We start from the raw sequence: 257,661 nt of genomic DNA, 5'->3' as shown, positions 1-257,661 counted from the left end.
GAAGCAAACAAAGGCCAAGTACCAGCCTTGGGGTTTATACAGGATGGATCATTCCATGGAAAAAAAAAGTGCAGATTTATGTGTATAGTAAGACCCCATTTATGTTAAAAACCAAAAAAGAAAGAAGAACGGGTGAAATAAAGTAAAAAGGAATGCTCAGAAAAGCCTGGGAGGCATGCACCTCAAAGTGATGACTGGTGATTTGTGGAGGGTATAGGAGGGGAGAGGGTTGTGGGGGAGGGGGGGTAATTTTCAGCTTACAAATTTTTATACATATTGTTTGTGTTTTTTTCAATAAGCACATATGCATGTATAATGTTTCTGTCCCAAGTATTATATATATATATAGTTTTGCTCCAGACACCCACCTCAGAATGCTGCTCAGAACCTCTGAAATAGGTTGACACAAAAATCATTCATTCAACAAACGTTTCCCATCAGATCCCCTGAGCTGGGCACTGAGCACAGGAGAGACATGGTCCCCACAGGGAAAGGCATGTGAACAGATAAGGACCTTACAGCCTGACAAAAGAGTGACGGGGCTTTCACAGACAGTGGGGCCCGAAGTAGGTGTGAGCAGTTTCCCTGGGTGAAATAAGGGGAGGCTTCCTGGAGGAAGTGGTGCTTAGTAGTCTTAGAGATGACTGGGGCGTTATCAGATGGACCGGAGGGAGGAGAGTGGGAGTCCTGTGGGACAGAAACATTCCAGGAGGGCAGACGCGGATGTCTAATGCATCTGAGAGGTCACAGTGGGAGGCGATGGCCCATGAGGCAGAGAATGGGTCGGAGGGACAAGGGCAGAGGCGGGGCTCACCTCTCTTCCCCCCTAGTTGTGTTTCCGACATGCAGGGACTCATTCAACTGCCAGCAGAGGGTGCTTGAACTTCTGACTGCAGAACCGAGCTGCTGGTATCGGTCAAAAAGATTTCTGCGACCTGGGACGGGGGAAGCTCTCCCGGCCCCTGCAGGGTGCTGAGGGCAAGTGGGGGGCACAGGTCGAAAGGGCGTGAGTGAGACCTGGGCACAGTGGGTGAAGGGTACGGAGGGGCGGGAGAGGGCAGCAGCCCCATTCCACCTACAGGCCACTGGGGCCACAGGCTGTGCCCCAGCGTGGCACAGGACTTCAGACAGTCAACACCCAGTGGTTTCATGTTTGATGCTTTTCTTTGCAAATGCGTGTATTTGAGTTAAAAAGAGAGTCGACTTCAGGCGGAATGTGAGTCAATGGTGGCTCAGGTGGCGGCGGCCGCAGGACGTGAATGGCCGCAGTGGAGGATGGTGGAGACGGGTGCTCTGAGGGCTGGACCAGCAGCAGCCGGGTGTCTGTCCTGAGCCTGTCCCTCCACCACCCCTGTCCCTTCTCTCGCTCTAAGCTCTTTTCTCCGCTCCTCCCAAGCCCACGTGCAGGTGCCTGGGCTCCAGTTCTGAGCGCTCCCAGGTCTTCCCACGGGACATCCAGCAGGTCTGCCCGCAGCACTGCTCTGTGTCCTGGAGCTACAGCCTCCGTTTCAATTAGGCTTGAATTTGAACACCTTCGAAAAATGCCTGGCGAGCACGCCAGTCCAGGAGGGGACCGAGCGTGTTTCTGCCCGTCTTTTTCCTGCCCCATGAAGTGGACGGAGCACATTTCCCCCTCAAGGAGCCTGAGCCCTCTCCCCAAATCCTGAAACTCGGTCTTGAAAAAGGGTTGTTTTAGCCTTGTCAACATGTCATCCATCAGTTGTCCCTAGTCATAACATAGATTTTCAGAGCTGAGAGGACTCCCTAGAGATCTAGCTCAGCGTCTTCACTGAAAAGTGGTGCCAAAGGAGTCCTCACTTGCTTGGAGCTGAGCCAGACAGTTCAGAGACTCTAGAATTCTAACCTGAATCCAAAGAAGCAAACCCCTCACGTGGACATTGGGGCCTCAGTGGAGCCATCCTGTCACCACAATAAATGGAGGGGCCTTGCCCGGCCAGCATGGCTCAGTGGTTGAGCATTGACATATGACCCAGGAGACTGAGGCTGGATTCCCGGTCAGGGCACATGCCTGGGGTTGCAGGCTTGGCCCCCAGTAAGGGGCTTGCAGCAGGCAGTCGATCAATGACTCCCATCATTGATGTTTCTATCTCTCTCTCCCCCTTTTTCTCTCTGAAATCAGTAAAGATATATATATATATATTTCAATGCAGGGGCCTTTGCCACTCAGTGGCACACAGGTTGGGGGACCTGGGGGCTGGTGCAAATCCATCCACTAACGGTTTCCTGGGTACCTGTCTGCAGTTCCCAGAGCCACCATTAGGTGGCCCCAGGCATTGCCAATCACAGCTTCATGGTTCAAACAACCTGGCTCTCTCCCAGCCCAACGCTGAAGCTTCACGTCTCAAATTTTCAAAGGGTGCAGGAGCACAGGGCTAGAGGGAGAGGCCTGCATGTGTCCTGAGCATGTCGCATCCCATCTCTGAACCTCCCTTACTCACCTGTGAACAGGTGTGTTAATAGCCACCTGCCTCCGAGTTACTATGATGATGATGATGATGATGATGATGATGGATGAGAAGCCTGGTGGGAATGGTGGCCCAGAAGTTCCCAAATGCCGAACTCCAAGTCAGGCTCCCTGGGAGGCTGCGGCACAGCCTGGGGCACAGTCCGGGGCCCACCTTGGAGAGTCAGGTGCAGAAGGTGTAGAGCAGGCAACTCCAGGGTGAGGCCTCTTCCCCTTCTCAGGCCAGCAAGGGGTTGTGACTGCGTCTGCCACCGTCACACAGAGTACTCACAGGGGAGAAGGTGACATCCTGACCCGTGGCCCCATCACAGCACCACAGCTGTGTTCCCACCACGACGCCTCAAACACCTGGAAAGGAGTGACCTCACGGTGGCACACGGCGCACCTGGGCTGCTGTGATCCGCTGTGAGCGCAGTGAGGCGACTGTGACCAACCACTGCCTAGAGCCTGGTGCTGGTTGGTGACTGACTTTGCAAATGAATGCAGATTTCAAGTTATTCCCATACGAACATCACTCATGCACATGGCAGGCTTTCTAGAATGTTCTGGGATAGAGTTATCGCGACCATGTAGAGAACGGGGTCCAACCCATGGGCATGTGTCCTGCTGAGACTGCCTTGGGACAGTGGAAAAGATAGATTCCTCGTGCTTTGCAGAATGACCCTTGGGGGAAGAGGCATTTGAGCTGGGTCTTCAAGGGTAAGGAAGATGAGAGGCGGCTCCAGGAAGCGAGAGTGTGTGAAAAGGGACAGAGTTCGGCACAAGCCTGATGAGAACCACAGATATCTGGGTAAGGCTGAGAGCAGGGGCGATGGGTGGGACAGCTCCGCAGAGGCTGCTTCTGGAAGGGCCTCCTGAGCCATGCTAAGCTGTCCAGATTTTACACAGACACCCACAAGGGCCTCTGAAGGCTTTTCAGCCCCACAAGTGCAGGGACTGGGTGACAAAAAGGCCACACACTGGCCGTTGCTGCCACCTGGGGAGAAGCTGGGGCCAGAGCAGAGGAAGCGGCAGTAGAGATGGGAGGTAACACAAGATGCCCGAAATACTCAGGTTGCGGGATCTATGGGACCCGTCACGGCAGGAACAAAGGGACCAAGAACCAGATAGCAGCCAGGCTGGCTGGTGGGCGGGAGGATGGGGCAGGGGGCAGGGGGCTGGCAGCCGAAGGCATCTGGGCGTGAGAGGCCCTGAGGCTTTATGCCGTGGTGCTGGGGGCTCCAGAGAGACCCCTTAGGAAGATGAATCTGGAGGAGAAAGGACCCACAGGAGGCGCTGGGCAGGAGGCAGAAACTGCCCCAGCAGAGCCGGTGGAAGAGGCGCGGACTGGAGGCGGGCGCACATCCAGGGGCACTGGCGGGCTCCGGGGGAGTGAGGCTGAGGGCTGCTTCATGGAAACTTCCAGGGCCACAGGGGAGTCTGCTGAGCAGCTGGGGCCAATCACGGTGCCGTGGGAGACAAGCCCCTCTCTCCTCTCAGCCTTAGTGTCCTTATTTACGTAGTATAGGGCTGCCCAGCAGTCTCTTCAGTGTAGACCCCCTGGGTTGTCTAATGAGGGGATGGCCCTTTTCTTGTCTTTTCTTTTTTAAAATATGTTTTTCTTGATCTTAGAGAGAGAGGAAGGGAAAGGAAGAGAGAGAAACATAAATGAGAGAGAAACATCGGCCAGCTGCCTCCCACGCCCCTCCTACCGGGGATGGAGCCTGCTACCCCAGCATGTGCCCTGACTGGGAATCAGCCGGAGACCTCGCGGGGCAGGGGAGGCTGCTCAGCTGAGCCGCCGGCCAGGGCAGAGCCCCTTTTCCTAAGGAAGATGCTAGCTAACAGTGATGGGCATCTACCCTGCATACGGGCTCTTCTGGGCATGCCCTTAACAGGAGAGTATTTCATGCACGTGCAGCCCAGTTGCACAGGCCCTGCCGTCCTTTAGACTAGAGTGTGACAGAGCCACTCAAAGTGGCCACTCTGCTGAGAGCATCCTGCTGCTCCACGGACATGCCACATACAGGGCACCCAAGGTGTCTACTCCACGGAGCCTGGAAACTGTCCCCTAAATGTGACTGGAGAGAAAAGGAAGAGCCCTGAATCAGGAAACCAAAGACCGGAGCTCCAGGCCGGCCTGTTGTATTATGTGGGAAGACCTCCACCTCTCTGGGCCTCTGTCCCTGTAGCCATAAGTAGTCGGGACAAGCCGGTCTCTGAGGCCTTCCTTGTCCAGCCTCTGTGTTCCCACTGCCAGAACCACTCGTCCCTTGGAACTTGCAGCAGCACCCACATGGCTGGTAGGGGTCATGATCACTGCCAGGGTCTTCGACAGACTCCAGCATCAAGCGGGCCACAAGGCAGCCCCTCTCTGCCAGTCCTGGGAGCCAAATTTTTCCGTGGGCCTACATGCTGCAGAGCAGAGCCTCTGCTGGGCTTGGTCCAGCCCACATGCTCCCAGGAGCCCCAAGGGCTCATTTCCTGTATCGGCTGCTTCCTCCTGGCTGTGGATGTAACCCAGGGCGTCAGGGCATCTCTGCTGCCTGGCCCGCATTAAATGTCCAAGCTGAGAGGCCGCTCACCGCAGCACCCGACAGCCAGGCAGTTCTGGTTCAAACCGTCATCATCGCCTTAAATCCCATGAGTAAAACAGTTGGATTTGCTGCTCAGGAAAGCAAGCAGGACATTCATCTTGGGGACTTTCCAAGATGGACAAGGTTGGCGAGATTCTTTGCTTTACAGGAACCCAGCCCCATTACAGAGCGCTAATTAACATAATAAGTAGTGTGTTCTCCACAGTTTACAGTCTAGGAATACCTTTCTGCACTTAAGTCATTCAGCAAACACTAAAGGATTACCCTGGGCTAGTTCTCAGAGGCCATGGACATGAACCGGCTTCAGCAATCCCTCAGAATTGCTCACAGACCCCCTAGCTCATAGCTCATTTCATTCCCACAACCACCCTGTGAAGTAGGTTCCAGTCTTACCCCCATTTTGCAGAGTAGGCAACTGAGGACAGGAAGACTAGGTGACTTATCCAAGATCCTACAGCTAAAGGCCAAGCTAAGCCCTAGATGCAGGCAACAGGATCCAACCCCCAGGTTCTTTGTTCCACCCCAGGTGCTGTGGCCTGGGGCCAGCACCTTCCCTTTCAGGGCCTCAGTTTCTTTGTCTGTGCAGAGTGAGGAGCCCCGAGTGGTGACCCAGCTCTGACGCGCACAGATCCTTTGATCCCATATCTGCGGGGGATTTGGCAAACAAGAGTTAGCTTCAAATATCAAGTTGGCAGATCCAGAGCTTTAAATCAGAAAAGACCCTGCCTGACAAGCCAACCGGGCAAGCAGGCATGTGAGCCAAGTCTGAAATACGCACGACTCACCCTTATAAGCTGTAAACACACCACGATCCAAGTTCCCACTGCCCGTCATCGGGCCTGTCGGCTGACGTCGGCTATCTCAGAGCCAAGCTTCAGCCTCGGAGCAGATGCTCATGTCTCCCCACAGAGCCCCACGCTGTAAATCAGGTGCTGGCGGGGAGGCGGAGGGGCTGTCCACGCTGGACCTGGCCACACAGCAGATAGCATGGGGTGGGGGCAGCAACAGCCCACAGCTTGTGGAGGGAAGCAAGGGACCTCAAGGTCCACGTGGTCAACTGTCACTGCCCACAGGCCTCAGTGCAGCGCTGAGGACCACAGGCAGTAGTTACAAGAAGTGCTCTGGAATGCTGGCCCTACTGTCAGCAAGCAGAGTTCCATTTGCCCCTCCTATGCCCCTGCAGAGCCCAGGAGGGTGGTCACTGGGTGCATTCAGGACTTCTCAGTCGCTGCTTCTCAGCGGTTTCCCACCATGGTGGGCATGGGCGCAGGATTGGGGGGACAGAGAGTGAATTTAGGTGTTCATTCCTTTGGCTCTTTTCCCACCAATGACGGCACCTCTGGTCAGGTTGCCCTCTCCTGCCCTCAAGGGACAAGGGTGATACATGATTTTTACAAAGACTCTAGGTCTAAACAAGTCTAAAACAGTTTTGGTTTTTTTTGATAATACAAACAAAATAAGCCAATGAAGGTATTCCCAAACCTCTTCACACCCAGAGCGCAGTCTTGCCTCGGAATCACCCGTGGGCACGTTTACCCACACAGTGTCGGCTCTGGGCCTCCATGGGCACCGGTTCTTAAAGGAGGGCTCCACTGTCGTCTCCAAGATTGTTTCCCAAGCCACTGCTCACGTTCTGCAAATTTCCATGTACATGCGAGGGCAATGGCAACTCTATTATGACTGTCACCTGTCAGCGTCAACTGTAAGAAGCACCTCCGTTTCACAGATAAAACTTGTGTGTCACAACCAATAAAATGTGAGTTTTAATGACGTCGACCTTAGACAAGTCAGTTGGCCTCTCTGGCCTTCGTGGTTTTGATAAGTACAAAATTTAAAAATTTTAAATGAAAGGGAAGTGTACTGGAAGAGCGTCAATCTTTCCACATCCAGATCAGCACTTGGTGTTCTTTTTTGTTTGAATCTTTGAACATTTTAAAGAAAAGAAACCTAGTATCTTCGTGTTTAGATTTGAATTTCTTAGGTTACTAGTGAGCCAGAGTATTTTTCCATTGTTTATTTCCTGAATCACTTCTTTAGTCAGTTCTCTAGTGCTCATTTATCTAGTGGAGGGCTGTATTCTATTTGTTTTGTTTATCCATTTATGTGAGCTCTTTATGTAATTAGAATATTAATCCATTTCTGTCATATTTGTCACACCTGAAAAACTCTTGCAGAGGCATTTCTATTATTATTATTATTATTATTATTATTATTATTATTAGTTATCCATGAAAACAAGCTAGCAGAAATTAAAGCATCAAGTGCATTCTGCCTGACTTTAAGGATGCTGTAGAAGTGGTCCTTAAATCATTTTCCATGGGCCCTGATGAAGCTGTCAGGACTCTTTCAGTTAGAAGTGAAGCTCAGCTCAAACAGGCTTAAGCAAAGTAGAAAATCTATTGGCTCCGGAAGCTGTAAAGTCCAGGGTTGCAGGTACAGTAAGACCCAGGAGTCCAAGCAAGGTCACCAGGACTTGCTTCCTTTTTCTCCGTCTCTCGAGTCTGCTGCCCTGTTTGGCTTTGTTATTGGAAAGGCTCTCTCCTGTAGACGCCCACAGGTCCTGGCTCACACTCCACCAGCCCAGCAACCCCGGCTCCGGCGCAGCCTTCTTGCTCAGTGCTTCTAGGAACAGTTCCAAGGCTCCGCTCCGGACCAGTCGGCTCACGCGTCCTTCCCAAGCCAGCCACTTTGGCCAGGGTACGGCACGGGCTGATTGGCCAGGCCTGGCGGAGAGAAGCCCTGCCTGAGGATGGGTAAGGGGGGTCCCCAGAGGAAAATCAGGTGCTGGTACCGGACAGAGGGGGCATACATATGGGCAGACAGAAAACTGACATCTCTGCAGGTGCCCAAGGGACCACATGAGGAGCCAGGGGGGCCAAAGGGAAGGGGATTGTGCTCCCCTCCCCCACTTCAGCCAGATTACCTTCCTGTTTATCTGTTTTATGTCTTGGGCCCGCTGCTAAGATCTTGCTGGGGGAAGAGTTAATTGAGTTTCTGAGAACTATTGTGCTGCTAAATGAGTTGGGACGTTCTTGATGTAAACAAAGGGAAGCATGTCCAGGTTGGTGGCTGTGGATGTGAGTGACCATCGAGGAGGAATCAGCAACGAGGAGACTCTGAAGACGCGAGCACCATGCTCCTGGAAGGGGTGTTTATTGGGCATCTGTGTGCTAGACCTGGACAGCAGCAGAACCAGACACAGACCCATCCTGGGGCGCTCACGTTCTAATCGGGCAGATGGCAACACCTAGGTAAATATTGTACCGCATTATATTATAGTGTTAAAAACAAGACAACAGGCCCCAAATGGAGTCGCTTATGCTAAACCCCACATCACTAAACCGAGACTTAACTACCATTTCGGATGTCCCAGAAGCACAATCTTTAACCAGTCGATCAGGAACCGCTTCTCTCTGAAATCAATATAGATATATTTAAAATTTACTCAACTGAATTTTTTAAAAACATATCACACACCTAGACAACAGAGTTGAGCTGGTGTGTGTGTGTTTTTTTTTAATATATCTTTCTTAATTTCAGAGAGATGAAAGGAGAGGGAGAGAGAGAGAAACATCAATGAGGAGAGAGTCATTGATCGAGCCCACAACCTGGGCATGTGCCCTGGCCGGGAATCGAACCCCGATCGCCTGGATCCTAGGTCGACGCTCAACCGCTGAGCCACGCCCGGCCGGGCGAGGTGTGTGTGTGTTTTTTTAATATGTTTTTATTGATTTCAGAGAGAGGAAGGGAGAGGAAGAGAGAGACAGAGATATCGATGGGAGAGAAACCTCTATTGGCAGGACACGCCAGAGCAAAGCCTCCCACCGGTGGGTGATTCTAGGAAATCAGCAGAGGAAAGCAGAACCAAACTTGAGAATAACGCTTAACAAAGTTGACAGTGTCAAAGGACCCACTTGAAACGTTTTAGCAGCAGCCTGCTGTGATCAGAGCACTCTCTAGAAATGATTTATTTACATATAAAAATGAGACATTTCCCAACAGCCTCCAGACAGCCCCTGGGGTGAGGCTCTCATTGGATGGAGCCGCCCGAGGCTGGGCCCCTGGCGGCTCCAGCCCCGGCGGGGGGCTGATTGCCTCTCCCCAGGGAGGAAGTGGTGCCCGCCCTGCCCGCATTCCTGAGAGTTACTTCTCCAAAATAAACCTCAAGTAAGCATTTAAATGTGCGGCTGAGCATGAAGTACAGTCTACGTTTTTATTCCAAGAATGCAAATGAGCCCCTGAGGGGCCTGGAAGAGGCAAACCGCCCTGGTTCCAGAAACAATTTTCTTAAAGGCTTGAGTTGGGCTCTGCTAGTTCCACCCCAACTCTCAGGCCCAACTTGGGGAAACTGAGGGTCGGGATCTGGTCAGACCTCAGAGTGAGGGAAAGGCTGACTGGCCCCTGACTCAGGATTTCTCCCGTTAGGGACTTATTCCTTTGCAGGGAGGTTGTTCCCGATACAGACACATAGCCCTGGAAGGATAGGTAATGGGGATCATTCTACAGAACAGAATCGCTCAGCAAACTTAGGCTGAGCTGTACTGGGCACCAGTGACCCGGGGTTAGTGCCCTCAGCTGCCCTGGCAGCGGCCTCTGCTGAGACCTCGTCTAGACGCTCCAGTCTCCAGTTGGGGCTGGGTCCTTCCTGGGGCTCAGGAATCAGGACACTGACCCAGTGGGACGGAGAGATTGGTCCCATTTTGAACTCGCCTCCAGGCTGCATCAGGGCTCCTCCTCTGGGCTCCAATCACAGTACTGGAAAGTATTGTCCCCACCAGGGCCTGGCACACAGAAGGTGCTCAAACATGTTGCTGTGACCTGAACATAGTCGCCACACACAGAGGACCCTTCTCCACTCCCCTCCCAGCAGAAAAGGGAAGAAGCAATTAGACAGGTGTGTCCTGGGCAGGGGCCTCAGAAGGCCTGGGAGCTGTCCTGGGGTCCCTGCCACTCTGGCTGGAGGTTCTGGACCAGACACAGGGAATGGAAGTTTTTAACAGTCTCCCAGAGACACTTAGAGTTTGGGGGAGATCTCAGAGGCCCCCTTCCTTGCTGACCCTCAGCAATTCATCCTGGTCTGAGTTGCTAGCAGGAAGTTCTCAGCTGGGACCTCCCATGAATGGCTTTTTCATAACAGAATCTCAGCCAGGGACAGGAAAGGAAATGGGCAATGGCCAGGGCAAGGAGGTAGCTCAGGAGGAGATCTCCCTGAGCAGAGGGCAGCCTCTGCCAACCCACACAACAGAAGAGACCTGGCATGTGCACCCCTGGAGCATCACACAGGCTCCCAGGGGCGGGGATCCCAGACCAAGCATGAGGATGAATGGGGGTCCCCTGGGAGAGTCAGTCTCCAACCTTACTCCATCATGTTTCCTGCCCAGCAACCTTTTCCAAATCACACTGTTAGGGTTTGCCTTCTTTATTGTCGACAAGGGACACCCCTTCTGACGTGTCATCTTCTGATAGCAGTGGGCAGGGAGGCCTGCTTCCTCACAGCGCCCAGAGCAGAGATTCCTGGTTTGCCCCAGGGACCTAGTGCTAGGCTAGGGCCCCCCAGGGCCCTGCCCCACCAGTATTTATTAGCCCAGGGACACAAGTAGGGCACAAGACGTAGAGGCACTCAGCTGGCCCTGCTCAGCCAGCCCATGTTTCCCATTTCCCTCTGGAGTGAAGTGCCTGGCTCTCCTTTCCCTGGAGAATTATAACTCACTTTAAATAAGATGGCTTTCGTGGCTGCTTCCCCAAGCCAAGCAGTTTAGCACCCTCTGAATTCCAATTAACATTGTCGAGTTTTCCCTGACACCCACCTCCTTCCAGTTGTGAACAGTTTGCTCCAGGTTGGGTCACACTCACACATTCACAAGGCCTTTCACTGATCATACATTTACTGCCACCTGCTATGAGCCCTGTGCTGGCAGCAATAATAGTAACCAATGCCAGTCCCTGGTACCTCTTCTGGAGTCTGTGCCTCCTGTGTTTTCCTCCTGAGCTACCTCCTTGCCCTGGCCATTGCCCATTTCCTTTCCTGTCCCTGGCTGAGATTCTGTTATGAAAAAGCCATTCATGGAGAAGCCCAGCCCAGCCCCCCACCCCACATGGAGCCCTGGCCCCACCTGCCTGGCCCCAGCACTGACCACTGCTTTCCGGGCACGGGGGGCCTGGCTTCCTCTCCCAGAGTCCCACTGCCTGCCCTCCGCCGAGGGGCTTCCTGCCCAGGCTCAGCCCCTCCTCGGCCTGTTGTCCAGACAGGACACAAGACAATGGCTATAAACTTGTTTAAGTTGTACATAAAGGATGGAGACCCAGAAGCATTTGAGAAGCAACTGGGGAAGCCCTTCGACAGCAGCCAGCTGAGTGGCCACCATCAACTAAACTTCATTGCCTTCAACATTTCTGAGCCCATAAGCCAGGCCAGGTGCTGGGGACCCATGATGAGGAAGGCAAAGTCCCACTCTCTTGAGGAACACCCAGGGTGGCGGGACTCAGTCACAGAGGCCTGAGCCTGCAGACATGGAGGTGGGATGGCTGGTCTAAATATATCCACCAAATGGGAGGAGCAGTTCTTCTGCATAATCAAGGCCCTAAGGATAATAAATTACTCATCTGGGCCACCTGCGCTTTTCAGCCACCTCACTGCTATCTGAGCCTCAGCTGAGGGATGGGGGCAATCCAGAATGGGGGTGTGGTATACACACCCCCACTCCCCCGACCCCCGGCCTCAGCCCAGGACCACCCACGGGATGTAGCGCTCAGCCTTCAGCCTCCCGGAGCCCAGCTCCTCCCGCTCCTCTCCTTACCTGCTGGGGCAGGATGAATTTATTGGTTTATTTGTCAGTTCACACTCAGGACAAATGCAGGGGGAAGACCTAACTCACCTTTATGTCTCCAACACCAAACACATAGTAGGCACTCAGTAAACATTTCATGGATGGATGGATGGATGGATGAAGCATCCCTGCCAGCTCTGTGCTAGTTGTTTGTTGGCACCAGCACTTCTGTCTAAAGCTGGGGATCTTCTTGCTAGAAGCCCCTACTGTCATGGGTTAAATTGTTTCCCTCCAAAATTCATATGTTGAAGCCCTAGCCCCCAGGACCTCAGAATGTTACTGTATTTGGGACTAGGGCCCTCGCAGGTGTAATTAGTTAAGATGAGGTTCATACTGGGGTAGGGTGGGGCCCTAGCACAATGTGACTGGTGTCGTTATAAAAAGGGACATTTGGACACAGACGTGCACACACAGAAAGAGCGCCATAACAGGATGAAGGCAGAGATGAGGGTGCTGCTTCTACAGCCCAGGAAGCCAACGATTCCAGCAGCCCCAGCAGCCCCGGCAGAGGCCAGTTCTCCCTCACAGCCTCAGAAGGAGCCAGCCCTGCCCGCACCTGAGCCGGGCCTCCAGCCTCCAGAACCGCGACGGAATGCATTTCTGTTGTTAAGCCACCCAGGCTGGGGTATTGTTACAGCAGCCCAGGAAACCAGTTACCTTCCTGTTAGATGTCACCGGTGCAAGACACTCCTGTGAGATGGGACGGTGACCCTTATTCTTGAGGGGTCCTGAGCGTTGGGGCCAATCACCTACTCACAGATAGGGCTTCTCAGCCAGCCTTGTGAGCACCCACTGCAGGGTCCCCCAGGCACCTAGATATGGGTGCCTCCCCAGCCACCCCCTGGGCTCCTTGGCCTCCCCACTGGCTCCATGGGGCTGAGGCCTGGGGCTCAGGCATGGAGACTCTTTCTCCTGTCCTCCAGGGCCCCAGCTGCTCCTATACTCAGCAAGCCTCCCTCCTCTAATGCAGCCCTCAGCCCCGTGTCACCTGCAGTGGCTCTGTGCCCTTGACCAAACTTCAGAACGCCACGGTGAAGGCACAGCTCTCTAGCTGAGCCAGAGACCTGTCAAGCGCTTCCCTCACCCTCCAAGGTCACAGTCTTCATCAAAAAGGCAGTGAACAGGCCCCCAGGAGTGGCCGGCAGGTCTCTGAGCTGTCCACTCACAGTGACAGCCACGGCGACAGGCACCCTGATGATGAATTTTCATCTCCCCGCTGTCACACTGACCTCGGCCACGTCCACCTGAGAGGGCCCTCTTGCTGGGGCAACTTCATCACTCTCCTGCAGAAGCCAGTGCTGCACTCAAGATGCCCCAGCCCGCTGCTCACAAAGCCCGAGGGGCGAAAAAGGCTTTCCTGGGGGCGGGGCACCAGCTACACCTGCCACGTGGGTCCAGGGTGGCATTTGCAACCAGCTCCCATCAGGTCCCAAGCATACTCTGCCGCTTGCCCGAACTCGTTGTCCTGGAGGAAAGTTCCGAGAAGCAGCCTTGGGCACGTCTCCTAGGAGGAAGGGCCAGTGCTCAAGTTTCCACAGATTCCGCCAAGACCTGGAAACCCAGAGGAGCCTGACGGATCCGACACAAGCCCACGAGGCAGCCTCAGGCTCTGAGAGCACCTGCACCTGCCCTTGACCTGCCTTCTGCCACCTGCAGGCACCTCCTGCCACCTGCAGGCACCTCCTGCCACCTGCAGGCACCTCCAGCACCTGGGGCCCAGCACACTATTCCCACCTGCGTCCACATCCCCGCACTCAGCTGCCTAACCACCTTGTCTGGCCAGGGGCCAAGATAATTATCCCCACTTTCTAGAGGGGAAACTGAGTCATGGAGGGGCCAGTGATGTGCCCGACATCACACAGGGGGTAGGTGGGGAAGCTGGGGACAAGCTTCTGCTTTCAACATTAGAGTGATGGTGTTTGAGCTTTATCGAGCGGAAGTGCCTGCTTAAAAGGCAGGCCATGCCCCCAGTGGCTTTGTTCCTGTGGGTCTGGTGAGACTCAGGTCCACAGCCTACCCTGGGCAAGGGGTGTGTTAAATGCTCCTCCCCATGGGGAAGTTATTTCCTCACCTGCCCATGTTCTCCAAGCAGCTGGCCAGCAGAAATCTCTCTCTCCCTCTGCACACTCCTATAGCGCACTGTGGCTGAGGCCCTTTTCTTGAAAGTGGTTCAGATCCCACATCCTTCACTTAGCAGCTCAGCGACATTGGATGAGACATTTAGGCTTGTCTTGATTTTCTCATCTGTAAAATGTGGAAAGTACTAGGACCTGACGCAGCATGGAATGAGTTGATAAACAGAAAATGCTTGAAACAATGCCTAGCACATCATAAGCTCTCAACAAATATTGGCCATATTATTACTACAGCCTTCCTTGGGGTTATCATTACCATGAGTGACTTCAAGTATATCTGTCTTGTCTACACAATAAGATTCTAAACTCCTGAGGCACAGAGCTTAGCAGAGGCTCAAATATGTAGTAGATACTCAATAAATATTCACTGAGTACATAAATTCATTATTACATGCATAAATAATCAAATCCCATAACTAACATATGAGGGCACGGAGAATGGTCATGGTAACAATACTATAAGTAATATTATTGATCACTTGTTGATCAATTAATATATACCAGGATTCAGACTAAGTTGATTATGTGAATATCTCACTTAATTGTCACAATTGCTCAGGAGATGGGCACTACTTGCAATGGGACAATTAGGCACAGAAAAGTTCAACAATTTGTCCATGTTCTGGAGCTGCTAAGTGGCGGGTTTTCACCCCAGATTTTCTAATGCAAGAGCTCATGCTCTTAACCACAACATCGTGTGCCCAATTTTTCTTGCTGGACTGGCAGGTTCCCAGGAGAGAAGCTGAATCTTGTTTATTTTTGTTTTCCTAGTACTTCACATAAAGTGGGCGTTCCAGAAAACGTTTACTGGGTGTTTTCATGGATGGATGGATGGATGGATGGATGGATAGATTGGTGGGTGGATGGAAGAATGGGTGGGTGGATGGATGGATGGATGGATGGATGGATGGATGGATGGATGGATGGATGGATAAGTTGATGGGTAAATGGATGAGTGGGGTGGGTAGCTGGGTGGTTTGGTGTGTGGATGGGTGGATAGATGGATGGATGAGAGGATAGATTGATGGGTGAATGAACGATTGGGTGGGTGTGTTTTGGGGGAGCAGGTGGGAAAACGAGTGAGATTCAAGTGGAAGGTTGGGTGAGTGGGTGGGTATGTGGGTAACAGGAGGGTGAGTAAGTGGAAGACTGGGAAGATGGGTGAGTGATGCATAGAGAAAGGATACCCTCCCCATGTAACTGCAGAGTGGCACTCGAAGACTCCTGAGAAGGGGAAATGTTGGAAACAGATGTGCATTTGGAGATAAAAGGAGCTGCAAAGTAGTTGTGGGCAGTGCTGTTCCTGGAAGGGAGATGGAGGTGGGAAGGCACCCCTGGGTTACAGGAAGAGGCGTCACCTTATTCAGCATCTTTAGTCTGAAAGGTCCCAGGGCTCCACAGTGAAGGCACTAATTGGATTTCATTAAAGTGAAATAGATTTCCTAGCACTGGAAGAGCTAGTTCATTAAGCTAATACATGCTCTACTGGCGGAGGCGTGGGGAGGGCCAGCAGCCCCAGCCCACCTGGGAATGTCCCAGTTCGATGCAACACTCAGGTTCTGAGCCTGCGTTATTCCAATGCCTGGGCTCGGAGAAAATCACTACCTCCAGTAAGTCCCAGTCTCAGGGGAAGGGGACAGGAATGCACAATGACAGGGTGCTGGACACGGGTAAGCAGCATAGACTGTCTGACCTGTGCGTTTGGGCGCAGGTGAGGAGGGGAGGGAGGTAAAGCTGGTGCAGCTGGGGTGAGGTCCATGGGCCACGGTTCGCAGGAGGAAGGTTCATCCCCAAAGTGGTAATTGCACAAAACCAAAGGAGAAGAGGCTTGAGGGGCTGGGGATCATCCGATTGTTCAGAACTATCTACTGAACATCAACTTTGTGCCAGACGTGATCTAAATGCTGGACATTCAGCGGAGAAGACTGGCCTGGTGCTGGAGCTACGGGGAGTGATCTGGGCTGGAATTCAAAACGGGGGCGTTTTGAACATATGAAAGCTGGTAAATGCCCAGGCCCAGATGAGCTCACCCAACGAGAGGGTCAGAGGAGTGGTTCGTTTTAGTTCATTCTCCCTCTCAGGGAAACACTCCGTACGTGTTGCCTCAAGTTGTGCCGCATGAATTCAGCACTATCTGTATGACTCCCCTGGGAGAGGGCAGCTGCTCTCTCCTGGACTCTACCCCACGCACCTTAACCCCTTGCTGACTTTACTCTGTAGCCTTTCACTGACATAAACTATAACCGTAAGTAAAATAGCTCTCCTAGCAAATCATCAAACCTCAGTGTGGCCTGAACGCATCAGCTGCCAGAGCATCCCTCCAATTTTATTACATGTCTACACCCCACCCTCTTGCCCCCAGAACAGGAGCCAGAATCCCCAGGTCTTCATCCCAGTCTCCCCCCACCGACACTGCTCCCGGACCGTGAGCTGCAGACAACAGCCAAGGCTCCAGCTCACCATCGATTTCTCCTAAACTGCTTCTGAGTTTTGCTTGACGACTGATGGACCCGGGTTTCTCAGGCTAACCTTGCACGCGGGAGCCAGCCCGCTCAAGCATGAAGGTCCCATCACAAACGATTGTGGGTTTCTACCCGGGACAGCAGCATCAGTTGCAGTTTTTATGGGCCACTCCTGGGTCTCCGATTCTGGATGGAAATTCACAATGAGCTGAGCTGTGCAAGCTCAGTGGAGCCTCAGGACTCCCTGCCTCCATCCCCCTTAAATACCACTCCTGTCTTCTCACTGCTGATCGAGCCGCCTCCCTTGGCCTCACAGCTCTGATTTCTAAAAAAGTGACAGGCCCCTGAGAGCTCTGAGTGACACCTCTGCTCATATCCCAGGCCATGGAGGGCCAGAAGTGACCATGGCTGTGTCAGCATGAGGGCCCCTGGGGACCCCCAAGAGGAAGATAGGAACTTCCCTTTGCAGGGTGGATGCAGAATCTTCGAAGAGCTGGTTTCCTTGGCAAGATGTAAAAAAATGGAAAAAAACAAGTCTGAGAGCAAAGGAAATTCTACTTGGTGATTTCATAGCTGGGCCTGGGCCTGGGCCTGGCCTGGCCCCACAAGGCTGGCTGGAAAGGACACTGTCCTCATGACCCATGGCTGTGATGAGGCCATCTCCTCCCACCCTCCCTCTTCTCCCTGTGTCTCTGACGGCTCAGGAGGCAGGTGGGCCTGGCCCCAAGGGTTTTGTCTGCCCCTGGTGAGTGAGTGCCTGCTGCTGTGAGAGGGGCAAATTCAGATGCTCCTTTTAAATTTAATCTTTCTCTTTAGCCAACAGGCTTAGCTTCTAGAAACAAAACTGGACTCTAAATAATATTTGTTTAGTGCTTATGGGTTTATTTATAAAAACCTCTTTCCAACCATGATCCTGGAAACTTGGCAGGGCAGGAATTATCCCTCACTCCCACCCTTGCCTCTTCCAAACAAGACACAGGACCAGAGAGGTGATGTGGGGGAGAGGACAGGGTCAGGTGCTATGGTAGATATTGTCGCCTACATGTGTTGTCTCCAGGAGGAAGGGAAATTGACAGGAAGACTGGTGACAGCCCCCTGGAGGGCGGCTCTCAGATCTGCTGCCATGTGGCATTTGCTCAAGCTGCCCCTCTGCCAGAAACCCTCTCCTTATTTATTAGTTGGTCTCCTACTCATCCCTCAGAGCCCCACCTAAATATCACCTCCTTGACAAAAAGTTTCGGAATACTGGTGGGCTGTCACAGCTGCTGGGATGACTTACCACCTGGATTATCATTCTGGGTTTGCCCCTAAGCTCCATGGGGACAGAGCTCTGTCTTTCATCCCTGCAGCCCCAGCCTATAGCGCAGGGACTGTCCCAGAGGACACATGTCTTTATAGTTTATTGGCTGAGTGAATGAGAATCAGTCAGTCAGTCAAACCAAGCTGCCGCCTCATGTATTTATTATCCACAAAGCAGATTTGCCCCCTTTTTTCTATTCTTATGCATTTACTTTTTTTACTCGGGGAGCACAGGATTATATTTTTCCTGTAAGCAACTAAAACACTACAGAGAAATGCCAATTCCCCCTTGTCGCCACCCCTTTCTTCCAGTCCTCCCCCTGGAGGGAACCCCATTGTCAGTTTGTATGTCTCCTTCCAGACCTCCTGATCTGCATTGCCTGCATATGACAACCTAGGCTCTGTGTTTTGTGTGCATCTTTTAACATAAACAATACCCCACTATACCTTTATTCTGCAACTTGCTTTTATCACAAAATGAGAGATCTTGGATTTCTCTCCTTGTCAGTCTCAGAGAGCTCCCAGGCCTTTCTAGTTGCTGACCTACTATTCATTTATCTAGACTCTTCTTGATGGGCCTGTAAGCTTCCCCCAACCCTCCCTCCGACAATGATGCTGCGGTACTGTATTCGAGTCATATCATTTCCCTTCCCAGGCCAAGCCCCTTGTAGATTCTGGCTGGAGCCCCTGGTCTCCCCCAGACAACGTGCCGAGGAGAGGCCTGGGCTCTGGCCACACCAGTGGCTGAGATGGTCAGAATCTTCGAGGACCTGAGATCCAGGTCATCTAGGCCAACCCTTGCATGAAGTTCATTCCCATTTGCACAACACCCCGCACATGCTCCTTGAGTCACTGCTCAACAGCCTCAGGAGCGAAGCCTCATCACCTCCCGAGGGAGAGTCACTTCACCGTGGGAGGAACACACACTCCTGGTTTGGGGGCGTTGGAGGTGTGGGGTCTAAGCCTCAGATTCTTCTGCTATACACAGGGGGCAGAGCCCCTGCCTCCAGGAATGCTGTGAGGGTTTCAATGAGATGAAATGTCCACTCTTCACAGGAGCTCACACCACGAGCTACCTGAGTCCACGCCGGTGTCCGAGCCTGGCCACCCTGCTCCAAGGTCAGCTCAGCTCACCCTGCCCGGGCTCTGCCACCACTTGCCCTCATTTTGCCCCTGCTGATGGCAGGTCATGGCTGAGGAACGGTGTTCTGGTATATTTGGAAATATGAACCCCGTGTTTCCTTATGTAACACAGGATTGGAAATTCACCTCCTGCCAAAGTCGCCGATGGTCAGTGTTCCAGGATCCAGAAGGATCTGTGTCAGGGCCAGCTCCCTCCCTCCGGCTCCTCCTGGCAGATGGAGCTGCCAAGGGCGGAGGAAAAGAAGACAGATCAGCAAAGGAGCCGCCAGCGCCAAGGTGCAGGCTGCTCGTGAGGAGCTGTCCTGCCCGTAGTCACACAGCAAGGACGGGAGCCAGGAGGGGGGCAAGGGCCAGGGCACGTTCCTGGGAAAAGCCTCCCCCCCAGGAGGAGTCCGTGGGCATCAAGGGGTGGTTGAAAGGTGGTCGGCCTTGGCTGAACTGAGCTCCGTTTACTTACTGTGTCATCACCCTCTTGGGTCTTGGTTCTCTCATCCGTGAAATGGGAACAGGGCTGCTCCCTCCCTGGGTTGGCGCAGCAGCTCGCGTACAGGTTCTTGGTGATGCCTGAGGTCTGGTGCATCGGAGAAATGCCAGGCCTTCCTGTGAGGACACTCTCAGGGGGCAGAAATCGGTTCGCGGCTTGCTCAAAGACCAAGGTAAAGGAAGCAAGCCTCCAGCAGGAGCCCAAGAGGGGAGCCACAGGGTCAACAAACGGAGGGAAGGACAGGCCGTGGGCAGGGGGGAAAGAGCAGCGAGCTTTCAAAGGGCCGCGTCCTCCCCTCTCCCCCTCATTTATGTTCCTGTTAGTCCTGGCGGATGGGGCCGGGCTGATCCCTGGCGGTGTCTGTGGACCTCAGCGGGGCTCAGGCACTTCCCCTGTCCTCGGCGGGCTGGCCCCGTGTCCCTCCACTGCACCTGCCACCGGGGACTTGGAAGAACACTCAGAGGCTGCGGCACTGTATCCTCTGGCTCTCGGAGGCTTTTTTTCGGGTGGAAAAGTTTCCTCCGCTCTGTCTCACTCTGACCCACATAGCTCCCCACCTCGCCTCCCAGCACCCTGGCTCCTGGGAAAGGCAAGGAACCCCAGCCACCCCAGGCCTCGGGCCAAGGCTGTCCTGAGGAGTGGGGGAAATGAGAGAGAGCGAATGCGGGAGGGGGGGAGGAAGGCAGAGGGAGAAAGGCAGAATCCCAGAGAGGGAGGAATAATGACAGAGAGACAGAGACCCCAGGAGAGGAAGGGACTGGCAGAGCCCCCTCAGTCTCCACCCAGGAAAGCTCTTGCTTGTTATGAACTGGAGAGACCAGCGAGCTCGCCCCTCCTGCAGCTGGCCCGACAGGCCTCCTCTCTCAGCAGGCAGCTCAGAAGCAGCCCAAACCCAGGACAGACTCCCTGGGGAACGACCCCTACCCTGCATGGGAGCAAATTCAGTCACCCCGCGAGGAAGGCCTGAGAGACACGTCACCTGAGGGCAGCCAGCAGCCGACCGGAGGCCACGGGGCGAGCGCCGCGCCCGGCTGTTCTCGCTTCTAGAAAACTCAGAAGGCGCAACGAGAGTTGCCACCACAGCTTGGCTTGGCTTGGCTTCCGGAGGGCAAGGCTGACATTAAGCTCCGAGAGTTAACTGAACTGTTTTTAAATGATTTGCCATTCATTTTATGGTTTTGGAAGAGCTTTCCAGACGAAAGATCTCCCGGGTGACTTCAGAGGCCGTATTTCACGGGGGTTAATGCTGACTCAACCCCGCAGGCCACCGCCGCCTTTAATCCCTCGGATCGAGCCTGTCCTGACAAAGAGCAGTCCTAGGGGACCTCTCTGGGAACACTCAAGTCCCCGCCGTGGCAGATCTATTTGTATCTCTGTCCCCTGCAGCCCCACTTGTCTCGATTTCTGCTCCAGGCAAGATGTGCCAGCGGGTTCTGAGCCCTTCATCTGCTGCCCTGGGGTGAAGGTTCACCACAGTCACACAGCAGCTCCCTTCTCTCCAGATCTTTCTAAAACACAGATACGAGTGGACTTCTCCCCTGCTCAAATGCCTTCCATGGCTCCCATTTGCCACACGGTCCACCTGGTCAACCTTTTTGAGATGCAAATGGAAGTATTTAGGAGTGAAATGACATAAAGCTTGCGACTTGCTTGACAATGTTCCAGAGAAAGACAGGGGGGCTGGGGGGGGGGGCTGAAACTAGTGCGGCAAAGATTTAATGGTTGTTGAAGCTGGGCGCTGGGCACGCAGAAGGTCGCTGTTTCTCTACTTTCGAATGATTGGAAATTTCTTAATAAAAAGTAAAAATAAATTGAAAGTAAATTTCCAAATAAGTAACAAATAGCCTCCCAGGCGAGCTGTCTTTGAGTTTCTTGGAGTTAGTCAATGGAAACGGCCTGCTAAAAATAGCCGAGAGATTTATTTGGTTTTCCCACCTGACACCTTCGATCGTTTATCATCCCTGCCCCCCTTACTCCGTTCCCCAGATGTCCTGGGTGGGGCTGGGTCTCAGGGAAGAAACAGATGCTCCGGGGCCCCACGTGAACAAGCACTCTCAGCTTCTAATCAAGGCATTGGAAGGAAGTGCCCCTCCCTGTCCCTCCACTGTGAGCCTCAGTTTCCCCACAGAGCGTTAAGTCTGGCATTACCTGCTTTGGCTCCCTAATAGGGTCCTTGCAAGGATCAGAGGAAATGCTGAGACTGAAAATGCTTTTTTATTACCCCTTATTTTCTTGTTCAAAACTGAGACATGCTCACTGAGGAATATTTAGAAACAGAGACAATCAAAACACTACCCCCACCCCCAACATATAACTAATGTTATTATTTTAGTATATTACTTTCCGGGTTGTCATGTACCATGCATATTTTTCTAATTTACAAAAACAGACTCAAATTGTGTAAAATTTCATTTTTTAACATAACCCCTTGGGAACATCTTTTCATACCATTGCAGATTCTTTTACATTTCAATCATTGCTAGGTTTCCTGTTATGTGACGATGTTATAATTCATTTCACCGGCCTCGTTGTCTTAGTTTCCTAGGGCTGCCATAATAAAGTGCCACAAACGGGGGGCTTAAAACAAAACACATGTATTTTCTCACAATTATGGAGGCCAGAAGTCTGAAATCAAGGCTTGACTCCTTGGAGATTTGGAGGGTGAATCCGTTCTGTGTGCACCTCCCAGCCTCCAGGGTTCTGGCAATCTGTGGCATTCCTTGGCTTGTGGCACCATAACTCCAGTCTCTGCTCCTGTAGGCACCCGGGTGTCTTCCCTGGGGCTCTCTGTGTCTCTCCTTTTCTTGTAAGGACACCAGTCCAATTGGATTAAGGGTCTACGCTGCTCCACTGTAACCTCGTCTTAACTTAGCTAATTAGAGCCACAGCAACTCCAGTCTTGAGAAAGGGAGGCTGGATCTTGAAAAAGAAAGCCACGTATGGATTAACTCAGCTGTTTTTTCTGAAGAAAGAACATACAAGCAATGCAGGCGATGATGATGGTTTTGAAACATGGCTGCAAATTATTCAACATTCTCCCTTTCAAGAGATGGACCCATGTCCTCAACCCTGGAATCTGGGTGGCCGTGCAACTGCTGCCACCAATAGAGGCAGAAGTGATGCCATGGGACTTGTGGACGCTGACTCCTGGAAGGCCACGTGGTCTCTGCCTCATGTTCCTGCTCTGGACCCACCATTAATTAGTAGCTGACTATCCTGACACCTCAAGCTGCAGTGGTGTGGCCACCTGGTGGGACCCCGAGATGACACAGAAAGACAGAGAGATCCAATCAGGCACCCAGCCCAGGTACAGGACGTGTGAATAAAGAAGCCTCCAGAGGATTCCAGCCCCCAACCATGTGAGTCATCCCTAGCCTTTGGGTGTTCTCACTGTGACCCTAGACAGCGTGGAGACAAGCCATCTCCTCTGAGCCCTGTTCCAATTTGCAACTCAGACTTTATGCACACAACAGAATGGTGGGTGTTTTATGTCATTAAGTTTTGGATTATTTTGTTACAAAGCAATTCACAGCCAGGAGAATGGTCTAGGAGAAATCTAGAGGGGGGGAAATGAAGCCAAAGATGAAAGATTTATCCGTGTTCCTCTAGCAGCTGGTGGAAGACCTCACCCACCCATTCAGGAGCCTCATGCATGGTGCTGGGAGAAGTTACCAGACGTTTCTGTGACCTCAGTGAAATGTTCCCCAAGAATGCATACGTGCACTTCCTCTGCTTTTGTAGCTACTGATAGCCAGGAATATTCCCGTCCCTGGAAGAGTTATATCAATGTTGTAAACCTGTAGCCCCACTTTCTGGTTTGTACATCAGTCTCTTGTGACTTTGATGTGTGTGAATCAAGCCCCAAGCTTCTGGACCTCCTTAGTACAGTAGAAAGGTCATGGGCTGAATCCCAGCCCTGGTTGGAATTCCAGCTCTGCCACTGTATGACCTTGGCAGGTATTTGGCTTCTGTGAGCCTGTAAAACTGAATCAGGAATGTCTTCTTCATCCAGTTGTTGTGGGGCTTAAATGAGACATTGCCTGTAAAGGGTCAGCACAGTGTGTGACTCATAACAAACCCACTGCTGATGCTATTTCTGAATTCTCTCCCCACCTCCAGCAAACCGAGGAGCAGATTCTGGACACGGTGATCCCCCTAACATTCCTCCCCCACTCCAGTCTTTACCCCCAGAACGCCTGACTTTGGGAGCCCAGTGTCCCTCACTGACCCCTCCACCTCCAGCTACAGCGATGCCCACACAGAGGAAGCTGCTGGCCTGGCTGTGGGCACAGGCTGGCCTCCTTGGAGGACCCCCAGATGTCTCTTGACTCTGCATCTGCCCCCACAGGCTCCAACTTAAGAGGCTGAGGGGCAGATTTAACGGAAGCAGGTGGAGGCTGCACGGCCAGGATGACAGTGTCGTTCCCATGGGTAAACAGCCCGGTCCCACCAATTCGCAGGACAGCACCGAGGACAGGCTTGGGAATTACAGCCCCGCCAGGCGGCCATCATCTCTGCAGCTCATGAAAGTGATCCACGGCCCTCCGGCTCTCATTTTAAAGATTAAATGGGAGGAAGGATGGCTCCATTGCATTTCAGCCCAAACCGCCGGCGGCCCAGAGTGCCAGAGCGTGTGATGGATTGAGTGCCTGAAACTCGGAAAGAAACCACGAATCTCCACCTGTCACAGTAAGAAGCCAGTCAGGTCCAAGGAGGCAAGTCTCCCAGCCTCAGGGCAGACCCTGGGCTCTGCTGGGATCCAGGCCCAGGCTCTGCCTCCTCAGCTCTAGGAAAACAGGAGCCCAATACATTTTGTTCAGCACAGATTAGGCACTCAGTAAATGTTAGTTGAATGAATGAATGAATCCTGTTTTGTGTTTCTAGCTATGAGATTTGGGGCAAGTCACATTGGACAAGTCAAATGGCCTGTCTCGGCCTCAGTTCCCACATCTGTAAAACGGGACCAGGAATATCTACCTTCCCAGGAATATTGTAAAGATGAAATGGCATCATATAGGAAAGCACAGTGGGTGTGCCCAGGCCAGGGAGGGGCCAGGAGGGAGGGCCAGGCCATGAGCCGAAGCCCAGGGGCAGGATGAGAGCCGGAGGCCCAGCTCTGTGGTGCACAGTCCTGAGCGCTGGGGCCAAAGACGGCTCAGCTCCGACTCACCTTTTTCACCTTCTTGCCACCTCACTTGTCTGTGTCCATCAGCGTCAGAGGAATCACAAAGGAGGCTGTGACATGGGCTTAACAAGTTCTTCTCTCTCAGTGGCACGTGAGTGGTACTCACAAAGGATTCAGAAAAGGGGGAGCACTTTGGAATGGATCCGAAGGTGTCGTGGAGGAAGGCACGTTTGTACCAGTCCGTGACAGGCAGACAGGGACGGGCTGGTGGGGCAGGAATCCAGGCAGGTTTGTGGGCTTGGCGCACCTTCTAGGAAGGCTCCCAAAGGCCAGGCTGAGCTTCACACCTTATCATTGAGGCACTGGGGAGCTTTGGGGAGTTCTGGAGCAGGAGAAGGATTACCCAAAAACACTCTGCAGTTTTGTTAAACAATTGGTGATTTGACTACACACACACACACACACACACACACACACACGCACACACACGCACACACGCACAAAAGGTGGGGGTCAGTAATTCAACATTAATGCCAAGAGCAGAAAAGGGAAAGAAAATAGCCAGACATGTAAGGGCACCAGGCCCCCAGGCAAGTCACCTCACTGTGCCAACAGGCCCCAGCTCCTCCTCTGTTTATGGGGCGGCTGGGAGAGGACCGGGTGTGGAGATTCCAGGAAGGCCCCAGCACAGGCCCCACTTGGCAGCAGGAGCGAGCAAGCCTGAGTTGGGTTTTGTGTGTTTGGGTTCAATGGAGAAAGAGCGGGAAACCTAGTGAAATAAATGGTCTTGAAAGGGGGAGACACGGGAGGCCTGCAGCACCTTGACATTCTGGAGGCCAGATGTGGCGTCACCAGTGTGCCCTCAGGGGGACATGCTCTGTGATGTGTCCTGTCAGCCGCTGGCTCTGGGTAGGAGGCTGCTATTCTTTGCCCTCCGGCTTCTCCAAAGGCCCAAGCAGCCGACTGGCTGAAAGGCTGGGGCGGGCTTCTTTCAGCTGGGGACAGGCTGGTGGTTGGAGACTCCAGCTTCCTCTGGGCAAGGGCTGCCCGAATCCCATCTGAGTGAAGGGTTCCTGGAGATGCCTACCCCTCACGACCATCTTGACATCAGGGTCACAAAGTCATTCTTTCTCCCTGAGCAGACAGGGAGGCGGGACTGAGGACGCAGCCCCGGTGCGGTGGCTGGGATCTGGGGTTGATGACGTAACACATTAGGATGGAATCCTCCGTCCAGAAGGCACACTCTGCAGCCAGCAGCCACTGTCCTCGGCAGCTCTCCAATGTCCCCAGTGTCCACAGCACCAGCTACCTTCCTGCTTAAACAGTCTGGGCCTTTGCAGATCAGAGTGAGGGCTACAAGCCCAGAGTCCACCTGTCCAACCTCAACTCGGCAGGAGGTGCGAAGTCAACAGGTCCAGGCAAGGTTTGCTTAATAAACGCAGTGAGGGAAAAAGTCTAACTCATCACTCGTGGTTTCTCACTGACCCCCTGCAGTGGTCCCTTAGCTGCCATTCCCTCCACCTCCGGACTCAATTTAACCCTATTTCCCTTTCCAGATGCAACTCTGGTCAAGTTGTCTGCTGTAACTAAAAAGCACCTGCACACTCCTCACCCTTGCATTCAAGGCCTCCCTGCCTCACGGCCAATCTCAAATGCTGCCTCCTCCAGGAAGCCTCTCCTGGTTTATTTTTTTTATTTCTTTCTTTTTTATTTTTAAATATGTTTTTATTGATTTCAGAGAGAGGAAGGGAGAGGGAGAGAGATAAAAACATCAATAATGAGAGAGTCATTGATCGGCTGCCTCCTGCAAGTCCCCTGCTGGGAATCGAGCCCGAAACCCAGGCATGTGCCCCGACCAGGAATCAAACTGCAATCTCCTGGATCCTAGGTCGATGCTCAACTGCTGAGCCATGCTGGCCAGACATGAACCATGTGTGACTGCTCCCTTCACAATCCCCATCAGTCTTTACTGATAGCAGAGCCCACCCCAAGGCCCAGGGTGCGAAACACAGAACTGAGGAAGAGAAGACTCAAGGAAGAGAAAAGGCAGTCCTTCCCAAGGGAAGGCGGATGGCTTCCCAAGGAGCCCACAGTCACGCTGCCATCTGTCACATAAAGAGCAGAATCACAGGGAGAGTTACCCACCAGACCTGAGGCCAGGGGGCCAAGTGCTGAGCAGCTGGCCTGGCTGGTGCGTTGGGGGGAGCAGCCCAGGGGCTGAGCATGTCTCAGGTTGACAAATTTAAATCAAATTATAGTGTTCGAACTAAAAGAACACTCTCGTCCAACCCTTTACACACAGGGAGGCTAGAAGAGGGAGTACGGGCTTGATTTCAGTTAGAGATCATGAGTCATTATTTCATTCATCTCATCCGACCAGTTGATCATTTGTTTTTTCAATTATTCAACAACCTCACTAAGCCCCTGTAGATTCCAGACCTTGTGCCAGACTTTGGGCACAGAGAGCTGAAGAAGGAATGACTCAGCCCCCACAAGGCCAAGAGTGTGTGGGGAGTGACAGGTACCAGGCTGGGGGTCAGCCTGAGGTGAGTAGAAGCAGGAGAGGGAGTAGAGCCCTGTTGGGACTGATGAGGTATATGGACAAGAAGTAATCCTGGAAGGCTTCCCAGAGGAAGTGATGTCTGGTGTGGTTGTATAGGAATATATAGGAGTTTTATGAAGAGTCCAAGCAGAGTTAGCAGTGGGATCTCTGCTTGTGGATTCCCTGTCCAGTGCCCTGTCCTACCCTACTCTACAGGATTTTAATATCTCAGTGCTGCCTGAAGGTAATTGGAAGAAATGGGCCCTCTGTCACCCTGGCTTGGACCAGCAACCACAGAGACATAAGCCAGAGGCCGTGTAAAGCACTGCAATGCTTATGTGATTGGAAAGGCCCAGTGTGAGTGTGACCTGGGGAAAGGCTGTTCTAGGAAGAGAGGCTTACAGCTACTCTGGGACTGACCTTGTGTTAAACGATCAGCTTCACATGGCAGTGGTGATCTTGGAGTGAAAAAGATGCTAGGGTTCACTGGGTTATTTCACAGATGAGGAAACTGAGAGCCTCCTGCTGAAATCTGCCCAACAAGTCAGTGGGAGATCTGGGACTTAAAATGGGCTTTTCAACTCCCAGGCCTGTGTGCAACCCTGGGGCTAGTCAAAGAAAACAGAGTTCATTCCCTATGGAAGCCAGAGGTTATCATAATAAGGTATAAAAACGTTTTCATAAAACACATAGAAACAAACAAAAAAGAGTGAGAGGCTGATTAAAAAAAATAATATAATTAAGAAGAAGGAGAGGTTAGAAGCTGAGCCAAGACAGTGTGTGAAGGTCTGCTCTTCAGCATGTACTGCATGGGGTTGGGTTGAACCCCCTCCTCCAGGATGCCTCCTCTGACTGCTCTCCGTTGCACTGGCTGCTTCCACCAGCAACCCTGGTACTGTGTATGGTGTAATCTCATCCATACTTGAGCTTAGTAGATCTCTTCAGGGCTATAAGCTCCTTGAAGGCAAGGGTGGCATCTCACTTATTGCTGTGTCCCAATTAGCCAGCATATAATAGATGCTCAGTAAACATTTGTTGAGTGAATGACCTCAGGCACAAAAGAGTGGTGCTTCTTCCTGGAGACCAGGCCAAAGGAAAAGAAAGCATGGCGTCCTTTGTGAACTGAACCCCCGTCTGTGCATGCATCCATCACCCTTCCACCCATCATCTCTTCATCTCTCCCTCCTCCCTCCGTCTTCCCCTCCCTTTCTCACTCACCTGTCTCTGCACCACCACAGTGGCCCCTGACTTAAACAGTGGGGGATGGAGCTTGGTCCCCAAAATGAAAATCTCTCTGTTGGCAGGAGCCTTCGCGAAAAACCATCATCGATGTTTTGGAAAAGACAGAGAGTAATTTAGAGATGTGACTTCATCAATATTTCCTGGTCCCTGAAATCCATCTCTGTTAAGTGACCAACAAAAGACTGAGGCCAGGGAAGCACCGCCGACAAGCTGGAGGGGAGAGAACTCAGTGAGCCTTGTGATGGGACTAGAGGCACCCGCTGGGGCGGCGGCCGAAGCCACCAGGAGCCTTGCTGATCTTGGTAATCGCTGCACTGGGGCTCCTGACAATGAACACAGTGTCCCCGCTCCTGAGGCTCTGCTGCAAGCAGTGACGACAGGTCTAGGATAATGGCATGACAAATGCTCCTGGCGGGAAGCCTTCGTTCCAGCCTGACTCCAGCCGGCTGCCACGTGGGCCACTCCTGCTGAAGACCCTCCGCCTCGGAGGACCTGACTGAGGGCGGCAGATACTTCCCAGCAGGACAGGCCTTCAGGGTTTCTCCTCTGAGCCCACTGAATATCCTGGGAGAGAAGTAATATCATTCTTCCCCTTTCCCAGATGAGAAGCCAGAGGCTCAGGAGGGAGAACCGACTCGGCGGGGTGATAACATTTGCAACTGTCAGCGGGAAGACAAACCCAGTCCTGAGACTGACTGATCCCCTAATGAGGCCTTTGGGGGGCGTGACTCAGTGTCAGGACATAATTAAAAGCCTAAGTGGCATCTTCCAGCTTATACGCAGAGTACAAACAGTCCAGCGCCGGCCTGGACGGTAGGAACGGTGTTAGGACTTAGAATGAAGGCCCAGCATGGGGTTTGGGGACCCCAGCTGAGGATGGAGGCGGATGTTCCCCGAGCCGGGCCTGCCTTCCACAGGCTAACAGAGGCCGTTGGTCAGGGCTCCGTACCACCCATTTCAAAGCAAGAAGGATTGCTTGAGGGCTGCCGGCTGTCATTTCTGTAAGGAAATTCGCATTCAAAGCCCGAGGCCGTGCTAATGACAAAATAAAGCAAAGTCAGGCTCAGGCTCAGGCAAGAGAAATGCCAGGAAACGTCCCTTGGGGGTGGAGCTCTGGGAGTCGTGGCTGAGGTGCCCACACTTGTGCCCACACACACACGTGTACTCACACATGCCACGGGCGCCCGGGAAACCGGGGTATCCAGGGGAGCTATCCAACCTGCAACAGACACTTGGAGGGCATTTGAGAACTGTAAATACTTTAAGGGATTGTTGTGTAGGAAAGAAATTCGAATGAATTTGAACAAAAGTTGCTGCTCTTTGAGCACCTACTATGTGCCAAGCCCTGCACTAGAGGTTTTCCTCTCCTCCTTCAATCCCCACAGCGAACTCAGGGAGTCCTACTGATAGCCACGTTAGAGATGACACAGGGGGGCTCTGACGAGATGCCCTTTGCTTGATGTCTGAGTGCTGATAAGGAAGGGAGCTAGGATTTAAAGGTATATCTGTCCTAATCTTATCTCTCCACCTCCCTACAGTTAAAAAAATAAAGATAAAATAAAACAAAAGGCCGGTGGCTCCCCAGGGCAGAACTGAATCTGATGGGGAGATGTCACAGAGGGGAAGCCTCTGTCTCATTCCAAGAAAGAACTAAAAGCCAGGACTGGCCCCAAGTGGAACAAGTAGGGAGACTCCTGTCCCAGGAGGTATGCAAGAAGCAGCAGAAACCACTCAGTGGGGACGACCCCAAGGCCAGTTGTCTCCTGTGTCTGAAGCTGAAAGAGCTGTTTTTCAGGCCCCCCCAGAGCACACACCAAACCAATGCTGACAAGTCCGCTGCGATGACAGTTCCGTGAGCTCCCAGGAGGAGGCCTCGCCCACATTCAGGATCCACAGCATTCAGGACGCAGCCATGTGACAACCCCGCCCCCAAAGACACCCCAACTGGTGGATGGACAGGTCCCCAGGGAGTTCCCACGCAGGACCAAAGTGGCTGAGTCAGGAGCTGCCTGGCTGTCCCCTCAGCCCCACCCATGGCGGGCGCTGCGGGGCGGGGAACTAACTCCCGGCCTCTGTGTCACAGTGCCACCATCACACACTCTGCCACAGGGCTGCCTTTGCCTCCACAATGCTGGCTGGAGCTCCTGCTGCGTACTGGACAGTGGTCAAGAGGCCGGCCTTGGAGCCCGACAGAGCGTTTCCAGCCTGGCTGCCCGCAACCGCCCCACGCCACAGTTCCCCCATCAGCGAGACCGAGTAGTCACAGCCATGTCACCGGCTGACGGGAGCACTAGAGGAGCTAGTCATAAAGGTCACAGAAGGGTGACTGGCACACACTGCAACCGTTATGGTTACGACAGCCTCACTCAGGCCCCAACAGCCCAGAGGGATGGCCAAAGTGACCTTGCTTTAATAATTAAGGACACTGAAGCTCAGAGAGGCCAAACCACTCAGTCACGATGGCACAGCTGGCGAGGGGCAGAGCCTGGACTGGAACCGGAGAAGTTCTGACACCAAGTTCAGGCCCCTTATCATCTCTCCTCCCCCTGGGGGGACCAGACTCTGCTCAACCTACTCCCAAACTCGGTCCAGTGAGGGGCCCTTCCTCTGCCCAGGGGCAGGTCATGGTTTTTCTGCTCCCAGTGAATGATTCTAATATTTGTTGAGCACCTACTATGTGCGAGGTTCTCACCAGCTGCCGCATTGCTGCTCTGAGGCTATGAAGATGGGGGAGGCGGGACTCCAGCCTCAGGAGGTGTCTCTGGAGAGCTCAACACGTAAATAGCTCAACACACACGGTGAGCTGCTGCGTGAAAGAGAAGCGCGTGTAGAGCCAGGAACCTGCCGAGGGGGGAAGCCCGTTCTGGCTGCAGGGAGCGTGGAAGTGGGGAAGGCGGGGGTCAGGGAAGAAGGCTGGCAGCAGGCTTTGGGGGGCAGGATCTGAGTCACGAGACGGCGAGGGGTTCTCAGTGTGGCGAGCACAGCCTCAGCCAAGGTGTGGCAGCTGGGAGGGCTGACGGAGCCCCAGGAGGGCAGAGGCCGGCCGTCTGTCCTTCTAAGACAAGCAGAGGGATGCTGTGGATGCTGCCAGGCTGCATGGCCCGTACCCGGGGCCTGGCCTGCACGGGACACAGCACAGAGGTCCGTGGAGTGAGTATGTGTGGCTCCCCTGAGCTTCTTCGGGCTGTTTTCTGTGATACAGCTCAGTGGTTTAGTTTCTGAAAAACTGCTCTAGTCACAGTTCTAGTGATCATCAACTGCTTTGAAAAGTTCCCTAAACTCACCACTAACAGTGAAAGTGAGCATTTATGGAGCCCAGTGATGTCAGGGGCTTCCAGGGTTATAAAGTCTTTGTAACAACTATTTAAAGTCAAGGCTATTGTGTGGTTTAATTTACAGATGAAGAGACTGAGGCCCAGAGAAGCTAAGTAATTTAGCCAAGGTCACACAGCTGGTAAGGGCGGAAAGGGACTTGAGCAGGACCACCTGAGAAGTAGGAAGGGCGGAGAGAAGGCGAATCACGGGACCAGCTGTGGCACTTGGTGACCCTTGGCAAAGCACCGGCGCCAGTGCTTGGCTGGAGTGAGTTGGGGGGAAAGGAGGGACTATAAGTGCCAAAGATGGTGAATCTAGACTTTGTAAAAGCTCAGCTGAGCATTTCAAACATTTTTCCCATGAAGAGTGGAAGAAACATGGGGTGGCCCTGGGGTCCGGGCAGGACATTTTAAAGCTTGGGGATACTAGAATATATTTGCGTGCTGCTGAGAATGGCCCAGTGGAGAGGGAGGGATCACCGATTTAAGTGATTGGAGAGTCGCAAAATCCCTGAGAGGTGAGAGGGAGGGGGACCCAGCAGGAGACAGGGACCCTTTCCTTGTTGTACAGGAGGGAAGGCAGAGTTTGGGCATAGCCTGTCCCCGCTGGTTGTCCTGAGGGCAAGACTGAGAGGAATCCCTGTCCACTTGACTCCTGGCAGAGGGAGAGTGTGACACGGTAACTTAGAGAGCAAAGAGGAGTGCGGGGGCTCGGGGACAGGGTTAGGCAGCCAGGGGCTCGGCCTGCGGGCGGCCTGCCGATCCCAGGCCTCGGTGTGGCCAGGGCGCCCCTCTTATAAACAACACTGCGGTGAACATCTTTGCTTATCAAGCCGCCCCCATTTGCGTCCTGCTTTCTCAGAACTGAGTCCTCGAGGTGGATCTGGATTAAGGCCAATGGCCATTTTAAGCACCCGTGGCAGACGTCAGCACTCCGCCATCGGGTTGCTTTCCCGGTCCCCCTCCACCCCCCGCAGCCCCTCAGGACACTGTCATGGTCTGACTTTAGAAAGTCCTCCTAGTTTGATAGCAAAGAGGAGCGTTTCCTTGTCCTTTGATCCACGCTGGAGTGACACATTTTTTCACGTGCTTATTAGCCGTGTTTTCCCTTATTGCAGACCAGCCCTCCGGGGCATGAAGTGTCCCAGGTAAACCTCAGGGTGACGGCCACACGGCCCACGGCGAGCAAAGCGGAGAGCGAGCCTGCAGAGAGGGGTTTGCGGCTATTTATCTTCCTGACAGTTGCACCGGCATGAAGAAACAAAGCCAGTAAACTGAGTCAGGGCCATGAGCAGCGTATTTCAAAGTTAATTTAAAACACAAGGCTTCGTTTAAACTGCCTCCTCTCTCTCTCCGCCTTCAGTGCACACAGACATGCACGGACACACGCCGACGGCAGTAGGGAATTATTTACAGAGCTTACCTCAGTTGAGCTTTTTGTGATGACTTTTATTAATTATTGAATAATTTGATAAATAATTCATGATGCTCCTGCGGGTGAAGGCATCATCAAAAAACTCGGGAGAACAAGTCAAGCCATCCCACGGTTTTCCTGAAGCTGGAACAAACCCTGATCGTATGTCCACATACGTGTGAATGTGCGTGTGTGTGTGTGTATACATGCCCGTGGGTGTTTGTGTGTGTGCCTGTGTGCCAGTGAACATGGAAATCTGTGTTTGAACAAGTATGCAAGGGGTTTTACCACGAGTGTATGTTGAGCAGCTTGTGTGGGCATGTGAGGGGAGGTATATATATATTTGGGTAAGAGTGAGTGGAAAGACCTGGCCAGTGTTGCTCAGTGGTTGAGCATCAACCCAAGAACCAAGAGGTCCCTGGTTCGATTCCCAGTCAGGGCACATGCCCAGGTTTCGGGCTCAGTCCTCAGTAGGGGGCGAGCAGGAGGCAGGTGATCAAAGTTTCTCTCTCATCAATGTTCCTGTCTTTCTATCCCTCTCTCTTCCTCTCTCTAAAGTCAATAAAAACATATTTTAATTTTTAAAAAATAGATGAACAGAAAAGGATTTCTCTGGTGACTTTATATTCTGCATGTTATCATTTCTTTGGTCTCTGGTGGTGGGAGCAAAAGTTCTTTCTTCATTATCACTTTTAATAAAAAGCATCCAGATTTTAGAAAGAGGACATTGAAATGAAGAATATGTGTGTATTGGGGAGCAGTGAGGAGCAGGGCAGGGGCAATGAGAAAAGATAAGGAACATCACTTCCACCTGGTTTTTCTCTTATTTCCCACGCTGGGCTGCTGAAGGCTTGGCGCATAACGTTCCTCAGCCAAATCACTAAAAATGCAAAAGAGAAGGCGAAGGAGAAGCTCCTTTGAAAAGGGAGACAAGCCAGGCCGGGTACCTCGCCATTTTTAAACAGCTTCATTGAGATGGAATTCACATATCATACAGCACATACATTTAAAATGTACAATTCAATGGGTTTTGGTATGTCACATCGTTGGCTTTTTAAAATTGTGATAAATTTTGACATTCTGACCATTTTAGTGTACAATTCAGTGGCATTAGTTACATCCACTATGCTGCCTGAACGTCGCCACTGTTTCTAAAACATTTCCATCACCCCAAACAGAGACTGTAACCTCTGAGCAATAACTTCCAATTACCCCTCTCCCCACCAGCCTCCTTTAATCTGCTCTCAGTCTCTATACATTTGCGTATTCTAGATGCCTCACAGGAGTAGAATCATATAGCATGTGGCCTTTTGTGTCTGCCTTATTTCACTTAGCCTAGGTTTTCCAAGTTCATCCCTGCTGTAGCGTGTGTCGGTACTTTACCCCTCTTTAAGGCCAGACGACATTCCATCGTATGGATCTAACACATTCTGCTTATCCAGTCATTTGTCAAGGACAGGGGTTGTTTCCACCTTTTGGCTACTGTAAATATTGCTGCTATGAACATTGGGCACAAGCACCCGTGTCCCTGCTCTCAATTCCTTCGAGTTCAACTCTATTTTTGAAAGGTATAAAATTCTATGTTGACAGTTTTTTTTTTTTCTGTGTTTTAAAGTTCTTATTCAATTTTCCCTCAGGTCTCCATTATTTTGGATGAGAAATTAGCCTTGATTTTTATTGTTTCCTGTTTCCTGTTACGTGTCATTTTTGTCTGGCTGCTTTTAAGATTTTTTGCCTTTGTCTTTGGTTCTCAGAAGTTTGACTCTGATGCCGCTAGCTGTGGTTTTCCAAGGTTTGCTGAGCTTCTTGACCAAAATATGCAATGGCTTGGCTAGTGTGGCTCAGTTGGTTGGGCGTCATCCCCGTGCACCAAAAGATTGCTGGTTTGATTCCCGGTCCGGACACATGCTTGGGTGGGGGCTCCATCCCCAGCAGGGGGCGTGCAGGAGGCAGCTGATCAATGTTGCACTCTCATATTGATGTTTCTCTCTTCTCCATTTCTGTCTCTCTAAAAAATCAATAAAACTCCTCTTAAAAAAAAAAAATATGCGATGTTCATCATCCAGTTGATGGATGATGAAAACACCCATCAACTGATATTTTTCATCAAGTTTGGGAATTTTTAACCATTATTTCTTCAAAGACTTTCCTGGCCTATTTTTTTCTCTCTGTGCCTTCTGGGACTCTAATAACACTGCTTAATATTGGCTCAGGGTCACTAAGGTACTGTTCACTTTTTAAAAAACTTTTTTGCTCTCTGGTCTTTAGATAGGATGATTTCTGTGCATCTGTCTTCAAGTCCACAGGCTCCCCAATCTGAAGTCAAGCCCATCGGTGACTGTTTTACTTCATGTCACGTGTATTCTTCTGCTCTAAGACATTCACACAGTTTGTTTCCTTCCTCTGCTATTCCTCATCTGTTTATTCAGTCAAACCATCTTTTCCTTTAAGTCCTTGAAAACATTTGTAATTGCTTCTTTAATGTTCTTGCCCTCTAATTCCAACATCTGGCTCATCTCTGGGCCTGTTCATATGGACTCCTTTGTCTCCCCAGTGGACATGGGCCTGGTGCCCAGAGCAGCCAACAATGGGCTCGTTATTGCCTTTCTCCTTGCCTGCCTCTCCTTCCTTCTCTCCCCTCCAGAGTAAACCCCCTTCCCCCAGCCCTTTGCCTTGGACTCTATATGACACCGTCAGCTTCACCTTGCTCTCCCTGTGGACCCCACTTTCTCTATTCACACTCTTCTCTCCTGGTTCTCGTAGTCAGCACTCTGAGCGCTTGATCTGAACCAGGCACTGGCACAAGGAAAAGCAGACATGATCTCAGCCCTGAAAGACCTCAGCCTGATGGTTCTAGTCCTAGACAGGTGCTGACGTCAGAGCACCGTGATGAGGGCAGGGACCCAGTGTCCCGGGATGTGACTGGAGCCCAGACAGGACACTAAGAAGTCTTGTCAGATAATTGATGCCTGAGCTGAGAGGTACAAAGGATAAAAAGTCATTTAAAGCAAAGGAAAAAGTCGGGACAAAGCAAGGAGTCAGATTGGTTTGGGCCAAGGAAAGTGCTTGAGAGAAATAAAAGGGAACAACCTTGTCAAGGAACTACTGTGAAGGCTCTATGTTGGTCTTTAACACTTGTGGAGAGCTTTTCCCGGTGCCTAGTCCTCCCGTGGGTTATTTCATGGAATTCTCATCATGGCTGTGAAGTAGGCAGAATCAGCCCCTTTCATAGATGAGAAAACAGAGGCAAGATTTAAGTCAATTCCCCATGGTTATCCAGCTAATAAATGGCAGGAATATAACTCAGAGGTCGCTCAGATTCCAGATCCCAAGGTCCTAACCCCAGGAATGCTCTTGCTTCCACTCTCAGTAGCGCATGCGCAGGGTGCTGGGGACGTGGAGACAGAAGGCAGGGGCCCCATCACAGAAAGCAAAGAGCTCAGGAGAGTTTAAATAAGGGAGTGACAGACTCACACTTCGTATTTTCCAAAGATAACTTGGGGCATTGTTAAAACATTCCCTTCCTTGTGCCAGAGTATGAGAGAAAGGTCCTTGTCCATACTGGACCCAGAAGGGTCAAGGGCAAGCAGCGCCCCCATGAGGCTGGAGGGGGTGGCAACAGTGATGAACATGCTCCCCCTCCAGGCAATGGCCATCTTCTCCAGGAGGCTCAGCAGCCCTCCCCCTTAAGAATTGCCCTCCGGTACCAACTTTCCAGGGTCTGAGATTTTTATTAAGGAAAGCGACATTTTCTTTCAGGTTTATCCCTCTTGGAAAGCGTAATAAACATCGTCTAATGTGCAAGAAGGGCTTCCTAGGATGCAATGATGTACATGATGACTATTTTTGACTCACCCTGCGCTTTTCCAGAACAACCTTAATTAAGTGGAAGGTGCCAGTAGCTCTAGAAGAATCTACTAACTGCCTCTCAAAGTAACTCTGATTAACAGCAGAGACACAAAAGTGTCACCACAACCAGGTCACATGATGTATTACAAATGACCATCTGTTGCTTTTTTTTGGCAAATTATAAAATGAATAATTCTTTATTGCTAAAGGTTATTTACATAAATGTTTAAGGAGCAAAAAAATATAAATTACAGTACAGAAGCCTTGTCCGGTTTGGCTCAGTTAGAGCATCACTGAGCATCGGTGGACTGAAGGGTCCCTGGTGAGATTCAGGTCAAGGGCACATATCTCGGTTGCAGGCTCCATCCCCAGCCCTGCTTGGGGCATGTTCAGGAGGCAACCAATCGATGTGTCTCACATCAATGTTTCTCCCTCTCTCTCTCTTTCTTGCTTCCACTCTGAAGGGAGAAAGCAATGGAAAAAATATCCTTGGGTGAAAATTTAAAAAAGAAATAAAAAGAAATAAATTACTGTAAGAAAGTTCTCTTTAGGAAGAAGACACTGAACTACAGAGCCATTATTAACCCTTGAGTATTTAACCAAGACACAGCTACAAGTTTTGCTGGAAGACATTCCATGAGTTTTTTTTGTTTTGTTTTTTAAGGTTTTATTGATTTCAGAGAGAGAAAGGGAGAGGAAAAGATAGAAACATTGGTGATGAGAGAGAATCATCAATCGGCTGCCTCTTGCACACCCCCTACCGGAGATCGAGCCCAAAATCAGTAATCCAACTGGGATTCCAGGTTCATGGGTCAACGCTCAACCACTGAGCTACACTGGCTGGACTCCATGAGATTTTAACTTCTTCATTATACTTGTGGAACATCATCCAGAATATTTGTTTGAAGAAACATTCAGTCTTTACACTTTAAAAGGGTGAATTATGGAGAAAATAGAAAATGTGAATTAAAAGTAATATAGACTTTATTTTTTTTAACTTTAAAAAAAATTTATTTAAATCATTATTTATTTATTTATTTATTTATTTTTAAATATATCTTTATTGATTTCAGAGAGAGGAAAGGAGAGGGAGAGAGAGAGATAGAAACATCAATGATTAGAAAGTCATTGATCGAGCCCGCAACCTGGGCAAGTGCCCTGACGGGGAATTGAACCCTGATCGCCTGGATCCTAGGTCGACGCTCAACCACTGAGCCACACCCGGCCAGGCCATTTTTTATTTTTTAATTACAGTTGGCATACAATATATTAGTTTCAGGTGTACATTCCAGGGATTAGACACTATAACTTACTAAATGATTATCCTGATAAATCCTGTACCCATTTGACACCATACATGGTTATTAGAATATTATTGACTATGTTCCCTATGCTGTACTTTACATCCCCATGACTATTCTGTAACAACCAATTTGTCCTTCTTAATCCCTTTACCTTTTCTCCCATCTCCCCAACCCACCTCCCATCTGGCAACTATCAAAATGTTCTCTGTATCTATGAGTCTGTTTCTATTCTGCTTGTTTGTTTATTTTGTTTTTTAGATTCAATTGTTGATAGATGTGTATTTATTGCCATTTTGTTGTTCATATTTTTTATCTTTTTTTTCTTCTTCAAGAAGACCCTTCAACATTTCATGTAGTACTGGCTTGGTGGTGATTAACTCCTTTAGCTTTTTCTTATCTGGGAAGCTCTTTATATGTCCTTTGATTCTACATGATAGCTTTGCTGTATAGAGTAATCTTGCTTTTCATCACTTTGAATATTTCTTGCTGCTCCCTTCTGGCCTGCAAGGTTTCTGTTAAGAAATCAGCTGACAGTCTTATGGGAGCTCCCTTATAGATAACTAACTGCTTTTCTCTTGCTGCTTTTAAGATTCTCTCTTTGTCTTTAACCTTCCACACTTTATGATGTGTGTTACTGTGGGCCTCTTTGGGTTCATATTGTTTGGGACTCTTTGTACATTCTGGACTTGTATGTCTATTTCCTTCACCAGGTTAGGGAATTTTTCTGTCATTATTTTTTCAAATAGGTTTTCAATATTTTGCTCTGTCTCTTCTCCTTCTGGCATCCCCATAATGCAAATATTGGTAAACTTGAAGTTGTCCCAGAGGCTCCTTACACTATCCTCATCTTTTTAGATTCTTTTATCTTTTTGATGTTCTGATTGGGTGTTTTTTGTTTCTTATATTCCAAATCACTGGTTTCTCAGCTTCATCTACTCTATTGTTGATTCCCTGTAAACTATTCATTTCAGTTAGTGTATCTTTTATTTCTAACTGGTTCTTTTTTATGGTTTCCATATTCATTTTATGCTGTTGAAGTTCTCACTAAGTTCATTGAGCATTCTTATAACCAGTGTTTTGAACTCTGCGTCTAGTAGATTGCTTGTCTCCATTTCGTGTGTGTTTTTTTCTGAAGTTCTTTCATTATGGCAGCCTCCCTGTGTTGTTTCTATGAGTAGGTAGAGCTGCTACGTCTCAGGATTGGTAGAGTGGACTTATGTAGTAGGTGTTGTGTAGGGTCCAGTGGCACAGGCTCCCTGATCACCCAAGCTGGGCACTCCAGATGCACCCCTGCTTCCCACATGGGCTGTGTACACCCTCCTGTTGTGAGCCTTGATTGCTGTTGTCATGTCAATGGGAGAAATTTATCCCCAGGCTAATGGGTTACAAGGACTGGCTGTGACCACCATGGAGGATCAGCTGTGCAGGGGCTCATCCCACAGAGCAGTACTTACTTCAGTGAGTCTCTAGTGCCTGCTGAATCCACCTCTTGAGAGTGTAGCTTGTGGAGGTACTTGGGTGGTGCTTCAACATAGTGTGAAGCTGTCCACTGGGTGCACTGGCTCTGGGACCTCCTGGGAGTTGCAGACCAAGGTCAGCTGCCACCTGTGTTCTGCCCTGGGCCACCCAGCATGAGCTACAAAGCCATCTGCAGATGGCTGCTACTTGTGCTGGGCTTGGAGGTGCCCAAGCAAGGCCAAGATGCAAACCAAGGCCAGCTACTGCTACTGCGGGGCCTGGGGCACTTAACAAGAGGTACGGGGTATGCCGAGGCCAGATGCTGCTTGTTTGAGAGATTTTAGGAAAGTCTGAAGCATGAGCCAAGACAGGCCATTCGTATTGTTGCTATTTTTAAGTAATGTTTATTAGAATCCCTTGGCGCGTAATAAATTTAATTCACAGCCGCTTGCAGCCTGACTTACACATGGCCTCCTGTGGCACAGTTCATTAACACACTCGGGGAAGAAATGAGTTTTCTCTTTACTTCTCCCATTCCATTCCTCCTTTCTAATGAGGCCAGATTGTGAAACTCTTCAGGAGAGAATTCCTCCATCGTCTCCAGTAAAAACTGTCTTAAACACTCAAATTTTTTAATTATCACAGCACAGACTCATGTTAGATAGCTCAGGGCAGAGCTGGATAAAGAAACAGTGACTCATCCCTGCTCACGTGAGTAAGTACAAGCCCTCGGAAGGGAGAGCAAGAGGAGGAGGTCTGGAGAGGCCTGTGGGTACCAAGAACATCCCAGTTGGAGATCTGGAGGCCTTTAAACTAATGCAACTATTACTTATTGGCCCCTCTAGAGAGCAGTAGCAGAGCTCTGGGCTAGGACACGAGAAACCTGGGGTCTCATTCTGCTTAAAACCAGTCTTGCTTAAAACCATTCGTTGCTTCCCCACTGCCCCCAGAATGAATTCCAAGGCCCACACGGTCGAGTCTTTCCTCCCACAGCCTGGTCTCTTGTGCTCTCCACGCTCTCCTGCAGCCACGCCCGAGGACACACAGCCAGGGAATAGCGGTACTGAGATTCAAACGCTGCTTCGTTTGAAACCAGAGTTGATACGTTTTGCCCTGAAACCACAACCCCTCCCCCAATTACTTACACAAGAGGGTAAAAAGGACAGCTATACAAGGCCTTGTAATACAGACAGCACAGAGGAGGCCGAGATGAGCCTGGTGGGGTGGTGGGGTAGGGGAGGCGATGTTTCCTGGGCAAAATGATGTGGGCTGGGATTTGAAGGATAGCTAGGGCTTAGCCGGGAAGACAGAGGGAAAACATCCCAGGTAGAGGAAACTGCGTGTGCAAAGGCAGGGAGGAATAAACAGCAATCGTGTGCAGAAAACCGCAGTCTGGCCCATCTCAAGCAGAAAATACAATTGTGCCAAGATGCTAAAAACACCGGGTTCCTCCTGCAAGTCTGCAGCCTGTGTCACGTCTATCACAGCTCTTCACAGCATATTTATAATCATCTCTTCCCCATCCCCATGCCCAGTCTGTCCCCCCGTCCCCAGTCCTGGAGCACCTAGAAGGAAGCAGGCGGTTCTGGTCTCCCGTCTCATGTTCGGTGCATAGTCTGCATTCTATACATGTTAATTGAGGGCCTAATAAGCATGGATTGCCTCAGCCACATTTCAGGGGCTATCAGACCAAACTAATCCTTCTACATTATACTCTGAGACAGGTGTGCTTTTTGGAAAGTGATAACAGCCGCTGAGCACTGGACTGGCCAACGCGGGTGTCAGCAAGAGATCGCCAAGCTCCGGGATGCTTCTGACATTTCCGACTAAAGTAAATGGCAAAATCCTCACTCCCTGAAAAATCCGCAAAGCTTAAAACAGACAGGTTTCCAGGCAGAAGTCATTCTGTGAAAATCCTAGTGTAAACAAGAAAAAATGTAGTTCAACAAGTTCTCCTTATGATAAAAAGTCACCCAAACATTTCATCAAAAGGCAAGATGCAAAATGTAAAACTCTGTAAACTGTCTCTCTTTCTGCTCATTCACTCAACAAACAGGTACTGGGCCAGCACAGGTCAGGCACCGTCCTAGGCTCTGGAATACGGTGGCCTCTTCGTTGGGATTCTCCCAAAAGCAGAGCATAAAACAAGGACTCATGCACGTGATCCATTTGGGAGGTAAGCTCAGAGGAGGAGGGAGGAGCTGGTTAAGGCTGTTAAGGAGCCAGTTTCCGCTGTGGCCCAATGGGCCTCATTCCACTGGGAACCCCCAAGGAACTGTAAAGAATTCGCCTCAGAAGTGTCCTCCAAAGAGGAGAGGCTGGGGCGTGTGTCCACAACCTCACCCTATTGTTCAGGTTGCTCTGGAGGCCTCAAGCCCCTCCTCTCCTGGTTTCTGCTTGCTAGGTGGGCTTCCTCAGCTCTCAGGCAGAAGAGCAGAGAGATGCTGCAGCTTGGGAGGGGGGCGGACAGCAGGGGGATCCCAGCAGGCGAAGGAACTGTCCATCACAGCTGTGCTGAAACCGGAGCTGGGCTGAGGGGATGGGATCGGGGGCACAAAGTGCCTGCTCGGGACCATGAACAGGGAGCCCAAGCCCCCGCCCTCATGGAGCTCACATTCTAGTGAGAAGAGACACATACCGACAAAGGAAACGAGTAAAATAAAGTATTAGAAAGCAATAAATACCAGAGAGCAAAAATAAAACAAAGCAAGGAGGGTGGTCGTGGTGGGTCTTGTTATAAAAGTGGTCTGTGAACCAAGACTTGACATGGGTGAGGGAATGGGCCCTACTGATATCAAGGGAAGGGCATTCAGGCAGAGGGAACAGCCAGGCCGAGGCTCGGGTCTGAGGGTTTGCAAAATAGCAAGGAGGCCAGAGGAGGGTTAGTAGGAGATACTGAGAAGCTGAGGTTCAAGAAGTGAGGGGGATGTTCTTGGGGAAAGAGCTAACTCAGAGTTTGGGGCAAGGCAAATCTGTAAGGAATCCTGTTCAGCTCTTAGAATACTGGACAAGTGGCGTCTTGAACAGAGCCCAGGAGAGGCTTGGGGTTCCCCATGCCCCACACCTGGTCAGTCAGGAAAGCATTCTCTCTGGAGAGATTCACAGCTGACCTGTAAGACATCACATTGACAATTACATATTTAATTCAAGCTGCAGTAATGAACAATTCGGATAATACCAATGTCGTTTCAAAACATAATCAGCCTGCATAATTTCATAGGTCGATAATGAATGTTCCTTTACTGGTCAGAAAGCATTCCTTTTGTTTTCCTCAAAAAGATCCCTGAAGCCAATTAGCACTGTTGCAATAGGGCAGCATTTTTGCACCTCTATCCTTCAAAATAACCAGAAACGCCCTTTTCTGAGCAGTCTCTGTGAGCCAGGCTAAGTGTTTATCTGAATTATCTCAGTTAATCCTTTTAAGAATAATTATATCTAAATACTATTCTAATTCCTGCTAGACCAGGGAAAGAGTTGAGCTTTTACAGGTTGGGAAATCCTCTAAAGATTCTACAGCTAGGGAACCAAGCCGCTGACTCGGGAGCTGCCATTCTCCACGGGCGCGAGCCCCTCCCACCTGGAACGTGCCTGTTTCTCAGAAAAGCAGAGGCCTGAGGAAAGTCCTCTGACGCTCAAGGAGCCCCACTTTGAATCGCTGCAGTCCTACAGATGTTTCTGATGTGAAGTATCCTGGTGGCCATGGCGTCCCACTTCATTCTATGCACGTAACCATGAAACCCCTAAGAACTTTCTCTAAGCCTAGGTTGCCCCGAAAAGGCAACCTGAAACGAAGTGTATGTAATAACGCATTTTGGGGGGGCGCAATCCCAGGTCAGGAGGAGTGAGCAGAAAGAGGCAGGGAAGGAAGGAAAGCAAAGGAAATGGGATACGCTTACTGAGCAGGCCACGCTTTGCCAGGGAGCACAGCCCATCGCTCAGACACACAGACAGATTTGAGTCAGTCATACGGAACCATGGCTGGAGAACGGGAGTTGGGTTACCTACCAGGTCTTTCCAGGACCCTTTTTTCTTATTGATCGTAATTCATACCACAGGGAGTTAACTTCCCCACACTTTCAGGTCAGCCCCTACAGATAGCTGCTGGGGGACTCAGATCCCACTCTCCATAGCGTGGGACTTCCCATTTCTCCTCCCTCCACCGCGGGCCCCTTTAGGGCAGGGACAAGATCTGATTTGTCCACTATCGTGTACCCAGCATCTAATGCTCTGCCTGGCCCTTAGTTGGTGCTCAGAGACACTATGTATGAAATGCAAGAGTGAATGAATGAGCAATTGAGTAAGAATCTCCACGTTTTTGCCCAAGAGGGAGGTTCCCAACACTTGAAATACACGCCCACTCCCAGCAGGCCACCTGATCCTAGAAACCTTTAGGGACCCTCTTTCCAGTCTTCATTCTTCTGTCCCCCTTTCAGTGTGGGTCCCTTTCTCACCCCGCATGCCAGGGGACAGCGGAGTACCTGGTTTTATTATCTGTGTCCCAGATCAGACCCCAAGTTGCTGGAGGGAAGGCACCAGGCCTCATTCATGCTTGTCACGGCATTTCTTGGGGTTCAGATGTATCTGCAGAGCTTAGACGGAGGAGAGCCTTAGGTCAGCTCTCCACAAAAAGGGGGTCACTAGGAAATCAGTCTGAAAGCTGATCTGCAGAGCAAACAGTTTATACTTAGAGTACGTGTTTACGGGGGTGACTGAAGGGTGCCCACAGAGACTGGGCAAAGGAACCAAGAAAACGTTCCTTCCACGAATGAACTATGGTGTCAGATGCTCCACTCTCGGTCCTGAGCCCCCGGTACCTTCGCCAAACCTAAGAATCGGATTGCCCAGGCCTCGGGAGCCCTTCTGGGAGGCCAGTCCACCAGCCAAAGCGCCTGCCACCGCCTCCAGGGATGAGCAGAGCCGCGTCGCAGGCCTGGGGGGGCCGTGGGGCCAGGGCAGCTTCTCTGAAGGAAACGTGCCGGGCTACTTCGCCACGACTTGTTGACAATCTTGCCAGCAACAGAGGAGTTGGCGATGGCCGAGGAGAAGCCGTGGCCGAGAGGTCTCCCCCGGGGCCACAGGCGGCGCCGTCGGAGCGCAGCCCTGCGGGTGGAGAGGTCCGGGTAGCGGGGCTGTGGAAGGAGAGCCAGCCCTGGGCCCCTGCACCCCGGGGAGCTTCCGCCCCCTCCGAATGGGGCAGGGAGCAGAAAGGGTCCTCAAGGCGGGGCGCCAAAAGGGGACCCCACGAATCAGTCCTTACCCCCTTCCAGCCGTCTCGGAGAAACTTGGGGGGGGGGGGGAGGCAAGCCAGGAGCAAGCGCGCCTGGAGCTGGGAGTCCTTCCCGCGGGTGGATTAATAAATGATCCAGCGCCCGATACACAGCAGCCTCGCTAGATGGAGACGCCGCCTCACTGCAGCGGCGCTGGCGGCCGCGAGCGCGGGCGGAGCGCGGCCGGGCGGGAGGCGGGCGAGGCTCTGGCGCGGCTCACGTCTGTTTTCCTTCCTCGTGCATTATTTATTTCGCCTCCGCCCGCGGCCCTGCTGCGCTCCCAGCCGGTGCCTCCCGCGGGCCGGCGTGACCGACCCGGGCAGCTCCGGCATCCCCGCGCCCCGGGCACCCGCGCGGCGCCACCGGGGAGGGCGGCGACCCGGGGAGGGCACTCGCCGCCGGGTCCTGGCGGCCAGGAGGAGACTTTCCCCGCCCTGGCCTCCGCCTAGGCAGGCAGCCCGCCCCGGCCCTGGACACCGGGTGCCGCCCCTCCCGCCCCGCGCGCGGCCAGGCGCAGCCGGGAGCCCCCCGGTGCGAGCGCGCCGCGCCCGGGACCCCAGCTCGGCGGCCCCGGAGGCCCAAGCCGCGCGCAAACTTTTGCTCCAGTGCCCTGCGCTCCTCCCCGGCACGCGAAGCCCCCAGGCGCCCGCGCAGTCGCCCGGGTGAGGACCGAGGCCCCGCCTAGAGGGCGGGGGACTGGGGAGGCGGCCGGCTTTAAATGGGGGCTGTCCGGCGGCTCGGGAGCAGTCTGCCGCGGGGGGAGCGCCACCTCCCTTCGCCGCGCGGAGGACCGGCTGGGGCGGCCCCCAGGCAAGGTGGCTGGAGGCGCGGGAGGGCTGGGGCGCGAGATGGAGACCTGGGGGGAGGCGCACTCTCCGGGGCGGGAGGCTGGGGCTCGGGAGAGCGCGCCAGGGGAAACGGGGTGCGCACGGGGGTGCCTATGTTGCGGTGTGCGCAGTGAGGGCCGGCGGGGCGAGGAGGGTGCCCGCAGCGTGTTGTGCATGCAGGGTCAGCAGCGTGCCCGCGGGCGCCGGGGGGTGCGCACGGCTCTTTCTGTGGATGTGCACTCGGGGGGAGCGGTGCCTGCCCGGTTTGAAGTATTTCAACTGTGGGAGTGAGGAGCGCATGGCCGTTTCTGGGGTGCTGCTCCGGGCGCTGTCGTGTGCTTAGTTGTTTCTGGAAGTGTGCATCGGGCCGAGGTATGCAAGCAGGATTCTGGGGAGGCGCACGGGGGCCACGGGATTCACGCAGGGTTCCGGGGGGTAGGCACCAGGATAGGGTGTGGGTTCTGGGATGCCCGCTTCTGCGAGTGTGCACGAAGGGTCATCGAAAGTGCAAACTAGAGCGCAGGGGCCAAGCTTGATTTACGAGGGTGCCCCAGGGTGCTGGGCGTGCCTGCCCAGGCCGGACTGTGTTGGGGTGAGCGACCGCGATGGGGCCCGCGCGACGCCCGCCTGACCCAAGCTCTGCTCCCCCGACAGTTCGCCCCGAGAGCCGGCTGCCGCGGGCCGAGATGCTCCTCCGGGACCTGGTGCTGCGCCGCGGCTGCTGCTGGCCCTCACTGCTGCTGCACTGCGCGCTCCACCCGCTCTGGGGCTTCGTACAGGTGAGCAGGGGCTGCAGGGGCCTGGAGACCTCCAGGGCAAGACCGGTGGCGGTGGGGTGTCACTTTACTCCCCGACCCCAGCTTTCTGCAGCCGCCCTTCTGATTGGTCCTGGGGAGAGTTTAGATAAAGAAAAGATGCTAGGGGCCTCCCCATGCTCAGGAACTCCATGGGGAGGCTTCAGTTGTGGCCGGAGACCTGCAGGACAGGGCCTTGGACAGGAAGGGCTTAGGCAATGGCTTCTTAATGCAGAAATGTCAGAAAAAGTAACCCGAGAGCTTTTGCACACTTAAAAACAAAAATGATCCCAAGGATATCCATTTTTTTAATTTCCAACTGGCAAACTTCAAATTAGTCTCCTGAAGCTGGACTTCAACACAGGAGAGGCTGCGTTTCTTATAGGGAGCGGAGCTGTGGATGTGGATGGATCGTACAGGGTGGCCCTCGTGGAGAATGTAAGGAAAAACTGTCCATCTGTAAGGATTGCCTGAGGATGGAGTCCTCACCCTGGGTCCCCTGGCCCCCAGGGCAGAGGCCAGGCGGCCACCAGCTGGAGTTACCTCTGTTAGGGTCAGAGACAGGGTTAGATGGGATGGTCCCCTAGTACCTCCCAGAATGTACGAGGTCCGTGGTACAGTGGAGTGGAGAAGAGGTGGGCTTTGCTGTCAGCTCTGAATTTTGAGCCCCAGCCCTGCCCCTCACCAGTTGGGCAACTTTAGGTGGGGCACTTAACCTGTCTGATTTTCGGTTTCTTCTTCCTGACTGTGCTGTTACAAGTACTTGATGAGCTAAAGCAAGTAAATACTACTTAGGGCAGTGCCCAGACCTCAATAAACACGCAACTCTAACTGTTGACATTAGCAATAGCGATGCCGCCCTTCTTTCAGGCTGGCCAGGTACTCTGTTGATCACTGTCACCTGTTTGACCTTTTTGAGTTGTTAGTGGTTCAGCAGGTGCTGGAGGACGTTTTTATTGTTTGGGGGGCATTGAAATACCCCACTCTGGGCATTCGCAGCTTCTCATTCTCCAGGTGGCATTTGGGGGGTTGGGGATAATTCAGATGGTTGTCTGAATAGGGGCGATAGTCCAAAGAAGAAGGGGTGGGCGAGACTGCTTTCCAATCTGCTGTGGTCCATGAGCTGTCCCAAGTTATGGGGCCCTGCTGGGACCAGCTCAGTCAGTCCTGCTTGGATGGTGGCCCAGCGACCGCTGGGAGAGGACCAGGGGCTCTGAAGCTGGACCCAGCATGCTGGCTGTGTGGGTGGGTCCACCAGGGTCCACCTCCACCGCAGCACCAGGCCCGTGTTCTGCGCTTGTCTCTGGCTTGCTCGGCCTCGCTCACAGTTGTTTCCCTTTCGGAAGTGGCAGCTTTGTTTAATGTGTGAAGCGGCAGTTATTAAACTCAGCTCTGCCTCCTCAGGATGCGGGATTTTGTCACTTTTAAACACTCGGGCAGTTGGGGACCAGCTTTCCTTGTTCAACTTTTAGTTGAACCTCAGATGTTAAGTTCACTTAGTTTTTATACTTGTTTGCTTACAGTTTTCTAGAAGACTTTTCAGCTTGTGTGGAGAGTTACACAGTGATGTTGTCTGTCTCCCAGACTAGAATTCTGTCGGGTAGAAACAGAAGACCCCCCCCCACCACCACCACCAAAAGAAATAGTGTTGGGAAAGCAGCCTGGCTTTTTTAACAATGTCCTTCAGCCAGGCAGTACTCACACGTGTGTGTGTGTGTGTGTGTGTGTGTGTGTGTGTGTGTGTGTGTGTGTGTGTTCAGATGCTGTTACTCAATACAAATCAATTTTTGTGCAAATCAATTAGAAAAGGAATTCTCTAGACAAGTAGAATGGATACAATCTCGGCTGGAGGCTCTGGAAAAATTAATCTACAAATGATAAGGACTGAGAAGCCAAGGAAAGGGGCCTTGGAACGGATGGGTCCAGTTTTTAAGCAAAAGAGCTGAATCCAGGGGCACAGAGGGAGAAGAGGAAACACGGAGGTGCGTGAAGCCGTGTAGTTCCCTAGAAGTGGAGGGATTAAAATCTGTCACATCATAGGAGTTTCTCGAATATAGAGAAAGAACTCAGAGCTTTCTGTGCTTTCATGAGTATTTTGCCAGAAGGGTCCCCGGAAGATGTAAGCATTTGGCTGGGTAGGAGAGACACAACCACGTCCTCTAATTAACAGGATAATTGGTGAAGTGAGAGACCTATGGTCCCCAAAGCAGCAAGTTCCTACCTTGAAATCAGCCCGGAGCCTCTGGCTGCTGCCTAGATGATAAGAAACTTAATCACTGAAGTCAGATGACATTTAAAGTGCCGCCAGCTTCGTGAGGGGGCATCCACGAGCCTCCCCCTTTCTTTTTAATGTGTCTGCAATTGAGATCTTGAGCTTTTGTGATTTAGGGTTCTTCTAAGTTCACTTCCAGATGAGTCCTTTTTTTTTTTTTTGCAAGCGAAGAGGATGACAGGCTGGCAAATTTATTAGGTGTGACAGGAGTGTGTCTCATCAAGTTACTGTGGTGCTGGCCTGGCTCCATAAAAGATGCCAGAAGCCATCGTCTTTGTGGGTGTCCTCCTACGGCCATCATCAGGGAGACGGCTCGGATCGGAGCCTGTGGGTCTCTATGCTGACAAGGTGCTGCCCCCGGGCCTGAGCAGTGCTGACCTCCCCCCTATGGCCAGTCACTGCAACTTTGCTTATGTATCCAGCAGCACTTATTGGGCACCTACTGTTTGCCAGGCCCTGTGTTAAGTGCAAGGGATCTAGTGGTGCCGGCCCGCATGGCATCGACAGTCTGGCACTGGAGAGATAATTAAACACGTAATTATAGGCAAGATAGCTCAACAGGAGCGAATAGTTTAGAGACGGAACCTGGCAGAAGTGACAGATGCAGTGCTCAGCTGTGACACGGACAAGGAGAAGTCAGGAGTCAGGGGGCGAGTGTGAGTAAAGTGTGCAGGTGGAGAGAACAGTCCCCGCAGCCGGAGGAGAGAAGGTGAGGCCCCTGTCGTGAGCCACTAACATCGTATCTTGCAGTTTGGACTTGATTCTGGGGGCTATGGGGATTGTCAGAGGTTTTAAGCAAGAGATGACAATCTCAGATTGGCATGTTAGAAATCTCAGCAGGAAAGATGGACTCGGAGAGGGGGGCGAGGCAAGGGTCAAAGAGGCTGGTGGGGGTAGGGTTGCCAAACTGAGCAAATAAAAATACAGGCCATCCAGTTAAATTTAAATTTCAATTAAACCACAAATTTTCTTTAGCACAGTAAGTATATCCCATACAATATCTGGGACATACTTACACTAAAAAGTTGGTGGTTGTTTATCTAAAATTTAACAGGGTGTCCCATATTTTACCTAGCAACCCTATGTGAGAGGCTAGGGCTGCCCAGCCAAGAGATGGTATCCTGGTTTAGGGTGATAATGGGGACAAGTGGATGGATTCAAGGACTGTTTGGGAGGCAACATCCAATGGACCAGAAAACTGGACAGATTGGCCAGTAGTGTGGACTGGCAGCCATGGAGCACCTTGTCCCCCAGACCACAGTGACAGGTACCAAACCCAGGTGACGGCAGGACCTCCCTGTGCCTCAGGATTCTGGCCCCAGGAGAATACTGCAGAGCAGGGAAGGGGAGGCAGGTGATAGCAAAAGTGGAATAAAAACTCATCCCTGGAAGTAGTGATACCAGCTTTTGCTCTGTCGGTTTTAGGCAAGTCATTGACCTTTCTGGGTCTCTGCTTCTTCTTGGTCAAGTCCAGTTAAGAGTAGGGGACTTCAAGGGCAGGTTTCTTCTTGCAGGACTCCCTAAGATATAAACCAACCAAGCCAGGTATTGAGACAAACTCCCAGCACTGAGGTTTCCTCTCTACTTGTCTAAGGCAACACCACCAATCCACAGAACCTCAAAGTGGACCCAGATTGGGGGTGGGCTAGATCCCATGTTTCTACACTGGTGGGCGGATCATCTCCCAACATATCTTTTCACTGAGCACCAGCTGAATGCCGGGCCTTGTGCCACTCTGGTCGATTACTTACCCTCACTGCTTCCGTCCCACCGGCTAAGTGGGGATGGTAACACCTGCCCCTCCCGGTTATCGTCATGGTGAAATGACAGCTGTGTCCCATGGCTGGCACACAGTAGGGCTCAGGGTTCATAACACACAGACTCATCTACCTGCCAGCTTTACTGGGGGGAGCAGGAGGCCAACATTACAAAACAGTAGGAATGATACCCCAAAGAGAGGGGTTACAAGCTGGAGAAGCAGGTGGGTCTAATTTGGGGGTAACGGGACTCGGGATGGCTTGCCCGAGAAGGCTGTGCCAGAGCTGGGTTTGAAGGATGAATAGAAGCTGGCAAGTGGATAAAGGGTGTGAGTAACCAACTGTCAGTGTCGAGAGGCTCGCGGCCACTGGTTTGCGCCGGACCAAACTCTAGTGAGGGGCCAAGGGGGGCCCGCCTCTCCGGGAGAAGCACAGCCAGCCAGGCTGATACTTTGGTGCTGACGGCTGGTCAGGCAGTTGTGCAGGTTCCCTTTCCGGTGGACCATTGTCCCAGACACCGTGGCTTTCTAAACTGCGCCCTCTCCCTCCAGCCTCGAAACTTGGCCCCGGTTTCCCTGCCTACAATTTCATCGCATTAAACTCTCTTATACATCTGTGCCCTTATTTCCTCTCATAAAAATAGGTCATTGTGTTGGGCCAGGTTAACAAACGTGCTGCTCTTGAACTCTCTCGCGTAAACTGCGCTTTGGAGAGTGGGAAAGTAATTGCTTTGGCAATGGCATTCATTGCTTGAAGTTCACGCACGTGGTAGAGTTCAGCAGAGAGGCGATCTCGGAGGCCAGCCGCTGGGAGCACGGAGCTCTCGAGCAACCCCCACAGTCCTAGAAGGTCGGAATGCAGAGGACAGGCTCCATGGTGGTGGGAGAACTGAGGACCACACTGCGGGGGAGGCCCGGGGATTTGCCGCTGACATGCAAGGAGTTAATCATCTCCGTAAAATACTGAGAAAAGGCTCACCCTCTGAGTATGCTCTCCCCAGTAAGAGACAACATTGCCTTCCAGAGTCTGAATTGCAGTCAGTGGTCCTTTAAAAACGCTAAAAGGTGGTGAGCAGGAGCTTCTTGGCCTCACGGATATTGTCAGGGCTGTAAATCAGTTCACCTCCCGCTGTCCTCCCAGCGGCTATTATCCAGCCCATTCACATCTGCCAAATGTGAAGAGCATCCAGCGCTGCAGGCTGTCTCTGCGGGGCCTGGACACGGGGAGCGAAGGGTCTGCAGGGGCCTTCAAAGGCAGCGGCAGGTGGCTGGTTGCAGGGAAATTGGGGCTGTAGGTTTCTACTCACTCAAGATGACAGCCAGAGAAATTGACCCTGGGCCTTATGGAGGTGGGGGTGCCCACCGGCTTTTCCGTTCATGCCCTTACATCAGCATGCTCCCTGGGACGGGCACAGAGCGCCGGCCTCGGGGATGGACGGCGCTCCGCCTCGGGGAGGGGCGCAGCGCAGGTGGTCGCTCTGCAGCGTCTGTTAGATGCCGTAACGGTACTGCTGGGAAGCTAAACAAAATACTCGCGCCTGGCTGCACCTGCAGAAACTCTGATTTAACTGGCCGTGGGGAGGCTCAGATGTGAGTGTGATTTAAAGCTGCCTGGAGATTCTGATGTGGAGTCGGGGTCGGGAACCGCTGGTGGAGCACAACCCACTCCCGCTACTCTTCGTAGTTTACGGGAGAGGAAACTGCCACTGAGTCAAAAAACGCCAGACCAGGATTCAAGAGGCATGGGTTCTGGCCCATGTGCTTAATATTCATTTGCTCATTTGTTTGTCCCTTCATTCGCCAAATATTTATTGAGAGCCAGGCATTCCCTTAGCCAGGTTATGATAGTGAGAGAAGAGGTAAGAGGCCTGGCCCCTGCCCCATAGATCTCTAGTTCACGGTGTGGATGGGCAGGAGCCAGGGAATCACCCACATTTCTGCCCCACACACTGGAACCTGGGCCTGAAGAGCCTATGAGAAGGAGACCTGACCAGGTCAGGGAGGCCAGAGACACTTCCCTGAGGTGATAGCCAAGCTGAGTCACAGGCTAGCAGGGAAGGGGTGAGAGAACATTGCCGGCCACTAGAGCAGTACGTGAAAGGGGACAGGTGTGGCCAGGGCCCGGAGACTGGAAGAGGGCACTGAGGGCAGAGCCGAGGGTAAAAGCACAGGGGGGTGAGGTGGGACTGGAGACGCTGTCTGGGGCCTCCTGGCCACGTGATCCTCTGAGCTGTGGGCAGGCATTTGGGGTTTTTTTGAGGGATATAGGTGGTCTGGGCAGGTATGTTTCACACGAGACCCCTCGGGCTCCCTTTGGTCATGAGGGCCACCAGAGCAGCCGCCTGGCTGAGTGAGGGTCCTCCTTCAAGACAGGACTTTGGCCATCCCAGGAAGGCTGTCAGGAGCTGTGGCCAGAGACAAGGTGAAGGCTTAGCCTTGTACAGTTGTAAGAAAGACTGGGGGACCCTGGGGGGAGGTGGGGTGGGGGCGGGGCAAAAAAAAAGAAAGACTGGTGAATTAGCTGGGTCTGCTTACTGAGGAGTAAAGTCAATATCCTGTCCCCATCTGGGTGGGAGAACCTCGGGCGGCCACTTCTGCTGGGCCTCATCTGCCTGATGGGGTGATGCTAGGAGTTAACCTTCAAGTTCTTGTCTACCTCTCAATACTATTGAAGTCACTTGTAACAGTCTCATCGCTGGTCCCTGGAAGAGCTGGAAATAAAACCTGTCTCCAAACCTGCCAGGCCAGCCTCCCACATTGTTTTCTCTGAGTCATCCCCACTTCTGTCTATTCCTCCTGCCGTGGTCGGGGGAAGACCCCCAAGTTGCAGCCTGGCAGACAGTGGGTTGGGAGGGCCCATTTCGGCTCCCAGTTGCTTCATTGTCTTCTCTATGGCACGTGTGCCCATTCCTGCAGGTGACACATGGTGAGCCCCAGAAGTCTTGCTCCAAGGTGACTGACAGCTGTCAACACATCTGCCAGTGCCGGCCCCCGCCCCCGCTGCCTCCGCCACCCCCGCCCCCGCCGCCTCCCAGACTCCTCTCTGCCCCAGGTAAGTGAAGGCTGGCCTGTTTCCGGTTTCTCTTTGTGTTTTCTGCGCCCAGAGAGGGCCTGCGAGCATGGCAGAGGGCAGCCTTGCTTCCTTTGTAATTTTCCACTGGCCGAGCAGGAGGGAAGCCAAGGCCCAACTTTTCCCTGCAGTCTGCAAAACGCCTTTCCCACAGAATGTTCCTGCGAGATGGAGAAAGATGTTTCTCCATCAGTTAATCAGATAAAAGTCAATCTCCATTTGATGAGCGACTCGGTCTGGCGGGCCCTGGGCCCTGGTCTTCTATATCCCACCCACGCACACAGTTTCATTTTTCGGCTTTAATTCAGGTTTAAGGAGGCAATTAGTGTAGAACCGAAGTGAAGGCTCTGGGAGCAAAGTAATATGGATGCCTTTCAGCCATTGGCAATGAACTCTGCTCTCCACCCCAGCCCCCTCCCGCCCCCTCACTGGTTTGCCTTGATTTCATCTATGAACAATGTGACTTCCTGGTCATTCAAACAAAGGAGGGTTTCTTTAGCCAGAAATGGCCTCAGTCCTGACCTCTACAGTTAAGTTCCCTGCCTACAATTGCTAGTTGATAAGGTCTCCAACAAGAGATTCTGTATTTTGGATTAATCGCTCCTGTTGAGGCCTATAGAATGCCTATGGTCATGTGTGGATCTCCCCCTGTAAACACATCTCCTTCCAGTTATTGGGGCATATTTTAAATAACCTTGATGACGCTTGCTCTCTGGTCAGCTGTGTCCAGGCTCTCTGGGTTCAGGCAGTGATGCAATGTTCTGGGAGGTCTTTGCAGTTCATGGGCATTTCTGCATTTTGTTGACTAGGCCCCTACCTGTCTCTATTCTTACCTGACACCTGTGGCCGGTGCTTCTCAGAGTGTGATCCTCAATATTGTCTGAAGCACTTTTCTTACAAGTGCAGCTTCCAGGGCCCTATTCAAACCCGCCCACTCAAAGTCCTTGGGGTGGGGCTTGGGAAGTAGCATTATAACAAGTGCTGAGGTGGTTCAAATGCAAGTTAACGTGGGGAACCTTGGCCTACCAGGCCCTCTGCTCGGAGCCTCTGTAGGATTCTTCCATCCCAGGATGCTTACCTTCTCTTCTCTCCTGAAGGAATCCTCGAGGTGTCCTCTGGGGCCTGGCCTCAGGCACCTGTCCTTGAAGATCACTCCTCTCCCTTCCTCTAGAATTTCTCCCCCTGGCACTGTTTGGGCTCCAGGCCTGTGCTATTTTCAGGTGTGCCTGTATCTGATGGACCCACACCCCCAGTTAGAGTCCCTTCAGTTCATCTCGTGCTAACTGAGCTTCTGTGCCAGACACAGAGGTGAGAGACTGGTCATCTGGGATCTCTCGGCTCAAAGGGAAGGTCCTCCTGTCAACAACTTAAAAAGGTGCGCCGGAAATCCTTGAGTAGCTGGGCCACAGTAAGCAGTAACATTGTCCTGGGTCTTAAAGAATACATGGGTTGTACTAGGTTGCTACTGAGGTTGTGGGGGAAGGGCATCCAGGCAGAAGGAACAGCATGGGCAAAGGCTTGGAGGTCTGACTCTGCGAGACTCACCCTGGGAGTCACAAGCCTTTCAGTAGGTTTAAAGGAGCGGTCAAGGGTGGACCGGAAAGGGCCTTGTGTGTGTGGCTGATTAGATCACATTTCATCCTGTGAATCGTTGTTTGCCAAACGTCATTCACTATATCCAAATACTTCCTATTATTTGCCCTTTTTTTCCTTAAATAGACTCACTTTTATGTTTATGCAAATTAATTTCCAAAGAAAACTTGACATAACTACTGTCGAAAAACCAGTATCACTTGCATCAATAAAGGTGACCACAAAAATAAATGTAATGAGACCTGGCCAGTGTGGCTTAGTTGGTTGGAGTGTTGTCTTGTGTACTGAAGGGTTGAAGGTTCGATTCCCGGTCAGGGCATGTGTTCGAGTTGTGAGTTCAATCCCTAGTTGGGTGTGTAGAGGAGGCAGCCGATTGATGCCACCCCCCCAATCAATTAAAAATAAATGTAATGAAAACAAAGCTAGTGACTATGAGGTGTCAGAGCCGTGGTAGCTCCACACGGAGTTTCTTCTCTATAAAGAAACCAGAAGGTCTGTAACAGAATCAAAAGGACCTAATTTCTTGTTCTGTGTTTTGCTGTCTTTGAATTCTGGGTCTCTATGCCATCGAAAACCAGCTCCCTTAGCTGCAGGGACAAGTAGCCCATCCCTTAGGAAACTGCTGGGGACAGTGATCAGCCATGAAGGTGTCGAGCAGGGAGATGACGTGATTCTGTAGCTCTGCTTCAGAAAGATCAACTTTTCTGGCAATATGAAGGGCAGACTCGGGATGAGCTACCAGACTGGAGTCAAATGGGGGACTCTTGAGATAATTCAGTCCCCAGACCACCCACTAGGGCCTGAAAGCCAGGCTGGGACTGCAGAGAAGCAGAGGCGGGCAGAGAGTGCCCGGGAGGAGACAGCGGCCTTAGGTGGAGCTTTGGGCCTGTGGGTGTTTCTCGGTGAGAGAGGGCAGGTGTAGTTTGGTCCTATGGCGGGGCTTTTCTAGTTATACGTAGCAGAAACCCATCTTAAAGTGGCTTAAACATTGCAAAAACTAGGGAGGGAGATGTTAGTTTTTTGGCTCATGTATCAGGATTTTCGAGCAGCAGGTCTCCTGTGATAGTATTGGATTTCTGTCTCTGTCCCACTCTCTTCTGATTTCTCCTGGGCTGCCTTTTCTTTCGGGCTGGCCCAGCCCCTGTGACTCTAGGCTACAGGATTCCGCCAACCTTACAGTTAGCAATCTCCCTACAATCAGAGCTGTTCTTTCCCAAAAGGTCCACTGAAGTCCTGGGGCTGACTTTCATTGGACCTGCATGGGTGACGTGTCCATCCTTGGACAATCATTGTGGCCTGTGGGATGGAATATGCTGACTGATCAGGCCTGGACCATGTCACCACCCTTGGAGCTGGGATGCAGGGCTAAAGGTTAAGGGAGTGGTGGCCCCCCACGGTCATGGACATGAACGCTGGGCAGAGAGGACAGCCGATGTCCCCAGAGCCGTGAAGGGCTTGCAGACTAGACCAGTGGCAGAGCATGTGTTCTGTACATTCTCTTAATCTTCCTTGTGCTCGGCCCAGACCCTGCGCACAAGTAGTGATCAATAAAATATCAGACAGAGCTATGAGCACATCTGTGACTTCTGCCTGCTCTATAATTGCCAGGAATTAGCCTCCCTCCAGAGGGCACAGGCTGTGGTGCTGTGGAAGCTCTCTTGTCATTTAGCAGGTGCGCGTGGGGCTCACCAGGTGCTGTGCTGGGAAGTCAGCAGTGAGCGAGGGAGGGGCCGCTCCCGCCCGCATGCAGCTCCCAGTCCCGTGGACTGTCATTTGCAGAAGCGTTTGCAGGAGAGTCCTTTCCTGCCATCTTTCTGGATACCTTGGCTCCAGGCTCATGTCAGCCTTTGCTCCTTTGTTCGTCGATGTGCCTTGAATCCCTGCCTCTTACAAGGGCCTCTCTTTCACCTGGAAGCGTTAGCCAAGTGCCTGCTCTGAGTCCAGCCCCATGCTGGGGACACTGGAGGCACACAGAGGCATTCGGGGACTTGTCCCCACTGGCAGGGGCTGGGTAATGAAAAGACTGAAAATGCAGCATCTGAGTCTTCATCTTCGAGCCCAGGTGGGAGTGCTAGCCCAGCCACTCCTGTATGTCTAAGAGGGCCGGGTCACGTAGCCTCAGCCTTGTCTCTATGAACCAGGTGTAGGGATTCCACCCACCGCGAGGGGTTGACTTGAGGAATCCATAAGTGAAAAGTGCTTCTGAAAACTGAACAGGTGTCCATCCGCTGCTGCCAATCGTCCTGTGAAAACCCTTCTGATACACAGCAGCCCAGTGATGAGGGACTGTGGACATCAAACATGGGCCACGTCACTTTGAACATCTCTTGCTTCATGGGCGGTGTGAGTGCTGAGCTTGTCCTCACTGTCATGATTGATTGGGGCCTTGGGGTATTGGATCCTCATCATTTGCAGGGTTGGGGCTTCTGTCCTGTCATCTTTGAGCCACTTGCCTGGTCTGGGAGTAGGAGGACCTGGAGGCCAGGCCTGGCTCTGGCTCTTACCAGCTGTGTGCTGGTCACTGAACCTCTCTGAGCTTCTGTGTTCTTGTCTGCAAATGAGTGATGAGACTCCATCCTCTGAAGGTGGTTGTGAGTACAAAAAATACATGTGAGGGCTAGCCCAGCACCCGGTACAACCCCACTCTCCTGTGAGCATAACCCTTGCTTAAATAAATCTCTTACCCAAGCTGTTCTCTGCTCCCTTCCATAAAATCGGCTGACCCTGCCTTGAGCTTCTCTCTAGACCGAGCACAGTGCCCTGTAAGCACGACTCTTGACCAGATGCTCCTGGACTTGAGCATCTGACATTGTAAGAATTTTAATAGTTGCTGGCTTTCTTTTAAAAGTGATTTTATTTTTTTTTAAGTACTGACTTTCCCTTTCCCAATTCAATAAATGGAATGGTTCCTCTTCCATTTATATGCTTAAATCTAGCAAATAAAAGATTATGGATTTATGTGGACTTTAATTTACTCAACAAACCTTTACATTGATTTATTGAACAAACTTTGCCAAGAATCTGTGCCTGGGCTGCAGAGATGAACTGTCCATAGCCCTGCCCTCAGGGAACCTGAGCCCTGGACTCACACTGGCATCTCCTGAGAGCTTTGAAAATGACTGATGCCCAGGCACAGTCTGATGCCTAGAGGGGGTGATTCTTGTATGAATCAGGGTTGAGACTCTTGGCTACAACCAGAGACACAAGGCAGGAAGGGATCGGTGCCCAAAAAGAGGAAAAGGCGAGGCTCGAGGGAACTTGGGGCCAAGGTCTGGTGAGACTTGCACATGAATGAGTGACCTCCGGTATCGCCACGGCTGCTGGGATGTTCCCAGGTGCGGATCCTGCCCTCCAGGACTTGGGAGCCTTGTGAGGAGTCTGGACTCAATGCTGAGCCTGAAACAGGGAAACACATCCATGCACTGCACTCGCTTTCTTATAATTTTTTATTGAGATAAAATTCACCATTTTAAAGTATGCATTTCAGCAGTTTTTAGTATGTTCACAAGGTTGTGTAGCCATCACTACGATCTAATTCCAGATCATTTTTGTCACCACCCCCCCAAAAGAAGCCCTGTACCTCCCAATACAGGCCCCTTGCCCAGTCCCTGGCGACCACTAATCTACTTCCAGTCCCTGGACTTGCTATTCTGGAATGTAGCATAAACCTGGATATTCCCTGCTAGTCTGGGCTCAGTTTCTTCATCTCCTAGTGGAGAGGAAGCCTCTTTCCTCAGCGCTGAGAAGTGGAATCCTGACGGCATGTGTACGGTGGGCCCAGGGCCTAGCACAGGGCAGGTGTTTGGAGGGTGTGACCCCCATAATGGAAGGGATCCGTGGGCAGGGGGGGCTTGAGATCCCGGCTAAAAGGCCTCACCTGTTTCATTGGGATTAAGAGCTGGTTCTGACAGCCCACAGCTCTGGCCTCACGTGGACCTCATTTCATCATAGGGCTGTTGAAAAGGTCAGATTGGTTCGCAGGTGACAGTGTTGAGACTAGTGCTGGCCCAGGATGGTCACCCTGTCAGTGTCAGCTATTCATATTATTAAGAAATTCGTCTAGGATGTCCCACTTGTGTCCAGGACAAAGCAGCCCGCCTGACCTATTAAGTTTCTGATCCGATCCCTGAGGACAGTGAGTCCCCAGACACAGCTCACAGCTTGACACGGGGAAAGTACACACTGAGGGTTTGTGTGAATGAATGCATGTGGCCAGATGAAGAAGACAGAAAATAAATTTTCCAAGATAAATGGGGTAGGGAGGGGACTGACATTTTTAAGATCCTGCCATTTGCCAGGGAGCCTCTGGGACCATGTCTGAGTTTGGGCTGCTCTGGAAACAGACACTGAGACAAGAATTCAAGTGCAGGTGGCTATTTGGGGGACGGGGAAAGGGCGGCAGGCAGCAAAGGGGGTGATACCAAGCTAGTTGCCACTGGGGGCGCTGGAAGGAGCCTGGTCCCACTGGAGAGCTCTGGGAAATGGCAGGGCCACTCACAGCACCTGAGAGTGACTCACCTGAGGGCTGAGGGAGCTGAGGGAGGGTGTGATCGACTCCCCCAGGCAGAGATGCTGCACTGGCATCGGGAAGCTGAGCCAGGGAGCCCAAAAGGACACCAGAAGCATGTGCTACAGGCTGTCCCCTTCTTCCACTGTGATCGCCATGGGTGCCCTCACCCCTGGTCACACCCAGATGGGTCTATACGTCAAACTGGGAGTCCACACCCCTCTTTCCCACTCAGGAAAGCATATTAGTGGTCAAGTGGTTGTTCTTCTATCAGAGGGACACCTGATTTATGTGTTTAAGGAGCAGTAAATCACTCACAGCCATTTGTGCATTCACAAGTATGTGTAGAGCTCTCCATGTGGCCACAGACTGAGGATGACGCAGTGGGTAAGACAGGGTGAACCACAGGGGAGGTTCACGGAGGAAGACCAGGGGAACAAGTCTCAGGAGAAGCCTGGGACGTGGAGGTGGGGAAGGGGCTGTGTTCTGGCAGCAGGAGCAGCAGTGACAAAGGATTGGAGGCAATGAGAGCCTGTCCGTCCCAGGCTGAAGCACACAGGAGGCGTGGGGAGCTGAGCCAGAAGGGTGAGCGCACTGCCCAGCCTGACGGCGCACCGGGGATCTCGGCCCCATTCCCCAGGCGGCGGAGGGTCTGCGTGGAGAGCTCCCATCTGAGCTGCGTTTAGACGGCCCTGGCTGCGGGGGAAGTGGCAGGAGGCTGAACGCAACAGGGAGAAGGCAGGGGTCCAGGAGAGGGAGCGGTGGCCTGGGCCAGGCAGTGGCAGTGGGCAAGGGGCCTGGGGCTTGAGAGACCACCACTGTCAGGGAGGAGGGAACAGAAAGATGCCCCTGTGGAGACAGTTCATGGAGGGAGTGTGATGGGCTCAGGAGTTTCAGCTTTTGTCACGTGGCGTGGGAGGTGCCGCGGGAGGTGCCATTGGACAGCAGGAAAGGCATCAGCTTGTGGGTGTGGAGTTGAGGGCAGAGGCCTGAGTTGGCCCTAAGGATGAGGGGTGGGGGCCTATAGATCACCCAGGGAGAGCGTGGGGAGGACAGAGCCTGGGCGCAGGCGGAAGGCAGCGAGGTGACCTGAGAGACGAGGGAAGTAGCTGAAGGCTGGGGAGAGCTCACAGGATCAGCAACGAGGAGCTGGTATCCACCCTCCTATATCCATTTACCTGAAGGAGGGGGAAGCTTTGAGCACTAAAATAAACACGTGCTCCTTGCATAGGGACCATTAGAAGGCAAGTGGTGATATAAAGTGGTCTAATCCAGGAGGCTCCCAGGAGCTCACTGTGCACCTGGAAAGTGGGGAGAGATGTGATGTCCTCAGAGAGGTGACCTGGCCTCCCAGAGTGGGCGGCGCATGAGCAAAGTAAGGCAGCTGGTGTGTGTGTGGCTGGGAGCAACCCAGGGGCCCCAGTGGACTGTCTGGTCAGTGTTGTCACAGGCGTGTGCTGATTGGAGTTCAAAGCCAGAGCCCCCAGGACACTGGGAGCTGAGGTGGGGAGAGGCGACTGCAAGGCAGGGAGATCGCTCTTCATGCAAACATTTCTAGAGTGCTCTACATTTTAGCAGCTTGGGATACACCATGGAACAAAACAGATGGAGAGCTGACATTCTGGTGGAGAGAAGAGACCAGAAGCAATAAAGCTGATAAACCTGTGAGCTGTAGAACATGCTAGATGGGAAGGGTGCTGGGAGAAATGACAGTGGACTACAGCAAGCTGAGGCTGGGCCAGGAGGCAATCTGAAGAGAAGGTGGCATCGGACAAAGGCCCGCAGGAGGAAGCACATTGGCACCTGGGGAAGGACGGCCAGCCTGGGGCCCAGGACCGAATTCATCTGGGGAGCTTGAGGGGTAGCCAGGGGCAGTGTGGCTGGAGCAGAGTGGGGTTGGGGTAGGAGGTAAGAATGGGGGGAGGCAGACAGGCCCCTGTGACCATGTCATATGTATGTGGGTGCTGGGAGTGGGAGTGTCTCGGGGTGGATGTCTGAGGAATCTGGATGTGATTCTGGAAGAGCCAAAGGTTTCTGAGCAGCTGAGTTAAGTGAACCACGTGGTGTTTGAAGACTATTAATCTCAGAGATGGGAAGGGGGCCAAGTCCACTGCGCACTTGCTTGTCTGTGTTCAGTCCCTGGCTGCGGCAGCCATCTCTCTCTAAGATGGTGCCAAGACGCTGGCCTCGCTTGTTCCCCTTCAGACGCAGTATATGGGGACTTGATTTATGCTGCCTCTTGTCCCATTCCTCTCTCTAAATATGGTGAGGTTGCAAATGGGGACGGTGTCCGTTAGTCCTGCAGCGTGGGCCCTCCTTCAGTTTAGCAAGACAGACGTGACCTGGGAGAGGCATTCGTGTGGCCCTTTGCCCTTTGGCCTCTAGAGAAGAAACCCAGCAAAGGGTCAGTGTCTTGGCCCAGCCTGCGTGGGAAGCTTCTAAACTGTGACATTCACACTAGGGTCTCTGCTGACGTCTAGAGTGGGCTGGTGACACCACGCCCTCTTTCTGGGGTGCTCCTCTTCCAGGAAGGCCTCCCCTCCTCGAGGCCTGGAGGTAGGGATCAGGAACGGACACTCACGCGCAGAGGCGGCACCCACCCTTCACTCCTTCCCTCTCTCCCCTTGAGCTGATTTGTCTCCTACCTGTGGTCCTCAGTCAGGAGTAAAAACACCCCCTAGTGTACATTTGGAAGTGCGGGGGGTGTTCATTTTTAGGTGGTTGTCACAGTGACTTAGGGGGCAGGGTGGAGTGCTACTGGCATTTAGTGGCCAGGGGCCAGGGATGATAAATGTCATGCCAGGGACAGTTCTCCACAACGGAGTTGTAATACAAAGATGCTGCTGAGAATCTGCTCAGCCCCCAAGCCTCGTTTTGAAGCAGCTAGATTTCAAGTCCTAAGCTGGTGTCCCAAGGAGCGTTGGCTGTTTCTATTTTTGGAACCTCCGTGACCCAGGCCGCTACTGTAGGGGACAGTTCCTCTCTTTCGATGGTTGTTTCACTCCTGTCTGATTGCTTGGGGCTAGCCCACATCCTCTTAGCCACCATTTACAAAGCACCTGGCCAACGAGAGACGAACAAAGCACACACTGGTCCAGGAGCGGGGGGCTGGCGGTTGGTGAGCATCGCGGGCCCACTTGGTGGCCTCCGATGACCACGCTAACTGCAGGCCCCGGGAGGCAGAGAACGGGCCCACTTCGCCCTGTGTGCAGCCCACAGAGCCTCTCGTGGTCCGTGAATTCAAACGTGCTGACTGGACCCCAGGACTCCAGCCGCGCCCGTGTGGACATTCCAGTTGGCCCGGAGGACAGGGCTATCTGCGTCCGTCACCAGGGCCCTTGTTCTGCTCTACGCTTTGAATGCTGATATGTGAACTTGAACTTTTACACATGGTCTCATGTGCTCAGGTACTTGTGCAGACTTCATGCTGTGTTTTTGTTTTCATTTTTCCTTCCTCCTCCTGTCTTAGATCAGGCCCCCGAGAGGCAGAGCCTGCGGCAGGGGCTCGGGTGTGCGTTAGTGTCCTCTCGGGGAAGCAGTAGGAAAGGGAGGGGAACGGGGCAGGGAAGGGGAAGGAGCGGTCAGGGTGCGGTTCCAGCTGGAATCTGGCTTCAGGGGAGCCCACCAGGAGGCCTGGAGTGTGAGCAGCTCCGATAGGAAGCCTTCAGGCAAGGGGCCAGCTTTCTGTGGCCACATCTGTGAGTCATCAAGCCCTGGCTGCCCTGTGACCTGGGGGCACCAATGTGTCTACCACACAGTCCTCTTAGAAACAGGGCCAGTCTCCGCCAAGCAAGGTAACTGCACAACATGCTCGCAATCTCTTGGCCCAAATATGGCAGAATCTATTGCTGTAAAGACCTACCAAATTTTATCTCACTGCTTTTGAGATTTGTACACGTTTCTCTCAGTTTCTCCCCCTTTTGTCCCTTTCATTCCCCCTTTCCCCCCATTTTCACTGAGCTCATGCCCAGCGCCCTGAAGTGCCCAGCTCACCTGGGGGACTTGCAGAGCTTGAAGGGCTCCGTGCAGAGGAGGACCGGTCCCCAGAGCCCGAGGCCACCGCCTGGGAGCAAAGCCCCCTCCCGCGGGCCCACTCGGGCTGGAACCCTGCATCCTTCACACGCAGAAACGCACAAAGGATTTTCATCTCCGAGAACATCCTGGGCCCTGTAACCCGCAAAGCAGTTCATCTCCTTAGCCAACTCTAAGACGCTTTCCGCAGCCACTCGAAGCCCCGTGGGGTTCGGTGGCTCTGATGTCCCCCCCCCCTTGCTCCGGGAGGGGCTGCAGGAGCGTGAGCCCGAGCCCGCGGCGGCGGCATTTATTAAGTGCTGCTGTCTGCGGTGCAGCCATTGAATCAGACGATAATTCCTTTCCTCCTTGTTTGTTTTTCTTTTTAAACACACATCACACAACTTATCCACCTTCCCCTTGGAAGTTATCCCGCTGGCTCTGGCAGTTCAGTCACTGTCGAGAAAGTTTTTCAGATCCTTCCCTACAAGGGTTGGAACCTGAGTGGTCAAAATGGGCAGCAAACACTGTGGTAAAAAAATTGGGGCTTGCCCTGGCCGGGTTGCTCAGTGGTTAGAGTGTCGGCCCGCAGACTGAAGGGTCCCGGGTTTGATTCTGGCCAAGGGCACGCACCTCGGTTGCAGGCTCGATCCCCGGCCACTGTCAGAGCGCGAGCGAGAGGCAGCCAATGGATGTGTCTCTCTCACATCGATGTTTCTCTCACCCTCTCCCTCCCTCCCTCCCCCTTCCACGATTTTGGAAAAGCAATGGGAAAAATATCCTCAGGTCGTCCCGTACACCAAAGGGTTGTGGGATTGATTCTTGGTCAGTGCAAATACCTAGGTTGCGGGTTCGATTCCCAGTCAGGATGCCTATGGAGGCGACTGATTGATGTTTCTCTCCCACATCAATGTCCCCCTCCCCCCCACCTCTCTCTGAACATATCCTCAGGTGAGAATTAAAAAGAAATAGAGCTTTAGTCTACATTTGTAAGGAGCCTTTAAAGGGTGTTGAGCAAGAGTGTAACAGGATTCAATTTACATTTTATAAAGAGCCACTGGCCCCCTGTGGAGAGTGGGGGGGGGGGGGACAGGCCAGTTGGGAGGCTGCTGTCAAGGGTGTGGCTAGTTCCTGAGGTGTCATTCTGTCTGTCTGAGGCAGCCCTCACCTCCAAGGCCCCGTTAACGTCCCTGTCAAAGGAAGATGACGGGAAAGTCGAATATGGTGACCTGCGTGGTCAGCTGTCACAAACAATAAAGAGCAGGTGGCCTTGGCTGGGTCCCTGAGGTGCTCAGCGCCCCCTGGATTTTGGAACAATGTGTCCAGGGAGCTCGTGACTATAGGAATGAAAAGGGGGGACTCTTTCCTGAATGTGATATAGAAGTTACTCCCTAGTTTCCCCTTGCTGAGAATTTTATTCCCTTTTTCACCCCTCCTGGCATCCAGGGTGGATGTGAAGCTAACTTTGCACTCCCAGGTCTTGCTCACATCTCATGGACTCTCCTGCCGAGGAAGTCCTGCCCTCTGCCCTCAAGAGGAATAAATACGAGTCCGGAGAAGGCTGGGCGAATGGCTAGGGACACTCCTCATGGAAACCACTGGTCAAGGTCAGCGGCATCCCCAGGCAGTGTTCAAATCTGTCCTTCCAGATGGACCCAGGCGCCCTGCTGCTAAACCCCACTGACCGTGGTCTTTGCCTGATTTACAGTAGGATGTGGTGGAAACAAGACAGACTTGGGCTCATCAGATTGTTCTGAACCCCTGACTGCCATTGACCGCTCCTGCCCGAGCTTGTTCTCACCTCTGTATGTGGGGACAGTGACACCCACGTGTCCTGCTGGATCAGGAGACTTAAATTAGATGACTCAATGAGCACACACCCAACAGTGCTTAAAAAATGCTTAGCAAAGGCGGCTGCTATTATTATCGTTATATTTTCATTAATTGTATTAAATTTTTTTGAAATGTAAAGATATTTCTCCATAAAATTTTCTGAGACCTTAGGCATTTGCCAGAACATGACAAGTAAGAAATGCTAGCAACGGCTCAGAAATGGCCTGCCAGGCCTAGTGCAGATGTTGGGCATTCGGCGTGAACATAGGCGTTAGTGGCCATGACTCTATAGACAGTGATCGTAGAATCTTTGTACAATGGGGAAGATGCTCCTGGTTCACGTTGTGGCACTGAACGCATCCTGGGGTTTGGCACCCTGTACCAGAGCCTGGAGCTGCGCTGCCCGAAACAGGCCAGAGAAGCCCTGCTCGGCTGTGCCTGCCACTTATCAAGGGAACCTGTTCGGAAAGAGGGCGGTGTCGTCGCTCTAGTTAAGTGAGCATCAGTCTCCAGTGGCCTTGAGAAGAAGCTCTATTGTTGGGCCTTCCGCCTGGGAAAGATGACCAACCTCTTCCAGGCGGGTCAGGGAAGAATGTCCCTTGGTTTGTGTCCCTTCTTCCACCAGAGAAAAACAAGGCAGTAGGAGCAGTGCCTGTTCCTAGCTCCCAAGTTTCTGCGTCACCCTTGCCAGCAATCAGAGAAGGCCAAAGGCCACCATTTCCTGGAAGAGATGCTGGCCTGTCCCCTGCCCCTCTGGGGAGTGAATGGGCTCCTTGTTGTCATATTTAGAATGAACTGGACTGTGGGTGGCAAAGGCACATTGTCTCCTGCGTGGGCAGAGAGAATTATGGATGCCTTGGAAAATAATGCATTCGCCTCTTCTTGGACACTGTTACAGCCAGTTCCGCTCTGCGGCCTCTGAGTAGCCAGGGGTCACCATGGAGGCCATTGGCTTGGAATCTTAGGTTCCAGCTGGAAGGCCTTCAAGCTTGACTCCTTCCATTGGCTGGGGTTGGTGTGGTGCACTCTGGGAGGCCAAGCCAGGTCTGAGCTGTTGGCCGTGCCCATGTTGGAGGCCTCTGTCTCTGCACCAAGTGTAGGAGCCAGGGAAGGGCCCTGGAGACCTTTCAGCGTCTGGTTTTCAACCGGGAGATTTTGTTCCCCAGGGAACATTTGGTCATCACAGTTGGGAAAGGGGTGCTACTGGCATCTAGTGAGTAGATGCTGGGGGTGCCCAGACAGCCCCCCACAGCAAAGATTGACCTTGCCCCAAATGTCAGTAGTGCCGAGACTCAGGAAACCTGCTCTAGGCCAAGGTCATGACTTCAGTTTGGCAGAGGGGTGTTTGAGGTCCAGATTGATGAAGTGCTTGCCAAAGTGCAGAGGGTTTCCAATGCAATGCCAGGAGCCGGGTCATGTGGTCTTCATCTCGAGACTGAGCTGCTTGTCCAGAAAGAAAATGAAGTTCCCAGGCTGGAGCTGGTTGCCAAGTCCATTCCTTCTGCCCAGTCTCAGCATGCCTATCCTTTGGACAGAAGTTGTCCATGGGTCGCAGAAGCAGGGTTCTCGTGGGCCACGGGCCGGCCCCATTTCATGGTCATGGCACAACTGCCCATCACGGAGGGTGGAGCCACAGAGCAGCCTTCTGTGCTGTTATTACCTCGAAGGCAAAGTGACCGCTTTTTAGGTCACAAGTGTCCACTCAGGAAGCTGTGTGGCTATTCAAAGAGTGAGTGTGCATGCCAAGGGTAGACATTAGAAATGCCCCAGTTCATCAGAGACCCAAATTGTTGGGTCACCCCGCTGCATCCTTGCTGTCCTGGACTTCCCAGTGGCCATGGCAGAAGCCTTTAGCTCAGCTCTGACCCTGTCACTCTTCGGGCAGCTCTGTGACTTTGCTTCTTTGGCCCATAGTTTCCTCACCTATAGAATGGTACTAATAATTCCTGCCTTGTCTATCTCAGGGGGAAAGGATATGAGAATAAAAATTTTACATCTAAGAGAAAAAGGTGCTTTGAAAATAGCACTGTCAGCATATGTGTGGCTCTTATTTTGCCGTCTGTGGGCTCTGGGGACTGAAAACTACCCTTGGCTGCCTTTTGGGACAAGAAAGCGGATCATGCCACCTCTCCTGGTTAAAATATAACCATGCAACTGAGGAACTGAATTTTTAATTTTAAGTATTTTAAATTTAAGAGATCACACGTGGCTAGCGGCTACTCTATCCGAGGGCAGCGACGCACCATCAGTATGGGGTCGGTTGGGTTTTCCGCCTCAAGACTATGGCTTTGCTCCAAAGCCACAGATATTTCAGGCTTCTTCCCTTTTTTGTTTTTAACAAACTGAGCAGCTGTGACTTTCCTCAGCTATGTCCCCGTCCCTTCGTGGCCACCACCTGGACGATGATCGTTCTTAGCTTAACCCCACAGGGACCTTTCACACTGGGTGTAGGCTCTGTCCAGGGGACCGGCAAAGGGCAGCCCGGAAAGAGTCACTGGGTCATAGAAAGCTCCCGCGGGTCTGCTGGGATGTAATTTCATCTCCCTGGAAGGCAGGCCAGAATCTTCCAGCACCTCGCGACCTCCTGCCTGAGGTTCCTGACGTGGGACCTGTCCTCAGAGCTGGAGACAGGGTTTTTAAAGGACGTGTTCCCAGGAGGGACACGGGAGGAGAGCAGGCCAGTGGGAGCATCACCTCAGGCCCGGTCTCGCAAAGGCCTGAGCCTGAGCCTGCTCCGGAGGGGACGCTGGAGCTTGGTGATGCTTCTACATGTTGTCCCCAGCCTGTGGCAGGGGCTCAGCTGTCTCACCTGGCACCTGGCAGCCACTGGTTACGATTCTCTGGGTTGTAGGGGTGTCAATTCTCTCCGCTTTGGGCCTGGGCACCCCAACAGCCCTAGGACAGTCTTCCAAAGAAGGGCTGCGGCGCCTGGTGCGAAGCAGCTTCCACCTTGTCATGTGTACGCCCACTGCCACCACTGGGTAGGTGGCTGCAGCAGCTGACGTCTGAGTACCCAGCAAGCGAAAAGACCCCAGATGTACCCAGAGGGAACAGTGCGAGGGAGGGGGGGCCAGAGGCACTCTTGTGTGCTTGAAACCGGCAGACGTGGAATGGCACGGAGCTGCCCAAACTGAGGGTAAGGCTCTCATCACATTCGGAGCCTGAGTCCTGGAACCTGGCACCAAAGTGGTGGCTGTCCCTGCCTTGGGAACAGCCTGCTCCATTACAGGACAGAGTGTGGGCAGATCCTGGGATGTCAGTCCTAAATCTGCCCGAATCCCATTGCTTCTACTCAAGGGCACTAGACCTGCCTTTGGAAGACGGTTATTGTGGCAATCCCATCCTTTTTTTTTTTTTTTTAATGTTTTTATTGATTGTTTAGAGTGAGAGGAAGGGAGAGGGAGAGAGAGAAGCATTGGCCAACTGCCTCCTGCATGCCCCCCACTGGGGATCGAGCCTGCAACCCGACATGTGCCCTGACTGGGACTTGAACCGGCGACCTCTCGGTGCATGGGACCACGCCCAACCAACTGAGCCACACAGGCCAGAACAACCCATTCTTAACGACTGCCCCTGCGGCAGGGCCCCGGGATGATATTTGACACATTACCATGGTAGATGCTCCCCACCAGCCTTCCAGAGAATGTCATCGCCCTGTGGACTGAGGAGCTTGTCATTTCAGTGCATTGTATGGGGTCCCTTAGCAGGTGTGGTGTGGCTGTGTTAGGATCCACTCATGGGTCTGTCTCACCACGTTGTCACCATCGAAACTCCCAGAGGAGAGCGCCCTGTGCCACCTGCTTAGAGACCTCCCACCAGAGCATTGGCATGGCTTTGGGAGTAAAGGGCTATTCTAAGACTAAAATGGAAAGTGTGGAGCATTCACTTGCAAAGCAAAAATCTGGGATATAATTTCAAGCACCCTCAGACTACTTGCCTAAGCTTATCTGAGAATCTCAGGTGAAGACCTCCCTCATTAGGTAGAGGTAGACATGCTTTTTCTGTAAAAGGCCAGAAAGTAAATACTTCAGGTTTTGCAGGCCATACAGTCTCCACTGCAGCTACTTACCTCGGCTATGTAGTCAGAAAGCATCCACGATGATATGTAAACACATGGGCATGTCTGTGTTCCATGCTTTCCAATAAAACTTTATTTACAAAAAGAGGTGGTGGGCTGGATTTGGCCTGCAGGCCAGAGTTTGTCAACCACTGGTCTGAGCTGGTGCTAAACTCCTCCTCAAAATGGATACAGCTGTTTAGATAGAGTAGATTCTACCTGACTGGGCACTCACCAGGCCCCACCATCCGTGAAGCACCCCCCTGGACAGGAGACAGTGACCCAGTCCACTGAGTCAGCTGGGTGCTGGAGCTCAGCTGGACGCCTAACATCAGGATCATTTGCCTGTCCCAAGGTCATGAGCCTCTCGCAAAGATGAGCTCACTGTTCTTAGTCAACTCACGTTGGCTCCCCGCATTCAGGGCATTGTTATTTTTTGTTTTATTGTGTCCCATTTTGTACCTAAAGCACATGCACAGGTTAGTGTCTGGCTGAGGCAGGAATCACAGCAGGCATTTATCTAGTGATTACCGAGTCAGTGTCCATGCCCTGCAGTCTAGTCTGTAAGCATCACGAGGGCAGGGTCCCTGTCCGCCTTGCCAACCGTCATGTTCCTGGAACCTCGCGCAGCACGTGGCACCTAGTGGGCTCTTAACAGATATGTGTTGAGTGGGTAGATGGATTGGAACTTGAGCAATAAGGAGTCAGGGCAATGAAGGAGGGTGCCAGAGCCTCCCCGAAGTGGCACCCTCTTGTCACTTCTCAACAGCGCTGCACGGTTCTAAAGCTGGAGAGCTCGGACCTTCTGGGCAGCAGTGTGTCCTGGGTGGGAACAGAAGACTCGGGAGACTGGGGGAGGGTCCCCAGAGTGAGGAACAGAGACAGGGCTGCTGCAGCCTCTAAGGGAGGGCAGTGCTGTGGAGTAACAAGTGCTGGCCTGAAGGAGCCTCACAGAGGGCTGTCTGGATGGTGAACAAGGGGAGACGTGTTCTGCAGTTGCCACCAGAAGCAGAATTAATTATACCAGGCAGTGGCCTGCTGGTCTTGCCTTCTGCCCCGGCCTCCACCCAGATCTCTCCCTGGCATCGGGCAAAGCTGTGGCTGCCCCTGCCCTAGAGACTTCAACCCAATTCATAAATTTCCTTTCCTAATTAGGCACAGGAGTGATGGAGACAGTTATTAATAATGTATGGGGTGTGTTTTTTTATGCCCCATGTAGGAGCCGAGCCTGAGAACAGTGTCCTTGATAATAAGCAGCCACACTGCCACCACGCTGGGCTCTGTGCCCAGGACGCCAGGCAGAAATAAATAAATCAGAGGAGTGAGTGTCCCATGGAGCTCAGGTACCAGGCTGGGATTCACAGATGGCAGGACCCAGAGCCCCTTCAGCAGGGAGGTCCTGGGCACTAGGTGGGGGAGCAGAGGAGCTTGGGTGCCAGCTGCCTGTGTACCCCCCACCCCCGTTCCTTCCCTTGCTAGCCCAGGCCGACCCAGAAGGGACCTTTCCATAGGCTGGCTCCCTCCCTCCCCCAGCCGGTAGGGCTGAGCCTAAATACCACCTCCTCCCCCAGGCTTCCTCATGCCCAGGGTGACTCTCTGCTCTGTGAGCTCATGGACTGGGCCCTATTTGATCCTGCACAGCCTGTGGAGGAGGTTCTGATGCTTTGCCCCAATTACAGTGTAAGGAATTGAAATTAAATCTCAAAGATGAAATGATTTTCCCAGGGTCAGAATCAGGAATTTCACTCCAGGCCCTTCTGATTCAAGGCCAGCGTGGATACCACTGTGCTGAACTGGGGGAGGTACCAGGGAGGAGGAGCCTGGTGACTGTGATAACTGGGGAGGAACCAGCTCAGGCCTGGAGTCCAGAAAGGGGGCAGGGCTGAGAGAAAGGGCAGGTGGAGACGGGGTCAAAGGTCAGAGGGTGCAGCCACTGGGGCCTGAGCCTGGGAGGAGGGCAGGGCAGGGAGGCAGTAGCTCTCAGACAAAGCTTCCAGCACAGGGGGTGGGTGTCTGAGGGATGCTACACAGGAGTGAGGTAGTGGGGGGTAGTTGCTGAAAAGAGGCAGAGGGCAGGGTGCATGTTTGGGGGCCACCGGTACAGCAGTGAGTGTGGGCCCAGGGGCCCTGGGCCATTCTCCCCATGAAGCAAACGAGGTGTCCAGCCTGGTCGGCCTTGCTGTTCGGACCCCTCTGGAGCCCTGAGATAGTCATGGTGGCAGACTTTGGTCTGGCTTCTGGCAGGACCCCTCGCCAGACTGTCCAAGGCCTATGTGCTACCATAACCGCCAATTTCCATCCACAGTGGACGAGAGGCTCGACCACGGCAGCCCCCATGGCCCCTCTGAGCAGCAGGAAGGGCCTCCTGGGCCGGGTTTAGGAGACAATGCGAGGCTTCCAGGAGGACTGTGGGACGATAGTGCGCAAGAGACAGATGGCCCCCAAAGCTGGACAAGCACAGCCCTGCCTCCTGGCACAGAGCTCACCCCCCAGCCAGGCTGAAGACCAGGGACTCCCGTTTAGACTGCAGCGTCTTCAGCCTGCTTCTCTCCTGCAGAGTGGAGAGGGGTTGCCCCTTGCTTTTGGAAAAGGCAAGCACCTCTCTCCACACCCTCACAAGATCTCGGCCCCCCGTCTTTCTGGTCAGTGCAGGCAGGGAATCGTGCCTTCTCCCACTGTTGTTGGGCAGCCAGGGGGCTCCTGCTGCAGGCACCCTGGTCCAGGGAGGAATCAGGAAGACTTGAACAAGGGGGGGGGTCTCTGTGCTGCACCCAAACCCGAGCAGATTCCCATGAGCAGAGAAGCTGAGACGCAGATGCTCACTGTTTTCACCTGATCAGTTCCTAAGGAGAGGACTTCTTTCTCTCCGGAAAGGGGGGCTGGGTCCAGAGGTTTGCAAAGAGTGCCACGTCTGATTGTGTTTGTGATTTTAAAGCCCAGCCACACTGGCACCTCCAGAGTAGGAAACAAGTGAGGGCCCCTCACCCAAGTGGGCCCACACGGTGGGGCAGGGTGGACGCCCTGGCACAAGCCTCCTCGAGGATGCCCTGTGCCCATGAATGGACAGCAGTGGCCCTGAGTGGGCCCTTGTGTCGGGAGACAATGGGCTCTGTGTAAGGGTGGGGCGAGAGGGAGAAGGCTGTGGGCCCTGCCCCCAACACTGCTGCTTCTTCAGTGGCTTCTGGGGCTGGGGACACCAAGGCAGTGGAAGGGGGCACTCAGCCGGTGGAGGAACCTCAGGAACCCATGTCCTCATAGTACTCTGAGGCAGTATGGAAAGCAGGGCTGAGAGATGGGAGGCCCAGGGTCTCCCCTCCCCCCCTCCGAGCCCCAGTGTCCTCCTTTGTCCGAAGGGCCTATGAAAGAGCTTCTGGCACCAACAAGTGATTTAGCAAAGCTCCTGGGCCCACAGGTGTCTCAGGTGAGCCGCCCGAGGCAGGGTCCGAGCAAGCATGCTCGGAGATGCTCCCCACACTTTCTAGCGCCCCACACTCTCCGGCGCTAGTCAGCTAGGTGTGTGCTGAGTCTGTGCATGAGCTCCCACACGTGCTGGACAGCTTCCCCAATACCCTTCATGTCGCTGAAGGGAGTGGAACCGAAAGGGACCCACACAACATAAGCGCCAACTGTGCCATGAGACTGTCCCTTGGAGAGGGGCTACGTGGCCCCCTCGCCCCTGCCTCCAGTGCCCGGCGCAGGGCCTGGGACAAGGTGATGGTGACGACCAGGCATTGTCCTGAGGCCAGGGCTGGCTTCTGACTTGTTTCCCACAGTAAAGGCCAGATGTGTCGTCTGTGGTTTGGAAAGTGCGGTCACAGACATTGTCCCCCTGAAGGAGACTGGCCTCTAAGGCTCAGGGACCGTCAATGAGCCATGCTGGGCTGAATTGTCAGTGGCTGGGATCTGTCTGCTTGGCTGGGAGCTGGGCTTGAGAGGCAGTGGGCGGCACCCCCTTATCCACTGATTGAGTCTCCCGTTGATTCAGCTCCTGGGATCAGGCAGGGAACAGGTCAGGCAACCTGGGCCTGAGTCAACAGAGACTTTGAAAGTTGGGAGAGAAGCGTAATGATGCCCCACAGACCCACAGCATACCTGCAGTGTCACCAGCTGTGCCTGGCGCTGGGGCTGAACTCAAGATCAGGGAGCCATGTGTGCAAGCGCTGGCCTCTGGAGGTGGCCACACAGGGTCAGGAGGCCGAGCCATGAATAAAGCTAGAGCTCCCATCTCAGTGGGTAAGTGCCGTTGAAACGAACATGGCCATCACTCCCCTCTCTAAGAACAGTTGAAAGAAATCATGCACAACGGAGGTTGTTTCCACCCCACTCATTCCTTCGGTTCATTTCTGACTCTGTCCCTTCCTGTCACACCTACTGTGCACAGCCTCCAGGGTGCGGGTTGACTAGAAAGGGGCCTGGGGAAACTTGCTGGGTGAGGGAAATAGTCTCTATCATGATGGAAGTGTGGCTTTCACTGGTGTACCCATCTGTCAAAGCTGATCAGACCACACACGGGTGCGATTCACTATATGTAAATTACCTTGAGTATAACAACAACAACAACAACAAAGCCGCCCATGTTGTCACTTGGGAAATCAGTTCTTTATTCCCCACGTACTGGTGGACCCCTCAAGGTGTCTATTATTAAGTGGACGCTGAGTCTAGGGCATAGTTTTGATACTTTCGCAAACATTCACATCTTGAAGGCCTGTGCAAAGCTGCTAGGAGTGCCTGTATGTCTGTCCATCCATCCCCCTGCCTCCGTCCCTCCCTCAACCCCGCCTCTCTCTTTCCCTCCTTCACTCTCACCTCCCCCCTCTCTCTCCTTTTGCAATTCCTGGCGCTTCCTCCGAGTTGGGTCAGGGCCTACACCCAGGCTGGGGTCCCCCCCCACACAGCCTGTGCCAAGGGGGAGGACAGGCTCACCCCGAGCACCTCGTGGAATGACTAATGACAGGGGGCCCTGCAGCACCCAGTGTCAGGGGCTTTGTCAATGACAGACTCTTCCAGATTTTGGCCCCCGTGCAAGCTGAGACAGCTGCAGGTACCGGCCACATGGGCCAAATCCAAGGAGGGGAGCTGGCCCCTCTCAAGAAATTAGCTTAAGAACTGATGCTGACGAGCCTCTCTTTCTCTGCTTCCTCCCCAGTGTCCCCCATGAGCCCTGCTTCCCACCCCCACCGTCAGCGGAAGCGGACTTAATGCCTCAACTGAGAGAATGAGATGTTCTGTTATTTTTCACGGGAAATTAAACCTGACCCTGCTGTCAGTTAGCTCAAGCCGAGGGACGATGGATGGCCGGGCGTGGTGCTTAACCCCTGCTGGGAGCTTGCGGCCTGGCTGCAGGCCAGCCATGATGTCACCTGCTGCCAGAGTGGGGGTGGGGACGGCAGGACAGGTCCGAGGGCCTTCCTCTGGGATGGCAGTGATGCCACCCTTGGAGTCACCCGTGACGGTCCAGCTCCGGTGCAGCCGGACGGCCCGTCCAGGGGAGGCCGGGGACTCAGGCCGCTCCCGTCTCTTTCAGCTCCCAGCTCGACCTCGTGCCCCGCTGAGGACAGCTGGCGGTCGGGGCTGCTCACCGTCATCGCTGTTTGCTGCGCCTCCCTGGTGTTTCTCACTGTGCTTGTCATCATTTGTTACAAAGCCATAAAAAGGTGAGTGTCCGCCGGCCTTGAGCCCAGAGGGGACCCCGGCTGGGCTCAGGGCTCCTCCACCCACCCCGCTGTGTGTTTTTTTCATTATAAAAATTGTTAAGCATCTAAGAAACAGAAAGAATGTACCATGAGCTCGCATCTATCTTCACCCTGATTCAACAGTTGTCAAGATTTGGCTAATATTTGCTACACTGCTTTCCTTTTCCCTTTCAGCTTTTCATTTGCTGAAATATTTTAAAGCTGATCTCAGACCTTATGTATCCACATCATTATTAGGGAGTTCAGCTCAGGGAGCATTTGATGAGCACCAATTATAGCCAGGCCCAGTGCAACAGAAAGCGACCCTTCCTGTAAGTCAAAGCCTCGGGGTATGGAAATAATCCTCGGAGTATGGAAATAATCCTTGGAGTATGGAAATAATCCTGGCAGGGTTGGCAGCGGAGCCACTGGTGGAAGGCACCATGCTGGTTTGGAGTAAGGACTGGGTTTTAGAGTCAGAGCTAAATTCAGGCTCTATTTCTGGTCCTCCGTGTCCTTATCTGTAAAATGGGGGGAAAGAGTCACCACCTCATCCTGCTCTGAGGAGCAGTGAGCTGCCTGCTCTAGGTAGTATGCTCAGCATGTGTCCCCTGCGGTGCCTGGTACGCAGGAAGTGCTTACCAAGTGCTGCACAGCTTCCATTGATTCAGTTGTCGCAGACGGAGGGCAAAGGATGACAGAGGAGGGAGCAGTGCTTCTCCTGGGAGAAGAGTGAGGTTGAGATGCTTCAGAGCAGCTTTTCGGTGAATGTGACACCTAAGTTGGGTTTTGAAGGATGTTCCAGTGGGGTCATGAATGATCCAAGCAGCAGACTGTCTTTCAGTAACACTCACTGTCATTTCTGTAACTACCGTCTCATTTTGCCTTTCAAAAGAGGTTTCGGTTGGGGTTTGCTGCACGGTTTGGCTACTGTTGGGGTCTGGAGAGGTTTGGGTTGTGTCCTGGGCCCTAAGTGTGGCAGAGTAGGCCCTGGAGTTACAACACAGCAGCTCTGCCAAGTCCCTTGATAGGACTAGAAAGTCTTTTCAAGCCTCCAAAAAATGTCCTTTCTAGCACAGGGATCTTGGGGGAAGATAGAATCCAAAGACAAAGAGAAAAGTTGCAAAACACCAAAAGGTAATAGGGATGGTCAATACATTTCTAAGAAAGTTTTTAAAAATTCCCTGTGGCCCCAAGTTAGAAGATCTACATTAAGAGCAACCATAACACCTAAAATATTTAACTTAACCCTTTTAATCGACTGTTCTATGTGATTTCACTTTAATAATTCAAAGCAAGAAGAGTAAAATATCAAGTTAAAGTCTTAAACAAATGCACAATAAGGCACACAAGGTGAAGGGACATGTCAAGGCAACAGCCTGGGAGTTAGCTGCAGACCGGACCCAGGTGACACAGCTCCATGAGGGGCAGGCCATGCCCTGGGGATCTTCTGTCCTCAACACTCATGCTTGGAGGCACTCTCCCAAAACAATAAATAGATAAATAACAAGGGAATGACCTCAGCCAAGCGCTGGGCTCCTCCCTTCACCAACATTCTCTCAGTTCTCTCTGCATCTGCATCTTCTCCCAATCAGTTCCATTTTACAGAGGAGGAAGCTGAGGTTCAAAGGTGTTAAGGGAACTGTTCAAGGTGGCACAACCAGGGAGCAGTGGAGTCAGAATTTGCACCCAGCACCAAGTGATTCCAAGGCCAGGGTTGGGCTGAGAACGGACCTGGCTCTCCCTGTCTGCCTGTCCTCCCGGGAGCCTGGAAAGGGGTGTGGTGGGGTGTGTGTCTGCCTTCTGAAGCCAGAAAAACAGATGGACAGAAAGGGCCCAAGGCCCTATAATTCAGGGACACACCAGGCCTTGGAGATCAAGGTGATGTGTTGGAGTCTCCGGGGGGACCCAGTCAGCCAGATTCCCAGTGTTTTGTGGGCACCTGCTGTAAGTACAGGTGCTGTAGGTACAGAGACAAATGAGACCCAGGCTCTTCCAAAAGACACAGTCACTTCTGCCTCCCTGTCTGCCCCAACTTCTGACGAGATGGTGCTGCTTCAACAGGAGGAGGGTAAGGGGAACAAACTCACATTAATATCTGACTGGCAGTGCCAGCCAGCTGTGGCATGCTGGCCTGCGCTTCAGCGGGGCTGGGGGTCTCCCAGGAAGGCGTGTGGGGGCGCCACCCTCACCTCCGCCCAGAACTGCCAGAGAGCCCTCCTTTCCTCCCTGTCTTCTTCCACAGGCTCTAAGCTCTTGGTTCCAGGGTCTCTAGAGGCCTAGAAAGACACACAGCTCACCCCAGACACCTCAGAGGATCCCTTCCAGGGGTGTGGGTGGGGCTCCCTCCAGGGTGGGGGCGGGGCTCCCTCCAGATTGTGGGTGGGACTTGCGAATTGAGGGAGCAAGTGAAGCTGGTGAAGAGGTCCATGACCAGCAGAGGTGGGAGCAGTTAGCACCCCTAGGACAAGGGCAAAGGAAGATGCCATGTGAACCTGGAGAACTGAGAGACTCCTGAGAGGCCCATCATCATGAGCTGTGGTTGGAACTGCCAGAGATACAGCCCCAAAACAGGAAAGGAGGGAGAGGAAATGCCCTGATCTCCCTCCAGGCTCCGGGGTCTCATGAGGGTGACTCCCATTGGCAAACCCAAGAAAGAGGGGATCCCAGGAGGTGCAGTCGTCGGTGTCAGCATCCAGGGGCATAGGTTGGACTGGGATGGTAAATGGCGACTGCATCACAGTCCCTTTCCTGCCCCAACCCCATGCTCCTCCTCTGGGCAAGACCTGGGGACACAGGAATAAGACCCCAGCCCCCTGCCCAAGACCCTCATCATCCAGAAGGGCGTCCCAGCCCCGAGGACAGATACTCAGTGACAGGGTGCATTGCCAGACCTGCCTGCAGGGAGGCAGAATCCCCCAGGGGAGGGAGAAGGAGACGCAGAAGTTACATCTGGCGCAGGAGAGCTAGTGACCCTCCCGCTCCCCCCCACCTCTGCTGGGGGCTGTCTGTCTGCATTTCTTTCCAGGGTCATTGGAGGATTTCTTACTCATGGCCAATTCTTTTGGGTTAATAATTTACCTGAAACATGCCTTTTCTCCCAGAAAACAAAAACATTTCATGTCACTGTAAAATCATTAAAAGGAAAATCAGTGATAAACCCTGCTTTAAAAAGAAACCTCACAGCATGGAGTGCTAGGGGAGGAACAGAGATCGTTATGAATGGCCCCAACACAGCCTTTTGGAGCCAGATTGCTGGGAGGATGGTTCTAGAATCAGCTGAGGTAGGGAGGTGATTCTGGAGATGCCAGCTTGGCTTGGCATCTGGGGTGTGGGCCAGGGGGAGGAGTGTCCCGGTGCCCTCGCTAGGCATTGACCTTGGCAGAGGGGGCCCTAAACAGCACTTCCCACACATACTCAGTGAATCAAACTTCATCTTGTCACTCAACAACCATCCCCACAGTCTCAGCCCTGTGCTGGGTGATAGGGTGCCCAGGGGACTCTGAGGCGGGGGGAACCCAGAGGAGGGGCACCTCACCCAGACCTGGGGCCCGAGAGGTTTATTGAAAGAGGGTGGATGTTAACCAGGCCAGGGGCTGGGAAGGGGCGTTGTTCACAGTGGGACTAGCACATGCAGTGGCCCCAAGTCCCCTGTCAACTTCCCCAAACCCCGCAGTTGGCATTTCGGTGGCCTTGTTGCTGTAAGCTGTTGTGAATGACTTCTTTACTCACAGCCACAGGATGATCAGGCCCCAGAGCCCTTGGGCATCTGTACCCTGCACCCCCACCCAGGCCTCTCCCTACCCCTTGGCCTGGCACATGCTATCAGACAGCCTGGAGGTGTTGAAAGAGCCCAGGACTGGGAGTCTAGATCCCTGAGTTCCGTTCCCAGCCCCAGCCCCAGCCCCAGCCCCAGCCCCAGCCCCTGGCCCGCTCAGTGGGTATGGCTGCTCTCCTGGGGCCTATTTGCCGTATCTGTAAAATGAGGGTCTTCTGTGACTCTGTCCAGCTGCCTGGGTCTTGAGATAGCAGGAGGGTCACTGCCACTTGCCACGAGGTCAGTCCACTACTCAGCCATATAAATGCCAACCAAAATGCTTGGCTGGGCTCAGTACCAGGGCTACGCTTGGCACAGGGACTTCAGTGGGGGTGCTCCAGGCACAGTCCCTACCCTCGAGGCATACATCCCCTGGAGGGAGAAGCTGTTGTTAATCAGAGACCCTCTCTTCCCCCACGGACCACGTATTACAACAGGAGAGGACAGCTGAAGGGAAAACTAGGGCTCTGTGAGCAGAGATGACAAAAAACCCTCTGGTCCAGGGCAGATGTGGACCTCAAACAAGCAACAACCAGTGGGAGTCATCGAGATGAAGCTTCAGGGTGCAGGGTGTCCACTGCCCAGGTAGGAGGGCAGGCCTCAGACACCAGCCAGGGGAAGGGAGGGAACCCCACAGGTCTGTGGACACTGGAGGGTGAGGCCACCAGCCACACCCCTCACCCTTCTCTCCCGTGTTGTGGAGAAATGACACCCACCCCCACTCCGCCCCCTCCTTTGAGCCACCCCCACACCCCAGCTCAGGAAGAACACCTCGCCTCCTTTGGCCACCCATGGCACAGGTCCTTCACCTTCTGCCATCGATTGGCCATTAAGCCACTTGACAGCCATTTCCTTCTGATTTACAAGGCACTGGCTGAAAGACAAGGGCCGCAGGGCAGTTTGGCCATCCTGCAGACCGTTAATTGCGGACAATTAGCACGCGTGCTGCTCCCTGGGAGTGCGTGAGCTTGGTGTGCGTGCCTGGGTGCACCTCAGCACGTGCGTTATTGTGGGGCCCTGGGGCTCGTCGGCTTTTCGTGATTGAGCCACTTCTAGTAGGCCGGGCATGTCTGAATGCTCAAGGCTCTTTGATGGTACTTTGGAACCATTGAGTCCCAGGGCTTCTCAGTGAGTCAGTGCTGGGCCACCGATATTCTATGGAGCACCCATGAGACTAGACTAGGTGCCAGGATGTAGAGATTAATGAGACTGGGTTCCTGCCCACTCCCCACCACACCCTGTCCCCAACAGAGAAAGCAGATCACACACACACACACACACACGAGTATATTAATAAGAGAGGCTTTTAAAAACTATGAGTACTATGAAGAAGGGTTGCTTGGCCCACCCAGAGTCAGAAGTGCTGTGCATGCCTCTTGAGGGGCTTTATGGTTCGGGAGTGTGGTTAGGGCTTTGTACACCCACTACCACCTTTTAATTTAACACACCCTTCTGTGGGGTGCAGGAGACAGAAGCGAGCAAGCAGGGCAGCCCGCCCTCCTCAGGCTCCTCAGAGCTGTCCTTTGCCTCCAGCTTCCGCAGCAGAGCAGCAGGCTGAGCGTGGGACCTGTCACAGTGATGTGAGCAGAGCCCTAGAGGAGTGCCTGGGTCCTAGCCCTCCCTGCCCAGCCCAGATATGCTGGCGGAGCAGCTGCTGCGGAGGCCGGGCGCTGGCCCTGGCGGAGCGGTCTGCTCAGCTCTCCAAGCAGACAACGTGGAGCACCTGCTGCCTGCCAGCCCGGGCCGGGAAAGTGGAAGAGCTGCCCTCTGACATGACATGGCCAAGGAGAAGCTCACTGCCCTTTCTCTTGGTTTTAGGAGCCATGCCGTGTAGGGAGCCGTTTGTGGCCCCTCTGCCTGCACCAGGGTGGAAATGCCTTTCTCTGGTTTATTGGGACCAGCCCTGGCTCGCTCGCAGCACCTCGGAGCCAGGCTGGGTCTAGCAAGTCTCTAGCGTTCCTGCAGCCCCATGGGGCGCACATTAGGTAGGAAATCTGTGCAGACAGGAGACTGCTGGCTGCTCCCTGCCAACAGGAGCAGCAACCCACTGACACCTTTCCAACACAATCCTGAGAGCTAACAAACACTTATGGAGCACTTACTGTGTGCCAGAGGCTCCTCTAAGCGCTTAACACACATTAACGTGTTTAATTCCCCCAACAAGCCTGTGAAACGGACACCATCATTGTGCCCGTTTTATAGACTGGGAAACTGAGGCACAAAGAGGTTGACTGGCTTGCCCATGGAAGGACACAGAGGGGGTTTTGAGGCAGAGCCTTCTCTTGCTGTAGAAACAACTCCAGTGTCCCCTGGGCTCCAGTGAGTCCCAGAAAGACTTCGGGAGCGGGGCAGGCCGCAGCCCAGGGAGCAGGGCGGTGGGGACTGAGCTCTGGTGGGGGGCGCAGACCAAGCCCACCTCTCAGGAGGGCCCTAGGCAGCCACCCTCCCCTCCGCAGGCTCAGGCTCTGGAATGCCCGTGTACGGCTGCTCCAGCCAAACCTGCCCTCTTTGCTGGGTGGAGCCCCTGCCCAGACCCCCTTCACCCTTTCCAGCCTGGGAAGCTGGCTAAGCCATGCGAAGAGCCTGGGGCTGCCTCCCTGCCCTGTCCCCAGTGTGTCCCCCCTCCAGGCTTGCCTCAGGCCAGGCCCTCTGAGCCACCATTTTCCCCGAGGCCAGGGGAATGCACAGCGGTGTCCAGGCCGCAGCTGGCTTTAGAATCCCCCCTCTTGCCCCGGCAGAGGCAATTCTGCTGATTTCTCGCCTCGTCTAAGGAGGGCAGGAACTGTGTCCCAGGCTTTGCCCACGCCCAAGGGAGTTCCACACCTTCTTCTTCTCCAAGGCCCCAAAGCCTTATCTCCCCTGCCGGGACCTGCTGCAGGTTTTTCAGCTCAAGACTGAATATTGTTAGGGAACAAAGCAGCGGGCTTGGGCCCAGAGGTGCTTGCCTGGTGATATTCTCTAGGATCCTGATTCTGATGTCCAGTGTCCCTCTCGTACATTGATGATAAACTTAGAATCTCCCTTCAGTGGCCTCATAGTGCGGGCAACACGGGATCTCACTGTAGGAACATGCACCCCCACTTTTTCCAGAAATGCAAACTCACTGAGTCAGAAATCAAGCCCACCAAGCCAAGTCGGAGCTGCGTGAGGCCCCCGGGAAAGGCGTGGGTGACATGAGAGGAGAGATGAAGGGGACAGAGGGGGAAAGGCCCAGGGGCAGAGGTTCACTCAGATGCTGTCATTTCCATGAGCCCATCACCAAACAGGCAATTCTTCTGAGCCCTGCAAACCTGGGGTTCCAGAAAACATCTGTGAGCATCTATCCACATAAATTGGGGTTCTCAGACTCCAGGACATGGGATGTGCTGGATTAAAGCAAAATGAGACGGGCTCCTTGGAGGCCTCCGAGAACTTCTCCAGGACAAGGGGGAAGAGGCATTCCTAAGTTGACCGGACACAGCCCATTTGGGGGGATGCCTGCTGGGGATGCTGATTTAACAGAAAGACAGCTGGACCAGGACTTGGTAGTAGTGGGTACTGGTCCAGGCCCCACCGTAAACCAGCTTGGGACCTTGGGCAAGTCACAGCTCTCCCTAAGCCTCAGTTTCCCCATGAAATGGAACTCAACTCTAAGCCTTGCTTCTTCCGGGGACCACTGTGAAAGGGAATGAGAGCCCCTGTGGCTGAGAGTGCTTTGAACAAAGCGTGGCCACCATGGGAGGAAGTGTTGGTTAGCATCTCACTTTCTAGAAGAAGCCACAGTGGCCGGGCCTGACGCCCAGTCTGAGTGCACTTGGGTTTCTTCATGTGTTTTGTGAGCTGATTGTGCTATAAGAGAAAAGAAAGAGTGTATGGATTTGATCTCGGGGTGCTGTCTGAGCAGGCCTGATAACCCCACCCCACGATGACCACCTCCCAGCTCCTCTCCCTGGACTGATCCTTGAGGCTTTACCCCACAGGCATCACACCAGTCCCCTTCTTACCCTAGGTGTGGGGGGGTTCTGGGGACATTTGAGAAGGCGGCTGCAGTCACTGCCTGGGCTCTTGAAGATGACCATAAACATTCCATTTAGCCAGCTCAACAGGGGCCAGTTCAGACCCCGTCCCGGCGTTACTGGGGACACAGGTGTCTGAGCTACAGCCCTCTGGGCCTCAGATCCACCCGAGGCAGCAGTGCTGTAGCCTGGGGTTGGGCTACACAGCACGTATGGCCTAGATCAGGAGCTGTCGCCACTCAGGCCTAAGGGCTGGGGGCCAGAGCCCTCCTGAGCCACTCGAGAGAGGAGATGAGAATTGAACCAGAAGGTACTACTGTAAATCCAGAACCTCAGGGAGGGAGCAAGAGCCTTCTCAAAGTCCCCGCCCCCAAGCCAGCAGCCCAAGGACACTAACCCAGAACAGAGCCTGTGAGCTAAGGGAGGGCGCGGCACCCGCAGGCATCGATGACTAACGCGTGTCCCCCACCAGGAAACCCCTGAGGAAGGAGGAGAACGGCGCGAGCGTGGCCGAGTACCCCATGACATCGTGTCGGAGCAGCAAGGGCGCAGACGTGAACAGCGCCGTGGTGTGAGTGCAGCCCAGGACCCGCTGGCTTGCTGAGGGGCACCTTGGTGGCACTGGTGGACATGAGCTGACACTGCACTTGTCCTGGACTTCATTGCCTTGCCAGCCTCGAGCCCCTCAAAGGAGAGCGCGTTCTCCCAGCCGTGCGCCCCGTGGGGCAGCGCAGCCCGGGCCCAGCGGAGCTCGCCTGCATGCGGCCCCCGGGGGCGCCACCCCCCGAGGCTCCCTGCATCTCGTCCTGTGCTCCACCCGCCCTGTCTCCCAGCTACTGTCTAAAGCACACGCTCTGTCGAAGGCAGAGGGTCTGTCTGCTGAGTGGAGGGAGGCGGCCCCCTTTAGCCAAAAGAAAGGCAATCCAGGGGCCACTCCCCTGCCAGAAAACCTCTCCTCGCCCCCGGGAAGCCTGCCTTCTGCTCTGTTGACTGTACCCTTCCCAACAGAAGCCATCGGCACAGCCATGAGACGTCCCCTTTCTAAGGTGCTTCCCACACAGCTGTCTGTCGCCCCATCTGCTACCTGCCTTCTCCCTCTTGTCCCCATTGACACCCTGGGCCCCTGGATCCTGCCTGACTCCCGACTCCCTGCCATGGAGGGCTGGGAGCCCAGCCTGAAAGTCCCCTCCTGACTGAGCACACCAAGGGGGCTCCTTTACACCCCGGGGTAGCAGCTGGCCTTCCAGAGGCAAAAGGACTCACTGAGCCCTAGGCCAAGGGCCCGGGAAGGACAGAAGCCATGACGCCTGTTCTCAGAAGCATCCTCACACCTGACCCTCATCAGAACTGCCACATCTGTGTGAGCCAGGCCCTGCCTTCATCTGGCAGAGGCCACACTGTGCCAAACCCACCGCGGGCACTCTGGGCTGGGCTGGGACAGCCCGGCCTGGCGCTGGGTCTCCCTGACGCTCCCCTGTAGCCCCGATCAGGGACTCAGACCTTCTCCTGAGAACCCCTGGCCCTCCCCTCACCCAGGAGGAGCTGAGTTCCTCCAGTGGCTCCCTTGAATGTCTCTTTCCGAGGTCTTAGGTTCTAAAAGTGCCGAGCACTCCACAGTAGTTGGTGGTTGAAGGGGAGGGAAAGGGATGACAGGTGAGGGACCCTCCAGGCCTGTTGCCCAGGAGACCACCCACCACTCTTGGGCACATCACTAGGCCCATGGCGACAGCGGCCTTGTGGGTTTGCACCCCCTGGTGGATCGGGAGAATGCTCCTGACCCTGTGGTTCCCTTACCACCCACACACTTGCTAGGAAGAAACCAGACAACAAGTGGTTCCACTCTCCAGCCAGATAGGAGCGTAGGCAGGGCACAGTGCCGCCTGTGGCCTCCATTCTTGCCCCCAGTCTGGTGAGTGCTTCCCAGCTCTCCTGCTTGACACCACTTCCCCAGGATGCATAGCTGGGTGACAAACAGGCCAGAGGATGTGGGTCCTCAGCAGGACAGACCCCTCCACACTGGCAGGTGGCTGGGCAGGACCCCAGCCCTAAGTACAGGCCACCTTGAGCTCAGAGGTGATGGGAGGGCCCCTTTGGCCAGAGGGGGGCATTCTGGCTAAGGGGTCGTGGGGAGCTGGGCAGCCAGCCTGGAGGGATATCAAGGGGGGCAGGCAATACCCACCTTTTCACAAACCCACTGGTCGCACCTTCCCTGACCTTGGCTTAAACCTAAGAGGCCCAGATTTTGCAATTAGACTAATCTGCCAACATCTTACCCTAGGGGCACAGCCAGGGCTCTGAAAAGCTAACCTTGGAGAGTAAATCCTCTCAAATTGGGTTTGTAACATCTCTTCTCACCCAAAAGAAGAGCTTTTTTTTAAAAAAGGATTTGCTTGAGAACCCCCCAAACCAAGAGCCAGCCATTCAGAGACAGCTCTCCTGGGTGCAGGGAGAGAGCCCCACCAGATTTTTAGCTTAGGTGACAGAAGCGTCCACCAAACCGCAACAGCCAGGTACTGAGCTTAGAATTTCTACATAAGGAACGTATCTGCGGCCCCTAAACAGACCAGTCCTCAGCCTCACCTGAACTTGAGGCTGGAAATGAAATGCACATTCCTCTCTGCATTTTCTCACACAGCTGTTTTTCAGCGTGTCTCCTGGTGGAGCCCAACCTTAGAATGGCATATAGGATTTCCCAGTTTTCAGGTGTTAACTTAGGAGCTTCTAAAGCGAGTTTTGGAAGAAAGACTAATAGCTGTAAAAATATAAACATATATTATATATAGTTATATATATTTAAAGAGATATCAATCTATATACAAAATTACTGTACTCCGACTCCGTGCAAAGTGACTTTCGCAGCCCAGGCAGTGCGTGGTTCCTACTGCATGGACTTAAATACTTGTGACCTGCCTCCCTGGCAGCACCGAGCGCACACGGAAGCCGGCTCCTCTCCAGCCCTGTCTCCATGGACATCTCGGTGCCGATCTGTCCACTGAGGAGCCAGGGACATCGATTTTGTGCTGAGACTTTGCACACAAAGCAGGACCAGGCAGTGTTGGGGGGAACGCTGTATGCTACTTCCGAGGAAGAAAGCACCATGCCTTTTTTATTTTCAATAAAAATATACTTATGAAGATGGCTGCAGTTGTTGGGTGTGGCAGGGGCTCGGCCCTGGGCGGGGTGGGAAAGAGCCAACAGGCCGAGGGCGGGTGTGATCTCCCCAGAGCACCCGCTGGGAACTCAGGGCTGGGCTGGGTGCTGCTTGCCTCGCTTTTGTATGCTTTCTATCTAATACCCCAAAGCCGGCATTTATGGGGTTTCTTCGGTTCCAGTCCAGCCCCTCATCCCCCCACAAAGCCACCTTGATCCTTGACTCAACTGAGAAAAGGGTAACCAACCGTTCCAGTTTGCCTGGGACTGGGAGGTTTTCCCAAAATGTGGGATTTTCAGGGTTAAAACTGGAAAAGAGCCAGTCACCTAAATTTGACAAGTGCTCACAGGAATCATGGGGGCAAGAATAAGCGGGCCACGCCGGAGCCAGAGGGGAGGCCAGGTAGGCCCGCGCCCAGGCTCGGGCCTCCTGCTGTGCCCATCCCGTCTAGACCTCACGGGGCCCTCAGTGGGCCTGCAGCACCCCTCACCTGACCAGCTGCTCAGAGCATCGTGCTGTGTGGCCCGCGGGCACCGGCAGCAGAGGGAACCCAAAGGGCTCGCTGCTCCCTGGAGGGAGTGGATGAGCCTCCTCCTGGGGCCTCCCGCTCCCCTCCCAGCCCGTCAGCACCACCGCCCTTCCCAGCGCTTCCTGCCTGATGGGCCGGGAGGAATGGGCGAGAAAACTGGCTACAGAACCATCGTCCCCCCCCCCGCCCCCCGGGAAGTGAAGACACATCAGAGGTGGAGTGGGACGGCCACAGTCACACGGGTATCAGGAAATGAGCGCAGCTGGGGTTCGAACCAGACTTGGGTGTCTTTAGCACCCAGCCACTGAGCGAGACCCCAACCCAGACTATCTCCCCACGGTGGGTGCTGCTGGACCCTGTCACCCCCACCCAGATTCCACATGGCTTCAGTTAGATCGGTGGGGGCTACTGGGAGGACCCTACGCACCCAGAGCGGGGGGCCGTGCACCCGCACTGCACGAGGGCCCCTGAGCAGCCCTCTGCTTCCGCCCCTGCGGCCCCACGGCCCTTCCCGCAAAAGCCAGGGGGCTGTTGACAAACCGCGAGTCAGATCGGACCTGAGTCAAACACCTGCCCAGCACTGAAAATAAAACCACAGGCCTTACCCTGCTCACAGGCCCTTCCTGCCCCGGCCCCTGCCTCTCCGTTGCCCACCCCGGCTCCCCCTTCCCCCAGCCTCTGCCCCCCCCACGTGCCAGGCCCTTCCCATTTTCACTGCTTCCCCCCCCCCCCCGCCCCCCGCCTTGGCCTTCTTCGCCCCCAGCCCTTCTCTATTCTAGCGCCTCATTTGTGTTCGCACAGCTCTTCTCTCCACCTGAGAGCACTTGCTGGTAAGTGGACGCATTTTACTTCCCCCTCCGTGGCTGGTACAAGAAGTATTTGTAGGATTAATTAATTAGTGGTGGGTTACACATTTAACACCGCACATGCATCATAAAGAAAAGAACATAGCATTTTATTTGCCATAACTGTTCAGAATCCCCACCTCACTGGGTAAGCGGGGCTGTGGGGGTAAGAAAACTTGACTTTCCAAATTGATGGTATTTGGTTTTCTTCCGACTTAACGATTCTCTTTTGGATAGGTTCCCAGTCTGTGCGCCATCTTCCGAGGTCTGTCCCCCTCTAGGCGGCACCCAGATGTGCTCCTGAGCAGGTATCTGGCCACAGGGGAAGCAGGGCTTAGATCACATGGTGTCACCAGGTTCCTGGCAGGGCTCGGCTGCTTCCCAGCCAGGTGGCTACAGGGCTGTGCCTGGGCCCTCCTAGCCCCTGAGGGTGACCTGCTGGCCCCCGGGGCTCCAGTTGCAAGTGTCCCGGCTGTAGCAGCCTCTCTCTTGTGACCACAGGCTCCGCAATGGGGACTGTGGGGTGTGCGCAGTCACGCAAGCCGGGAAGAGTGGCCAGAGCCGCTGCTGGAGGTGTGTGTCACCGTGTGCTGGGCTCACCTGGGCATTTCTACAACAAGCTCTCCCCAGGGGGAAGATGAAGGCCCACCTGGCCTCAGCGCAGCCCTACACGTGTCTCCCTTTTTCTTTTGCCAACAGCCCCCAGGGTCCAGAAGAGGAGGGGGCTCTGCTCCCCCATCCTGTCTGACCAGACCTTTCCCTCCATCTGAACCTCCTCCTGCCCCACGCCGCCCGCCCGTGGAGCTAGGCTGGGGGATGGGGTTTCCTGGGGAATAAAGAACAGATCCGTTTATTTTCAGGATGTTGTCCCCATCACAAACACGAGGATGTGTTCACAACAGGTGAAGTCCGGACGACAAGGGGATGCTCCATATGGAGGAGGGTTTCCCAGCGCGCGGTCAGGAGGAGCGTGGGGAGCTTCGAGCCACCACAGGAAGCTCAGAGCATGGGAGCGCTGCTCTCGAAAAGTGAGCCAAATCCCCATCGCAAGCTGTGACTTCATTTCAGCAAAACACCAGCTGTCACGCAGCCTCACCGGAGAGACGGCTGCAGGAGTGTCGGGGCCTAGCAGAGCCTGGCACCCAGGAGCAGCGGGTACTCCCGAAAGGAGAGCTGTCCCTCATGTTCGGATTCCCTCCCTCGCTGAGTACCCGACAGGCATCATTTCTTCTACGAAAGTGCTGGGAGAGAGGAAATGCCTCCTTCGTTTTGCAGTTGATGAAACAGAGGCTTAGCGAGATTAAGAGAGTGACTCGTCCGTGGTCAGAGAGCAGAGTAGTTAATCCAGAATCGACCCGGCTGCAGAGCCCGGGTCCTATGTCCCCACCATCTGCCTCCCCCAGCCCAGGCCGGCGCTGAGCTGCCTGCTCCGGCCCACCCTGCGGTCTGGAAGGGCCCAGTCCCCCTCTGCAGAACCCCCACCCCCCGCCCCCAGCTGCACCTCGTGATCGTCCTCACCTGGAGTGCTTCTGTCCTTCAGGCTTGATTACCGGCTGGTTCCTTTCTTTTCCAAGAGGCCACTTGAAGGAGTGGAAATCAGGGCGTCTGCCAGGCAGCCCTAGGAGGCTCCCTTGTCCACTGGCCTGCGAGCGGGCCTGTCTGGGCTGCATAATTAAAGAACCAGCTCTTTGTTCAACCAAATCTGTGGCTTTTGCCAATGTCCTGTGTACCCTGCAGGGAAGTGCTGGTGCCAAGGGCTCACCTTGAGTCTCCCCCTCCCTGACCTCAGCTTCCCTGAGCTGTAAGAAACCAGGATGGTGGTGGGCTGGAGAGACCAGCCCCAACCTGAAACGAGGTCAAACTGACGGGTGCGGGTGTGCAGGGGTCATGCAGGTGGAGATGAGGAGTGAGCCAGGGAGATGAGTGTCACTAAGGGCTAAGAGCACAGCCCCAAGTCCTGCTGTGCCACTATCTTGCTGACTGACCCTAGGTAAACCCCATCCCCTCTTGACAGGGTCAGTCTAAATGGGGTGGCACAGGGTGGCATGCCAGGCCTTGCAAACCAACCCAGAGGCAACAGGATTTCTGCCAAAAGGCTGTTGGGGAGCTTCCTGCTTGGAAGGCAGAGGTCAGCAGTGGGAATTGTACAAAACTGGAGCCTGCGTGCCCCATCAAACATACTCACACCAAACGGAGAAATTACAAGTTCAAGTTCATCAAATAAAATATGCCATGAGCCAACTTCAGCCAGCAGGTTGCCTATAGGTGACTTCTGGTCTCCATGATTCTAGGGGATCTTGTTGGTCAGGTGAGTAGCAAAGGACTACCTATCAGTTAACTACCAGAATTATGTACTAGAAAGAACCAGGGCTTTGGAGGCAGACATAACTGGATTCAAATTTTTCTCTACCTCTCACTGAGTGACTCCTGCAAATAGTCTCTCAGTGCCTCAGTTTCCTCACCTATAATACGGAGTTAATAACAGAAGTGCCTACCTCATGTCACTATTATGAAGACTGAATGAGATTGGTGTATCTATTAGTGCCTGACAGGCCGTCCACCCTCAGATCGGGTAGGCATGGTTACAATTATGAGGGGCAAGTCTCCATACGGCCAAGTGAACTCTCAATAGGCCCCCAATCTAACAGAGAGAGTTCATCACCACAATCTTTAATTCATAAAATTTTATTCTTTCTCACAGAACTATTATAGTAAGTGGGAAACTAAATGTGATTTAATTTGTGGGCTATAATCTTTTTCAAATAAATGAATTCCCAAAGCCAAGAGGAAAGTCTTTGTCAGATGAGATGACGCTGGCTTGATGGATACTTGTGAAAGAGATCAATAAACGGAGACCTCGCCCTGGCCGGTGTGGCTCAGTTGGTTGGAGAGTCGTCCCATGCACCAAAAGGTGGTGGGTTTGATTCCTGGTCAGGGCACATACCAGGTTATGGGTTCGATCCCCAGACGGGGCGGACGTGGGAGGCAACTGATGGATGTTTCTCTTTCTCTCTCTGAAATCAATAAAAAGTAATTAGCTAATTAATTAAAATAAACAGAGATCTCAACAAAATGGGCCTGCCTCAGAAAAAAAGCCCACAGATTTCTCTATCCCATGTTCTTGGCACATTTCAGCCAAAAGAGCCTCTGGTCCTAATGCTACTAAGTCATTTAACTTCTGGGTCTCAGTTTCCTCACCTGCAAAATGGGAATAATAACACCATCTCCCTCATGGGGAGGAGAGAGCTAAGGAAGAGCTATGTTTATAAACATAATGTATATAAAATGCTTAGTACTCAGTAGATGCTCAATAAATGGTGGCTATTGTGGTTTCTCTTGAATACCGCTCACAAGAGGCTCACTGTTGCACCTCTCAGTACAAGGAACTGGCCATACTCTTTCCAACAACACCTCCGCCATCTCCCAAAGCGTTCCACTTCCATAAAAATTCCATTGAGTTCCAACCACTCCCTTCTTTCTTCTTAAGACCAGTACTATAAAACTCCCAGTCTGCCCAATATACATATTTGCAAGTTAATTCTATTAAAGAGGTATATTAAATGGTTTGCATTGTCCAATTAATGTCAGAAGCCCTTCAATCCTAGCCCACAAGAATCTTGGTGGATAACCCTTCTTCTCCAGTGCAATCCCGTCTTGTTTGGCCTTAGTTTGGAAACGGAGGTGAAGTTGCTGCAACCACTTGGCCCCAGGTGAGACTCTTTGGGAAGAGATTTGCTGAAAACATCCCGATGTCAGGCAAAATGACAGGCTTGCAGAGATGGGATGCAGTGGAGACTGGACACCCTCGGCTAATGACCAAGTTTTGGCTTCCACGGGTCTTATAGAACTTGCTTCTGAGGGATTGGCTGAAGGAAAAACCAAATGAGCCTGCAGCTGTGAGCTGTCCCCTCACGTAGCCTTCAAAAGGTGGCAGCAGTCTTCCTCCTGGAGGTCTGTAGATTTTGGCACAGTCTCCCAAGCACCACCACAGTCCTCCACCTGCTGAGCTTTCCACCAGCTCCAGGGACAGGTAGATAGCTCCATTGTACAGATACGGAAAAAAGAGGTCTGCAGGGTTTAATAACTTGTCCAAGGTCACCCAAGGAGCAAGAGGCATGCCCACCGTGAACAATCATGGAATCTATGCATTTGCACATTGTGGCTCCTTCCACTTTTGGGAATCTCAGAATGATCTATTCACACTCGGAAACCAATAGGACTCCACGAGGGAAGGAAGACTGAGTCCATTTCTGGGCCCCTCTCCGAGCCAGTCATTGGAGCAGGCCAATCGGGGTCGGGCGGTTTGTGGGAGTCGCGCTGCCCTCTGCTGCTGTCGGGGCTGCCACCTGGGGCTGGTGGTGGGGTAGCAGGAGTCAATATGGGCAGTTTAAGAGCACAATCCTGGGGTCAGCCAGCCTGCGGTCAGTTCTAGCTCTGCCTCTTATCAGCCGTGTGACCTTGGGCAAGAAGCTTTACTTCTCTAAGCTTTAACATAAGAATAAAAATAACAACTGAGACTTAGAGTGCTTATAACGCGCCAGGCACTGCTCGAAGCCCTTTCTTTGCCTTCTTTTATGTCATCATCTCAACCCCCATATGAGGTAGAATGTGTCACTGTCCCCATTTTACAGATGAGGAAACACTAATAATGAAATTTCAAAAAGCCCTGGGTAGGGAAAACATACCCACCCAAAGACTCAGCTCAGGGCTCCTGTGGCCTTCAGCTAGGGTAGGGGTTAGCAGGCTTTCTGGGTAAAGGGTCAGACAATAAATATTTTAGGCTTTTGGGGCCACCCAGTCTCTGTCACAGCTCTTCAACTCTGCTGTCATAGCTCAAATGCAGCCATAGACAATGTGTAAATGGCGGGTTGGGTTGGGTTCCAACACTTTACTGACACAGGCAGTGGGCTGCAGTTGCCCATGGGCTGGAGGGCTGGCCCCTGACCTAGGATAATGGCTTCCCCTCCCTCTTAGAGCCAATCCTGCTAAACATCCACCTGTCCCCTCTTTTCCTGACTTTTTCCTTCTAAGTGGCTGAGTCCCACCTGCTGGAGAGACTGACATAATGAGGTAACAGAGAAGAGAGGACACAGGGAAACAGGGTGGGTGGTGGCAGCACAGGCCAGAGAACCTTGCTGGTCTCCATCAGCCAGTGAAGTGGCGGAGTCCCAGCAGGAACAGTATTTGGGTCAGGCTGGCAGGAAAACAGGTCACAGTTTTCAGAAGCAGGGAGGGAGACTTGCCTGGGTGGACCCAAAACCCCAGGTTGTGACAGGGGATAAAGGAACAGGTCTGGACAGCAGGAAGCATTAGATGGGGGCCCCGAAAAGAGGGCTGAGTTAAGGGCTCGTTTGCAGCTCTTGAGGGGATGCAAATACAAAGGGAACTGAGGCAGAAGTCCATTTAAAGAGCAGGTGAAGAAGATGGGGTCGGAGAAGAAGCTGTGGGTGACTCTAGACCTTGTCTACTTAGGACAGGGCCACGAAGGTCCTGGCCAGGAGGGCTCGGGAGTAGTGAAGAGCCAGGCCTCCAGGCGAGGCCAGATGGGGAAATCAGGTAAGCCTTCACAGGGAGGGCAGCTGGGCCCCTCCACCACCTGTTTCTGTAACCCCTCTAAGAATCCCTGCACAAAAAGAGAATGTCACAGTTCGGCCCCTGCTAAGCCCACTAGGTAGCTCAAGAAAGCCCTGCTGCTTAATCAAATCCATTCAATTCAATAAACATTAGTTAGACACATACGATGTGCCAAACCCTGGGGACGCAGAGACAGGACATGCCCTGAAAGCTGTCACAGTTTACAAGTGAGCTAAACATGCACAACTGACTACTATTCAAGAGAAAACGTTCCTGGGAGCATGACCAAGAAGGACCGGACACAGAACTCTGACTCTGGGAAGGCCTTTCAGGTGTCTGTTAGCAAATAAGAATGATCATTTCTATACTCTTATTATAGAGACATTGGTTCCCTGCAAGTTCTCATAAGAATGAAGATCTGCCCCCTGTCTTTCTAGAACTCATGTGAAACACTTAAACATTCGAGGAATTGTTTTCCCCTGAGAAGCATGACGGTATCAGGCTTCCCAGGAAAAAAAGAAGACTCTTAATAACCAATAAAAAATAATAAAAAATAAAAAAGGAATTGTCTCATGCCCTTAAAGTCCTTCTTAGAAAATGAACTTAAATAAATGTATATGTCTCTCACTCAATGATCTAAAAGAAAACTTGTCCTCTCAATAACTGTATTTTAGCTTTAAGGGAAGTTAGAAGTATTAAAAGTTTAGAATAAATGGTTATCAGGAACTAAACTCTAGCTCTATAAACTGGTTTTAACAAACCCCAGGCTCACAAAGATGATAAAAAATGCATTTAATAGCATGTCAATGTACAGCTTAAATGTATATCAAGTCTTCTTTTAGTCAGTGCATTACAGGGAGAGAGGAGAGAAACGTCACTTGTGAATGTAAGTAGGAGTGCGGATAAACCTCGGTGTTCCCACACTATTAAAATCCCGTTTTAGGAAACGTCACTCCGGGTGACGTGTTCTGTGCCAGCGCGGGGAGTCGACTGGTCCAGTATGCGATCTACAGTTTTAAATTGAATTGTATACAAGTATTAACAAAAGAATAAAATTTATTATTCACAAAACTAAAGTGGTCATCATAAAGCGTACAAGAAAGTACAGCCTAGAACTAATGAGTTGAAAAACTAGTTTTAAAAATAATAAGACTGACTGGACAGTTTTGGAAAATGACATTATAAAACAAAGGAAACGATTGGTACAGTTTAACCACCTAATTTCTAAGTGCACTTTGTAATGGTCCTTGCGAGCTGCCACTTTTCCCAGGATAATGACAAAAAGCTTCGGTGGAGTGTCACTGGCTTATGGTGACGTTTTTGTTTTGTTTTTTATTGCATTGCCAAGAGTGAATTTTAAGAAAAAACACTACAAAGGTTTCAAAAACCCTATTTATTCTCTATCATCAAAAATAGCAACAGGGGGACTTATACAACTTTTCTGTGAGTACCCACCAGTCTATTTTTTTTTTTTTCTTAAAAAAAATAGAAGTTAGTTAAAGAAAAATGATTTGGTTTTTAAAAAATAATGTAAGGAAACACTTAATCAGATAGCCCAAGGAGTCATCAGAAATATGTGTAGCAAGAAAGCTGCGTTGTTGGCCCTCGCCGGCCTTCGCACGTCTTTTACTAAACTAGAATGTACAGTACCAGTATGTTCCCCAACCTGCTTGGATCAAATTGCTTTGTTTTGAAACCCATTATTGCTAAACCAGAATGTTGACGCTGAGAGCCGAGGAGTCCGCTCAGAGAGGGTAGAACTGAGAGGCTGCTTCTGAGGACTGGATCTCCACCTGGGCCATTTTGAAGCGGGTGCACTGCAGCCACTTGCGGAGGGCCGCCAGGCCGCTGCTCTGCGCCGAGCCGGAGCCGGGCAGCGTGCGCAGGCTGTGGTGGTTGACGTTGTTCTGAATGGCCTGGAGGCGAAGCTGGAGGCCCCCGGATAAGTGCTGTGGAGAAAGGGCAAGACATTTCCTTTAGCTTCTTTCTTCCTCCGGTTCACAGTCAACCCAGGGGTGCTGGCCTGGAGGAGGCCAGCTCTGGAATCATGGTGCTCAACACGGGGGTGGGGGCCGGTGCCATGTTTCTAGAGTCACCCCAGCCCGAACCCATCCCAGTCACGCCATTCCTAGCTTGATGCATTCACTGCAACAGGAGCTCAAAGCCGCACCAGTGTATGGGCTGCCACCTATGTGTCCCCCAGGAGCTGTTCACCACACGAGCCTGGTGTGGTGGTGAAGTGACCAGGCTTGGAGACCAGGCTCCCTGGGTTCAAATCCTGGCTCCTCTGTGGACAACTCTAGAAACAAACTTTTTCGGTCTGTGTGTGGATTTTCTCATGGACAAAGTGGGGATAGTAACACTCACCTCCTGGGGTCTTTGTAAGGAGAAATGAGTAAACAGAGGGTTCAGAACGGAGCTTGGCACGTAGTAAATACTCGCTACATTCTAGGTGTGCGTATAACCTCCTGCTCTCGGGTTAATGCACATGAAGAAGCTGGGCTGTAAGATTTTCTGACTTTTCCTACCTTCTCACCAAGTTCCGTGGGCCTCCTTTTAACAGTCCAGCCCATGTCAAATTGCCACAGATTATTAAGCAGGGGAGGGCGGCCTGGAACGCCTTGGGGTGGAAGTACAAGCGCTTTCCACAGGAAGAACAGGTACTGGGCTGAGGTTTTCCCCCACCAGTCCCACAGACGGGACTCTGCGCCTGCAGTCACTACTGACGGCTGCATTTCCCTCTTGGAGTCTGGGTCCCTTGACATCACCCTGCTTCCTTCCTCTAGCATCCCTCCCCGACTCTGAGAAGAAACCCAGCAAGAAGGCTTCTGACTTCTCCCCCTGCCCCGCCCCTGCTCCCAGTGCCCTAACGGGGCCCAGTTCCACACGGAGCCATCTCAACGTCAAGCCCCAGCAACGTGTTTACTAGTCACGGAGCATCTTTGGCCCCACAACAATAACGCATCGCTCAAGGCAGGGACAGGCAGTGGGAAGTACACTCATCCAGTCAGGGCCTCCCCCTTCCTGGCTGTGGGGCTCTGTCCAAATCACTCCCCCTCCCAGCCCTGGCTTTCCTCAAGTGTAAAATGAGGGGGTGGGGCAGGTTCCTGCCAGCTCAGTTCTGTCCTTCATTCAACACTAGCCTTTCTTAATAGAATTCTTCTCATCACAAAATGACAGTTTCAACGACCAGGAAATGGCACTGGACATGCCTGGGGCCAGACTCACTTCAGCCTGCATTCTAGGCAGTAACTGAGCCTCACTCGGACTCCAGGATCCCTCATTTTCATCCTCAACAGTGGGTCCTGCTGTCACTTCAGTCGCAGGCCTCTTACCTGGCCCACAGGGTCTCCTGCACTATGGGCCCCAGAGGCCAGCAGCAGGTAGGCTTCGTCTTTCTCCACAGTGAGTGGAGCATGAAGGAGCCCTATGAATGTTCTAAGGCTCTCAGGAGGGAACGGAGCCTCGTCCACCAGGGTGACTTACCTTGATATTTGACTGAATCATTGGCAACCACATAGGTATCAGCTGTGTGGAGAAACACAGAAGCCTCGTTACAACTGTTCCCCCTTCTCCTGCATAAGCTTCCGTGACTCGAGGGACAGCAGGGCACAATGAATCCCTTTAACGCTGCGAAAGAATGTGGGCCCCTGCTGCGTAGTTACCCGTTACCAGAAAAGTGTCTTTCTATGGCCACACCCTGCTGAGCTGGTGGCATTTGGAGGCTAATGAGCGCCCCCTGAGCGCCTGAAACACACACTTTAGAGTAAATGACCGGTTGTCTCTTGAAAGCTACCAAGCACAGGAAATTAAATGTGCATTTATTTAATTAAATCCTCACTTTCTTGAAATAGAATTTCCTCCACGGATCTTTAGAATTGAGTCCCTGAGTAGCATGGTGACTCTGTCCGTAGTCATTAAGGAAATATCACTGGGAAGCGGTCAAAATGTTTTGATAGTAAAACAAGCACTGCAGTTGCCTGGCGTGATGTGGAAGGTGAGACAAAGCAAGAGTGAGGCGGGCCAGGGTTCGAGCTGGGGGGGTGCACATGCAGGCAAGTGGAGAGGAGGCTCTGAAAGCATGGCTGGGGTGCCTGGCCCCTCTGCCGCCCCTGATTCACCTGTCCCAGGAGGTCCCAGGGTGCCCATTCCAGTGCCTTTGGCAGAGGGTCTCCTCTGTCTGCTCTGCTCTCTCAGAAAATAAGTAAACATTCATGGCCTGGGAAATCCAGACAGAATACAGCGTTTCCGAGAGTGTGTTCCACAGAACTCAAGTTTGGTGGGATTTAAATGGGGAGGGAGTCTATGAACCAGTAAGTTTGGGAATGCTAGTTTCTTTATTTTAGTATTGCTCAGATCTTTAATATGCTAATACGCGTCTTATCATTTTCCCCCAATATTACTTCCAACAGATTGAATTGTGTCCCCTCAAACAGATGCTGTAATCCTTACCCACACAGCCTCCAAGGTGACCTTATTAGGACATGGGGTCACTGCAGATGCAATTAGCTAAGAGGAGGTCATTCTAGAGTAGGGTGGGCCCTAATCCGATAAGACTGGTGTCCTTGTGAAAAGGAGGAATTTGGACAGACACACCCTCGGGAGAATACCGTGAGAGATGAAGGCGGAGATCAACAGCCACGGAAGCCAAAGATCCCACCAATCCACCGGGTGCTTCAGTATGGCCTGGAGCAGACCCTCCCTCAGCCTCAGAAGGAACCATCCTGCTGACTGATGCCTTGATCTATTTCTGAACTCCAGAGCTGTGAGACATACATTTCTGTCACTTAAGTCATCCATTTGTCATTCTCTGTTACAGCAGCCCTAGCAAACAGCACCCAGGAAGCAAATCCCGAGGTAGGAGTGTGCAGAGAGGTGTGGAGGCCATAGGTGCTCACGTGATGCTGAAGGTGTGGTTCTCAGGAGAGTGCCACAAGAAACTACCTTCGAAAAGCAGAGGTGAGGCCTCTTGCCATTGCCCACAGATGATCTGAGATGCCACATGAGGAGATGGGATTTTATTCCAAATTCAATACAACCCCTAAAGAGGGGGGCCCCATTCGCCACAAGCAGACTATGCGCCAGAAAGATGACTGTGGCAGCAGGCTGCAGACGAGGGTGTGGGAGGACATGGGGATTGCAGGCAGGGGCCCTGGTGTGGAGGCGGCCTCCAGTCCGGGTAAGACCGAGGATGGCTTCTGGGATGGAAAGGACGCTGCCTGCAGAGATCATCTATGAGGGTCTGAGGACTAGTTTGCTCTTTGGAGAGAGGAAAAGGTCAGAGAAAAAGCTGAGGTTTCTAGCCCTGGCAAACGGAGGACAGCGGCGCACTGAACACAGTGAGAACCAGGAAGAGAGACTCTGGGATGGGGGACAGTGAGTGTATAAATGACTTTTCTCTTCACTACTCATAGCCATAGACTGCTGGTCTCATTTAATTCATCAAAACACTGAAAAATAATAATAAACTTGGTGAAGTGATAAATTACATTTCTCTCGATGCTTTTGTTCCCAAGGCTGAATCTGGTGGTTGTTCTGCTTTCAACATTCTATTGATGTATATGTATAATCTGCTAATTGGACTTCTAGTGATGTTTACTCCTAAACAGTGTTTATGCTGCAGCCAGTTAATAATCCATTTCAAACGTAAATATTGTGTTTAGAAATGCAGTATGCTGTGTCCCAAAAGATGTAATTGGACTAAAACTCAAAATACCAGGAAATGAAACCCTCTCCCAACCTCCGCCTGCCACCAACACAACAAACTGTAGGATTACACAAGTTGGTGCCACATAGGCTCTGCTCTCTGACATTCTTAACTGGAAAAAATAAACTGGTCTAACCGCTTCCTCCCTGATGTCTGTACAGCAAGAATTAAACCTTTCGGGTCCTAATGTGTAGAGACTTTAGCTGACTATAGACCTATTTGATATGAAAACAGGCCCATATGCCTCTTGATATTTGGGAAATACTTGAACTAACCTCTTGTTAAGAATCCTGAGGGACCAGGGAGGGAATGGGCCAGGAAGTCATGAGTACTCAGACCCTGGTGAACACCTTTCCCAATGCTGTCCCTGTATGAGGCAATCAAGGGAAATGGTGAGGTTGGTCTTAGAAGGGTTTTTACTATTTCCCCATTGATGTAATATGGGACCATAAGATTCTAAAATATACCTACAAAGGACCTTCAGGTTTGTGATCTACAAATCACATGACTAAAGGCTTCAGGTTAAACCTCATTTTTGTTGATAGCATTATATAATCCAGCAGTCATCCTATTTCAGGAATGCTAATTTGACTTATTGAATAGCATTCATTTCAGTTCCCTCTTGCCAGTGGTTCCTACAAAGCTGTCAGTAAGAATTAGATGTAATTTATTTTAGGCTCTGTAATGTTATAATGAAGTTGGTTGGGGGTTTTTTTCTTCTCCAGAAACAATATCTGGAAAACTAAATTGTTTTTCACCAAAATAAAAGTGATCCCTTTTCTCTTATCTTGGTTTATGCTACAGAATAAATTAAAGTCACCCTGCTTGGTTGAATGTATTCATTTTGCTGCATGCTTTTTCCAGGCTTCAAAATCAAAATTAGCTGTGAAACGCTCTCTTTCAGCAAAGATAGAGTAATAAGGACCAGATTTATCATTCTGCCTGAAACAACTGAAATCCCAGATGGAGTATATGAAACAATGGTTTTCAGACATTGAACATCAACAATGCTGGACAGTGGTGACTGAGGGAGAAGAAACAAGGTAAGCCCTACAATTAGCCTAGCCCACTGCCTAGAGAGAGTTTTCAGGCAGTTGCATAGGGAGGAAGAACCCAGGCAGAGCCTGGCAGTCTTTCTGAGTTGAGGCAATGGAGCCAGGTGTCCAGAGAAGCCAATGTGACTAGAGTTTGTAAGGCAGAGTACTGCAGAGGAGAGAGCTGCACAGAGAGAGAGGAAGAACTCTGAAGACCTGTAAAAGGTTCCCCTTGAGTCTTCAGCTGAATACTGACCAGTGAATACATGTGATAAAACTACCTGAGGCTGAAGGAAAAAACACCAAAATATATTGAAGGGAAAAATCCCTACTGATCACATAAGGCCAGCAAGAGTTTGTGTTTCCACTAGTTAGAGTGGAAAAATCTTATAAATCATAGAACATCAAGTAGAGTACTCAGGATATTACCTCAGTAGTGAAGAAATACTAACCCTAGACAAAATGCTGCTCTGATCCCACCAACAAAGCTTAAAAGTAAGTCTCAAAAGGCTAACAAACTAATTCTAAGTAATTTAACTATGTCGCAGAATATAGTTCAAGAATATTTATAAGAATGCAAAACTATCCAGCACCCAAAAACGTACATTCAAAATATCAAGAATTCAATAAAAAATTAGTAGGCATGCAAAGAAGCAGGAAAATGTGACCCATAATGAGAAGAAAAGTCAAGCAATTAGAAAAGACCCCAAAATGACACATAATAATTAGTAGACGAGACTTAAAACAGTTATTATAACTATATTTAATAGTCAAGAAGGTAAAGGTTGAGTAGAGGCATAGAAGAAAATAGTTAAAGAAACACGGCTGACACTTTTCCAAATATAATGAAAACTATACATTCACAGATCTAAGAAGCTCAAAAACTCAAGCACAAGAAACATTAAGAAAACTGCACCAAAGTGTTTCCTCATCAAATGGTTTAACAACATGGTGAAGAGAAAAATCTTAAAATGAGCCAGAGAGGAAAGGCATATTACAGACATAAAAAGAAAAAAGATAAGAATAACACAGATTTCTTACCAGGAACAATGTAAGAAAGAAGACGGTAGAGAAGCAACATCTTTAAAGTATGAGGAAAGACATTCAAACCTAGAATTCAATACACAGCAAAAATGTCTCAAAATGAAGGCAAAGTGAAGACTCAGACATACAAAAACTGAGGCATTCACCAGGAGACCTACACAAGACCCAGTAAAGGAAGTCATTTGGGCAGAAGGATGATGAAAGCTTAGCTCTATATAAGGAATGAAGAGCACTGAAAATGGCAAATAGGAACATGGCAATAATAGCAAATATAAATATATATACATATTTTTTTCTTCACCTGAGGATTTTTTTTTTTTTTAGAGAGGCAGGGAGAGAGAGAAAAAAACACTGATGTAAGAGAGAAACATCTATCAGTAGCCTCCCATACGTGCCCAGACAGGAGATTGAACCTGCAACCTAGGTATGTGCCCTGACCCGGAATCGAACCTGCAAACTTTTGGTATATGGGACGATAAATAAATATATTTTTAAATTTTAATCTCTTTAAGAGATGACTATATTCAATAATAATGTGTGGTTTGTTGTATAACACATGTAGAAGTAAAGTATATGACAATATCGCAAAGCCAGGATGTGGGAAATGAGAGTATGCTATTGTACATGCTTATAGTATACATGAAGTGGTATATTACTTGAATATAGATTGTGATAAGTTAAAAAATATATATAATAAACTCTAAATCAACCACTAAAACATCTAACTAATACAGTAACTAAAAAACACACTTCTAAATAACCCATGGATCAAAAAAAGAAACCCTAAGGGAAATGAGAAAGTATTTTGGGCTGAATGGAAATAAGAACATATCAAAATTTGGAGGAATGCAGCTCAAGCCATACTTAGGAAATTTAGAGCACTAAACACTCAAGGCTGAAAAGAAGAGTTCTCCAATATATGGTTCTCCAGTTAATGATTTCAGCTTCCATCTTAAAAAACTGGGGAGGGGGGGGGAGGAAATTATATACAAATTTTAATCATTAAAAATTCAATCTAAAAGAAGTTAGAAAAAGACAGAATAAGGGACAAAGAACAAATGGGAAATACAGAAAATAAATAACAAAATGATAGATTTAAGCCCAACAATATCACAAAACACATAAAATGATTTAAAAACTCCAATTAAAAGAGATTGTCAGATTAGATTTTTTAAAAACCCCAACACTCAACTATATGCTGCCTATAGGAAATAGACTTTAAATATAAAGACACAGCGAGATTAAAAGTAAAAGGATGGAAACAGACATACCATCTTACTAATATCAAAGTAGCTTTCAGATCAAGAATATTACTGAGGATGAAGAGCCAATTCAAAATCTCAATTTATTAAGATATAATAATCCTAAACATTTATGCACCCAAAAATAGAGCTTCATAATACATGAAGCAAAAATTGGTAGACCTAAAAAGATAATGAACTCCATAATTATTACAATATTCCAATCTTTCTCAAAAATTGATGGAACAACTAAACAGAAGAAAGGACATGGAAGGCTTGAACAACACTATCAGTAAGCTTGCACCAACTGACATAGAAAGCTATACCTGACAACAGCAGAAGACACGCTCTTTTCTAGTGCACACAGAGTATTTACCAAGAGAGACAATATTCTGGGTCATAAAACAAATCTCAATACATTTAAAATAGCTTGAATTATGAAAAATATGCTGTCTAACCACAAAGAAATTAAAATCCATAACAAAAAAATCTCTGGAAAATCCCCAAATACTTGGAAACTAAATAATATACTTCTAAATAACCAATGGGTCAAAAAGGAAACAAAGGGGAAATTAGAAAGTATTTAGAATTGAATGAAAAGAACGCAAAATACTAAATTTTGGAATGCAGCTAAACCAGTGCTTAGAGGGAAATTAATAGCACTAGTCACTTATATTAGGAAAAAAAGTCTTAAATCACTGAGCTCCACTTCCACCTTAAGAAACTAGAAAAAAACAAAACAAATTCAATCTAAAGTAATCAGAAGAAAGAACATAGTAAATCACTGAAACAGAAAAAGAAGAGAGAAAATAAAAATCAAAAGCTGATTACTGTGGTGTTTTTTTAAATCAAAAGCTCACGAAAATTGATAAACCTCTATTTAGACTGAACAGAAAAAAATAGAAAAGTCACCAATCACTAATATCAGGAATTAAAGAAGTGACATAACTACTAATCCAACAGATATTAAAAGTATAAGGGAAAGTTATGAACAACTTCATGCCAATAAAACTGACTACTCTGAAGACATGGACAAAGTCCTTCAAAGACACATACTACCAAAGATCATTCAAGGATAAACAGATCTTAAGTAGCCCTATATATTAAAGAAATTGAATCTGTAGTTTAAAACCTTTCTGTAAGAAAATTCCAAGAAAATTTCAGGAAGTTCAACTGGTGAATTGTATTTAAGAGAAAAATAATACCAAATATACACAAACTTTTTTAGAAAACAGAAAAGGAAGGAATACTTCCCAAGATGCGGAAGAACTGGAATGCTCACACACTGCTGATGTGAATGTAACAGGGCACAACCACTTTAGAAATCAGTTTGTCAATTTCTTTAAGTTATACACCTATCATATGGCCTAGATATTCTGCCTGGTTATTTGTCTAACATGCATGAAAGCATGTCTCTATATAAAGACTTGTATACCTGAATAACACCTTTATTCGTAATAGCTCCAAACTGGAAACAGTCCCGATATCCATTAACCAATGAATGAACAAAATGTGGTATTTCACACAATGTACTGCTACTCAGAAATAAAAAGAAATGACCTACTGATACATGCAATAACATGGATTAATCTCAAGATAATTATTCTGAGTGAAAGAAGGCAGAAAAAAGTATATGTACTAAATGAACCCATTTATATAAAAGTCTAGAAAATGCAAACTAACCTATACTGACAGAACACAGATCAGCAGTTGCCTGGGGATGAGAAGGTGGGGTACAGGGAGTGGGGAAGAGCAGGATTATAAATGAGTATGAGAAAACTTTAGGGGGTGATGGATACGTTCATTATCTTGGTGGTAATGGTTTCACAGGTGTAATATATGTTAAGACCTATCAAACTGTATACTTTAAATATGTATAATTTACTGTATGTAAACTACATGCCAATAAAGCTGTGAAAAATAAAATCAGGTCTGATCATTACCCAAGTGTCAGTCATATGGTTTCTCTCATAGATTTGACTTTTGCTACTATCATTCGAAGCAACTACGTTACAGTGTTCTGATAACAGTCAAGTTTTTCCCTGAAAATGGGCTGCTTTTCTTCAACATTATGTGAGTTAACTTGACAAGTGTCCTTTATTAAAGAACAGAGGCCACCAAGGAGCGAAAGAGCAAGTTATAACGTTCCAAAGCGGTGCACTATGGGGGGTTGGGGGGAGTGAGGGTGGTCAAGATAATGGAATACAGAAGTTGGGGTGAAGAAGGGAGTCCTAAAGAAGAGGAAAGACAGACTCAGCGAGACAAAGAGGCGGGATGATGGGAAGAAAGGAAAGGGGGAAATAAAAAGACAAAGTGGGTACGGAGCCAAGTTCTTTACTCTTTTCCTTTCTGTGTCACGAATGTTTCTAATGTCACTGGATAGCTATTTTCACACACTGTCCAATGGTGTAGAATAGTAGTACTGGAAACTAAATTAATTTATCTTAGAGAAAAGTACCAGCTAACAGGTCAAACAATCACAGACTATTTTCTTTGGTTTTCTGGATTCCTTGGCGGCAGGGGAGGCGAGGCACCTTCAACCAATTTATATTATGATAGAGTCATTTTCAGATCGGTAAAACAGTAACGTTTTAATTGTCTGTGTTGCATGCAATCACAGTCCAACATATTTAACCCACTTAGAGCTGGTCACAGTGGTGGAGCAAAAGGAAAAAATAACATGATAACCATTTAGTGAAGGGTTGGAATGAGCCTGAATCCTCCAGCCCCAACTCTGAGTGTTAAAATTAAATCTCTCTTATTTCCCTCCTCAGAAGATACATTCAAATAAATCCACGTTTGTATTTAGCAGCAATAAAAGAACTATAAAAATCATAAGATTTTCCTACCTTGACAAAAATTGTTGAATTGCATTCTTGCAATGCCTCCATTAAACTAATCACATGGAGACACACCATTTCTACCATCTGAAACAAAACACATGAAAATCAAGTCCACTTCCAATAATATAGAAACCCTGCAAATAGCTGCAGCCACAGAGAATGCACACGCTGTGCCTGTGAGGCCTGTCTGCACGACAGCCACGGGGCCACACATTGTGCCCGTGAGGCCTGTCTGCATGATGGCCATGGTGGCCATGGGGCCACACACGTGCCTGTGAGGCCTGTCTGTATGACGGCCACGGGGCCACACACTGTGCCTGTGAGCCCTGTCTGCACAACGGCCACGGGGCCACACACTGTGCCCGTGAGGCCTGTCTGCATGATGGCCACGGTGGCCACGGGGCCACACACTGTGCCCATGAGGCCTGTCTGCACGACGGCCACAGGGCCACACACTGTGCCCATGAGGCCTGTCTGCATGATGGCCACGGGGCCACACACACTGTGCCCGTGAGGCTTGTCTGCATGATGGCCACGGTGGCCACGGGGCCACACACACTGTGCCCATGAGGCCTGTCTGCACGATGGCCACGGGGCCCACACACTGCCCATGAGGCCTATCTGCACAACGGCCATGGGGCCACACACTGTGCCCGTGATGCCTGTCCGCACGACGGCCACGGGGAGCACAGGAGTGGTGTACATTCATCTCCAAAGCTTCAACCAGAAACTGAATTAAAAGCTCCAGAGGTTTTCCAACTGTCGTGCCTTCCTCATTTATCTCGGGGCTGCCAAGGGAAGTGGGGTATTGATCTCGCTAATCTGCACTGCACTGTGATTCACACCAGAGGATCAATGGCTTTTGCCTGCCCATTTCCAACCGCAGAACTCTGGGCTTCGGTACTAGTCTACATCTCCATCCTTTCTCCAGTTCCATTACCGGGAGGGGCTGTTTCATTTATCGCATATCTGTCTTTGGGTCTTTGTTCTCTATGGAAAAGGTAGTCATGCTTAGGACAGTTCAAAAGTACAGTAGCAATGATATCCTTGCTAATTATAATGTTGTCGAAAATTCCTAAGGCTAGACTTTAAACACTCCAGGGGCATTTTACCAGATTGGCTTACTTGGTTGGAAGAAAATTAATTCATATTCATTTATAACATCATTACAAAATTCATTTGTAACATCTGAATATCAAAAGAGCTTTGAAGGAGATGTATTAATGACATCAAAAAAGGAATGTGTCTCATCTCCAAGTTCTTCTTCAGTGCAGACTCTCTGATCCAATAGATGTAATTATCTCCACAGCAGTCAGAGCTGTCTGTGTGCACCCTAAAATTTTCACATAAGTGTCCTTTAAATTGAACTAAAACATCTCTCCCCATACAGAATTGCCTTATAACATCTGCTTCACTAAACAAAAGAAAGTGCTTCACTAAAGGAAATATAAAATCCCCTTTCCAATTAGAACTGAAAGAAAATATTTCTTAGATTAATTTTCAATCAAAAATTGTTTCTGGAATGCCTTTTGTGGGTGGTGCAGTGCCAGGTTTCTGAGCATGTTGGGAGCAACGTCATAGTGTTCTTCAGTCCCATGCCCCTCGCAGACATGAATTCGACTCATACCCAAGACACTGGCTGCTGCTTTGCCAGCTCAGAATCCTCTTCCAAAGCAGTGAACCAAACTAAAGGACTCCCTTGTAAATTCCTTCCATACACCCTCCAACCTTGACCCCATGAGGACTAATCCAAGTATGTTCAATGAAGTGGGCTCATGCTAACCATATCCCAGATATTTTCCAATAAGTCTGGAGCAGCCCTCACTCGGTGAGCCGACATTAAAATAGAACAGGATTTGAAGACTGGGGGCTTAGGTCTTCATGGATAACTCGAAAAGGTAAGGCTCTTTTCCAGTTTTGAGCCCTGAGTGGAATGAGCACGTATGGTCGGTCTGCTCTTAAAATGCCACAAAAAGGTGACGTAACTGGCTAGGGTTTTTTCCAAAAATAATATGAATCCCCCTCCTAATTCTCTGAATGTATAGCACCACAATAGCTCTTAAAGGTAGGAGTTTCATACACATTTTCTTTGGCACTAGGCAAAAAAACAAAAATTGATTTTACTCAACTGACCTGTTTGCTTTGTGTTTCATCAAAATTCTTATGCGAGTAAAACATCCAGTTCACAATGTAAAAGTTCATCAATCCATTTCTATAATATTACAGCTGAGATCTTTAAGACAGGCAGTGTGAAGGCTGTCAGTAGTTTACACACTTTGAGATTCTAACCAATGGGAAACTTATTCGTGAACTCACCACTTTGTTGTGAGCCATCAGCTGAAGGATGCTGGGTGTCACCCTACTCCAAAACTCTAGTGCTGTCAGGATGGCTGTGAAGCTGAATTCATTCTGATTTTGGACATTTGTAGCTACGGCACTTTGTTCACAATATACGGTCCAGAGCTGAGCAAAGATAAACGCGTGGAAGAGGGAACACATGTGCAGCACGGAGGTCTGAGGAGGAACCAGAGGAAGAGCCGTTACCTCCTAGTGGGCGGGCTGCTCCACGGAGCCCTCCCCGCATGGCTTTGGCCTTCCAAGGCGCACAGCCAGAGCACAGCCAATTCAAGGATGAGAGGCTGAAGGAGTGAGCTCCAGGTTACAAACCCATGATCCATCACCTTGAAACAAACTGCTCTCTGCTTGGTCAGTGGGAATGTGCTCAGAGAACAAAGCATCTTTTCAGAGAGAAGACACCTTAGTTTGTAGAATAAATCTACACCCGTCCCCCCTTTGCCCTTTAACAAAACTGACGTTCCCATCCCTAAGCTAGATTAGGAAGAGTAATCCTTCTACCATTTTAGGGTGTTTCCTCATCTGCAACATGGGATAACAGTACCCTCCTCAAAGAGGTGCAGTGAGGAATAAATGAGGCGGGATCTATGAACACACTGCCCCGTACTTGACAGTCATACTATTAGGAGCAGGAATAGCAGCGGCGGCAGCAGAGACAGTATTCCCACTGGTGGGAAGCGCTGGTTGAATGAGCACCTACAATCCCCAGGCACTGTGCTAGATGTTTCTCATAGATCAGCTCCGTAATTCTCAAACCATCCCCTCATCTGCTTTACAGAGAAAAACCAGAGCTCAGAGAGGTGAAGTAACTTTCTCAAGGTCACAAAATTACAAAGCACCGTCGTTAAGAAGTAAACACAGATCTGCGCTGAAATATTAGAAGCTGACTGCCTGACGTCTCCTGCAAACATCATGTGGGTCATTGAGATGGCTGCTCTGCTTTATCACAGAGTGCGCTTATCCTGGCCCACGCCACCATGGTCTCCCAGAATTTGCCTAAGCTCTCCGAAGGGGCCTTGGCTCTTCAGAGCTAATTAGTACCAATGTGTCTAGTTTGCTTATAGAGGCTCATGATCGATGCCTGCCTTGGGTTTACTTTATCCCCTGGAGCACATCATCTGTCTCTACAATTTACAAAGTTCCTCTGCACAGGTGATTCTGATGTGTACTTAAGTGAGTCCCCAACTGGCCGCCTTATTTTTACTTTGTATATTCATATATCCCTAGAGATTTGAGTTGAAAAGATAGTGCATGAAGAATTAGGTAGAGCATAAATTTTCCTCCACTTCACATCTGGTCCTAAAAACTGCTCACAGAGTTTTTATTATATTCCTAGCCTCTTAGTCCTGTTCATTATTTTGAGACAGAAATGCCTAGGAAGCTAACTCTTGCTTGCCTCCATAATTTATCTTCATAAAAGTAAACTGAAAAACAATTTAGGGGGAAGAAAAGATAGTCTGGGAATTTAAACAACTTTAAATAAGGCATTAGCACAAAGTTTTGCTTTCCTAATATCCACAGGAGGCCTGTGATAAGATGCATTTTCTTCTCAGAAGAAACGTAATTGGCTGATAAGGGTTTCCATTAGCAATTTCAATGCACATGGTCTTAATCTTGCAGAAATCACTTACCTTTGATTGCTCTGGAAATCCAATGAGAATAACAATAAGATGGTCTGCAATATGAGACCCCGCATCCAGCGGTATGGGCAGGCAGGGGGAGGGGGCATTTGGACACACTGCGTTGTGAGTGAGGGACCCCAGGAGGAGCCAGGACAACAGACGGATGTGGGAGACACACTCGATGAATTCTTTAGGTCTGTTAGAGAAGAAGGAAGTGTTAAGGTGTTTTATGTTCTTTGTTTCGTTCGGGTGCTCAACAAATCCTTATAGGTGGATTAAAAGTGTAGTCTTGCAGGCAGTTACATAAAATAAAACACCAAGGTGTCAGAGTGCCAACAAAACGCTGTATGTGGGTTGTGTTTTTGTTTGTTTGTTTGTGTCCCGCTCTAATCCTGGATCTAAGCCTCTTGAGCAAAGGGCAGCCTTTGGTGACACAGGATTAAATTCCATTCTCCCATGAACCTACTGCCTTTCTGACTAGTTTCTCTTTCTAAACCCTCTATTTTTCTCTCCTTAGAAAGTCTGACATCACTACAGGGGAGGGAATAAAGGAGAAGGTATAACACACAGCCACCCGTTTTCCTGCCCTCCAATCATTTTCTCCTCCTGCCCTCCTCACCCCCACTCCAAACCTTTCCTCCAGCCAGGAAGTCAGCCACGCAAAACGGCAGGCTTGAGCCTGCTCTGAGTCCCCAAATAAACCACCCATGGGACCTCCTTTCCTAGCCTTCCTCAGAGGCAGGACCAGGGGCTCCCTCCTCCCTGCACTCTATCTCATCTCCGCTATACATTTCATTCCAGCTACAACCCAAGCCCATTGAAGACAGAAGCTATGTAAGTGCTCAATAAATACCTATGGATTTATTTAATGAGTTGAAATTAAGAGCTAAAGTGGTAAAGCTCCAAGTTTTCACCATCCCTCAGGATGACTGAGGTTTTCGTGTGAGGGCAAGTTTCTATTACTGGCAGCATGTCATGAGGCGCTCAAGCTCAAAAATGCTACCAGGTCAGCCAGTAAGTACAGGGATGGGTCTCAGTTCCCATCTTCCCAGCCAATCCTACTCCACTCCCATAAACCTTCAGTGAATATACTTTTTCTCACTGAGCCCCAGGGAGCTCAGAGTGCTTCCTGCCTTATCTACCCTCATGGCTGGAATAATAAGGGTCTTACCCCTGTTGCATCGCAGAAGGGGGGTGATAGAGCCAAGGCAGGTAGCGAATCACAGCTTTGTTATCTCTGTGGTTGCCCCGGGAGATTTCCATGGCTGCGATCTGAGCCAGCCCGACTTTGAGATGTCCACCAAAGGTATCTTCATGCAGAGGCTGGGAACATGTCTTCATGTGGTTCTACAAAACCAAATGGTGTTTTGTGACTTTGGCAGAGTACCTGGAGACATTCCAGGCCACTCCTTAAAATGAGCAGGTTGTCATTTCCACACCTTCTATCGCCACTCCCAAGCATACAACCCACTGAAAAGTAAATTGCTTCCCACTGCTCTTAGGATAAAGGAAAAAAAAATTCTTCTGCCCAAGCTAAAAAGCCTGGAATGACCTCGCTACTGCAGAGCTGTGCATCTTACTCCCTCATCCTTGGGCTGCCGCTACAGCGGTTCCCTCCTGTTACTGCCCTGCACTCATGCTGTTCCTGCTGCCTGAAATACTATTCCTGTCTCTCTTCACCCAATTAATCGCTCGCTATTCATTGTTTGGATTTTAGCTGAAGTGTCTCCTCCTCCAGGGAGCTTTACTTGACTTCCTTTCTGGCTAAGTCATATCATCCTATTAGAAGCTCTCATGCTGCTGACTACCCCTTCTTCATAGCAATTGTGAAAGTCACAATTTTACTTCAGTTTGTATAAAATTTTCATTAAAGTTGGCCTCCACTACCAGACTATAAATTACATGAGGGCAGCTACTGTGTTTGTTTTTTTCATCATTGCATCCTAAATGCTTAGAACATTATAGATGCTCAATACATATTTGTTGAATTAATTTAGAAAACATGTCTTTGCTCAGTGTGGCTTAGTGAATGGAAAGAAGATGAAACTGTGAGTTGAGACCTAGGTTTGAGACCCATTCTGTCTTAATTAGTTGCATGGCCTTAGATAAGCCACTTGCCACTTGCCCTTTCTCATCTGTTTGCCAATACTATGGAAAATCGGAGAAGTGGAGTATGTCTGTAGTCTCCAACCTTTCGATCATCATGGATTCTTATTATTCTTCTTCTCTGTATTTTGAAAGTGGCTATATGAAACAAGCTAAAAATGTTTAGGTAACAATTGTTCCCTCTTCTTTGTAGATCAAAGTCATTTAAGTGTAGGCAACCAGATTCGGCAATTAGTGACCAGTGGGCAATCAAAAGCGAGGGGAGCTTCCTTGGAATGACTGCATTTGGACAGTGTGAGGAATCATCCCTTTAAATTTTGATTCTACTTTCCACTGGAATGTGCAAATCTATTGCTGTCCCAAGAAACACTTAGATCATCTGAGCAGTCTGGCCACTGTGTTGGGTGAGGAAGGGACCATATTTTTAGCTGATGGACTTCTGGCATGACTAGATCCTGTTTAACAAAAAAGAATCATTTGATGCCAGATTGCAATCTGGCTGCTTGTTGGGCCATGTTTAGATTCCCTTCTGCCCTGTGTCTAGGGCCTACCTCAAATCTCTCAAACTATCAATCTTTTAGTCCACTCATGGCAGGGAACTTGACTTGCATCAGCAATTCGTTCCACCCTGCAAAACCATCAATAAACTCAACAAATTCACTGGGATTTTGCCCACTTGCAAATTAAAGTTTGTTCTACCCCTTGTCTTTAATTATTTTCTTGAAGAAGATAGGTTCAATGCAGATAAAAACCATAAACTGCTTACATTCGCATAATGTGTTATAGCTTACAAAATCTCTTCATACGCATTATTTAACATCAAACCTTGTAACAGTCAGCAAAGGCAGGTATCATTGGATTTGTTTTGCAAATTAGGAAACTGAGGCTTAGGGAGTTAAATGAGGCTTTGTGGCCTAGTGCAAAGCTAATGGTTTGGGAGTCACTATAGTCTTAGGTCAACCCTGACTCCACCACTTAGTAGTGTGACCTTGGGCAAATTACTGTACCACCTCGGGCCTCGGTTTCAACATTTGTAAAATGGGGATAACACCTTAATAGGGGCATTGTGAGAACTGAAAAAGTGGCAAAAGTGCACATAGCCAATGCCATGTAAATATCCTTTCCTTTCACCTTTCCCTCTTTGCAGAGGTGGGACTCCGTTCTTCAGGCTCCCCAGACGTGGGCTCATCCAGGTAACAGTGAAGTCCCATTTGGTCTGCTTAAGTCTCTCCAACTGTCTCTGCTTTGTTAACCTAAGAGATGGGCAGTGGAAGCGCTCTTACCTTGAGCTTGGTTAGCGTGTGCATGTCTGCCATGAAATCCAGCACCTCGCTGATGGACTGCCGCACGCACTCCATGGCCGCGGTCCCGCACTGAAACACAAGGACACCGCCGGGGTGCGCTCTGAGTCACGGCCTTCCTCTCTGCCCTGACTGCCGCGACTGTCTCGCTCTGTTTCACGCTGTTTGCTAATGAGTTGTTTCATTTTCTGGATTTCTGACTCACTCTATTACTCTCAGCACAGTCTGTGATTGTCTGCCCGGCGTTGGGACAAAAATTGATAAAAGGTTTGTGGTGGAGAGCAAAGAAATGACCTACGGGAGACAAGGTGGGCATGCTTTTTTCTTCTGGTTTCTAACTGGTTTCTGTTTGTTTTTCAAGTGGTTGGTATACAAAGATTTAGCCTATGTAAAGCCACTAGTAGCAGTCTTTGTGATATGAGTCACACTAAAACTACAGCAACACTTTATCACTCTAGGGAGTCTTAGATACACATCAAATACGTGACACCAAATTCCGCCACCAGAATCCTGGCTTTCTCTATTAAAAACAAAAGTATATAAGCAAATATTGTGTTTGCTGGAAGAGTCAAGAATTTTTATATTCAAGTCAAGCCACTTACAACTTAACTCATATATGGCAGGTACACTACAAAGTAGATAAATGTAATTACTGTTGTGTTCTTCCTAGAGGTAAGTAAATAAACAAAACGGTTATCTTCCCCAGGCACTAGTAGCATGTTTGTGAGGATTTAAGGGAAAAAAAAGAAAGGATACTTGTGCTTCAAGTTACAAAGTGGCACAAGCCTGCTCTCTCGGGGCCCTGCAGTGGCACGAGCCTGCTCTCTCGGGGCCCTGCAGTGGCACGAGCCTGCTCTCTCGGGGCCCTGCAGTGAATGTGGGTTATAAGCAGAGGAAAGGAAAGTGGGCAGACTGCTCATCAAAGCTGTAGGAGGGAACCCACCCATCAGTGGGGGTTTAATGTGGGTCAAAAGCAGGACGTCTTGGAAGCCGTCTGAATACTATGCGAAGGCCTTCCTTAGCTTTCTTTAGGAAAATCTGGAACATTAGATGCTTAACACGCTCACCCAGTCAGAAATTATTTTCCCATATTCATGTATATCTGCACAGTCCTGAACTATATCACCTTCTCTCTCTTCTAGGACGTCACGCCTGTCAGGTCCCCTGACAGGGTAACAAACAGTAGAATGAGGTCACTGGCAGTTCTGTCAGAGCGTTTGCCAAGCATTTCATACATACTAAGGTTTCCTTCTAATTTAAATCAAGTGAAGGAATTATAAAAGTGTGTTGTGCCCCTGCTTTTGGAATATTAATCCTTTAATGCAAGAAAGGATTTCCACCCAATTTATTCCATTTTCTCTGACCTTTCACATGTCATACAAATAGGAGCACATACTCTGCTCTTGCACTTCTTGAAAGGGATTTGTTTCTTTTGCTGGCAATATTTTGTACCGTTTCAAGTAGGCAAATATCACAGAAAATAATTACCAGGAATATTATTTAATATTTGTCTTTTAAGTTTAAATTGCAAAAAAAGTGAGAGCAAAGAATTTACTATTACTCAGTTATGTTTGCTCTAGAGACCAGCAACTACATCTAATAAAAGTCTTAAAATATACTTTATAATAATGAAAACCTTAGTGAGCCATATACCCTTATAAAACAAAGTATATCATTTCCAGTTCCCCCTTTTTTACTCTGCAAAACATAAGTATAACCTTAGGCATGTTATTAAAAAACATAAAGAGCTGGGCTGGGCATGGTTCAGCGGCTGAGCATCGACCTGGGATCCAGGAGATCGCAGTTCAATTCCCAGTCAGGGTACATGCCTGGGTTGCAGGCTCGATCCCCAGTCGGGGGCATGCAGGAGGCAGCCGATCAATGACTCTCTCATCACTGATGTTTCTCTCTCTCTCCCTCTCCCTTCCTCTCTCTGAAATCAATAAAGATATATTTTTAAAAAACAACAACCATAAAGACTCTAAAGAGTCATGCTCCACTTGTTTCAGAAGGCCTTTAGTTATTCCAATAGGAAAGCTACTGATAAAGGCATTGAAAACATACTCTAACCCAAAAACATGAATTGAAATGAATCATATCCAATTCCTCCTCAAAACTTATGTCTGATTTTAAAGTTACATTGCTTAAATAATAAAAGCAACATGTGCAATGAAGAAAACTTGGAAAATACGAATTAGTAAAAATAAAAATAAAAATCACCATAACCCTAGTTCCTGTCCTTCGCCTGTGAGACAGGCACTGTTAATACTTCCTTCCAAGTTCTTTTGAATGTATATAACACACACATACATAATTTTTATAAGACTGAGATTTTTTTCTAACCTGTTTTTATATTAAATGCATCATATACATTTTCCAGTTAATTAAATATTCTTTGAAAACTTGACTTGGTAGTCACATAATAATGCATCTTATAGATACACCTTATTTTACTTAAACAAAATCCTAACATTGGACATTAATTTTATTTCCATATATTTGCTATTTCAAATGCTGCTTTAATAAACATACTTGTGTAAATTCCTTATGTGCACACTAGTTATTTCCTGGAACATATGCGCAGAAGTACACGGTGCTTCATTTTCCACTACTACTGGGAGATTATACGAATGCTTGTTTCACTTCATCATGAATGAGTTCATTCATTAAGAAAAACCCGCTGATTTGCTAGCTGACTTTAATTTTTATTTTTAATGTTTTTGTATTTTATATTAATTTACAATCCACTGATGGCTAGTGAGGGTAAAAGGTATATTTTGAATGGCTTATTGGTCATTGGAAAGGGTTCTATATTTGGTTCCTACATCTGTTTTTGTTTTTCTGTTGTTATTGGAATGTTTGTCTTACTTGTCGATTTCAATAAACCTTTGCTGTATTAAGGATAATATTTTTAAGCTATCACATAAGCAGCAAATACTGAGTCTTAAAGAACTGAACAGTAGCTAAACCAGTGAGTGTGCAGCAGAGACCGGCTAGCTACTCACAGGAGCACTGCTTCCCTGGCATGAGACTAGACCCCATTTCCCACCCTCCCTTGCAGTTAGGTGAGGCCATGTGGCTGAGTCCTAGCCAGGGGGATCTAAGTAGAAAAAATACACAACCCGTTTAGACTTGGCGCATGAAAACCTTCCACGCACCATGTTCTCTTCTCTTTTCCCACCATCAGCTGATTATAGAGGACTGCACAGCACAGAAGGAACTTGATCCCTAAGTGTCCATATGGAAGCCCTCCTCCCTCTACTAATCAAGGTACCCATTTTAGCTTCACAGGAGCAAACGATAAACTTTCCGTGTGCTAAGTCGCTGAGCACTGGCATTTTATCTCATAGCATTACCCTAATTACTATTAAGAACTCTTAAAAAAGCAGTGTCTAGTAATCCTACTCCCAGAAATTGATTATAAAAATACAGTCTACAATACAGACAAAGGTTTAAGCACAAAGATGTTTATCACATATTACAACTGATGTTACAACTGCAGAGTATTGAAAATAACTAAAATATCCAAAAAGAATTAACGCTTATTAATATTATTTTAGTAGTTATTGTTTACTCGGTACTTACTACATGCCTGGCACCACGCTGATATGTTTTTCATGCATTTTTTTATTCAATCTTCAACCTAGACATTGGGCCTGTCACATCCCATTCTACAGATAATACAAATCAAAGAATCACAGGTTGCTCCTGCCTGTGTGGCCCAGTTGGCTGAGCGCTGTCCCATGCACCAGCGAAGGGTCACCAGTTCAGTTCCTGGTCAGGGGGCATAGGGGAGGCAACTGAAAGATGCTTCTTTCTCACATAGATGTTTCTCTCTCACACAGATGTTTCTCTTTCTCTCTCTCCCCCTCCCCCAAACCCCTTCCTCTCTCTCTAAAATCAATAAAAACATATTAAAAATAAAAAAGAATCACAGGTCAACTGACTTTCCTGATCACACAGCTAGTAAATGGCAGACCTCAGTCTCTGCTGTGACTCTAGTCCTTACACTTTTAACCACTATTCTATGGTACATTCCCATGAGGTAATATTCTGCAGCCATTAAACTTTGGGGAAAATGCTTATGACGTGTGAACCAAAGTGGCACTTATATTACGGTTTCAACTGTGTTCAAACAAATACATGGAAAAAGAGAAAGAAAACACATTAATATGTTAGCAGTAAAATTACCTATTGAATGATTATTTTTTCCTCTCTCTAAATTTCTACAAATAAAAAAATAAACAGTAGTTCTAAAAAAATGTTTAATGTTGTGGGTAAAATTGGTGTACTTCTAAATGTAAATTAATAAAATCTTTTTGGAAAACAATATGAAAATATATAACATTAATATATTCCTACTCTTTAAGGAATTAATCCCAATGATATAATTCAAAATAAAGATGAAGGTAATCTTTGTATTATATATAACATATATAACAAATATATGTATTAGCAAAGAAACTAGAAAGTATATAAATTTCTGACAATATGGGAATAAGCTGATTAGGATACTAAATAGATCAAAATATGGGAAATATTATAAACAATACAGTTCTCGTTATAAGGCAGAGGAATTATAGATGATCCTTTTCTTTATTAAATTTTTTTCTACTGAAAATTTAAATAATTGTTTTCAGTGAACAACATCTCTAAAGTTTCTGATTTTGTCGTAGTAAACTTGCTATGGTTAAGCAATTCTGGTAACATATTTTACCAAATAGTTCACTAGCTGACAATGGAAATTGTTTAACTTTCAGAGAAAATATTATAAAGGAAAACATGGCATTACAATGCTTATTTCTTTCTGGAAGTAGTTCAATCAAATTGCTTACGGGGAGCCAGTGTAGGAAAATTGATTCTGGAAAAATAGAACTTTAATCAAATCTATTCTCTCTCTCTCTCTCTTTTTTTTTTTAATCCTGACCCGAGGATATATTTTTATTGATTTGAGAGAGAGAGAGGAAGGGAGAGGGAGAGAAAGATCGATCAGTTGCCTCCCATATGCACCCCGACCGGGGACCAAACCCACACTCTAGGTATGTGCCCTGACCAGAAATCAACCCCGCAACGTTTCTGCTGTATGGGACGACACTCCAACCAACTGAGCCACCCAGCAGGGCCAAGTCTATTCTTTATGTCTGGTAATTCTTTTCTCACCTTAACTAGCTGCTTCAATTTTATTCATGTTTCCTGGAATTAAATGTATCCAAGGGCTGGTGTTAGTTTAATTTTTCACTAGTGCTCTTTTTAAAAAGATGCTAATATGTTTTCAATTTTAGTGTATAGTCTATCAAAGTGAACCAAGACACAGGTCAAAAATACCTCTTTGCTAAACGAGGAAATGAGAAAACATAAAATGCAGACAATTAATTCAGTCCGTACTTACTCCAGGTACAGAGGCGATCATCTGCTTGCTCAGGATTGTCGACTCAGCTAGTTTGGTTCCAGCATCTGCACAAATAAACTAATAAGAAATTGAAAGGATAATTATTTTTAAGAGCATTTGGACAGTAATTTGGACAGTAATAAGTAGTTTATAATTTTATTAACTTGGCTTAAATTCATTAGTGTTTGCTTTCGTGACAATCTGCCCTGGATTTATGGTACTTGCTAATCATGACAGTTGATTTCTATGAGAAATTCACAATCACAGCACATAACACAGATTCTTACTTTACCCAGACAGCTAAATGACACTGGAAACATGCGTTCAGTCAAGGAAGAAAAGATGTCAGCATTGTCAGATTCATTCTGAAGTTATTCTATTTATTTTCAGCACTTCCTGACAGTTACTGAATTTTCATAGATTCTTCCAGGCTTCTATCATTATATCATACATTTAGAATGAAAACAGAAAAACGATTAACCGCAGAGTGAGTATTCTAGCTGTTGCTTCCCCTCTGTATCTGGCCTTCCTTCTCCCACTTCATTCACGCCTGTCCTCTGTGCTGATAATGAGCCCCGCTCCTGCTCTGTGTCCCCACAGGACTTTTCACATACTTCCATTGTAACAGTCGTGACATTAGATTGCAATGACCTATGAGTCTATTTCATAACCTGCTCCGAGCTCTTCGAGAGCACAGACTCAAGGCACCTCACCCCCAGCACTAGGTTCATGCCCGACATCTCAGAGGGGCTCAGTAAAAGTTTGTGAAATGAACTGATTAATCAATTATGTCTTGAGATCATGAGGATGGATTTGCCAGATTATAATTTAATTTCCTTCTTTACAGATTTTTACAGGTGTTTCCCACTAAATGCAACACCCAAATATTTATTAATGGTTTTAGGGGAAAAGTTAAACATAAAGTCTGTATGTAGGGTTTGCTATAAGCAATTATTTCCTGGTCAATCTCTCTCTCCTGGCTTCTGCCCAGTAGCCCCAATCACTTTGGAATCCAAAGTACTGCTATGCAGGGTCCAGAGGCTTGGAACAAAGCTTTGACGCTGACAGCCCCTCCTTCTAATTCATGTCACTCTCATGCCTAAAGAGCACAGAAAAGTTAGGGAGGTCAAGACAATGAGATGAGTTCAGCAAGGCAGGCTCAGACCCTGCCAAACTGGGGAGAGTAATATGGGTTAGGGTGGTAGAAAAAAATCTCAAGGAGGCCTGCCGAGGAACAGAAACCAGCATATTACAGACTAATCAGGAGTTACAATCAAAGCATTATTAATAGGCAGCAGGTTTTCGCTAAGAAGGAGAAGCTATAAGCCAAAGGCCTTCTAAGGTCAAGAAGTCCTCAGAGTTCTTGTTCAAGGCCACAAGCTGGTCTTCATGTGTGTTCCTCCATGAAAAGTGTTTCAGTACAGGTAACCGAGCAGGCATGAGAAGACAGCAAACGGAACTCCGAAAGCCGCGTGGCAGGAGCGAGCACACATCTCCACGCTCACATTCTGTCATCTGCACTTGTTTCAAATACAGTTACAGAAAACTGAAGAATCTATTTGCCGTTAATTCTGAATCTGGCAAAGAAAGTGCCGGCTAGCAACATCCAGGGAATGCCTAAAATTTTCCATTATTTTATTCAAGAATGCTTATGTCTGCTCTTCTAATTTGGGTTTATTTCTAACATAAGGAAAACTAAATAAATCAGGATTTTTTTAAAAGTAAAGCCTATACCTTCGGCCAAAACCTGTAAGTAAAAAATCTGATAGAAGTACATGGTGAAAAGAAGGAACTCCCCAATTCCTAGCAGATAGTTTTCCTCATTTCAAAACTCTCTGAGTCTGCAATCTAAGACAAACTACTTATCACTAAGTTCTGAAACCTCTGCCAGGACACCAACATTTTAATTAATTTCTTTAAAACAGAAATGAGAGACTACAGCTAAGAGAGGCCAAGGGCAAGAGAGAACTGCATGGAAGTGTGAGGGAAGGGGAGCCCAGGCAGCAGGAGTGCCCCTAGGTGGTCTAGAGCCTTCAGCCCCCTAAAGAATGCCTGCACAGCCCACCTCTGCCCTTAGGGCAAGATAGGATTTGTGAAGAGAAACTTCAACCATCTCCGTCTCCCATTAGCAGGAGCCTCTCTCACCTACCATGCTCAGCAAAGGGGAAGGAGCAACATAATGTAAGTGTCAAGATATGAGGCTAAATTCAAATGTCTGATCTGTGATAACTCTTGGAAGCCAAAACTAATCAAAATCACCCTAAAAGCTATGGAGGTGCTGCAGAGAGTTGGTATATCAAAGGGTATAAAAGTGCATAAGCCCAAAACCATCTATTTACTTTTTATCAATGCATTTTAATCCAGTGCATTTTAACATAATATGTACAACTAAGTAAACTTTTCTGTCTTCATTTTATATAGCTGCTAACCAGGAAGTGAAAAACTCCATTAAAATTTTATAGAATTGCTCGTATAAATATAAAGATGTAACTAAAATCAGAGAGGGAAAGGATGACTGCCATACAAGGAAGAATTTTATATGCAGATAGAAATATGCACTCCCGCACGAATACAAAAGAATGCAGAAGAAATGCAATATCCATTATGTGTCATTACTAAATTCATTATTGAAATGAGACTCAAAATAGTATCTCCACCTCTCATCCTAAAGAGCGATCAGACTGTAAGTAACTCAACCAATATTAATAATCCCACATCCATAGCACCTGTGAGTCAAAAAGAGCAGCGGTGCCCCTGCCGTTTCATTGTCCTCCAGCCCACAACTAACCGATCTTTAAAAGAAAACCTGCCACCCACACGGTTTCTCACACTTGAATGTGCAGGTGTATCCCACACAGTGGGAGTGCTCCGTGCAAATCAGCAAAATGTCTACTCTTGACATGTAATAGGAGCCGAGGATGTTCTTTTGGATTTGAGCATTTCTATAGCCTTTGTAGCTGTTAATGGGTTATCACTCTATTAGGAAAACTGCTTTAATCCATCTTGAGAACACTTACAATAACATCTAACACATAAAGCATCTGCAGCAGACCAGCAGAAGAGAAAACGCTGTAAGTGAAAGCAAAACTGTCAATAGATCGGAATTAAAACAATCAGATAGAGCCTCGGTCCAAAGTGCAGAAGAACCACGCCCTGATGATTGACAGGGATTAGATTCTGAAGGATACATATCTTTTTTCTATTTTGAAAATTCTTCCCTATCTCCATGCTTTTTTTCTTTAAAAAAAAAATCCACTTGAATATCTAAGGCCACCTGACTATACGTAAGTAAAAACAGTAGGAGTCATGGCTGGACAACCACTATAGCCAGTGGGAGGTTTCCCGTGATCTCAGCCTCCAAGGAAGAAATTCTAGGCATTTAAAAACAGATTGGCACCTACCACTGCCTTGAAGTGTTCAGAGCTTTGTGGCCCCACATTCCTTGGGCAAGTGTTTCACTGTTTTTAAGGGGACGCTTACAGACAGAGTATGTGGTAAACAACAAGGGCATGGTCTGTCTATGAGAATGTAAACAGCTCCATCTCTATGAGCTTATCTAAGTTATTAATTCAAGAGGTAGAGGACACACCCGACTGCTTTCCTGGAGGGTGAAAGAAAGAAGGGCAAATCCAAGGTTTAAAAAATTGACTCTCTTCTCTCTAACGGGGCCAGTGTCATTTATGATGGCTCATCAGGGGGGTTTTTCCTTCCAAATGTTTCTTTCTTTTCTGTTTTCAAGTTGCATTTTCAGTTAAACAAAGCCACCCCACTGCCTTCAGATGGTGGTCACTGACATCTATAAAGGAAGTCACTGTCTGCCTCAGACACAGTATCTGTCCATACTGGGAGCTAATCCTCCAGGAGCGAGGGCCTGGCATGCCCCATCGGTAAAGGGAAGAGCTTTCTCTGACTCCAGGCTAAACTCTCTGGCCTAAGAGAAACTACCAGAGAGCAGGTTATACCCTGTGCTATTCTCCAGGGAACACCTGGAGGACCCAGGCAGTCAAGGGCAAGAGAAAAAGTAACAGGAAAACCCACAGAAAGATGGACTATTCATGAAGAGAGGCAAGTGGCTTCTTCATCCCATGAGTGGTCCCACATAGAACTCCTCTCCACCAGTTAGCCAGAAATCACAGGGTAGACATGGGAACTTTTAAGTATGCCTCCTTTTTATTTCTCTCAGTAATTAAAACTGTTTATTCTAAAAGCTTATAGAACAAACAAAGATGTACTACTTCAAAACGGCAAGATGCTTAACCTGCTTTGTTGGAGGTGGAAACATTCATAAAGTTGTTCCTCATGGGCACGACCTCAAAATGTCTCCAAAACACCTTTCCAACCTAAATAATTTTACAACTTGATGTTTTAAATTTAATGATTCAAGGACAAATACACATTTGTTTCAAAAAGATGAAAATGAAATTCATTGACATGGCATATGAGAATCCAAAAAACACACTCAGAAGAATCTACTTTTTTGCCTTCTTTCTTCCTGAAACAAATCTGTTTTTGTTATTTATTTACCTCACTGTGACGCATAATCACTGTTTTCATGGTTTCCTTAAGTGCTGGGCTATTGAAACAGTCAGTGTTGGTCTGCTGTCTTGTGGCAAGTTCCTATTATGGTTGACTCATGTACTTCATAGGAAACCAGCCCTCGGCTGCAGTCACGGCGTCAGGGGCTAGACCCCAAGAAGATCCGCCTCGCAGATCAGCTCTGCTCAAGGCTGGGGGCAATTAACAGAACGCTCCCTGATGCCCACGGGAAAGCACCTTCAGGGCCTGAAACCTAGGCTATTTTGAGGTGGCAGGTCACCAACCAAAACACTATCAGAAGCAAGTGACTTGAGTGTGAGTAGGAGGGGCTGGCCCATGGCAACCCACCGGAAGAGGGTGAATACCTGCCTGACCTCGGGAACACAGGTATTTCCAGGCTGTGGTTTTGCTTCTACCCTCCTCTTGGGCTGTCTAACATCTTGGTTCAATGGGAGCCACTTCATTCTGACCACATCATGTCTCACACCCACTGCTGTCATTTTCCAGCAATCGCTGCTCTCACAGAGCTTCAATGTGACCAAAAAAAGCTCTTCAAAGGCAACTGAAGACGATTCTTCAGTGAAAGTACACCAACTTTTTATTAAATCTCAAGGCTTTGTGGAAAAACTCAATTGTGGTCCTAAGGACCAGTAGTATATAGTAGTGAAGGAAGGGGCCCAAGTAGTGGCTATTAGCTGGTAAATGACAGGTGTCCCTCCTCCTCTTCTCCTGGATAAACACCTCAATTTCTGTGCACCCTTCAAGGTACACACAGTCCCTTTTCTACACCACTTCCCTACTCAGTGCACGCCTCTGCCACTGTGCCCATTACACTACGGTGGGAATTTTTGTTTACATGTCAGCTTCACCTACCAGGTAATACAGCCTGGAGGAAGGGGCCATGGCTTGCTCATCTCTGCTTCCCCAGCGCCTGGGCCAGGTCAGGGGGCACAATGGCTTAAGGGGCCTTCCTCCAACGCCCCGGCTGAGCGGGTCACTCCTCCTCTACAGGACCTTACACGCTGCATAATGGTTGGCACATTACTGGCACAGGACCCATGCCTCTACATCTCTGCATTACCAGACCCCAGCCCAAAACAGGCGGTCAGGGAACATCTGTCATGGGAAATACCGCTGAGGAGTCAAATGCGGCCAGATAATGGAAGACCTCGGTCGTTCAGGCACTAGGAAGTCACTGCAGGTTTTCAATGCAGGGTGTGATCTGATAAAAAACAGAGGTTTAGCAAAATTCATTTAGGCAGCCATAAACCAGAAGACTGGATCGGTCTGGAGAGATGAAGGCAGTACCAAAAGCTCAGAGCTGTTACGGTCATCTGGGCGGGGAATGGAAAACCTGACGAGGCTGTGCTCCACAACGAACAGACCCTGTGGTCGGGTGCTGACTCTCCTTACGCCAGCTGCGTGATCTTGGGCAAGTCACTGAACCCCCCAGAGCCTCAGTCTCCTTATCTACGATACAGAACCAAGAACTCCAATGGCAGTAAGGTAAAGTGAGGGGAATATGTAAAGCACCCACCGTACTGCCTGGCACATAACAGGTGCAGAAATATTTGATTTATGCATATGCCCCATACCTTCCTTAATTTTTCCAAACATAAGTGAATCTCATGAAGTATTACAAACAAGGCATCAGCCTACCTGGACAAGCAGGAGCAGGTTTGTATCTGGTAAAGGAGATTTCAGCTTCAGGGCCTGCAGGAGTTCTAGGACAACACTGCGAGACAAGTACAATTTATCCCGCTCCTAAAGAAAACAAAAGAGAAGGTGAGCAATTTCTACGAATTCAATTAGAATAGATCTATGCCAAAAGAGCTTCCAAAAGAGTCGCAGGTCAGAAATAAAAAACAGTATTTTAAAATGCATAATGAGGCCCGGCCGGGCGTGGCTAAGCGGTTGAGCATCGACCTAGGATCCAGGAGATCGGGGTTCGATTCCCAATCAGGGCACATGCCCAGGTTGCAGGCTGGGCAGCGGATCGATGACTCTCTCATCATTGATGTTTCTCTCTCTCTCTCTCCCTCTCCCTTCCTCTCTCTGAAATCAATAAAGATATGTTTGGTTTTAAAAAATAATAATAATAAATAAAATAAAAATAAAATGCATAATGAGTTGTCCTTAATAAATAAAATTAACAGAACAAAGGAAAAGTTTTGAAAAGGCATTTGTGTGTCATGAGTTTACTACAGCAATAACAACAGATCATTTAACGGGTAAGAAGACAGGCCTGCTCTTCAACACGGAAACCACAGGATTTGGTTCTTACTCACAGGGAATGACACAAGTTCCCAGAACTGCAAAAATTCAACAAATCTAAAAGCTTTTTTTTTTTAATAGAAAATAATTTAGAGGGAAACATGTACACCTGCTTAAAGGATCTCATATTCTCTCTAAGGAACTTACTTTTTAAATGGACAATTTTAAGCATAAAGTAAAATAGATGGAATATATTATGTATCATGTCAAATTTTAACATTTTGCTTTGATTTTACATTTTTTTAAATAATAAATCAAACACCACAGAAACTGTCGAAGCTACCTATGTAGCGCTCTCTGTTCTTTCTCCCTTCCTTAAAGTAGCTGCTATTTTGAGTCTGGTTGTCCCTTCAGTGCACAGGGTGATGCCCAACCAACTGAGCCACAGGGACCAGGGTCACTACATTATATTTTTGAAGTTAGCCCTATTGATACACATAGCTCTGGTTCTTTCAGCTAAATGGATTAATAATATGTTACATATGAACATACCAAAATATATCGATCTGTCCTCCTATTAATGGAACACTAGGTTGTTTTCAATTTTGTAAGCCTTTTTTCATTGTCAACTATAACATACATGCAGAAAAGTACATAAAACATAAGTGTACAGATAAAGGGATTAGTATCAGCACCAGATCCAGCAACAGCACACTGTGAGCATCTTAGAAGCCCCCTGTGTATCTTTTCTTGACCATAATCAAGTACCTAGAGACCCTGTTGGTTTGTATCCACTGTCTTTTCTTTCTACTCATTAGTGCTCATGCTGTCTTGACTCCTCATCTGCCTGGTTATCTTTGCATGCTGGATGCTTTATTAAAAATTATTCATAGCCTTGGCCAGTGTGGCTCAGTTGGTTGGGCCTTGTCCTGTGCACTGAAAGATTGCCAGTTTGATTCCTGGTTGAGGTACATGCGGGGGTTGTGGGCTCGATCCCCAGGAGGGGGGCATGAGGGAGGCAAGCTGATCGATGTTATGCTTTCATGTTGATGTTTCCCTCTCCCTTCCTCTCTCTCTAAAAATCAATAAATTATTGTTTAAAAAAATTTTTTTTCATAAAAATTATTTGAGAACTGAAATGTTGTCGGAGCTCCAGTCGCGCAATCGGTTAGCACGCGGTACTTAATGTGAAATGTTGTCTTCCTCCAAAGAGCTTTCTGTTTGTTTCTGCCAGGTACTGGAGGCACCAGAGGTCCAGTGTTGCCTTAATAAACATACAAGCCTTGTACTTTCTTACCTCTAGCAAGCAAAGAACTTGACATGCAGCTGCGTCCGCATGAGGGCATATCATTACTTTGTGGTTCTGACCAAAAGTGTCTGTGTGGGTGGGTGTATTAGAGTTACCACTCTTGGTAGATCCTGGGTTGTGACTTTTGTTCCCCTACCCTGAATCTTCCAGAATTGGAGCTCAGTTGGTCACATCTTCCAGATAGGCAACACCCCCAGGGCAAAAATGCCTTCAGTGCTAGGCTCACATCTCTACATTTCTGTGCTCTCCCAGGTCTTAGCCTGGTAATTCTCCTATATCTGATTAGCATTTTAATGCTTTTTAAAAGTTTTCAGAAAATATTCTGTTCACTTTTTTTTTAACTTTTTAAGTTAAATGGGAGGATAGGTTCAGATTATCTAGTCCATCATTATCAGAGAAAAGTCTAGGATTTTTATTGAAATTATATTAAATTTATAGGTTATTTTGTGAGAATTAGCTTCTTTATCATGCTGGGTCCTCATCGATGAACATGAGCTCTGTGTCTATTCATTAAATGTTGTTTAATAACATTTTCTGGTTACCTCCATAAAGTTCCTGCACATTTTATTAGATTTATTTCTGTTGCCACAATCAATGGTATTTTAAAGTACCTTTTATAATCATCTTAGCTGAAGGTGAAGGTGGATGATTTCTGAGTATTCATTTGTACCTGGCACCCTTGCTGAACTTTCTTACACAAGCTACAAAATGGTGTCTATAGAGAGATTCTCTTTGGTCCATTTATAGTGACATGTCTATGAAAAGTGAAAGCTTTATTTTCCTTTCCGATCCTCATATGTTTAATTTCTTCCTCCTGTCTTATAGAACTTAGGAGGACATCCAGGACCAGAGTGAACAGAAACAGGGATAAAGGGCATCCTTGTCTTACTTGCGATTTTAAGGGTACTACTGCTGGCACTTCACCGTTAAGTATAATGTTTCCTAGGGGTTTCTGGTTAACAACCTTTGTCAAGTTAAAGAAGCTCCTTCTATTCCTAGTCTGACAAGAATTATCATAAATGGATGTTACATTAGAAAGAGTGCTTCTTTTATTATCTGTTGAGATAATGATAAAAGTTTTTCTCCATTAATCTGGTAACACGGTAACATAAATAGATGTTCTAATATTTAACCATTGTTACATTTCAAGAAAATCCTCACTGGGTCATGAGGCTTTAGTTTTAATGCATATTATTCCTTCAGAATTTTTACATCTCTGAAGTATAATTGGCCTATAATTTTTCTTGCCCCTATTGCCTTTGTCTGTTTGGTTTCAACAGTCTATTGGCCTCATAATATGTTGTAATACATCTTTTAGTACTTGTTTCAGTTAAAAATATATTAGGAAATTTCTAATTTTCCTAATAATTTAGGCTTCACTCTTAAATAATAGCTTAGCTGGTAGAGAATTCCAGATGAACAGTTATCTTTTTCTCATAATTTTAAAGACATTTTTTCCATTATCCTCTGGCTTACATTGTGCTGTTGATAAGTTTGTTGTCAGTCTATCTATAGAGTGTCTTTTCTCTTTGTTGCTCTTAAAAAAATCTTATCTGTCTTGGTTGTTCTGTCAAGTTGTATGTTACTCATGTACACTATGACATGTGCAGGTAAAATTTTAGTTTATTTGTAATACTTTTAGTGCTCATTGTGCTTCCTGAATCAAAGCATGAATGATTTTCATCAATTCTAGAATTGCTAAAAATCCCATTTTCCCACTCTGAAACACTTATTAAATACATGTTAGATCTTCTCTTTATCATCTTCATCTCTTTCTCTCTCTTTGCTGCATACTATGTAATTTCTTCAGTTCTATTTTCCATTTCACCAATTCCCTCTTTGGCTATGTCTAATTTGCTGTTTAATCTGTTTTTTTATGTTAGCGACTATTTAATTTCTAGACTTTCTCCTTTTTTTGAATCTTTCTGTGTGCTTTTTTGAGTAACTAGATCTCGTGTTTTTCTCTCTTCTTTTATATGCTTATCATTTAAAATATGTTTTTATAGTCTCTATCACATAGTTCTAATATCGGAAATCCTTAGAGGAAATAATCTTGCTATATGTTGACTCTGATAATCAAGCTCATGGTGGATTATTTCTTCATATGATTTATAATTTTAGATTGTGGCTCATGCTCATCAGAATTTTAATTATGGAAATCCTGAGAGGTCTGAGGATTGACTTCAAGTTCACTTCTACCAGACATTCCAATGCTATTACTTGCTCAGCACCAATGTTACTTGACTTTTTAGTTTGGGGTTCACAGAGCATGCAGGTATTATAAATCAAACTCTAAACATGTTCACAGGTAGATTTATGTTTACTAATTCTCAAGGTTACTACAAATCTTTTTCTCAATTTCCAGGTTCAGACAGATTCCATTCTTTGTCACTTCCATATAAGAATATATTCTTTGCAAATCACCCTTTTACCAAATGTATAGCCTTTCAAGGGTTCTGGCTTTCTGCTGGGGATGACTCAGCTCCAAGTCCCAGCCTGATATAGTCCCCAAACCTCATCTTCTTTCTCTGTGTGGGCTTTAAAACTCAAGCTACTAAGTTACTAAGAAAAGCAAAACCCTCACCCCAAGACTTCTACAATATTAGCTTATATACTTACCATTCTGTTTCTCAATTCCCTCTCCATTTTTGTCTCTTTTTATTTTTATAAAATTAGTTTTACTTTTAAAATCATGTTTATTTCATCCAGCAATTCTAGTATTTAAGTGGAATCGTTTTTAGGTTATCTAGGCTGCCAGATTGGCAGAAAGGGAAGTTTCCAAATCCCTTACATTTCCATGCCTTTTCTCTGGATTAAATAGGGAGAAGGCTTGATTAGATACTGCTATTTACCTATTTCTTAGAGCTTCTCATTATGAGGTAGGCAGGAACACCCTAGATTGAAACTCTCTATAAGTAACATTAGTTTCAAGTTGAAAATGAGAAAGGGTAGATGGCAGCAGGAAGTGGAGGCCCCTAAAGTTATGATAGATTATGAGGGGATATAATGTATAATGAATATTCAAAGCCAAGAATATCTTGAATCCAAATTGATAAAGGTCCCCTATAATCGATACCTATAGTGGACAACGTAAGAAATACAAACTCATTATGGTTCTTCCTCTATGAAAATGCATTAATTTAAACAAATCAAACATGAAGAAAATGTCTTCTAAATATAGAGGATCTTTTTGTTCTATTTGGGGCTGTGTCCTACAGATCAATTTTTTTAAAGTGAAAAAAAGGAAAAAGTCATTTTTCAGGAAGGATTTGAAAAAAGAAAAAATACTTATTATTTTGGTAGTTGGAAAACATATCGTTCCAGGCAGAGTAATGGTTTATAATCAGAAAGACTGAAGAGAAGATTATCATGGAACACTTAACATGGCAGAAAGGACACAAGATGGAAAAAAAATGAGACAAGAGTGTTTTAAATAGAATAAAAGCCTTGGTATAAAATTAGATTTTTATGAAGAAAATAAAGGGCTTACAGAAGTGAACAACATGAAGAAAGGAGTATTCTGAATATTCAATAAAACAGCAGAAACAGAGACCCCATTGAAAACAAACTTGGAAATTGGAAAAGTAAGATCTGCACATTGTAAGGACAGAAATGCCTCCTGCTCTTCCATTAGTGTTTACCAGCTCCAGCAAGGCTGCTACCTGCACTAGGCAAGCAGTAGTTTTCCACTTCCTCAGTGGTGGGGCAGGGGATACTGAAGATAACTCAATAGAGAAAGCATTATTAAGGCAAGATGACAAGAGATGAGATTGCAATCTCAGAGGCCAAGAACCCAGAACTGGGGAGACAGACAAATGATGAGAATTAAGGAGCTCTTCACGGGCTGTTACAAATGACAACCCAATATTTTTCTACTTTGGGTATAAAAGTAATAGGTAGTGACGCCTTGCCCACTAATCATGGGTGAACTTGAAAAGGACTTTAAGAGGTCATTTAGACCATGATCTCATTTCATGCAAAACACCTCTTCTTTTCTAAACTATATGACCCTCAATCCTCTAAATTTTCGTATTTAAGATATTTTATGTATATATGTAAAGTGTTTCTTTCCAACGCTATTTATTAGACCTCAGTAGAATTACCCATTTTAAAACTATATTGAAGCAATTAGTCTAACAGGGACTTGACATACATATGCACACTTACCTTAGTGAAAGCTCGGTAACATAAGCCACACACCTCCACCAGGTAGGCCAGAGTGAAGACAGCATTCTGAATTACAAAGCTGAGCAATTTTGAAAATGGTTCCAACAAACTCTGCAATGAGATTGGGGCCAAATAAAATCAACTGCTGATTCTTTCATTTAAAAAAGTATTAAAGTTTTATACTTTAATGGGATCATTCTTTCCTTTTTATTTAAAATCTGTTGCCAGATGGCTACTGTAGCAACCCAGTTGGTCTAACAAGAACAGAACTGCACCTTCAATCAATGGTTTGAAGCGCATGATTTAATCATTTTATTGCTAAAAAAAAAAAGAGGGGGAAAAAAGCCTTTTTTTTCTAGATGGCATCATTTGTAAACCTACCTAACTCTAATCCTATCCTCATGTGCACCCCCAGCAATCGATATTCTGTGAGGCTTGCATCAGATCTTCTACTCTATTTCTCAGAATCCCTAGGCCTCTACGGGCTCATCAGATCCAGCTCCTCTAGAAGCCTGTCACCTCAGTTAAACAGCACAAACCGACCCTTGCATGTGAGCACCAAAGCACTATTAAGCTTAGGTACAACTCATCATGGCCCAGCTTCCTGCCCATGTTTATTATCAGAAAGACATTGTCAGTTTTGGTTTCTCCATCTGAGATCCACCCATAAAGGGTCAGTTTTAATCCATATGCTTTCTGAAGCCAGTTAGAAACACATATTGAACACCTATTAAGTATCAGGCAGAGCTAGGTGCTTTTATATAGTTTATCTGATTCAAATTCTTTATAACAATCCTGGGAAGACAGTATGTTAGAATAGGTAATGACACAAGTCTAGAGTTTCACACATGTTTTCAAACTCTAGCTCTCTGAGACCTTGAATAGGTGATTTAACCTCTTTGGACTTGGTTGTTCCCCCTGTAAAATGAGGTAATAATGGCCTCCACCTCAACATGCTGTTGTAAGAATTAAAGGAGATAATGTATGTAAAGCACTTGGCAGCAGTAAGCCCTCCATCACTATCAGCTTTGATCTGCATCGTAGCTCTGAGGCTCTAGTATCCCCATGCTGCAGCTGAGGCAGTTGAGCAGGCAAGTCACTTGCTCAAAGGCACGGAGCTATTGAACGGGATTCAAAGCCAAATTCCAGGGCAATTTTCTAGAGGAAGAACTGCTCTGCAGGGAAGACGGGATTGTTTTAATTTGGCTCCAAAAGACTTCCATGCCATTATTCCCCACTACCTCTCAACCTCTATAGTACTAACTGTCTGAGTTATAAAAGTAATACCTGCTCAAAGTGTAAATGCAGGATCTGCAGAAAGCAGAGATGAGTAAATAAAAGTCATCCTACTCCTACCACCTGCTGATAACATTTTGCCATATTTCCCCCCTTCTTCGTTGCACACAAGTTTATAAGCTGAAATCTGACATGTATACAATCCTACATTTTGTTAATACAACAACAAAACTAATTTCCAATGCTACTTAATTCTTCATAATCATCCATTGGGATGTTGTAGTAAAATATCACATTTTATTATAACATCTCAATAAAGAGGTTTTGCATAATATTTGTGTTTTCTTCCTTAGAATAGATTCCCAGAAAATAAATGACTAAATCAAAGGATATGAGCATTTTGAGATCCTTTTGCCTTATTAATGCAAAAATGAATTCATTGCATGTTAGCTGCCCCTGAGGACAGGGATTATATCTTTAATTTATCTGTATTCCCCGCATAAACCCATGTAGTACTTTCCACATAAAATAAACCTTAACAAGAAACTCTTTGAAATAGGACAGCTGATTCAGCATTCTTTGCTCTGTGTAACTGTTGTTGCCTTGGATGATGGATGAGTGGGGACAGGAATATGTCTCTGTTGATATATAATGCATCCCTACTGCCAAGAAACAAAGAAATCTGAATTCAAACCAACACAGAAGTTTTTTGCTCTTTCATCTAGCAAAGCAGTGTGGTGACGAGGCAACATGGCACAGCAGAAAAGTCAGGGGACTTGGAATCAGAGGCCCCAGGTTCCACCAACCTTGGCCCAGGCACTGCGCCTCTCTGAGCCTTTCCCCTATCTGTAAATGAACAGATCGGATCAAATGATCTTTTCGCGACTTTCCAGCATAAACCATGAGTCTGTGAAAGCACATTCAAGGTAAAAAGTTACAGGAACTGTGCCTTCTCGGTATATTAACCAGGAGTTACAAGCTGCTGCAGTGCAACTCGCTGTACCCTTGCAGATGATGCAGCCAGAAATGCAGCCAGGCATCCACAGGGGAGTGACCCCAGGCTGGAGTCTCGCTGGGGAGGCGTCCGCATGTTACGCTAATTCCCAGAGCTCTATCAGTTGGTGGGCGCTGACTTAGGTGGAAGTTGCTACAGAGAACAGGAGCAGTTTTTCACTGAAATTCAAATTCTTATTTTGAAGAGTGAGAAGTACACCTCACTGACAAGGGTATAAAGCATTTCAGGTAAAGGAAGTGGCCTAAGCAAAGGCAAGGAAGTATGAAATTAAATAAGATTATAACCGTAAAGCTGTTAGCACGATGCCTGCCATACGGTAAGTGCTCAAAACCAGTGGTGGTTGTTCTGATGATGATTCTGAAAGTACGCAGGAGGCATGGGGATGGGACAGGGAGCCGAAGACTAAATTAGAAAGGCAGGCTGGCAAGTGAATGCAGTACCTTCTCGTATGCCACGTTAAGGAATTTTGGACACTATCCTAAAAGAAATGAGAAATTATCAAAGATTTTAAAGCAAGGAATTAATGGGATGAGATCTATGTTTAGAAGGATCACCTAATTCATAGTATAGGGGACGGACTGGTGGACATGGCCCAGAACTAATAAGACCAATTATAAAAAATGATACTGTGATATATTAGAGCTCTTCATACTACACATTTTCAAGGAAATTGAAAGTGAAGCATTCAGCATGCAATAACTGTTTGTTCAGTATTGCTCCATGCCCTTCTTCTCAGGTTAAAAAAATAACTAAATACCAACTGGTTATGTTTGTCTGAAACATACATACCCTTGTGGCATTGGTAGAGGGTATCTTCAAGAGGCAAATCATAATTCTCAAACTGGAATCTAAAGAACACTGTGAATAAATATGAAAAAGTAAAAGTCAGTACTCATCGTTATATCTTTGCTTCTTATACTTCCTATGAGCATTTATTTTAGGAAATAAAATCTGAGATATAGCTGCCTCCTGGTAGTTTTCCATGCCATGTATTCACACTGAAAAAAATCATTCTCAGGTTTAAAACAATTTATTAAACAATGTTAAACAGTTAAGTAATTAAACATAGTTCTTAAACTATTTCTCAAAGATATATCCCTAAAATTAAATCAGATAGAGTTGGATAAAGAATTGGATAATGAATGGGTGAGTGGATGGATGGACGGACGGACGGATGGATGGATGGATGATGGATGAATGGATGGACGGACTAACAGATAGGTGGATAGGTAGATATTAAATGTGTCCAACTCTACAGAGGTACACTAATTTGTAAAAGGGCATGTTGAAAAAAACTTAGATCGATTTAAAACCATTAGGTTTATTAATCCAAATAAAAATCAGTTTCATCTGCCCTTTCTCTGCTACTAAAAGACATGACAAAAACCTGGGGAAGAGCAGTAAAATTTCTACAAGAGAAAATCATGTCTCACAAATTCATTAGAATTGTATTTGGCAAGATTCCACATCAAAACGTACTTTTTAAATTGAGTTTACTGGGACTGGGGGAAAATGTTACAGCAAGAATAAACAATAATATTATTTAACATTATAAAGACATCACAATAGCAAGCTACAGTTAAGACTCGGCAGCTGGGTACAATAGTAACTTCTTTAAGGTAGTACAAAGTGGGCCAGTTCTTCTCCATGTATAATCCCTGTACCAGCAATACCTCTATGACCTGGAAACTTGTTAGAATGCAACTCCTCAGCCCACACCCCTATGGAATCAGAAACTCTCAGAATAAGGCCCAGGAAGCCCTCCAGGGACACTGATGCACGCTAAATTTTGCTATTCACTTCTCTAAACTGATGAGAACAAACTACAGGTTTTTCAGTGGCTTAGTATTTTCCCCCAAGATTAAAAACAAAGCAGAGATAATCAGAGGCAGGGCTCAGCAGGGCAAATTTTCACATACATTCTGAAAGTATTTTGCAAGTATTTCCTAAGGGAAGCATTGGTCTATTTAATCTGCTCAGTACCCATCAGAGTTGGTCTGACATTTACATGACTTTACTTTGAACCAGGAGCTGAAAACTGGCTGCTCATCTGCTCCCTACAGTGTTTTTAAAATGAGGAAATAACGTTTTGAAAAACATAGGAAGATCAACAGCATGAGGCCTGCATTCCCACACAACAGCTGGCTGGAGAGGAGTAGCAGCTGACCCTGTTAGAAGGGACTGGTGCTCTCCAGTTCACAGGGGTCTCAGTTCTCCTTATTTCCGTATCTCACTCCACGCCTATGGGCAGTCAGGGTCCCTATGGGTAGGACTGAATGTTACAAATTAGGCTTACCAGTTTTTGCAGCTGGCAATACTTCCAACTGGTCAGTGTTCAAGTTTAATATTTTGACTACAGCATCAGCCCATGGGCATCTGAATTTGCCAGGCACACCCCACCCCTTCTCTTAAGCAACAGATGGCCCTGGATGGCTCTCTGGTCCTAGGGAGGTTCCATGCGGCCCCGTTAAAAAGTGTGCATCTGATTCCCTGGGTGTCTATGTACAGCAGCTAGCTGTGCATGCACATGCTTTCAAAATACTAATCCTCCTTGCTTAGATGATTCAGCTACTCCAGGCTTGGGAGGAGCCAAGAATCAGAGGGAGTGGGAGACAGCGAAGGTCTCAGTGTTCCTGCTTCTCTCATGGTAGCTTCAAACTCACAGAAAGCAGCACACACCAAGCCCAGGGGCCCTGAATTATCATCCTGACAGAGCCCATGTGGGGGTCACACTTTCCAAATCTGCCAATTTGGAAAAAGGTACTGTTAGAGGTGATTGGCCTTTATAAAACATTTTATATACTGTAATAATCATTTGAGAAGAGGTGCTGCTAACTTGTAATTTCACCTGTCAGATTAACAAATGATTCATTAACAAATTGAATACTTCTATCTGTGATCTGCATAGAGCACAGAAAGCTTGTGGGACAAGTGAGGCTCACAGACCACAATGGCCACTCCCAGCCCCTTCTTTCTGCTATCAAGACCTGAATGCTCTCAATTCACCCTTGCTTTAGAAGGGCTCTAAAGCCTGTTAGTGACAAGGACACTGGACTGGGAGTCAGGAGACCTGAATTCTAATTCTCACACTGTACCACCTCTCTGAATTTGTAGTCCCCCATCTGGAAAATGGGGACATTGGAAAGGATGGTTTTTATAGGTCTCTTCCAGCTTTAACAGTACAGGATTCTGTTTTCACATTTAGTGGGCTCATGTTGAACATGTTCCTTAGGCTATCAGATTTCCAGCTAGGCACCTGTGTGTGTTCTTGGAGGGTGGGCTGGAGAGAGGAAGGTGTGAAGCTGTCAAAGTATCATCCTGATCTTGCAAGTACTGGATTTACAAATACACAGCAACCACTCCCATTTAGATAATTCTCTAAAATTGAAGCTTTATAGTATGTCTGGTCTCCCTTTAGACAAAACTATTTATTTATTTATTTAATATCTACTCGAGAAAAATTTCTAGATAAACACAATCTAATGTCTTCCTGACCTTTACTTAACAAACTGAAAACATGAAATCACTACGTATAGAGGTCATTCTGTAACATTTGGAGAGAACAACCTAAATAATATTCTCCTTTCTCTGGCTGACGGAGATTCCATATAGCCCTTTATATAACATTAAATCACCCAAGACAGATGATCTGCAAACAGAAAAAAGGAATCTAAAATGAAATCCTTGGCTCGGCTTACCTTCAGAGGCAAAACACAAGGCAGCTTGGCAAAAAATGTCTGAAACTGATTGCTGATTGTGGTCCAGAGGCTACTAGGAGAATCCATGGGCAAAGCTTCCATGAAGGTAGCAATGTTTTCCAAACAGTGTATCATAGCACCCCCTGCTGGTAAATTCTTTTTGTTATTTAGACCCTAAAAACACAAAAGCATAGGTGATCAACTGTTGAAACAGCATGGGAATTTATATAGCTACTAGGTAAAGATCAGTTTTTAAAATCACATATTCAAGTCATTGTGTTGTGTACCTACCATATAGGGTAATCACTGCAACTGGCAGGAGTATGGAGAAAAATCACATTCAAACTTAGGAGGAAAAATTGTGATCTTTGACCCAGTCAGAAAAGGTGAAATGTGAGCAAGAAAAACATCTTTTAAAGATCTACATGGTATGGTTATGTGCTAAAAAGACACAATGAAAGATGCTTGCGGGAAACTCTATTGGCCAAAGACTAAGAGTAATGACCAGCAGCAAAGTCCCTATGGCAGTCTGCCAACACTCCAAGCTAATTGAGAGAGTTTAAGCAGAGGACCTGAGACATGAATCCAAGTCTCACAATACAACGAATAAGCAGTGGAGCTGAGAATTGACTTCAAGTCTCGTAATACATCAAATAACAGGACTTGAATCCAAATCTCATACAATGAATAAGTGAAACTGACATTTGAATCCAAGTCTCACGATACAGTGCGCACTGCTCTACCCACCACACACTTTGAAAGGTGGGACGTTCTTGGAGGTGAGTTCTCAATGGCTGGCATCCACCCTTTGGTTGAGGGTGTCCAGAAGCTTTAAATAAATAGTAAATCCATACAAAACTCCAGTATCTAACTGACCCTTTCCTATGCATTGGCAATTTTTTAAATTAATTTCTTAAATTTAAATTATCTTAAATTTACATTTTAATTTTTAAATCAAAATTTTCTAATTTAATTTTTAAATTAAATGACTTTCTTCCTCAGCAGGGTTTTCAGTAGGGGCTTCAAGTATCATCAAAACAAACCTACCTCCAAGAGCTGACTGAGAGCAGCAATAGAGCTCAGCTCATTGAAGTCCATCAGAGATGTGGCTAAGGTCCGTAAAAAAGTCCCATCTGGAAAGTGAACAGTGAGACTGAGCAGGGTCCGGGTTTCAGTGGCTAGCCCCGTCGGTGGCGTGCGCATTCCCCGAGGGTGAATTACCTTTGATGGTGCTCTGGAACAGCTGCGGGAAGATGCCGTTGGGGGCCAGCTGGTGGAAGATGCAGCGCAGGAACTGCTTGGCCACCCCTGCTGCATTGCCAGGAACCATCATGCTTGGGTTGAGCAGGGAAAGAAAAGACAAGGAATCATGGAACAAGCAGCCTGAGTCTAGGTATTTACTCTCTTATTTATTTAGAGTTCCGGCATTTATACACACCAACCCACTTATGGGATATCTCATTGTCATTTTCATCCCTGAGATGAAATATTCTAATCACACAGAATCCTGTTAATAAGGTTTTAGAAAGAGAGAGCCAGGAAATGGCAGGGTGGTCCCAGGCTAATTCCAGCCACCCCAGTATACAGATGAGGGTTCCGAGGCCGAGGGAGAAAAGGTCACCTTCCAAGACCACAAACCCAGAGAACGGCAGGGTAAGGACTAGAACACAGGGTGAGAATTGTCAGCAAGATCCTCCCAGAAAGTGTCACTGGCTAACAGAGAGGGCTGCTCTGAGGAAAAACCGGCAGGGAGATGTTCATTCCCCTTGGGAGAGCTGGGGAGTTTTGGGGGGGTAGGAGGGCTCTGTGTTGGTTCTTGTAAAATGGAAAGGATTTCGATGTGTGCAGTTATCCCCTTTACCCTCTGCATGTCAAGAGAGATGATCATGTGGCCCTGCCCCTCAGATTAACATGTTAGAAAGGACATCCCCAGAGTGCTTACGGGGTGGGTTACCAGAAGGAAGAAAGGGGAAATCGAAGAGCCCAGATTGCTAACTGGTAACAAGTCCCTCTTACTTAACGGTTCCACTGCACCAAGTCTACCCTGAAATGCTGGTTCGAGCTGGTGGGTCAGAAAAGTTCTTCAGGAAGACATAACACTGAACTTCACAAAGCCTTTCAAAATTTAAGAAACCCTTCCCAACTTATTTTATGAGGCTAACATAGCTCTAAAATAAAGTCATTACAAAACAAACAAAAAACAAGAAGGAACAAAAAAAAAAAGAAAGAAAAGAAGAATAAAAAGACAGCCCAATAGTCCTCCTGGACATTTAATCTGCCTGTAAATAGAAAGGGTGGACCATGACCAAACAGAGCTGATCCCGGGGCTGTAAGAATGGCTTAATACTCAAAAACTGATCAGCGGAATTCAATATATTAAAGAATAAAGGGCAAAAACCATATATTTCAGTAGATACAGAAAATGCCTTTGAAAAAATTCAACATACATTTCTGATTAAAAATCTCAGCAAACTAGAAACAAAAAGGAAAAAAAGTCCTCGGTCCGGTAAAGAGCAGCTATGAAAACCTATAATGAACGGCGAGATACTAAGCACCTCGCCCATGGGAGCAGGAGTGAGGCATGGGCGCTCGCTCACATCTCCCTTACTGTCCTGGAGGCCCTCGCCACTGCAGTAGAGCAACCAACAAAAATAAAAGGCACAGAAATCAGAGAGAGAGGTGGCACTGTCACTATTTACAGGTGATAGGATTTTTTAGATACAAATGCTTTAAAGTAACTACTACAACTAAGTGAACTTAGCTTATTACATTACAATGTTCACACAAAAAGTCAATTGTATATTCATATACCAACAGCAAAAAGTTGGAAAATTAATTTTTTTAAAAATTCCATTTACATTGGAATCATTAAAACAAAGAGCACTAAGTGATATCAAATTACATTACCAGTTTTTTTGTTAGTTTGCTCAGTCTGCCTCCTCAACTAGAATATAAGTCTGTGCAAATCAGGATTTGCTGTTTTGTTAACTATGGTGTCCTCAGTTCCCCGCAGCCACTCCATGCACACTTGCTGCATAAATGAATGTTACACATGTCTCACTATACTTTCTGTTTACAGGACTTAGCACTGTTTACAGTTACAAACTTATACAAATATTTTATTCATGTTTGCCTCCCAGATAGACTGTGAGCTATACAAAGGCAGGAATCAGGTCCATTTTGCCCCTAGCTGAAACCTAGTATCTAGCACAATGCCTGGTACAGAGTGGGCTTAAAAATACTTATTATTTATTTATTTATTCATTTTAAAATATATCTTTATTGATTTCAGAGAGAGGAAAGAAGAGGGAGAGAGAGAGATAGAAACATCAATGATGAGTGAGTCATTGATCGGCTGCCTAGCCCACAACCCGGGCATGTGCCCCGACTGGGAATCGAACACCAATCGCCTGGATCTTAGGTCGACGCTCAACCGCTGAGCCACGCCCAGCCGGGCAAAAATGATTATTGACTAAAATGAGTGAATGAATGAATGAATGAATGAATGAAGGAAGGAAGGAAGGAAGGAAGGAAGGAAGGAAGGAAGGAAGGAAGGAAGGAAGGAAGGAAGGAGTGGGCACGAAATGGACGAGTGCTCTCTGGAGCAGCAACTGACCTTAACAATATTCCTTCCACGGTGCACACTCTTGTGTTTTAGAAACGGGAGGAACAAGCACAGGAGACAAAAGAAAGTGAGATTTGGGCTCACTTTAGGACCTTACCTTTCTGCTTGATTAGAAAAAGTGGTGCTGGACGCCAATCTAGGAAATAAAGGAAACAGAGTCACATGCATACCTGAGGCCTTCACGATGAAGTGCATACTGCAGTCAGACCCGCTGTAGCTCTGGTTTAGACGGCGAGACACCTCTGACAATTCCCTTAGGCAGGGACAGAGGGCCCACACAGTGGTCAGTCTCCAGGGACTTGAGAGTTCCTGAGACCTGATTTCTGCATCAAATCAGGTATCTCCAGGGAGATGTATGCAGTTAAGTTGGTTGGATATCACCCAGCCAATTTGCAAAATGGTCTCTGCAGCTGGGCCAGACAGGTATCGGAACAGCATCTGACCCAGTCCTTCCCCATATTAACTCCACTCAAAATTCATTACTTTGCATACAACTTCTGAAACCTAACCACAAACAAATCACAAGTTGCAAAAGCCTCTCTAAGATAGTAAAATGGAACATAGGGGTATTTGTCAGCTATTTGTTGGGTTAAAAGGACCTATTGAGAAGAGAAATGTATGAGGTTAAGTAATCAATATATAACATGTAATTTTTGAAAAGGACAATTACATGGCTCTGTACACACAGAAATAATCTATAGGCAGAGAAAGAGAATATACTAAATTGGTGGGTTTAGAAAAACATGCCTTGATCAGTAGGATATTGAAGAAACAAAGAAAATGCTACAGACTTATTTGCTTAAAACCACAAGAGTGATTGAGCCAAGAACACATCTGGAGAGGAACAGAGAGCCCAGCAACCACTAACACCAGGCACCATTCCCAGCTGCTTTGGTCATGGGCCCTCTCATGCTAACCATACTGTAGTGAAAAGATAAACATTGGCAAGTGAAATCAACGGTAATTAAGGGTGTGGCAAATATGATCTTGAAGGCTGTACCTAGAAAAAGGGGTGGGTAATTGCTTTTTACATTTTTTTTTCAATCCTCACCGAAGGATATGTTTTTACTGATTTTTTGGAGGGAGAGGGAGAGGGAGAAAGAGACTGAGGGAGAGAGAGAAACGTGGATGAGAGAGAGAAACAGGGATCGTTACCTCCATACTGACTGGGAACTGAACCCATGATGCTCCAACCAACTGAGCCACACTGGCCAGGGCAGGGTAGGTAAATTTTAAGAGGGATGTAAATAGAGAGCAAAATCCAAAATCGTACGGAAAGGCTTGGGTGATAAGTGAAAGGGCTGGGCTGAACTTACATACTCTTAGAACACCCTGGAAGTAGTTCCTGAGGGACTAGCATAAATCAGCCAAGTGTTCGTCCAGGCGCATGACCTCGTGTGGAACTGGGGCATGCAAGGAAGCCCTGAACCCGGAGACTGCTGAATCTCTTCTTGGCGGGTTTGCTGATTCGGCTGAGGTTGTTAAGAATTCTGGAAACTTGCTTTAAATGCTCTCTCCCTGTCTCTTGCTACCCAACCAAAAGAGGTAGGGATTTAAATATATGTGCAGTAAGTATGTAAAAATGTATCCGATACTGTTTTGCCTTTGCTTTTCTTCAAAGCTCATGTTTCCATCCTAACAGCTGGCAATGTTCGAACATGGTTTATTCTTTCTTAGTGTTAAAACGAAAAAATAAAATCCTTCTATATATCGATTACAGCTTAGATCAGCCATTCCAAGGAGATGGTAACAGACCACAACAATAATTCTATCTGTTCTAACACTGCAAAGTATTGACAGTAGAAATTGTGGCCTGGCATTAATAAAAACTCTCAGTTCCACAGTGTTGTTGACAAAATTTATTCCACGATTATTATGATTAGGTTAAAATCAAGGGCTTAAATGAAATCATTCATCTTTTCTTATCTCTCCATCTCCCGTGTTCATCACTTACTTTTCATACTGGCTATTTGTAAGCATGAGAGGTAAAATAGTTATACCGTCTCTGACTATATACTCCTAAGGGTAATACAGAAAAATCGGGGAAAGGGAGATTAAGGAATCACATGTTTTAGGGTCAAGGGGTTTTTAATGCTTTCCTATTTGTCTTAAATTTGAAATCAGCATTTCTTCATTAAAAAAAAAAAAAAAAATTGCCCTGGCCGGTGTGGCTCAGTTGGTTGAGTGTCTTCCCATACACGTACACCAAGAGGTCATGAGTTCGGTTCCCAGTCAGGGCTCATGCCCAGGTTGCGGGCTCATGCAGAAGGCAGCTGATCAATGTCTCTCTCTCTCTCTCCCCCTCTCCTTTATTCTCTCTCTAAAATCAATAAAAGCATTTTTTTTTTTTTAAAAAAAAAGGTTAAATTCTAGCTCCATTAAGACTAATGTTCTTTCCCTCCCTCAAATACAAGGAATTCCCAGAGTCCAGTTTTCCCCTACCTTCCCCGTAGAGAACTTCCCTAAGAAATCATTTCCATCCTAACTTTCTATAGAACTTACCATTCATTCTATCTTGTCTGGCTACCCAGTTATTCCACACACCACTGTCCTCTTCAACAACTAAGCCGCAAAGCACTTGAGAACAAAAGCCTGGTCTAATGCCCACAGCCTAAAGCACCTAGCTCTGTGCCCACACGGACTGGAAATGTAATACAGTCATGTGAATTTAAGTCAACCCTCCTCCATAAGCTGTTCATGCTAGGACTACAGTTTGTTACTGAATTTGAACCGCACTTATATCCATGAAATACTTCACTTTTCTTCTAAGGTCCTACCTACTAAATGGAAGTTTCTTAAACATGAAAATTTTCAAAGCAGCTGATTTTAATCTTCCCTCTGTCAGGCTGAAGGCCCTGTTCCCAAAATGTGTGCATCCTTCCTTTTTCTGAGTCAAAATTGTGAAACTGCTACGCTTCCACTTACCCCCTCATGTGCCAATGCCCCAACTGCATAAGTGAGCCACCCCCAGGTTACAAAATGCCTAGAGGACCCATCTTAAAATAGGCAGAGAGATTAATAACAACAATAACTGAAACACCTAAAGTGTTTACTCTGAACTCCACCCAGTTCTGAGCGCTGTCACCTCCATTAGCTCATAAAGTAACAGACAACAAACAACAGTTTCCTTGAGTATCTTCCTCTAGCTTCACTCTGACACTTGACTCGTGGCCCTACACAGCTGGGAAGTCAACCAAAAATCTGGTCCTTTCCGTTTTTAAAATTAGTCTGAGTCAATCCCACAAATATCAAGCATTAATAAGGCTACTAAATGTTTCCCTTTTGGCCTGGTAGTTTTATTTCAGTATGTAAATTGAACGAGGCGCCTTCCCACCAAACAACAGAAGGCGACACCCACCTTCCCACAGACTGCATGATGTCCAGCAGCAGCGGGGCCGCCAGGTCCGGGCTCAAGTGAATGAACGTGGAGAGGACCACGATGGCCAGCCCCAGCGTTTCCTCGTCGTATTCCTCCAGGATGGCCCCGCAGTCGTGGCATCTGCAAGGAAAGCAGAGGAGTGCTCTCCACGAAAGCCAGCAATGATTTCAATATAGAACAAATTACATACAGCCATTTCTGGGGAGTCTTGGAAAAGTCCCCAAAAGGAGGTCAGTTGTCTAACGATAAATAGGAGACTCCACTGTCACCATCACCATAGACACAGAAGCAGCCAGCACATGTGGCAGGGACCAGGAAGGTTCCTGGGCCACCGAGAACATTCTTTCGGGTCACAAACACCTGGCCTAGAGATGAACTACTACAGTGAGTGACAACTGGACTAATAGTTTAGAGCTTCTAGTTGAGGGATTATGCATGTGAAATTACTGCTAAGGATAGTCAGAAGCTAGATATTTTTTCATTTGTTGAAATTAAACATGAAAAATGCCTAGACACAAATGGAAGCTTTCCTAAGCTTTCAAATTTAAAAATGTCCTTTTAGTGGGTGAGAAACAGGTAGTCAGGTCAATAGAACACTCTAGAAAGCCTGGGGAGCCTGGATGGCCATCTCGTCTCTACCACTCAGGTCAGTTTTATGAACTCACCATACCTAGAGAGTGTAATATATAAAAACACAATGGCACAGGTGGAGGGATGAGCAAAAAAGGGGGAAAAGAGAGAGAAAGAAACACACTGGCACCTGCTCTTTAGTAACTTACGACTTACTCCTCTGTAATATCTAATGTAGGCTCAATTTAATTCATCTCAACCAAAGCCAAAGCTCTTCTTTTCAGCCACAGCTGGGCAGCTCTATAATGGGAAGGGAAAGTCTGCTGGGAACAGCCAGGGAACCTGAATTATGAGCACTATTGTGAGCCTTCCATCCAAAAACTTCCTAAGTAATTGACTTTTTAAAAATATAGAACTCACATTTGTACCAAAAAGAAGAGAAATGGAATGTATACACAGGCAACCAGGAAGGCAAATAGGAAAGGTTGGGACTTGGAGGATGGCACACAATGGGGAAATTACCAAAGCAGGAGCCAGGAGGAGTCCTCCACAAGCAACTAGATGCTCCCCATGTGGACATACCAAGGCAGCTGTTCACACAGACACCGTCCCGCCTTCAGTAATGACTGTCAGCTGTGCGCAGCTACATGGGTCTTCACTCCAGCCCCTTCCACCTCTCCCTCCTCTCCTATCACAAGCTTGCCCCATTAGTCACAAGGGTTACTTTACCACGAAGTCTCCCTGGCCCAAGGGGATCCTCCAAACCTGAAATCCTTTAAGTCTTATGCTTTATCATATGCAGTGAACAAGCATTTATGTGCCAGGCAATGTATAGGGAGCTTAGAGTGTAAAATACTCTGAGAAAGCCCGGCCGGGCGTGGCTCAGGGTTGAGCATCGACCTGGGATCCAGGAGATCGCAGTTTGATTCCCTGTCAGGGCACATGCCCGGGTTGCGGGCTCGATCCTCAGTCGGGGGCGTGCAGGAGGCAGCCAATCAATGACTCTCATCATTGATGTTTCCCTCTCTCTCTCTCCCTCTCCCTTCTTCTCTCTGAAATCAATAAAGATTTTTTTTTAAAAAAAATACTCTAAGAAGAAAGTGTCCCAGTCCCTAAGGAACTCACAATCTATTACAGAATGTGTATGTACGAACAACTAAACAATTAAAATACCCTGTGATAAGTGGTAGAATAGATAGATGCATCAAATACTATCGAAACTTGGAGAATGGCATGACTAATTCTACCTTATGGAATCAGGGAATGTGCCTTAAATTGGGTTTTGAAGCATGAATAGGAGTCTACCAGGCAGAGATAGTACAAAGAGAAGGGCACCTATGAGATCGCAGAGGAGAGAACACATCAGGCATGCTCTGGAGAAGATGAGAGGGCTTGGCAAAGAGTTCCTGGTGAGGAGTGGCAAGGCCATACCTTCACAATCAAACGGGCTTTTATAAGCTACTGCATTTGGACTTTATCCTATAAGAAATCTAGGGATAGTGAGGGCTGACAAACCGAGACATGGCATAAGCAGTTTGAGATTCAGAGAACAGGTTCTGCTGGTAGAATGGGAGTGAGGATCCAGTCTCCAACTCAGTCCCACGCTAACAATGTGAAGCTTCTGGGTGGGGCTCTACTTGTGTGAAATTGCTGCTAGGAGCAATCGGTAAGTGGATATCGTCTGCAGTTGTCCAAGTTTTTTAAATGCCTTGGAAGCTGCCTAACCATACGATACTATGTTTCTAGAATAATAAATGCATACCAGCACTTAGGGCTACAGTCATTGGAGAACAAATTATAGCACACCTCCTCTGGAGCTTTCTCATAGCCACAGTGGGCAAACTCTCAGATTCTGCAAACATGGTGAAGGAAGTAACTGTGTGAGCTTACTTGTCAGTCATCACCGTGGGCTGCTCATCTGTGAATTCCTCGGGTGCTGGCACAAACATACTGACAATACTGGGTGCTGACAGCAGGCTGGATTTAGTGGCCCCTGGGTAAGCAGCAAAGACACAACCGGTGAGTAAAGATCTGTTTCCGAGGGCCAGGAAAAGCCCTGTTCGCCTCTTATAAATCCTCCAAAGATCACATTCACAGGGAGGTAACAAGGACAGCCCAATAGCACTGTGAAAACCCTCAAGAGTAAAATGAATTCAAGAGAGATCGTGATTTGTTTCGGCTTGTATGACTTTACCAGCCAAACTCCTATCTCTCTCTTTGCTTCTTGACCTTAAAAAAATCAGAAAGAGGTGAGGTCAGGGTGAACAGGGTACCAGGACAAAGATGAAGAAAGGGGGAAATCTATTCAAGGCTACCCTAAATGAGTTATGACCCTTACTTGTCAGGCATAAATGGAAGCTGCCCATACGATAGCGTTTCTAAAATCACAAATATGTACCAACACTAAAATGTTGCAAATTTGGGAAAGGAGTAAGTTCCCAGAACTCCACACCCCTAAGTGAGAGGAGATGTTTGAGCTAAGAAATATTAAGACGGTTTTCTGCTTTGGAAATTAGTATCATAAGCCCCAAAATGAAAGACTTCATTTTTCAAACTAAAATATTTAAAAATGAGATATCAAGTGTTTTGAAGGAATCATCAAGTGTCTTCAGCCAATCAACACCACACAGTTTAAGATCTTGGGTTTTGTTGCCTTCAGAGAAATCTGAGGCAGGAATCTTGGCAGCGTGGTCTAGCGATGAGGAAATCTGGAGTCAGGAGACTGCTCTCCATCAGGAAACCCAGCAGTGCTGGCAGATGCCTGGGAACGTGGAAACGAGGCACTCCAAGAAGAATCCCAAAGTGACCATCCAGAGCAATGCCCTGCTCTACGACAGAACCCGAGACTGAGTTCTCCGAACAGGAAAGAAGGCAGAAAAACCCGACGGTCATGAAAGAATCTGTTTCTCATCAAGGAGCTGGCAACTTGGTGCTGAAAAACAAAACATAACTGCATGATCTTTCCTTAAGTAGGGGAAAGATAATGATGCAGAGAATTGGTTTCTAAAGGAGTCAACATAAAAATTTTAGAAACCTAGTCAAGTGGGCAATGCGTTTCAATGAGAGGGAGAAAGAGTGGCGTGGGCCTTTGAAGAGGCAAAACACTGCCGGGCTATACTGACTCCCTCGCCAGATCAAAGGCTCCAAAATGTGCTTATGAGAAGCCTGAGACCTGCAGACCCAAAAGGCAAAAAAAAAGTATCTGAAAATGTCTTTATGTTACATTTAAAGATCCCAAATGGGAACCCAAATTTTACCACTCTATTTATCAGCTGTTTCTGAGATACTACTCTCTCTTGAGTGTACCCAAGTGGATCATCAACAAAAATCTCCAATTGTTTTCTTAAAGATGTAGCTTGGAGTGGAAGCAACAGTATTTATTATAAGCATAAGTATGTATAACTTGATTAATAGTAGAAAAGGCAAGAACTGGGCCAGGATAAAAGAAGATATGACTGATTATTAAGTGCGAAGGTAAAGAACATGAAGTGGCTTCAAGAAACCAAAACACAGAACGTTTAAATCCAATACACAGTGTACATTTCTTGAACACTGACAGACCATGTCTATCAGATCCCAAAATGCCTGTGGTAAAAGTAGAAAAATTCAGCCCATTAGATATATGGTGATGTATACACAGTCTTACTAGAAACATAAGAAATTGATTTTTTTTTTTAAAGCCTCTGAGTCAAAGCTTTCAGATTACTGCCCATTATTGTTATACAGAATCACAATTCAAGTCAAGAAAAGGGAGGAAATCGAAGTTGTCTGGGTGGTTTCAAGCCAATTATTTGTATCCAATACAAATGCCAACAAACAGGTATTTTTGACAATAGCATCTTGAAGTTGTGTTTTCAAATGACAACACAGAATGTGTGACACAATATTCATGGCAGTCATCTATAAAAGTGGAGGGGTTAAGTTATTGGGCAACAGTCTCCGTAAGGCAACATTAGCTGAATCAATGGATTTCTGAATACTGCTAGCGATGTGACAGCAAAGAGCAACGTACAGGAGGAGGTAGGAAATGCAAAAGGGAAGCCATAGACATCAGCTGCCTTTTGTTATGGCTGAGTCACAGCTCAGTCTGCAATGTTAAAGGCAGTCTCACTATTCCCCTGTTGTTGGCAATGCTTCTGGTGCGACCACCTCTGGTTCCCCTCCTAAATACCCAGCATACATGCTATCTGGAACTAGGAACAGAACTAGAAGGTTCTTAGGAACTTTAGAATAGAGAAGGGACCTTCTCCAAAGCCCGACTTCAAAGCCGGAGACTTTAACAAAAGCCGCTTTGGGAATCTGGGAGGTAAGAGAAAGTATAAAGGTGTTGGTTTGTCTCAAAGCATGTGTGCACACATCAGGCCCTGAGCTGCCGGCGGACTCTTCATTTCACAGTGACAGGGACTCGCCGTGCATCTTTCCTCTCATCACCCCATCCCCTGTGTGCTGCTACTACCTGCGTCACTGGGTCGTGGACAGGGGCCAGAGTTTGTTCGACCACCCCGATTTCTGCTTATAAAAGCTTTTCCTAGGCCCTTAAATGAGAAGAGTCTCCTCTCATCAGATACAGGGACTAAAACTGCTGCTACTCAGTGCGATACGAATGTTAGCAAAATCTGCAGATAAATATCCCCTCATTCCTAGGGAGAATTAGAAGAGTGATGTGAATAGTAGGTCTGCTTGATCTAAGAGGCTAGCTAAGAGATAAGACCATCATTCATTTTTACTTTTTTACTTCTTACAAATGATAGGGTAACCTGCTTCCTGAATTAAAAAAGAACAAAGTAATGATTAACTAGCCATGAGATGAATTTTGAAAATATATATCCTAATGACCTTAGCACAGACTCATTCTCAGCTTGCGCCTATGAGCAGCACAAAGTCAAGAGTACAGTCCGTGCAGTTTCCGATGGCTGACTAGAAGCTATTCATCAGTGATTTCAACGTTCCAGAAGGAACACAGAGAAGGTGGGCATGCTCAGAGAAGCAGACACAGACTGAGATGGAAAGCTGATACATATCGGGAGGAATACCAAAGGACCCAGGGACGTGTGGTCTAGAAAAGACTGAGGGAATAAGCAACAGATGGCTATTAAGAGAGACTAGACTTGTTCTGTATGGTCCCGAGGGTTAGGAAGTCACTCGAAGGAAGAACTTCCTGTTGGTCGTGTTCGGAGAGATGTCATACATTCCTGTCCCTGGAGGTGTTTGAGCAAAGGCTGGAGCCTCTTCAAGGAGCTGCTAAATAAGAGATTTCCACACCTGCTGAATGACTCGATGATTGACAGATACAGTTTCTTTCCGTTTCTCACAGTCTGCGACTCCGTGGCTCCACTCACCTCTCATTCTCAATGGCTGTCCCTCCAGCTCAGGGTTTAGGCACATTGGCACATTACACTGGCGTTTCCCGGGCTGTATCTGTTCTGTGGACAAACAGAGCATCTCAGTCTTCAATGTGGCAATTGAGCATAATTCACAATACAAAGAATTTAACCAATAATCTCTTGGGGCCATGTTTTTGGTCATTATTGTTGATTATTAACATTTACAGGAAACATCCTACTTTTTAGGGCAGGGCTGTTTGGGGTTTCACTACAAACCTGCCCTTTAGGTATATAAAATGCAATTAAAAACAGAAGAGCATCTAAAACCATCCAAAAATAGTCCAGATTCCCACCCCCCAAAAAAGCTCAAATCCCGTATCTCTTGATATGAAATGAAAAAAATGAAAGGCTAACATCACAGCCATAAAAGAAATGTTTTATGCAAATCAATAAGTGCGTAAGTGATCATTTGGGGCAATGGCCAAAATGGTCATACAGAAAACATGTGGAACTGGTAGCAAGAAAATGACAGGCGTTTGAGGACTGAGGAACAGGAATAAGGGGGCAGGGGCAGAAATGCAGGGGCAGTGCTTCAGGAACACCTGTCTCGTATGAGAGATGAAGCAACGTAGGCCATCAGATGCGCATCCCCGGACGGAGGAGAGACAGCATTCTGTGAGCGAGCAGGTACATGCTGAGGGGGCTCGATCGTGACCCATGTTTCAGGCTGCCTTTCTCAGTGTGTCTACATGACCAGGTTTGTTCTTTTGGAGACTAGCAAGTCACTGAATCAACATATGTGGTATGAAGTCCCATGCCCCCTAACACTGAACTACACGTTCATCGCCTCTCCTCTGGTCTTAGATTTAGGGAGAACATTTTATTCCACGAACAAAAACAAGAATGTTGCGATGAAGCTCTAGTTGGACTTGAAGGATGGAAAACAAGCCCCGGAGAACTCAGGCAAAACAGATTCAGACAGCATGGAAATGGCAAGTATTAAATGAGAAACCAGAGTGACAGGAACAAGGCTGAAGTTTGGTTGAAAAGTGAAAAATTCCGTTAAATGGGTTATTTGGCATCATGTAGATTTTTCTAGATTAAAATTTAGACTGGAAATAGAGCGCTGTTTGCCTTTTTATCTCTACTGAGTCAATCAAACTGGGTTGTCATTATAGTTAGAATCTAAAACAGCTCAGGCTGAGCTGCTTGCTATAGAAAACAGTACAATGGCCAACTACTCTTTGGGGCCCACAGGTCAACCCAACAAAAGCTGGGCATTTAATTATTAAAGAACTAACCAAACAAAAGCGTTCATTCTCAGTTCCTTACACAGCTTCATCTCAGTAAAGGGGGCAACAAAGTCCTCTTTGGTGTGAACAGAAGATTTCACCCAAACTCACGAGACTGGTTATCCACTGTCTTTCTCCTGGTCTCTTTTGCCTGTTGGCTTTTGGCCATTTCATTACTCACTACCACCTGTCACTAAAAGAAAGATAAAACACTAAACCCTCAAAATGTTAACCACCCTGATAAAGGCCAGGAAAGTTGAAACTATTTGCTAAGTGTAGGATTGCGTATAGTGTCTGAGATTCAGTTATCTATACCAGCTCTTTTTTTTTGGTTTTTAAGATCAAAGGGGGAAAATAAGTTGAAATGTACGTAACTATTATGGTTTTTTTAAAAATAACAGTATCTCAAGATTTTGGCTTTGTGGACATTATAATTCCTGATTATAAGGAAGGATATTAAAATAATCTCATATAACCGTAGCCAGAAAGTACTAACCAAGATACTACATTGGCCCAAACCAAGTGTTAGCCCCCAAATCAGAGTGATAAACCCTGATATTTTCCTAGCGCATCCATGTTGCCAAGTGCTTTCACACATATAATCTTGTAACCCAAATGACCCATTTAATTTAAAAGACAAAAAAAAGCAGGCACTCAAAAGAGCAGGACTGGGGCAGTAACTGCTAGCTTGGGAAAGGGGTACGTGTGCAGAAAGAAAGTGGTAGCGAAGTGAAGGAGATGCGGAGTGGTCGTGTGTAAACCAGACACGTGGTGGCGGGCAGCCCTTTCTTTAAAAGTGAGGTTAGATGCGCTTCCGTCCCATGGGCATGAGGGTGTGGCTGCAACCTGGTGGCCCTGCTGACTCAAACACACAGCTCATATTCCCAAACCTACTAGCAGATCATGACATCGCTGAGCTGACACTGGCTCTTATTATTACTATTAATAATCCTTTATTTTGGGTACTTTATAAAACAGAGAATACCGACGGATAACCTGGTGTTTTGTTTGGTATTTTTAATTCGCATCATAAAGTCATAGTGCCATTCCCCCTTTTATGCATTTACATCATTTAACTCCCAGATAGATAACCTAGTATCTGGAATCTAGATCTTAAAAAAGAAAAAAACGAGTTGGACCAGCCTAGATGGGAGAACAGATGGCTCTAGAACACTTAGAAAGTTTAAACAGACTTATTAATTACCTTCGGGTTTTTAAAAACTATTTTAACCACAGAGCACAAGAGAAAATCTATTCCTCAACAAGGGAGCAGAGGGGACACAGAGAGACTGGCATTAGCTAATCTGAGAGGTAAAACAAGAAGAAAAAGCTTGACCCACCAGTGTCCCAGTTGCTGATGTTATGGGGGGCGCTAGACTGATGTTCCAGCTGTTGCTTCATTAACTGGCTCACTGTCAGAGCTCCCAGGGATCCCCTTTTCATCTGCCTATACTGAGCTATATGGAGGAAATTAGGAGATGATTACTAGGGGGAATAAATCTGCATGGCACACAAAGGCTCTAGACATCCATATAGAATCTTAATTGAATCTTCCTCAGCTATGCGTAATTGTTTGGTAAATTGTATGCTCCTGTCCAAATGGAAAACTAAGGCACTGTGCTATTCTGGGTGCCTTTCTGCACTTGATAAAGAAAAACCAGTATCTATGAGCACTTATCTGTAGCCTGTAAATATTTACCCCAACAACATGATTATTGTCATTAACTTTTTATTTATATACTCTGCCTTGTTCCAAAAAGGATTTAAGACAGATAATTTCACTCTAGACTTATAGCTCAATTTTCTTTAATGGAGCTTGTGCATAATAGTTTCGGTCTCCATTATATCCCCTGAGGTCCCTGTGTGTGTGTGTGTGTGTGTGTGTGTGTGTGTGTATACACATACATGTATATTTTGGAGTAGGATGACACATATCAACCCCGATTTTTAGAGAGAAATTGAAGCAAATGAAATTATGTTACTTGGAACCAACCAACAAAAGAAGCAGTCGTAAAACCAAACCATGTTAACTCCAAAGTCAGTGCTATTTTCAATCTCCATATGAGCCTCCTCCCACTATTTGAAAAGTGTGACTCGAACAGTGTTCCACAACTATATTCCAGTACACATCTTTGTGGTAGAAAATAGCGGTAACATTTTTATCCTGCGTTAGGCACTGACAAATATCCCACCAATGAAATGTGAAGTTATAAGCATTCCCAAACCAGAAAAACCATGAAAAGCACTTCTGCCAGGAGACCGCTGAGTGACAAAGCCACCTGCTTCCTGCCCTCCTATTCCTCTGCAAGCGGTCCCACCTGTCCTTGCCACCAGCCCAGTAAGAAAGGCAGAGCACCACTGATGTGCTTTTTCTACATGATCCCAAGCACTGGGATATTTGAGAACTTGTGGCCGTTCACTCCATTATAAGGACAATTTCAGAAACTGAAGCTCTGCACTATGTGACTTAAAAGGGGGTAGTAGAAACTGGGATGACTGTATGGCCCCAGAAAGCCTTGAATGTTACACACAGGTTTCACAAACGGTACCAAGGCAGCAACTTGGTGTGATGTAAAATCAATCATAACATTATTTTTCATGTAAGTAGCAGGCTATTTGATTCATGGTGGTCATGACATGCTTAGCTACAAAATAATCAGCTAATAAACTGATGAAAAGACAGGGGTGCAATTGGAATTCTTGTGTCTTGGAATCCATGTTAACTGAACTCATGGAAATGACTATGCAAACTAATATGGAAAAATCTCTCAGTCTTCTGGCTGATTGGGAAAATTTATAATTTTGTGACTCACTTGAAAAGTACAGCTTCTTTAAAATTCAAAAGTGTAAATCTTGTAGAAGATTTCACAAATTTAAAAATCAGCACAGGAAAAAAAAAGATTTAAAATCTTTAATGATTGAATAATTTTTCCAATTCTCTGCTGTTTTTATAGACAACAGAATTCCCTAAGAATAAAAACCCTTAATAGTTAGCTCAGTGTGTAAGACCCCTGGCATTATGCCTCCAAGAACACATCACCAAGGGCCATCCAATCCGTGCTTTTAATGAAGAGGAGGAGGAAGGTGGAAATCTAATGCCAGTGACTTGGGAGTTATGACACACTGGATACATTTATTTTATGATACATTTAACTGGCACTGAACTCAAACTGACTTAGTTATCCTTCTCAAATTATAGCCAACTTGGAATTCTCATTAGAATTCACTTTTTTTTTTTAGATGACTTATGCAAATTAGGAGGAATAAATATGCTTTCATGATTTTAGTATGCGGACTTAAAAATGGGCATTTTATTGGGTTATCAAACAGGTTTTTTGTGATTAAAAAAAAAAAAAGAACAACTAGATTCAGAACTAGCCCTTCCTCTCTGCTACCAAAAGGGCAAATAACGGTCACTTGGAAACTCTTCCTTAGAATGCCTATATTCTCTATTCTAACCAAATGTGAATTATTCTAAGGCAGTGTGGCATATATACTAAAAAGACACGGGCTTGAAAAGTCAGACAGACCTGGCATCAATTCCTGTCTCTGCCACCTAGTAGCTGTGTGACTTTAGGCAAGGCAGTTAGGCTCTCTGAACCTGTTTCCTAATCTATAAAATGGGGTCAACGATACACTGCTAATGTAAGGATCGAGTAAGACAGCAATGTGTGTAAACAGCGCGGCACAGTGCCTGGCACACAATAAATGTCAAGTAAATGCTAGCTCTTACCACTATTATGACTGTAAACTCCTTGGAGAAGGGGTGTCTTATTTATTCACATCTGATCCCCAATGCCAAGCACAGTGCCTGGCACCCAGCAGCCACTTAATAAATAATTGCTGAATGTATGAATGCATGAATGAATGAACGATGAAGATGGTGATGTCGTTCCACACTACAAGCCCAGCGTTTAAGTTAAGATCTTGATCTGATTTGTCAGAATCATCTTCATTTCAAGAGAGTCAAATGAAAATTAACCAACCCCCCGGGCAGTGTCCACATGGAACAAACGATGCCAGCGCATGTGACAAGGGTTTGCAGAACTTGCAGCTCTGTTTATGTCTGATTCCTGTGGAAATTTCCTATTCTAAAGTCTCTTAATCACTTCCACTGAGCCAGGTGGACACCCTATCCTCACCTCAATGGAACTCAAGCTCCTCAGGACAAAATCTAGGACCTAACAACAGAAGGAAGTTTCCAAATAGTTGCCTCTTATAGATCCTGTAGAATTTCAGGACTTTTTAAAAAATATATATATATCTTTATTGATTTCAGAGAGAGGAAGGGAGAGAGAGATAGAAACATCAATGATGAGAGAGTCACTGATCGGCTGCCTCCTGCACGCATCCCACTGGGGATTGAGCCCGCAACCCGGGCATGTGCCCTGACTGGGACTCGAACTGCAGTCTCCTGGATTCTACGTCAATGTTAAACCGCTGAGCCACGCCTGGCTGCGCCAGGGTATTTTTATTTTCTGATTCAAAAGGGCTTGATTCTATCATGAGATATCAGATACATTTATTTTATGATAACATAGATAAAATTTTGTCAGTGATGGAGGTGATTCACTTAAAGTGTTCCATGTAAAATTCTGCCATAGACAATGCTTTTCACTTGCTCCAAATCCAGTTCCACGTCTAGGCTTGTAATATATAATTCTTATTTTATTTAATGATGAAATTCAGTGATTATTCCTTAACATCTTAGGATTCGTGGCCCATCAGTAACCATATTGACTTATCAAACACTTGAGATGTTGACAAAGGTGGGCCTATGCCTCAGGGTCTCTGAGAACATACAACATAGTGTCACCTGGGAAGCTAACATATTAAAAAAAGAAAGAAAAACGACCAAGAGTGTGAAAATTGAAAATAATGCAGCAAAGGATGCTTCAAAATCAATGCAGAAGAAAGCTTACTTGATATCGAGGAATGGCTGCTTGTTTCTGGCACACCTGCTTCTAACGTAGGGGCAGACGAGGATTCTCGTGGCATTTCCAAAGTAGAAAGTCCTTTAGTAGAGGGATCTGCAATCACAAATATTATTTAAAACTCAGGACACTGATTAAAAGCAAGTTCTAGATAGAATAGAATCTTTTCTATATCCTTTCCCCGCTTGCCTAATACCTTCTACTTACATTATGTACACATTATATACCCTTATATATTACCTGACCTACTGATTTCTTTAATGGCATTATATACAAAGTGGTTTCAAAGTTCCATGGGAAATTGCTTGCATATTGCACTCTGCGTTTGTGGCCATGCCTCTCAGAGATCAATGTCAACACAACGACAAAACTAAGGCTCGTGTGCTCACACCGCCTGTCCTTGAGAGGGTACCATCCCTTCACCTTTCCAGGCTGCATTTCTCTTCATCCAACACCTAAAGGTGCTTACAGTTCATTCCACCTACACCATACCACCACTCCACCTCTGTATGGCAATTTCCTATTCATCATTTACATCTCAATTTGTACAGAAAATTCCTCCTCTAAGATGGTTTTTAGGACCCCTCCCCCACCAAAATATAAACCAAAAAAACTGGGTCAGCTGACACTCTTATATAATTCCAGAGCACCCTGTCCTTAATCTCTCCCTAACCTAACACTCTATAATGTAATTTTCTATGTACTTATCTATAATTTTGCTAACCCATAAGTAATTTAAGAGCAGGGACTATATCGAACATGAAATAAATACTGTTAACTCAGATTTTATATTCTATTAGTTGAGCAAGAAACAGACTGTACCGTTTGCTTCTTTTATTTAACAAATACAGCTGAGGTGAAATATTTTCTGCATATAACACTGTCTTATTAACCTAATGGGGGAAAGGTACTCCACATCATTCTAGGTAAAGACTACCCTTTAAAACTTTTTGAAAAGTTTAATAGGTTATTGTAGCAAACCTCCTAAAATTCTTTACAAACCACCTTGCCATATTAAGCAGCGCTAAACACAGAGAGCACCCTGGAGTCACCCACGATGGGCTTTCGTGACTACACCGCGCTGCAAGGCAGGGAAGCCACCCTCAGTGGCTTCGGATTCTTAAGCTTAATAATGTAGCTGTCTCATCCTTTTACTACGGTCAGTCCTTGTTGGGTTTTGTCACAGAGCAAGACATCAGAGATACATACATACAGTTTAGGTATGCAGATGCTATTCTGTTACTGGATGATCACAAAACTTGCAAAACTATCAGAAATAAGAATAAAATAGATCCTATGTGAGAGCATGGCATAAAAACCTCTGAACACTGATTCTAAAACATCTGTTTGTGATTCTCAGGGGTCTTTCTACATAGATATGGTTGCCAGATTAACAACTTCCTAGTAACAAAAAAGTGTAACTCTAATAATGTTTCCCAAACTCAATAAAGCACAAAATAACTACCCATTTTAACTTACCTGAGTCATTAAGATACTAATGACTCTTAGGTATTCTCCCTCAGCCACTAGCTAAAAACACGTGTAATTCCCTCTCTTACCCTTACCTGCCTGTTTTATATATGCTGGTACTATGGCATAATAACCCCACCGACTATGTAAAATGAGAACGCTTAACACTAATTTTCAAGAATTCTTTGAAAGATTGTTGAAACTTCTAGAGGTTTTTGGTATGCTTACTAAAATCATTGGTGTATCTTTAATTTTAAAGAAATGTCATTACTGTAAGACAGTTATTATTACCATTAGTGTACCAAGATTCTTTAAGCCAAGTTTCTTTAGGACTGGGTGTAGTCCAGGCCTCACTGGGAACCTGATGTTTAATCAAAGAATTAAAAGAAGTGAGAGAGTGACCCAGGTAAATATCTGGGGAAGACAGTTTTGGGGCTGAGAGGACAGCCAGTGTAATGGCCCTGAAATAGAACTACGTAGAGAATATCCAAGAAATGGAAAGAGGCCACTGTGGCCAAGTAGAAGAAATGCTCTAGAGCCTATGGATCTAATAAAATAAACATCCCTGACCAATTCCATTTTTTTTAAGAGTCACATTCCTTTTTTTAAAAGATGAGCTAAGAAATGAAGCAGCATTTGATCGGTGTTTTGGTAATACTGCAGAAGACTGTGTTTTAGGATGAGGTGGACTATCGGCTTGCCACTTTTGCAAGTTATCGTTCTTAGAAACGGTGCCTCCAAGGAAACAAAAGGAATGGCACGAGGCATGTGCTGTGACAACTTCACCATCAAGTGGTGTCCATGGATGTGGGTTTCACTTGTAACTGGGCTTTTTGTTTTGGTTCCTGAGGGCACACATGGCCACCGTATTGCTGATATTGGTTAAAATATATAATCAGCTGTAGGCCCTAAATGCTAATACAGTCAACTCTTAATTATTCTAAGCCTCTTTGCTTTATTTTACCCCTTTGTGTTTGTCCCTCCTTTGGACTATATCACAGCTCACTAAAGTATAAAGCAGGGGGTAAAAGAAAGCAAAAGGAGTTCACATTAGTGACTTTTGCTGATAGAGGTAAACTAAAACGATATCTGAAATATCTTGACATGAATTAACCATTGCCTCTTATTTCCAAACATGGTCAAGAACTGACTGAAGAAACAGATGGGGAAACATTTATGGAGCCAATAGAACCACATCTGAATCCAGCAGATGCAACTAGGCAGGAGGGACTCAGAGTGATTGGGAAGCAATTCTAATGTCACTCCCTGGCGTTATAAGATTAAGGATTTATGCACAGTCGGTGCCAAGCACCTAACAAGGAAGGTGCACAAACCTGAACGTAAGGCCGACAGGAAGGAGAGACAAGAGCTCACCTGGATCTTTCTGCTCTCCCAGTTTGTCAAGCACGTTGAAGGAGATGTCGAGGTACTCCCTCTGGATGGCACTGACGGCGATCTTCCTCTGCTTCCTCTGCCTGGGCACAATCTGGATCTTAAATTCGGATTCCTCGGCTCCCTCCTCTTCGACCTTCCTCTCGGGATTCTGTTCTGTATCCGAGTCAGCACTGGTGTCAGGCTTCTCGCTTTCCATAGGACTCTCCCCATCTTCAGGGACTTTGAGGAGGACAGTTTTGACCCCTGAAGCTGGCATCAGCCCACCTGGCGTCTCTTCGTTGACGCCGGGCTCGAGGTTATCGTCCAGTGACATCTCGGGGAGAGCAAAGGACTTCTGAAGGAGGTCTCGTTTTTGCTTAAGCGTGAGCGGGCTGCCGCTGGAGAACTCGAGCAGCTCCCCGGGCTTTGACAGTTCCTCAGAGTCCGTGGGGTCGTCCAGGGCTATGAGGCTGGAGTCCTTGTCACCTGCTGACTGATGATTTCCTGAGTCCTTGGAAGAAGAGTCTTTGGAACAGTCCTCCACGCTTACTTGCACGAGGGGAGTTGTGCTCAGGCTAAGGGCGGAGGGGCGGCTGGGGAGGGAGGTCGAGGAGGCCGCGTGTTTCCCGGGGGCACCGTCACTTCCCTGGTCCATGGTGTCCTCTTCGTCACTCTCCACTATCCGGAGAGGGGGGAGAGGCTCGAAGACCAGGGAGTCGCTGTCAGATGTTGAGAGCATGGACTGTTTCTCAGGCCCGGATGCCGAGTCTGAGGACAAATCGATCAGATCTAAGTCCTCTCTAGGGGCAGGCTGCGTGGGGGACGTGGCCTTGACCTCCAGCGTCTCCATGCAGTTCAGCCGCACCTCGGGAATGACGGGCCGCCGCGCCTCCTGCGGGCCGTCGGGGTTCCCGGGAGCCCGGGCGCCAGAGTTCTGTCTGGGACGTCCGTGGTCCTGCAGTCTCTGCGCGGGAGGCTTTTCTAGGTCACAGCGGTCTATGCAGGACTTCCTGCGGTGCTCGTCTAATGTAAACAACAGGGAGTCTGCGTTCCCTATATCAAGAGATTTTTGTTTTAAAGAGCGCAGCTTTTTTTTCTGAATGCTCTCTTCTCTCACACAGTGGAGAATGCTGTCTTGTAACGCGCCCGTTTCTCTATATTCAGCCAGCTCTATTTCACCTGATTAAAACAGAAAAAGCTAGTACTATTTTACTGGGAGATTTCACCGTTGTTTTTTTTCCCCCCTCATACCTGGGCATACAATTGGCATAAATCATCATCACAATCCCAGCTCCACCAGAAGGCAAAACTGACTTTCTGGCCAAGTTTTTGTAAGGTTTGTTCTAATTTCAAAAACCAGGAACCTTTGGAATGAAAGAACCCACAATGGCAGCTTAAGATCATATTTCTGAAATCAGGCTTCAGGATAACTCCTCAGCTCTGTTCATTTGTACACAGGAGAGGGGATCGCTTTTGGCTGAGGCAGGTCTAGAGAACTGTATTCAAATTGTGTGGAAGAGAAGCAAACATTTTGCAACAAATCAAACCAAGCGATGGCCCTGTAGGACAGTCATGACGCTAATGAGGTACCTGTCGATCCACGTATATATATAAATGTGTATATATATACTGCTTATGCATACATATATATAAAATCAACGGCATTAAAATGTGTAGTAACATAATAAAATTAAGATTTTACCCCAAACAAACGGTAGAGTACAACATTTCTGCATAAAATGACTAAGAGGAAAAAATTCATACTTCTCTGTACATTCATCTCAACCGGCTGATATTTCACCATTTTGCTGCCGCCTATCCTTTTCAATCTTGCAAAAAAAGTTTGAGACTCTTTATTGCAGGGTCCAGTAGGTGTATCATGAATATCAGATTCATCAAAAACACTATCTTCTTCTAATTGGGGAGAGAAAGTCAAAATTACACTTAAGAGGTTATTCTCTCTGAGGCTGTGTCTACACAAGCATTTCAATGACAGCATTACACGGAGGCAAGTCTGGGGTGCTTTCTACGCCAGCCCAAGTCTAGCCACGGCTTGGCATTTCATCCAGGCATCAAATCACCCATATGTTGAACAGAGCAACCGGTTACACAAGGTTGCCCCTCATTTTCCATGTGACAATTGGCAGCATTTTCAAGAGAGGCATCTCAGTATCCCAAGAGAGCCTTCACGCGGAAGCTTTTCCAATGTACTTAAAACCAGGTAATACATACTCGTCAGGAATCTGCTTGACATCCCTGCTTTGGGTGAATTTTCAGGCGAACTTGGCCAAAGAAAATTTGACAAAATGAGTGGATCTCACTCTTTCCAAAAACACGTGCCTTCCTGGGGTTTGAGAACTGGCATAGACACAGCCTAACAGTACATGCACCTTATACTTTGTGAATGCAAAATACTGTACTCTACATTTGGTAATGAAACACACAACACACAGAAACAGCTCAGAAAGGCCACTGGTCATCTCAAAAGCTCCACAAATGGTTATGGACTGAAAGAGTAAACAAAGGAAAAAGAAAACAGAAAGTAACATTTCCCCCTAGTTCCGAGTCTTCTCTGAGGAGTTTGCCACGTGTAACTCTCGTGAACCCCTGAAAGGATCTTCGATCCATCAGCCTACAGCTTGCTAAACAACCTGGCCACTGGAGGGTCCGTTAAGCTTGTTCCTATGCCCTCATCTACCCCATTTGACTACTCCTAAATCAAAGATAAACAAAAACATATTAATGAGGAAAGTTCCCTTAATCTCAGATGTTCTTTTTTCAAGCTTTGGACAGTCCAAAGCCATGTACAAAGCAGCAGGAGAAAAGGCTACAAAAATGCACTTAATACCACGATAAATGGAATTAGCCTACTACTCGAGTTGACTATCACTGAAATCATAGCATCTGGCTTATATTAACATCTACCCCTAGGACAAAATGAGGCTCAGGTTCAATTATGATTATTTAAGGTTTCTTGAGTATAGGGGGGTACAAATATAGAGTTATGTTTTGATCCTGTCCTAATTCAGCAAGAGTCTACAGTAAGTGAAATTTGAAGCAGCAGATGTTGGATAAACTAAGAATACTAATCTTTTTTGTCAAGTAAAAAATAAACGTTAACAATCAAAATGGATACAAAACTCTCAGTGAACTTCCACACTGATGAGAAAGCCTATTAAATTCCTGTGTTTCTGGGGAGATACAACACAGTGATGTTTTATTTTTTATTTCCTTTATAAAAATATACTCCTTTTAAAAATACATTTTTTGAGGAAATAGTTATACCATTTCCATTACATAACTGTGAAATAATTCTCAAATATACTGAATAAAAGAGAAGAAAGACTTCAAGGTGGCACCTCCCCTTCAGAAAGGTTCATCTGGAGTTGGCCCAAAGACTGAGCCCACATAGTGTAACTGAATCTACCCAATTTCCCGGAAACTAGGACCTAAACTGGTAGACAAGATAGTCTTCAGAAAGGATCTGATTGGTACCAGAACTAAAAACTTAGTACTCAGAGCTCCATCTATAGCCAACTGAGATTCCTAGACCTTGCAGCAATAAACCAATAATGGAAAGCTGGCTTCAATCCATCCTATTGAGATATTTCCAGAGCAGTCAACCAAATGAGACTCTATTAACACCACTATACAACAACCCAAAGGGTCATGGGACACTTGGCTTTCTCCCAGGATTGGATTAGATAATGTCACCTTTTACAAGTCTAGTCACCCCAGGACATGCACTAAAGATATACACCTCGGTTCTTCAGCTCTCACCTAAAAACTTTCAGGCTATAATTTTACCCTAAAGTTTTATTCTATGGCCTCCTTTGTGGAAAAGCTATCAATATAAAAAGTCAGTATTGGAAATAATGTAAACCTATGCAACAAAAGTATTTCATTCCAGTTGCCTTGAATCAATTTTTATTAAATAAGACAGCCAGAAAAAAAGCACTTCAGCAAATTTAGACTCCATTCAAATCTGTGAGCACAAAGTTCAGGAGTAAACGAGAGACTGACAAGATTACATGGCTCCACTAAGTGCTGACCAAGATTTACCTCACAGCCCAAAGCAAGGTGTTTCCATCAAGTGGGAAAAGGCTCACAAAGGCTCCTTAACCAAACAGCAGACAATTTTTACCAAACTCTACTTCTTATGAAATGGACTTCAGAAGCATACTAATTCTTTCTCTTGAATGCTCATTTTAAAAATTAAGGCAGCGACATTCATGGGAAAGTTGGAAAATTAATGAAGCAGTAAGTGCTTTTTTTTTTTTTTTACTCCAGAATGATACCTGGGGGCACCCTTCTATCTCCTAAGAGAAACACCGTCCAGAAATGTCTTACCTATTCAAGCTAAGTTTAGGATAGAATTGAGATATGTGAAGTACCTTTTTCCTTCTCGCTGTATCTGCTTATGTTACTGTTGTCACTGTACAAAGGTCCTGCCGTGGCATGGGGCTTGCAGCTATGATACTGTGCATTGAGTGTATTGACTGTTATGTGAATCAGATGCAGCAGGACCTTGCTGATGTCACAGTCTCGATATGGATACTGCACAATAAAATGAAGGGAGAAATATATAAATGATTATTTTGAAGGCTAAGTTTCCCACTTGATCTTGCTAGATAGCTTTCTCAGTTTTTCTCTGGGATAAAAAGAAAAATACAGAAAAGCAAACATAAATTCCTATCATGACCTTGTTCCCTGCCTCTTGTATTGAACCAGGGGCAGCAAGCACGCCAGTTCATAGCAACAACTCCTTTCAAGAAAATTATCTGGCATAAACATTTGGTGCATGCATACAATTTTAAAGATTTTCCTTGCTTTCTGGCATAAGAATTCATATATAGATAAAAGAGGAGACTCTGGTCATAAATAGAGGTTGCTGGTCAATGTTCTACAATTCATCTTTTTTTGTTGTTTTAAACATTTTCAAGAGAAGCCACTGGCATGGCCTCCATCTCTATTTTCATTCCAATTGCTCTACTTCTCGGTACTAATTGTACATGACAATTCTTCTTCTGAAGGTCAAATTATTGTCCTACAAAATTCTCAGCGCAGGTCTCTTAAGTGTTCTCCTCACTAAGAGAATCATTTCACCCCAAAAGGAGCAAGGGCAGCAGCTCACCTTGTAAAGAATGACAAGCAAGGCCTTCAGCCACATCTGCCGGATGTGCGGCTTGAGGGACCACAGGGAGCAGCGGGGCGGCTGCTGGAAATAGTGCCGAAGCTGAGGGCAAGAGCAGTATTTGAGCACCTGAACCACCAGGGGGAGAAGGTGTTTTCCCAGGTTAATGTTATAGTCCATAACCTGAAAAGGAGAAGAATTAGTAACTGAAGGAAAACTATAGAAAACACTTATAAGCCAAAAGGAAAAATATGAACCATTGAGACACAGGCAGAATATTTAACAGGCATCTCACAAAATATGAATAGTAATGGCCAGTACACATAAAGGGGGGAAAGTCCAACCTCACAAGAAGAAAACCTTCAATATTAAAGTAGTTTAATCTACTTAATTATCTAATATCTATTCATCTATTTGATTACCTATTAAAATAAAATTTTATCCATTAAAATGTTATATTAAACTATTAACTAGAATAAAACTTAGAATCAATCAAAACACCTAGCATTGGAAATCATGTGGAGAAATGGGCATTCTCAGACACCACTGGCAATAGTATTACTCAACAGAACCTTCCAGGAGAGCAATTTAGCAACACGTATTCAGAAATAAGCACACAGCCTCTAATACAACAATTACGTATATACTAAGGAAATGATCAGACAAGTGTTCCAAGATGAATGCATAAAGGCAGTCAGCAGTGTAGCCACCCCAAACTGAAGACAATCTACATATCCAACAATATGGGATTAGTTAATAAAAGATTGTTTTTATGACAGCAGACTGCTATGTAGCCATTAAATAGGATATAATATAGACTTATTTACATTATATGAACTTCCTAATATATTTTAAATTTAAAAAGGATACACATACATCAATATGTATAACATTATTTAAAATGTGCATGCATATACATACATATATATACACATGTATGTATGTATATATATGATATATGCATAACTGTGTGTGTGTGTGTGTGTAAATTTGGAGCCAGTGATATACACCAAAATGTTAGTTGTTGCGGGTTTTTTGGAGATTTATATTTTAAATTATTGGTTATATTTCTAAAATGAATATGCATAACCTGTATTTAGAAAGGGAGAAGTGAGGAAGGGAAGGAAAGAGGAAAGGAGGGGAAAAGGGAGAGAGGGCTTGGTATCTGAAATGGTGTATTCTCTCTTCATCACAGACAGCTGAGTGTTAGTGGTGATCCATCTAGTTATCAGCATCAGCAAGAGACAACTACATATGTATGGCTCCCACTTTGCTTATCTGTGTTCATTATTTTACAATCTATGTGAGCTAATTGATAGCAGCTACCATCATTGAGTTCCTATCAGGAGACAGGCACTGAGCAAGGTGCTTTGCAATATGTTGTCTCTAATCTTTCAAAAAAAGTCTGTTGCCAATGAGCAAACAAGCAGAGGATGTCTAAGGCCATAACAGTAACAGTGGCAGAGCTGAAATTAATATCCATTATATTATACCCTTTGCAGACTGTGCAGCCCTTCTGGAGAGTCAGATTTGTAGCACTGGTCAAATTAGGCACACAATATACCCCACAATCCCTTAGTTCTGCCCTTGGATCATATCTCAAAGGATCCCACATTAGTGAGGCGCATGTGCAAGGATGTCCACGGCCGAGCCGTTTGGGGCAGTAAGGAGCTGGCAGTGATCTAAGTGTCCGTCGCTGGGGGCATGACAGCGCAGCATGGTAGGTGTACACCATGGCACACGATACGGCAGGTAGAAGTAGCGGACAAACGTGGAAGAGCTGACGATGACAACGTGACATGAAGCAAGTTGTGTGATTAATCCAACTCTCCACTTGAAGCCAAAAAGAAAAAGGATTTTAAAAAAGAAAGAAGTCCGGTGACTGCCAGAGGGAAAGGGGTGGGGGGAGGTAGGAGAGGAGAAAAGGGGATAAATGGTGGCAGAAGGAGACTTGACTTTGGGTGGTGACACGCAATACAATACACAGATGATGAGTTACAGAATTGTATACCTGAAACCTGTATAATTTTATTAACCAATGTCACCCCAGTACATCCAATTAAAATTCAAAAAAACACCCACAAACAAAAATCCCACCCTGCCTATGTTCAGTGGGCAGAGCTTAGGGTTAAGGAGTGATGAAAAAGTTCTGGAGATGGATAGTGGTGACGGTTACACAACTGTGTACATGTAATGACGCAGAACTGTACACTTAAAACGGTAAATTTATATTGCGTGTATTTTATCCCCCCAAATAAAGCCCCAACTCCCTTTATGACGTCAGGTTGCTGAGCCTTCTCGTCTTTATAGTCCCCTCCACATACCCTGGCTCATAAAGTCACTTGCACAAACCTTTACACTCAACCCATGCTGGCTACACGAAATTTCACTACTTGCTTCTACTGAAAGCCTAATGGTATGACTTCTGAAAGCTGTTACTACACTTACTTGGGCAATTCCTGCAATAAACGCATTAAAGCAAGTTGACAGGCGCATTTTTTGAGGCGCAATCATGAAGCAACCTTCCTGTTGGTCGTAGCCGAGTAAGACATACAGGTGCCGCTTGACTGTGTTGAAGGCCTTCGCGCTGCTGATGTCCGACTCGGCGCTGCTCTCGTCCTTGGCCATGAACTTCATGAGCACTGTGATCAGCTGGTGAACTGTCTGGTGATCGATCCCAGCATCTTCTGGGAGCAGGTCCTTGATGGTGTTGTCATTCTCAGGGGATTGTTGTCCTGTCAGTACAAGATAGGCCATCAATGGGTGACTCCTCCACATGTAATTTTACACTAAAACCTCACTTAATGATAAAGCACCATTCTTCTGCCACTAAGTATTTAAAGGTTCTTGTCTGGAAAAACTTACAGGCACGATATGGCCTGCTAAGCAAAGCATTACTTGGTTTTCCTTCCACAGCTAAGTAATTGGGGAGTGATAAGGAAATAGAAATAAAAACGGGGCATTACAAAACTAATTTCTCTTCGAATAGCAAGACAAACGCCTAAACACACTTTTCATTTAGTGCATTTTAAAATCACTTGGCAAAGTTTTATCCTCAGTGATAAAGAGAGGTTTCCCTTCCAGCTTTGTAAAATAAAGCATGTAAGAATAACCAAAAATAATAATAATATTCTAAAACCCACTGAGCACAAAAACATCCACTGGGTTAATTTTATTTAAATTATTATCTCAATTCAGTTATGTTCATAAATCAGCTGGTGAGAAAGTTTTCTTTTTCAAATCCTGAGATATTAGCAGTGTGCAGTCTCTCAATGATACAGCAAAAATCATAAGTAGCAAATTATAAGCCCTGCTGAATGTAATGAGAAATACACGGGGAGGGAGGGCCACAGACAGAAAGAAAGAAGCATGAACTTTTTTTAAAAAGGAAAAAGAAAAAAGAAACGCCACGTGAAGGTGAGCTGAAAGTTCACATGGAAAGAAAAAAAATACCTTTGCCCTTCACGCATTCTTAACCTAACAAATAACTGTATCTGGGCAGCTCCCTGACGCTGACTTTCTCTGTTATTTTTCAAAGTCAGGAATTGCAGCCTGGCCCCCTTGCTTTTCTGCCTCGTCTGACCCCGTTTGGCCTAGGGCTTCTGGGGGAGCGAGAGTAAGATCTGCTCCTCTGGATTCTGTTCAGGGCCTGCTCTTGCCCTTCCCCGACCAGCTGCTTCGGAATGTCTAAGCTGGAAACCGTTTTTGCCTGGCGGGTTAGGTGAGCACCCTGGCATTCCCACCTCTCACCCTGCAAGGAGAACTTCTGCTAAATGAGGACAAGCTTTGGTTACAAACCATGATAAACCAAAGCTTGCCTGCATTTATTGAATGATGGTATAAAGCACATAACAAAGAGTTAGGTGGTAATTTATACCCATTAACAACCAATTCGGCAAAATCTCAGTCTTCCAGCACACAGCCAAGAGAAACAAGATACACGAAACGTTTATTGGGACTATGGAAACCAGCTGCCTCAAGCCCAGTGACTTTTCTCTTTAGCAGTGGCATGAGGTAATGTCAAGTTCGAACTGACTAGGTTAGAACTACACGTAAGGCAACAAGCTAGGTTGTCTAGTTTTCCCCAGATGATCAGGAGAATGCTGGTCTGTTCAAAAGTGATACACTGAGAAGGGACAGTTTACAATGTGAGAAGAGGCAGGGAAATCAACTAAGTCAAAGAGCTTCTAACATAGGGGAAAGCATCTGACAAACTTCAATAAGACCCTAGGATATTAACATTTTCTGTCTCATAGAGCCTGTGCAAAAAATACGTGCAATGTACTTTAGAGAAGTTTTTACCAAAAATTATTCAAATAAAACCTAAGAATTTGTTTATGATGGTATTTCACATGAAAAGTGAGTAATAAATTGTTAATTGTTAATATTATCATTATTTCTTAGCCATGCATCAGCCATCATTTTAAAAAATCACCCTGTTTCACCAAGAGCCCAAAAATGTGAAGCATCGCTGTATGTTATAATTAAATTAAATGTTTGAAATAGAAGATTAAACCAAAAGCAGTATCTATGTAAATCCTCAGAAAGCCCAAATAGAAAAAGGTTAGAAAATGATCTTTTCAACACTGAAAAATATTTAATCTTGATTTTTTTCTCCAGAGTATTACTTTACAACTAGAAGGTTATTGCTTTGGGCAAGCTTGGGCCAAGAATGTGACAAGTGTGAAAATCTAGGTTCCCTGCAGGATTCAGTGTTATTGCAGCAGCAAGTCATGGCTGTTACAGTATAGCTTCATCCCTCGATTCATTTTAGCTCTGGGGGCAAGATTTCAGACAGCACGAATCACTCAATCCTGCTCAGCCACCTCCAAGTCCAGAGTGGCTGGGCTTCGAAGTCCCAATGTTAAAAGTGGAACTAAGGAGGGTTGGAGGAGTTGCACTTTGTTTTAGAGCCCTGAGAATCTAGAGACTCAATACAGAAGAAAGGAAACTCCAGGCCAGGCCCAGCTAGGACATCGGCTATTTCATTCTATCCCAGCTTAGGTCTAGAAAATAAACCATCAGACTTCACCTTTAAATATGTCAAAATTCTTCTCGCTGCAAGAAAACATTTATTTTAAAAGTATATAACCTTAACTTTTCCCCTCAAATTACATTTTCCTAATGACTAAGTATCATTTCACAAATGCCCTATCCTCATATTAGATTCGTCTTCAGTGCCCTTTGGTGCTTTAGGTTTAAGCTTGTTGCTCTACTCTGGTTTCTCCAAATAGCCAGGAATGAATGCTCTTTAAGAAACCATTACATTTACTAAAAAAAGGACTAGTTAATGGGATCTATTGCATAAAATAGAGAAGATCTCTTTTCATTCCAATAATTATGCCTCCGGTTGTGGGTTTTGCAAGTTTGTGCTTTGTGTGTCATCTTTCTTTACTATACTGTAGGCTTGTGACTGGTACACTCATCATTAAGAAAAGCTACCTTAGTCAAATCTGTAAGAAAAATAAGCTTAGAAAAGTTGAAGTTTTTTTAATTGATAAAGACAATAGTCAGTTATCTATAAAGGTACAAAACTTCCATTTTAAAACTAAACGCCTACAATATTTTCCCTAAGGTGTGACAATTAAAACACTTTTGAATTCTAGTCTATGAAATTCCTGCATCTGTTTTAACTACAGAGATTTAATGAGTTAAGAGATTTGATTTTATCCATTTCTGTAAAGAAAAAGGTACGTCCTACCATAACTTTAACATGGACTGGGCCCGTTGTAATCTGTCCACAGAGTAGCACAACTGACTGAAACTCCAAAGCATAATACAATTTTATTTATTCAGACAATTTGGAACCAGGCAGGATCAGGATCTGCTTCTCCAGACTTATATCCTATCTCTCCATCCACCCCAAATGCTCAGTATCCTCACAAGCTGGGCTACTCACAGATCTCAGGACATTGCCAGCATTTCCCACCTTTATGTCTTGGTGCTCCCCTCACCATATAGAGTGGTCCTCCACCCCCACCCCAATTTAACCCTATGGATCTAGTCCCCAGGAGCCATTCTTATTACATGTGCCCACCCTCTTCTCAGCAACTGGATGTGATCCCTAAACTCTGTAAATCTCCAAAAACAAGAAAGGAGGGCAGATGGGAGGGAGAAAAGGAAGAACGGACAGAAGTCCTTTAGCACTTCCTAACTCTCGTGTGACAAGGAACTTCTCTGCAAGGCACAACTTTTCATTCATTCACTTGCCTTATTTCCCCTATAAGAAAAAAGGCTCCTTGAAGGCAAGTGCTATGTTTTATCCGATTTTAAATCTTTCAGAGAACATGGGGCTTATTATTCGTAAATGTCTAAGTATACTGAATTCAAATAAATATTTCAGATCTTGTCTTCTCTAGAGGAGACAAGTGGATGAAGTCCCCAAATAGCCAGGAAGTGGCCAGGGAAATAGGGAGCATCCCTCTGTGTAAGTCAACTCACAGAAGCCACTGTCAAACCAACAAGTGATAAGCAGAGGAAGAAAGGGCCCCTTCCGTGAGCTTACTCTGCATTTGGTTGAGAGAAGCCAAAGATCAAGCACTGTAAACGAGGTGCATTATTTCAGAAGTTCCTCATTGGTCTCCCTAGCTCATTAACTCAACTTACAGCTCTGTCTACAGCAGCTCTGTTGTGTGTGCACACAGCCACAGAGGGGCTGTAAAGCTGGGGCTGGTGACTGACTGTATCCTCACATGCTCCCCATTTCTGCCTGGGCCTCTTCCTACCCCACAGTCTGTCTCCATGCATTTACATCCCACCACCGGACCAGGCGCAGCGTTCCAGACCTTCCCTGGTGCCCCCAGCTCTCCTCACATTGCATTTGACGTGAGCCGTCCTGTAGTACTAACACTTCCACTCTGGGGGAATTTACTTATGTTCATACTTTATCTCTCTTACTTCACTATAAGCAAGCTGAGAGTATAAAAATATCTAACGAATCTTTGCATTTTTTGTATTTACTAGTACAGCAGGTGCCCAATAAATGTTTGTTCCATAGAAACTGTCATTTCCCAAAACTATCATTTCAAACAAGAGCATTCCTACAAAAAATCAACTGTACTCTTTGATTTATTGGGTCATAATGATCAATAGGTATTTTGAAGTTAGTGAATATTTGAATTGTAAACCATCTTTCTAGAAAGAGAGAGTCCAAGGAGAAGCAATTTGGAAGTCTAGGCCGGGACACTAAGAGGGAGGCAGGAAAGGTCAATACAGGTTTTACCAACGCTACCTAGCATTGGGCACCTTCTCTTATTGATTACAAATTCAGACCAAGAGATCTCAGGATTTCTCTATAGGCTGGAATAGAGCACCCATATCCCTTTAGGGATTAGGATAGCTCTAGACAAACCCATGGGTTCCAACCAGAAAGGTCCTTTGGTCTGGATGCTCACTGTAGCAGACCTGAATGCCCAGGTAAGCTCCATAACTAGACCAGTGTGCTCATGTCCCAAAGGGCAGGAGTACCCAAAACCAATTCCTCAAGAGGCGGCTGTAGCGGGAAGGAAGCAAATCAAGTCTCCTGGACTCAGGATCTGTTCTATCCCTAACTAGTTACTTATATCTGATCTTCAGCAAGTCATCCAAACAGAATTTCTTAATTCCTCAGCACCTCAGTGTTCCTGTCCATATGTAAAATGAAAAAATAATAATACTTTATATATATCCATAGTTGCTGTAAAATCGAAATCAGATGATTTGCATAAAAACACTCTATATAGACAGAAGTTCTATACATATATGAAGTATTATTATTTACCTGCTACTGCATGGCTAGTCATTACCAGAGATGAGGGACAAGATATAACTGAGCTCCCTGTGATCACATGGAACGGATACTGTTTGTTCGGTAAAATGCCATAACTGCTGCATTAGCTCAACAAATATTCAAGAGATGTTCTGAGTCATCAAAGACAAAGAATTCCTAGTTCTCACAGCATCAGTGAAAATACACTTTACATCCAATTATAATTATACCAATTTCAGATGAGCGGGTCAAAGTGTGTATTTCCATCAGCTGGGATTAAATAAAGGTGTGGAGCTCTTACTAGCAATTATCACACATGCCTTGCAAGAGAGATCAAGATATCTGGGCTTGAGACCCAGATCCGTTTGCTACCAACAAACCTGTGACACTTGCTCTTTTCTGGGAATCTAAGTTTCCTCTTCTGTAAAATGAGAATATTAGCCTATTTCTAATGTTTCAGCTACAGCATTCTATGAATTTTATATACATGCAAAATGCCTTTGATTTGACTTATAACTGTCACAGAGGAATGCAGCTCTTCACTAGCCTTGCAGAGTACACCCTCTATACAAGTGTATTTCTGTTGCAAAATTTGCTGTGCATGCTAAGATCAGAGAGCCATAAATTGTAAATCCAGTGCCAAAAAGTTCAGCCTTAAACAACAATTAAAGTTAAGTCTTGCGGCATAATTAAAGGGCATTTGCTTTACTTTAGGCCTAATCAATAAGAGGTCTTGCACGGAGGAGCTCATTACCTGCACAGAACAAAAGTATATTCAAGTAGCAAGGTCTTCAATTTCCATTTAATTACTATCTTAAACCATCCTGCAGTCTTCTGGCTGTCCTGGCATGTCTTTGCCTCCAAATTAAAACATTCAGTGTCCAGTATATAATAATGAAAAACTAGTTTAAAAGTGTCTTATAAGCAATTTATAAGTTTTCAAATCTAAGCAAGTTTTGCTTATGGTAGTCTCATGTAAATTATCTTTATATTTAATATGAACAATGCTGTTATTTGCCCCCTTTCCATCTGGTCACTTTTGATGGGACAATTAGATGCCTGAACGCTTTTCTTAACATCAAGAAATGTATGCATACATTTTCCCAAAGAGATATGAGAGGTTGGATTGTTATAATGGGTGATAATAATTACAAACTAGCTTTTCAATGAAGCCTTAAGACAGAAAAGATGGGGTCAAATATAGTTTGTGAAATTGCAGAAGACCAATTTCAAAAAGACCTAACTGCAGGGGAACTGGATGCATTTCACATTTGCAATGAGCTCAGGATCAGAAGTTCTTATTTTTATTCTTTCTTTCACCTCAGTTGAGACACAAGTGATGCACAAAATAAGGCAGAGAGACTCTGCCAAGTGTTTGCCATCCCTTTTTTCTCATCGATTTTGTAAGAGAAAATACACTCCAGCCAACATCTGCCATCTGCAGTCATAACCTTGGGGCTCTCGCTCCTGTCCTCCTGTTCCCCCTAATTGCCTCTCTTTCTAACACAGAACACACAGTCTTCAAAGTCTCCCTACTTGAAATTTTCCTTCTGAGACCATTCTGAAAAGTTTATCTTAAAACTATTCTTAGAAAATAAAAACTGAAAAACCAAATCTTCTCTAACATGACACATAGGTAGCAGTTACCAAGTATGTTTCTGACAAATAAGCAGGTATCCAGAACTTTCACAGTTTTCCCAGCGAGTTATGGCACTATTTGTGTGAATAACATTTAGTCTGTACTAGTCTTGCCTGTGTCCCCTCAACTCTTGGGATAATTCATGATAAACTGTAACCTATCATGAACATCAAGTGATAGTTACACTGTACCAAGCTGAATATGACCCCATGGTCCTCCAAACAATGGAAACCCTCCTTTCTCTGAGAGACAGAAATGCATGTACAGTTGCAAAGAATCAAGGATGGCCAAGGGGATGAGCGAATGATAGTGGTTCAAATGTATAACCTGCTGAAATGCAAATGAAATGTATGTTTTTCCTATAGCAGATATATATGAACATAATATTTCTATGTGTAAATACACATACAAATATAAGTACTAGGTATAGTTCTGGTCATATTGGCTCTCTGGGGAAAAGTGCATACTGGGGTAACAGGATGCTTCTTACTGGACCAAAAGTTAACAGCATCAAATATTAAAAGAAAAAGAATTGCCATGTCAGGGCCCCAAAAGCTTGAGCATCTGGAGTGAAGACCCTTTGAGTTTGCAACTCCTAACTCTATCACTCTGGTCCAGAGACACCTCACTCTTTACCTTGTCCACCTGTGAGAGACAGTTGCACACAGCCCTTCAAGTCAGAAGTACCCACCTGGCATCTGTTCGGGTGTCCCACCGAGAGCTGGAGCAGACTGCTCATGCCTGGTCAACCTCACAGCTTAAAAATCAACAACAACTCTATTTAAATAAGCATTAAAAACAAGTTGAGCCTAGAAAATATAGTCAGTGCTAACTGCATTGGATAGTAGGGGCAAATTTAGTTTTCCTATTTGTAATTAACATCACATAAAAGATGTTTACATCACAGAAGTTTTGTGGTTTTATTTGAATCTCAAGAACATCGTTCAATGTTACTTTAATTCTTAATCTTCAAAATTGTCATGTGAATCAATTAATAAGAAATAACAATAAATAAACTTTATATCCCAAACTGATCAGTTAGAGTCTAAAAGAGCTGGGAAGTTCTTACAGAAATTGTCATTTATTTGATCTAGGTTTTGGTTTTTAGGATCTGACTCAGTTTCACCTGGGGCCTCACGTTACCACCGCATATTCTTAAATGGGCATCTGTTATTATCTTTGCTCTCTGGACACCTGGATTACTGATTGCTTAAAGGGCTTTTATTGATTCTTCCAAAGTTCAAAATACTACATTCCCTTAGCTTGTCGAAAAATTGAGGAAAATGCAATAAATAAAATCAAATCATATTTATGGTTAAAAATGATCATGTTACTAATAAATGCCAATGAAAAAGCAAACTTTTCAGCTTCTAACAGGATAAGAAATATGTTTTATGGTGTTATTTTATTAACTTCACAGCAGTTAAAAATAAAAGATTAGATCATTTAATAAATTTTACAGGTTAGCAATATATTTTAATATATCCATTCACTAATATGATGATTTAATTAGTTATGAATTTTTAACTATTTCCCATTCATGAGCCATTGCTAATCATTAGAGTTCATCTAGTGATTTGGTGATTTAAGGAAAAGTTTGTTCTCTTTAAAAGTACAATATAAAGACCTTTAGAAAAGAAGTATAAACGGTCTTTTTTTAAAGTTGGTAATGAAGTTTTTAAAGTTGAGCAGAAATCCAGCCTCTCCACCTGATTTCTCCTTTCAAAAGCAGCCATTATTTCTGGTTTGTCTGGAGGCTGGTTTGGCTGCTGCCTCTATCATGCATTAAATGAAAATGTCACAGTCTTGTCAAAGTCTTATCCGGGAAGCTCTCAGGTTACCAGGCTGGTGCAAACCTTCACATTTGAGGACTTGGGAGCAAATGCTTCTACTTTCAAGCCAAGCATCAATGGATTTGCTGCCTGCCACATTTCAAAACAATCTACTGAACAATCTACTTCTGGATCAAGGCTTTGCTTCACCCCAAAACTAGAAAAAGCTACCAGGGCACTAACACCCCTGCGGTGACCCTCTAGGGAATCCGAAGGCCAAACCTGATGACCGAGCTGTTTGCTAAATACGCTACTCTCTGAACATTCAACAAGACAAGTCAGCCTCAGGAAAACATTCAACAGACTTCAAGGAAGGATGAAAGAAGATACTCAACGAATTTTGGAGGTTAGGGTCTCAGGGAGGGAGAGCGCCCTCTTGGACTCCGAGGGCCCCTTCACGCTGTCCCTCAGGGACCGCACGCTCTTCTGGCGGTTCCTCGCAAAGCGAGCCCTCTTGATCTTCCACAGTGCAGCGTCACTGAGGTTGGCGACATTGGTCCTTACAGCGGTGATAGCTTTGCAAAAGGAATTAGAGGTTGTCATTTTCCTTAACTGGCTATGTTATGCAACTAGCTTGAAACCATCCATCTGTGCGTATTTTTCAGTATTAAAAACCATCCTTCATGGATACATGGATGATTTACCTTTCTCTCTTGATGCTATTAAGTCTTAACATTAAAAATCATGACTATTGCCTATCATGACTATTGTCTAAATAAGATTAAATTATCTAACTTTGTCATTGCTGGGTAACTCGTTGAGTGACCAAAGTCTTTTCCCCATCTAGTTAGAGTTGTAGGTAACTGATTAAAAAGCATGCAAGGTGCAAATATATCTCACAAACATTACAAACATGATGACTGAATATCTAAGGGACAGACAGTCATGAATGATTCTCACAAGTCCTCAAAGAAATGAGAAGAATTATGATTTCAGAATGCCAGAAAATAGTTCATCTGTAGATTACTACAGTAGATATTCAACACACATTTGATGAACTAAGTACACGAAGTGAAGGCACCCTCCATGATGGGAGATTAAACTACGCGCAGAGCGTCTTCTGCTTAGCTAGCTGGAAGCACAAGCATAGGAACTGACACTCTTTAAATCAAGTTCTTCATTTTGCTTACTTGTAGGAAAGGGAAATTCTTTGTTACAATCCAAATGCAGCTGAGCTTCCAAAGAAAGTGTCTCGAATCTGTTGACGAAGAACTCCCAGCTCAAAGCAGGAATATCTTGCTTAAGAAAATGCAAAAGTAAAAGCTTGCTCAATATTGTGGGCCGATCTTTAACCACAGTATCAAACTGGAAGTCAAGACAAAGACACAGACCCTGGGGAAAAGGAGGGGAAAAAGAAAAGTCAGATGTAAACATCTAAGCTGCTTCAAATCAAATACACTAAGCAGTCAGTGAAACAAGGCAAACTCCTCAGTCTATATTTATAACGCAGAAGGAGCAAACTGAGATCTTTTTTATTGGAAATTTTAGTAGAAAAATACAAAAGAAGTTTCTCCTAATTGTAGAATATCTCTTGAATTTTGACTCAAAAATCTGAACTAAATGTATGTTATTAATTTTTTTATCCAAATACCCTCAAACCAATGTTTCTTAATGTCTGTAGTTTCTATAAGAGAAGCATACTTCCAAAGCTACATTTTAGAACACACAAGAAGGTGGTCTTTAAATTCCCTTTCAATGTTAAATTCTAATATTTAGAATTAAAATTTCTAAAAGAAATATAGATTTTAGAATTCTTTTAGTGATTCTAAAAGAAAATAATACCTTCTTGGAACGTGAGTTAAACAGAGTCTTAAAACAAGGAATGGGTTGAGCATCTATTTCTCTAGTATATGAGTCTACCATTCCCTTTTTTAAAAAAAACTAATTCACCCAACCAAACTATTAATTCATTCAACTCCCATCTAATGAGTGCCTCCTATATTCCAGGCCCTGAGCAGGGGTAAGACCTACAACCACCTAGTTTTATTAAGACCAACAGAGGACTATCTAGAAAACCGCTGGGAGTTTTTACAAGGGAGGGTGTGCATCCATAGGCAGCATAACCCTAGAATATTTCAGATCCTAAACCATCTGCCCTTCCTTCTTAGTCTTTTTTACAGGAAAAACCCTTATAATGATTGGGAGGCAGTGTACACGTGCACATGCACACACACACACACATAGTTAAGAACATGACTTTATTGTGAGTCAGACCTGAGTTTGCTCTACCACTTACTAGCCATGTGACTCTGAAACTACTTAATCTTTCTAACCCTTAGCTTCTCTATCTGTAAAATGGGAACACACTAAATGTTATTGTGGGGATTAAATGAGGTAATACATGATGGGATACTTTCAATACACCGCCCTGGAAACACAATAGCTATTTGATAAATGTTAGCTCTTGCCATTATTATTAGTTTTAATAATAACTTAATAATAAATCAGGCAGCAATGTGGAAAAACAGAAGATCAGGACTTTGGAGGTTCTAGTCTTAGTTCTCCCATGAATTCATTCTGTGTCCTCAGATAAGTGACACTATCTCTGAGACTTGGTCTCTTCAACTATAAAATACAGGTGCCAAATAAGATAAATGTACAACTCTCTCCAGGTCTCATATTTCATGTTACTTTGGCTTTAATTTATAGATTTCATTTTGGTAGCATATTTACCATCTCATGGTTTGCTTTGATTTATATTATAATTCATCTGATTTCTCTTAGCATCTAGCCTCTAATAAAAGGCCTTTCAGCCCAGAAGCCAGCGAAATGGTATAAATAAACAAGCTTAATTTAATAATCTGCCACAAAAAACAAGTTATACAATAATTACATCTGTCAGAAGTGATTCAGCACATGGACAAAGACTAAAAAGAAAATACCAACAAATAAAAACAAGAGGTCTGTTAATACAATGTGATTCTGGGATGCTTTTCCCAACTTAACAATTTCCACTGTTATCATCATCATCATCAGTAGTACGTGTGTTTATGTGACAAATAACTCAGTGATTTAGTGGAGCGGAGCAGGGTACCATCTGCAGAGCAGATAACACACACTGAGGGACATCACCTGCAGCGCCGGCCTCTTTATGGTGTCAAGCAGGAGGCCAGCCCTGGTGGCCACTGCGGGGTTGACGTCCTCCACAGCCGTCAGAAAGCAGCAGAAGGCATGTGCAAGCGAGTACTTTAGCAGGTGGTTTTTGGTCACTGAGTGAATATCCAGAAATCTACAAATTACAGCCACTTTTTCCACTGCAATGTAAAAGACACAACAAAAAGAAATTACATTTATTTAGATAGTCTGAGCACTAAACCCACAGAGATAAGGGTAACTCTGGGCTCCCCATACACTGATTTTAAATACCAAAAGGAAAGTCTAATGCCTCCTTTTCAAGTGCTCTGTTTTATCTCTGCAGCAGAGACCATTTCTACTCAGTGCAGTATTTTTCTGTCAGGCAGCTTTGATTTAGTTCTGGGTTGTCTTTTTTTCCTTTTTTTAATGGTCTTTCTCTTTGTTTAACTTCTAGCAGTATTTCAAACTATTCAAAAATGTCTCCATGCTCTTTTCTTTGTCCACTCTGTAGAAGTTCCCCAGACAACACAGGAAGATGGGAGGTGCCTACCAGTCCTGGCTCTAGATTCTGGACCCTCGACTCCACACTCAGTGTGTCACGATGTGAAATGACAACCAGTCTTCCTGGTGCTATAGAGCGTATTTCTTCAATGAAATAGATGCACCCTTGCTTGATAGATTTTAAATTATTCCGCAAATCTATGTTAAATGATTCCAGCCACTCTTAAAACATAGCTTGATAAAAAGTCATAGTAGATAATGAAGCAATATAGTTTCATGCAAATAAAGACGTTTCAGTACTTTGCTTAAGCTGGTCCAGCAGCCCAGAATATTTTTTCTATTCTTCTCTGGTAATGGACATTCTACCACCCTTGAAAGAATCCGCTGTTAGAATTCTACATGTTCTGTGAAGTCCACTCTGACCTCCTAGAGTGGTCTTTCCATCCCATGAACTCCTGCCGAAATACTATTCATTTAGACATGGCATTTGTGTGTTCACACATAGCTGTATGACACATCTTTTGTGATCTTGAATTACATTTACACCTTTATAGTTTCTTAACCTCTTACATGTTCGTATTTGGTCTCATCAATTAAATTGAGAACTTCTGAGAACAGGAGTCTGCTCTTATACTCTTTTTATTGTTCCCATATATATTATATTTATTCAATAAGTCTATTATTTATTCAATAAGTTCACATACTTTAAATATATATATAACTAAGAAATGATGCTAGGTATTTGTTGGGGAGATGCAAGTAAATGGAAAAATGAACTGTTAGGGACTGAATTGTGTCCGTCCCCCCCCCCCAAAAAAATTTACACGTTGAAGCCCTTACCCACAATGTGATGGCATCTGGAGCTGGGACCTTGGGAAGTCATTAGGTTTAGATGAGATCATGAAAGAGGCCCCCATGATGGGATCTGTGCCCTTATAAAAAGCAGAAGGAAAACCAAAGCCCCCTCCCTCTGCCATGTGAGGACAGAGCAAGAAGGTGACCATCTATAGGCCAGGAAGAGTGCCCTCACCAAGGTACTAAATTGGCTGGCACCTTGATCTTGGACTCCCAGCCTCCGGCACTGTGAGAAAAAAAATTGCTGTTGTTTAAGCCACCCAGTCTATGGTATTCTCTTATGGCAGCCCAAGCAGACTAATATGTGAATTATTCACAGGTCTTGACTTCAAAGTCAAGTCAACTAAAAGAGGTAAGACAAGTACAACTATAACCAAAATGTAATATGAAAAGCTGTAAATATTGCTAATGATGTATAAATAAAATGCTATGGGAGACCATGGAATAAAGAAACTATTTTCCACCAAGGGAAGCGAGAAAGTGGAACTCAGTGGGGGCATTTGAAGGCGGTTCAAGTGGAGGGGGCATTTGAATGGGCCCTAGAAGAGAAGAAGATTTCAGATTGAGAACAGGGAAAGGCCAGGACGTGGGTGAGGGGAAGCAGGGAGCAATGGGGAAGGTGCAGCAGCATGTGAAGAAAGAAGAGAGGGAAACGAGTCTGCAACCAGGTGCAGTCAGACCATGGGAGGCTTTGAACGTCCATTTGAAGAGTCTGAACTTTATTCTATAGCCACTGAAAACCAATTAAAATTTTTTGAGTAGAAAAGCAACATAACCGGAGATGTGATTCAGAAGATTAATCTGGCAACAATCTAATCCTTCCATTGGAATGAAATATTTATCTGCTTTATTTGTAGTTAATGCCTATAAAATGTTGTCAATATCATGTTGTTTTTTGCTAGAAATTTTTGCTCTGATCTAATTCCTAACAGCATCATGTACGACCATATAAATACACCAGCCCCTGGAATTCATAGGGCATTAAAAAGCAAGAACTCTTTGAGGTGGCCAAAGATTAGGAAACTGAACTCTAAACAATAATAGTTAGCTCCCCTGATGGAACTTCCATTTCTTTGCCCAATTTTTGAGACACTAACATATAGAGAACCATTCTGATAAGGCACACTACGGTAGGCCAACCCTGCTCGCTGCCCCTTGAGAACAGAAGTACTAGCAGAATGCAGTGGCAGTGAAGCCAGCAGATGTGAGGCTAAGAGAACACATCCATTTTCCTTCCATACTAGGTTCCTCTGAGAAGTTGTCATTCTAAGTACTAGGATATTATATCCATCACTGTCCAATACTTGGCCCCTGATGCTTCAATGGCAAGGGTATAACAGCAGAGCTTCTCAAATTCCACTCAGTTACCTGGAGAACATGTTAAAAATGTTGATTCCTGGCCTTACATTCTGAGATTCTCATTCAGTAGGTCTAGGATGAGGCCCAATATAGTCAAACCTCGGTACTCAAACATCTCCCATCTCAAACAATTCAGTTCTTGACCAAGTTGTTCAAGGGAAAAAAAATGTCTTGGTTGTCAAACAAAATTGTGGTTCTCTTGACAACTGTTTCATGCTGATACCTCAGCATGACAAAAAGTGTCTCTCAGGTGACAAAGGAGAGTATGTGCAAGTATGAGTCAGTTTACCACTAAACCTTGCATTGTTAACATCTCAGGAAATTATACTGTGAATATTTTCATGTTTTTTTGCTTTTGTTGTTGGCAAAATGATTAGCACACTTTTAAAACTTAAAGAGGTCATCAAGAGTGCTGATGTTGCTAAGGGTGTGAAAATGCTCATGAAACTCATCACAGGCAAATGAAGAGGTAGAAATATTGTTGATTTGGATGAACGAAAAGCAGTTCATTTCAGAGGCAATGATATGTGAAAAAGCGAAGATGCTGCATACTGATCTCCTGAAAGACACCCCTGGAACGAGTGCTGAAAGTGATTTGTTTAAGGCTAGTAGGAGGTGGCTTGATAATTTAAAAAAAGAAGTGCTTGTTTATAGATTAAACAGTATATTAGACATGTATTGTATATAAGAAAGGTTAAAACAGAAAATTATTTGAGGGTTTGGAATTGATTACTTCAATTTACATTATTTCTAATGGGGGTAAAATATGATTCGGTTTTCGAACAAATTGCTTCTCAAACAGCCTCTGGAACAAATTAAGTTCAAGAACCAATATTCCACTGTAACACTGTAATCAGTGTTTTTAACTAACATTCCCAGTTATTCTGATGCAAATAACCCATTAGGTTGACTACATGATTGATCATTCAAGCCAGGGCCCATTTGAAAATAAACAAGGGGAAAATTAGTAAATACATCTAGTTGACAGGCATAAACTGGGACTATCCTAGGCAAACTAGACTGGGTCACCCTACCTAAGGACCATTCTGCAAAATACTATTATCAAGGAAGCTCAGCTAAGTAGAAACAACAAAGAATATCAGAAAGCAGGAAAACGCCCTTTAAAAAGAAAGGAGGAAAACGGAGGGCCAGAAAGAGCTCTCATAACTGGACATCTGGTTTGCGATGTGATCCAGAGAGAATCGTTAAGCTAATACAGAGGTACCTGCTTCAAACCTCATCTTCCAGTCTTTGCTGTTAAAATTGCCATTTATGATTGTCCAGAAGATGTCAGCACCATGAGGAAGTGACAAAGCGTGGAGAAGGAGAGGAACTGCCAATGAAGATAACTGGGAGAACTCAGACTTGACAACTCTCCACAGGCTGGAAATCAAGAAGAGGCAAAGTGGTTAAAGTTATGAAAACCTTTCTAGAAAGAAAATACTATTATCTCAATTTATAAGAAGTATAGTTAACACATAGCTGGTAGGAATGACTTTAGTGAAATTACATTCATCCACAAGACAATAATCCTCTGATACACTTTTCCTATGCTCTGTTCTGTTAATGTTTTTTTAAAGTAATTACTTTTATGTAACAACATAGAAAAACACCACCTAACATTACATTTTCAACATAAAAATTTTTAACTATATTTTAAATTCAGGTATAGAAATGAACAATGACTGTTAAATAATGTACAAAATTGATACTAGTTATATTAAGATCATGATGTGATAGTAATTTTTTCCCTTATACTGAACAGCTGGGGCATTTTGTTGGCTTTGCCTGCCTAGTAGCCTTTTCCTCTTACTGCCCTAGCAAGGGACAACTCTTTTTCTATTAAGAACAGCCTGGACAACTGGCAGAGCTGTCAATCAAGCTCCCTCCCCCTTTGCCTATTGTAAGAATGAACACAAAGCCCATGCTGATCAAAGTACTTCAATGCCTCGAATAGAATATTTAGTCTACGGGTGGACATATGACGTAAGTCTGGGAAAGCGGAATCCTCTTTCCAGGTGTTGATATGGGCTCTGGGACAGAGATCTCTCTCCTTCTCACAGGAACAGCCCGCTGAGAAGCCCACACAGATGGGGTGCAGCTAAGTGACGGAGAGGGGGAAAGGGGAGAGGAGTGAGAAAGAAGAAAAGGGGGGAGAGAGAGCAATCCCTGTAACACCTTATGAGTACAAGCCGTGCCTAAAACCAAGCCACTACTGGTGAAATGTACTCTAGCAAGTTTAGCTACGTGCCTGTCAATTTCTACCAGAATAATTCTGAAGATGTGTTTTTAGTAATAATATATTATAGGTTTTAAATCTTTCATTTAATTATTTAAATGTTTGTTTTTTATTTCTTTCGGAGAGAGGAAGGGAGAGGGAAAGACAGAAACATCAGTGATGAGGGAGTCACTGATCGGCTGCCTCCTGCACGCCCCCTACCGGGAATGGAGCCTGCCACGTGGGCATGTGCCCTGACTGGGAGGCTGCTCAACCACTGAGCCCTGCAGGCCGGGCTTTCATTCAATTACTTAAAGTATGCTTTTCATTTGTTTGTTTTTGTTGTTTTATTTTGTTTTCTATTTGGCTCCAGAGTTGATACAGAATCAACACTATTTGTGACTTTAAAAAACTCATCATATACCCCTAAAAGATGAGAGGAGTGGCACAGTACCTCCATTTTATAGAGAATACATTGAGGTACAAGTCACTAAAGTTGCTGGTATCTCAGAAGACATACCAGACCTACAGAATGAAAAGGAGTAATTTTCAAACACTATATGCTTCATCTGAGTTGTGGAAATCAGACAAATATGGATCTAATCCACACTGACAATAATTAGCTGTGTAACCAAGTGTAAATGTAACTTGTCTGAACTTCCACGTCCTCCCAATGCTAGCTGTATGAAATGCATAGTGCTTGACATATAGTAGGTATTCAAAAACCTCACACTACTATCACCATTGTGAGGCTAAGGATGACGATGCTTCTATACAACAGGCCCTATAGAGAATGCAAAGGAACTTTCAGCCTAGCAGAAGGAAGCAAACCGTACACGGCACTGCTAGAAAACCTCCTCAGTGGCAAAAATCCCTGGACTTGGCCAACCCCACATGGCTTTCTCAGTTCCCTAAAGCAGCTTTGTTTGCAAAATGGAAGAGCGTAGCCCAAAGGCTGAGGCAGAGATTCCATGGCACCAATGATCCGTTTGTCCCAAGTACATATCCGATAGAGGTGACTTTAACAACAAAAGTCGGCCCACTTAGTATTGCCACTCTCCTGGAATGAAGAGAGCTTCTGCCTAACTCCTGGCCCTCTTCCTTCACTGCTTTTGCCTGGATTTGCGGGGCCTTTCAGATCATTGCTACTCTTCCCCACATCCAGGTCAGCCATGTCCAGCCTTCCAACAGCTCCTCCCACTGCACCAGTAGAAGCCCCATTTTACTATGAGGAACTTCTTGAAATCCTCTACCTTTCCCACAGTATGCTTCTGTCCTGTGTGGAACAGTGTCCCCACTCCAAAAAAAACCATATCCACCCAGACCTCAGAATATGACCTTATTGGAAATAGGGTCTTTGTAGATGTTACCCCCTTTCTCTCAACTCTCCCACATCCCTGGAGCACCAATGAAAAAGAATCGCAAAGTCCTCCTCGCTTGGTCCACCACAAGGCGGTACTAGCTAACTTCAGCTGGGCCTGAAGTTGGCAAATTTTTGGTTATTTCTGGTTGACTCCTTACTGCTTTCCTCCTACGGGCTGTTCCATTCTTTTTTCCCATGTTCTGCAAGCTACCAACCCAATCTCTATCACCTCCCCCTCAGAAGAGACAGCAGCACCTACTATTCTTAAGGTTTAAATCACCTGTTATGAACTCCCCTTAACACTTTATTTCTCTTTTCCTCAAAATGTATATTCTTTCAAAGGAAAGGGCATCCCTCCTCTTTTCCATACACCCTTTGTTCTTGAATGAATACTCTTGCCTTCCAGGACCTGGCTCCAGCAACTACTCCCTTTCCTCTGATTCTCTCCCACTGACCATAAATATGTTCAGATTTTTCTCCTAAAAATCCTTGACACCCATTCCCTTCCCCCTCTGAGTATATGATCTTTCCCTTCCTTCCCTAACAAATTTTTTAGAAGAAAGTTCTGTGTTATATCTTTATATTACTTAGGCCCTTGCACCATATCATTGCACTCCTTTCAATGTGGGTGGTTCCCAAGGATCTCTCTTTTCTCCATATTCATGCTATTAAAGTATAACTCTGACCCTGTTCATAGTTTTAAGATCTTCCCTAGATCTCCAAACATTATTAAATAAAGTCCCCGTCTTCAAGGCCCTTCACATGTGGGTCCCAACCCGCTTCTCCAGCCTCATTTTCCATTACTCCCCTAAGACGACACCACGCAGCAAAATAAAACCTTACTGTCACCTAAGTATGCCCTTCTTTCCAACTATGCCATCTGTTTACTCTTGACATTCCCATTTTCTACGAGATGGCTTGCCTATCTCCAACCTCTACCCATCAAAATTCTATCATTATCTCAATGCCCATCCAAGTGGTATCTGCTCCTGAGGCTTCTCTTGTCATCCAAAAATGACCTCTCTCGCCTATGAACTATACAAAACAAGTCACCCATCACACATCCCAGGATTGACAGTAACTCATATATACAGAGGTGACCATGTGTCTTCGTTTATCCAAGATCTTAGCCTACTTTATACTTATTGTTTTGAGGTTATCATGAAGAACATCCCCTCTTCAGCTTCAAAAGTAGACCAATTTTAATAATAAATTAGGTGGTCACCTTCTGTACACATACCATTCACCCTCTTCCGAACCAGACTGCAAATTCCCAAAATGACCCAGAATAATGATGTGTGTAGTAAGCCCTCAATAATATTTTTGAATAAATGAGTAAATAAATGAACAAAACGAGGAAAGACAAATAGAGTCTCAACTTGGTTTGGTCGCCATGTTAATATGAACCAACCTTTCCCTTTTTTTAATCACCTCATTCCCTTACATATGAAATGAGGATAATATTTTTCTGCTTATTTTCAGGAAAGATTATAACAGTTATTTGAAGTTTCTCAGAAAGAAAAAACACTATGTAGATCCAGGGCAATATTTTCTTGTTTTTTTCAGAATGCCTGGGTAGTCTTTAAAAAATACCTTATCAGATAATATATGGAAAGATTTTAGATGTCTATCAGTTCTATTTCAAGTAAGAAATTAAGTCCTTACTCAGTTTTACTAGGTAAATATTAATTTAGTACCTGTTGACATTTTTCTAGGGCATGCTATATTCTTAAGCCATCTAAAAACTGAAAGGCATAAAATAATCTTTATTTTGCCTTTTCTATTTCTATAGTATCTAGCAAAGAAAATTATTATTACTCATATCGACATGCTTAATAATTTAACTAAACAAAAATAGTTCCCATAGGTGATTAGGCTGTCCTGGCTAAGAAAAGTAGTCTAAATGGGTTGATAAGTCTTATTCTAACTTTAATTTTCATAGCTAAAGCCTAACATACCAAAAAAAGGAAGACATACCTTGCAATCAACATATGATCCTGAATGTAGGCTAAAAACTGAGGGTGATCTTTTCTAGCAATGTATAAACACTCTCCATGTAGACAGAGAATCTTCAAGCAATTGAGCATATTAAAAAGAATGTCTGGCTCTTCAAACTTAGCCATTTCCTATGCAAAGAAGCACATGGTTACTTCATTATCTAAAACAGCAACTCTACCAAACCAAAAATTCAAATATTCCAAAATATATACCTGGAAAATGGTGTATATTAGTCTCAAAGTTACTGGAAGCTGTTGGTAGCAAAACTTTCTTTCAGTATCATTCTTTACTGCTGGGAGGAAATAATTACACAAAGGTTAGCATAACTCCTCCCTTCCCCCACCGTTCATGAACTGATCAGGTCATAAAGCCAAGAGGAGTAAAAATAGACATAGGATGTATGCATTTTTAGTGTTTTGCATTTTAGTGTATGCATTTTAATGTTTTGATTTGCTCTCCAGGTTAGCATATATCCCTTCTATGATGCAAGTGAAGGGAGAAACCTTCTAGATTTGGGGTTCTCATCTTCCATTTTCCACCGTGTAGTCCATCCTGTACTCAGATGCCCTTGGCTACCTGAAGCGACCCCAGGCCACCCCTATGACCCTGTGGGCTGCCAGTTCTGCTGCTACCTGTAGGGGCCTGGGACCTGGCTAGGTATGCATTCCTAACTGAAAGGGAGATAAGCCGGTATTAAAGAGAGGTATTCAAGTGGTATTAGAAGGGATTTATCCCATAGACTCACTCAAAAAGCCAGTATTTTAAAGAAGCTGAGTATACTCAAATCAGAACAGCTACTCATGGCTTTATTTTCTTATGAGGATCTCTAAAATCTCTGCCCCTATGGTAAAGGGTGGCAGTGTATTGTACATGAAGCATGCTAGGAAAAAGAATTCACAAGGTAACCAGATGTCAAAACTAGTGTAAAATGTTTTCAAATCACTGTTAGAAGCTTTGACAATTCCTAGGATCAGAAACAATGGGAGTCAAACCCCCTTGGTGTATATACTAGATAGTTTATTGGAGATCTTCCACCCTAACGTGTTTTAAATACTTGTTATCAGCACTCAACTCTGTTTTGTCTAGGGTGAAAGTTTTAAAAATATTTTTAATGGAAGAGATATCTGACTGCCAGAAGAAATAGGCACCAGGCCACAAAACGCAGAAATAGGAAAAACTCTGAAAGGAAGGAGGAATCACTGAACATGGAGGCAGAGCAGCCGTTTGTTCTGTGGCAGAGGAGCTCAAGACCACTGCCTGAAGGCCCACAAAGCAGAAGCAGGACTGGGTGCTGAGCAGCAGGGGAGGCTGGTCTTGAAAGGAAATTAATGGAGACCTCCCTGAGGGGACAATTTATCACTGCATCCTGCAAGACAGCAGAGAGTAAACGTAGGAGAATGGACCAGAAGCTGTGACGGGAGCCTGACTCCGTGTCTGGGGAAGAAAAATAGAGGAAATGCTTAAACAAGTGGAGTTGGTAATAATTGCGCAAGGAAAAGAGTCATTTATGAAAATAAATGGCTTAATTTTAAGCATCGTTCAAAGAAAATGTCACATATAAAGAAATAAAAGTGGCAGTTAATTGATTTGTGTGCTATCTTAGGTTTAAAAATATGTTTGCATATAAAGAGTACAGGTTACTGGATCATAAGTGAAATCCTTGCTTCCTTTGGACATTAACGCAGCCTGGGCCTGGGCCTCAGTAAGTATAATTAATTCTAAGTAAACCAGGAGACATAGGTTCTAGTCTCAACCCTGCCACTAACTAGTTTTATAATATTTGGATATCCAATTCCCAGGCCCCACCCCAGAGATACTCAGAATTGGGGGTGAGTGGGCGGAGCTCATTCACTTTGTTTGTGTTTCAACTCCTCAGACAATCCAGCTGCTCCAGTACCGTTCTGGCAGCATGGTAAGCATAAAGCATAAATAAGGATCGAATAATACGAGCTTCATGAGAAGAGGCAAGTTGTTTAACTCCTCTGGGATGTATCTCCTCACCTGCAAAGTAGGAGTCTGAACTAGAGTCAGCAGGTCTCAAATTTATTTTCTATGGAATACTCTGTTCAAAGGAAACTTTACCCAGATCTCCAATGTATGAAATAGAGCAAGTCAGAGAATCTGGGTGAAGCAGGGTGGGGAGCCTGAGTCTTCATCATTTACCCACGTCTTCCTACCAATTGCCGGCCCAAATAAGGAAGGTCCAAAGGAAACAACAGAGAGCCTGTACAACTCCAAGTACACACTGAAAACCAATGAAGTGGGTCATCTCAGGTGTTCCTTCAAATTCTAAGTGTCAATGGTTCTAAATAGTGAGCCAGGATAGCCACAGTCAACTGACCATTTATACCATGCACGCAGAAGCAGTTAGTTCCAACCAAGAGTTCTGTAGTAACGATGTAGTCACCTTGGTCTGACTACGACACCCAGGACCTACAATGAACCCCACACGATAGTCACACAACAATATGTGCTGTTCACTGAGGGACTGATAGAAAGCCCATGCTGCCCAAACTTTGCTTCTGGGGATGGGCCTCCCAGGAGCCAGCCTAATTCAGGACAGTGGAAGCAGGAAGATTAAAAGCTGCTCAGATTTGTTCCAGGTCCTGTATACATTCCCAGAGTGCCGCAATGCAGACCTAGAAATCAGGCTTTCCCAGAGGCACCTGGAATCACATCCTAACTTCCTGAAGCGCCTTCAGCGTGAGGAGCTAGAGTCTGACTCCAGGCCTGCCTGCCATCTTGCTGTCCCCAATTAGCCCACACAGAGCCTTTAAGCACCTGGAAAGAGGCCAGCCTCTCTCCCAGCTCGGAGCCAAGCCAACCAGCCTTAGAGCACAAATTGCACATCTATCCATAGTGAGCCTGTCCAGAGTCCTGGTCACACGCCAGGGACACAGGAGCCACAGGAGCTCAAGTTCCATCGCTTCTGTCCCAACACACTCTGCTCTGGCCAAATGCCCTGAGTGGCTGTGGAGAGTGTAAGCACCTTCCATTCTGCCTCTCACCTGGCTCACAGCTACTTCTGCACAGAAAACACGATACACCATAAGGAGGTAGGTGGTGTTTTCTACACTAACACCACGGGGTTTTGTTGACAAGTTGCTGCTGCCAGAAAGATGCTCAGTGACCTCTGTTCCACTAGAAACACATCCTGGATCTGTTCCCTTCCTAATCTGGGGGAAACGATTCACTGGCACAAGTCTATATTAAGGGAGCCAAGTCTGAACTCGTGCAAGTCCATGGTAATCTAAGCAACCAGGGCTCTGAGTGCTGGGCCTGTGCAAACTGTGATGTGCACACCGCTCGCTCTCTCACGGCAGCCCAAGTCCACCTACCAGCATGTTCCATGGGCTCGGTGTGATTGCCGGGGTTCTCCCCATGCTTAGAGGCTGGATTCTCCTCCTCTTCACCTTCAGGGCCTATAATAAACTCTGGTCTGGAAGAAAGGAGGCTATCCTCAAGGCTGTCTGTGGGCTCCTGAAACAAATATGACAAGCAGCCAGATGAGCGGCCCTGTGGGCTTGTAAAGATCGTTCTGCAACAAAGACCAGTTGAGCGCCTGCTGGGTCCCGGCCTTGCGCTGAGCCCTGGGGTGCAGAGGCGCCTGTCTCTGCAGAGATTTGAGCTTATTTCAGTAATGGTTAATGGGAATTTGGAACAGCTGTTAATGAAACATTTTCATTCCCTTGAAATAAATACGGGAAAATATCAAAAACATTGTTTTCCCATCTCTGCTTTAATCCCTGTGATTGTGTCCTACTCACCAAATGATCCCAATCCATGCACATTTTGTTCAATAACTACTTAATTTGCAGGGAATAATAAGGGGTTCACATCAATATTTAAAATACAAATACTGATTGTCTGGAGAAGTCAAAATTTTAGGAATAAGAAATTGCTATACCATACGAGTTAGAGAGAACTAGGTATGGCAACCCAAGTATACATCAAGAGGTAAACAGATAGATAAATGTGGTATATACATACAATGGAGTATTATTCAACCTTGAAAAAGGAAGGGCATTCTGACACATGCGACAACATGAATGAACCTTTTAGATGTTATGGTAAGTGAAATAAGTCAGTTATAAAAAGGACAAATACTGTCTGATTCCACTTGTGTGAGTTATCTACAGTAGTGAAACTCATAGAAAAGGGAAATAGAATGGTGGTTTCCAGGGGCCAAGGGAAAGAGGAACAGGGAGTAATTGTTTAATGGGTATAGAGTTTCAGTTTCGCAAGATGAAAAAGTTCTGGGGATTGATTATAAAATAATGTGAATATACTTATGTATATATTTATAATTATATATATTTATGCATTTTATATATTAAAATAAGCTGCAAAAGTAGGTGAAAGAAAGTGCTAGATATCATTATATTTAAAATATCTCTCTCTAGTTATCCTCCTGTTCCAGTTTTTTTTTTCTTTCAAGTTCTACTTTCAAATATCCTCTTTTAGCTAACAGTTTAACCAGTAAACATTTTTTTGAGAATTATTTGACAGCTAACTCAAAGCAAGACATTAAGATTGATGGGATAAAAGGACACGAGGAAGAAAAAAAAACAAGTGGTTAGGAGGGCTCTGAATATCTTTGACCACGTTACGATTTTCGAAGGCTTGCCCTGTTCCCAGGTTGCCCATGGACAAGACGCTAAATCAAATTATAAACTGAGTTTTGTGAAGTTTGATATGATGATGTTTCCTGCTGCACAGTGACCCTCTGCATACACCCGGTCACCCATGTTTCTGGTGTTATCCTCCAAGGTGGCAGGGACTGGAAATAACTAATGTATGGAGCAGCTAATACATGCTATTCCTTATTCCATATTAGCTGTTTCTTATTTGAACAATTTTAAATGAAATAAAGATTTCACTGGCTGTTGATGAAGTTAATAGGTTTTGAAACTGAGGTTACCTCAGTGTCCACAGCCAATCTACTTACTCAGTATTTGATACGTATACTTTGTAGTATTCACTGTTATCTAAACTTTGTAATGACTCTCTGATAAAAGTTATTTCAAGAATATCAGGAATGTTTTGTATTTGTGAAAACTGTGTGAATGGATGTGCTACAAAGGCTAACTCAAACTCAAGAATTCTAACCCAAGAACTCTATATAATGTAGCTCCATCTCATATTCTTTTCCAGGAGCCTGAGTGGGTGGAAGGAACAGGAACACTTTCTTTTAACACAGTCTCAGGTATAACCCAGCATGGAGCATAAGGTAGTACTGGAGAAAGACTCTATTACAGCCACTACTACAGTCTTTATTACTCTTAGACATGGGCCACCTCACTTCAACTGCTTACCACCAGCCGGCTTTCTTCCTTAGGAGCCAATCTCTCCAGGAGTTCACAAGCGAGCTGATAGCACAGAATACTGGACTGGCATAAATTACACTCAATTGCTTTTTCGTCCTTCTGGCAGGAGTGGGAGCCCCCCCAGGGGGCTTGGAAGACATTGTTTATAATGGAAATAATGTCCTTCGATATGCTGTGCTCTAAACCCATCGTGATCCCATCATCTTGTAACTCCATCTGAAAGACACCAAAAAAAAGGCCAAAAAAAAAAGAAGAGGGAGTTTGGTCCTTTTGTCCACTATTCCGTTGGCACACTAATTGGGGGAACTTTTCATTAATGGACAATATTAAATTACTTAAAGATGGTAAGGCTAATAGACCGTGAATATACATTGATTTCCATGGAGTCTTCTTAAAAGACTATAAACATAAGACAAAGTAATGAAAATTATTTTTTAAATCATGTAGGACATTTAAAACTTATCACTCTGTGAGGTTTTACACACTTAAAAAAATGCTGCTCCTCACCTAATATCCAGATCTTGATTTCTAAATACCATTATTCATTAAAAGGAACCAGGGATCCTTGGAGAAACGGCTGGTTTCAGGGTTGGGGCAAGGAAAATATAAAAGGAGCCTGGAACATCTTGTCAATTAAGGAAGTATTCAAAGAATGATGGGACCGTGTCGAAAGTACACAGGAGCCAACTCAAAGGGACTCCCACAAGCCAAATAGGGGGCAATATAAGCATCAAAATAAAGAATCATAGCAACTGATTATAACCCACTGAATAAAATAAGCATCCATGAGTACATGAGGGTGTAAGTAGATAAACAAACAAATATATAAATGGGAGAGGAGGGAAAACTGTTCCTTCAGTAGAATGCCAACTAACAAATTTTTTTAAATGATGAAATCTGAAAATTATCATTTGATAACCATCATAGTAATAATTTATTTGGGCATGAATCACCCGTGGATATTATACTTGTAGGTAAAAGTCTGATGAGAAACAGGAAATCTCACAGTCTTAAAGTATCTCTCTACAAAGCACTTATTAATTACAAGGAAAAATTATGACTTTGTAGTAGAGAAACCTGCAGAAATCACCTTAACCAAGTCACCACCAATAAGTTATCACCACTAATTACTGTCATGTGCTTTCTGATATGATGCACTGAAAAGAACATAACATCACATTTGTGGTATTAATGCCAAAAAGTGCTCAACCCAAATCGATTCATAGGAAACATGAGACTCAAATTGAGAGGTATTCTACAAAATAACTAGACTCTTTTTAAATGTCAAGAACATAACAGATAAACAAAGACTGAAGAACTACCCTGGAATAAGACTAAGGCAGGAGAAATAATTGCAATAAGTGATGCTGGATTGTGTCCTCAATCAAAAATATTTTTTTTTCTTTTGTTATAAAGATGATTGTTATATCGATTTTAAAAATAAAAGGTTTCTGTAAGTTAGATAGTATTATAACAATATTAATTCCCTGATTTTGATAACTGTCCTTGGTTATGAAAGAAAATGTCCTTATTTTTTAGAGAATACACTCTGAAATTTTAAGGATAAAGGAATATCATGCTTGCAACTTACTCTCAAATGCTTCATTAAAATTACATACATACATACACAGAATAAAGGAAAGAGAAAGAAATGAATGTGCTAAATGTTAATATCTGAAAATTTTAGGGGAGAAGTATTCTTTGTACTATTCTTGCAACTTTTCTGCAAGTCTAAAATTATTTCAAAATAAAAAGTTAAGACCAAACCTTTTAAACTTCTCTTTTAAAATTACCTTCAAAAATCAATTTATGAAATATATTAAACTCAGCCCATCACTATAGCGTTGTACGTTGCTCTTCCCAACAATTGCATTACCCAGTTTGTTCACCAAATGCGTTCAACAGAATCAATTCTAACGATGCTAGGATGTTTCTAAAATTCATATCCATTCTCATAGGTCAATATCACTGCAGAAATTCATACAAGTATTTTTCAGGCTCTTTAGGAAATCCCCAAGAGAGTTTGAGAAATGTCTTGAGTGACGCTGCATCATTTCAGTAAGTGTAAAGATGTCCAACACAGAAAAAAATCACTATACAATGCCCTGCTCATCCTGTATCTCTGAACTAAAGGAAGCTCATGCTTCAGCTACCTGCTTCAGGAGAAGATCAAACATGAGGATGAAACAATTTAGATTCATTTCATCATCTTCACAATCAAAGTCAATAGTCCTTCCTCCTGGGTGTCCAAAATTCTTGAAAGGGCTACGAAAAGGGCTACGCATAGGACTCCGAAATGGACTCTGAAAAGGACTATGAAATGGACTCAGCATATTGTGCTGAACTCGTCGACCAGGATCAGAGGCGACACTCACCTAGAAGAAAGAACATCAACACACATAAGTGAACTTGCAGAGGCTCAAATGGCTGTATATAATACTGGGGCCTGTGAAAGGTATTTCCAGTTGTCACGCTGATTTCCTTTCTTAGCATTAGTACCTCCAAATACTATAAATCTTTGCAAAATATAAATATAAGAAATAAGTTTACCCAAACTGTCAGGTGAATAAAACATCAGCACTCTGAAGAATGAAGGCAGCTGTCTTTGTCATTATATTTTTCATCCCATCAAACATTTCCAATTAAACTAAATTGTCTATATCTACCTAAAACCATAACCTAAAAAAATGAGAACTTACAAAAGTAAAACATCGCAAGATCGGTTTTAGAATTATAAGCACAGATTGTCAGATCGGCATGACTGGTTAAAGAATGGCCTCTGGGTATTATAACTAGTAAACTACCAGGGGAAAACAACATAAGACAAACCTGTTTCCTGGTTACTCTCCATGTGCCAACCCAACCCCCGCCCCCACATACCCCATCTAGGCCCTCACTGCCCTGCTCTTCCCTGCACCTACACCCAAAGGTGTCAAGGACTGAGTCGCTCAAGGCTCTCCTGCTGGCTAGCTTCCAGTTGTGTTAAGTCAATGGGAGGCACCAGCAGAAGACCTGAAGCTGAAGAAGAGAGAAGTAGGACTATTTCTCCCCACTACTGGCGTGCTCTGATGCTACATCTCTGGCAGTCTCTCCATCACCCTATAGCTCCTCTAGCCAGCTCATCCTTATAATTACAGCTCCCAATGGGCTCCAGGAATTCTTTTCCCTTGTTCCCTCAGCCCTAGGGGAATAACTGTTTCTTACTCAACTGCTAGTTCACCAACCCTTATTACTCCCTTAACTTTTCCCGTAACTCTACAGGCAGAGTTTCCATGAAAGTCCCTTCATTTGAACCATCTGGGATAAATTCTGCAGCAGAACCCTGACTGACATACCTGTACGTCACTCTCAAATCATATTTTCACTCTTAAAGACTTCTCTAATAACAAGCAAGCTCCTTGAAAACCATATAAAATAAAGATGAGTACCCCGTTAAGAATCGGAATACCTGGCTATTGAGTGTTACCTACGGCAAATCACTTCCGTTCACAGACCCTCAGGTTAAGAAGCTGTAAGATGAGGACAGTGAGTTCCTCCCCAAAGCTTCACACAATTCTGTGCTGTCATTAATTGTGAACACATTACAAGGTATAAAGTGCTAATGAAGTAATGTAACATTAAAGGTTACAGAAGAAGGGAAGAAACAAAATATAAATGGCAGCTGGTTCCCATGAGGCAAATTTTAAAAAAAGTACTGAATACAAACTGTGATCCCATGATTGCTATATTTTCTAGTCCCCAGATATTGGGTGGAATGACTGGGGCGTGTGGTATACAGTGGAGAAGATGTAAAGGAGAGGCTTGACCAGGAGAGAAATGAGAACAACCTTCATCCAACATCAGATGTGAGTCAACCTCTCCAAAACTGATCATGGTCTGGGAATGTCATTACATCGACCAAAATTCTATCAGGTCCCCACAGAAAAAGTATCAAAATTTCCAACGCACCCTGGCCAGGTGGCTCAACTGGCTGGAGTGTTGTCCCACACAATGAAAGGTTGAGGGTTTGATTCCTGGTCAGGGAACATGCCTAGGTTGCAGGTTCGATCTCCGGTTGGGATGTGTATGGGAGGCAACAGATCGATGTTTCTCTCCCACGTCAATGTTTCTTTCTCTATCTCTCTCTCTCTCTCCTTTCCTCTCTAGCGTCAATAAGAAACAGATCCTCGGGTAAAGATTTAAAAAGAAATTCCAACAGTTTTCAAACACTTTGGACAAGGCTATATTGACTTTTCGCATCCACAAAGATACAAAGGGGTCAATAAAAATGGGCTTAGTTGATTCACAGTGATAGCATCACTCATGGTCACCACCAGTTGATCATATCTTCTCAAAACACAATTTAAAAAAAGAAATCCAAGCTTTTTAAAAAAATATATGTTTTTATTAATTTAAAAAAAAAATTTTAGAGAGAGAGAGGAATGGAGGGAGAGAGAGAGAAACATCGATTAGAAAAACATTGATCAGCTGCCTCTTGCCTGCCCCCACTGGGGACTGAGCCCGCAATCTGGGCAAAAGCATCCCCCCTTCATCCTCAAAGTAAAGCAGTGAGCTGCTCAATAGCTGGTAAGGAATTCTAATTTGCCAGGAGACCAAAAAAAGTACCCAAAATGCTTCTTTTTATTGTTGTTGGTTTTTTGGGGTTTGTTTTTGGTTTTGTTCTGTCATCAAGGGTAAGAGATCGCTAACAGGTATGAAGGAAATGAAGACTCAGTAACTTAACTTATTGATTACAGACTTAACCAAACACAACTTAAAGTTTTCTATTATTTAATGTGCTTAAAAGGGTCCAGAGAGAGATGGGATAAAAAATCATTTTCAGAGGAGCTTACATGATGCTACTTTTAGGCCCATTATCATCGACAAAATCTCAATAAGTAAGACAAAAACAGATGTGGGATAATTACCCTTCGAGCTGCAAGGTTCCCTGCCAATTCACTGACTCTTGATTTTCTTTGATTTGCCAGTTCTTTGACAGAATTAACTCCATCAGAAAACATACTTATTAATAGCTGAAGTGGAACCATGATGTCTAACTCCGATAATACCTGAGGAAGAAAGGCACAGATATCCCCCCAAAATATAAACTTTAAAATTCAAAAAAAACCATTTAGCATTTTTTCCAAAGTAAACTATTGAACATAAGGACATTTAGCCTTCCACATATTCTATCGGCACAGTCATCCTCAATTTTTTGTATTAATAAAATCAACATTACCACTGAACCTTCCTTTTTCCTACTCCCAACATCAAGTAAATCACCATGTTCTTTCTATTGACACTTCGAAGTGCCTCTTGATGCTGCCCCCTCCCTTCCATGCTACTGCAAGTGCCTTAGGGCATCACCTTTCTCATGGACTAGTATAATCTGTGAGCACTCTCCTCCAGTCCATCCCTGCTCCCATCTGAACGCCCATCTGCTCTTGTTCCCTGGAGCGTGCTCAGGTATCCTGCCAAAGTCAAGCTATCTGATCTGTAATAAATATCTGGAAATAGATGCCCCCCCCTTAGAATTAACCCATCCTCTTCACTGCTTCCTGAGAACTTCCCACATACTTTATTAGAGCAATTATCACTTTGCATTATATTTGATCATTTGATACTATCTTTGCCCCTGTGAGCTCTCTGAAGAATGAAAGTATGAGGATTCCTTCTCCCATTTTGTATCCCAGTGCCTATTACACTGACTGGCACAGAGGAGCTCTATAAATGTTTCCACAATTAATTAATAAATGAGTCCATTCCTATCTCTATATTGTTAACCTGTTCTCCAAATGGTTAGACCGGTGGCTTAAATCCTTCAACTGCAGCACTGCCTTCACCAAAACTACAGCAAAGCCCAGTCCATAAAACATGTAAACTATAATTGTTTTAGCCATGTTGGGGACAGAGGTTTACAGCCCTGTTCCCAGATGGCACAGCTCAAAGGGTGTGTAATGGTAACAGCACCTAGCCATCTGTAGAAGAACTGGCTTTCCCAAAATGAGAAGTTATCTTATTGAGACCTACCTGGGGATAAAAAGTTAAAATTCTAGGTCCCAAAGGTGACTTTTTAAAAAAATGATCCCCTTTATTCTTTGACAGTTGTGAAAAATATGGTTTCTTAGTTTAGAGCCCAGAATTGCATCTTCGCAACTTGAAAAGCTTTAGGGATCACATCCTTCCATGAAATAGAAATGTATCAGCACCCATAGCTAATCTAAACACTGAGTCTGTCTTCCTGTTTGAAACTGCCCAAACTTCATGTCAGGTTATTCAACTCAATTTAAGAAACTTTTAAGAACATCTACTAAATTCAAAACACATGCCAGAGAATGAGAAGAAAGGATGGACTTATAAATTTAAAAATGAAAAAGACGTAGTCCCTGCCCTCAAGGCACTTATAATCTTGCGGAGAGACAAAAACTAACTATAATACTAGACAGAAATAGTATTCACACAGAGAACCTGTATGAATACTGGGAGAGGGAATAATGAATTCTGATGGGAAGATGGGGGTAAAGAAACTGAAAACTTCATAGATGAGATAATTTTTTAGTTGGATTTTAAAAGATAAGCTGGAGTTCACAAATGGAAATAGGGCAGAAAGTCATTCTAGGCTGAGTGAACAGCATGAACTACTCCTTAAGTCAGTAGCTCTCAGCCTTTCCAAGTAAAAGACCTATTTAATATCAAAAGATGTATCAGAATCCCACAAAACAGCTACTATACTTTTAGTATCTATTGATGGAAAGACACATAAGGACCAAAAGCTAACATGAATTCAATAACAGTACTGCATGAATTTGTGTTTTATTAATAAATCACAACTATAGCTACATATATTTGAAATGTACTTATCTATGCATATGAATTATTAGTTTACAGAGAGCAGACTAATACAGCAAACATACAAATTTATGGACTCTGCAGTAACTCCCTGCCCCTCTACCTGGGGATCTAAAAGTTCACAGGCTAAGAACTAGTGCCCAAAATGATCAAAGTATCATTCACTTACATGAAGCCACAGAAGAGCTTGTTCCTGCACAGAAGAAGGGTATCCTGTGAACCGACAGCTGATAAAGCCAAACATCTCTTCCATTGAAAAAGGTAGAGGACAGAGCTCAATGTCAAACATTTTGCTGGAAAGCAGAGCAACAAAAGTAAATGACCGGTGGGCACAGAGTAGAATCTCCTGTTGCATTTCTAACGTGTTATTCGGGAAGCCAAACACTTCATGTTCGTCTATTACAGGAACAGCTTATGTCATTGGAATAGATATCTTATAAATAATTCATATGCTTGTTAATAGCTTTAGTGTTCATAGTCACATTAGGCTTAACAGAAGGCAATGCATTTCTAAAGAATGGGAGTTGCTTCCCAGCATCTAAAAACATTTTCCTTTTGTACTTTTCCCACTTTATCCAAACTAGAATTATGTTTGAAAATAAGCAAACAATATGGTATATCTATTATTCCACAAGAACAAAATCTTTTCTAAACAATTCCAAATCATCTTAGCATGATTTATAGCAACTGTTCCATTTTTCAAGTTTCTCTATAGGGTTTTGTTAAAAAGTAAGCAAGATTATATAAAATGCTTAGCACAGTGCCTGGCACACAGTACATGCTCAATAAATGTTAGATATCATTATAATTATGGTGACTTCATCAAACTACTTACCCACCTTAATACTTCCCTGAATTCTTTTAACTGGTTATCTGGGACTTCCGTTCTGATGGCTTCCAGCCATTCTGGCATAATACACTCCCACACAGACTGGTTGATCACATTGTAGGGGATCAGGCAGAGGATTCGGTTGAGGCCTTCCTTCAACTGAGTCACTGTGCTGCAAGACTTATCCCAGTATCCACCGACCTGAATGCAGTTCAACAGCAGCAGGAGAAAGGAACAGAATGCACTTATTTCAATTATACACAAAGATTTCCTAAAGGAAATGGGTACGGAGAAAGGCCACAATCCATTATATCTGAATCCTAGGCCAAGTATCCTCAGAGTGAGACCTGTAAGAATCTACAAACCATCCAGATCCATTAGTTTAAAAAAAACACCATAGTTACAAATACATCCAAATATTAATCACAACTGAATGTGAGCTATTCCATTGTGGACTTTCCAAAACACAGATGAATTAAAATTCCAAAGATGTATTCCTAACAGGAATTCTATTGGAGCATTTTATTTCTCATGTTTGACAAACCCATTACAAATATGTGCAATTATACCTATACTTGAGAGAAAAAGAGATTTCTACTACTATAAACTTTGTATTGAAGATTGTTCATTGTGGAAAACAAAGTGGCACAAAGAGCTCCTGTTCCCTATGCTGTATACGCTGCCACAACATTTTCCCTAAATATGCTCAAAGGCTGGTTGAATCTATGAATAAAAAATACTGGTATTTTTCCCTAATTAAAATAGTATATTAATTTTTTAGAGCAGAAAAAGTTAAAATCATAATTTAGTCTCTGTGTCTAATTCCAATTTTAGATAAATTCCTATATTCTTATTATACATATCAAAGTAACAAAGGGTTAACTGGTCCTGACTCTTTACCATGTAACACAAAATTTGTGGGACACTGCCTTATTTTAAATGAATCTAATTTTAGATGTTTAGTTACTAAATCTAGAATTCCAGAGTATTCTAGATAAATCAATTCTATTTAAAGCTCAACTATCTTTTTGGTATCATACTGGCCAAAATCCTTGATGATTAACTAGATATTTTCAGGAAGTGACCAAATTTCTGGACTTGTTGCTGTTAGTTAAGCTGACTGATAATGATGAGACCAGGGAAGGTATCCTTGTTGAGGCTCTTTGGCTATGAAATTCATGGTTAAGCCACATAAAGGCCTATTGGATTTGAGTCACATTTTGGAACAGATATCCCTGTGGAGACCCCAAACAGTCAATGGCCAGAAAATAGATCCTTTTATTTGGAAAAGGTTTTTATATTTTAAAGGATTTTTAGATCCAAGATGGTGGTGGAGTAGGTGGATATTACATTTACTTCCTCCCAGGACCAAATTGAAATTACAACTAAAATATAGAGCAACCAACCTGAATAACCAACTGAAGACTAGCTGAGGAAAAGCCTTATAACCAAGGACTTACAGAGGAAGGTGTGGCAGGACAGTAAGGAGCTAAAAAAATTCCTGGGCAAGTGGAATGGGGAAGCTGAGACAAGAAAATTAAACAAAGCCGAACAGTTTGGGCAGCTTACAGCCAGTTTATGAATCACAAGACCTTATCTTCCCCAACCAAAGACACTTTGAGGGCAAAAGGTTTATACCTCTCTTCCCTAACCAGAGAATACATAGCTTAAATCACCCTGGCCTGGGAAAATAGAGAACAAAGACCCATTTAATACCATTTGTGCCAGCTAAACCCAAGGACAGATTAAGTCTGAGGGACAAATAACAAAACCCCAAAATCATTTGGATGGTATCACTTGAGGAGAGTATGCCTGGCAGGATAAATAGCCACTAGGGCAGGAGGAGGGCAAGGTGGGGAAGGGAAAAAAGGGGGAGTTTATCTCACCCACTGAACAAGGAAGTCAGAAGTCTTGGGACTTGCCAAGATAAAAATCACCAGATGTTCTCATGAGCTCTGAGAAAAGCCACAACTATGTAAAAGGGGAACCTTGAAACCTATAGGGAGGAAAAGTATAAAACCCTTGAACCCTCACCAGGTGGGGCACTCAGACTAGCTGAGTTGCCCACTTATGCTTTATGCCAAGTGTATTCTTAATAAATTCACCTGCTTTGCTTCCTTAATAAATTCGTTTGCTTTGCTTCAATACTGCTTTCTGTCACTCATCTGAATTCTTTCTTGCAAGCACAACAAGAGCAGAGGAGGGGAGAACCAGCCCCCTTTGACTCAGGTGGTACAAAGGTACAAAGCCACATCAAGACTGTTAGGAAAGGCAGAGACATGAAAAGGGCTGGCCCCACTCCCATGGGCATGGCTTAGATTCCAGAAGGATATCTCAGCTGCAAAGGTTCTCTCTGAAGTGTGGGGTCTCAATCCCAAGCCAAGATCCCCAGCTCAGAGCACCAGAGCTGGGAAGAGGCACCTATATAACATCTGTGAAAATTAGCGTGAATTCTGTCCTCCAGGGAGAGATAAGAGTCTACTAGAGACACAGGTGCCCTCTTAAAGAGCTAATACACAAAATCACATTTGCAGCCACTCACCAGTGGAGGCAGGGAGGAGTGGACTAGAGTCACATGAGGAGAGACCTGGGCTTGTAACTCTGGGGAGAGAGCTGAAACGACAGCCCCAGAACATCTGTACTGAGTCACTCTCCCACAACACAGATGCCACCTTTCTTGGGTGGAGCATTCCCCTCCTTACAGCATCAGCCTGGGGCAATACAATAGCCCCACCCTCTAGACTTCCTGTCACCCTACCCTGCAGAGCTTGCACCCTATTGAGGAGTCAGCTGCCTGGGCCAGGATGTAGGGATCTGGGCAGACTCAGGGGTGTTACTGACTGAATTGTGTGGTTTTGGGGTGGAGGCCATTCCCCCCACTTTTCCATGAACCTTATTGGCACCTTCCCCTCATAGGAGATCCATAAGCTCTATCATCCAGAATCCCAGCAGCCCCGCCCTGCTGAGATCGGGCTCCTGGCAGAATCTGGGACAGACTGAGTTGTGTGCCTCTAAGAAGGGGGCCATTTCTCTTTCACATGCCCCACTGATACAGAGCCTGCCCTTCACATGGCCAAATCTTAGTTTGTTTGGGTCTAATAAGCTCTGCTGGCCTCACGCTGATGACTCCAATATCTTGCCCCACCACAAAGTTGTGCAAGCACCCAGCAGGTTGCAGCTAGACTTGGTATACCCTGGGTCATTTGCCAAGTGGCCTCAGACCCAGCACTGGCTCCAAGTCTGAACCTGTATTAATCTGGTGAATACCACTCGCCCCTATCTGGTGCCTCACTGAAAACCTACCTCATGTAACTGATTCAGCTGCCCTTGGGGACACACAACTCAGTGCCATTAGCATCAAAAAGCCCAAAAGAATTTTCCTTATCTTCCCATTCAAGTATTAAAAACCTTGTATCTGTGGGTATTGAGAAAGTTACTCATCTCTTAGTACTCCTGCATATAAGAGTAAATAAACTTTATCTCTTCTCTTATTAATATGTGTGTTGCCAATTAATATGCAGGCCCCCAACCACTGAACCCAAGATAGAAAAGTTTTCCTCCCAACATAATCATTTCTTCTTATCTTCCAGAGTCAGATGACACCAGCCCTTTACTATTCAGAAAGAAATAATAATAGGGAATATATCAACACAGTCAAAGAATGCCAGGAAATGGAAATTTCCATTATGCAAAAATCCAGTTTTATATGTGAGTCAATAGGTGGCACCAAAGAAGGAAGAAGTACATTTTGATAAATGCACAGAACACTCAAGTCCTGAAAATCTAACAAATGCTACTTATGCCTTTAGATGGTCTGTGTTCTCTTTTATTCTGAAATGGCTTATTTAAATTGAAAATTGCCTCAAGACCCCATAGAAAGAAACCAAAACACACACATACACACATGTGCACACATACACTTAGAAAATACCTTGAAAAATTTTTCATATATTGCTGCTAAAAACTGATTATATTGTAATTAAGAAATATGGGGTCTTCTCAGCCATACATCTGAAGCCTGGGATCCAGAGGAAGAAGCACAGAGAATTTTGTCCTATAGCCAGAGGAAAAACCAAAAAAGGTTTGGGCAGCTCCTGAACCTGTCTGACATTCCAAATGGGAGGGCAAGGACTTCTACCTTTCATTAACAGAAATATATGTGAAACCACAGAAATTGCCCAAAGTAAACGGTCGCCTTTCACAGACCAGAAAAGGACTGAGCTCTAGCAACCTCACAGGGAGGCTTTTTGTTTCTGTTTCTTGATGAAAATATTCAGCAATGTCAGGAAAGAATATCCCCTTAAATTCTTAAAGATACCTCACACATTCATCTTCTGCTCTTCCCCATCCCAAACCAACACCAAAGCAGGACATCACCTAAAATGTACACACTAAACTCGTTCAGCTGAACTGACTAAAATACAAAGTGTTCCTGTTCTGCAGACACTGATAACACTCTAATGGCTAAGGCGGAGCTTCTCCCCAAGTTCTCCTCTCCAGCCAGGCCTGAGCTGTAGGCCTCCACTTACCCTGGCAAATTCCATTGGTTTGGGAAGAAGGCACATGACCATGACATCAAAGCGAACATCGCATACTGTCTTCAACCACTTGGTAACAAACTGAGGCTTCAGTTTTTCTACCAAACTTCCAACTTCATCATCCATCATATATGCTGTGGAGTGAAACCACTGGAACACCATGGCCACCAGCCTGGCCAAGCTTTCCGTAGGTGTGTTCTCGCTGGGTGTGCAGAGGCTCACCTGGAAATAGACAGATTAGACTCTGCTTCAGCCTCCATCCATCTTTACATAATTATTACATGTTCATTTAAAGTCAGAAGAAAAAGAAATATGTCCCACATAATCCATTTCAAATAGACAGTTTTCTAAATGATGGAAGATCACTTATCTTAGAAATTGTGTTTCTCTCTTCAAGGAGAGGGGATTGCAACAATCATTTCCCCTTAAGACTGTACCTCCCAATAAGCCTTTTCTCCTATAAGAAATATTTTACATAATCTGCACTAGATAGATGCTTTTAGAAAGCTACGTCTACAAAGTGAAATTTCCTAAATATCTTCCGTGAAAAAAATAACTATACACATTTCAGTTCTAACATGACTGGATTTAGCTGAGAATTTCCATCAGGAATAATTCTGAAATGTTCGAGCCCCCACCTCCAATTCACCACATTATAAATAGGCGTTTTAAAACAACTAATCATTCATTCATTCGCTTATTCTGAAATAATCTTTTATTGAGCAGTGGAGTAGGGCTTAGGAATATAAAAAATAAATAAACCCTATCCTTGCCTTCAAAACGTTCACAATAGTAGTCACTGTGTCATTAGACAATAAGTTCTGGGAACAAGACATGTGAAATCAACAATTAAATCCCAATTTGGTTTAAAAAAAAAAAAAAAAGACTTTTTTGGGTTGGGTAACCATGTGAAAGCATAAGAGATGTATCACTATGGAGACTTAGTTCATATCTCCAGTGGGCAGAAACAAAAGTCTGCTTCTCTGCAGAACTGGCAAATCCAGCTTGCTTGAAATTTTGGATCTGTATGTTTGATTTTTACGGAACAAACGTTGCAGTTCAATCAGTCAATCCAATTCCTTGTGTTAGTGTGGCTATAATTTCTTTGGCTATAGGCAGACTTGCAATAAATACAAAAAAAGCTCCACAGAGACTTAACTTTCAAGAAAAATTTTATGTATACAGACAATAGGGTGAGAATGACCTGTAAATCATATTGAATCTAATCTTTCAGAATATACCCAAGCTATCTTCCCATCTGTTTCCTGTCAAAAGGTACAGCTGAAATAGTCTAGAGCCAGGCAAAGCAGGTTTCAACACCTGGCTGTTCATTAGAACCAACTAGAAAGCTTTTGAGAAGCTCCCGGGAATCTAGAGTGAAATCTGGGCATGCCATGTTTTAAAAGCCTCCCCGATGAATCTAACATGCAGCCCGGGGTTGGGTGCCACTGTCCTGGGGCATAGGGCCCCAGGGCTGAGGCTAACTTTGCCCTGCGCAGTTGCGCGGGTTCGAGCAGGAGGGAGAGGGCTGGGTGCACGTTGGAGTGGGAGCGAGCGGGCGGAGGGCAGCGCGGCTTCTCTTACTAAGAACCATATTCCAAACTGGCTGAGCAGCCGCTGGTCGTGCTTGTCGTCGTCCTGGTTATCGAAGTCGGCGTTCTCCAGGGAGTGGTGGGAAGAAGACAGGCCCAGCTGCCGCCTGCGGCTCAGCTCATGCTCCCGCTGCTCCGCGTGGAACTCGGCTTCTTTCAACAAGCTGCCAAAAAGGACAGGGCTTTTTAAAGGCTGGTTTTAGGCAGAGAGGCAGGGAGAGGGGGGAAGAGAGGGAGGGAAACATCGATTGGTCGCCTCCGGTAAGCAACCCAACCAGGGATCAAACCCACAACCTGGGTCTGTGCCCTGACTGGGAATGGGACCTGCAACCTTTCCGGGTATGGAGGACACTCCAACCAACTATGCCACACGGACCAGGGCCAAAGAGGAGAGATTTTAAGTTAGACTATCAAAAAACACATTCCAGAGGATGACCTATTCAGAGCAATTACTTTATGAGTAATCAAGCATCTTTTAAATTGGTAGGAGTTACTCCAAGAAGCCTAATTTCATTTCCTTACTATTTGTAATCCATTCCCATTTTAAAGATAAACAAACTGAGGCACAAAGAGGCTACTTCCTTCACTTAATTAGAATAAAGCAGAACTGATGCCTTCTGGCTTCTGGTTCATCACCCATCCTACTAGAAGTCAATGCTTCCCCTGTATCTAGAGTGAAGCTATGTGGACATCAAATGTATAAGATGACGAAAGACTGAGGATCTTGTACCCAGAGGAAAAATATTCAATATCTAGTATTCAAAAACCTGAAAATGAGCAACAAAGACTCCCTTTCCAATTTGCTAAACAAGTGACCGTTTTTAAAAATAATACCCAATATTGGCAAGGGTGTAGCAAAACTAACAATATCATACAGCACCTTTGGCATTATGAATTCGTATACGCTCTTTAAAAATCACTTTGGTGCTGTATCAAAGCCATTAAAGTATTCATACCCTTTGACCCAGTCACCCACATCTGGTCATCTACCCTAAGGAAATAAAAAATATAGAAACAGCACCATATGCATACATATGTATCACTTATTTATAATAGTAAAAAAATAAAAGCATTCTACCTATTTAAGGGTGGGAAAAATAACCTGGATAAATATTATGTATCCACTAAAAATGATAAATATGGAAACTACACAACAACATTGAAAAGAGCTAATGGTATAATGTTATATCAAAAAGAACTGTGGATACACTGTGATTACAGTTATTGAAATAAAACATGCATTTGAATAAAACTAGAAAAAAGTGCAAAATGGATGATAATGATGAATCAACAGGTACAGTTGATTTTTTTTTTCTATTTCCAAATTTCTGTGATGTCTCATTTGACAACCATTTATCGCATTTCTACTGTGTCAGCCACTGGGATGGGAGAAACAGAAAAGACTGTCCCTTATTCTTAAAACTTACATTCTAATATTATTTCTTTAATTTTTAAGAAACTTGCCTCAATGAGTATTACACAATAAGAGAGTAGGTCTAGACATCCCCATTTCTAAAACTCCTTTCTTTGTCACATAATAGAAGAAAAAGCCAGGAGCCTGCAGGACTGCCCCTCTTACTCCACAGCCTTCTGGTTGACCCCAGTGCTGACTAACCCAGGGTTCTCCACCACTTCACTGCTGCCAGTCAAGCCCCAGGCCCCCCACCCCTGCTGGGACTGGTGCCCCACTTCCCTCCCCCTAACACCCACTGCCGAGCTATCGCCGCGCGCACCGCTCTGGATCACAATTGCCTGCTTCTGCTTTAAGAGGCCTTAGGTGGGTAACCTGAGGGCAGAGACTACATTTTATTCTCTTCTGCCTCTCAAGTGCCCAACTCATGCCTGGCACATAACTGGCATTTGATAAAAATGTGTGTTGAATGAATGAATTACAACATCATCACTGTGACACTGTGCTGGGCTGAGGGCACTTGAAGTTGAATTAAATTTGCACATCTCAGTGTGAGAAGGGTGGCTCAAAGCCAAGGCGGTATTTTCAGAGCAAGCGACTAATAAACTGCCCGTTACCTAATCACGGCCTCCACGGCGCAGACAAGCTCCTCGGCGCCGCACTCGCGAGTGTTGATGGGCGGAGGGGAGGTCTGATAGAGGTGGGTCTCCGAGGCAGCCCCCACTTCGTTACTGTGATGATTCGAGTGGCACCTTTTGCAGTACCGAACAGGCCTATTTCCGTGAGGATCACAGCACCCTGCTGAAAAGCAGGTGACAACTGCTCTTCTAACATGGGAACTGCAGTTCTAGAGGCAAAAAAAAGTGAAATCAATTAAAATGAATCACTGAGCTAAATTTGGCTCAGAATTGGAAGGAAGGGAAACTAAAGGGGTCATCAAAAGTGGCAGCTTGTTTCTGAAGTGCCACTAGTTTCCAGAATGCAGGTCATCTCTATCCAGTTAGATTTCAGTCACAGTTAAAAATAAAGGTGAAAAGTGGTTTCTATCAGTGTGCATGGGAGAAACACTTTACATATGAGTGGAACTGTGTCAGAAAGCCCTCTGGAAAGTCACCTCAGTCATGGGGGCTGGAGAGCTCTCTGGATTATTTTGTGTTAGTGTTTCAGGAGTTTTCAGGAGACATATGAAGAAAAAATTAAAACCAGGGTGCAAAGAGAGCACATCACAGCACATCAGCAAAGAAAAGGAATAATTTTAACCCCCAGTGTACACTTTGAAAATTATTTTATCAACCACTAACAGAGCACACATCCACAGCAGCTCGTCTGTCCTTGTTGCCGTGAAGCACAGGGAGGGGGGTGTACTACACTGAGCTGATGCACCCAAAGCAGGCCCTTCCACTCCCACCAGGGCTTTCTGTCAAGACCTCAAGAATATTGACACCACAGTAACATATAAAACGCAGCAAAAACCATTCATAGAATCACCCGTTGACACCATCTACAGGAAGGAATCAAAAGATGAAGTGAAGGAAATGAGAAAAGTGGAGCAGCCTAAGATTCTGAAGTTCAGGGGGGCTATTGTCGGATCTGCTGAGCAGAGGCAGAGGAGCGAGGTGGCATCCACACGAAGCAATTTGAGGCGCTGTCAGGAAACATCCCTGGCCTGCACCAAAAAATGCGCCCCTAGCCTGTTAGACATGCGACCACATACTCAATGTCTTGTGTCCTGAGAGCTTTTCAATCTTTCACTAGAGCTTAAAAAGATGTGAACACCTCTAGGGGATATAATATTCTAAGCCCTTATGAACTCAGAGCTTGGTGAAGATTTGAGACAAACTCCATGACAGCCACCTTGGGGAGACAGAAGATGGAAGGAGGCAAGCGCAAAGCCTACATCAAGACATTGACAATATATTGAGCTGTCAATCTGAACAACCATTTCAATGGCTTGTTCCACTCTGATTTTAGCAAGAGGCTTTGGGTACCAGCAGTGGGAAATCTCATTTTCTGAAAAGGATTCAGGCCAACAAATTATAAGAGCAAATTAAATTTTTTATATCTTTCCTTTAATTAATATTTTCAAAAATTATTTGTTAAAATATAGCTTGTTTCTTATGCATCTAAAGCCCAAGCCTTCTTTGGCATTCAAGTAGGCCCTGACTTGTCCAAGTGGGCTTCTTTCCTGCGCTGTGCCCTTTCTTTCTCTTTCTCTTTTGCACATTAAAATTCATTCTGGAAGCTCAGGAATTTTTATTGGTTTGGGGCTTCTCCTGCTCACCCACCAAACCACCACCACACCACTAGCAGTGTGGCTTAGAGCAGAGGACATCCTTAGCGCTTACTTCTTCCTTTGGGTTATAATTAGTCTTTGTTCCTCTGGGACTCCTGCTGTGATTTAAACCATAGGATACGGATATGGGTTTAGTGGGTACTTATTTGCCATAATAAAGTCCTGAAGTTTAAGGTCTGCAATTTCCACCCGATTTTCTGGTTACATTGTTTACATTCTTCCCACGTGGAAATTCCTAACCAGAGGCCCAAGGTCTTCTCATCTAAACGAAGTCCAGCTGCGGGTGAGGCTCTTGGAGTTTGGTCCTGCAGATGTGCCTCCTTGAATCCATGCCCTGAATCGAGATGGGCTTGTGGCTCCTTCAACCAAGAGAGTAAGGCCCAAGTCATACTTATATGCTCCCAGACCAGGTTATAAAGAGATGTGTAGCTTCCACCGGACTGTCTTGGAATGTTCTCTCTTCAGAAACTTCCTCATCAGGACACGGTTCTCAGAACTCTGCCATGGCCAAGCTCCATGGAGAGGCAATGACTAAGTCTCTAGTCAGCAGTCCTGGCTAAGCCCAATCCCAGAGATATCATCTAGAAGCCTTTAGATAATTCCACCTGTAAGCTATTCAAGTTTTCCTAGATGAGACCTCCAATATCATCAAGCACAGACAGGCTGTGGACTGTGCCCTGTCCAACTCCCTGACCCACATAATTAAATGGTGGGTGTTTTATGTTGCTACATTATGAATGATTTCTTATGCAGTATCTGGGTATACTACATATATTAGTATCTGGAGTACCAACTGAAAGTCAACCTGCTTTAGCACCATGTGCCATCAATTCTAAATAATATCAGCAATGAAATACTTTGCCTCAAAATAATATTTGGTTCATCAAAGTTCTAAACAATTGCTGTGGTTCCCACTAGATTTTAATAATATATTTATAAGCCACAAGTAGTCCTCAATCCATGTGGAGTCAGCTATATGCATTCATTTCAAAAGTAAACGGAAGAGATTTCCCTTAGATTTAGATTCTGCTGGGGTGTTCAAATGTTTACTCCAGCCACTGTTTCATTCACTGCTTTAAATTTTAAACATAAATAAATAACTCCAAATGGTCTCATAGAACAACAAAATTGAAACAATCAAGGTCTATCTCTATAATCTTAATGCTTATTTCAAACCTACTATTTGAATGTAGGAACATATAATACCAAAAGTACAAACTGTGCCCAAAGCAAGCTTGAACAATTCTGAACTATTTTGAACTTACTGGAAGGTCTCCAAAATAACATTCATATAAAATACAACATTTATTAAAGGGTAAGTGATAAAAATGTGCTAATTTGAAGCTTATTACTAAAAATAATTTTATCATATAAAGGAGGGGAATATCAAAAAAACTATCCACTCTGGGTGTCAAATATATTAGGTATATCACCAAAGTCAGAACATACTGACTTACAAAATAAAACTATTTCTCATCCTAGTCTCTCCAGCTTCTGAAAGATTCTCAAAGAAATAACCTCAGGATAAAAATCAAATTAAGAGTTTGCTGAATGACTGTACAATCCTGTTAAAACTTCAGAAGGATATAAGGTGATGCCCAGTTAAGCCTCTCAGCTAGAACAGGGCTTCTAATAATTTTAAGGGCAGCCTGAAATGCCCAAAGTATAGAAAGAACTATTTCAAAAAAATTTTAGGTGGCTTTGGGAGCACAGAACCACAATGAGATTTACTGAAAATCCACAAAGTTTTAAAGTCACACTAGCAAAAGCACCACCAACTTAGACTGCAGGGGACAGGCACAGCTCAATATGGAAAAAGGTCTGTGAAACCCCAACGTCTACACGCCGGAAGCAGACTTACAGAGTTACTCAGCTGCAGCCCGGGCCATTCCTTATCAAAAAGGAGAGATGTCTCAGAGAGCGCAGCAAAATGCCAGGAAGACAACAATGGACTTGGTAACTACTCCGAGAAAGAAAAACCAGATCCAATTTAAGGCACATTCAATATTCCTACAGACAGAACCGTGGTGTGCGTGGTTGGAGCTGCTATAGACCGGTGGCTGCTCCTTGCTTCCTCTTGCTCTTTTTGAACAGAAGTCCGCTGCTGTTATCATGTCCCTACCTTACCATTGTGTGTGAGGTGTGTAGAGAGCAGATAACTTGCCTTTTTAGTTAACAGGTCTCTGGATCAAGAGAATTTGCACCCCAAGAGTTTCATCAGTGACCAGACCAGGTGCACATCACAAGAGCATGGACTTTAAGCCTGAAGCCCTATAAACGGGTAAGACTTTTGAAGGTCTTGCAAGGTGGTGAGAGTATTTTGCATTTGGAGAGAATGCAAGAATGTAATGTCCAGAAGGTAGATTGTGGTGGGTTAAATATGACCACAAAATTCTTGCTGCTATATAAAAAGGAGGAATTTATTTCCCCCAGTCCTTGAAACAGGGCTGACCTTGGTACCCTCTTTGACGAATGGAATGCGGCAGAAGTGATGCTGCGTGACTTCTGGCTTCAGTCTCAAAACGCCTTTCAATCTCCTCTCTCATTCTTTCAGAATACTGCTACCATGAACAAATCCAGCCTAGCCTGGAGGATGAGACGACTAATGGAAAGAGGAAGGGCTAGACAGCCCAGTCATCCTAACCATTCTAGCCATCCCAGTGGAAGCCCCAGACAGGAGAGAGGTCATCTGGAACCAGCTAACCCCCAGCCTACTCACCAACTGATACGAATGCATGAGAGAGCCCACAGGAGTTTATCAAAAGAAGCCTAGTTGAGCACAGCCAAATGCTTGATGTTATAAGCCACTACATTTTAGGATGGTTTATTACGTGGCAATAGATAACTGAAACAGCCCTCCAAAGGTACCCATTCACGACTGATGCTTAAGGAGTTTAAATGACCTGTACCTGGTCTCATAGGTAAGTGGAAATAGAGCTGGCCAGAACCCAAGCATCTCAACCACCTAACCCAAAGTTCTTTATATGACACCACACTACCTTCTCTTGTACTTTTCCACAACTAGAACAAGAAAAAAGATGGATATGGTTTAGGGAAACTGTCATGAAAGGTGGCTAAAGGAAATCTGAAGGTGGAATCTTAGCTAGAGATAATATTCAACTTACATATAAATGAGTATTTTCCATATATAGTTGGTCCGAGTATGTGTTACCACATACATTGGACTATGTGCACTCCACTTCAAAACAATAAAGACGTTTAGCATACAAGATACCTCATTTACCAAAGTTAAGCTGCACATATCACACAGTCATTCAAACCATTTTGTAATTAGAATTCTATTCCAGAGAAGCACACAGCTTTTATTTCAGGTTACTTGTCAAAAACATTTGTACATAAGATGGGTGAGCAAAAGCAGAAATGGAAATAGAGACCATTCAGACACAGAAATCTTGCATGCTAAATTATTTCTTTTCCCCCTTCACAAATACAGTAACATGTACATACTGGGAAACCATGGTGCAGAAATGAGGCAGATGTCAATGAGTGAATTTACATACAAACACAGCGAATCATGCCCCACCACACAGATGGGTTGCTCTTACCTTCTTCTGACATATAGCAGATATTTCAGCTGTAAGGGGAAGGCACACAACATATCAACAAAGAAAGAGGGCCCGTTTTCAACAAGGGCAGCCACGAAGAGGGGTAAAAACAAGTTTTATAATATAACCTCTAGACCTGGCCCCAACAGCTTCTCACTCGTCTCATGAATTATCATCTACTTATGTTTAATGAGGTTAAAAAACACCTGCGTGCTGCAAATACTGCACCGGTCCCTATAAGTAACTCAACCTTCTCGGACATGACTTAGAATTCAGATCATGTTAAAGCCAAGTAACTTGAATCTCACCCCCTTATTTGACAGAAAACAAAACGCAGGGCCACTATTTATTGTTGGATGACTTCATGACTTCTTCAGGATCACACAGGCTATCAAAGGTGGAGGCAGACTGACCAATATGTCTACAGGTTCTCTCTTTACTGCTGTTCCATTACACTATGACACTGAGTTGATGTGACATATTTAGAGCTTCACCATGGAGATGACTTGCTATATCAGAACTATAGAAACTTCAATTACTTGAACTATCAATTTATATTAGTCCTTAACTAGTGTAAAGCCAGCTGCATGCTTACTTAAGAGAAAGCAATTTTCAAACCCATGGATTGGCCAGTTGGAACAAGGCTGTCACACTGTCTACTTCAGGATTGACTTTAATGAATAGATTAAAACTCCTGGGAGTGGGCATACAAATTATTTCCGTGAAAGTTGATGCTTGAGAGTACTTGAAAATAATTTTTCCGAGAATATGTTAACACCTCCCTTGAAATAGCAAGTGTTCAAAAAATTAACTAAACTATTAGTTATAGTATAGTCTATGTTACAATTTATTAAAAAGATCAAAGGTAAATGTCTCCCAAACTTTGTCTAGAAATTATGAATTAGTGGATGCCTATTCAATGAAATATACAACTCAGTTTTTAAAATTAGTTTTATGTAATTAATGGCTATGGAACAGTTTGATATCTTACAGTTTATCTTAATCGGAGGTTAGTCACATCTCTAGATAAATAATAAAAGTTATTGTCAATCTTCCTCCAAAGATGAATATCACCCGGAGATGGTAAGCAGAATGCAGCAATACTTCTGATATTTAAAATGTAGTTTAGGACCTAACTATGGGTTTTCCCTCAGAGCCCTGGAATTCACTAACAAGGTAGCCTAATTTAAGGGGGAGATGGGGAGTTACCTTGACTCGTACATGCCCAAATCTTTATATAGATCTTCTTATATAAATTTTCAAAATGTCTCCTTGAAGGACACAGAGGCTTATCCTCTGTTGACCCATTCTACAGATGGAGAGTACTTGTTAAATTAATTTATTTCTTAAGGTAGAGATGCCTAATATTAAAAGTTAGACTACAAACAAATAGTGTAATTATCATCAAACACAGGCCTTAAGTTTTAAAAAGAAAGTTCACAGAATTTAGCTAAGGTTTTTACATATCCTTTTAAATGAGGCCTTTCACAGTCTTATTTCTACCTCTGAAGCATATATCGAGTCCCTCCTGTGTGCCTATCTATGCTCAGGATGCGCCCAGCTTTTTCTACCTTTCATCTTTACTTTGGTGTCCAGAACTTTTCCTGGTCACTGTCTCCAATTCGGTGGCTGGAATACTTGCCTCCCGATGTGAGGAAGAATACTACCCATCTATCCAATCTGTCAACCTGGCGGGCATAGCTTTCAGAACTCTAACGAACGACAAGCGTTACAATCTCGCCTCCTCATGGAGATGGGTCAGATACACTTTATCCCCATTTTACTGATGGGGAGACTAAGTCTCACAGTGATTAAATGATTTTCCCTAAAAACACAGAGCTAGTAATAGTGGCACGAAAAAATCCCATTATTCAATGCTCTTCCCGCTGATGTTCTTTATTCTCTTTCTGACCTGGCACAGCTAACATATCATTGGTAATACCTGTTATGTATACAGAAAATCTCTTAAAACATAATTAAGCAGGGCTTAAATCATGCAGAATCCTAATTTCAACATCTCCCCTTAATTTGGGTAGAAATGATACCTCTTCCCTCATTATTAAACGTATAGGCATACTATAAGCAAGACACTGATACAATGTTTCATATCAATGAATATTCATACACTATAATACTTTGGTTACTGCCTTTATTAAATAAAATAGTACAAAAGGAGACCAATAGACCATGCCCTTAGTCATGATTACTCATGACTCATTCTTTCTGAAGTAAACCGTACCTTGTGGCAGAAGAACATCGATCAGCCACTCGCTGTGGTCCCTACGAAGAAAAACAAAAGTCATTTTTGAACTTCTTAGCACTGTTACCCTTCCACGTGAATGTTTATAAGCTGCACGCTATTGCTAAAAGGCTTTTAATAGAAAGGAAGTGTAATTAAGAGGACTATCATAATAAACTTTTAAAATGTCTAAGGCATTCCAGCTAAATTATAAGTTATAGGCATTTCGTTATTCAGTTATCTTTAAATGATACTTTCCAGATGCTAAGTAAGTCAACCAAAATACAGCAGGATTTGTACAAAGCTGAGTGTGATCCTATGAAACCAACAAGCAAAGAGAACCCATATGAATTAAATGTCATGTGAAAAAAAAACAGTTTTATTTTTCTCTGTGGCCTTTTTAGTAGGGTCGCTTGAAAACTGGAGCTGCTTTAGTAAGTGGAACTGCTTCCTCTTGTCACACAGAGAGAACTATTACAACTTCACACCGCTGAAATCTTTCAAATGAAACTTTGCTATATATTAAATATCTGACAAAGTAACCTTGAAAAAGCAGAGAGGTTAATGGGGAATGTGGGTAATGTAACCAACTTAAGCCCAACTGACTGGTCCTATCTCCTCATTACTGCCCCACTCTTCTTCTCTGAGGCCCTCATACCTACCCTGCGATCCTCTGGCTGCATTCTTCACACAGATACAATGGGGGCGGCTTATCACCCAACGCTACTGACAGGGAAGGGTCTATGCACATCTGAAACACATGAAAAGACAGAGTGAAATCTCCTCTCCTGTTTATCACATTCCTGATATCATGAGCACCAATGTTTCAATAATGACAGGTTTTCAAAAGCAAAGAGGAACAAATATTTTTAGTAAAACCCACTCAACCTGTAACCATTTTTCCTCTACTGGCCCATGAGTTCACATGGTTGATTTAAATGGGGCTACTGTGTGTTTTCATTTCTCTTGTTATTTACAATTCAAGTAACAAATAATATCAAGAAATCTACCATCATTCCACAAAGATAAAAAATCATCTTCTTCAATGGCTGCTCAAATTGCCTCTATGTTACTCATACAGTAATTCCTTCTCTAAAGTGGTAAACACAATGTCTCTCTTTAGGAAAAGGAAAATATATTATTAAGATTAAAAATCATAACTCTTACCGAAATGCTGGCAGTAGAGTCTCTCTTTTGCTTAAGAGAAACCTCATTCAGAAAATTTAGCTTTAAATCTAACAATGAATGATTCACTTTTCTCACTCTGGAATCTAAGTTCTATATTAGTCATCCAATGTTTCACTTCCAGGTGTGTATGTTTTTCCTTCACACATAGCCTGTAGTTTGTTTAACCCTGCTGTGCCCTGTTCAGTTTTTGATTATTTATGGCTGAGTTTTTTGTAAGCCTAAGCTCAGAGATGAAAAATGTTCATTTTACAATTGATCATCAGGATATTTCAAATATCTGGATGTTTTAAATAAAGTGAACAAAATATTCAGGTGACTCACTGAATTTTGTACTTTGCATCAATTTAAGTTTCTATGACTTACCAAAGTCATTTTGAATTCTGTTCCTGCCCTTCAAGAAATAATCAATACATAGTATAGCTGATTATGTAGTTAATATGCCACAAATTCTTCTGGAACATCCCTCTGCCTTTCCTTTGGTTGTTTTTACTAATTTGAAGGGGGAAAATGAACCAAACTTATAAGCCAAACAGCCTGTCATTTAAAGCTAAAACCCTGAGGAGTTTCAATGATTGGGGAAAGAAGAGTTAGAATTCCTAAATTTAAATAATTATACCATCTAAATCTCTAAATTATATATTTCCTGATGCTAAAGATCCAGTGTGACATTTTTCCTTAGGGTAAGTTTTATGCTTCTTTTGATGCAATGGATAACTACTTTTTGGTATGTTAAATCAGGGATTGGCAAACTTTCTGTAAATGGTCAGAGAAAAATTATTTCTGGCTTTATGTGCCATGTGTTCTGTCACAACTACTCAACCCTGCTGTTGGTAGCACGAAAGCAGCCATAAACGGGGATACATAAGCAAATAAATAGAACTTTATTTACGAAAACGGGCAGTGGGCCAGATTTGGCTATGCACCATAGTTTGCTGACTCCCATGTTAGATAATAATCTGGGCTCCAAAGTATTTCATAAAGTGATTCTCAAATAGGATCAAGCAAACCCAGAAGCAGAATGTGATATTAATGAACTATAAATTGCAACATATTTTCATTGTGAATCCTATCACAACTCTTGGCTCTTGCCCCAAAAGTACTTTTTTGCAACCTATTGCAACAAAAATAAATACTTTTTTACTTGGCAAATCATTACTGCCTAGTGGATAGCTCAATATTATGGAAATGTCAGGCTTTTGCGAGGGTAAATCTGTTTCCCTGAGTCTCTCCCAGGTGCCCCAAGCAGACCTCTCCTTCACCTCTTACTTGTATGTCTAAAAAGTCACTGATGCCTCCGTCAGGTAAAGATATTTGTCCATCCCACACAAAAGGGAAAACTCCTGGGATGTTAGAGCTCAACAGAGATTAGCTAGTTGACTTCTAATGTGTTAAATGAATTTATTAACGTGACCCATCTGATTTGTGACTAGTAATGTCAATTCTGTTCTACTCTAAACAGATCTATTTACACCCATATTAATATGCTCATATCTGATCTTGCGTTAAAAAAGTAGTTATTTTCTGTTTATAAATATAACATATGCCCCATGTAGAGGTTTGAGAAAATAGAGAAAAGGAAAGGAGAAAATTTAATTGCTTCAATAACCCTCCATCTCAATGCAATCACAGTAATGTTCTGATGAGCATTAACTGGCAGTTTTTACTATGAATATGAATATAAATATACACATATGCAATTTTTAAACTAAATTGGCATCACACTATATACAATTCCATAATTTCTTTTTCACTTAACATTATTCCATAAGCATTTGGACATTGGATACCCTAGATCAACAAGTCATAAGGTTATATCCATGTACATCTGGGAAGTGCTCATATTGTAAAGAAAGGACTAAATACCACCTGCGCAGACCTGTTGTTGTGCAAAAACATGTCTTGTCACACTAAAAAGAATGTTACCTTGCTGGGAAGCATAAAGTAAAAATACAAAATGAAGCTCTTTAGGAAAAATGGGGTTCAGAAAGTAAAATTTGGAGTGTGATAAAAATGTTTTGGAAATAGAAGAGGTGGTGGTCACACATTACAAAAATGCTAAATGTCGCTGAACTGTTCACTTTAAAATGATTATTTTTAAGTTCCATCAATTTCAACTCAATTTAAAAAAAAGGCAGAAAGTCGGATGGTTTGGCCTATCCTGGAGGACTGGCTACAAGGAACAGCCTGTGAGAAAAGTGAGGCCAGGCCAGAGGAGTAGACTGGGACTGTCTGCCTGTAAGAGAGGAAGAAAATCTGATTTGTGATGAGTTCTGTGAGTAGGTGGCCAGAAATCATCAGGAAGTCAGAGGGCTCCTGTGAATGCAGTATGACATAAAATTAGGGGGGGAAGTAACTGAAACAATCGACAGAAAGTACCTCTTTCCTGTTGACACCTCGGTGAACCAAAAGAGGGCATTGTGATTTAGGCAGAAAGAAAGGCAGATATAGAAACAAAATTATGGAAACCAAGAAAGTCTCACCACTGTGAAAAATTAAGCTGAATTCCATGAAAAATGTATGAACTAACATTTAATTCAACAATTTGCTCCTGATAGTTTGACCACTGACAATACAATATGACACAGGTCTAATAAAACAGTACCTTCACTGCTGGTTTGTTAATTGCGTTGTGGCATTCGATGTGCTGGCAGTGGATAGGATTCCAAGCTGTAAAGCAAAGCATAACTGATGAATACTTGTCACTGAAATTATTTGTGCCCTAGTAAAAAACACAGCAGATACTTCATCAGTTTTCTTTTTCCTAAATAGAACCATCATCAGAAGGCTTCCTAAAATAATTTTTAAATCTATGAAGAATTTTTAAATTGAACAAAGATATCACAACTCCATCATCCATTTTCCTAAGGGGGGGAGCCAATCTAGTATAAAGTGGCATACACAATACCATAATATTACCTTCACAATGATATACCGTTAGTAAGTTCTCAAAGGTTTTTACATCTATGGCTTCACTGGATCCTCCCAACAACTCTGTGGGACAGGTACAACAGATTATTAACCTCATTAAATATATGAGTAAGTTAAAGTTAAAAAGGTTAAGTGGCTTACTATGATCACAGAGTTAGTAAATGACAAGCTAGGACTAGAACTTGGTTCTTGACACTTCACTCTTTTCATGACAGTATACTATGCTAAACATCCTAGGTTTTTAGCACCAAGAAGTGTTTCAAGTTGATAACAACTGAAATGAATGGTAAAACAATTTCTACCATTCCATCTCCCACCCCATCCCCATCAAATGTGAAGACTGGAAAGATGACTTTCTTGTCCAAATGAAATGCAGCTCTCTCTCACATGTGACCCACAAATTAAATCCCTGCAAGTTTGCTAATATGCAACTCCTTAACACAGTATACACACAGAAAATGAGGACAAGAACCAAGTGATCTGGAGTAGATCATAACAAGAATCACAACAAGTAATTATCATCATCCAGATGATTCTGTAGCCCAAAGCACTTAGCTAACAATATTCCATCATAAAAAAGTAATAGAATTATATGTTTGAAAGTAGGGCATTTTTCTAAATTGCCATATTCTAATCTTATAGGACCATGACTGGCCTAATATAGAATAACTTGCAGGTGAGAGGATATTGTTACTTAGTTACATATCAAATTCTAATTTAAAAATACTTGGAATTCAAGAAAATACAATCAACAGAGCCATTGACCTTAAAAAACATACAAAGAAGACAAAAAGTACAGACCAGAAACCACTACTCTAATAAGAGTATCATATTGACTATATTTTTAGAGAGAAAGAAAGAGGAAATGAGTAAGGAGTGGATGAATGAAAAAATTATTTGAATATAGACATTCTATAACTATAAGATATATTTCCTACATGTGGAAAAGTCAAGATGAATATAGAGAGTAGCAACAAGTTTTTTTTGTGTAATTAAAGAAATCTAGAAAAAAAGAGTGCCTTTAATCAGTATGGGAATTGCAAATATATAGGACATATGGCCCCATTCCTCCAAACCCAAATTCATGACAGATATCACTAATCCGTAAGAGCATTCCTTCCTACTAAGTCCAGAACTAGCCTTATAATAATTCTCAAAACTGAGCTCCAGGAAGTCACTACTAATAAAAATAGAGACTCTAGGAAGTTATACCATAGTAGGAGGGCTGAACTAATGTTAGTTAAAAGGCTAGCCCAGGTTCACCCTAACAAAGTATAAGAACAAGCCTTGGAAGGGTTAAGCTGATCTACCAGTAACTTGACAGCCAAAACACACCGTAATGGAATACAACAAAATCCAGACACTCAATAATGTAATATTCATGAAGTCCAGCATCCAGTCAAAAATTACTTAATATTCAAAAAGGAAAGAAAATGTAACCAATAATTGAGGGGAAATTGGCCATTAGAAACAAACCCAGAAATTATAGAAATGAAATAGTTTTAGCAAACAAAGACTTTAAAACAGCTATTATAAACATATTTAAAGGAAAATATGAATACAATGAGGATAGATATTAAAAATATAACAAAAGAACCAAATAAAAATTCTAAAAATTAAAAATACAATATCAAAAAATGAAAAATTCACTAAATAAGAGTAATGGCAGATTAGATAATGTATAAGAAAAAATCAGTGTAGTAGGAAACATAACAACAGAAACTACCCAAACTGATATACTGGGAGAAAAATACAGAGCTTCAGTGAGCTGTGGGAAAATATCAGGCAGAGTATGTGTGCTTAAAAGCCAAAAAGGAGCAAAGGCAGTGGGAACAGGTGATTATTTGAAGAAAAAATGGCCAAAAATTTTCAAGTTTGAAGAAAACTATAAACCCACAGATCCAAGAAGCTCAATGAATCTTAGCCAAAATAAAAGCAAAGAAAACCACACTAAAATTCATTAAAATCAAATTGAGGAAAACCAATGATAAAGAGAAAATCTTAAAAGCAGCCAGGAAAAAGAGACACATTACTTACAGGGGAACAAAGATAAGAATGATCGCTGATTTCTCGTCAGAAACAATGCAAGCCAGAAGACAATGGAACGACATCTTTAATAGGCTGAAAGAAAAAAACTGTCAACCTAGAATTTTATACCCAGTGAAAATATCCTTCAAAAATGAATATGAAATAAAGACTATTTGAAGACAAACACAAGATTAGAGAATTCATTGCCAACTGAGTTCCACTACAAGAAATGTTAAAGAAAGGTCTTAAGGCTAAAGGAAAATGATACCAGATGAAACCTAGGACCTACACAAAGGCAAAAAGAGTTCTCAACATGGTAAATATAAGACTTTCTACTCATATTAGCATGTTTTTAAAATATGACTTATTGTTCAAAACAAAAATAATAGCCATGAATTGTGAAACTAATAATATGGAGAGAAAGAAGTAAAATATTTGATAACAAGAACAAAAAGGATCAGGGGTGGGGGGAATGAAACTGTACAGGGTTCTAACATTACATGTAAGCTAGTATATTATTTTAAATTAGACTGTGAAATTAAAGGTATATATTGTAAACCCTAAAGAAATTCTTTTTAAAAAGGGTGTACCTAACAATTCAATAGAGATAAAATGAAGCACTAAAAATAATTAACCCAAAAGAAGGCAAGATGTCAAAAAGAAAAGGAACAAAAAACAGATGGGACAAATAGAAAGCAAGTAAAAGATGATAGGCTTAAGCCCAACTATATCAGTAGTTACATTAAATGTAAATGGTCTAAACAATAATTATATTACATGTAAATGGTTTAAAAGGCAGAGATTGTCAAATAGGATTTAAGTTTTTCAAAGAACATGACTCAAATATATGCTGCCTGTGAGAAACATTTGAAATATAAAGATAGATGTTAAAAGTAAACAGATACAAAAAGTTATAAAATTACATATGATTAGCACAGCATTAGCAAATGCTAATCATAAGAAAACTGGAGTGTCTATATAAATATCAGACAAGTAGACTCCAGAACAAAGAATACTACCATTAATAAAGTGAAATATTTCACAATGGTGATAGGGTTATTTATCAAGATGACATACAATCATAAATATCTGTGTATCTAATGGTAGAGTTTCAAATTATATGAAGCAAAACTAACAAAACTGAAAGTAGAAATAAGTCCATAATTTGTGTTGTAAATTTCACCAATCCTCTCTTAGTAATTCATAAAACAAACAGACAGAAAATCAGTAAAAATGGAAGAGTTGAACAACATTCTCAACAACTTGACCTAATTGATAATGATAGAATTCTCCACTCAGCTACTGTGGAATAGACATTATTTTAAAGGGCACATGCAAAGTTTACTAACATAAACAATATTCTGGTCCAAAACTGAAGAGACATTAAGTCAAAAAGTCTTATGAACCCCAAAAAAGACAAATAAAAATTTCATAACTAGATATATCATAGTAAAGCTGCTGAAAAATTTAAAAAATATAGAAAACCCACACTCAATGATAGAAAGATCACACAGACTTAAAATCAATAAGAAAACAAAGAGCCCTTGCCAGTGTGGCTCAGTTGGTTAGGTGTCATTCCATTCACCAAAAGGTTGCTGGTTTGATTCCCCATCAGGGCATATGTCCAGGTTGTGGGCTCACTCCAAGATAGGAGGTGTGCAGGAGGCAGCCAATTGATATTCCTCTCTCACACTGATGTTTCTCTTTCTCTCTCCCTCTCCCTTCCTCTCTCACTAAAAATCAATATAAATATTTTTTTTAATGAATAAATAAGGAAACAGAGAACTTGAACACTACAGATCAGTGATTTTCAACCAATGTGGCATGGTACGCTGATGTGCCACAAGAATTTTTATAACAGGCAATTCCTAACTATTTAATCAAGAGCACTGACCTCTTTTTCCTTAGACTGTAAATGAAAAAATGACACAGCCAACACAACTATAGCCATCTGGCATGAATGAATACAAATTACACCTATTTTTTGTCACATTGGCAAAAAAAATCTATTTTTTGGTGTGCTGCAGAATTTTAGTAATTAGCTTATATGTGCCATGAGATTAAAAACGCTGAAAATTGCTGCCCTAGATCAAATGGACCTAACTGAAATATACAGAACATTCTATCCAACAACAGTAGAATACACATTCCTCTCATGTGCACATGGAACATTTTCTTAGATCATACATTGAGCCACAAAACAAGTCTTATTCAAGAAGACTGAAATCATACTAAGTATATTCTCTGACCACAACAGCATGAAACTAAAAATCAGTAACTAGAGCAAAATTGAAAAATTCATGAACATGTAGAAATTAAACAACATTCTCCTAAACAAACAATGAGTCAAAGAAGAAATTAAAGGGGAAATAAAAGTTTCTTGAGACAAACAAAAATGGAAACGTAACATACCAGAACTTATGGGGTTCAGCAAAAGCTAAAAGAGAAGTTCGTGGCAATAAATGGTTACATTAAGAAGCAAGAAAAATCCCAGATAAACAACATAACTCTATGCCTTAAGAAACTAAAAAGAGAATAAACTGAGCCCAAAATTGGAACAAGAAGGGAAAAAAACAAAGATTAGGGTAGAAATAAATAAAATAGAGAACAAAAAATAATACAAAATATAACCAAACTAATGGTTTGTTGAAAAGATAAGCAAAACTGACAAACCCTTAGCTATACTAACCAAGGAAAGAAGAGAGAGGACCCAAATCAACAAATTTATAAATGAAAAAGGGGACATTACAACTGACACCATAGAAATACAAAGGCTTAGAAGAGACTACTATGAACAACCATATGCCAACAAACTAGACAACCTAGAAGAAATGGAAAAATTCTTAGAAACATACACTTTAATACATACAACTGAATCAGGGAGAAATAGAAAATATGAATACACCAATTACTAGTAAGAAGATTAAATCAGTAATCAAAAATCTCCCAACAAAGAAAAGCCCAGGACCAGAATATCTCACTGGTGAATTTTACCAAACATTTAGAATTAATACCAATCTTCTCAAACTCTTACAAAAAACTCAAGTGGCAGTAACACTCCCAAAGTCATGTTACAATGCCAGACTTATCCTGATATTGAAACCAGAATAGGACACTACTAGAAAAGAAAACTACAGGTCAATATATTCAAGGGATGAATACAGATGCAAAAAATCTCAAACACTGGCAAACCAAATTCAACAGCACATTAAATGGATCATTCACCATGATCATTGAGACTTATCCCTGAGATGCAAGAATGGTTCAAAATATGCAAATCAATGTGATACATCACATTAACAGAATGAAAGAAAAGAATCATATAATCATCTCAATACACACAGAAAAAGCTTTTGACAAAATTCAACAGCCACTCGTGATCAAAATGCTTAACAAATTAGGCATAGAAGAAACATATATCAATATAATAAAGGCTATATATGTGTGACAAGTCCACAGCTAACCTCATACGTAATGGTGAAAGATTAAGAGCTTTTTCTCTGAGATCAGGAACAAGACAAGGATGCTCACTCTCACCACTTGTATTCACATAATACTGAAGCCCTAGCTAAAATACTCAAGCAAGAAAAATAAATAAAAGGTATTAGAATAATTAAAAAATAAGTAAAATTATCTCTATTTGCAGATGACATGATTTTATATATAGAATATCCTAAAGACTCAATCAAAAAACTGTTAGATCTAATCAATGAATTCAGTAAAGTTGCAGGATACAAAACTGACACACAAAAATCAGTACCATTTCTATACACTAACAATGAATTTTCTAAAAATGAAATAAAGAAATTAATCCCATTTATAATAGCATCAAAAACAATAAAATGCTTAGGACTAAATTTAATCAAGGAGATGAAAGATATCTACTCTGAAAACTATAAGACATTGGTGAAAGAAATCAATGAACACAAATAATGGAAAGATATCCCATGTTCATGGATTAGAAAAATTAATACAGTTAAAATGTCAATACTACCAAAAGCCATCCATAGATTCAATACAATCCCTATCACGAGTCTGATGGCAATTTTACAGAAGTAGGAAAAAACACTCCTAAAAATTATATGAAATCACAAAAGACCCCAAATAGGCAAAGAAATCCCAAGAAAGAAGAACAAAGCAGGAGGCATCACACTCATTAATTTCAAGTTATACTATAAAGCTATACAATCAAAACAATATCCTACTGACATAAAAACAGACAAATAGACCAATGAAATATAATCAAGAGCCCAGAAATAAACCCAAGCATACATGGTCAATTAATATTTGACAATGGAGCAGATAATACTCAATGAAGAAAAGACAGTCTCTTCAATAAGTGGTGCTATGATAATTGGATAGTCACATGTAAAAGAATGAAACTGGGACACTACTTACACCATGCACAAAAATTATGAAAAATAAAGAGAGCATAAAAGCATAGCATGGAAGTCAGGAGAGGGTAAAAGAAGTTAAAATCTTCTGTCATCTTACCAGAAAAGCTAAATGTATTATTTTATACTAGACACTGATAAATCAGGAATGTATGCTATAATCTCTAGGCTAGTGACTAAAAGAATACAGAAGACTGAATAGCTCACTAAAACAAACATGGAATATTTAAATATACTCAATCAGTGCAAAAGAGGCAATACAGAGAGGAAAAGGCAGGAGAAATAGAAAGCAAATAGAAAAATGGATTTTTAATCAATATACCAGTAATTACATTATACATATGGATTAAGTTCTCCAATTAAAAGGCAAATATCATGAAAACTGAATTTAAAGAACAGAATGATATGCTGCCTATAAAACACATGAAATATATGAATATAACATTGGAAAAGAAAGGAAAAAGTTAAGCTATGCATTCATGAAATCTGGTGTAACTATTAGTATAAGACAAAGTAGATTTTAACAAAAAAAAAGCACTACTAGAAATAAAGACATACACTTCATAATGGAAAAGTTTCAAATCACCAGGAAGATACTGCATTCTAAATTTGTAAACACCTAGTAATGCAGCCTCCAAGTATATACAGCAAATATTAATAGAACTACAAGGAGGAATACACAAATCCACAATCATGGTAGGAGATTTTAACATTCTACTCCTGGTAACTGATAAAAGAAATACACAAAAATGCAATAAGAATACAGAAGATTTGAACCACACAATTAACAAATTTTATTTAACTGACATGTATAAAACACAGTATCAAAAGAACAAAATACAAGTTCTTTTAAAGTACACAGGAACATTTACCAAAAAAATGAACACAGGCTCAGCTCTAAAGAAAATGTAAAAAGTGTCAAAGGATCAAAATAATACAAAGTATGTTGTCTGACCACAGAGGAATCAATATATAAATCAATACAAAACCTCACTAGGAAAATCCCCATATATTTAGAAACTAATCATCACCCTTCTGAATGACCAAGTGGGTCAAAAATGAAACCATGAAGGAACTTAGAACTCAGCATAGCACAGGAGGTGTTAACAAGTGCAATAAGGCAAGAGACACAAAAGGCGTAAGAATTTAAAAGGAAACATTAAATTATTCTTATTCAACATAATATAAATACAAACATAAAAAACTTAACAAAACTAAAATAAATTATTAGAATTTAAAAGTCATCATTTAGAGAGTAAAAAAATCAGAGAAGATTTGTAACTGACAAAGGTTATATAAATATCCAAATGTAGCATGTTTATATGCTAGCAACAAGGAGTTAAAAAGTGTAATTTTAAAAAGATATATTATTCATTGGGGAGAAAAAGGGACACCTGTAATATTTTAAACAAAAATAAAAATAAAAAAAATAAAATAAATAAAAATAAAAAGATATATCATTGACAATAACATCAAAAAAATAAAAATCTAGGGACATACCACATGAGAGACAAGCAAGACATCTACACAGAAAACAGCACTGAGGGGAACTGAAGAAAGTCTAAATAAATGGAGATATACTATGTGTGAGGGTTGGAAGATTCAATATTACAAAAATGCCAGTTCCCCAATTGATCTATAGATTCAAGGCATCTCAATCAAAATCCTAGCAGATTTGGCATATGTTTATGTGTGTTTAACATGACAAACTCTTTAACTTAGCAAACAGCTAGGAATAACCATGAAGGAGGAAGGAGAAAAGCAGTAAGAGAAAGAACAGGAAGAATAGAAATCAGAGGAAACAAGGAAGAGAAAGACAATTACAACAAGGGGGAAACACTTGCAGTAGAGGATATAACATTTTATTATTCAGACACTGTGGTATTGAGAAAAGGGAAAAAATATCACAATTAAACTAAATTAAGAATCCAGAGACAAAACTATCCTTAAATATGCCCCCCAAAAATGGTACTACAGAGCAGTAAGGAAAGGACATTTTCAATAAGTGACATTAAGTCAACTGGAAACCTATAAGAGAAAAAATTTACATTTACCTCACACCATGCAGAAAAATTAATTCCAGATATATCTAAATTTAAAAGGTATAAAAACAAATATTCTGGATGACAACAAAGAATACTGTCATAATTATGGTGCAGGGAAAAATTTTCTTAGACAAGATATAAAAAGCCCTTTAAAGAAAAAGACTGCTTATTTGATTACAGTAAGAAAAACTTGAGTTAATCAAAAGTCATCATTTAGAGAGTGAAAAAAAATAAGAGAAGATATTTGTAACGTATATAACTGACAAAGATTATATAGATATCCAAATGACTAACAGACATAAAAAAGTGTGTATTAGTAATCAGGAAAATGCAAATTATAACCACAACTAGATACTTCTACATGCCCTCAAAAACGAGTAAAATTTTTTAAACAAATAAAGAACTGCCCAAAATGTAGAATATAGACCAAAAAAAATCTCATACTCTTATAATGGAAGTACAAATGAGTACAACCTTTTGGAAAACTGATTGTCATTATCCATTAAAATTGGATATATTGCCCTAGCTGGTTTTGCTCAGTGCTTAGAGCGTCAGCCAGTGGACTAAAGGGTCCTAAGATTGATTCTGGCCAAGGGCACATACCTTGGTTGCAGGCTCAATCCCCGGACCTGGTTGGGGCACATGCAGGAGGCAACCAATTGATGTGTCTCTCTCACATCAACGTTTCTCTCTCTCTCTCCCTTCCACTCTCTCTGAAAAGCAATGAAAAAAATGTCCTTGGGTGAGGATTAAAAAAAAAATTGTATATATGCATACCCTCCAATCCAGCAATTCTGCCCTAGTAATAGATCTAACAGAAATGTGTATACATGTGTACCAAAAGATATGGAGAAAGATGTTCATGGCAGCATTAATTATAATAGCCAAAAAGTGGGAACAATCCAAATATCCATTCATAGCAAAATGGATACATAAACTGTGGTACATTCGTTTGGTAGCATATATATATATATATATACACACACACACACACACATATACGCCAATTAAAATGAACAAAGCACAGTTATGCTCAACCCATGGACAATTCGCACACACATACACAAATAAATAATGTAAGATTCCATTTATATAAAATTCAAAAATAGATGAAAGTAATCTCTGACGTTGGAAGTCAGGTTAGTAGTTTACCTTTGGGAGAGCAGAAGGAGGTAAACATGGTGGGAGGTGTTCCACAGATAGTCATAATTTGTGTCTTTTTCTACATGTGTATATTGCACCAGTAAAAAATGTTTAAAACGTTTTAAAAATTTTGTGGAGATAAAATCAAGACAATAAGAAAATAAATAAAACCTCAATGATGGGGAAGTTATGACATAAAAAGACAGTAGAGTTTCTTGTACTTGTATACAACTCAAGAATCCAACTCTACTAATTTGGTAGCTTAAACCAAAGTATAACCTTGTAGTGCTATCTTTAGTTAGTTATGCCCTATTTATGTTTGCAACAGTCTCTGCCCTGGAAATGTATATCTTCCCACATCTTTTATCCATAGTTCAGATGAAAACTGTATCATACTGGTGCTGATCTTTGCTACAAAGGCTAAATTATTTAATTGTTGGGAAACTGTAACAAGAAAATTGCTAAGTAATGTCTTTCTTCCCCACAGAAGCAGAGCTATATAGAACAACATAATGGGAGATTATCATTGCCAAGAAACCTGTAACTTTTGCATCTTTAAGACTCATATTTGATGACCAAAACAATTGGAGTAGTTTTTATTGTTGGTAAATGCTAATAAACTCAAAAGAGGCAAACACTGTAGATTACCAAATCCTCACTATTTGATCTTCTTCATATGAGTTGTTGTAAATATTCCTATGTTACTATGCTTAAAAAACAATAAATAATTTATATACATATATATGTATAGTTAAAATTATGGTGAATTACTAACAATTATTAAATCTAGGTGGCTATATGTGTGTCCATAGCGTTATTTTTTAAACTTCTGTATTTGAAAACTGTCATAATAGATTGGGGAGAAATCTTGTATAATTATGTACAATATGATCTCAACTTTAAAGTGTGCAGTCAAAAAAACGTGAAGAGACTTTGTGCCTCCCAGGAAGCCTTAGAGACAGTGCACCCGGTGGTCAGCTTCAACCATGCTGATCACAACCCTACCACATCCATGAGTGACACACAAGGGGCGGACTTGGTGAACACTAAAGCCCCACTGAAATAAATCCTGCTCCACAGGGGTGTCTCCAGCACAGCAGCTCTTCAGCTATAGTTTCAGCTGGTCCTCACAGCCAGTTGGCTTAGGGATCAATTCCTGCCAGTAACACTAACAGCAACCAAGGCTCAACTAAAACAGGACAGTGCACACAGCCCACACAGAGGAGCACCAAGAAGGTCCAGCTCAGGTGGCTGGAGAGGTTGAGCCACTGGGCCCTATAGGACACCTACTACACAAAGCCACTCTACCAATTCCAGGAGACATAGCAGCTCTCTACCTAATATGTAGAAACAAACACTGGGAAGCAGCCAAAGTGCAGAGGCAAAGAAACATGTCACAAAGGAAAGAACAGTAGAACCCTCCAGAAAAAGAAGTAAATGAAATGAAAGCAAGCAAACTACTAGATACAGAGTCCAAAACAATGGTTATAAGGAGCTCAAAAAACTTAATGAGAATTTCAAGGATCTTAGTAAGAATTTTAAGGAAATTAGTGAGATCATCAGTGACATAAAAAAGAACCAGTCAGAAATGAAGGCTACACTAACTGAAATGAAGAATAACTTACAGGGAATCAACAGTAGAAAAGAGGATGCTGAGAATCAAATCAGCAAATTGAAATATGAGGAAGCAAAAAAGACTCAATCAGAAGAGCAAAAAAAAAAAAAAAAATCCAGAATAAAAGAACACAGAATAAAGATAGTGGAAGGAGCCTCTGGGATAACTTCAAGAGGCCCAACATTCGCATTACAGGGATGCCAGAAGGAGAAGAAAGAGAGCAAGAAATTAAAAACCTATTTGAAAAAATAATGACAGAAAACTTCCCCTACCTGGGGAAAGAAATAAACTTACAAATCCAGAAAGCACAGAGAGTCCCAAACAAGAGGAACTCAAAGAGGCCCACAGCAAGACACATCATAATTAAAATGCCAAAGGTTAAAGACAAAAAAGAATCTTAAAAGCAGCAAGAGAAAAGCAATTAGTTACCTACAAGGGAGCACCCATATGACTGTCAGCTGATTTCTCAACAGGAACTTTTAAGACCAGAAGGGAGTGGCAAGAAATATTCAAAGTAATGAAAAGCAAGGAACTACAACCAAGATTGCTCTACCTAGCAAAGCTATCATTTAGAACTGAAGGTCAGATAAAGACCTTCCCAGATAAGAAAAACCTAAAAGAGCTCATCACCACCAATCCAGTAGTACATGAGATGTTGAAGGGTCTTCTTTAAGAAGAAGCTAATGAACAAAATAATCTGACAAAAAAAATAGCCCAGAGACATTGAAGCATGCAACAGACTATTGTATTTCAGAGGGAAGAGGAAAGGGGGTGTGAAGGGTGGGGTTGGGAAGAGATTAACCAAAGAACTTATATGCAGATGTGCATAACCCATGGACACAGACAATAATGGGGTGAAGGCCTGGGAGGGGTGGGTGCAGGAGGGAGGGGGTCAATGGGGGAAAAATAAATAGGACACCTGTAATACTTTCAACAATAAAGGTAAATTTTTAAAAAACTGGAAGAAAATATACCAAAATGTTAACAAATATACCAAATATAACATTTCTGGGTAGTACTGTTCTCCTTCTTACATATTTCTATAGTTTTTCTAAAAGCAAATTTTCCTTTTATTAAAAAAATTTACTTTAAAAGGAAATAAATCACTGAGGAAACTAACAAAAGTTGCTAATCCCTAAGAAAGCATTTCAGTTATATGGAGACAATTTTCATCATAAGATTCTGTGTCCATATTATTTTTATTATTAAGAATATTTAGGGCCCGAACAGCACGGCTCAGCAGTTGAGCATCAACCTATGATCCAGGAGATCGCGGTTCCATTCCCAGTCAGGGCACATGTCCAGGTTTCGGGCTCAATTCCCATTGGGAGGCATGCAGGGTGCAGCCGATCACGGACTCTCTTATCATTTATGTTTCTATCTCTCTCTCTCCCTCCCCCTTCCTCTCTCTGAAATCAATAAAGATTTTTTTTTTAAAGAATATTTAGGGTAGCACTGCAATCTAAATACTGATGATACCCTTTAGTGCATCCTTCATTGCAGAAAGCATGGCAGAAAATTTCTAATGCTCCAGCTAGTTTCATTAAAGAACTGAGAAAAGTGACATCACACTCTTAGACCAGAAAAATGTAGGTTTTCAATGAAGATAGTCTAGGTTCAAATTCAAGCAGTGTTTCCTTATTATTTATGTGAATTTAGGGATGTTACTTAAACTGTGTCCCATTCCTCATCTGTAACATTGAAATAAGAAAGCCTGCCTCTCAAGATTTTTGATACGATGTCTGTAAAATCTAATCTGGTGCTTGGTCCATAAATTTTGTTCAATTAGGAGAACCCTAAAAGATTAAATGAGATAATAAGCAGGTAGGACAATGTCTGACAAGCAGACAGTGCTGAATAAATAGTAATATATGGACTAGAATGGTTAACTTTTTCCATGATCTATTTTCTGCATAGAATGCCATGATCCACTGGAAAGGGAGTTCTAAGAGAGCTGCTTCCCAGGACCTTGGACAGTGCCTGGCAGGTACTAGGCACATAATAACACTGTTGAAAGAATGGAAGTGTGTGGAGATGTAATTACAAGGATGGACTGAAGAATTAATGCCTGTAGACAGACTCCTGTTCCGATAGGCCAAGTAAAAAAAGAAAGAGCTGCTCTGATCTTAATTGGCATAGGCTGAGTTATTCTGGGGAGATAGGTTTGCCTGGCTCTACCAAGAGGGTGTGGTTACAGTGGGAAACCAAAGCAGCTGTCAGTTTCCCGGGGCTTCTGAGATGCTCTGAATAGGCCAATCTCATCATGTGGCTTCTCCATTTAAAACCTGTCGTGGTTTCCCTTTGCCATTAGGATGAAATCCAATCTCCTTCACAGGCCCCACCAGGCTTTCTGCTTACCCCTAGCTACTCTCCTCCTGTCCCTCCATTGTCTGGCTGCATTAGACTTTTTAGTAACTAAAATACAGTCATGCTATCTTTGGCCCCAAGTCCAAACCTGTGCAGCTCCTTCTACCTCAATTTCACATTTCATCTGCTGATTCAGTCCCCTTATGATGTCTAGTGTGTGCATCTCATTCAAGTATCAGCTTACATGTCACTCACTAAAGACCTTTCTTGGTAATTCACCCTCCTCAAACTTGCCCACCATCAGGGTGAGGTCAGAGGTCCCTCCTGTATGTTCCCACAGCTCTCTGTACAGTTGGCCCTTGAACAACCCAGGTTTAAATTGCGCGGGTCCACTCATACATGGATTTTTTTTTCAATAAATACTGTGAATATATTTTCTCTTCCTTATGATTTTCTTAACATTTTCTTTTGTCTAGTTTACCTTCAGAATATAGCATACTTTATATCACGATCTATTTTGTCGGGTGCAGGGAAGAAGAGGTCAATGGGGAAAAAGGGGGCCACCTGTAATTCTTCCAACAATAAAGATAATTTTTTTAAAAAGAATATAGTCTATAATACATATAACATATATAACATGTGTTAATCAATTATAATCTGTAAGGCTTCCCATCAACAGTAGGCTATTAGTAGTTAAGTTTTTGAGGAGTCAAATGTTATACAGAGATTTTCAACTGTGTAGGGGATGGGGGGATCAACATCCCTAATTCTTAAGTTGTTCAAAGGCCAACTGTATTTGCTCTGCCTTATCACTTATCACACTCTAAGGCGGTTTCCTGGTCTTTCCCCCACAAATGGAATGCACAAACCAAGATATTAGTGATCTTAGTATGATTTTTCATTGTATTACCACCAGTGCCTAGAATAATACCTGGTTAATAGTAGACACCTCATAAATATTTGATGAATAAATGAATGAATATTCATATCCAGACTGTATTAAGCTCCATGAGATCTGGTTTTGTGTGAAAATGTACAGGGCCTGGCACATTAGAGTTACTCTTCAAATATTTACCAAATAAATAAATTTCATTTAATACTGGTTACATCTTGTAAGTGCTTATTTCAGAGATCTGTTGAGAGGGGTTGGTATCAACTATTTCAATCATTTTTATCTTTTATTTTATTAATGCTTCCAACTATTTTTGCTTTTACATTCAAATTATCCAGTTAGCAATACTTTAATATTCTCTACCATCAATGATATAAAACACCAATGATACCAATTTCCATTTTTTAAAAATCACTTACTATCTACCTTCATTGTTTTAATTAATATTATTGCTACCACTATAGCCAATACTATTTGTTCTGAGTTTAGAATAAGCCACCAAGGATCATCAAAGCCCATAAAACAGATATTAATAACTCTAACACTTGGCTTTAATCAGGAACATAAGGAACAGAATTAATCAGGACCAGAATTAAGTTAAATCCCCTCTGAGCCACCTCAAATTGCCTTAGGAAAGATGAGTGATGCTAAGAAAGAAGTGAGTTCTAGAACATCAGTAACCCACAATAACTTGAATAAAAGCTAACTTTGCCAAAACATCCACCTCTCCCATTTTCAGAAAACTATGTATACAGTTTAGTGGAGGGAGAAGGTAGTCAAGAGCATCCGAAACTCTATTAGCCACAAGTTGCTTCTTTGATTTTATAATATATAAACATAAACCACAACATAGGATTGGGGTTGGTTTGTTTTTTGGTAAATATATGCCTTTATATTTAAATTCTATGTTTACTTCTCAGTTATTAATGACACCAATATTCAGCAACTGTTGACTCTTCCTGTCCAACTAGGCTACCAGGGTCATTTAATTTTTACTTAGCATATGAACTGGAAATGTTGAACATGCCCCAAGTCTTCTTATCAGAACAGAATTAGCCACCTGGGGTTTTGCTACACGGTGAGCAAATGTGCAGCATTACTCACAGCTCACACCTTGCAGTGATTAATATCAGCAGTAGTTAAGACCATGGGGCACATGGGTAGCAAAGGAGACTGAGACTTACACTATGGTGTCATAAATACTTTTGAAATTAGTTGTAATTTATTTATTTTACACCACCTAGTTTCAGAAAGGATTTATGACAATGTCTAAAGGCACAGAAATATAATCCAGCAAGATAAAAATAAATATAAGTAGGTGAAGCAAATGTGGCCTAGGAGAAATAAAGACAGGGTATATCACAGGGCTGTTCTCTCCTTACCTGTGTACTGCAAGCCCCTGTATTCACTTATTGCCCCAGGAGGTTTTAAATTGGGCCAGTAATGGAACAGCATTTGCACAGCTGGTGGTTTTACTTGTGAAGGCCCATAGGCAATCACATACAAAAGATCCTGAAGGAAACAGGAAGAATATTTTGACTTAGCATGATCAAATAAAAATAAAAGTGGCTCATTCAATAATACCAAAGCAGTGAAAATTTCAATAGAGGGGCTGAGGTGGTTAATTCCCCTGGAATCTCATCAACCAGGTGTGCTTCTCATATTCGATCATATTAAAACATGATTTTTTATCATTTACTTATTGGTCCTGTAAATAAGCCCCCAGGTAGAGTTCATATGTACACTATCTCTTAACAAATTCTTCTCTACTCCGAATAATGTTATAGACTTTAGAACAGCTTAAGCCAGTTTGCTAAACACTACATTTTAAAAATTTTCCTAAAACACATTTCTTAACAATTCGCATCTCCTATTTGAAAGAAGACAGGTTCTTAAGTAACCTTTCAAATCAAATAAAGTTGTCATATTATATAGTATTTGCTAAACTCCAAGAATAAGAGGTATTCCATTACTTTTTCTGTCAAGCCACTGTGTTCAAGATCATTCCTGCTCTAAATGATAAACAATTGACAAGTAAGGAAAGAATTACAGGCTCTGCCACACCAAAATAATGAGGCATCAATAAATTTGACCTATAAATACTTCTGACATGCAAACAGTTTTTACTATATAATATAAATTGGGGAGTTTGTGGCTATGAGTTAAATGTGGCCCAAAACTTACTTTCCAGACTTCTTGTTTATATTTCATGAGGCATTCCAGTAATTGACAATGATACACTGTAAGGAAGAAATGTAATTTGAACATGAAATGTAGATATCAGATAAAACATCTTTTGAGATATAATAAACTATATTAGTAAGACTTTCACTCTGATCATTAAATTAGAAATTACTTTTTTCCATATATTCACACTTTTCAAAAAATCATACAAGCCCTTGACTTTATCAAGCTTTATTCCAAGATCCTTGAGAAGCATATTTCATTCACCTTATCGACAAAGGAAATATTAAGAAATATCCCCAGTAATCATACCGTTACAACAGACTCTTATATCCACGTAATCAAGAACTACATAGGGAAAAAGAGCCGAACAGGATCGTAGCAAAAGGCCACACTCATTGAGCATTCATTATGCCAAGTATTGTGCTCAGAGCTGTATGTGGATTATCCCGTAACTGCCGTGCTGCAGTTAGGAAACTGAGACTGTTTCCTACCTTGCCAAGTTTGGGCAGATAGCAAGTGACAGCATGATGGATTACAACGATGGACTAGAACGGGGTCTTATCATTTGATTGCCAGTTCCATCTGTTGAGGAATTCTTAAAAGCTACACAACAGCAAGCTTCTTTGATTTGCCTATGCTTACTGAGGGAAGAGAGATACTTTCACCCTAGTTAAATAGCTGTTTTTTACTTTCCCTAATCCATCTTCCAACTCTATTGTGGCACCAAAGTAGATCTCACATTAGTCACCAGTGACCTTCAAGTCATTCAACTCAATGGACAGTTTTCCATCTGCCTTTTATTTGACTTTCAGCAGCATTCAGTACTGACCACTGCCTTCTCTTTAAAACCCTTTCTTCCCTTGACTTCATGACTGACCCTCTCCTATTACCCGTAACAGACACTATTGATGCTACTCAACTGCTATCAACAACCCCTTCCCACCTGCCCTTGTCCCAGTGCAGCTTGCAGCTGGGGACAGCCATTTGACTCAGTTGCGGCAGCAAGACCTAAGGGAGAACCTGCTAGAGAACTTGTGAGATTTCTGTTTTTCTCTTGGATAAAAGGAAAGAGGCACACCAGGAGACACTGCTTTAATTGCTCTGACGGATCTATTACCTGTTTGTGTGTGTGGCTGTATAAAAATATAATAACCTCCACTGTGACAGCCATTTGCAAACATGACAAGTTCAAGGTTACGCTAACTGGCAATTTGCAGGTGAGCACAGATGTGAACCCACATACATCTAACCTCAAAGCGCTGCTTCACTGCCTCCCAACTTAGACATCAGGACCAAAGCCTCATGATGAGACGTTTTCAATGAACTGGATTCCAAATGAAGGATTGTTTCCAGAACATAACATATAATATAAATGACATTTTAAGGATATTCAAGCCAAAGTGAGCTATGAGATATAACTTCCAAAGTGAATACATTTTCATCAAACTCATATAATAATCCTAAGGGACTGGGTTTCACATTTAAAGGACGGCATTCCACACTAGAAGAATTAAGATTTTAAAATGAAAAATATGTTTTTCCTCATTCTGAGTCAAAACCTCAGTATTTACTACATAATTAAGTAGAAGGTTGAAAACAAGTCCATCAAATTTGATCACTTTCCAAATAAACATCAAATAAAAATAAAAATGTTCATATCTTAGCATGTGACGCCAACAGTCAGCCCCTTTTTAGGTGAGTCTCCGAAAGATCACCTGCAATTATACGGATGAACGGAAACCAGAGAGAGTAAATCACAGGAAACCTGTCCAATGTCACCAGTAATCAAAGAAACACAAACCAAAACTAGATATTACTTCTCACTTGTCCGACTCTACAAATTGTGTAACAATGTTCAATGACAGGCTATGTATACTTTCATATATAATTAGTGAGACTACTGAAAATTTTTCAAGTCCTTTAACCAATTCATCCCTCTTTTATGAATTTATTCTAAGGAAATAATTTTAAAATGTAGTAAAATATTTATGTTCAAGGATACTTGTGTGGCATTAGAGTAGCAAATTCACAAATTATTAACAATGGTTTTCTTTAATTATTAGAATTGCAGGTGATTTTTCTATTTCTAATACAACTATTCCTGTATACTTACATTCAATCAATTTCCAGCCAATGTTCTAAAATCATGTCCTCAAACATTCTGAAAATGCTAGCCTACAAGATTACTGTTGATAGAAACAGGCAAGGGAAATTTATTTCAACTCAAAAGTCTGTTTTCTAACATATCTTCACTTGTCTATCCACCAAGAGAAGTTATCACATGAGAATTTCTAGCCTGCTTGTTTGATGTCTCGTTTAATTATTGGTTTGGGGATTAGTCAAGCCACCCAAATTTCCCCTTACCTGGGTTGGACGTGTACTGCATTGCAATCATGAGCATGGATGATGCAGAGAGATTAACATGGGCAGGAACTCCTTCTCTCCTTGAGGAACCCACTGAAAGCAGAATATTTTTGATTAGACACAATTAATCTATATGGATATATGTATACTTGCTACTTTGCATAGAGCATGAGAGCTGAGAAAAAACTTTTTCTTTAAAAGTGCCAACAGAATCAACAGACATTTTGCACAAATAAAACTACGAGATGTGTCCTAGCATACAAATGCTACAGTTGTCATCATCAGTAGCCAGCATTTAGTGAGAATCCACAAGGAGTGGGAACAGTGCCAGAATGTGATGTGATGGCTTTAGCAGAGCTGCACTTAGATGTGACCTCTGCACCCAAGATGTTTGCATCTGGGTGGAAAAGAGAGAAAAAACAGAATCATCCATGTACCCAGGTATGAAGGCATGTTGAAGGCTACTCCAGTAAAGTAAAAATAAAAGGTTTCTGAACCCAACTTGAATATATTAACTTTTAGAGATGCAGATAAAATACCAGTCTACTTACAATGGGTACATTATTAATTTAGTTAGACAAATTTTAAATCATGTATTTTTTAAAAATAGTATATTAATTTAAAAAAATATTTCAATTCTCACGCCTGGCCAGTGTGGCTCAGTTGGTTGAATGTCATCCCATGAACCAAAGGTCGCCGGTTTGATTCCTGCTCAGGGCACATGCCCGGGTTGCAGGTTCGGTCCCCTGCAGGAGTGTGTGTGGGAGGCAGCCGATCAATGTTTCTCTCTCACATCGATGTTTCTCTCTCTCTCCCTCTCCCTTTCTCTCTCTCTAAAATCAATAAAGACACATTTTTTTATTTCAACGCTCACATCATTAAAAAATTTTATTCAAACCTTCACATGTAACTTAACCATTAGCATCTGTATCACCATGAGAACCACTTTTTTAGTTTTCCAGAGCTTACCATCTTCAGATCCATACGAGTTGTTTTAAATAAAGCACTTTTTGATTCTGTGAATAACACTGTTGCTGAACATTTTATCCTGTGCCACAAGCTCTGAATCGCAAAGCAAGTTGGTTTCTTCAGAATTCATCTTATAGCTGTATAATCATGTTCTCCAGGTAATAACCCTTAAGACATCTTTTAAGAAATCTTTTAAGTGGCTTGTTTACAATGACATCCAACTCTATATTAAGTTTCTTTCTGTGTCTTTTTAAATATAATGTATCAGGTAACCCCAATAACATTCAAAACTAGCACTGATTGAAGTCATTCAAGGTAATATATTGTGTCCAGAGAGTACTTGATTATTCTAAACACAGTAACAGAGAGGAACCACATTAGAAGAAACTTCATAAGGACTCAAATATAAAATGAAATTCTTTTTCAGGGATAACTGTAGAAGTAGGAGAAGCCTCTCCTTATATTTGGGCTTGTGTGGAAAATTGTCAAGAAAGCATGAACAGAACAGCATACAGTGAGTATCACACCCAGAAAGTCACATCATGGGCCAGACCATGAACACGGGCAACAACGGAAGCAGAGAACCTAAAATCCGCTTTATTTTATTTTACTTTACTTTATTCTAGATCAAAGTGCAGCATGTGGGAGCAATATCTCACCTATAGCCAAAAAGAATAAGACTACTTTTAATAAACACATGTATAGAAGTACCATTAAAACACTAATAAAAAGATCTGATATAAAGAAGACAAAGAAGTTCCCAATGATTCTTTTTTTTTTTTTTTTTTTTTTTTTACATAAAAGCCTTTGAGCACCACAGTAGAGGGTGGCCATTACCACAGCTTCACAGAAACAAACAAATAAATAAAACGGGTCTCTAACTAACATGTTTGCTTTATCCATCACGTGCAGCTGCGCTGCTGCTACCTCACCACGAGGTGATACTCTGGTAGATGAATAAGTTTAATAATCACACAGAGATGTGGAGATCAGTTCATTGCTACTGAGTGATAAAGTTGATTAATCAAATATGATTGATAAAGGAAAAAGGACTTTGAGCTGAATCCTAAAGAACAGATGCAGCTGTTCTCAGACCTGAGCCAGGGGGCTCAAATTCAGCATTGGGGGGCCGTATCTAGAGAGCCTAACTCGGTTGGGAAACAGGAAAGTGCCACTCTTAGTAAGCATGTGAGTGATTCTGATGCAAATGGATCTCTGGCCTCCATTTGGAAGTACTACTAGAGAGGTAAGAAATAAGACAGAAAGCACTCAGCAAGGTGTCCAGGTGTGGGAGGGCTAAGTGCATGCCTTGTGTCCTTTGTTTAAGGAAGAAAAAGAAAGTCTCCAGAAAAAATAAATTCACATATATATTCCTTTAGGACAAAGGTTTTCACCTTTGTTTAAATTCATCTCCAACTTTTTAATAATAACATTTCTGAAAAATGGAAACTACTATTAAGGGAGACTGAGAATCACTGTGCCTGGAGGCCTTTAAAAATGGGAGAGATGCCCAAGTGCCTCAGATGATTTAGGTGAAGTCTATTTGTAGAACAGCCCAAATGATTCAGTGACCTTTGGATGTCCCTTCTACCCCCACAAATCCATGCTCTCCCTCAAGCATGGTCAACCGCAAAGCCAAAAGCGCTCCCTTGGCTCAAGCCCTAGGAAATTGGCTCCAGTGCTTATATAAACAGATGGTGCCTTGCAATTTCTTAGCCTTCTAACAGAATGAATAAAATCATTGCAATTCTAATTTAATAAACACGCACAGGCACACATCATTTATTGAATCTTGTTAAAAAGCATGATGTAAACAGATGTGTTGCTTGTCCCCATGGGGGTGCAAAAGGCCACAACTACATATAATAGAAGGAATAAGAGAATTAATCAAAATTTTAAAAATTTACACTTAATATTGTGCTCAAGAAATATAATCAAAAGTTTCAGACCTATTCCCTAATCCTCTCAGCACCATCAGAATAACCATGACCACCACCACCCCCTCTATGAATAGTAACAATTCCCTAATCTGTTCCTGCATTTCACAGTGCCTAATATAATATGTACAGCTCTTATATATGGGAAAAGCCATTTTTATAAAAGAGAAATCAAATTATTTGCATGAGAACACCAACTTAATTATTGGGACTACCGCCCAAGTCACCTGACTTCATAGCCAATGATCTAGTCACTTATTCAGTCAAAAAGTGTTTTTTCAGCCCTGGTCAGGGGGCTCAGTTGGTTGGACCATCGTCTTATGCACCAAAAGGATACAGGTTCAATTCCCAATCAGGACACATGCCTAGGTTGCCGGTTCAATCCCAGCTGATCAATGTTTCTCTCTCTCTCTCTCTCTCCCTTCTTCTCTCTAAACATATCCTCAGGTGAGGATTTAAAACATAAGTATTTTTTCAGTACCTCCTATGTACCAGGCATTGTTGAAGGCCCTGGAGACACAGCTACATACAAGACAGGCAAGTCTTTGCCCTCTTGGAGCTAAAATGCTGGAGCTGTGCCATACAATATGGTAGCTATTTGCTGGGGTGAGGGCGGGTGGGAGGAGGGGGAGGAAGGTACAGGGGAAATAAATGGGGATGGATGGAGACTTGACTTGGGATGGTGACCACACAACGCAGTGTACAGATGATGTGTTGTAGAATTGTGCACCTGAAACCTGTTATAAAAATTACTGTTACGGCACAACAAACTCTAGGGGGAAATTCCAAGCCCCAGAGAATGATCCCTTATCTCAGGCAATATTTAAGATGAGAGCATTTCAGGACAACACGTGGATTTGAACAGAATGCTGGAATTAGCTGCAATGGAACTTGACAGGTCTGTCATTAGACTATGGGTTTGGTCTCTTTATACGCTTGGGTAACATGCAATATTCAAAGGCGATTCCTATAGATTATCTCATGATCTTCACAACAAACAGGGGATGTAGACAGGGAAGGTTATGGTTAGTCACAATTTTACAGCTAAGAAAACTGAAGTTTGATGAGGTTAAGAGATCTATAGCCAAAGGACAACAATTCAGCTCTTCTGGATTTTTATTTCCAAAACATTTCCCTTGATTCAACAATAAACCCTTAAAGTACAGTAAGGCTGACCTTATAAAAACAATCATTAGCCAATAAAACAGATTTTATCCATAAAAGATTATTTCAATACCATCAATATCTTGTGTTTGTTTTTTACTGGGTTTTTTTGCATATAATTATTAGATTTTGGAAGATCATAGGAACATAACACACATCCTCTATAGTGTTAGTAGAACAAAAATGATCCAGGGCCAGTGGTCTGAAACCAGGTATTCAATTAAGTGAGATAATTTATTTTAAGTCAATGCAAAGATCTGAATAAACATTTATTTTTTCTGAGGGCAAGTGACTTTGGGGGGGGATTTAACTTAGAAAAGAAACTAGATGAGACTGCACAGTCCTGGCTACCAAGGTACACTAGGAGCATCTTTAACTGATATAACTGTTCAGCTTTATTATTTTCTTTGAAATAACATAGCCTACATCAATTAATGTTCATTTGGGATCAGCTTTTTCTCTTCTCTGCCAAACTTCCCAACTTCTCTTCCCAACTTCCATATTTCAATTCGGCCCACAAATCACATATTCTTTATTGAAAAAAGAGATTTCCATGGTGAAATGCAAATGGCTTTTTCAATTCTCAGTAACTCCTTAATATTTTCTTTATAAACAAAACCTACTGCACAAACTTGGGATAAAAAGAAGTATATCTTATTTATGGAAGGAGTTAGAAAAGGTTATGTAAAAGGAAGTCTTTATAATAAACTGTAGTTTGCTCTGTGGTACCGCCAAAGAACTTATTTAAAATAGAAGCACAGTACTTGGTTTATCGACAAAAATGACATGAAGGACAACTGATATCCATGGATGGCCCTTAATTAAACTGAAAGAGCTGTGCTACCTCAGCAGACCCACTTTAGGGCTCAGAACAGCATCTTCTAGGCCCTTAATGATGTAATTATACAATACCTGAAAAACTGCCCATGTTTTACATTTGATCTTGCAAACACCATACCAAAGAGAAAAAAGCCTTCTTGTTTTAAAGACTTTATCAAGTACTCAAAAAATGCAACATCCTTCATCCTAACATCTCAGTCCTGAAATAAAAATATTCTAGAAGAAGTTAAACGCTCCTCTCTCGTTTCAGTCAGAATTTCTAGACACTGAAACAACTTCCAAAAAATAGAAACAACATGGATACAAGCAACAGACACATATTTTCACATCGGTTCGTTTTAACATGATTAATCTAGAACCTGATCCCCCCAATCTTTGGGTCTATGTCTTTGTACCTACCTTGTAAAGGAACAAGTACAAAGAAACACATGAATCATTTAATACAATAGGCTTTAAGGTTAGTACTATGATTTAGTTTTCAAAAATTAAAAGATGACAAAGATTGGGTACTATTGAACCATAGGAATGGTGAAGAGAAATGAAAGTCAGAACTAAACAACTAAAACCAGAGCAACAAAATAAATGAATCAGATCAACGATTGGGTTTGCAGAAGATATGCGCCTCTTACATCAAATAAGATTGATCTTATTTAACCTAGACTATTAACGCCAGAAATACCCTTAGAGATTGAACATTTTTCCCAAAGCCCTCCTTTCCAGTTGATAAAAATGGAATCTCAGAGACACAAGCAACTTGTTCATACTGTTAACTGAACACCAAGTGACTCCACAAATAAACACTAAAATTCACACGCATGTTGTAAACTAAATTTACCATTTTGCCCTCCTCAGTTGCCACAGTTCACACATTTAAATAAGTTAGAATTTCAGTGTGACTGCACGGCATGTTCGGGGGTCTGTGTTTCTAAGTAAGTAGAAATTAATCACAGATGAAGAACAAACTGCCATGCCCTGCCAGTGTCGCCCAGCAGCTGAGCATCAAACTCTCCCTCTCTCTCCCTCTCTCTGAGATCAATAAAGATATATATATTAAAAAAAAAAAAAAAGAACAAATTGCCAGCCGTCCCAATGCCTGATTAGTCTAAGTATAACTGCAGAGGCCTGACACACTCAATGCCTCTCCTAAAATTAACAACTTATTCCTAAAAAGTAGGAATACAATGAATTAGATTCATTATTACAAAGATATAGTCTCACCTGCTATTGTTCAAAAAAAAAAAAAAATTCCTGTGCCTAAGTTTAACAGTTAACATATTTATTCTTTTTAAATGGCTATCCAATTCTAAGGCTGGTATGATCAGTCTGCTAATTTTTTTGAATCACTACATAATTTAGGAAAGTCAGACTCCTTGCTTAAAAGACATGAAAATTATAATTCCATAGCTAAAGTTAAACTTGTTTGTAAAATACGTAAAATGTGTAAATATATTTACAGAGTAACAACTTTAATAAGATCATAAGTACCTAACATTAAAATGGTGAAAAATGATCACTAGGAATTGAATATGACCAATAAAGGTATTTTTATAGAACAAGAGTTGTGGGAAGGAGGGACATACACTAACACTTATTAAACACTAAGCATTGTGCTGGCACCTTACCAATGTTCTAGGGTAATCATCATCTCAATTATCACAACGACCCCATGAGGCAGCTATTATTATTATTATTCCATTTTATAGGTAAGAAACAGAAAGGTTAATTAACTTGCCTAAGGTCACACAGCTAGTTGGTAGTAGAGTTAGGGTTTGAATCAAAATCTATTTGAGTCCTCAAACCATAATCTTTTCAGATTATTCACTGCAACACAGATAATTCGTAATCCATTTCTATAAAAACTATTTTAGGGGGATTTTGATCATAAAAGCCACAACCCGATTTATTTTTTTCTCTGCTCTCAGGTCTGGAAAGCCTGAAGAATTAAGTCTAAAATAGTGAAATAGAATTCAAATCAGTTCTATGTTTCTAACAGTACCTTGCACATGAGTCTCAAGCCTTAGCTGTTGTCAAAGTGTTTTCATAAAGTCTGATTCACTACCATCACAACACTCCTGTGACAGAAAGCTGATGCTGTTGTCACTCTGGAGATGTTGCTTCAGCTATGTGAGCTGCACATCACACAGCACATTGTGGACAGAGCTGAGCCTAGAATCTACATATCCTGACACTATCTACTGCTCTTCCCATTACACCTCACAGCCTTCAAATACAAAAGAGAACAATTTCTACATCTGAGGCAACACTCCACCTTTTTTCCTCAAGGGGCAAAATATACCATAATTTATATTTAGGAAATATAGACTGTGCCATTACATGTTCTTTCTTCCAACTGCATAAGATCAAACTGTGTGAACAAAACAATTCTAAGGTATAATCATCTTCCATATCTTTGGTTTTCATCATAATATTCATGCCGAAATGATTGCACTTAAATCACAGCACATGTCCATAGCAAGTGATTTCATTATAATCTTGAAAATCTACAGCCTCAAACAGCAAAAGCAATTTCCACTTGTACAATATATAAAAATAATCTAGTATTAGGTAAGATGGAACTTACATATAGCCATTGGTAGAAAAGATGTGCTAAGATATTCAATAATATCCTTGTGCAGAAATGGAGGGAAGGTAGCTAACGTTGATATCATCGTGTAGGGCAAAGTACTCAGAATATCATCATTGAGAAAGGGTAGCAAACATGTGGTTGTATAAAATATCGACTGTCCAAGATCTACAAAAGAAAATTGAGTAATCAGTCACTGAATATTTTGCCATTTAACAAAATATGCTAGTTATACATTCTAAGTTTTTATGAACAGGTTTAAATGATAAGTAACTATTGTTCTCTTCCTATTAAGAGTTCTGAAACATACTACTCAGAATAGTGAGTATAAAGCATTTGCTCATTAAATGTCTAATGAATAACTGCATTAAGATATATAAATAGCCCAGCCAGCGTGGCTCAGCAGTAGAGCATCAACCTAGGATCCAGGAGATCCGGGTTCGATGCCCGGTCAGGGCACAGGCCCGGGTTGTGGGCTCCATCCCCAGTCAGGGGTGTGCAGGAGGCAGCCGATCAATGACTCTCTCATCACTGATGTTTCTCTCTCTCTCTCCCTCTCCCTTCCTCTCTCTGAAATCAATATATTTAAAAAAAAAAAAAAAAAAGATACATAAATACCTATTACATGGGCTTTTCCTCAATGCTTTAACAATGTTTAGTAATACTTGGTATTCATAGCACTCCTCAACTTCATAAATTAAAATTCATGTGATAATGAATCCTGAAATCCCTCCAGCATTCTTACCTCCATTACATATTACACAAAATAATGGTGGCACAAGGATGTTAAATTATTTTATCACACGAAGTTTTAGAAAAGGCAAGGTCAGGATTTGAAATAAAACTAGGCTATTTCTGCCCCATCAACCAAACTACAATCTGGAGTTTGGGGCAATGCAGTAATTTGTATCTTCCAGCACAACAGCGGATTCAGCCACACCAAAGAAAGGAAGCCGTAAACTGATGCTGCATGACCCTGTGCATTTAATTATCAATTATCACAGAAGAACGTGCCACCTGATAATAATCTATCAACATTTTTAAATGGGGATAGGAACAGTACCTACCTCACTTCATTAGAAGGATTGTTAGGAGGTTTAAATGAGATAAATGTAAAGTGCTTAACATGACACATAATGTGCGCTCCACAAATATTAGCCATTTTGTTAATATTAATATTCTTACTATAATTATTACCTGCACAAGGAGTAAAAATACAGCACATTTGAAAAAACAACTATTTAGCTTTAGAATGCATGTAGACCAAATCCCACTGCACCGAGTGTGTATTTCGATCATTCTGGACTGTCCAATACATAGGTCGTCAGCCAAGACTTGACAAAAAAGACTTTGACCATTTTCATATCCATTATAAAAGAAAACTATTCGACTTTTTTTTGCAGATTTATTTCTTAGTGATATTTTGATGCCTGTTATTTCTGATTTTCATTAGAATTAATATACCCTCTCAACAAGTAATCAACTGTCAACAGAGATGTGGCCGCACTGTACACTGGGGAACCAGGGTCAGTCAACCTTGGGCTCCAAATGAAGAAACAGAAAATCCACAGGTGGTTCACTAAGAATTAACCGAGGCATGACAAACACCTCAGCTGCATTTTAGCCTACTTACAGAACTTCTGTAAGCACAGAAAGGCGCCTGAGAGCCCACCTGGAATATTCTTCATATGCAGAAACTAAGGCCCAGGGAAAAGAAGTGATTGTCCAAAATTTCCTAAGAGTTAGCTGCTGAACTGAGATAAAAATGGGATTCTTCCAGGGACACTGCACTGCTCCATGTGTGGACGCAGCCTCTAGCCCTATGTTCTCAAACTTGGTATACAAAAGAATCACCCAGAGAGCTAGTTTAAAAATGTGGTGATTCTTATTCAGAAGCACCAGCTTGGGGCCCAGAATTCCATGGTCCAAGCTCCCTCAGTGATTCTGATGTTGTTCGGATCACGCTTAGAGAAACAACGCTGTACTTTTTAACCTCTAAGGGATGGTCTAGTGAGTTTTCCCCTATCTTCCAAGCTCTGTTATGCAGAACAAGAGCATAGTATAGAGATAACAGTGAAAAGTCACAAAATAGCTGTGGGTATAAAAGCAAAAATACAAAACATCCCGGTTGAAATTGTCATAATTTACACATTAATAGCAATTAAATGAGTTGTAAGTTACCAAACTGAATGTTTTTATCTTAATCAAGGGGCTTTACAGACAAAGAAGAGCTGCCTAACACAGTGGCCCAGCCCAGGACCAGACAGGTCCACGATGACCTAAGGACTGGAGACACAAAGGAAAGCACTGACCAGCTCACCACCGGGTCGCATTATGTTCAAAAGGGCTTCTCCCTTAAGTTCTGAGATAGGATAGAATCACAATAAGAGTGACTAGGCTTAAAACAGCTACAAAATTATATGATAAGCAAATTTATAAATTTCTCCATTTTTTATATTCACTACAATACAGAATGTAAATATAAGCAAAAACAAATTCAATAATCATTATTTCATCATTTTTATGAAAGTAGATTTAAAAAATATTTTTTTAACTAGGAACACATCTTACTAAATAAATCATTAAGCATTTTCTTAGGAGAGTTAGTCATAACTAAAAGGCAAAATAAGCCCTCACCACCCATGCAGTTCCCAAATTCCAGTATTTCTGTACAGTGAAATTTTGGTTATAATCCTCCCAGAAACCAGATTCTCAGTGCTTTCAAGTTAAGACAATTGATGTTTTAAAAGTTCATTTTCTGCAAAAATCCCTTTTCTTACTATATGGTTTTCCATTTGATTCGCCCAAATACAATACTGAATAGTTAAGCAGTAGATATTACTGCACTCCTTTTTATGCATTAGAAGAATTTGGTAAGCAAGCAAGCTAAGGAACTTGCCTAAGGACACCCAGTAGAAAGGGAAAGAGTTAGGAAGCATGCTCTCCAGCTTCTGCCCTAAGGCACCCTGTATACAGCACATAGACACTGGACCGCTCAGCCAACATTTTGTAATTAACTATTAATTGTTAGTTAAATTTGGAATACTTCTTAGAGATTTCTTTTTCTTTGTTTTTAGAGATTTCTTCTTATCTAATCTCCTGGGTGTAAAGAAAGGAAAAATAAGTCTCAGAGAGATTCTGTGATTTGCCCCACAAAAGTGACAGAATTAAGTCAGTGCATTGGACCTGCTCTTCAAGCTCCACCTCTTATATTTTCAGGAGGGCAAATTTTTAAGCCTTAGCTCCCAAATCATTTCAACAAGTCTCCATGATAAGCAGATCATGGGAGAAGAAATACGTTCCTGTTAGAGTCTTCCTCCTTTCCCCAACCCATTCCCCCCCAAATCAGGCCCACTTCGATAACATCCCTCTGGCCACAGCAAAATGCTAGGATGGAAAACACCATAATTATGTTTCAATGTAAGAAAGGTTTTAGCCACACAAAGATCTTTCAAGCAATTTATTCCAATAACAACAATCTCCAGCTTCCATAAACATGCATTTACATTTTCAAAGTTTTCGATAAAATGCTCACCGTGTTGGCCATGCTGTAGTAAAGGAACTAGATCCAGGAGAGTCACCAAAGTCACGTAGAGGCCTTGATAGTCCAAAGAAGGGTAGTCTGACAAGTGAGCATCACGACTTTGCAGGCCACGTTCAGAGGGAGCATCTCGCAGGACGCTGTAAAGGAGGGAGCGAGTAACAGTAGGGTTGATGGAACTGACCTGCGGTCTTAGAGATGGGGTGAGTGGGAATGGCACAGGAAAAAGACACATGGTCATGGGCACTGTCAAATTGGAGGCATCTTGGCTTTCCTTCTTCCCTGTGCGGGACAAAATGCTGTTGGGGGGACAAAGAAAAAAAAGAGACAACAAAGACACAAAGAACAGCACATTACATTGAAATGACACTCTAAAACAAATAATAAAACACCAGATATAGCCCACATAAGATGCAATTGCCACACCAGGGGCATCTGCAAATCTAGTACAGGTCACACAGCTTTGTGCTCAGATACCAATAATGCAAGGTCTATTTTGTGAAAGTTGCATTGCATCTCATGTGTTATCTGGTTAGTAAGGAGCAAAAATATAAAAATGCATGTTTCAGTGCCAAACCCATGTTTTACAGTTTATCGATCTGGTGAAGAAGTTTCCTGAAAGGAAAAACAATGGCTTTTGTCTAACAAGTTAGGGCTTCTATTCTTAATTAAAAGGAACTTTCAAAGGAAAGGAAGTTTTCAACAAGATTGTCTTAATCAGGTAAATAAAACTTGCAAAATATAGGTATGGCACTTGCAGAAACATGTTTTAGCAAAGAATAAACATGTGTGTTTATTAAGAAAGTCTTAAAAATCACATGTTTATTGCATCAAAATAATGTCTATATGTATATTATGATACTGTTTCATGACATTCTGTCAGTATCATTTGAGATAATGAAGTTTAAACAGGCATATGAATTTAGAAATAATACATATTTCTAAAATGTTAGCTAAACTACATTGGAAAAGCTGTAAAATAATATATATTAGATGGTCAGTAGCATATGTTTGTGAACTAATGATAATGGTTATTTATGTGTGTGTTTTTAATTTTGCATGTTGGGGAGGAAACATTTTATTTTATGAATACAAACAGTGGTTTATTAAATAGTTACCTTCAAAATTCTAAAGACTAAGCAAGCAGTATCTGCCATGTAGCTGTATATCATACAATAAGATCTCATATATTACTGCTGCTACTTACGTTATTATTCAACAAAACTCACTAAAAACTAGAGGAAAGATAATTTAGAAAGTTAAAAAAAGTTTAAGGGGAATAAAAATAAATTCTAAAAATAAATTGGCTTTTTTTTCAAGCCTTCATTTTAAAATAAAAACCTTTTAGTAAAAGCAAAGAAGAAAAGTTGTTAATTTAAAAATAGGAGAAATGACTGCATAGCCAAATGTTTAGGTTTTTTAAATGAGGTTATACTATTTATCATTAAAGACAACAGCTATACATTATAATGATAAATCTGCTGCACTTACAACGTGCTTTATATGTTAATCAAAATAGATAACAATTTATAAATGTTTCATTACATAAAAATAACCTTGTTTTACACTTATTCTATGTGAATCAAACATTACTAAGTTCTTAGTTAATGATACTACATTTACAATTTTACAGTGGGGTGAAGAATTGGTTAGTGTCAAGCATGCTTGCTATTCCAAATTTACATTTATTTTTATTTACTCTTAGTGCAAAATATGTTACAATGTAAGAAAAATGACTACATGCTTTTTATTTTCCATGTGCCTAATTTACCTCGATTTCCTTTGTCTTCTGTTACCCAATGTCCAGGGAAAAACAATTAATAATAATAAAGATAATTTCAGAATAGTTATGTAATACTTCTTAGCAATAAGTAACTTAAGATTTAGTGTATTTTTTAACTTTTAAAGGGATTTAATATACCTTTTTGTGTGTGTGATGTATTTAACTTTGTAAGCGTCTACTTTACAATGGGATAATATCAACATTCCAGTTACCCCTGCCTGCCTATATCTAATATAAATACCATCATTTTCCATCAGACTTTATACTTTCCTCATATAATTCAATTACCCCTAAAAGTACCACCTTTAAATGTACTCTTGATAATAAGCCCAGTCACCAAAAAACTATTTTAATCCTGTAGGATTCTATCTCACTGAAAACACCTTTAGAATCACAATGGATATAAATCAGAAATATTCTTTCCCAAACTTCAGCCCTAACTTAGCCTACTACAAGCATCTTTTCAAATTTACAAGGTGTAGATCTTACAGAAGTGGTATAAAAAAACATTTTGCCATTGAGAATAAAATTTTCTCTGTATCATATATTAATGCTATCCTTTCAATTAAGTACAGTGCTCTCATCAAACTTTTCCTTGGTGGGGGAAATATAGCACAGTATATTTTCAAATATACATTTGCATTTTTCCAAAGTTTGATATAATTTGACAAACAGGAGCAAATCAGCTTTGGAGGCTCCGTTGATATTTTTCCCTTCCTGCATATGCGGCGTTCCCAAGTGGCAGCACAGCGACTTCACACGTGCAGGGAGGGAGGGACGCCGGCCCTGAGACCATGGACCTTCCCCACTTTCTTCAGATTGAATAGGTAGGTGAGGTTGAGAAAAAAATGGCTAAAGATGAGCTTTCCATGAAACCAGCTTTAAATTACCATTCATGTTTCAATGTAAGGAAATGTTTTCTTTGTGGAAAAACTTAAGAAGGGCTCATGAATAAATGTACAATGTATTGTGATTTTATGATGTTTTGTGAATTTTATTCAGAGAAAAAACTTATTTCCCCAACCAAACTGTCTAACTTGGAAATCATAAAACCATCTTCCCCATTTGAAATTCTTTCCCAGAGGTCCGTACATCCAACCAAAAAGAATATTAAGAGCGCCCTGCTCAGAAGAGTCCAACCCAGCAGCCAACTTCTCACCTTTCCTTCTCCCTCCTGAGATCCTCTTTCTCAAGCATTTCCTTTCAACATCAAGAGAAATCAAGAGAAGATCTCTGGGGGTGTTGGTAAAGATGAGAAGTTGTCCCAAGGTATTTATAGCACAGAAAATTAATACATAAAATAAACTTTCTATAAGATTATGAATGTTGACTTGAGTTGACTTTATGCACTAAACAAAATTTCCCTGATCATGCTATGCTCTAAAGCTACTCTGTAGACTTCAAGTCAGTAATTTGAAGGTCTATATACTCTTCCTAAGTAATCAGACACTATAATTCAATTAAGATTATTGAAATGAGGCTAGAATCCCTTTTAAAAACATATTAAACTTTTTCTAAAGAGTTAGCAGCAAGTAATTTTCCCCAAACTTAATGATTTTTTAAAAGATGTTATATGCTACCAGCTTGAAAGGCACAAGAAGAGATATCTGGGGGAAGAGATTCTAAAAGAATGTTTGACACAGGAAGACTGGAAACCTTTAAATGTTCTGCCAAGTAAAAGGCAAGATTCTTAAAGAAGGCCTTAAGTATTTAAAACATGGCCCAGAATGCTTCTAATATAAAATGGACAGACACCTCTGGTAGCGGTGAGGGGGGATTAAACTAGATGATCTTCATAGTTGCTTCTAATACTACAAGCAAACAAAATAGCTAAGCCCTAAAGTTGTGTGCAAACTGTGTGTCCATTCCTACACTTAGGTTCCTACTAAATTAAAATCAGTACAACTCAGTATTCAGATGAAATTTTACCCAGGACCCAAGGTCACTGCTAGATGAAGTAAATGCTCTAAAAGGGTTCCTGCAACAGGCGAAATCTGAACTAAAGTCAACTCAATTCAAAAAACATTTACTGATCTTCTAAGGACCAAACACTGCACTAGGCTCAAGGGCTAGCAAACTGAGTAATACACGGGACTCACCTTCCACGAACCTAGAGTTTAGGGAACTTCCATGAACTCTGTTTTGAGTCTAATTATGAGCTAAGTGGACATATGTAGACTATTCAACTGCTGATCTAGTCAATTATGCTAAATATAATCTCTCCTCTCCTGTGGATTAAATTAATTGAAGTTAAACAAGTAGGATAATCTCTGCCTTTGGAAATGCGTACAAAACTCTACTAAAATCAATGAGAGTTCTATGCATGCATGAATATCAGAGGACTGTTACTCTAAAAATGTTATTCTGACTCAAATGAAGCTACTGGGACTTCAAGTTGCATATTTTAACCAAAATAATAATAATTTTAACATCCTTGAGAAGACCCAAATAGAAAAACAGAGGGTTACTCCATGAGAATTCATCTCTAATTCTTTCTTCTTATTTCCTTCCAAGAATCTGAATTCTGAAAGCAAGAAGTGCTTCTGAATATAAAAGTTATATAAAAACCTATGACTGTCTAACCGCTATGACACACCTGAAACTAATACAAAATAATATTGAATGTAAACTGTAATTAGAAAGTTTTTCTTTAATTATGTAAAATGTAAAAGGAACCATCTCGGTTTTAAGTAGAAAATCTTACTGTTAATAACCTTGGATACCAAATGCCTACTCCATTCTATTTGTCTTGAACTTTCTAAGAGCATAAAGAAAGAAACATGAGTATGATTGCTATGGTATATATACCAACAGCAAAAGTGATCAGAACTTTTTCCAATATATAGGACAATAGTTGTAAGTTCTGTATTTCCAGTAAACAAAAGAGATGAAAGAGCTTAAAAAAAAAAAAAAAACTGAGGTAGGAAAAAAGAAGAAAGAAAATGCTGGGCTCAGCCCAGGAGTTGAATCTGTAAGCACTGAAGCCCAACCCGAGACACATTACACTGCTCAGTGCTTCTTCCTTCCTCCCACTCCATGTGCACGCTCTTGACCTACAGGCTGTCAGCTCTGCTCTGACCTGCTGTCCACAATGAATGGCCTAATGGAAGATAAAGCTAAAGCACCTGGGGATTGAAATACTGTCCACATCACCTCCGGTAAGTTCAATTTAACTTCCAAACAGATGATAAATCTTTGCACTAAGCACTTCTTTTCTTACCTTAAGCTCGAAGAGAGCCCAAACTACTCTATGGACTCTTAATGGATGCCAGCATTCCCAAAGGCCAAACCAATTACTAAAAGAAGTGTCCCTGTACTATGACAGCTAGTAGTGCTAAGGAGAAGCAGTATAGCATAACTGTTGAGAGTGTGTGCTGTGGGTTAGCACCACCAGGGTCAAATCCTGGTTCCAACACTTACTAGATATGTACCTCTGACTAACTTAAGCACCCTATACTTTAGTTTCACTATGTGTAAAATGGGTGTAATAGTACACTTATTTCATAGAATTATTATAAAGGATTAAATGAGATGACACGTGTAAGGTGCTTAGAACAGTGCTTGAGACATATAATTACTATTATTACTATACAATATTACTAAGATAATGATAGCTGTTGTTAGTATTATCAGTAGTAGTAGCTGTTGATGTCTCCCTTTGAAAATGGACTCAGCTTAATCACATAGAATCTTCTCCAACAGCCACTTGAACAAAGTACCTTAATACCAGGGTTTGACCATTAAAATGCTATCACCCATGATCATATTCTAATGACCCATTGCTCAAGAAAACAGAACCTTCATGCCTTGCAAACATGACTTCAGTACCCTAAATTTCTTAACATTCTGGCACAATGACTAAGACCTAAGCAGTAAGTTTCCAAGCGCCAACTAGGATGTCACAGTTTCTTTGCAAATATAATGCAGAATTTGCTTCTTCCTGAGAAGTGCCTCTCAGTTCAAGAACTTTCAGAATTTGTGATAAAGCAAAGTGTTTCCCGTTGAGAACACTGACCTCAAGGACAAAAGGAGAATTCCAGAGGACAGAATCAGATCCCGTGCTGTATAAACTTACGGTTATTACTATGAAAACTGAACTAATTATTCCACTGCAGTTTGAAAAGAAGGTAAATACCCTATAACAAGGTCCTAAATTTACTATACAAGTATGAAATCTATGAATCTGATAAACAGAATCCCTTTAACACAGAACAGGGACACTCAGGGTTCTAAAGAAGAAAAGATATTCCAAAGAGTAAGAACAAAGAGACAGCGGAACTGCAGAAGACTAGTGACTGACTTGACTGCATGAAGGTTCCATCTACAAAGCATTCACCACGCAAAGCCTTAGACCACAGTAAATTCCAGTGCCACCTACAGTCATTCCAAATTGGTGTTCTTTCCTTACCTAAAACCTACCTCACAAGACTTTTGTTGTTATATAGTTAAAGAGACAGTAGCAAGTCAACTCTATGTATTTCCAAAATCAGATTTGGAGCAAGATCATGGTAACGGAAGAGCTAAGCCTTAGAATTCAATGGAAAAGTAAGGTGTTCCTCTCACTTCTCAGATGTTATTTCCCAAACAATTGAGCCTTTCCTTCAAAGTCCCATGGTCTCTGGTTTTTCCCCAGTGAGAACTGTGAAGCAGATAGGTCCCTCCTCTCTCTATGCTACAGTAAAAACAGACAGTATTTGGTTTTGCTTCCTGGTCCTCTAGAGAATTTCTGTATCAATTGTAAAGGATGTTGAACACTTGAAGTGTTACACAGATTAAAAATAATTGTTATTGCCATACATTACACTTCAAGAAATACGAATTACCACTGATGACCCTCAAATGCTACATAATTCTGATTTTCTTTAAGACTATTAAGTACTTCCTATTCTTAATTTTAATCCTACTCTATGTTACTGCCAGACATATAACTTTTATCACTGTATAAATCTCTTGATAAGACATTCAACTGAGGAAAGGAGGCAGGAACCTTGCAACTTTTTTTCCCCCTCTCAGTTCTATGATCGGATTTGCTATAGACACCCAGAGAACTGGAGTCCAGACTCTTCTGGCAGAGCACTAGGAAACATAAGGCCCTTCAAAACTTTCAGTTCAATCAAAATTTAGATCCCAATCAATTCAGCAGTCCTACCTAATAATTGTTTCAAAGTAGAGGATATTTTAAAGCTTACCTTAACAAGGTCTGAGAAAAGTATTTCAGGGTGTTTGCAATATCTGTTCCTGAAGGTACAGGGTAAATGTTGTGGAGAACCCGGTTATGATATTCCTGTAAGTACCGGATCTTGGAAGCAACTAGATAGAAGCAAAACAAAACAAAAACAAAAAACAAGAAGAATCATCTTGTACTATGTATAAGGTATACAGCTGTTGCTGTTTTTAATGAAATTTAATCAGTATTTTAAGAAAAATATGTAAATTTTTGCTGGAATTCCATGACAGAAACAATTATAAAAGAACTTAAATTTCTTCTAATTGTATTCAGCACCCAAAATTATTTTTAGTTATCTAGTTTAATATCCTTTTCACAAATTATCCATTACTTTTTTTATCACTAAGAAAGGCAGTACTCCAAATTATTTTATAATCACCCCCAAGTTAGCTTATTTTTAGCAAAATAATAAAGATCTCTGCTACCAGAGAACTATATTTAATATTACTTAACTGAAACTGGATGAAAAAACTCAAAGATCTTTCAACAACACTCTAAAAATCCTAAAATAAAGGGAGTCCATTGCCCAATGGCATCAGTTGAAACCAGACTTTTAACTCAGCAAGTGATCATAAAAGTGTGCTTAGCAAATGTTTGAACTGCAAGAATACTAAGAATGGATTAATTTAGTATCAAGTAAGAATACAATGTTTGGGTGATAATATAAAAAAATGAATGTCACATTTTCCTTCCAAGACATTTCAGAAATAGAAGGCTTCCTAAGCTTTCGGAGCTTGGCTGCCCAGATCGTCTCAAGACTCAGGAGGGACTAAATAGGTTTATTTACCCTCCTAGACCTACCTGGAGTCACCAGCATTGTCCACATTCCTGACCTGACCTTTGACCTGGCTGCAGTGAATGGCCCAGTTCTAGTCATTCCTCTTTGCAAATCCCAAGGGGCCATGATGATCAACGTCTCTCAGGTCTCCTCTTCCACAGAGCTCTCAACACTGTCCATTTGTCCTTTCAATCTTTAAGGCTACCAAGGGAGCCTTTTAGGTGGCATGGCTCACTGTCAGCAGTTAACAGAAGACATATCAAGTCCTGGAGAAGCAAGGCTCTGCTGTTCCCAACAGCCCACGGAAATAGGCTCCTGGATGAGCTCTAACTGAAATTCTGGCTTAAGTAACTTAAAACACGTCAGAATGCTTTTGATAGGCACAGGATGTAGAATCACAGAATGATGACATATCAGAACTGGAAGGACCTTAATGACATTTTCCCAGAACCATTTCATTTTGAACATGGGAAAATCAGGCACATTAGGTCATTAGTGGCAGAGCTAGACTAGAACTTAAAAAACCTTCACTCCCATCCAGCGCTCTTTCCACTATGACATACTCTAGAATCCGATTCTGAAATGTAGTCAATATGCAGACAGAAGGTGTTCGGTGCATGACATTAAAGCAATTTTCAGCTGTTATTATTCACTGATTCTAAATCCCACATATACCATTTATCAGATTGTCCTTTTCTCTCTCCGAATACCTACATATTTCCATAATATGATTAGTACTTTCCTACAAAAATGTCTAGATTGCAGATAATACCTTGAGTGTGTATATAGCACATCACCTCTAAAGAAAGCAACAAGGTTATATTCATTGTCTCAATTAACCCTATAAGTGGCTGGTTGTAAATGACTTTTTTCTTGAGATAAGGTAAAAATAAGTGATACTTTAAAATGTTTCAATTACAGCCCAGCCCAGTGGTTGAGCATCGACCTATGAACCAGGAGGTCATGGTTCGATTCCCGGTTAGGACACATGCCCGAGTCGAAGGCTCCAACCCCAGTAGGGGGCGTGCAGGAGGCAGCTGATCAATGACTCATCATAGATGTTTCTATCTCTCTCTCCCTCTCCTTTCCTCTCTCTGCAATCAATAAAAACATATTTTAAAAATAAAATAAAATAATAATAAAACATTTAATTACATAATCTACAAAAATCCATTTTCTTCTCAGCCTTTTTTATTTGCTGTTCACCATCTTTTATCAAATCACATTACAGGAAACCCCGACATTCATATAGTTTCAAGCCCCAAACATCTGAGATATGTGCTAGGCCAGCATATGCTTTCTGCTCACCCAGCATCGCAATAACACTCTGTTACTATGACTTTTCTCAGCCTTTAATATTTAGCAAGTTTCTGTTGAGTATTTCAGGAA

At 44.3% G+C, this 257,661-nt stretch overlaps 2 protein-coding genes across 5 annotated transcripts; one reads left to right on the top strand and one right to left on the bottom strand.

The window, feature by feature from the left end:
• The first annotated feature begins 46,431 nt into the window (after nucleotides 1-46,431).
• Nucleotides 46,432-83,928, top strand: PRIMA1 (proline rich membrane anchor 1). The gene is made up of 4 exons (XM_081132292.1): nucleotides 46,432-46,532; nucleotides 53,492-53,627; nucleotides 75,171-75,300; nucleotides 83,603-83,928. The coding sequence occupies exons 1-4, from the start codon at nucleotides 46,440-46,442 to the stop codon at nucleotides 83,703-83,705; spliced, it is 462 nt and encodes a 153-aa protein (XP_080988418.1). The 5' UTR covers nucleotides 46,432-46,439; the 3' UTR covers nucleotides 83,706-83,928.
• A 10,074-nt stretch (nucleotides 83,929-94,002) lies between these two features.
• Nucleotides 94,003-245,043, bottom strand: UNC79 (unc-79 homolog, NALCN channel complex subunit; the record flags this gene model as incomplete). Of its 4 annotated transcripts, XM_081144714.1 has the most annotated exons (49): nucleotides 94,005-95,178; nucleotides 96,716-96,757; nucleotides 105,105-105,182; nucleotides 107,415-107,612; nucleotides 109,085-109,271; nucleotides 110,247-110,422; nucleotides 112,465-112,554; nucleotides 117,872-117,949; nucleotides 124,067-124,171; nucleotides 130,098-130,208; nucleotides 133,138-133,206; nucleotides 136,047-136,220; nucleotides 137,094-137,179; nucleotides 137,268-137,380; nucleotides 139,769-139,807; nucleotides 143,030-143,170; nucleotides 145,511-145,613; nucleotides 148,960-149,043; nucleotides 151,577-151,693; nucleotides 155,159-155,266; nucleotides 158,015-159,193; nucleotides 159,779-159,928; nucleotides 162,409-162,571; nucleotides 163,149-163,331; nucleotides 165,597-165,883; nucleotides 173,226-173,291; nucleotides 174,702-174,881; nucleotides 175,497-175,698; nucleotides 177,439-177,620; nucleotides 181,382-181,539; nucleotides 185,715-185,863; nucleotides 185,948-186,027; nucleotides 189,074-189,215; nucleotides 191,051-191,278; nucleotides 193,216-193,437; nucleotides 195,970-196,110; nucleotides 198,060-198,183; nucleotides 198,730-198,920; nucleotides 203,249-203,479; nucleotides 204,842-205,013; nucleotides 206,878-207,107; nucleotides 212,120-212,148; nucleotides 214,359-214,399; nucleotides 215,021-215,109; nucleotides 218,149-218,213; nucleotides 234,281-234,410; nucleotides 235,083-235,138; nucleotides 237,450-237,542; nucleotides 244,941-245,043. In XM_081144714.1, 49 exons carry the CDS (start codon nucleotides 245,026-245,028, stop codon nucleotides 94,975-94,977), a joined length of 7,554 nt encoding a protein of 2,517 aa, XP_081000840.1. In that variant the 3' UTR covers nucleotides 94,005-94,974. The 4 variants fall into 4 exon arrangements, with proteins under 4 accessions (XP_081000843.1, XP_081000840.1, XP_081000841.1 ...); XM_081144715.1 differs by lacking the exon at nucleotides 173,226-173,291; XM_081144716.1 differs by lacking the exons at nucleotides 159,779-159,928; nucleotides 173,226-173,291 and having other exon boundaries at nucleotides 244,941-245,028.
• Nucleotides 245,044-257,661: the final 12,618 nt, after the last annotated feature.

This window comes from Miniopterus schreibersii (genome assembly GCF_964146895.1).
Source record: "Miniopterus schreibersii genome assembly, chromosome: 1".
In the NCBI taxonomy this organism is placed as follows: Eukaryota; Metazoa; Chordata; class Mammalia; order Chiroptera; family Miniopteridae; genus Miniopterus; species Miniopterus schreibersii.
This window is presented reverse-complemented; position numbering and strand designations above follow the sequence as displayed.

What these genes read in the sequence shown, in the direction of transcription:
- PRIMA1 (XM_081132292.1), top strand. Translation starts at nt 46,440, where the DNA reads ATGCTCCTCCGGGACCTGGTGCTGCGCCGCGGCTGCTGCTGGCCCTCA. An exon ending in CAGACTCCTCTCTGCCCCAG is followed by an intron (nt 53,628 to 75,170) that starts GTAAGTGAAGGC and finishes CGTCTCTTTCAG; the next exon opens with CTCCCAGCTCGACCTCGTGC. An exon ending in TGTTACAAAGCCATAAAAAG is followed by an intron (nt 75,301 to 83,602) that starts GTGAGTGTCCGC and finishes GTCCCCCACCAG; the next exon opens with GAAACCCCTGAGGAAGGAGG.